Below are 270,744 nucleotides of genomic sequence, written 5' to 3' on the forward strand. Positions count from 1 at the left end.
ATCTGCATTCTCATCGCAGTGACATGTGAAACACAGGTTAATGGAGACACTTGAAAACTGTCAGACCATGGTGAAAACTGTTGATCAGTGTTCCTAAACCAGAAAAGGAAAAATATAGTAGTTTCTTGAAAGACAACAATTCACAGTTAGGTCACTTAAAACCAGATCAACTTGTGTTTTATTAAAAAGTCAAAGCAATTTATTGATTTATTGTCAAAATGGCAGTTCATTTAATAACCAATAAAGTGTTGCAACCCTGAATGTTGTGCACTTTCCACCAGAGTTTTATAGGCAATAAGTTAATACCCATGGATATATTGTATGGAGAGAATTTTGTTCCTTTATTATTCAATCAAATAGAATATATTTGAAACCAAAAAAATTGATTTGAGAGCAAGAAAGAGTAAGAAAACAACAGGTTGCAATTGAAAAAAAAAAAAATTATGAGAGAATATGGGCCAATTCCAATTCCTATCTTAACCCTCAATCTTAACCCTCAAGCTCAACCCTTATCTTAACTGGCCCTCAATACCAAGTGTGGGGGTTATTTTGTCACTTAGAAATGGGACACCCCTTAAAGGTACAATATGTAGTATTTATGGGTTTATATAACCCAAAATCCAATTTTTTATACATATTATGTGCTCCTGCATTGTCTAGTCGCTGTATATTAGTTTTTGTTTCATTTTCGTAGTGTTTCAAAAAGTCATGTTAAATAACATGGTCGCGGGCCGCGGTTGCATAGCCACTGTTAGCAGCGAGACGCCATGTTTCTACCGGAGCCTGTAAGGACAAACGCGAGAGAACAAAACAAGCGTCTCTTTACTTGTAGCGGAAGTCCCGCCTCCTCTCTCTCCGCTTCGTCTGCTACGGCCGCGGTAGCTGGCCCTCTCCCTCTCCTCACGAACCTCATCTGCTGACACGGAGAAAGACGACGAGGACGACATTTGACCAGCTGCGGATACCGTAGCGCTCAGGGAAGGGAGGGGGTGAGCAGAGCAGCAGGTCTTTGTTGTAAATTTCAGCCTCTCCTCTAGATGGCACTATAAACTACTTATTTCCCCTTTAAATGCAGATACGTCTTCAGACTGCGTGGGGCAGAATAACACGGAAGCTGCGTCCAGTCTGTCAACTCCAAAAAAGAAGAAGAACACATTTACATGTCACGATTATTTATTTATTATTTTATTTCAGTCAAGTTATTAGGTTGTCAGTTAGTTATAAGATGATACTCATACAAATACCATAACCACGGACATATTCAGCTGACAGTTACCACACACCACGGCTTATTGAAGGGTAAACAATAGCAAACGATCGTGTGTGCGCACCCGCCGGCTATTGACAAAATATCGTAAAATAAAAATAAATGTTACGCAACAATGACGTCAGTAATCCATAATATGGGCATAAACTAAGATAATACAATTGTTTTCATATTTTTTATATCTCGATTAACAAAGAAAATACTTAATTTGAAAACACGCAATGTATTCTGGGTAGCCCTTGCTCCCAAGGGTGGTCCCGGAAAATCTCAATATTGAGGGCGATACAGCCCTTAAACTTGCCCCTCAACTTAATTTTTCTGAGAATCGGGACAGCACTTGCACTAGCGGGAGCGTGCATTTTTGAGATTGAGGGTTAAGCAAGGAATTGGAATTCATCCTATGTTTCTTCAAATTCAATCAAAAATAATGTTTGTAAGTAAAAACATATGACCATTTTGCTTATAAATCAGTTCTCTTTGTTTTCAAGTTAAAAACCTGTGCTTATAAATCAGTCCTCTTTGCTTGCAAATTCTAAAGTTTTGGTTGCGAAATGAACAGCACTTGATGGCCGGGGCCTACACTGGTGGATGTGAGAAGAGCTTCTATTGGTTGGTTTGACCTGGCACCAGCTCCGTCTTCCTCATCACACCCACTTCTCCCCTGTGCTGTGCTGCTACAATGAAGGGCTGTGATTTAAACATTTAGTGTTGCAGGGTACTCGCGTTGCCAAAACGTCACGGTTCCTACACAACAGTACTACCATGGATTACTAAACTACTACTAAACTGGCTACTCTGCTCAGGCTGTCACTAGCAGAGACAACCATGTTGCTGCTAATCAGTGTGCTTGCAGCAGCAGGGCATTATAATTCATTACTTGTGTTGTTGTTGTTGTGAATGTACGGCAGGCTGTAGACAACGATATATAGCGCAATTCATTACTTATGCGAATCGTTTCTATGGAGAAGAGGGTGTGATGCGGAAGACGTAGCTGTGCTGGAGCCAGGTCAAACCAACCAATAGAAACTCTTCTCCCTTCCACCAGCGTAGGCCCCGCCCATCAAGTGCTGTTGAATTCGCAAACAAAACTTTAGAATTTGAAAATGTCGTATGTTTTTACATACAAACATTAGTTTTGATTGAATTTGAAGAAATATGTTCTCTCATATTTTTTTTTTTTCAATTTCGATCCCAATTTTTTTTTTTTTGATTGCCACTTACTGTTTTTTGCTCTCAAATCTCTTCTTTGGTTTAAAAGCTATTCTATTTGATTGAATAATAAAGGAACAAAATTATCTCCATAATATTGGGCTTATTGATTTATCAGCAAAGCTCTAATCCAAATTTAATATGGAATTAGATTTGTGTCAATATAAAAAAAAAACAAAAAAAAAAACACTTTTAACGAAGCAAACAACAAAATATCAATTGAATTATTCAAACATATTGTATTTTATTGTTTGAAAATACAAGCAGCCGTTCTCCGTCGAGTATCTAATGTTTATGATCTGACAAACGGCAAATATTTAATTGTTTTTTCGGATGTTGATGGGGGAAAACTTGGGGAAGCAAATCAGCAGACAGCTTCCTAAGGCCCCACCCACAAACAAAAACCTTAAATCGATATTTTATTTGCTTCGTGAAAAGTGTTTGAAAATATTGACACAAATCTAATTCCATAAGTTATATAAATAAATAATAACAGTCACCACCAGCACCTGCAAAGGTGACTGATTTGATGTCAAGGCAGCTGACCACTCTGCCTCTGAGGTGTCTACCAGTTAAAAGGGATTGTTTTTCTCCACTGTTGCCAAGTCATTTTGTGAACTCTTGGGTTTCTCTGCAGAGGCCTTAATGCCACAGCTGTACAATGACACCCTCTGTGTCTCAGGAGGTGAAAATCAATACACCGCTTTAAAGACTCACACCTCTATAAGCACTGGGATAAAATGCTATCAGAAAAATCACCAAATTAAAGAAAGTATCGGTCTAATGTCTTACGAGTGTCCTATACACAGGCTAGAATTAGCTAGAATAAATTAGTGTTATCAATTTAGCATTGATGTCACCTCATGTGGAAAGATGTGAATTCAGAGGTGAAATCTGTGATGTAGATTTTGTAACATTCTTGTACCTTGAGATAATTGCATGTTCGGATTTGACACAATATACAGTAATAAAGTTGTGGTTTAGTGTGTTTTTTTTGTGTGGAGTACATGCGTGTACTTCCTGGCCATGTGCAGTAACTTTTTTACCTGTTGAATAGAGACTTTGTGGTCACCCAGCCAGGGCTTGAAGTGGGCAAACAGTGATGGGGCCACCATGGAAACCACGTACAAACCCTTCTGGGATCCATTATCAGCCCGGATACAACCCTTTTGGGGCCCACATGGACATGCTGGCTTTACGTGGCCCTTTTTTCACTTTGGTCCCTCGCCTTGCCTCGCCTCGCCACGGTTCAGGTTGTGTTTCCACTACAAAAAAAAGTCTATTCTAAATCTAATCAATGTGGGTGGAGTCATCACTGCACGGCTGCATGAAGCTGCAGTGACTTCGTTTTCCACACGACACAAACGAGTGACGAGTGATTTGTAAAGCAGTTTTCAGTGTAACTGAATCAGAGTCAGTTAATTAAAAATACTAGTGCAGTGCCTGTAGGAAGTATGTATTCCTATAGAGGGAGCTGAAGAAGATTTTTCAGTTATGGTAATGCGTGATAAGGAACGTAAAGGCTAACATAATGCAAACACTGTGCAATCTCATTGGGCACAATGCAAATCAAATACGCCCTGTAAAGAAATTCCAGTCACAAAACAGCTAGCTACGCTAATGCTAATCGTAGCCTCACAAGCTTACCTTTGAAAACAGGTTTGCCAAGTTAGCCGCAAAATATGCAAAATGCATTGCTAATGCTAAATAAATATGTGCTCACGCATTGGTGAATGGACACCGACTTCGTCGGTTCAATAAAATACCATGTTCTGCGGTGAACCGCGTGAAAATGTCTCACCCACCGTGAGGATAGCCCTTCACTCCTCCCTGCTCCATACAGTGCAGCTGCTGCTGATGAGCCGCTGCCTACCCGTTGTTGACACTCTGACAATCCTGACGGCACCTCTGCCTGGTGTAGTGTGATAAATCAGCGAAAATTATAATTATTCTGACTAATGGTCAGCGAGATATGCCCGTCAAAGACACACAGACACAACTTGCTTTATAGAAAGATTTGTTCAGTACTTCCTCCATGACACAGAGTCTGTCTGACACAGTCACTGGACTGAAATACAGCGGCAGGGTTTTTGATGCCGCTCGCCTGTCGCTAAATACACCAGACTCCTCTGTTAAATATTGAGATTTCCCTGGTAATTGTTGGAGATTAACTCACATTTTTAGTATTGTTAAGCTTTTTTGCTGATATATAGTTCGGCATTGTTCGGCTTGATTCTTGTGTCAGACGTCTCTTCCTGTGAAGGCACTCTGACCAATCAGTGGCCGGCAGTCTGGCGAAGTCACACATAGTACCTACTCAGCGCTATACCTACTATGTTAGTGGAAACGCAACTTAACTGTGCTGTGCCGAGGCGAGTCGATTTGAGCCAGTGGAAACACGGCAATAGTATATCGTGTTAGCATCACAATGTGCACATGCACTATAGTTACTTCTTAGGTACAATGTTGAGTGAGGTCAGTTGGATAAAGCGTGACATGCCACAACTTTTTTTTTTGCTGCTTCACACCTCTTGTTTCCATGACTGATCAATCTCTGATTGATGCTACTAAATATACATGATATTATATAATACACGTTTGTTTGCCACGAGTGACAAACTGCACTCGCAGCAAACCACTAATCACATTTGTTCTTGGATCAGTCTCACTTTTATAAGAAGCGTAACTCCCAACACCGCTGTGTACACAACTTGAAAATGAGAAGAATAGCAAAAGGCAAGATTGTAAAGAAGTGGCAAAGTTTAATAAATCCATGCTGTTTTTTCACGTGAACAAGCTGCTAGTTTCATAGCGTCATATATAACAGACATAGGAAGTATTGCTTTTTTCATGTGAGCAAGTGTTGTGCTATTCCAACATCATTTATTTCAAATAATTTGTTAATTGCATTCACAGCATTGACAGTCTTGAATATATTTCCATGGCAGATCTACATAATTTACACCGTGAAAGATTAGCAGAAACCAGGCCTGAATTTAATAATCATAAATAAATAATAATAATAAAAAAAATCTGTCTCTCCGTCGTTAACTAGGATAACATCTCACCCATATGCTTACATGTGCAGATGTTTGGCTAGTGTGTTTATGTGACCCATGAGCACAGGAATCAAGCATAACTCTGGATTATAATGCAAGCGCACGTTTTCAGGCGTGATGATACACACAGAGCAGGAGAGAGAGAGAGAGAGAGAGAGAGAGAGAGCTGAGGTCTGCACTGCCCCATGTCTCCTCAGCCTCCATCATCTGTGCTCATTGTTAACAGATTTCAATTAGGACTCGCAGGAGTTGATATGATTGCTTGCTGTTTACCCTTTCTTGCTTCCTTCCATGGAAGCCAATTATGCATGAGTAGCAGTGGATGAGCACTGGACGCTGCTAATGGCTCTGCTTCCCCCTTTGTGTTCACATTACTGAAGGATATGGGTTGTGAAATTAGATCACCACTGACTACTGTGCTATCAGTGATTGTGCTATAAAACATTATGGCCCAGAACATAGTAAATTGTGTGACGTGGGGTGGCGGGCCGTCTTCTTTTCCCTTTCTTTTTTTTATCTGCTATCGTCCCCCCGTCCCCCCTCCCCAATCTGTTGGTTCTTTTTTCCCCCACTCGACCTCCTTCATTCTCAATCCACTAGACCTTCCTCCATGTCTCCTATTTGGCTTCCTGCCCCCATGCCTCTCTTCTCACCCTTTTATTCCTCTCGCTTTCGTTTATCCTCTCAACTCTTATCTCCCCACATCGGTTTTTTTACACCTCTCCTCTCCACCTTTCATCTCCTGCCCTGGGGTTATCAACAGAGACAGACGGGACATGAGCTGAGCATCTAGCCTATTCCCCTTCCATATCACTTATGGTTTATTGACACATCACAGAAACTTCATTATATCTTAATCAATAAGGTTTTAATGCACAGAATATAGAGATTCCATGTATATCGCAGTCATCAAATCAATCATGACCTAATTTCTCCTGGAATCCTTTATCTGTGGTCAGAGAAGCTCTGCTATGTTTTTCTGTGAAGAGTGAATGGACTTGAGAGAAGCAGCAAATTCATCATAGGAAGTACCTTGTGTTCGTTTATGAGCCATACATGTAGTGTAAAAAAAGAAACATCGGCAAGGGAACACAATGTTGTTTCACAGTGGCGAAAGACAGTAAGAGCAATATCTTATGTGAAGCAGCTTTATGTGACTGCACTCCAAAATCCAGACAGTGTGATGGATCCTGCAGCCAGCTGTCTGTGCCACCTGAGCCCACGCCACTGTCACAGTGTTGCTGCGTTCTGCTCTGACAGACACTGGGGGACACGGGGGTTGATGAGCAGTTAGCAGTTCCATCAAGGATCTCCGGGGCCATCCGTGGAAAATGAAACCATCTCTGAACAGGTAACTCAATTTAACTTGTGGCCGCCGTCTCCGGCGCTACAAGCCCAAATACCTTCCCCGCTGATGAGATGAGGTAACAGAGCATGGCCAGAGTCACTGAGTGCAACAGGAGAGGCCCACTCCGCCCCAAATTGCCTGGACATGGTCAAGGGAGGCTTTTCCACCACTTTTACGGATGGAGAAGTGAAGACTGAGGAGTCGAATGGCTCAAGGTTTTCTCCCCTTCCTCTTCAATCGATAAAATAGACTGGCTTTAATCATGGAGCTATTGAGTGCTGAAGCTCGCAAAATGGAGGGTTAGTCTTGTGGAACTATTCCCAACTTTGCCTGCTTCAAAGGCATTTGCCTGCACAGGAGGGAAATACAGTATTTGGCCTGAATTTGTAGCAAAGGTGATGGGGCGCCCACACTTTCATAATATATTTTTCAATTCCGAGTTGTGCTTCACACACAGAACTGAATGGCTTCTTTTCTCAGAGGATATCTTTAAAAGAGGGAGAGGGAGAGGGAGAGAGAGAGCATCCTATGTGAGCGAGTTCCGTTTTAATGTTAAGCCCCAGCGGTGAAAATCATATCCTTCATTCAGTGCAGCAACTGTGCACTGTAAAAAAATAAAGCAAGAGGAAAAATGCTAAAGTGTATTACTTAAAGCAGTGTACTACTATCAGCAAAACACACATAATTAAAACCCCTCTTCTGCAGCTAATTCTGTCAAATGACTGATTTTGGAAATGCCAAGAAGTGGGCTGAGACCTGACTGAGAGAGTGCAGCTGTCGAATGACGTGCTGGGAGAAAAGGCGTCAGATCAATGGCTCTAGTGTTTTAAAACAAAGGGGGAGGAGTCTGGGTTAACGAGCCTCGCGCCAATTATCCAATCCAATTTATTTATAAAGCACATTTAAACGCAGCACTGTTGAACAAAGTGCTGTACAGTAATGAAGCAAATACAGCACAACACACATAACAGGGGAGAGGCAGAACCATACACAGCACAAGCTCACACTAAAGTGAAGAGATGAGTTTTTAAGAGAGACTTAAAAACAGGAAGCTGCCTAAAAGAGCAATGGTAGTCTGGCTAACCCCGACATAAAGAGCATGTTACAATAATCCAGTCAAGTATTTATGACGTTTTTTCAAGGTCGGCAGAATTGATTTAACCATGGCTATTTTCCAATTATCCTCAATTGAAAGACTCAGTTTTACAACACAGCTAACCTGGATATCAGAGACGATTAGATACCCATATACACTGGTTTATAGAGTTGTTCTGATTCCGATACGAGTATCAGAAAGGCCTTCAATACTGCCGAAAATGCCGGCATCGGTATCGGCGAGTCCTGGAGTCCATGCACCGATCCAATACCACGTAACTTATTAGAAATAGGGATCGATTTACTGGTTAGCTCCGTTAGCTCTGTTCTCAGTTCTCAGTTCTTCTTCGTCGCTCTTAAAACAGTTGTGCTGTGCTGCCATCGGCAGCTGCTGTTTTAGAGACACGAAGAAGAATTGATCAACTGACGTTAGCTAAGGAGCTAAAGTTAGCGCATTATGTCGGCGGTTTGGCAGTATTTCACACTGGATTCTCCCACCAGTAAGACATGCAATTATGCAAAGAAGCAATTTCGAGAGGTGGAACGAGTGTTGCAAATTTTAACACCAGCAACGTAATCAAACATTAGAAGCCGTGTCACGCTAAAGAACACGAAGGAAAAGAAGAACCAACTGCAGCTTCAGTGACGCTGACGTAGTGTTGTGTCTCATTTGCATTTAAAGAGACAGGCCCTCAAAAGTGAGCGTTCTGAACAGGGCTGTTTTGGCAGGGTGATTGAACTGCTGTGGTGCTTTTGACCAAAACATGTCACAGACATGTTCATTAGGACACCAGGGAACTAGGTTAACTTGGAGAAATAGGTTATAATATGTCTACTTTAGCAGCAGCACTTAAGTTTTATCAAAGGAATTTATTTCTAGATTTATTTAGTTAAGTTGCTGTTGCACTACTGTTTTATACTGTTCAATTGAAAAATAATTACAAATATAAATGGCTTCCATTTGCTGTTCATTCATGTTTCTAAAAGGGTTTAACCTGAGCCAGGCCTCACCACAATGATAATCATATTACAGTCATGCATGTGAAGTATGATTGTTTTTAAAAAAGAAAATAATGAAAATTATAACACATTGGTATAGGTACTCGGTATCGGCCGATACCCACAGCACAAATATCGGAATCAGTATCTGGAGGAAAAAAATGATATCGGAACATCTCTATTGGTTTAACAGTTTAGTTAGGCTTTTAACTTCTCAGTAACTTCTCATTTTGCAGATGTTGTGTTGTGAGTGGCCAGTGCTCTCATTCTAAAACTACTGAAAATGACCAAAACGATAAATGTATTATCTTACTTATTCAAGCTAGGCTCCAAGGGAAAAATACCTCGCTGCTGCCACAAGTGGGCAGTAAATATCAATATAATGTACAACAGGCAACATGAGGTTATTTATGGGAACAGAACGCTCCTCTGAGATCAGATGTGAGGAGAGTCAACGTTTACCTGATGATGTCTATTTTTAGCGTTAACAGGTCAAGCACTGCCTGCTTTGCTTGTCCCGATGGCACGCTGCTGATGTAACAGATGTATAATTGTATATTACATTATTAATTTGTTTATTCCAATGCAGCAGTCTGTAAGTAAAGATTCCACTGCTGTTTCCAGTGGTGCTGCAGCTAGTTTTTTTTATTTACTTTCACAGTTCGGCACTTTAATCCTGTAGTTCCCTCAGGGTCATGAGATGAATTTAGAAAGTTGCTAGACGATTAATGGAGCAGAGAGGAGAAAATAGAAAGCTCTGCTACAAAGATTCTTGACTCATTTCGTATGACTCTTATCTTTCAAATAGTTTGGATAGTTTCACCTTGCTGGTCCTTAAAACAAAATGTTGTACAGCGGGGAAATATTCTGTCTAGTGGAACTGCTGACAACTAAAACATTGACTGTACACAACATTTCTGATGTATTCATATTTAGAGGGGGGAAAACTGAAAACAATGGCTTGTATTTTAGAGGCTTATTGTATTTATCTTTCTGTAAATCACAGGCCTTACTCTGTAAAGCTCATTACTGTAATTGTTAAAGATATTTTGGCATTATTGATTGATATTTTAGAATACCATAATATAATTTCAGTGTAATGTAAAACAAGTAATCTGAGAGGGATAATAACACTTCTACACCTCCCCTGGACTCTGTTTACAAATGTTCTTCTGTCCTTTTGTTTATAGACCATATACATAAAAAATGGACATAGTCTTTTAGTTTGGTTGTTGACACCAATTAGGAAGTAAAAATATAGAATAGCCATCAGGGGGCGAGACGTCTGGTTGAAAAAACAACTCAATTTGAATGGAAATCTAAAGGAAAATAAGCTTCTACTACTCACTTGATTTATAGCGTCATATAGTAAACATTCTCCTTAGGATTTCACATATGAGTGGACAGCGGTGTGATTGACTGCTGTTGTCGTCCAATAGGAGTCTGTGAACCTCCAGTTGCATAATGTCAACGTGGCACTGGCCAAATCGTGAATCTCAAGGTTTCAAAACATGAAATCACTTCTGCCCTATTATGGTATAACTGTAGGTTTATGATAATTTGTAGGCCACTGAGAAATAAAGACTAGCAAACAAATAATAGATTTAATAAACACATGGTAGAAAAGTGAGAACTTCTGCTCAGATTAAAACAACATAAATTACTGAAAGAGAAAATGCAGTAATCATACCCAGCTTCACAGAAACTGAGTCCAAACCAGAAATTATAGTTAAACAGAAGGAAAAGCACATCAAGTTAAATTTAATTTATTAGGATCCCCATTAGCTTTTACACTAACAGCGTATCATCTGCCTCCATCTGGTCCTCTCCCATGTGTTCTGCTGTTGTTCCACCAACTGTCCTCATTTCCTCCTTCACAACATCCATGAACCGTCTCTTTGGTCTTCCTGTTTTCCTCCTGCCCCGCAGATCCGTCTTCAACATCCTTTCCACTTGTGCCAAAGTGTCTTCAATGTTTATTTTCCTTTTCACTAACAGGTGGCCAAGTCATCTCAATCTTGCCTCTCTTGCTTTATTTCCAAACTGTTGGAACTGAAGGAAAATGACAATCGTATAGAAAGGCAACTACACTACATTAAATATTTTTTTCATGTTATAGCAAGTGAAAACTGGAATGCAGTTCAAAGAAATGTCAGTGGAAGCTGAATAATGGGATCTTATTTTTTCCTTTATACATTTTTTATGGAAAATTATGTAAAAAGAATACATTTTCTGGGGCAGTTGGTGTAGTGGTTAGTACTCTTACCTTTGCAGCAAGAAGACCTGGGTTGGAACAACGGCCTTTCTGCTTGAAGTGTTCTCACTGTGTGTGCGTGGTTTTCTCTGGGTTCTCCAGTTTCCCCCCACAGTCCAAAAACATGCAATGTTAGGTAAATTGGGTACTCTACGGTCGTCTTCACACCTAATAGTCTCCGTGCAGCCATAATGTGCCTGGTGGGGATTGAAGCTGGTGTGAAGCCCGGTGCGCAACACCATTTGGTGCGCACCAAACGTGTTGGTGCGCACCAAATGCTGTAGGTGTGAAAGCACCCTTAGGAAGACCAGAGTTTGCTTCTTGGTTGCGGATCAGAGTTCGGTTGTGCTTTCACACCTTCCCAAACAAACCAGAATTTCTGAGCAAACGAACTGGAATTCAAATTAGAAGGGCTGGTGTGAATATGACTTTAATTGACTGTAGGTCTGAGAGTGAGGTTGAATGGTTGTTTGTCTCTGTATGTGTCCCTGCGATGGACTGGTGAACTGTCCAGGTTGTGACTCTGCCTACTGCCCTATGTCAGCTGAGATGAGCACTGAGCATCCTCTGCGACCCTCCTGTGGAGGATAAAGTGGTAGTAAATGGATGGAAGTACATTTTCATTTTTATCCCCTTGTGTTTATTTTCTGAGAAAAAAAGCTTTGCTTTTCCAGCACCAGCAACAACAGCCTACGCTGCAATGAAACCTATAAAGAGGAAAAGTTAAATAAATGCAATAAAATGTGAGTTTGGGCAGCTGGAGAGATTCCAATGGTCATCTGTTGCACATGAAAGAAGTGTATCTCATGAGAGGAGCTTAGGATTTTAACAACCCGCAGATAAAACTCATCAATTAACTTTTTCCTCTGTGTTTATTACAGCTGGTGCAGGGTTGTCTCTGAAATGTAGTGAAGTCCTTTTAAATGAGGAACTAGAAACACATTGGCTTATTCTGATCACATTACAACTCGGAAATGGGTCCTCATATTTTGACAGTTCGGTATATTATCTTCATAAAGAAGAAGGTGTCACCCTCACACGTTCATCAGAGACCACTCTTATTAGGCCATTTAATAATTATTCCCCATCTAAATTATGTAACGATCACATTGACCTTTCCACAGTCCCACTTAGTAGTCTGAGTTGGTGCATTCAGGAAAGTCGATTTAATAGTGCAATTTTATGTGTGGCTCAATAATGCTATCCTCTACTCCATTATTAATCACAATAAAAAAGTTAGCTCTGTTAATTATTGCAAATGTGTGACAATGAAAATGCCAATGTGGTTTGAAAGCCTCTAGGTCTTTCAGAGGATGTGATGTATTGTTCGCACTTCGAAGAATTCCCGTCTCCTGCTAAAGTTCGCCACAACAGAAGCAGAGAGATAAAGCTTCAGATGTATTACTCTGTCTGTCACAAAACTCGGTATGACTCCATTCCAACACATAGATGAAACTTTAATGCTCCCCGTGGGCAGATTGGGTCGTTATACCTTCATGTTCGAGGGAATCTCCTGAACATAGACTACGATATGGCAGCGCTGGGTGTAATGAGCAAGAATTGCCTTTAATGAAAAGGTGTATGTTCAAGCATCTGTCACATCGGCATCTTTTCCTCCTGAAGTGTCCTTGAACAGGACAATGAATCCCGCGGTGGAACCTGAGCATAATGGAGACACAGAACAAACACAACAAGTGGATGTGTCCTGCAGTGAAACTCATTGATTATTATGTAGCGCGAGAGGCTAATTGTACTTGAGAACAAAAATGTAAGGGAAAAAGATGTGGTGCCGGGGATTTTCAAACTGAAGAGGGAGAGCAAGAGAGAGAGAGAGAGGCGGCTGTATATCATATGTCTCTGTCGACCGCCTGTTGTGAAAGTGATGCAGAAAATGAAAAAGAGAAGGTGGGGGGGATCGAGGGGGCACCAAAACAGGATTGAGTGAGACTGATAGTAGCTTGCAAAGGGCAACCATTAAGCTCAACAAATATCATTATCAGAGGTTACAGCTATCAGATAGTGAACACGGACAATGTTGCTGCTTCTCCTTGTTTTTCGCTGCACCAGGTGCAACATGTCTTTGCAATTCAATCTGGCTCTAAAGCCACCAGGAGGCTTTACTTATTGCTTGTATCCCAAGGCAAATCCTGCAAAAACACGAGGGGCTGGGATGCAGTGGGGGTAGCAGGAGGTTCAGTGGATTGGATGTGCACTGTTTTTTTATGACTGATTACACAATGATTACCACCCGCTGTGTGCAGTTGTGCTGTGTTTATGTTGCCGTACAAGGGCACTTGGGGGATTGACAGTGTATTCATTATCAACATTTTAATAGTGCTGCTGATAAAGTCTATCCAAAATGAAAACCTTATTTCAGTGGATTATCCACCCCTTGTGCAAAAACCCCAACACTCATCACAGGCCAAAGCTAATGAGACACAAGATAGTGGCGATAAGAGACTTTGTGCTTGAGGGATGCTCCCTCTACTTGATTGTATACAGTAGCATTTTAGATACAAAGGACTAATTTGCTTACATAAGCCTGCACTTTTCAACAGACACGGCATATAAAATTTGAGTGTAGGGGTAGCAAACAACAAATGTGGGAGCCCATCTGTCAGTACAGTCTGGTTGAAGTTGGCCCTTGCCTCTCACTTCTGATTATTTCCTTATCTTTCTCTTACTGGCTGCTGGTGACCTGCTGGATTGCTTCCTAGACCATATTTCATGGTCAGACTCCGGCATCCAAATGCTAGTGGATTTATTTTGGGGCTTGAATTCACATTCACAGTGAAATAATGACGTACCGACAGAGAGACTGCCACATTGAGCATGTAGATAACATGAGAGGGGCCGGAAGGGTTGGCATCATTTCAACTTACTCATATTTATAAATACTCGATTACCTTAAATGTAATGGAGAGCACAACACGACACACGACACCTTTACAAAGACAGACTGTGGCCCAATTCCAAATCGGCCCCTATCCACTCACCTCTTTATGTGGTCACTCGGAGCATTGCCATATTAGGGGCCATCCCTAAACAATTAGTGCAGAGTGTTATTGGACTCTCCAGCCTTTAAATAGCAATTCTGCATCAGTGCAGGCGTACAGGGATCCCAACAGGAAGTGCTGCAGTGGAATAGAGGAAACAATGTACAAATGAAACTTTACAGTCTCATACAAACTCACGTCATTTATGGTGTTAAAGGATGAAAAGCCACATGTCCATATATTTAAATACACATACATAATTTGCCCCATATCTCACTCTCTCATGGTTTTATGCGGTGAGACATCAGATTGTCATAAACTAAGGACTCCCTCACCTCACCACTTCCTTTGCTTAGTGCGCCAGGAAACTGTTGTGGCATTTGTCGTTCTTCATTATTTGTATATTACGCTTCTTCTTCAAAATGTTAAATACGTCCTCTGGCTGATTTGTCTGTTCGGGGCGGCTGGAGAGATGTGCCGACACACGATGGTGGGCTCTGTGAAGCAAAGCCCTTGCCTAAAGTACATCTAAAGGGCTTATTCTAAAGCTGTGGAAACGGAACAGTTTGTTTTATTTTAAAAAGATTACACACTTATATAAAAACTCATGGATAGACGATTCGATCTCTGCCAATAGCCGCCTCCAAATGTTACACACTGGATATGTTTGTGAAAGCAGCCATATAACTTCAAATTGGAAAATGTCTTTCAAAGATTGCTTAGACAGCTCTGAAACTCACTGATGCGCGCACACACAACAGTTCCACCATTTGTCAAACAATCCCTCTTTGCCCAGTCACTGCTGCTGTAGTTTTTTTTCTCACACCTGGATTGTGTCCTGTCCAAATAAACAGTGTCTTTGAAGTATCTCTGCAATGTTAATAACCACAGCACCTTTAATGATGAGGCAACAGACAAGGCCTGGGAGAAATATTGGCTTAGCGAGGTCATAGCCGACAAGGTCCCATCTGTCTCTGTGCAGCCTCAGTGGATCTCGAGCCCTTACATTACTGTGGCCCCGGGGCAGGGAAAATGGATCATCAATCTGATTTACAGAGACTCTGGTCAGTGCTGTCATTTTCAAGCTGAATCCTCCCATCACCTTTTGCAGGTAACTTCATAATGGACAGCAAATTTTTAAAAATCGTATCATGTATTATGGTGTGGCTGAGCCCAGACCTTCACAAAACTTCACATCACATTACCGTCACACCAACATGCCTCATCATATCTCGTGGAGCCAATATTCTTATCTAGGTTTAGAGCGACACAGCAGTCAAGGCTGTGACAAGAAAAAATAGAGCAGAAAAAGAAAGTAGTGATAGCCATTCATTTTTATATACTTGTGGGGGGAAAAAACAGCTGTGTGTTGCAGGATAATTCTCTGCCATGGTCAGGAAGTTTAAGTCTAAAAGTTAGCGGCCAGTCACTTTACTCCCACTTCAGAGATCGAAAACTGAACCATTTCCTTTACTGCAGCCACTTTTCCCCCGAGTGCAGTGTTTTGAATATGCACACACACGCACGCACACACACACACACAACATACTCCTGCCATGGAATTTGTGTGAACAACAGGCATCCATGACTACACAGCACTGCTGATAATGACTCTGTAATCCATCTGATAGACTAGAAGCAGGTTCTCATGCATGTCAGTAAGGAAATACAGCCAAATGGCTCCCTGGGGTGGACATTACCATAAAGAAATTGGCACCAAAGAGGAGCGCCAGTGAATGTGCATCACCACTGCTCAACCTCATCCAGCTCAAGGATCTTTACATCAGGGATGCTTTGAAAAGGGAATATAGGTGTGGGAGAAATCCCACTCTGGCAGATTTCTGTCATCTTGTTTTCATGCTGTTTCCCAGTACTTTCAATCCTGGCCATCTTCTTATCTGCCTAGCCCACCTATGAAGCCTCCTTAAGCACCTCCTGCACTGGGAAAGTGTCACATTCATCTGCCAGTGTAAATTTGCTTATCTCATCCTGAATGACGCCTATAAGAGTGAAGAGGTTGTCTCATAATACAGCAGCGGAAAGGAATCTTTCGCAAACCCTCTTTCTTTTCTGCTCAGCATTCCACCAACACAAATCTGACCTCAAATGGAGAAACAGCTTTTCCGTCCCTACCATTTCCTCCAGGTGCACGTTTTATTTTTTTCTTCTGCCATCACGTGTGTGTGTGTGTTATTTGTTGTGTTCAAGTGCTTCAGAGAAATAACAGGGGAACCCTGGCCATTACCTCTGGCTGGGTACTTGAAAAACCTGGCTGCAGCCCAAGAAGCAAGCACATGGACTTGGCCAAGCTCACTGTGCTGCTACAGACTTTAAAACCTGATTCCTGCCAATCCACACATTGTTATTCACCTGGAACTTGCCATTTGGTTGACTTCCAGACCAAAACAGCTTTACAGCAGGTCTTCCTCTCAATTTACCCCCCCAACATTCTGTGCAGAGCCAGGTTCATATTGTGATTTTCTACATCATATCACACTTTCATATGGTGACCAAGGTTCAATCCCATCTCACCTCTTGCTACTATCCTTTAGTCCTGTCCCTCCATTTTGCACATTAATGTGTAGGCATAGGAAGGAGAAAATGTAAATGCTAACAGGCTCTTCAAACAGAAACTCATGAGATTGTTTCCCAGATTAACCTAATCCAAAGAAACTAATGCTGCCAACATAATGATATATGACTGTTCTCTTGAGTCCTCTGCGTAAAAGTGCTTTTGAAAATGATAGCAATATGACAAGAGCTGTTGTTGTTTTGTTGTTTTTTGACGATGGCATCTCCAGCAAAAATGTGCTTTACATGATGATGTATGGTGTTTTTGATGTGGTCTCTGATTTGGTACTCGGTTCTGAGAGGGCAAAGGGAAGGGTAAAATGTAAAAGAAAATGCTGAATGGCATTGGGCCCAAGAATCCTTCCAGAATTCCCATCCCTCTCTACATAGTTTGATAGCATGTTTTGTTCTCTCTGGCAAGGTGAACATCACCCGGGGATCATTTAATAAGAAATGGATTGCTCGGAAAGACAAGAAAGAGCCTCAGGTGGAGAACCTCCCTCTGATGAGGATGAGTTTTATCCTGCATATGCAAATGACATTGATTAAGCCACAGACAGTACTTCGCCTGCTCCACTGTGGCATTCCTCTCCTGCAGGTAATCTCTTGAGAAAGTGCTCTCAATACAGCCTTGAGAGACAATGCTAATGGCCAAAGATGAACTACCGTCATCACGAGCATCATTTGTGGCTCGTAGACAGAGGGGAGCCGTGGCAAATTACACAGACACGTCATTGAACAACTGGTGTTTGCTTTTTCCTGATCTGCATGCTGATTAGCATGAAAAATGGCGCGCTCCTCTGTTCCTAAAATGCACTGGATGTATCTCACATCTCGTCCACAAGTACAGAGCCTTTATCGTCCTCCCATGATGGGACTTTTTAACATCATAATCCCTCAGCATATTGCAGAAGATTATCTTTCTAAAATTAACTAGCCCCTGGAGACTGCAGAGATAGCAGCTGCTTTTTTGCCACTTGGTGAGTTTTCAACAAAGTGGCTTATTGTGTACAGGAGAGCACGTTCATGTTAGCTTTTTTAAAAAAGCTGTAAGATTATAAGACTGTTACGTTGTCTCCACTATTGTTCAAACAGAGCAGATGACTGAACGCAGGTTGTAAGATTCTTAAGATTATGTTTTGCTTCTGTTCGGCAGCATATGTGCTCTGCATGTTGCCCCTGTTTCTAAAGCACTGCCAGCTCCACCCTATCCTGGGGTGTCTGGCTTGTGTGCGAGGTAGTCAATCTGAATTACTCAGGTAAATATATCCCATCATCTTTGAAACAAAATATAGATTAATCATGCTAATGGCTGCAAGTAAACAAGATTTAATTAAGTCACATTGATTAGAATTCTATGTCTTATTTTTGCCAAAGCTCACCAGCTACTCCCTCATGTAGTGCATGAACTGTGGGTTTCAAAGAAAAATACTGAATAATATTATAATCTCCTCTGACAACTGTCAGGAAGACTGATCGACTGCAGTCATGATTGTCGTACAGGAAGGGGGAATAAGTCATTAATGCTGTTCATGCCAGTGACTTTCTACTATTATAAGTCAGCAGATGTTGGCAGCTAAATGTCCATATTATAATATAGCACGTCTGGGGTTGTAAATGTTAATTAATTGGCCATAAATTAATTTTGGACAATTTTTTCTCCAGACGGTGAGTTGTCATCTGGTTGGATGGGTTGGAGCTAAAATGATGAAGGAAGTTGCATGTGTAACAGCCAAAGGGACTTTTTACAAACTCGTAACTGTTATCATTGTTCTTGGCTCATGTTGAGCTATAAAACTCAAATTAGCAGATGATTGATAGCCCCCTCCCTTAAAAATATGCCCTACAAAGTGCCACTGTTTATTAGACGGATAGATAGAGAGATAGGTATACTGTATATCGTTTTTTCAAGAAACAAATTGAGAACAGGGATGTTATTGAACTTTTACAATGAGGGACAGCTCTCAGAAAGTACAAAACTCAGTCCATATCTGGATCACCAGTAAATTCTTATGATTGCTAGAACATCTTTAGAAAATGCAATCAAAAACATTCTGAGTTATGTTGCTCACAGGCAGACAAACAGACCAGCACAGCCACACAGAAATTAAAAATGTTATGTAAATTACTAAAGAGCACAGTGTTTTAAAGGTGTATACATAAATGCTAACCTGTGATTTAAAGAGTCAAATACATCAAAATTATCATACTAAACTTTCAAGCGGCAGTAATAATGGGGATGCTGGTTTAATGGTAGGAAATCAAATCTGAACAATATTTAAAAAAAAAGGTAATTCAAGAGCCAGTTCAACACAGAACTACTGCTCACATTGGTGGTAAGCAAAAAAAAACAACACACAGAAAACCTGCTAAATAACAAACTAATGAACTAACCTACCTACCTACCTACCTACCTACCTACCTACCTACCTACCTACCTACCTACCTACCTACCTACCTACCTACCTACCTACCTACCTATCCACCCAAACACCTACCTACCTACAAAAGTAGCTTGCAGTGTGATGTTTTTGAGTACAAACGACCACTACATCTTATTTCTCACACTGAACAACAGACTTCATACAGCATGTAGTCACTCCACAATATTGCCACTTCATGTCATATACTCCATTTCCTCTGGTCAAATAACCGTTGCTTGTTGACCTATGGGAATGTGTTTGATCTATAGGGTCAACTTCAGCTCCAGTCACCATAAGTGGGAACACAAGACCTGAGTGAATATGTTGTTGATCTCTTCTTAATTGTTTGCCAAAAATCCCTGCGTCATTTTCAGGACAGAACTATGACATACATTTATCTTCCAGCCATTAGCGTGTACAGCACATATCCATTAATATTTGTAGCAAACCTTACTTTTTGGGAGCTTGGGAAGAGTGCTCAATATTCTATTTCATAATTTGGATGATTTTGAAAGATAGAGCTCCATGGCGTTGTTGTTGTTGTTGTTGTTGTTGTTTTTTCTTACTCTGACTTTGGTTTGGTATTGGTTTGGCTTGTCAATGGCGATAGGCACAGTATTAACACCTTTTGTAAGCAGGTTAACCCGGCTCCAAAAAAAACATGTATGTCCATGGATTTTGGTGTGAAAGAAGCTATAGAAACACTTAGCTAAAACGTGAGCATTATCCACAGGGGATGCAGCCAATATCAGAGATGCTGGTGGGACATCTAGTGGATATGAATATTGTATGTATAACCTCTAAGTACTGGATCAGTCTATACTTCCTCCACTGGCGAAATGCTATAGCAGTGTAACATGGCCTCTTTCCTCACAGAAAGGATGATGTCTATGTCAATATGGCTTTCTATAGCATCATTTCAGGTTCAATTTCTCTCTGGAGAGTAGCCAATCCAACAACCAGCTTCACTCTAAACCAAGCACAACAGCATCTTAACTGAGTGATGGGCTTGTTGTGGCTGCCGCTGGCCTGGAGGGGCCACTTTAAAGACCTGCAATTGAAGCCCACATCAAACGATATGAATGGGCCATACTTTCTGAGAGCAATAATGGCTTTCCACCTGTACCAGTTCTTTTGTTTGCTGTATAAAATGATTCTCATTACTCTCTGTTTGATGCTAAGGAGTGTCCTGCGTCAACCCTCACAGGCTTTAACTGTAATTTTCGCAATGAATTACATCAATATCTTTCCCCACGGGCTCGACTGATAATTTACAATAGTCATTTGTGGTTTCATTGTGAAATTGCAGTTAAATACTGTATTTATACAATAAAATACAACTTGATTACAGTAAGAATTTATGGTAAATTTTTGTTTGTTAAAAATTTTGTAGAGCACTACTTAAAGGTGAAGTAAGTAGTTTATAGTGCCATCTAGAGGAGAAGCTGAAATTTACAACAAAGAACTGCTGCTCTGCTCACCCCTCCCTTCCCTGAGCGCTACGGTCAAATGTCGTCCTCGTTGTCTTTCTCCGTGTCAGCAGATGAGGTTCGTGAGGCGAGGGAGAGGGCGAGCTACCGCGGCCGTAGCAGACGAAGCGGAGAGAGTGGAGGCGGGACTTCTGCTACAAGTAAAGAGACGCTTGATTTGTTCTCTCGCGTTTGTCCTTACAGGCTCCGGTAGAAACATGGCGTCTCGCTGCTAACAGTGGCTATGCAACCGCGGCCCGCGACCATGTTATTTTACATGACTTTTTGAAACACTACGAAAATGAAACAAAAACTATTATACAGCGACTAGACAATGCAGGAGCACATAATATGTATAAAAAAAGTGGATTTTGGGTTATATAAACCCATAAATACTACACATTGTCCCTTTAATTACAGTAGTATTTACAGCATAATAAACAGCTATCAATTGGCTGTAATTTACTGTACAATAATAACAATAATAATAATAATATAGTAAGCTACTGTTTTTAGGACAGAAAATATATCTGTTTTCACGCAGTAATTTTGCTGTGAAAGAAATGCAACCATAGTAGCCAGTAATTAACTGTGACTGCACAGTCAGACATGTTATAGTATTTTATAGCACATGCATCATTTGAAATCTGATATGAGTTTGGTAGAAGTGTATATGGTGGCTCTGTTCCAACCTCCGTTTGGGTGCAGTAAAGCCGAGACTCAGACAAGCGAGTCATGTTGTAAGTGACAGCAGATATTTATCACTGCCACTGTTTATGGTGCAGCCTGCATGAACATTTTTTCCTCTTTTTTCCCTGTCAATCTAGAGGCCTAAGCAGAAGACTTTGGCACTAATAAGACAGCTTTAGCGTTCATCTTGCACTCCCCTCCCCCCCTCCCCTCTGTCAGATGAAGGAAGAGATCTGAGTGCATCCTGGAGAGTCTCTCCAGTGATCACTGCAAAGAAATAAGGACGGTTGCTTAAATAAGTAAGAACACGTGTTGTGTGATTTCTGCTCTGAGCTGTGTTTTTTCAGTGAGTGGGAAAAACAGTCACAGCTTTTGCGTCGTGTAATCATGAGTGGATGCAATTTGGTTTACAACGGGAAGCTGATGTGTGCTCGCGTTTCAAAATGAAGACTTAAGCCTCCCCGTGTCGGCATGCCTTTTGTTTACCCCTCATTTTAACATGGTGAATACAATAAATAATACATAGTGGTAGCAAAGTAAAATGTCATCAGAGCCTCAACTTGAATCCTAAAGTGAACAAGAAGAAAAAATATCCTCCAGCATTCAGTTTATTTGTACTGTAATTATTTTTCAAAGCAAAAACATCCTTGAAACAAAAAGCACTCAGAGAGTGGGGACCTCCGCCAAGGCTTAAAGCCTTTGTCACCTGCAATGTTTACTTTTGACCTTACAGCTATTATCATTATACATAAGCATGACCAAATTCATCGATTCATTCTAAACTGTTACATGCTGCTGAGATATACACATCTTACCTTACCTGGGACTTCCCATTTTACATTTAAATTAAACCTGCTACTCAGACCAACCAGTTTTTGGGAGTGGAGCAGTTATTTGCCCCTCCCATCTCCAATTTGCTCACCGGTGTCCATCACGATCAGCAGTAAATACACCAGACTCCTCTGTTAAATATTGAGATTTTAGACATTTGCCTGGTAATTGTAGAAGATTAACCCACGTTTTTAGGATTGTTACGTCTTTTTGACTGATCTAGTTCGGCATTGTTCGGCTTGATTCTTGTGTCGGACATCTCGTCCTGTGATGGCACTGTAATGACCAAGCAGTGGCCGGCAGTCTGGTGACGTCACAGTACTGGGTCCCAGCACAGTACAGTGCTGGGACCGATACTTTTCCCTCTATATGTAAACAACCTCTCTGAATCATGGTCTTCAGTAGCCTGTGTTGGCTTGAAAACTCATGCTTGATGCTTTAAAAACTGTGTTCATGTTTTTTTACTCTGGAAGATGGCAAACACCAACTGGACTAGAGGTGAAGATCAATGTTCCAGGCAATAATCCAAGTCTCAGAGATGAAATCTCTACATCTAATGCTGGACACTCACTTGAAGTTTGATTAGTAGATTTGTGCCCTGCGATGGACTGGAAAACTGTCCAGGGTGTACCCCGCCTATCACCCAATGTCAGCTGAGATAGGTACAGCACCCCCGCGACCCTCCGGTGGAGGATAAAGCAGTAGATAATGGATGGATGGATAGTAGATTTGTATGTTTAGACTTAGATGATACAACTAAATTATATATGTGTGCAATAATTTATAATAATACTTTTCCTCACACCTCAGTTACTGTGTCACAGTCACAGCGTTTATTAGTCCAAAGGTCTGCACACTCATGTGATAAAGAATACTGGACAAAAAGCCAATACACTCACACCTGTGACCGGCCATGCATATTTAATGCTGGACAATACAGTATTCTTAGGCCACGTCCAGACGGAAACAGCACAACATATAAACTATCTTCTTTCTTTTGCCATTTAAAAAAAAATCCCCGAAAAGACGGCAGCGTTTCAGGAAATCTAAAACACAGGACTGTAATTTGTGCTGTAACGCTACACCACAAAACAGAGAAGAAGACATTGTAAACATTAGATGTAATCACAGAAAACAGAGACTCCAAACTCCAAAATTAAATGTTATTTTATAAAAAAAAAAAAATTGTCAGACAAATTGACAGCCAGCATATACCGGCTTACCTGCCTGTAGCACAACCTAAACCTGCTAAGTTTTAACAACTACATTTCATTTGCAGACCACAATGTCTTTTTGTCGCAAGTGTTTTTTTTTGTGACATTGTGCATCCAATATAGTTTTTTTTTTGTCCACTAGAAAATTTGCCAGATATACAACCTTTGACCAAACCTCCTTGGAACGCTCTACCCACTGAACTAAAAACAGAACGGTTACTACAATCCTAATTCAAAACATTGGAAGCGCGTGATTGAAGTCGGTTGCCAGATTTTCTGAAATACCGAAACAAGACATTGCACGCGTTACACTATACTAGCTGTACAGTACTAGCCATCTGTTCTATTTCTATAAACACTGCAGCTATATTTGGTTCACATAGCAACAGGAAGAGATTGAGAGTGAATGTGCATTTGCTTGAGAGGAGCAGTGGAGAGTTATCACATGATGAGAGGGAAAGATAAGACGGCAATAACAGACTGTAAAAAAACATTATATACATTAAATATCCAGTGAGTATATGAGAGAGGGGGTGGCAGTTAACCTTGGCTGATGCTTTCCTGTTTTGCTTCCCTATTCATGAGAAAAGAATTCACACCAGCAGTCTGTCGTTGTCTTCTCTGCTGGTTACATTTTATTGCATGCAGGCCATCGTTTTTTCTTCTCCTTTGGCTGAGAGTTTTTTTTTTTGTTTTTTTTTTTAATAATGGAGGGTTTCCCCGCCACAGAATCAACAGTGATCACCATAACTTCATTCTGTCCTTTCTCACTATTCCTCACTGTCTCCAAACAAAGTGCATGCAGCCTATATCAAACGAAGAAGAGGGATATTTGCCATAGAGAAGACTGTGAAATCTGGAGTTCACCTATAGGGTTAGTATCAGTGGTGTAGTCTATGTGATATGCAGGTTATATACAGGATTTCTGTACAGCCACAGCCTGCTCATACCTGAACAGTGGTTTGTTCTCTCTCATGTGCGAAAGGTAGTCCTTCCTGTCCTTCCTGTTCCAGTGTATTATGACAGTTGTGGAAGAATTAACAAATGCAATGAAATATATTATATAATGTGTGTAATGTTTTATAAGAATCATGAATTTGAGCTATATTTATCAGCCCTATTTGTTTTGCATGTGTGTGAATTGCGATGACTTCCCGTTACTGCCAATGACAACTGTGGAAAGACTACTAAGGGACTTTTATTTTACTTGTATTTAGTTAACTAGAAGGGTAAAAACTTGGTGTATTTTATATTTATTTATATTTTATTTTACTAGACGATGCTTGTAAGAGGTCAGTGATGGTAGAAGTGTAGATAACTGCTTGGTTACACAACTAAAGAGATACCACAAAACGTCCATCTTATTAAATAAGAGCATTGTATTTGTCTGATGACATGAGAGATAAAATAAGATGTGTTTTATTTTATAAAATCAAATAAGAAGAAGTACATATTGTTTAGTACTAAAGTACTAAAACAATATGTATATTTTCTAAAAAATAATGTTAAATATAAACATGTCTTTTATTTTTCTAAGAATAACTGATGTGTGGGGCTGTACACTGCAGGGGATCGTGAGGGTTTTTAAGCTGTGTTATTGGGTAAGTGTCAGTGGGTGTCAGTGGGTGTTGCAACAGACCAAAATACCAAACCAAAGCATGAACAGAGTTTGCAGCCTACAAATTAAAATGCATATTAATCCAGTATTTCATTAGGGCCCGAGCACAAATGTGTCAGGGCTAACTGCTCTTGGCACGAAGTGCAAGGAACCTATTGTTCCTGTTGTGATTATTATTCTTCTCCAACGTTGTGCTAATTTTTTGCGGGGATTAATGTGCATAAAACTCTTGAAATTAGTGAAAAATGCGATAGTGGCATAGGGCACAAACCCTTCTGTCGTCCCAGGGCTCTATAGCGCCCCCAGAAGTCAGGTCATGGTCAGACAAAAGTCTAAGTCAGTCTAAATCGCACATAGTTGTTCTGATTTTAACCAAACTTGGTACACTTGCTCCCATGATTCCAAACAAATTTATGATGTAATTCCATTAGCTCCGCCCACCCAGAAGTCAGCCATTTTGGAAAAACAAAAATGGCTTGTCTACTCTTTTGAACGAATTCCTAGCATCTCGAAGTCCGAACACGTTTGAGCAAACTCGGTCCATATGTTCTAGACAAGTTAATGATTAAAAGGTGTCAAAGGATTTTGTGTACGTCAAAAGGTGTGGCCTCAGCGCTCTGACAAAGTTGACAGGAAAAGTCCTTCAAAATTCCACTTTTTGAAAGCTTTAACGTAAATTGAACTACATGAAAAGTCCTACGAGCAGTCCTAGTTTTAATTAGTTTCCTCAATGTATGTCGTTACAAATCTTATATTACAAGGATTTGCTTAAAAAAAAAAAAAAAACAGTCATTCATGTGGTCATACAGTATGTGAGGATGCGTGAGGGGAGATGTGTATGTGTGCTGCACGTATATCTATGTATGTGTTATGTCAACAGGGTCAACAGATTGGCTCTTGAGTGTGCCTACTACTTAGTCTAAATTTGTTGTTTGCAATTATATTTTTTTATGGTAGTGATTATGTTTTAATTCTCTTATTGTAAAGGCCCATCGTTGGACATTAGCACTATAGCTAATTGCGGTGATACATGGCATTGGATAATTGCCGTGCGATTCTCTGTGTTACTGTATCTGAAACACTGAATAAATAAATGCATTCACTAACCAGTTTTTTGTTTATATGTGATTGAATTTAACAAGTGAAATTGATAAGAGATGGTGGTGTTTCCTCCTCGCGTCAGAATCTCATGCTCCCGAGTGTCCTTCAGATGTTTTATATTCATGCTCATGAACAGGTTAATGAAATGCTGAAAAACATTTACAGCAGAAATGATGCGCCCAGGAAAATACTTACTCTGAAGGGACTGCATTTCTATTTGCTTTTGGTCCCAGCCCTTTCATCATGATAAACCCACATGCCTGTAGCAACTGTATGTTGTGATTGCAGAGGTGTCGTCCTATGTATGCCTTGCTGCTTGCTTTCAGTGCACCTTTCAAGTCACTGGACTCACCTTGTGACCTTTTCAACACACGTTGTCTAAAAGCATCCTGAGTGCAAACTTGGGAATGTTGCTGCTTTGCTGGAATCTGTCTCTGCGGCCTTTAACAATTATGTCTCCAAGCTCAGTCCGCCAGCATATTTCCACTCTGAAAATTAATGGAATTCTCCATTATTTAGCTACTAATATGGAGACTGACGTCTGACAGGATGTACCTGTGCTCGATGCTTTCCTGCACTCTGGGGGCAGCTCTGGCGTACAAAGGGGCCGACTCTGGCCACACTGGTCATTTTATATGTTTCCCTCGTTTCCTGCTAGTTACATTAGCTTGCCCGCTGGGGTTTCTTTTAGCACATTAAAACAGATTTTGGTTAATAATTGATGCTGCGATTTATGGACTCCAGTGCCTGAGGTTCAATTGTAAGGCTCCACTTAAAAGGAAAGCATGCCTCTCATTCCTGCCTTTGCCTCAGAGTGCCATAATTTATAACCTCACTGTGATGGTGCGCAATTTATTGTGAAGGTTTTTTTTTTTTTTTAAAAGCAAGAACCACACATATCATTTTTCATGCGGCAGTCATTTTGGATGTGATTATGTTTGCGTATCGAATTTCTCGTTCACATATCAAGTCCGAACAATGAAGGGAACATATTGATCTGTGCACTATGTGTGTGTGTGTGTGTGTGTTTGCAGCGCCAAGCTACTGGCTCTTTTTTTTGTCATAAAGAAATGTTGCTTGAAATTCATGCTCAACACTAACACCGGACTTAGACTTTATGTCAAGATCTATAGCATGTTAATCAATAGCGTTACTTGTGCGATCATAGAGGCAGTGATGTATGTGTGGGCTTGAAGCTTAGTTTTAATTAAAATTCTGCAAAGAGGCTGTGAAGAATCGCATGACTCACAATGTTTGCCTGCGATCGCCTCGCCTTCTCGACACAGATGTAGGAGTGAGTGTCATGTATTTTTTTTCGGCGTCTTTCATTGTCAGCTTTCAACTAAATATCTCAGTGTATTGTGTTAAACGCCTCTGTGAAAGGGAAAAACAGTCAGTTTGTCTTTGATTTGTCGACAAAGACTCATCAGACCCAGATTCTTTGATATGAGTATCAAGTCTACCAGGCCTTTCTGTTTTAATTTACTTTGACTGTGCTCCATATTGGCTTAACTGTTACTGTGCTTTAAAGGAATGGTTTCAGCCTTGATCATTGGCTTAATAGAGTTGGCAGTGTCAGTTGATGGATCGTCATAGATCACCATGACATTATGTAGAAATGCTAATGAAGGACAGAGGATTTATCCTTTAGCTCTAGTAACTCCATGAGGTTAAAAGTTAAAGTGTCAACTAGGGATGCAATTTACAATTGTTGTGTTTATTATTGATTAATCTGTCAATTATTTTCCTGAGTAATTGATTAGTTGCTTGGTCGATTGGTGTTTTTTTCCGATCCTCAAATTGAAAACATCAACTGATGTTCTGTTTTGGCCACAAACCAAAGATATTTGTTTTACTGTCATGAAGTTGTCAATTACTAATCTTTAAAATTTGCAGCTCTAGGGTCATCCCATGATATTTGTGAACTGTGTGTTTCTTCTAGAGTTGAGCCATTGTAGGTTTTTATACACCATCATTCACAAAATGGTTGCCATGCTGCATTGAAGATGTGAAACTAACCCCTCAGGAAAAACGTATTTACTGATGTTGTGATTTAAGTGAGAAACAGACTCATTTTCTTTTTTATTTGCAGTCGAGTGTGGACAAAAAAAATCCAGAAATTAGTTTGGTCGTATCAATTGACTGTAAATATTCAATAATTAGATTTGCAATGAGACAAATAAATAAGTGATAATAAGTAGAAATGAAAAAAGTGATTGAACTAGTGTTTCTGTATCGAACTGAGGGCTGCAATCTACGACAAGACAACACAGCGGCTGTTACAGCCATTTGTGGTGGTTGCGGTCCTTTTTCTTCACTACAACAACTCAAAATAAACCCACGCAGTTTAGATACACACAACTCAAAGGTGTATCCGTACATGCATGTGATGGGTGAGTAGTTGCTCCCACCTGGATGCAATGATAACTTATGTCGTTTGCTGTAACCACAAATGAAGGCTAACGACCACCCGCCTGAGAATACGCATCAGTTTACTCTAATGGCCCTTTTCCACTATGCTCTCAGATCACCTCACTTCGGCACGGTTTAGATTGGTTTACTACTACAAACATAGTTCCTACTCAACGTGGGCGGAGTCATCACTGTCGTCTCTTCCTGTGACGGCACTCTGACCAATCAGTAGCCGGTAGTCTGTCGACGTCAGTACCTACTCAGCGAGCTTGGATCCTCGCCAGAGCAGTTACTAAAAAAAGTACCTGGTACCAGGTACTATGCTAGTGGAAACGCAACGTAACTGTGCCGTGCTGAGGTGAGGCGAGTCAAGTCGGTGGAAACTCGCTATAACTGTGTAGGGTTCGGGTCTGGCTGGGACAAAAAAATACAGGACACACATCGAGTCAGGTTCGGTTAAAGCTCACATAGAGTGGTCCTGTTGCACATATATGTTAGTTACATTAACTTGTTTTTATGGTCAAAAATCTCTCTTTTCTGACGCTGTACTCAGCTGTGATATTTCAGACTGAACTCTCACCCCCAGAAGCCAGCGTAGAGCCTTCCCAACTGTCTTGGGATTGGTCAATACACAGAAGTGACATATTCAGCACACCCGCTCTCAGAAGCGCAGCTCCCCCCTCTGGAACCGTGGATGCACTGCTACTCATTATCAAAACATTGTTTTAACAATGTTACAAGTAGCTTCTTCACGACTCCCCGCCGCAGTCCCTTTTATGACTTTGACCCAGAGTCAGACCCAGAGTCCGAAGACACTGTCGCTCGTGAAACACCTCCACAACGGACGTTATTCTTCTTCTGCGGTTCAATGTACGCAACCGGATGTGCCCGGACTAGTGCCCGAATTGCTGTTCAGGAGAACTGCTGTTTATGTAACCATACCGGGTTTTTTCAGAGATCTCGCTGAGCCAGAGATTACAATAAAACACAGCGTTCTTAGCAATGGCCGAACTGTTTGTTAATGACAAGGTAATGTCATTAGGTAATGACGCAGATACACACTAAAAAACAGCGTTAATTGGAAGTTCGCTTTAATATCCTCTCAAGTGGAATCACCATCATGGAGATTCAAGAGAATACAGGTTTCTGGCACTTCTGCAGTGGTTTCACATTCCAGATCCAGAGACTACAAGTATTACTGATATGCAGTGCATGGTTTTGAATGAGATTTCATGATAACCTCTCAGTACATTCATTATCATCCACTTAGCACAAACTTTGGTAAGTTTGAACTTTTTCAAACCGCCTTCATCTGGTCAAAATACAATTTGTCTAGCACTTTGGTTAACGACCAAAACTAATCACATTCCAATTAGCCCCAGCTGGACTTTATGTTTCAGTGCTAATTAGTAAATGTTAGCTTGCACACTAAAGACGGTTGACATAAAATAAACAGCAGCATTAGATGTGAGCATTTAGCTCCAAACAACCCCGCGCCTCACTCACACCTCCTCTATAGCTGGAGGTGTTTCCGAGTGAACAGTGATAAACTGTGGTTCCTCACTCACTCACTCACTCACGAATGTGGTCAGTGCTTGTCAAGTGTGTGCAAATATGTTTTCTCAGCACTCGCGGCGCCTTATCTAATAATATGCTTTTATGAAAATCGAGGTCAGACAGAAGGTCGGTCAATAACTTTGTTTAGCAGTGACATTTCTGTTCACTGCACGCAGCAGTATGAGCAGACAGTTAAAGGCTATGTCCGAGAAGATGAAAGACTGAGCCAATATGGATGCTGTTTTAGAGAGCCTTGGCACTATGAGGCGCGACAACCTCTTCTGCTGATTCAGAATAGAAAAAGAATACATTAAAACACTTTAATAAAAGGATTTTTTTAATAACAAAAGTAATGCAAAAATTACTTGTTTCCTTTGTCAAGGAAATTAATAAGGGAGAGAAGGATCTATTTCCCACAGAGAAGAATATAAAGCAGGGGAGCACATTAAGAACTGCACCTGCTTTCAATCCCGTCAAAAGAAGGATTGCTACCATTTCCAGCTCCATTTTAATTTCCTGTTTATTTCCCTCTCTGAAGCTTTGGGAACTCTGAAAGGATTTAAATGTCCTTCAATTCCTGTCTATTTCTCCCACTGCATTTGATTTATAGATTTGATTTTCAGCTTGAAAGCAAAAAAAAAGGGAGGGGAAAAAAATGGGGAAAAAAACATCAAGATGACACGGAGGGGCTTAAAGCGTGTTGAAAGGTAGGGGAAATGGTAAGGATATAAAACTTGCATTGCCAGCTCCATGGATGAAATATAAGAAATTGTCAGGAACCATGTAACAAAATGTGATATGTAGCAAATGAACTGGGCTTTATTCAATCCCCAAACAACCATAAGAAGTCACATTCTGCTCTGTCGGTATTGTGCTGAGCCCTGTGCTGACAGAACTCGCTTCCAGTCGACACTGGTGAGCACCCAATAAAAGACACGAGTCGTTCTCCCCCTCCAAATTCTGTAATCACGGTGATATCACTGTTATTATTTCCTTTTTTTTTCTTTGAGCCACAGTTCCTCAGCATAAAATGTCAGTTGGGAATATGCAGTCTAACTTGACCATGAAACCATGGTTACTGCAACCCAGAAAGTAGCTCTTCGTATAAATCAGGGCTGTCAAAGTTAACGCAATTTGTGTTGGACACAAATTCCTATCAACACCAATTTTTCAATCAATTTTCTGTGACTATGATTTTCTCCTGATGAACTGTTTCAAAATTCTATTAAATTACTTCCACACAACAACTCTCTCAGATCCAGCAGTGGTCTACATGTGTTCTTCAAATTTCATGGGGAAAGGGAAAAAAGCATTAGTGCTCCAGCCAAACCTACACATCAGACTTTAAGTTTTTACATCAGGCATTATTTTGTCAAAGGGTAATTCTCCACCCCAAGAAAACAAACATAAACAAACTATAAATAATGCTGGGTCTACACTGTGCTACAAGATGCATTCAACGACATTTGTAATTTCGTCACTTCTGCAAACACATGCAGCCCACTATGAAATGCTTGCCACTGCTGCCACCTTGTGGTAATACATACACTCCTAATCAGGAAGTATTTTTCAAAATATAGATATTGAAATATATCTACTCATTTCCTCTGCCGTCTTTGCTCATTTGTGGGAAGCAGACAAATTCTATCTATCTATCTATCTATCTATCTATCTATCTATCTATCTATCTATCTATCTATCTATCTATCTATCTATCTATCTATCTATCTATCTATCTATCTATCTATCTATCTATCTATCTATCTATCTATCTATCTATCTATCTATCCTTAGCATCGCAAACAAAAACAGTTCTAGTAGGAACACATTTATTTCTTTTTGCTTGACTCCTCCCCATCGTGTGGGATATCAGCTGCTGGAATGACTCCAAAAGTCACCCACTGTGCTGACACTGGAGTGGCCTTGGGGAAAAAAAAAAGCAGCTTTTGTGAACCCATGGTTCCAGCAGCGGTGCTCCTCTGGGACGACTGAGCCGTGGAGTAAAGAGGGACTTTGACCGAAGATGAGAGACAGGATGGATACTGGGGGGACTGTGAAGACACTGAGCTCAATGTACAGATAAACCTGCGGGATTACTGTTAGACTTGCACGCTCCTCAGGCATGCACATGGTTAAAAAGGGGGAGCGGTTTAACTTGAACTGTTTCTAATTGTGTCCGGCCTCCAGGTAAAGGAGATGATGAGCAGTTCGGGAGGCAGCTCACCGTAAGAGTGAATTCAAGTGGATGGCTTTTAAATGGGAAGGTAGTGATTCATTATTCCACCTCATGTGATAGCTATGTGCAGTAATTTGTAACGGAGTTAATTTCCGACTAATGAGTGAGAGATTAATTCATGTGTGTGATGAATCGCAGTCACACTAAGCAAATTCCTCTTTAAAATAAGAGATAGTGTGTGTGTGTGTGTGTGTGTGTGTGTGTGTGTGTGTGTGTGTGTGTGTGTGTGTGTGTGTGTGTGTGTGTGTGTATGTGTGTGTGTGAAGCCTGTACCTTTCCAAACTCTGGTAAAGACTGCAGGGGCACTTATCTAAAATAAGTAGGCCTGCCCTCCACCGCAGTCCTCGCTAGCAGCTCCATATGGTAATGAGCTGTGTAAGATGAAGAAAATATGTTATTTGCAACACAAACAGCAACTGCAGTTAATTCAGAAGGCAGTCGCACAGTTTCAGCAACACTTTTTCAAGTGGCAAGTTCCTCTGCAACATAAGAGATTTAGCTCATCTAACATGTAATCACACAATGAGCATTTTTAGGCAAATTAAATATGGCTAATGCTCCAGACGCACTCTCGCTATGGTGTGTGTGTGTGTGTGTGTGTGTGTGTGTGTGTGTGTGTGTGTGTGTGTGTGTGTGTGTGTGTGTGTGTGTGTGTGTGTGTGTGACCAGCTGCCAAAATATAAATTGAAATGAATAGCATTCCAGGAGGCTTGCTCTCCAAAGTGAAAGAGCTGATGAGGTTAGAAGGTCCATCTGCAGGACAGTATGTGCAGTGTCTCAGTGATAGCGTCTTCATTAACATGAAGATTGTCTTAATCTGCCCACATTAGTCCATCTAAGCACACTGACATTTGGCACCGGTGCCTCATGTTGAGTCTCAGCTGACAGAGGGAGAGGAGAGAGAAGGAGGCTTGTCAGTGTTGAGATTGGAAGTGTAGATATACGTATATCCCTTGTGTCATATTACAAATTCAGAGCGCTTACGTGTAGTAGCTGTAGCAGACCACAGTCTGATCTGAAAAATGAAGCTGTAGTGAAAAAACTTTTGTCTTTTTTCCAGAATTCTGTGAATCCATTAACTGTGAATTCCCAATTTAAAAGAAACATGGTTCTTTATTTCTTAAATTGAGAATAGTTTTGTATATTTTACAACTACAAATTGTATTTGTTGAAAATCCTTTCACTGCCCTTCAATAAATATAATTTAAAAGAAAGAAAATGTTTTTTGTAGATCTCACAGTACCAAAATAAACATGACCAATCATGTTGTGTGTCATTTCAGTCGGACCATGATTGGACTCAAGGTTTGGCTCAAGGTACAAACGCACATTTGCACGTATTCCAAATTAAAAAAAACAAAAGCCCTTAAACTTGTTTTGTGCAATATCTGCTGTTGTATTTTCAGTTCAGTTTCACAATCAGTACTAGAACTTCACTAACAATTATTTTCACAATCGATTAATCTGTCGATTATTGATTATTGATTATGATGAGTTTGTTTGTCAAACCTGGAAATGTTTGATAATGTTTAAATGGAGCAAATAAACCAGAAAATATTCAATCTATCTTCTATATCTATATTTTAGAAGATGACAAATCAGAAATCTTGTTTTTATAATGAAAAATGCTAAAAAACGATGAATCAATTTACAAAATAACTGATGATTAACTTAGTAATCGATTAATAATCAATTAACTGTTTCAGCTCTAATCAATACTAGGCCACTTTTGGGATCTTACTGCCATAAACAAATATAATTAATGCAATTACATTTGTATCAATAACAGTCGAGCACAGGTGACTCTGGGGTGATGGGTGGAGGGGGCTCCAAATCAAAAATTGCTGATGTAGCTGTCTGTCACCTGTGTGCACCCTGCTGATGCTCTGGAATAGTCAAAAAAAACCAGAGATGGATGGATAGACCGCTGAAGCAAACACAATGGCACAAAGAGATAGTGAGCGAATCATGGGGAAAAATGGTCAGAGGACTTGCTGCCAGAATTCCCACTTGCACCACAGCACAACAACTTCCAGTGTTTTTGCGGGTGAAGATGTCTGACAGGAGGGATGGAATGTTTTGAGTAGCCTGCTGCTTACATTTCCACACTCACCAGCCCTATAGCTTCAAGAGGACGCAGGAAAATAATTACAGATAAAGTCATCATCCCTTTAAGAGACATGATTCATTACTTCTGTGTATGAAAACATAGTGACTAATTAGTGTAATTAAAGTAGCTGTCAGTCTTAACATTTAGGAGGATATTTTGGTGGAAATGTATTATACTGTCAAAAAGTATGTTTGTATAAGTGTATAATCTTGTGCTGATATATTTATACATCAGCCTGAACAGACAAATCTGCCTGAATGTGTGTTTTGAGTTTTTCTAAGAAGACCTTTATCCTTTCTAGTATGTGAAGGCCACTGTAGTTTAGTTCTCTGATGTGCTTGGAAAAGGGGACGGTATGGTGGCCAACAGGAGCAGATTCACTGCAACGACCCCAAAGTACATGGAGGAACAAGCTGCATATTCACAAACGCTGCAGATTCAAAAACCCAAACGAAAACACACACAAGTCCCAAAAGACAAGCAAAAACAAAAACACCATCATATTCTAACAGAAATGGGTCTGTGGGAGCGTTTGTTTTTGTGCGGCTCTACGAGCAGCCGTTATCATACTCGAGGACTACTTTATTCTTACTTTATTAAAAGACCTTTATTAAAGCGGACCTAGACCGGAAGTTCCAATTAACGCTGTTGTTTAGTGTGTATCTGCGTCATTGCCTTGTTTACAAAGCCCTGAAGGTTCAAAACAAACAGTTCAGCCATTGCTGAGAACGCTGTGTTTTATTGTAATCTCGGGCTCAGCGAGATCTCTGAAAAAACCCGGTCCGGTTACGTAAACAGCAGTTCTCCTGAACAGCAGATCCTCCTGCTCCGGGCACTAGTCCGGGTACATCCGGTTGCGTACATTGAACCGCAGAAGAAGAATAACGTCCGTTGTGGAGGTGTTTCACAAGCGACAGTGTCTTCTGACTCTGGGTCTGACTCCGGGTCAAAGTCATAAAAGGGACTGCGACGGGGAGTCGTGAAGAAGCTATTTTTAAACACTGTTAAAACAATGTTTTGATAATGAGTAGCAGTAAATCCACCGTTCCAGAGGGGGGAGCTGCACTTCTGAGAGCTGGTGTGCTGAATATGTCACTTCCGGGTATTGGCCAATCACAAGACAGCCTCTACGCTGGCTGGCCAATCACAACACACTCTATCTCCTGGGTGTGAGAGTTCAGTCTGAAATATTGCGGCTGAGGACAGCATTAGAAAACAGAGATTTCTATCAGCTCGTTTACAGGAACTAGGAGGTTTCTGACCATAAAAACAAGTTAATATATGTAAGTAGACCTCCATAACTAACATATATGTGCGACAGGACCACTCTATGTGAGCTTTAAGAGGGTTATCCGACTGTGGTCAAGCTAGCGGACACTCGTTTCTAGTCAAACTATCTGACACTGAATTTTAACGCCTGAATTACACAGGGATTTATGGTAAAAAGCCTGCAGTCAAGCTGCTTTTTAAGGGTTTTCAAAATAAAATACTCAGATCATCATATCTGTGTACACGTTTGAAAGCACATCTCCTCGCAGCTATGTTTCTGAGACCTATTTATTGGACATAAGCATCTGTACAATGTACCTTATACGTTGACATCTGACAATGTACTGTAAACCAGTTGTTTGAAAATAATTCAAATTAAAAATCAGATTCGCTCTTTTAATACGAAATTATTATCATCTTAACGGAATTACGGCTGTTCGTAGAGCTTCACGAAAACGAGCGCTCCCAAAGTCCCACACAGTTTTAGAATATGCTTACGTGTTTCCTGTCCTGTGTGTGTTTTGGGGTTTGTGTGTGTTTTCGCTTCTGCATGTGTTTTGGAATCTGCAGTGTTTGTGAATATGTAGATCGTTTCTCCTCCTGCATGTTTTTTGGGTGGTTGCAGTGCATCTGCCCCTGTCGGCCACTGTAGGAGGGTGAGCGAACGACTGCTCCATTTGTCATAATCTGCAGCCTTACCAGTAGATGTCACTAATTCTTACACACTGGATCTTTTAAAGATTTCCGGAATAGAACACGGAACATGTGGAATTGCTGGAAAGAGACAACTTTCTTTGGCTCAAATTTATGGAAATAGGAAAAACAAGTCGGTGTTTATATTCATCTTCTGTAAGTTGTGCTGTGGTATTCTCTTGGACAATGGAACAAGGTTTTCGTGGACAAACTGCAAAGTGATTTACAATACAAAGGGACTGCATTATTCTGTATGCAAAACATAGCAGAGAAAAAGCGTTCACCAAAATGTGTGCACACACAGTGATTTTTAATGTGACACAGCACCAGCTCAGAGGAAAAGTGTCATTATTGGTGTCTTGCTACTGCTGCGTCTAATGGGACTTATGATCTTGTCTCCAAATAAGAAACTGGCATCATTCAGAGACTACTCCTTATTGATTTTTAAATCACCATTCGGTTCTTCGCTTATTTCTCTGTAATTGCTATTTTATGTGTGTTAGTGCAGATATTCATGTATTAGAGCAAATACGTGACAGATGAGTCGCTATGACGGGTAGTGTGATCATGTGCACCTGTCTCTGTAGCCCCACGCAGACACGTTACATCGCCTCCCACACACACACACACACACACACACACATGCACGCACGCACGCAAGTGTGTTTTGTGTTATGACTCATTCACAAAAGGCTGTGGATAAAATCTCGTCCGTCACAATGTACCAGGAAGACACTTGTGATAAAATAATTCATGGAGTTGCCGAGCTGCTCAGAAGGTCGGCTAATTAACCGACACAAGGCGGGAGGCATTTGCTATCACAATCAAATTTGGAGCCGGAATCCTCCTGACTAACCAACACAGCTGCACCCACTTATCATATGAATCCAGTGGACCGTGCGGTTAGCCATCAAAACAAAGGCGCAGTCACCCACTAATAGGGCCTCGGGAAGATTCCAGGACTGTGTGGGTGGAAGGTCAGCACCTTTGTTTCCATGACTGCCACACACTACTGTATATAATCCCTCTGATCATTATCTGTGCCAGGCTGGCTCCTAATCACAAGCAGGTACCTGTCACAGCTGCAAGGAAGAGAAACACTTGTACAAGCTGCAGTCTTGGTAGCTTGATTTTCTTGTGGCTTCAGGTTTTTCCTCAGTTTCTAATTTTTTTGGAGCGTAAACCATATACATAACCTGTGAGTCTCTACGACCCGCCGGGAAAAAACCTCTACCTGCGGCAGTTATGTATTCCAGAGGTCACTTGAGCATTATCTGTCCATCTTTCACATTTCAGGGTGTAAATGGCGACGGAGCTCAGAGCAGCAGCTTTAGAGAGACATAATTAGAAGTTAGCAGGTATGACAGATGGATTACAGTCATTATTGAGTGTGTGGAGAGTCGATTGTCCTGTAGCTGCAGTCCACCTGCTTTGTCTTTGGAGTAAAGGGGCAAGAATTTGACTTTTTTTCCACATACAGCGTGTCGTGTGCCTGGAGAATTACAATATCTCCCTCATATGTGCAGATTCTGCCTACAGTGATGAAGAAACCCTAAGATAGCCTAATTTTATTATTCCGAAGCAGATGGTGCAAAATGAGACGCAGGGGCCCAGCAGCTCGACGACCTTCATGTTGCTAATCTAACATCGCCCCTACATTGATCTAACATTAACACCTCACCCCTCGCAGAATATGCATGACTCTAAACAGGCTGCTCGCCCATGTGCTTTCGAACAAATCACCTCGACATGCAATTACCTCCTGCTCTGGAGTTATTTCTTCCCCCGTGGATGCGATGGCCCTTTCATTTGGGTGTGGGAATTAAACAGGTTTCCAGGTTAATTAATGTGACAGACAGACCCCATTGTGCCTGGTGTCAGCCCAAAAGGAGCCCTTATTGCCTCTTGTCCTGAAAGGTTGACTTTTTATTGTTCTTTGATTTGTCATCTCTTGAAGGAGCACATAGTGCCAGACCAGTAATTGACTTGGAGAAGACTGCATCGACTAGACATGTTGCTGAATACTTGAAACAAAAGCTTTGGTTTCCCTCACAGGAGCCCTTGACTCATCCAGAGTGATGCAGTGAAATACATGCATACATATACAGACATACGAAGACCAAAGCTGGATTTGTTTTTGTCACCACCTCTTCCACATAGATTCTCACTCCTCCTTGTTTCCTGCTTCGGTCTCATAATGAAATTAAAGTGGCAATTGTCCTAGATACAGTATGTGTTTGTGCTTGCAAATGCATGTCCCCCGCCCACGTGATTGCATGTCTATCAGTACATTTCCCTGGACAGTTAAGTGGCTTGCCCGCAACATTTAACTGTCATATGATAGGTGGCAATGTTAGTATTAAGCATTTTCTGACTGCCCATTCATTTACTTGAAAATATTAAAACATTTTGAGCTGGCAAACCCATAGTGCTATAATGGTGAGCATAGCTGCCTAATCCTAATGTTGGACCAGCGTTCGAATCCTGGCAATTGCTCTTGTCTGTTCCTCAATTCACTGCATGGCTTACCCCGTATCAGTGAGCACATGAAAAATAGAAAACCTTGAATCCCTGAACCCATAAATTCAGTCTCCTCATCAGTCCACGGTCTGTGCACCAGTCTGGATTTCATCATGTTTTTTTCTTGCTGTTGTCTCCTTCTCCTGCTCCTTTTTACCAGCTTCTTCTCCTATTTCCAAAGACCACACGCAGCTGGGGGGATTGTGGAATTCTCAAAGCACAGCGGCCAGTGTGGGTCCAGTTGGACCTACATACATGTAATAGTGCTTCAAGTGTGAACTACATGATCTGTGTGTGTTAGTGAAATTTTGAGAAATTCAATTTAGTACAATTTAAATTTTTTACAAGTCTGTTTTTTCTTGATTGTCATGTAAATGTACTGAGTGTGAAAGTGAGGGAAGATCCAAACTGAAAAGCACAATCTCAGTCTAAATCACACAGCCTCCCCCAGGAGAAAAGCCACTCATCCTGGGGTTAGTCAGTGAATTAAATCACAGTGAGGGCCCCATTTTTCAAAAGTAACCTTTCCATTGACAGTGTAAGTGGGTGTCAGGCTCTCACCGTAGAGTCCAGGGAGTGGAATTAGTGTCGTGCATTGCGACACCAGTCTCTCAGGGTGTCATTTGTGGGGGCTTTTGCTGTGTTTTTTTGTGGAAGCCCTGCCTTGCCTGTCTCATTGCACTCACAGTGGAGGAGGCCATCTGCCTACCTCTCCTTTCACATCCCTCTTTTTCTCTTCTCAGCAGTCTCTTCCCAGCAGTTCCCACACGCTTTCCTTAAATGTATTTTTGGTGCATCTCATGAATTTCTGAGCCCAATGTGTATATCACGTTTGCACCCAGAACCACATTATCATCTCTGGAGTTGGATGTGCACAAGGCAGTTATAGCAGTTAATGGAGATGAGCGCACCATATGACAGGATTAGCCATGAATTTATCTCTGTTCAACTTAATTAAATAGAAATGTGTCCATGCAAGTTTGTAATGTCAATAGGACACGTTTGCATAAGAGAGAGCAACACTGCCTTTTCTAATCTTTTAATTGAACAGAAGTAAATGGAACGGACATGAGCGTACGGTGGGATTCTGCTCCTCATAATCATTTTCACGATAAGGCCACTCTCTGATTGCGCAACTTCAGTGACTTATTCTATCATTCATTTATTGTTTTCTGTCTGACTGTTTCCACAGTCTGTCAGACGCTGCATATGTGCTTATTGCACAAGTAGTCAGTTTCAATATTTTGGGGTTGGCATTAACACCTGATTCAAACTGCAAAAATGTATTATTATTCTGTTACAAAATTAATAACCATCTATTTTGATAGCTGATTAAACATTCTGAGTGGGGTAACTCTTTTAACTGGGGTAACTCTGTTATGTTTTGAAGTAAGAGTATTACATTTTGTGTGCACGAAATATTAAATAGTGGCCACGAAATACTAATTCCTTACCACGGAATAGGTAAAACGTGCGCACAAACTACTAATTCCTTCCCACAGAATACTAATTTGTTCCCACGAAATAGGTATAACGTCCATCCATCCATTTTCTACCGCTTTATCCTCCACATGAGGGTCTTGGGTGACACTGTGCCAGTCTCATCTGACATAGGGCCTATGATAGTTGCGGTTCACCCTGGACAGATTGCCAGCCCATCCCAGTCCAATTTCCCTAATCCCCATATTGCAAGTTTATGGACTGTGGGAGGAAAACCTGGAGAAATAGGTATAATGTGTGCACAAAATAAATAACATGAATAACATTCTCATGAATTAATGAATTAATAAAGAATAGTGTCTGAATTAGACATGGTGTGATACCATTATATATATTGTACATATTTTGTAGTGTTGTATCTCCAGCTGTAGCATTGTTGCCTCGCTGATTTTTGCACATTTCCGTTTTATTTTTTTGCATTTGTGTATTCCCTTCTTTCTCCTTTCAAATTACTGACTCTTGAAGTTTTACACAAGAATTCCTTTGTGCTCAGTCTGCTCACGCACACATGGCTAATAAACATCTTGAATCTTGGATCTAATGGTGAGACTGCAGATTGTAACAAAACAGAGGACTTCTCTGCTCACTCATCACATTCCCAAGCTACAGTGACTTTAGCGTACCAGATTTGATGTTGTCCTTTTTCATTTGCATAGTAAGCATTTTTCTTTGTAACACTAAATAAACTCCCTGGCTGGTCTGTTCCTTCAGGCTGAAGTAGAAACATGGCTTCATAAAGCAAGACTTTTGCCAAAAGTACAAAAGGCTATTGTAAGGCGACAAAAACCGAACTATTTTCAATTTAAAGCAATTATACACTAATACTAAAGTATACGTATGGGTAGTTTATTCAATATATGCCAATAAATCCTCTTAAATGTTACACACTGGACATTTAAAGGATGTTTGTGCAGATTCAATTACCACCTTGCCATAAGCAGACATTGGTAAAACATTATGCTCCAACTGTTTAACAAATATTCTGCTCCTACAAAGGATGAAATAAGCAGCATGATTGCTTCTTTTTGACAATTTAAAATCTAAAGTATATCTATACAGATGACACCTGCAACGCTCACTCACATGATGATTACAGTTTCTATCTGCTCTGATTATTTATGGATATTTTCATATCTTTTTCTTTCACTCATCTCTTTGAGCGCACTTTCGAGCCTTGCCATCTCCAAAACGTCACAGATTTGTTGGCTCACCAGGACCTGTGGAAGTTGCGATCTGAGTTAGTTTTAGGGTGATCCGATGAAATTTGATCTTTATGCTAGTTATCGCAGTAACCGTAGTGGCCAAAAGTGTGTTTGCAGGAATATCAAGCTTCCTTCTTTTTTAACTTTTTTTTGTAGGACCAATATCTAAGATCTACTAATAGCTGTGTTTCCGTCAAGTGGAACATTATGGTACAATTTTTTTTGTTGCATTTCTTTTAGGAATAGTACCAAAATGACCAGCCCGTACAGTTCCATTTTTTGGCACCCTTTCTTTTGTGTACCAGAGTGAAATGGTACAGTTAGGTTAGATTTGTCTCTCCCTTGTGACAGGTGTAAATATCCTGTGGATCTGTCGAGGCAATTTTAAATAGCACTACTATACCACTAAGAGTAGACGCCAGCAAACATTAGAATCATCATTTGCTGTGCTACGTATCTCTCGCTGATGCGGTCATTGGGCACGGCCCTCACCCCGCCTACCAATTAAAGGTACCGTTCTCAGTCGAAAAGCAAGCCTGACTCAGGTCTTAACCATTCCAAACTGTACTGTAGCATGATGGAAACACAACTCATGATAACCCGCAAAGTCAGTCATTGCACCACATACTGATAACAGGAGGTAACAAGGAAGCCTTGGTATATAGATAGATAGATAGATAGATAGATAGATAGATAGATAGATAGATAGATAGATAGATAGATAGATAGATAGATAGATAGATAGATAGATAGATACTTTATTTATCTCACAGAGAAATTCACATTTCCAGCAGCTCAAAGAATATTTGCAAAATTACTATTGCTATACATTTGCTCTGCTCCGAGTTTTACTGTTCTTTTTCTGATATCTAGTCCAGTGCTTTTGACTCAAATCGGCATCAGTATCAGTATCAGTATCGTCACCAAGCACATTCTGAGTTTGAATAGGCCAAAATGATCTTATTTGCTGATAATGACATTTAACAATATAAATAGTGGGGAATTCCATTGTATAGCCAACAAATCAGTGAGTCCCTGTGTTCAGCTGGCACATTTCCTCTCACTGTAACCTACTAAAGGAAACAGCAGTCATTACAGTAATAGAGCCTGACAATACAGTATATCATTCAAATAGGACATTAGGCTACTTCAAATTATCTCCCATTTATAAAATTAATTCCACAAATGTGCCATGTGAGTAGAGTCCCTGGCCCGTTCCTGCGATACGAAAGCAAATTATCATAATCTGCTTGTTTGTAAAAGCACCATCTGTGCAGCGAAATAGTTTGGTGATGATAGTGTTTTGTTAAGAAGATGTGAGGGCGCCATGCTCCTGAAGATGTGGTTAATTATCACCACTGTGTGTGTGTGTGTGTGTGTGTGTGCCAGCGATGCGTCTGCTCTGTGTGTGTGGGTGTGTGTGTTTGCGGGGTGCACAGGGATGAATCAGGAGTGTCTTCTGAAGAAGGGTTGCCTGGGAGACCAGCCTGGACCCCTCCACCAAACGTGTCTGTTCTGCTCTCTCCCCCTCCCCCTCTCTCTTCCGTTTTTTAAAGGTGCATCACTGATGAATCCAAAACTATTTCAGGAAAAAAAGGACTGTTTTTCTTCTTCTTTTTTTCCCCCACTATAGGGGCAGGGGAAGCTCTTCACATACCTGCTACAACTCTTTCATAAAGCCACAGAGCTCCCTTTTCATGGCTGCCACTGTCAACATCAAAAGAAGACTTTTGTTTGTGTTGCTATATCTGTGTGTGAGTGTATGTGACTCATTTTTGTTTCCTCCTTCCTTGGAACCATTTCTGCTATAAACACTGACTTGTTCAGGACCAGTACTGCACGTGGAGACCAAAGCCTGTTCCTAATGAGGCAGAACCTCAGAGGCTCTGGTGTTGTGCTGATTTAAGGGAAATATCTCATTTCTGACAGATGACGTGATTGCAATTTGATTTGCGACATCATTGTTAAGTCAAGCTGCAGTTCACAGATTTAAAACATGACCATGTTTTAACCTGACATATCATCAATATATTGACTTCTCTGTGTTCTGATACAAGAGAAATTAAAGATACACTTCTATTGTTATGTGGAACATTATGTCAAATAAAGAGCAATTAAAGAACAGAAGGGATTAGGTTAAGGGCATTTAGTTGTGGTGGTTAGGGTAAGTTGCTAGGGAATGCATTTTGTCTTTGTGAGGACCAAAGGTCCTTTCTGTAAACAATCTCTGACACTGACAGATGAAATAATAATCAATGGGTCAGTGTTTGGGTCCCGGCCAAATGTTAGGAAACATCAAATTCATGTTTCCTAACATTTAGCATCTCATCTACCATCACTATATATTTTGCTAAACATTAACATACATACAAACATACATATAAAATAAAAATAGTGAGTCAGTAGTTTTCACAGGTGAAATTCAGAAACAGAAGATATCACATTGAATTTGTGGGTGAGATAGAAGAGGACACTCACTCTCCTCCACTGTGGTTTGATTGTCAATGCTCAGAGGCAAAGAGCCACATGGATCCTGATATGACCATTATCATTCCTGTCACATGAACACATATTGCACGTATACAGTATCCGATCGAAGATCACACACTGAAGTGGCATAGATATGATTTGAAAATAGGAATTGACTTTTGGATTTATCTGTCCAGCCTCACATCTGAGTCACATTGATGGAAAAAAGGAAACAAACATAGCTTTGGTTTTAGGTTGAAGCCCTTTACTGTGATGGTAAAGGTTAAAGTGTCTTCACTAAGGGATACAAAAACATGTGTGAGAGCAGATACTTTGGATGAATATCTTTATGAGAACCATTTAGACTTGGTGGTTAATGTTGGGGATATTTCAGAGTGTCCTCACTAAGAGTGTCTGGTTTGTAAGGACCCCTTTAAAAAGGTATAAAACATATGGACATTTTGTCTGGGGTTTAGACCTGGTTTTAGGGTTAGATTTATTTAGAATTTAGAATTGGGTTTATTAGGGTTAGGCATTTAGTTGCGATGGTTAAGGTTAGGGTAAGGTGCCAGTTAATGCATTTTGTCTGAGTATGAGTGTCTTCAGTAAGAATGCTGTACATGTGTCTTTGTGAGGACCAACATGTATGTCTAAATCAAATGTGTCAGACTCAGCTACATAGGGTGCCAAACTTTAAAAACTGTCAAATTTGAGGGCCAGATAAGTCACATCATATACAATTCAGAACAAACCAAGCTTATATTATTAAATGAAGAAACAACTCATAGATCAAATTTGAAATTGAAAATGTGTCATGTTGAGATATTGGACCCAATGGATACTTTTTAGGGATGTGCGTATCGATCCGCGAATATCGATACTTCCGATCTGGGGGTGTGTTTTTGAGAATCGATCTTTATATCAAAATATCGATTTCAAGTCCACTTGGAATGAATACCTTTATGACACAGACTCTCTATTCAATTTTATAGAAGTAAAAAGTGAAACCTGTGGTCAATATTTGTGTCGGATATGGAACTACTTTTCCTTCTGGCTTCCGCTTCCTTTCTGACTTGACCACACTCGCCACTCGGCATACCAAAGAGCACGACGACTTGCAGCGGAGGAGATTAGAGGAGAGGGAGCGCAGGGAACAGCCCCCACACCTGTGGCCCGAATGAGGCAGACCTCTGTCTTGGAAGCCCTGCAGAGAGTCAGGCATTATCCAGGTATAGTGAAAATACATCAGTGCCCACCAACACAGGCATATAGACGTAGATAAGATACATGTACATAAAATACCAGAATGTTTTTGTCAATTTTGCATTAAAACATGTAAGTTATTCTGCTGCTTCATCTGTACACTCAGAGAGGATATTTTCCAAGGCAGGAGAGATAGTGAGCCAGAGAAGAAACAGACTAAAGGGGGATCATGTCAACATTCTGTTGTTTCTTAACAAAAACATATAAATGGGAAATGAGAGACAATGTAGAATGTGAGCTTTATTGTCGTTCAAATTATTACAAGTTATAATCTGAAGACCACTCTGTCTGGTCCAAAAATAATTATATCATCTTAGATTGTCTTTAATTGTTCTGATTAAAGAGAAAACAAAGTCTGATATTTTGCAGCTCGTTTAATTCTTATACAGAGGTATAAAATACAATTTTCATAATCACATTCACAAGTTTTCATTGTAAAAGTCATCATTTTCATATACACAAGTAGGACATCTAAAAGAATCGGTATCGGTATTGGTAATCGGGATACTAGCCTTGGTATCACCTGGTATTGGATCGAAAGGAAATATTGTAGTATCGCACATCCCTGATACTTTTCCCTTCAAATAAAATGTATGTAATTATCTTCAGAAGGGCTAAATATCAACATTGGTCACAACCCATCAGAATTTTTTGAGTATACTCACAAAACATCATCAGTGTAGATTTTCCATTGAAATCACCTTGGTTGACATCAAATTCAAGGGCTATTTCAGGACCGAAATGAATGTGCTGACGCAGCTTAAAATGGGCGGACAACTTGGAGTGGCCGCTTTGTCCATGGCGTCCACTTTTATTGATTTTGCAGCGCGCTCTGCATCTGGACAAGTGATTGTCCTTGGGATGTTGGGCAAGTCAGTCAGTCAGTCCACAACAAAGCTAGTAATTACCACTTGATGTTAGCTCTGCATAGGCCTATAGTCTATGTACATGCAACGTCATTTGCCTTACTAGGTATTTTTTGCTTGACGTGTAAAGATAAAAGAGGGGCTTTCTGGATAGCACCCCTCCCGCTGTCTCTGTGTTTTCATCCATTTTCTACCCCTCTAGGAGGATTGCAGGGGGTGCTGTGCAAATCTCAGCTGACATAGGGCGATAGGCCCGGTTCGCCAGTCCATCGCAGGGACACATGTACAAACAAACAACCATTCAACCATTCACTGTCACGCCTACAATCAATTTAGAGTGTCCAATTTACCTAATCCTCAATTGGCATGTTTGTGGGAGGAAGCCGGAACCCCCCCCCCACACACACACACACTGCAATATATTCTCATGAAAGGATTCGTATGGAAATGTATGGAAAAGTATGTAACCTGTTTTCTGTGCATTATTCCACGGAAATCCAATGACATGAGCAACTGTGTGCATGCGCTTCAGTGAAAAAAAAAAGTGTAGTGAAGATAGAGTTATTACAAAAATGTTTCAGGTCTGTAGTTCGCGTTACGCTTACTGTTATGGTTACGTGTATGGTTAGGGAAAGGGACAGGGTTAGGGCATGTAGCGGATCGTCACGTGACCCCGGCCTCCATGGCAAACATTACGTGCGAAAACGTACAAAAACACTGTGCATTATTTTCCGTAGCTTTCAGTAGGAACCTTTCATGAAAACAGGCTGCACACACACGGGGAGAACATGCAAACTCTTGTTCCAACCTGACTCGAACCCAGGTCTTGCTGCAAAGGCACGAGTGCTAACCACTACACCAACTGTGACCCGCGCTGTGTTTTAAGTTTGCTTAATTCTTTTATGGGTGAGGTAACTTGATGGTGTGGTGTGCTGGAAAGACATAACAGGGCCAAATACAAGTGTATGGCGGGCTGAATGTGGCCTGTGAGCCTTGAGTTTGACACGTGGTATTAATATTTTGGGAATGTGAAGACATTTTTTCAGGTCCTCATAACTTTAAAGGGTTTTTGGGGGGTTAAGACTTGGATTTAATATTTAGGTTAGGTGTTGGGGTTAGGCATTTAGTAGTGAGAATATATTTGGTCTGAGTGTCCTCAGTAAGCATGCCGCGCGAGAACCTGTGTGCGCGCGTGTGTGTGTGATGAAGGAGGGAGTGGAAATAGCGAGAGAAGGAGATTATGAACGCTGCTGCTGCTCAGACGCACTCAGAGTCTCAGAGACAATGGTCTCCAAGTGCTTTTGTTTCGTCTTCTTCAACCATCACCGTCTCCAGTGGAGCTCGTGTCTGAAGACACAACTTCCTGAAAATCGTGCCTGGAAGAAGTGATGCTACTTTTCTCTTTTTTTCCCCCCCTCTTCCCTCCACAGTGAGTGACGTCTCGCGAAGGAAAGGGAAGGCTATAAAAAACTCGGCGCGCGGTGAATCCCTCTCGCTGTGACTCATTCATTTCGTATAAACGCGAACCGGTTGCGGGGACGGAATAGAGAAGCCCCCATCTGACGGCTTTCATTAGCTGGATTTTCTCCTGCCTCCTGCACAGTGAAGGCACGTTAGAGCTCACAGGCTCACAGACGCGGGTTTTTTTTTCCTCCCCTTTCTTTTTTTCCCTTTCTTATCCTTCATCCTTCCACTGTGGAGATGATACGCACAACGGAGACACGGACACCACAGTCGTTCCTGTCCCTGCGCTCCCGCGGAGTTGGACTCACAGAGGAGGATGTCTCCCACTTCAGCCGGTCCTAACGTTTAAGTATTTGGATTTATCGAATTCAAATTTCCTGCGTGTTATTCGATTAACAAGAAGGATCTGTCAGTTTTCAGGAGAGCCCCTCTCTCTCTCTCTCTCTCTCTCTCTCTCTCTCTCTCTCTCTCTCTCTCTCTCTCTCCCCCTCTCTCGATCCGTGTCTCTCTCTCATCGCGCTTTGGATTTTTGGATAAATTAGGCCACTTCATCTGCAGCAGGTGCTTATTTGTGTGTGTGCGTCTTTTTCTTCTATCTGCGTTTATTTTTCGGTTTCTAATGGATTTAGGCTTCGTTTGTGCAAAGTGACTGAATCTGTGTTCACTGTTCAACAAGCTGCTGGCAGCAGCAGCAGCAGCAGCAGGAGCAGTAGTCGGGAGATGGGCGCAGTTTGCCTGAGCCATCATCCACCATCATCACCAGCACACCACTGTCTGCTCTCTTCTTCTCCTTCTTCAGCTCAGCTTGTTCAGTCTCCTCCCTGGTGACAAAGAATGGATTCTCATTAACTAAGTTACCTCTGCCTTGTCTTGGTTTCTATCATTAACTGTCAATTATCCTCGGTACAAACTTCCCATCATGGCTCGTCCCGGGCTGCTCAGCTGTTTGTGGAGAGCTCTGTGGATCATGAGGACGGTGGTGGATCGCGCGGCGCTGCCTCAGGAGACTTACGCGCCTCATTCCATTCGGACTGAGGGACACTTGACCCTCGGCGGACTTTTCCCGGTGCACTCGAGAGGAGTGGACGGCGCACCGTGCGGGGACCTGAAGAAGGAGAACGGCATCCAGAGGCTGGAAGCCATGATGTACGCGCTGGACCAGATCAACCAGGACGAGCAACTCTTGCCCAACATCACGTTGGGCGCGCGGGTGCTGGACACTTGCTCCAGGGATACTTACGCGCTGGAGCAGTCGCTGACTTTCGTGCAAGCGCTGATCACGAAGGACACCTCCGACGTGCGGTGCACCAACGGGGAGCCGCCGGTGTTTGTCAAGCCCGAAAAAGTGGTGGGAGTCATCGGAGCCTCGGCGAGTTCAGTATCGATCATGGTCGCCAACATCCTACGCCTCTTTCAGGCAAGTCTTCTTTTTTCCTTTTTTTTGGTGGTGGGGGGGGGGGGGCAGTGGCGTTCACAAACGTTTCAGGGAGCAGGGGCTCAAGTGAAAGAAGGGGGAACCTACTCAAATAATTACATGCAGTATATTATATCAATATAAAATATATTATACAACAGTTCATTGTAATTATTTCAGTCGCTAATTTTGAAATGTAATCAAATGTCTATCCATCCATTATCTACCGCTTTATCCTCCACTCGAGGATCGCAGGGCCGCTTCGCCAATCTCAGCTGACAGTCCATAGCAGGGACATATAGAGAGACAAAAAAACATTTACTCTCACACCTACGGTCAATTAAGAGTGTCCAATTTACCTAATCCCCGTCAAACCCGTGTCTTCTTGCTGCGAAGGCAAGAGTGCTAACCCCTACACCAACCGTGTGACCCTTCATTTAATGAAATGTCCGTTACATTCTCACAAAGCTGAACCTGTTGAACCTATTAGCTCCCCGTCAATCTAAGTATAGCGGTGTTTAGATCTCGCAACAGCAACGGCATCATTAGCCGTAGATGGAGTCATGATAAATGTCCCCACCCAACCCAAGGCTACTGCTGTATACACACTAACGCTCCCTCAGTCAGGTCCGATAGTATTGCTTCACATGCATCGCATGTTTGCAGATGAAGAACTCGGCATACAAGTGACGTTAATGTTCCTGCACACTCGGAGACCAAAAAGAGGCAGACTAATAGCCAACTCTAAAAGTCACATACTGCAGCTTTAATACACCTACTCAACAAGTTTCCACAAAGGAAACTACGAAAAGAACTGTAGAAATCTATAATTTTTGGCCAATATTACACAGTTTTAAGTGAGATTTGATGCCATGTAAAATAATAAAACAGGAAACTGGAAACATTTATTCTAAAAATGTCACTATTACAAAATAAATTCATAAAACGGAGCATCAAAAGGGGTCTTGTTTTTGGTTCGAGAGTAAAAGGGCAGGTGACCAAGCACCACTTGGGCTCTATCTGTTCACATCCATGCTGAGGATAATCTTGTGACCACAAAGCTGTTGAGATAATCTGTCTTTTTTTTAGTAAAAGACTGAAAGTGGTGCCCCTCCTCACTGATACCCACCCTGCAGTAACTGGAAGCAGATGAAAAGGGATACCATAAGTGGTAAACAAACAAAAAACCTCATCTCCTGCAGAAAAAAACGACTGCCATCGCCATTTGGCAATTGCCAAGTGGTAACATGCATTAATTATTTATTTGTTTTTTAATTCATTTTGTACAATTGGTAGTTCTCACTGACACGTCTCTGTGTCTGAAAACATGTGAATAAAAAGGATGGAGAAGTGGTTCTGGGGTGATTTTTACCCTCCACTAAGCTGTGTTGGATGAGACAGCTGCATGTGCTGTTGCATGTCCCCGGTGGTGCTGAAAGAACAGCTTCCGTCTGTTCCAGTCTCACTCTGGAGTCTGGATGAGCGGGCCCTGTGTAAGGCTGGCAGAGCCTGACACAATAACACCCAAATGCCACAAACCTCCTCCTGAAAATTACAGGCCTGCGTCATGTGATTGCACATGATTGTGCGAGTCTCTTATGTGGAGCGACCGCAGGCGTTTTTTATGAATTGTTTTGAACCCTTAAAAGCCTTGATTCATGGTTGAGTTGGCTTGATTTCATCTGTGGGGGCGACACAAAATGAGCTTGTTTTCAGAGTCCCTGTGCCCTAATTGAGCTCGGTGACTGCAAGTTAATGAAATGAATTTTGCGGCACTCATTTCAAAACGAGTTAGCCTGGGTTTATACGTCTCTATTCCTGTTTGGCTGAGAATCAACTAATGGAGTTGGCCCACTGCTGTTGCTGCAGTGGAATGGGGAAGCGCAGCAGGGCACCAGTGCAATAGATTAATTATTCAAAATACATCTCCGCAGCAAAACGTCTAATTACTTGAAATATCACACTGATGCTTTTTGTATGTATGCAGATTCTTTGTGTGTGATGAGCAGAGCCAGAGGAGAATTACCTGCAGTGGCGGTGGTAGTGATTAGTGGTTGCAGATTGGAACTCGCTGTCTTGTCGTGTTTGTGCTTCCTTTTCCAGTTCAGTTAGACAAATCGAGGGCCCTCACTCTAAGTAGCTGTTTAACTGCAACTGTAAGAGCAAGAAAATACTTAACATGCTTTTAGCACCCCACCCCCCGTGTATAGGCTCCATTGTTTGGACAATTAGTCTGATGGTCTCCACCGCAAAACCTTCATCCTGTCCACAGTTCCTGTTCACTCTTTGAAGGCTGAGTTAACATATTGCATTTTTTAGTATAACAAGTTAATAAAAACCCTGGAGTCATGCTTTGAAGAATCCTCTGTACACTCATTAGTCTCTTGCAGAATGTGAGTGTTGTAAGACCCCCCCTCCCCCCCTTTTTTTTTTTAATCAAGCGTGTGTTTGTGAAATATAGGGAACTAAAGCTGCAGTAGGAAATAGCTGATTGTTGAGTTTCATCCACAAGTTGTTTTGGGATTGCAGCTCTTTGTGCTCACTGAGCCTTCTCGCATCAGATTTACTGATTTCATACACATACGTGACTTGAGGCAATCTCTCCATCTGTGACATGTGTTTTATTGCATTTATTGTTCAAATCTCATTTAGACTGTTTCCTTTGAGGATTTCCTTCCAGGATAGACAGTTGTTGACTGTAGTGGAGAAGCATGTTTCCACTGTGGTGGTGAACGTCTCAATCACAACTGACTTAAAGACACACATCATCTTCATTGCTCTAAGGTCTAGGGGGCTGTCACTTTTTCCAAGTTCGAACATCGTGTGACACGCTGTTTCTTTTAAAATATTCAGATTGCCTCCTGCCTGCACACACACACACACACACACACACACACACACACACACACACACACACACACACACACACACACACACACACACACACACACTCACATTTATTTATTTTTTTTTATTTTCACTCACCTAAGATTGGCCACTCGTGTGTTTGCCTCTCTGTGATGTCTCACTATCAACTGTGATTCGAGGCTGCGTATTTTGAACCCAACATGTTTTTTTTCACCTGACGTTCAAACAGATATCCTATCCATATGTATCTTAATGTATAGAAAAGTATGGAATTTAATTACATTTTTTAATTAAATTTTATATATATAAATCAAAGAAAGTTTACTAACGCAGCAGTCTACCTGTAGATGATATGAAACTAATCAAGCTGGCTGTAGAATGGTGTCTGGTTACCATGGTTACCGTTCACTGTTCGACTGCGATTCCATAAATTGTTCTTAAGTTTATGGCAATTGATGATTTCACATTTTGTTATACATTTGAAGGTCTTATAATACATTTTATTTATTTATTTCCAAGTATGTTTAGCCAATGAAGCAAAAGGCTTATGTTTTCTTTTGTAGTTCCCTGGTTAATTGTACATCCCTAACTGTTACTGTCTGTAGTGGTTGCAGGCACACAGCTATTAATTGCACTCTTTTAGCATTTCGCTTGAATAAAATGCTGTGAATTGAACACTCGGTTTGGAGTTCATTCACTTATATGAGCTACAATACATAGGTAAAATGTCTTGTAATTATTTGGCAACATACATAGTCAGAATTTAACGTACGTGTTAAAAGTTGGATTTTAAAACCATTTATTTACATAATTATCATCTAATAATTGGTATTCAGATGCTTAATATTGACTGAAAAATCCTCAGGGAAGTCTGGGAAAATTATGGAATTTGGAAAATATGAGGAAACTCTGTGAATATTATAAAAATGTACAACCTTAATAAGCAAACAAATAACCAGCCTTATTTCTATGTGTCAGTTAGTTTTATATAACAAGCCCATGTTCTGTCAAGTTTTCCTTCTCCCCAACAATATTCCAGGAACTGACCCTTGAGACCCTTATCTGTGCTACAGTATTGTGTTTTTCTGTTTTTGTACTCAGGGGATTTGGCAATACTTTTGTCACACAGGCTCTATATATATATATATATATATATATATATATATATATACAGTATATATATATATATGTATATATATATATATATATATATATATATAAAGTGGTGTTACAAGGACGAACCACACACCATAAAGGTAGCTCTATGCCTCTGAACTGCACTGTAATTGATCAAAATCTCCTGTGACGGGCAGGATTTTTGCAAAGACTGTGAACGGAGGCTGTAGAGGAGCTGCAGAAATGTCATTCTCTTCCTCGCTGACACGTCGCTATGAAATTATTGATCAGTAACGCCAAAGAAAATGCTGCTAACGGAACCTTTAAGGCAGTGAAAGAAATGTTTCTGCAGTTCCATCTCCTGTTTTTCTTCTCACAACAGGTGTGCTGGCATACGTGTCAAACAGTGGGAGTGTGTGTGTGTGTGTTTGTAGTCTATGTGTAATGTTGCACTGCAGTGTCTGGGGGTCTTTTAATCAAGCGCGTGGATTGACAGCAGTTGTCATGGAGCTTCGTCCATCACCCTGTTTCTTCTCGTTTCATGTGATGCCAGGAAGAGTCACCACAGCCAAACCTGCACTCTCCAGCGATGATAAATCCAGTCTTCCTCTCAGTGTGATTTTGCCCTTCTTTGCCCTTCTTCTTCCTAATGTTATTATTATTGTTGTTTTTCCTCCTTCCTCAGTGGTGATGATTGGTTGCATGATTACGATGATCCATTTGATGTGAAACCGCATGATGCTGTATAATCCATACGTGGCAGGAGTGAGAGCTTGCAGCCCCATTTACCGTCATTAGTCTTTACAGCATTTGATTAGTGCACGGTAGCAATTACAATTTTGTGAGATTGCTTTGAACTGCGATCCATCAAGTATCAAGTGATTCTTGTCAAAAGCGTCAAAAGCTTAAGAAAACACCTGTTCACGTGTAATTTAAGAACTGGGGCTGATTTGTTTCTCGCCTTTAATCAAGGTGAAAGAAACATCAAATAGCTACCGTACACGGCTTTCATGTCTCACTTGACGTGAATTATATTTGATTATTGGACGTGCTTCCACAACTACGCAGTCTTAAGAAGTCTGAGTTTAGATTGTTCAGTTAAAGCCTGCGAACGATAACCTTTTTTTTTTTGTTCTCGCCGAGTCTCATCAGGTCATTTGGCGTTTTTCACCCCTGTGATAAGTGAATCATCAGGGAAGATAAATAGTGATTGTAGATTTTATTGCCACACGCTAAATATCATGGCTGTCTATTCAGGACATGAGTAGCTGCTGAACTGTTAATGCTGGGATATTGACATGAGGGATGGATTTTTTTTTTCTGAGGACCCAGGAGAGTTGATCAATACAGTTGCCATGGTGAGGCCGATTTGCTGCTAAGATGTTTTTATTTCACTGCCTTAGAAATGAGGAGCGGCGACGAGCAGAGAGGAGAAAAAAAGAATCAATCAGCCAAACTTTTGGATTGTTACCAGGAGCTACGATGGCTTTGAAAAATTGTCCAGCCCTGACCCTCTGCAGCGAGTCATTCTCGAGGAGGACGCACACTGACAAGGCAACTTTATGCATTTTTAAATCCCGGTCTCTTGAATGAATCATGAAATAGATTTTTATCCACATGACATTTACATCAGGGGAGTGAAGCCTGCTGTCCTCTCTCACATCTCCTCTCCCCCAAACCAAGAAAAAAATACTTTGTTTTGAGTGCAGGTGAACGTCGTCTTGTCCCCCCCTGTCTGGGGGAAGCAGCCCCTTCAGACCACAGCTGTCTAAGTGAAGCATTGATGGCCTCGGCGCTCGTTGCCTTGTCAGGCTCTGCTCGGCTTTTTATCTCCTCTTTTTCTACAGAATCATCTCTGTGATTGATTTGAAGGAGATTGAAGCATTGCAGTATGATCTGTTCAGCCGACAGTGTTAAAGATCGACTGCAGAGGACTCTGTATGTATGTATGTTTGTGTGTGTGTGTGTGTGTGTGTGTGTGTGTGTATGTCTTACATAACAACCTCTTGAAGTGACACAGTATCAATAGGTTAAATATGTCTGTTTTTCCCAGACACAGTTGCCATTTGTACACAGATGCATGAAGCGGCTCAATTAGTCACATTTCTGTTTCTGTGTGCAGCAGGCGATCGCACAGATGTCAAGTATATGCAGCATATATGCGTGCACACACACACACACACACACACACACACACACACACACACACACACACACACACACACACACACACACACACACACACACACACACACACACATATATATAATGTATATATAGCCTAATGGCTTTGCAGACACCATCGCTGTAGGAATCAAAATACTGTCTCGTAGATATTTCACGATTCACATGACTGGCTATGGCTAATCGGATTCTTTTTCAGAGTGTGACACAAAGGCCTCGCTCACTGTCACAACGTGATGACAAATCTGTAACATGAATGACAGAGTAATTCCCGTTTCTTTTCTAACTTTACTCTCTGGCTGAAATGAACAGGTATTTTCATTATCACTGAATCAGTCAGTTGTGTTTTTTTTTTAAAAATGAATTGGTTAATGGTCTATTCAAAGACGGACATTGACATTGTCCACTAATGGAATATATAAAGTGTACTGTCACGGAGGAGAAAAGAAAGAAACTAGGAATATTCATATTTAAGAAGCTGATATCAGAATAAACTTGTTTTATTAAAGGGGACATATTATGCAAAATCAACGTTTCAATCATTTAAATCCTTATATTTGGGACTCTGGAGGCCCTATCAGTCGGCAAAGTGTGAAAAAGATGACTAACTCATGTTTTTGTGGTCCTCCTCAGTCTAAGTACAGGAGATAAAACATGTGATGTTGACTTCTGTGCTCATTGGGACGTCACAATGCGTTAAATTCCTGGAATTGTTGTCCCGATTTGTCCATAAAACATGCGAGAGTGCTGGCAAGGGAAATGACATCCGAAAACCGGAAGTCTGTGAAAAGTTCTATTCCTGGCTGCACAGTGCAGCACAGAGTTCTACACAAACTTCCAGCCTCAGAGGATTTATCTGTCCAGTGGATACATGGATGGTTATATATGACCGCAATGTGCCGGTAGAGCCTGTAAATTATCACTTTTCCAAATGCTAACTGCTGTTCCCAGTAGCCTCTGGGGCTGATGTCATTTCCTGTCCCTTAAGTTTCATTTTACCTTTTTTTAAGTTGCACCTAAAGAGATACTACTAAACCGAGCAATCTGAACAGGGCTGTTTTGGCAGCCTTCATCCTTATGGTATTTTGACCAAAGCATGTCACAGACATGTTCATTAGGAAACCAGGAAACTAGGTTCACTTGGAGAAATATGGTATAATATGAGTCCTTTTTATGAGTCCCCCGATTATGCGCTCATTTGTGAGGGGGTTAACATGCATAAAAACTCGGGACGGTTCGGAATTTGGCAAGTTTGTCAGGCTTACTCCAAAGTGACGCGAGAAAAAGTGGCCAGAATTGCGTTAAATGCTATTTTTTTTTGTCTATAGTTCTAAGGATTTTAACCAAACTTTGTATACTTGCTCTCATGATTCCAAACAAGTTTCTAATGAACTTCCATTAGCCCTGTTTGTGCTAGCCGAGCCAAACTCGGTCCATTTGTTCTAGACAAGTTAATGATGAACATTTTGTAAATGATTTTCTCTAAGTCAACAGGCATGACCTCAGCGATCTGACAAATTTGATGTTAAAATGGCACGAAAACTACTTCAAAATTCCACTTTTTGACCGTTGAGTGAGGGAGACGATGAGGTCAGGGAACTGCTGCCCTCCCCGAGTTGCATGGGGTGATGGTCCTATGGTCCTATTAATTAAAATTGAAGCATCGAACATTTAAATATATCTTAATGTCTGTTGCGGATTCAGTCCTGATAGTAGCTCCGCACAACTCTCCATCTGTGTCTCAGTATATCAATGTTTACATCTGATATTTCTTATGTGCAGTGTGATATTCCCACACTGCACATAAGAAATTATTCATTTTTATGTCGAGGCTGCAGACACAGATTGGAGATGGAAAAAAACCACAAAGCTGTGTCCATGAAAAGTTGGAGAAGTGCACACTTATGTTCAAAAAACCCCATTTGTTCAGCAGTTTTTTGGGATAAATACTTCCTGTCCCACCTGCCCACTCCTGCACTGCTGCTGCATACACACAAACGCTCCCTCAGACGTTGATTATTGTAGGGCTGAAACAATTACTTTGATTACTGAATTTATCATCAATCATCGTTTTGATAATCGATGAATGTTTTGACTGTTTTTTTTTTAAGAATTAAAGCAAGTTTTCTGATTTATCAGCTTCTGAAATGTGACTTCTATAAATGTGGTTTCTTTGCTCCAACAATTAAATCATTAAAAACTAAATAATTTGAGAACATCATCATTTTGGAAAAAAACACCGAACAATTTTCAACATCTTTTGACATTTTATGGACCAAACAATGACATGATTAATGGAGAAAATAATCAACAGTTTCAAGATAATCGTTAGTTGCAGCACTAGATTTTAGCCTCTGTTTACATAGGATCCACACGGTTGGTGTAGTGGTTAGCACTCTTGCTCTTGTCGGGTTTTGAAGATAATATGTTAAGTTCATACGCTTCAAACGTAAACTTTAATAAGTAGCTATTGTCATAAATGTGATATCATTGAAGTGATTACCTCACCGTGCTCTTTCACTCAAAACCTGTGCACACATTCACAGCATTCATTCACGTTCCTGTGCCTTCGTGGAAGGTGAGAAATGTCATGTGTGCCGTGAAATATGATGCGATACTACGCGTGCGTTTGTTATTATTTCCGCACTTCAATGCTGGTGTTAGCCCACTCAGACTCGCTAGCTCGCTAACTAGAACCCTAACATTAATAAAATATTATACAGAATAAGAACAGCTTATTTTTTTTAAACAATATGAAAAATCTTGCTATATGAAGGTTCTGATAATGATCTCTGATTCTTTTATTCTAAATAGACGTGACGACGTGTGAGCCGCTGAACGTTTGTACATGTGATGACACATCACACTCCTCACCGCTTGTGAATGCAGTTCTTATTAATACATGCCAACTGTACTGTACATGCACGCACAGTAATTGTAAGCCCAATTATTGAATCACCGAGAACGCGCACAATACCCAGGTGAATATTTCAGCGAGCGTGTCAATATTACATCAGCAGAACAGTCCACAGGCTGACGGAGACAGTTTGAACTGTTATTGTTTCCATGCAACACACACACACACACACACCCCCCACACACACACACAAACACACACACCCCACACACCTCACACACACACACAGATACACTTTTCTCCCCAAAGCATTAAAAAATAAAACTCTCCAAATGAAGGTCGACGAGGAAATAGTTAACACCTGCCGATATACTTCTTTTTTTTACAAATAAAATGGCTGCCAGGCATAAAAAAGGGTTATTGAGTCACCCGTTACATTAGTTGTTTGAAGAAAATCATTGCTCCTGGTCGTTGGGAATAAGCGCTCTGCTGCTTTTCATTAAAGCCTTTTAATCAGAGTCTGACGTATGGGCCCAGTCATACTAGAACTGGCACAGTGACATTTTACACTATAGGGAGATTAGAAGCAGGTGAGACAGGAAACAGTGTGGGCAAGGTTGCAAGCGTGAGAAGCAGGTGTTATCATGGCAAACAGGTTTTACAATAGAATTCGAAATGTTGAGAATTGTGCACCTTTTTCATGAATTACCGAACACTCTTTGCTTCATCTTTGGTTTCACTTTCAGCCGCACACAGCATGAACACTCTGCTGGTGTTCTTTAAGCATGCACTTATCCAAACAAGGATGCAAACAATCAATACGTACTTAAGGGGAGGTCAATCCCACCTGCTCGCTCTAATTGGATGGACATCAGAGGTTGATGCCTTTTCTTTTTGCAGGTCACTGTTGTAGCTGCGGGAGATGGGCAAGACAATACAAATTTATAAAAAATAACAAATACAACAGTGTGGTCATCCACAGATACCTGAAATAATCTAGCTGGACAAAATAGCAACACATTTTGAGTTGAAGTACCAGAATTGAGAAAAAAACACAACCAGGTTAAGGGAGAACTAATTGATTTTTTTTATAACTGATACATCTGTTGATTATTTTCTAGAATTTCGTGTCAGAGCTGAAACAATTACTCTAGTAATTGGTCGTCAACTATTTTGATATTTGATTAATCGGTTTTAAGCTTTTTTCATAATAAAAACAAGATTTCTGATTGTTTCAGCTTCTTAAATGTGAATATTTCCTTAATTTCTTTGCTCCATATCACAAAGAAAACATTAAAAGTGAATCATGTTTGTTTGTAGACAAAAACAAGACAAAATCATTTCCAGGTTTGACAAACACTGATCCACATTTTAAAAAAAATTTCTGATATTTTTTGGATTTTTCGATTATGAAAATAATCCATAGTTGCAACTCCATCCAGTAAGAGGTTTTATCCATAACATGCATTAACTCTCATATAGAGAAGCAAAGCAAACAGAAAATATTCACATTTAATTAAGAGGCTGAAATCAGAACTTTTTTAATTAAAAAAAAACAACAAAAAACTCACATCAATTAATTCACTTATCAAAAGAGCTGCCAGCTAGTTTAGTAATCAATAAATCATCGATTAATCCCCGCAGTGCTTCTCACGGTCACCGACTTTCAGCTGAATATCTAAAATGATCTGACTGGACCGAACAGGAACCGTGCTGAGCTGAGGTATCATTGATCTTGTTAAGCAACAAAATGCATAAAATCAAATAAAATTTGCCCCACAGTCCCCAAAATGTGCTTCTGTTTACCCTTTATGGGAGAAATAGTGTTCGTGTTGTTGCCTTCGGCATTCAGTGGTTCAGGTAGAGCGTATATATTCACACTTCACAAACACAATGCCGCGTGCGTCAATGATGCAATATTAATAAAATGAATAAAATATCCATGTGTCAGACAAGTTGTCAGTGATGCTGACACGAGGTCATTAGGTCAGCCGCCTGCCATGGGGAGAGTATGAGAAACCAATGCATGACTGATATTAAGGTCCTGGCTATTCCCTCGGGTCTGGAGGTGGAGGGAGGTGGGGGAGGCAGTGGGCTTTATTATTCAGCTACATAATAGTATGCTATATGAATAAATGTTTCTCAATGAAAAAAGGGTTATCCCATTCTTCATTTGTCTTCGGACTTAATCTGGTTTGTTTCTGTGTAATGCTTCTGCAGCAGTAGCAGCAGCTCGTAAATATTGATCGAATATATTTTAATGTGGTGTCGTCCCCTATTATAGATTGAGTTTTGGGGTCTTTGTTTGATGACTGTGGCAGCTTGACTCCCCCACTCCTGATATTATACCAATGTTCTCCCGTTCCCTTGGAAGAGGGGAAGAAGAGGGCACCTGCTGAAATGCATTAAAAGCTGCGCTCACGCTGAGGTCACATCGCCATTCCTTTGAGACGTATTGTGGGTATGACCAGAATGCCGCTTTTAGACTTTGCTGGAAGTTGTTTTTTCCTCCTTCAGTTTATCTGGCGAATAGAAGGAAACCCGGAGAAGAAGAGACACCATTACATCCGATCCTCTTAAGGGGGATGAGTGGAAAATGGTAGGAGTGTCTCTGCTGGCTGCTCTTTGGCCTCTCGTTCCTCCTACCAAAAGGGAAAGAGAAACTGTCCCCACAGAAGACAGACCTGAAAGGCTTTATTACAGCGCTCATTGTTGCGATCTGTGATCCATGCGACATTATAGACAGAGCCTGAATTCTAAAGTTACTCAACCGTATAGTAGACTTCTGGGCCATACCACTAAATAGCTCTAATCTTGTTTGCAGAGTAGAAAACCTCACAACAGTACAACATAGTTTTACAGATCAATAATACATTTGCCTTTTAAATTTGATTTCATGACACCATTAGCAAACTGTTTTCCATGGTAAAAGAGTGAATCTGTTAAAAGGCTTCTTTTAGAGCTGCTTATGAGAGCAGCTTCAAAAGAATGCACGTCTTATGGTTCCTCTTAGACCTGGAATCTGTGCTTTGTTCCCCCGTTTGATCGCTTTCTTGCTTCCTCCCACATCCAGCAGTGAAACTGCACAGCACCTCACATATTACATTGCACTTCACACTAATCCCGTGGATCTACTTCTCCGGCAGAATTCCCTCTTCAGACATAAAAGATGCTGCATTCTAAAGACGAATGGAGCAAACAGAAGGAAACACGGGCAACACTTTACTCTAAGTCCTCCTGTTTAGCATTTATAAGCAGTAAACAGGTTTATAACGCATTAAAAATGCAGGGACTCAGCTATCTTTAGCTGTGCATTTATCAGCAATTATAACGCATCAGTAGAGACCTGTCTATAAACCGAAAATCAAAGACAACGCAGTAAAATGCTGTGAAATAGTTATATAAGATATGTCCCCATATAAAATGCTACCAACTGTTGAGAATTGTAAATTAAACACTTAAATGTATCTGCTAATAACTGCATTATATATATGTACATGTTAAGGGAGTTTTAAAGCAGTTTTTCAACAAGACGACAAAAACCAAACAAACCAAAATGTAGTGACGATTGCTGAACCAGGGAACCTTAATTGTCAAGTGTGTTAGAAACTATCTTGCCAAATCTGGCATCTCCACTCCAGACACATATACATGCTTTAGTGTGGACCAAAGCAGGTGAACATCACTGATATTCAGTGTTTGTACAGAATCTAAATCTAAATGCTCTGGTATCAAATCACCGGTTTAATAAACATGTAGATCACATTTACACCTGGCATTAAAATGCTTTTTCTGTGATGGGATTGCAATCAGATAGCGCCTGACCACTTGAGAGTACAAGTGTAAATACACCCGAGGACAGATTGTTATCCGATCTGCCAAACCACTGCGGGAGGTGGCCGGAGTCGCATTGTTACTTACATTGAACAGAAATGTAAATGCAATGAGTCTCCAATGTGTCTCCAATGTGTCTCTCTACAGGGACAGTGAGATGGATCATGCTGTGGTTCTGTATGTTTCGTACCTGCTGTGCATGGTAATCATGATACAAAATAGACGGTGCGTTGCTCTTGTGGTTGTTGTGTTGTCTGAAATTTTTTTTGACAAACGGTCAAGCTTGTCTTATTTGGACTAACAGGTATGTTAGTCCAAATAAGACAAGCTTGATTTTAACTGGACTAACATGTTTACATGACATTAAGAAAACCGAATGATTATCTTAGTCTGAATAAAATCTGACTCCTAACAAGCAAGAGTTTTAACTGCAGCTTCACAGCAGGAGTCTGTTCTTCTTCCCTCCTTCATTTCCTCATCTTAAGGAATTTTAAATAAAGAGGCAGAGGTTTTCTGTGTGTGTTTTGCATCCAAAGAAGACACAATTTGCAGAACAAAGACATCTCAGCGAGCAAAAAAAAAGGCAGGGTAGTGATGAGTAGTGATGTAGGAGCAGGTGCAGTCACTCACGAGTGAACGGGTAAAAAAAGAGTTATTATATATCATTACAGCATTGCTCCATCCATTAAAGGGACATTGTGTAGTATTTATGGGTTTATATAACCCAAAATCCACTTTTTTATACATATTATGTGCTCCTGCATTGTCTAGTCGATGTATAATAGTTTTTGTTTCATTTTCGTAGTGTTTCAAAAAGTCATGTAAAATAACATGGTCGCGGGCCGCGGTTGCATAGCCACTGTTAGCAGCGAGACGCCATGTTTCTACCGGAGCCTGTAAGGACAAACGCGAGAGAACAAATCAAGCGTCTCTTTACTTGTAGCGGAAGTCCCGCCTCCACTCTCTCCGCTTCGTCTGCTACGGCAGACGAACGGTAGCTCGCCCTCTCCCTCGCCTCACGAACCTCATCTGCTGACACGGAGAAAGACGACGAGGACGACATTTGACCAGCTGCGGATACCGTAGCGCTCAGGGAAGGGAGGGGGTGAGCAGAGGAGCAGTTCTTTGTTGTAAATAAATCTTTATGGTCTTTGAATGATGCCACATCACTCACTCACACATGGAACTTGTAAAATCACTAGTTGTTTGTTTTCAGTCTAACTGAATCATTAGAGTCAGTTAATTAAAACTTCTTTATTTTTAAAATGTCTTCAGTACTTCCTCCATGACTGAAGCACAGACTCCGTCACTGGACTGAAATACAGCAGCAGGGTTTGTGTTGCCGATTGTGATTAGCTTTGGTGTCGCTAAATACAACAGACTCCTCTGTTAAATATTGAGATTTTAGACATTCCCTGGTAATTGTTGGAGATGAACCCATGTTTTTAGGATTGTCACATCTTTTTAACTCGTAGTACAATAAGAGTTGTAAGGCTCCACAGTTTAATGTCTTTCACAATAGAAGTAGTCCTTCATTCTCTCCTCATCCTTCTGAATTCTAATCCACAGTTCAACCTCCAAAGGGACACCTATACCAAGATATCAAACCAAACTGTTAAATATTGCTTTATATCTCAAATGTCTCAGATCGCACCGTATGTGCGTGTCTTACCCTCGCTTGTTAAATACATAAGGGAATATACTCGCACGTACAGTACACCAAACCCGTTTTAACAAGATGGAGTCTGCAGTCATGCTTACAGTTCTGAGAGATTAGGTGCTTTAACCCCTGCTGTTGGTGTGGCTGTGCTCAGTGGTGGAGCTGGACTTCTAACAACCAGAATATGGGGGTTTGATCCCAGCTCACTCGTCTATATGTCTGTGTCTCCCCGGTCAAAACAGTTAACTGCAAATTGCTCTTGGCGGCTGAGCGGGCAGCATGTGGATGTAAGATATGTGATAGAAAAAGAGCTGTAAATAGATGTGCAGTGGAAATGTGTGAGTGAACGAATGGGTGAATGGCAACTGCAGTGTAAAGTGCCGTGAGTGGTCTTTCAAAACTCGAAAAGTATATAAATACTGATCATTCACCATTTTGCAAACACACTCAACTCAAATGTTCCCAAGGTAAAAATGTTCATTCCGCTTTTGCAGTTTGGTGTGTATGAAATATTCAGATATATTTCATATTTAAAAGCTGGGTCATGTTATAACAGTACTATGTTCAAATGTACAGCTGAAGGTGATGATTTTTTTTTACATTCAACATATATATATATATGACAATAATAAATCAAATCAGTAATACTGTAAGGCTAGGCGATAAGGCTTATAGATAATATGTCAGTATTTTTAGGCTTTATCCTGATATATGATGCAGATATAAAGCTGTACACAAGTTGTTTCTCTGGGCTCATAAAGAGTGTCCTTTTGTTTGCGCTTCTCAACGGAGAGAGTAACAAAACACTGTAAATAGACTCTGTTCGTGATCTGTATTATATGATCTGAACAATCCAGAAAAAGCCTTTCATTTCAGATACCTGCATTTGGTATTTTTCTTTGGCTTTTTAATGTTAAATATTTTCGTGTGTTTGCTTCTGAGACTGGGGAGGAAATTTTGGTTCATGCATAGAACACCAAGTCTGACTCCAGCTATGTTAGTCCGACTAAGTCGAGCTTCATTTTAATAGGACTAACATGTTTACATGGCATTAAGAAAACCAAATGATTGTCTTAGTCTCACTAAAATCTGACTTCGAACAAGCGAAAGTCTTCCAACATGAAGAGTTTTCTTTTGCTTGCGCTTTTCAAAGGAGAGTGACTACACTGTAAATAGACTCATATAAAATATCTACTGTTCATGATCTGTATTGTATGGAAATCACCCAGTTATTGCCTTTCATGTTAGAAACAATAAAACTGACATAGATATGGTCAAATTCTGCTAATAATTACACTTAAAATCAAATAAGTGTTATTTAATAACCTTTGTTGAATATAATGTTTTTTCCATGTATTTTTTATCAATATTTAATGTATTATATTTAGTATAACCAGAAAAGGTCATTGCAGATGCCATATCCTATAGGATAATGTCCAAAATCTAAGATGATATCTTGTATCACGTGAGCCATTCAATGTATATATAGTAATTTTTGACAAATACCTGTAACCCAATATCTTGTGTCTATCTTGAGTCATGAAGAGGTTGTTTTTTGGACACATGTGGCCACATTCTGAATTTAAACATTTATTCATGGAATGAAATGAATTGATCAACAATACGATATCTTTAGCAACAACATTAGACAACTGCTTTAAAGTTAAAAACACATTTATTTGAGCACTTACAACAGAACTTTAAGGCAGTCATAAAAGTAAATGCTAAATATCGTTTACGTTTAGAAACGACTCTGCATCAAAATCAGCGGGGAGAGGAGGCATCACTCATGCATATGTAATTTAAAGTTTCACAACCAGGAATACTCAACACCATGAGGTCTTTGATGAGCTGTTTGGAAATAAAGTAAGAGAGTCAAGGTTGAGATGGTTTGGTCACGTGAGGAAAGGAGAGAGTGTGATTATACTGGACAAAGAGCTGAAAAGAGAAAGACCACAGAGATGGTTCCTGGATGTTGTGAAGGACGATGTGAGGACACAAAGGATAGGACAAGATGGAGGCAGATGATCCACTGTGAAAAGAGAGAAGCCAAAAGAGTAATAGAACCACTAATATCCAGCAGGGACTCACCTGTGTGTCTCTGAATCTCCTCCACTCCATTTCAACAGTGTGCTCCTATAGCCTCGTGCAAATCATTTTTATTGCTCATGATAATTGTATTGTAAATATACACATAACGGCAGGCAAAAAAATACAACTGAAGAGGCCAAGCTGCCTCAAGCCCCCTCATTTATTTGTAGCCACAGCACATCATTAACACAGATTTCTTTGTTTCCAGTGATTAAAATTTTATTTCATATTACAGCAGCGCAAGTAGATGCCAGTCCATTACAACTGTGTGTGTGTACAGACACAGTACAGACAGCCTCATGGGGGCGCTAGGGATCAAGTGATTTCAGATAATCATATCGGATTAGGGCTGCAACTAATGATTCTTTTCATAACCAATGAATATGCTGATCATTTTCTTAATGAATCAATTAGGTGTTTGGTCAATAAAATGTCACAACATGATAGAAAATGCTCAATGTGTTCTTAAATGTACCAAAACATATTCACTTTTAATCATGTCTTTCTTATATGGAGCAAAGAAAATATTAAAAGTCAGAGAACTAGTTTTAATTATATAAAAAAAGACATTCACACCGATTATCAAAGTAGTTGGCAATTATGAATCATTGCAGCGTTAATTAGAGTGCATCCTCTGGGCATTGTGTATGACCTAAAGGGACTATATGTAAGATCTGCAAGAGTTTCAAACGGGCATTTCAGTCCAAATTAAAAATATTGGAGAGCATAGTTCCCCCACAAATGAACCCCCACTCCCTTGCAGAGCGCCATGTTATACTCTTTTCCCACGATATAAACACAAACAGAATTTGCAGGCTATAAATTCAACTTTAAATTGTCTATATGTCTCCTAATCTCTGTTGACATGTCATGGTGATTTTATGGCATTTCTTACATACAGCTATAGAACATAGCCATAAGTTACAGTTACTGTTTGCAGTTTCAATACATCCAATAGCTGTGGACTGGACCAAAGCATTTGGATCAGCAGACTCACGAGTCAGACTGACATTGGCGCCACGTTCATGTTGATTTTCTCTCACAGTTAAAGGCAAAAAAGGGCCGATGATAGATGATATATGAGCCCACATTCACAGTCTGTGGCTTTACTTATAACCCTTGAGGAATAAGACCTTGGTGCCCACCTCTCTCTAATGATGTGTGGAATGCAGTTTTAGAGCGAGCACAGTCGAGCAGTAAAAAATGACTTACCCCATGTCCACCTCACCGAGACTAAAGGGGCCAAGATTTACTCCTAGCATTGACCTGTCTCTGTGTAAACATGTGCCAAGGACCTCAAACAAAAAGGTGTAACATGCCCTTTTTATGAATGTTATGGTTTGTGAATGTTTGAGTAAATTTAGTTCAAGCAAAGTCTTCAGACCTGCAGATCAACTGCACATCAAACATTTATGATGCGGATGTCCTTCACTATAGCATGTCGGCCTAAGATTTTGAATCAGAAACGTTCAAAAAATGATGAGTTGCATCAATGGAGATTACGGAGAAAGTGAAGAACAAACAACATAGAAGGAAAACAAGACAAAACAATATGGAGTAAGCAAGAAATGAATCCTGGCTTTAGTTGGTGAACAGTGGCTACGAATACAAAGCAAAAAAGGTGCCATGCAGGAGGAGGGTTGTGTGTAGAGAGTGTTCTGGTTATGTTCCACACGGTGTGTGTGAGTGTCTTTGGACATGCAAGTGTAATATAATACCATACCAAGTTACATTATATCTATTTTGTGCATGTCTGAGTGTGTGATGGGGTGGAGAAAACTCCTGGTAATGAGGCGGAAATGTCATTTATGAGGAACTACTGTTTTTGTTTTAGATCTGAATTGTGGTTTGGTTCAGGTTTAGGTTAACGTTAGGGATAATACTACGTTTGTCAGTCACTCTGTACTGTCCAAAGAAGAATATTTCATGCAAACTCGTGTGTGCTTTAAAATATAATACATACATGGCATTATGAGATACATAAGTGTTTTATTATCTAAGAAAAATAAATATTAGACTGCACACTATCTCAAAAGAGACGTTATTTTACAACATGACAGAAGCAACACAAATCTTGTGTAGATGTTGAGCAGACTGCAGACAAATGTATAAGACTTAAGATATAAGATATAAATGCACAGGTTTATCCAGCGATTACAGAGACGTGCAACACTGGCTGGAAAAGATAAAAAATTCTCCTTAACAAGGACATTTATGGTTGCCTTTTCTGATTTAAGATCTTGACTTCAAAAGTCTTTTTTCTTTCTCTGCAGCCCCGTCCCCTGTGGCAGATGAAAACATTTGCAAAACTACAGTAGAATTCTTGAGGAAGCAGCGTAAAGAAAAAATGTATGAATAAATAATAATAATAATAATAAGAATGATGATGATGATGACGATGATGATGATGAAAACATGTACTGTAGCCATGCTTTGCTGTTATGGCATGTCATTTACATTATTTACAACACAGTTCTTGATACACTGTCGAATATGATGACTTGAAAAAAGTGGTGGTTCAACACAAGCTGATATGATACGAGTTGCTGTTGAAAATGCAATTCAGTACATTTATTATTTATGATTTGAATACATTTTATCTAAAAGATCAATAACTAAGAACATTCACAGTCAGTTTTTTCATATGTTCATACAAAGAGGAAAACATGTGAACTTGTATTAGCGCCATCGTAATAACAGACATGACAGTAACAAATCATAACGCTGGGAAAACAGAAAAATGACACAGCAAGTGAAAGGAAAATGATGTCAGCGATGTTGGCTGATTGGACCTTGTCATTATCCAGATTAGTGGATCATTGAGTCCACTCCACACAAGGGGAAGTGTGGAGAGAGGCAGAGGACGCCGTAACACTGTACTCACACCGTGACGTCGCTTCATGTGTGTTATAAGATGAATAGTTCTGTCTTTCTCTCTCAGGGTTCTCGCCTGGATATTATTTTAGCATAATGGTAATGGCGAGGGAGCACAGCGTGGAGCTTTTGAAAATTTAAGGTGAACGTTCTTTTTACACCATATATACTTGATGGGTCATTTTTATACCCTTGTATCTTGGCAGAGTGTCTAAGGACCTGGAGACAAGATATTTAAACTCAGAGGCTACCCAAAAAACAGAGATAACTGTTAATGTATGCTAACATCATGATTAGTTCTTGGAATCTAATGGAAAGTGTGACTCTGCTGGGGACGGTTGCCATGGGCTTGGCAGTTGCTATGCAGTGATTGACATCGGAGTGCCTTTGTTTTGTTCTGTTCGCTCGTGGGGGGAAACTTAGGTTGGGAGATGTTATTACGTGCTGCTAATGTTGTGGAGTTTTGTGGCTGAATGTCGATGCTGTTCCTGCTGATGTGTGTGCGATCTATAACAAAATTGTGATGTCGATACTACTAAAAATCCATCCATCCATTTTCAACCGCTTTATGACAGGAGGGTCATGGGGGGTGCTGTGCAGTGACGTGCGGTGACCTCTAGGGTAGTACTGATGATTTAAAGTCCCCAATTTTTCTTTTGTATGTTGGCCATCCAGATTCAGTCCCAAAACAAAGTTTTTCACATTTGATCTGGCATTGTTGTTACACAAGTAAATACAGTCAAAATATCTCATCAATTTTGTGTGTTGGCCGCAAATCATACCGTAATGGGCCGATACGCTACCATGTGCTAGCTAGAACCCTGTCTCTACTTTACAAGCTTCCTGTCTCTTATTATAAACGTCCAAAACTCGATTTCTGAATGTTTTAGCTTCTTAAATGGCTTAGAAATATTTTTCTGGTTTCTTTGCCCTGTAGAACTAAGAAATCATTAAAAACTGAATCATTTTGGTTTGCGGACAAAACAAGACAATTGAGAACATCATAATTTCCAGGTTTGACAAACACTGATCAACATTTTTCAGCATTTTCTGACATTTTATGGACCAAATGGTGACTCGATTCATCGTGAAAATAATTGACAGATTAATCGATCATGAAAATAATCGTTAGTTGCAGCGCTAGGTATACATCTGCAGCACACTTTAATGTAAAGTAGGTTTCAAATGATTCGATTGGTCACATTTACAGTCAACGATTGTAATGTATACAAACACGTAGTAGCAAGTGAGTCCTGACTTCTTTCCAGAGTTGCGTTTGTTCACATTGCTCTATCATGCTGTGCCAGTGTGTGCTCTTGCGTCAATAAGAATTGGTTAATCTTCCCGCACCTAATTTGCATGCATGTATCATTAGCCTCACCTTACCATGCCATACCTGTTAAAGCTCCACATCTCCCTTGGGGGTGGGAGGTGCCCCCAGTTTGGGAGTCACTGGTCGAACCAGTGTTGAAGTTGCATCAGTTATTGGTGCAGTTGTATTGTGCTGCTAAATCTCACCCTCACCTCGCTCTTGCCTCTTCCGGGGCGACGGTGGATCAGTGGTAGAGCAAAGTCGAGCGCGTTGTCTTTCAAATTGAACGTTGTGGGCTTAATTAGTGGCTTAACTAGTCGACATTCCGACGTCTCCTTGGGCAAGACACTTAGCCCCCACATTGCTCCTTGTTATGTCAGCAGCATGGGATTGGGTATGAAGATGTGTGATGGAAAATGCACTGCACAAAGGTGAGCTGTATGAAATGTCTATCTTTGTCTTAATAAGATATTACAGCTAAAACAATAGTTTGTGTGTAATCCCAACCAAGGAACAAGATCTCTTCTATTCTCTTCTTAGAGCGTGTGCAAGTTTAATAAGAAATTCTTTGGTATATAAATTCTTAATGTCAGCTTAATCAAGTATGAGTATAATCAAGACTCATTTGAAGTAAACATTTCTTACACAACAGAATTTATTTGTCGTTTAAATACAACTTTCTTCTGTTCTTTACCAGTTTTGTCGAGTTTATGACCATTTTTTTCCTCATTGTGAGGAACATTGCAGTCTGAATGTGGCTGCAGATTTACAAGCTGAGTATTCTAGCGAAGAAAACATTGCTCACCCCATTGGCAGATTATTTTATCTTAAAACAAGAACAATTTAAATACATTTAAGAATGTCTGGCTTTATTCTAGTAGGGCTTTTTTGCAGTGTGGTGGTCTTTTGTAGAGCTCACCCAAAAATATGTACTCTCTCTCTCTCTCTCACACACACACAAACACAAACACAAACACACACCCATTGGTGTCATGAAATACAACAATTCATACAACCAGGTGATTATTAGAGCTTGAGCCACGAATTGCAGGGGCCAAAAATGGCTCCTGACACAAATTTGTGCAAGGAACCTATTGTTATCTTCAGATTATTATTATAATAATATACCTGGCAGGTCTATCAGGTCTGCCACAAATGCGATATTGGCATACTTCCCGGACCCATGTGTTGCTCAAGGGCTCTATAGCGCCCCCTTAGGTGAAACCAGAGGCAACATTGAGCCCCACCGAATTTCCCCAAACTTGGTGAGAAGATGTTATCGACCTGTACGAACACAAAAGTCAACCGTAACCATGGCCTCACCCCAACTGGATGCCGGCCATTTTGAATTTCGGTGTCCATTTTGGCGATATGCACCCTATGAATGAGGGAACTCGTCTGAGCTTGTTTGTCTGTCAATTTTTACTAGACACATAAAAGGTGAAAAGTTATCGAAAGGCTTTGTGGATTCAAAATATTTCGACTGTTCCCCACGAAACAGGAAGTGCCCTATAGCTTTGGTATACATTGAGTTCCACCGAATTTCCCGAAACTTGGTGGGAAGATATTATAGACCAAGACAAAAAAACAGAACAAAAACGTTGACTGTAACCATTAGGGCTGGGCAATTATATAAATTCTGCGATATATATCGATATTTTAGTTCCCCAGAAAGTATGGATTTTTCAGCGTCAAGTATCGTTAAGTCCCATTTAAATCCCCGGTATCTCCGCCTGGCACTCATTGCCAACGTTAGCGTTGCAGGAAGAGTGATGAGGTCAGCTAGCCACTAGTGTTGCTGTAGAGCATTTGGAGCCTTTGAAGTCTTTACACAGTCGCCGACGTCTCCCTCTTTCTGTTTACGCAGTCTGGGCCAGGAGATTCAAGAAAATGGCGGCGAACATAAGTCCAACACCTTCATTCTTAAAAGCAGTGTGGGAGCACTTTGGTTTTAAAAAGAATGTAACGCAGTTTTTCGTGCTGCGGCACTGGAGTCCAGGCACCTCAGTTTTACTCACTGGACCTTTAAATGTGTGATAAGGTACTCTTCAAGGAGAACAGTGTTAGAGATTTGTTATTTGAGTTTGTGGATTTGTGCTCACTTCCTCTGTTTGTCTTTGACTTTGCTGTGTCTAAGAAGGTAGGGAAGAAAGCTAGAAGGGAGGGAGTGGGGGAGGATTATATGTGATTCACACAACACATGTTAAACATATTCTCCAAGTGGAAACGTCAATAAAGAGTTTATTCAAAGAACTGTTAGAGTATTGAACCTTTGCAACGGTGCAAAACCAACTTTGCTCCGTGTTCTCCTGTCAACGCCAAAGGGACAGGAGGTGCGTGTGTCACATGGTTGACTGACTCTGTCTCTGGATGCTTGTGGCACACGAGGCTGCATTTCCACTGCATGCCCATGTGACAGCCCCAAATGTAGATGTGGATGCCACCGAAGTACAGCAAGAAATAGACATAGTCCCTGCACAACAGCCAAGGGGAAAGGACACACAATGGACCCTTTTTGGTTTGGAAGCTATTCAAATGCAGCCGATTCATTGTTTTGTTCCCCCCGGTTTTTCACATCCTTTCTGAAAGCAATGTTGAATTTAAGGTAGTAAAAAGCATTTTTAAATTCAATTTGGAGGAAAAAAAAAAACCAATGTATTTGCTCACAGAGGGCAATTTTATCCTTCCACCCTTATTGAATTCGACCAGTGGCAGAAATCTTAGGAAGCAGCAATACAGTGACACAATAACCTCCATTAGCAGAACAAAGCCTGCATTCAAAATATTACTTTAGCAAACGTTCATTCGTTTTATCTACTGTCAAATTTAATTTAACTATTGTTTTAATAATACAACGTATTAGCGTGTAGCTGCTCAAGTTGGAACTATTCTATATGTGAAAGAGCAGTTTTATCTATAAATGTATGAGGACACTGAATGCGTGACATTTTCACCAGTGAATGAACTGGTAACTCTAGTGATGGACAGACATACAGAAGGATAGACAGAGAGATAGATTCACATTCGGAGATTAGAAAATATTCACCTTCAGAGATTAGAAAATATTCACATTCACAGATTGGAAAACGTTCACATTCAGAGATTAGAAAATGTTCACATTCACATTCAGAGATTAGAAAATGTTCACATTCTGAGATTAGAAAATGTTCACATTCACATTCTGAGATTAGAAAATATTCACAGTCATGTCAGTGTTTACCAAACCTGAAATCATCACGTCTTTTCAGTTTTAATTATTTATTTATTTTTTGTCAAAAGAAGCAAAGAAACCAGAAAAAATGCACATTTAAGAAGCTGAAAAATCAGAAATGACGTATTAATTGTAAAAAAACAAACTCTAAAACAGTTGACGATTAATTTAGTCATAGATTAATCGAATAATCATGCCCTAAATTGCAGATTCTAATTGATACATTGATATTCCGTCCTTGCATCAGATCACTGGCTCTCGAATAATCCAGCCTTGACCCAATTTCTTTTTTTTGAACCACTAACTTTATTCAACAAAAATAGTGCAGTAATACTAAATACCTTTGTGCTACAGCGATGGATGTAATGGCTTAAAATAATACCCCCACATGTGTGATATATCTATACATCATGTGCTAAACGTTCAGCTTCATCTCAAAGCCATGTGTTGTGTCAGTGCCACCTTTGCTGAAATCCTTTGAGCAAACTGAAACACAGAGCAGGTTTTTTTCTGCTTAACAAAGCACAGCTGTGGAATATAAGCCAAACAAAAATAACAACACTCCTATTCTGTCGCAGCAAAATTGATCTACATATCTGACTGCACTTTCAGTTTCTGTTTTATGAAGTTACAGATATCTTCCAAAAAAAGAAAAAGAGAAAAAGAAAGCACATGTAACGTGGATTGTGGATGGGATTGTCATAATCCTGACTGAGCCTCTGTGTCAGAGAGCTGCAGTGTGTTTGCTTTGCATTGTAACCACCGTTCTGAACTTGCACTCATGCTCTGCTTTCAGCATAAAGGTCGCTCGACCACTGCTGCTCTCTCTCTCTCTCTGTAGCAGCATAAAGTTGCAGTATCAGTTACGAACTTCAAACCGACAGAGTTCAATGCTCATTAGAAAGTAGCTTTTTCTTTGAAGACACGAGTGGGATTCTTGCCAAAGTGCGGAGGCAGAGCCTCGCAGTAAAAGCCGTGCTTAAGCAGCAGAGAGTCTTGCAGCAGCTCACTGTCTGTCTGTCTGTCTGTCTGTCTGTCTGTTGAGAGAAGTCATGAGCTCGCTGAACGTGACATATACCAGGATAAATGAGATGGTCCAGTCCGGCAACCTACAGAATTTTACACACAACCCACAGAAACACTGCATTGGAGTATACTAGTGCAGTGCCCGTAGGAAGTATGTATTCCTATAGAGGGAGCTGAAGAAGATTTTTCAGTTATGGCAATGCATGATAAGTAACGTAAAGGCTAACATTATACAAACACTGTGCAACCTCATTGAGCACAATGCAAATCAAATGCGCCTTGTAAAGAGATTCCAGTGTGGCTGACAGTCACAAAACAGCTAGCTATGCTAATGCTAATCATACCCTCACTAGCTTACCTTTGGAAACAGGTTTGCCAAGCTAGCCGCTAAATAGAAGAATGCTAATGCTAAATAAATAATTGCTTGCGTATTGGTGAATGGACACCGACTTCTTCGTTTCAATATAACACCATGTTCTGCGTTGAACCGTGTGAAAATGTCTCACCCACAGTGAGGACAGCCTCTTCACTCCCACTTCCCTGCTCCAGACAGCGCAGCTGCTGCTGATGAGCCGCTGCCAAAAAAATCAAGGATGCACACCATCGGGCCATGCTCAACCCATATCCAAAATCTTAAGTCGATAAATAACATTACTAGGTAACCATATACACTACTTTTACCCTGTAAAACGTGGTTTAGGGGTTTAGTTACTCTCAGTTACTGATTATACACAGTGTTGCTACGATTCCCTGACTCATACATTTTTGGCCTTCCAGCGTTTGAACAGTTGGACGTACTGTTATGGAGCTTATGATCTAATACTGTGGAATGCTCATAATTATAGAAGCCAAAAAAAAACCCTAACATAGTCGCTCAATGCTATTTGTCATATTAATACAATGCAGCAGTAAAAGTTAATGTCGCCTGTTTCATCCCACTGCCAGTATCGCAAATCTTTGGCTTCATGGCTTCAGAGGCAAACTCTGCATGAATGAACTATGTGAAATTCAGCATCTGCAGTCCTCTCTCTCTCTCTGTGTGTGTGTGTGTGTGTGTGTGTGTGTGTGTGTGTGTGTGTGTGTGTGTGAGATGCTATGTCCCAGCTCTCTCTCTCTCTCACAGTATATAATAGACCGTCATTGGGATTCACTCCTTGTCCTTCACTTGTGTTATTGCGGCTGAGCCTGAGGGTGCATCAGATTGGTTGCTAACAACAGATATTAAATATATAACCATTATATCAGTCTGGGCAATGTGGACATTTTACAGAGACTAAATTATTAGAGTGCAACACAGGCCTTTGGTAGTTAAGTTAAAATACCTGTTGATTTTACACAGGAAATTGTGCCGCTTTGGAGTTTAGATTCATTTTGTCTTTATTTCCCTCAAGATGATTTTAAGTGTTGTTGTTTTTTTCCTCCCCTCTCTGACTATAGCAGGATGTGCAGTGAGTGCTGTTTGAACACTTTTGTGTTCCTGTGTTGTTTTGAGCTTGAAAAGCATACTGTTTACGGCATTGCTGTTTTCAAATGCAAATCCTGTGGGATTTCCAGTGCACTCTGCATGTGACAGCTACATTGATTTTGGGGAAGACCTCAATCACTATTGACATTTTACAAATTAGGGAAGCTCTTCTCTTTCAAACAAGGTTGCTTAAATGACAATTGACTATACTGGACAAGAGCTATTGATGGCAGAACATAGTGTTTTTTAACTGCCTTATCAGTGGTGAAGAGCTCACATGTGGCTCACAGAGCGGCCATAAGCAGATCAATAACACGTCATTTATCAACAGATTAGGCGAAGAGGTGTCATATGCACTTTACCTTGAGGTCAAAGGCCAATCTGATGTGATATTAATTGGTACATTTATTTTCACTTTAAAAGAAAATATTCTTGTTTTCATATCAAATTCAAGATTAAGCTACATTATTTAGTGAACCTTGAAGAAAACTGAACAAATCAGTTATTGTGATCACACTTTTAAGACGGAAACCTGTTCAGATATTAATGTTAGGGAGCTTTGGCGCCACTGTGCTATCACACAAGGTTAATCAATCAATGTGAGTCAAGGCTGTCGTCCACGGGTAAAGAGAAGTACTCTTGATTTCAGATAAAATGGCCCAAAATAACAATTGTTTGCTTAGAAGAGACAGCCCTGGAGCTGCTGCAGTAATTAGGACTTGTGTCCTTTGGGAGCACGGGGAAGAATCAGTGTGATGTTGTAACAGAGTGACAGAGTCCACCGAGGAAAGAGGTCAACGTGTCTTAATGAAAAAATGCCACGGTGATGTTGTTGTTGTCGTCCTGTCAACTGCAGCATCAGATCCCAAAACACAGAAGGTCACTTACAAATGATGCTTGTTGTCAATTAATTTGGCTAAGATCTTCAGTAAGGTAACATATGTTAGTCCACATCGTTGTTAGTGTGTGTAATCACTTCAGACCACCTCTGGGGACAGATGAGTGACAGGTGAGTGACAGATGAGCTGGTTCCCACAAGGTTAACTACTGTATTAGATCGTTTTTTTTCCGTTTTTTTCAAACCAAAACTGTAGGATTCAGTTTACACACAAAACAAATACTATTTGTGCACACGACACACACAAACAAGAAAGGCATGTCAGTCATTTTATAGTGACCAAAATGAGTTTACACGGTAGAATAATAAATAAATAAATAACTGTTTAAAGTTAGGGTTGGTAATTTTTTAATTTATTTGATAAAATCCTATTCATGCCTCAATAGCTGTCAATAAAAAAAAAGAAACCAAGCTGCTCGTGTCTGTAGCTGTTACAATGCTGTAATACACATAACTAATCATTTTATATGGTGGCAGAGCTGAAGATGCTTCAATTTTTATGTTTGGGAGTGACCAACAAAATGGACAGGATATGAGCATATTCAAGGGAGAGATCAGGTTAAAGGGCCACTTCACCCAAACAAATATGGGGTTTTTCTTACTAATTTCCAGAGATAAATATGTTATTTGATCATCAGACAGTAGATCTGAGATACATGTATCATTCCCACAACAACAGAGGAAGTTTGGATTGGGAAAAAATAAATACAACTGACAAGATGTTGACGTCAAAGGGACTTCCTTCAAAGAAAATAAAAGCCCTACACTGCTCTTCACTGTGTTTCTGTCAGTGGTAACACGTTTTATGAGTAAAAGATCTGACAAAATTAAATTCAATACAACAAAACAGGTCAAATTTTGCAGCAAGAAGACCCTGGTTCAAGCCTGGAACAAGGGCATTTCTGCATGGATTGTGCATGTTCTCCCCATGTGTGCGAGGGTTTTCTCCAGGTTCTCCAGTTTCCTCCCACAGTCCAAAAACATGCAATATGGGGATGCCATATTGGGACACTCTAAATTGACTGTAGGTGTGAGAGTGAGAGTGAATGGTTGAATGGTTGTTTGTCTCTATATGTAGCCCTGCGATGGACTGGCGACCGTCCTGTGGAGGATACAGTGCTGGAAAATGGATGCGTGGATGAACAGCATTGAACGGACTGAACTGAAGTCCACCAGTGTACACCTGCACTGCCTACATGTGACTTTCTAAATGTTCAGCTTTCCAACCGAAATAAAAAAACACCAGCTAATCAAATCACGTTATGCCAGGGTTTCTCACTCTTGGTCCTGGGAAGACACCGTCCTGCATGTTTTAGGCGTTTCCCTGCTCCAACACACCTGATTCAAATAAATGGATTGTTATCAGACTTCAGCAGAGCTCACTGACGAGCTGACCATTTCAATCAGGTGTCTAAAACTTGCAGGACAGTGGCCCCCCAGGACCAGGAGTCAGAAACCCTGGTCCTCTCGCCCTGTTGCTGGTGTTTCTCTCAGTCACAGTGTATTTTATCAATGGCAGACACGTCTTAGGAACATTTTGCTCTGTAATCAGGCGTAACTGACACTGGTCTGCTAAGTTATGCTAATAGCTGCCTCCAGCACTGAGCTTCACACAGACCCGTCGGTGAGTGTTAATGCAGGGCATACGTGACTGCACCTACCTGATGCCACCCTGGCCTGCTGCTCAAGGCTTGTTGCTCCCATATCTTCACAAAAAGCAAGTGAGGCATACTATGACTGAAGGAAATACAACAACCAGAGGGACACGTGCAGCCAAAATTCCCAACTGATGTTACTTAGAACTCCCGCTCATTTACATGTGGTTAGTCATCTTTCAGGGGAAACTTGGTAATGTTAGCGATTAAAATTTCCAATAGAGATATAAAACAGTAGCATTGTCTTTTTAGTAGTTATTTCAGTAGTTAGCCCTGAGGAATTCAAAATGGCATTAAACAAAAGAAGATGTTTAAATTCAAGCGTCACAAGGGAACAAAATGTGGGAGCACCGTCGCATCCCTCCGTGCACAGACTCCACTAAACACTATTAGTAACTTCTGCACAGACTGTAGAAAATCACTGTATCATTGGCTTTAGAACTTTCTGGAAATAGTCGGGCTGGTTTATTGAAAACCAGGAAGAGACGTTGCAGACACCTACTTCCTGTGTTTGTCAAAGATTTTTCAGATCTAGTTCTACGGTAAATGTATGTTTAGATCTAGGGCTGCAACTAACGATTATTTTAATAATCGATTAATCGGTCGATTATTTTTTCGATTAATCGATGAATCGGTTAAAAAAAGAAACATTTGTAATTGCCACATCTTTATTCAAAAACGGAACATTTCAAATTCACAGTGCAGACTAAAGTGTAAAAACAACGGGTTATTGCTCCAATGTCTCTGAGCTATCAAAAGTAATATTAAATGATTTAAAAAAAATCAAAACTTACTAGAATAACACAAAAAAACATACAATGTATGATCTATATAGATTTACAGGTTAAAGTACACCTTTAACACCCCCCCCCCCCACACACACACACACACTTTAACCAGCTTTCGTTAGTTTAATAAACTGTTCATGTTTGTAAAGCTGAATACTTAATAAATTCACCCACTGAACGAGAAACATGAGAGACTAATGCTACATGTCCTTACTTCCTTACTCCCTTCCTTGTCACGGAGGACCAACGTGTTTTCTTTTTAGGTGCTGGTTAATCACCGTGGTTCTCCCGTGCCACGCCATTTCGCTCTTACAAAGATTGCAGCTAACACACTTTTTAGGTTCATGAATGGTAAAGTGTTCCCACATTTTAGAAGATTTCGGCCGAACGGTTTTCTCCGCCTCCGCCATGTTTCAAGTCTAAAATATAAGTTGTCGCTCACTCTAAAACTTTCCCGCACCGCTTATTCGCTCGACTATTCGCGCGCACACAAGGCTCTCTGTGGGCGTGCATCAACCGGCATGAAACAGTCGTAAACAGTTCCGCGCCTATGAGTGTAGTATTAATCTCGCGACTCAACGAATCGATAATTCAATTCGTTGCCAACGATTTTAGTAATCGATTTTATCGATTCGTTGTTGCAGCCCTATTTAGATCTATGCTTTTACCATTCTTGTGTGCATCCTGGTATTTTTGCTTACATGTGGAACTTGTACAGAACAAGACCCTCCTCAGAACAGAACTGTGAATGCATTCGAAACAAAGTTATGGTTCCAGAAAGCACTCGCTTTGCTGGTTATAGCCCACGAGATAACCATGAGACTTTTATGTACTGATTCACCCAGCTGTGATAAACCCAATGTTTCATGTATCAGCCAAATACAGTTCACATAATAAGTTCTGTGTTCATGGGTTTAGCTTCAGTGATACTACTGCCGAGGGAGTATTTCCTTTTTTCATCATTTCTTTTATTTATTTGGATTACACGTCTGAAACACTTCTGACGTTAAAGGTTACGAGTTCTTGAAAACAAACGTTAGATTTGTAATCCCAGTGAAATTCTAAAATAGTTCAGCTTGTTTCATACATTTCTTATATCATTTTTGATGATCGACGAAGCCAACGAGCTTTGTATTGTTGATCTTCGGAATATATATTTAAGATGTTTTGTGGCGCTCTGGCTCATTGGACTGATTGTGATATTAGCAGCGTGAGCCGTTCTGAGAAAGATGTATGTTGGTGCTCTTCTTGAAAACAAAAACAACCCTTCACTACTAGTATGTGACATTTCCATTGTTTTGAGACGGCCCATTCCTGTTTCAGATGGTTAACTTGTCTGAGGGTAATTGTCTGATCTGATGTCTGCTGCACATCTCTGATTCTGGCTCTGAAATACATGTCAGAGTGCGGCCCTTTGACACTCTGTCTCACTGTGAGTGGGGGCTGTGTGAAATGTGCGTGTCCCAAAAACACATTCCACGTGAATCTTCTCAGTCCATTAGTCGAGACACTTCCTCTGATGAATCATGATCTCAGTGAGAATGAGAGTCTGTTAACACAGAGTAGTTCTGTCTGAAAGACTGCGGCGTCCAGTTCTTCCGGAGTTGGCAGGTTATTCAGCACGGCACTGGAAAAAAAGCTTCTTGTGATCAATGAGTGGACAATTGCCCATTGTTCTGACTCTGCGGTGGAGCCCAGTGTGTTGATGACAGGACTACAACATCAGAGCCCATATTGATGCATCACATCAGCAACACTGAGTGAGAGAGCGTGGCTGGTCAGGTCACCACAGGACTCGTGATAATTCCCATTGGTGTGAGCTGCAGGGTCAGAACACAGCAGACGTTCAGAGAATTGAGAAGACTTCGTCTTCAGACACGGCAATTCTGCTCCAGCCACCTCTAACGCTCCCTCAAATTTATTGCAACAAGAAAATTCAATTTCAGTCAACTACCGTGCTGAGTTGTTTCTTCAAGATAAACAAAAGCTGGTGGCAGTCAGGTAACTATTGCAGAACAAGCGGGTGCATTAAGAAAATCCTATTTCAATATTTAGAGGTGGTTCTTTGAGATAAACAGCCTGAGGCAATATTTTTCTAGTCACCATTGCAGAATTAGTGGGTGCATTAAGAAAATGTAATTAAAGCAGCACAGATCAAATGGAGAAAACATAATAAAAGCCTGACATCTTTTTTACTTTCATGCTTTGAATTAAATAAGCATACAATTGTTTACATGATTAACCCATTTGGTGCCTCATTGCTCAAAGATAGAGAAAACAACAATATCATGCCGACCGCTACTATTTCTGCTATCATTTCTACTAAAGCTTGTATAACTGACTCATTTCTTTTAAAGGCTAAGTGTGTTTTCCTACTTTTCTCTATCGTTGTGTAGCTATGCAGTTAAAGTATGAACTCACCACAGTGTTTTCAAACTGCAAAAGCACTGTGGTTTGTAACATGGTCAGTTGTCATGTTAAGTGTCCATTACGTATCATAAATTGGCTACAACCAGAAACACCACTGGCGTGTGCCTTAAGAGTGCAGTATAGAACATTGATCTTGTTAGTTAGCTGCACTAAGTTAGACTTAAAGACTCAACAGCAAGCAAGTCTCTAACAAGACTCTATAAAAGCTGCACTTTATGCTTCGTGGTGGTTTGAGCTAACCAAACAAGCTGATGTTTACAACATGTAATGCATGCTCACCATCTTAGATGAAGCCACTCAGCAGCCATCTTGGCTACACCATCCCCCCACCACTCAAGGAAGACTTCAGCGTCTTCACTGTGATTATTTCAACCTGATCTCGCAGAAAAACGTGACATTACCACAATCTCTTGCATCTGTTGGACACCAGATGTGTGTTTTTGTTTGTTTTTTTTAAACTCTTATTTTGTTCGAGAATGTACGATTAGAACTTGTTTCTCATAATACATCCATGATTTTGGTCGGGTCGGTGTTGATTTTTTGTCACCTTCACCTTCAGCAAACCAATCAGAGCGGGAGTTGGATATCACGTGCGATCAAAACATAGCAGATCGCCTGACGGTTTGCTTTCTAAAGCCACGTTCTGTCCAAGAACATAAATAACAGATTAATTGATAACTTCAGTGTTTGGCCTAATCTGACCAATAATAATAACTCTATTTAAAGAGCGCTTTCAATTATAAAAACACATTCACATTAAAACAGTATACACAATAAAACACACCACACAGTCATGAAGGCCTCGGAGATGACGCCTGACGTAAGATCCATACACCAAAGAAAACAAGTGAGTCTTCAGCTGAACATGCCTGTCTGATCTCTAGAAGCAGACTGTTCCAAAGTGTTGGAATGAAAACCATCCTCTTTTTGACCGTCGGTACACACAGAAGGACCGCTCCTCCCCTGTGAATGCAGTGACCTCAGCGGCACATAACGGCTTCACCAGATCACACAAATAAGAAGGTGCCATCCCATTTACTATTTTATAGGTTAAGTAACAGCACCTTAAAGTCTGCTCTGGTTTCAAAGTGAGGCAATTGTATTGCCTCAAGACATAATATCCTCCATAATAATGTCCTCCACACTTAGTGAAAGAGAAACTAAAATTGCAGATCACTGCTTTCATTTAATTTCTGAACAGTTTATTTAACAAAGTCGCACCTTTGATGTTCCTGCATGGTCAAAAATGTCAGTGTACGTGTAACGGACACCACAGGTTGTAGAATCCATGTACATAATATGATCGAGGCTAATTATGACAACTCTCAAGACTGGGTTTTCAGCATTTAATTGTGCCTGCAAAAGACAACGAAACAAAACACGCAGTTGTCCTCTGGTTCTATTTCCGAACTTCCTGTCCCCACATGCACAACAACAGTACCCTCATCAATGCATTGCTGGACTCTGTCTTTAATGTAGCTTCACTATGTAGCGCTTATAATCCATCGATATTACATGTAAAACATATACAACAACAAGGCACAATTAATCTCAGCGTCATGTACCTCTCCACCGTCTTGTTATCATAAACTCACGCTGATGTCTGTGGGTTTGGCTGATGATTGGCTGTTGACCGGGTTTTGGACATTTGCCAGATACATTTTGAAGCTTTGAGATTTGCGGTTTGGCCGGCACATGCAGGTACCTCTCCACTCACCTTCCTCTAGATGTGAACATAATTCAAAACACAATGTTTGCTATTGATGAGGAGCTCACATGAGTGAATGAGACCATTTACTCCTTAGAAAAATGTTTACTGATGGTATAACTCAAGAAGTGGGAAGTGGGTTCATGTGCCCATAAAATGGGCTTGTTGTTGTTGCAACCAGCTAAGTTGGCCCTTATGGCTATTCAATATATTTCTGATAGTCCATGATAAGTTAACTGCCAGTTTATTTTCGGTTTTATTAAATAGGTCTATTGCATTTTGGATTCTTTTAGTTTTTGTCCACTCCACTACAGCTGAGACTGAACAAATGACCGTATCATCCACATAAGTTGCCTCAGCTATCATAGAATATAACATTCTAATCGAAAAAAAAATATATATATATAATTTACAAAGCTGATAAGAAGCAAACATTATGTTTTACATTTACTTTTTTTTTTTACTTTCTATTCTCTCGCCTCGAGCGTCAAAGTAACTATAATTGCCGCAGTCAGAATTTAACCATTCGGGGCCATACATCATCATTTTAATTGCTTGCTGGATTTGAAAGTTTTGAGTTTTGATCATGGAACTTTTACTTCCTCTGGAAAAGTCCCCAGGCTGTTCTGACTGAATGTCCCCCGTCTAGACAAGAGGAGAAGAGGTGACTGTTTTTTGCCATTAGGAGGCTGATACTGCAGCGTAGAGGGACTTAATTTCCCTGAACGAACCTCCCAGGCTGTTGCTATATTCCAACAAACTCTGCCATTCTGCCTTTTTTTTTATTTATTTCAACAAACTCACCAGTGTCTATTCAATCACTTTTATGGCTTTGTTTATCAGCTTTATACTTGAATGTCTTGAGTTTTGACTGATTTTAATGTCGTACTGCTCTGTTTGGAATGTTGAATCGGTTTCATTTCTGTTCAATTTATTCATATAGGCTATAACGGGCCATTTCATAACATACATTATCTCAAGGCACTTTGACATAATACTGTTGAGACCTTGCAACATTGTAATGAAACCTTACAGTTCCCACAATGAGCTAGCATGTGGCAACAGTGGACATATAAAAAAGTCCCTTTTGACATGAGTGATTGCCATGTCCTTGGTTGTGGGACAAAGAGGAGAGAGAGTAAATTATAATAAATGAACTAGGACTGTACGCAATCATGATAGGGCCCTTGCGTCCCCATGCAAGCATCCCCCATGCACGTCTGGGAGGGCAGCAGTTCCGCAAGCATCCCCCATGCACGTCTGGGAGGGCAGCAGTTCCCTGACCTTACTTTTGAATCCACAAAACCTGTTTGACAACTTTTCGCCTTTGATATGTCTAGCTCATTTACATAGGGTGCAAATCGCCAAAATGAATGCCAAAAATCATAATGGCCGACTTCCTGTTGAGTTGAGGCCATTATTACAGTCAACTTTTTTGTTTGTCTTGGGCTTTAAAATTTTCCCACCAAGTTTCTTGAAATTCGGTGGAACGCAATGTAGTTATAGGGCACTTCCTGTTTCGTGAGGTATGGCCAAACTTTGTCAAAACGCAGAGGGTTGCCGTGGCCACGATGTTTTGAATGTAAAACCTTCCGACAACTTTGATGTGTCTAGTACAAATTGGCGTGTTTTAAATTTTTTTTTTTTTTTTTAAGTATGTTCATTTACGTACGGTGCAAATCGCCACAATAAACGCCTGTTGAGTTGTGGCCATGATTACGGTCGACTTTCTTGTTCGTCTTGGTCTATAACACATCTTCTAGGGGTGGGAAAAATAATTGATTCTTCGATGCATCGCGATTCTCTCTCGAACGATTCCAAATCGATGCGGATAAGTTAATAATCAAAATCAAATGAGCACTTGGAGACGCAGGAGCGACGAACGGCACAGGAGAGGGAGAAGAGAACAGAGCAGGGGCGGTGCGCAGAAATAAAAGGGCTGTCTGCACCAGATGAGGCAGATGAGGGGGCACTAACACTTTTATATTTATGTTGCTTTATCTTACTTTTAAATGAGTAGCAAAGTATTAAAGTAAAAAATTGTTGCATCGAGATGCATCGAGATGCATCGATAATCGGTTTAGAATCGAATCGTTGACCTCTGAATCGTAATCGAATCGAATCGTGTGGTGCCAAGAGATTCCCACCCCTAACATCTTCCCACCAAGTTTCGAGGAAACTCAGCGGACTCAATTTTGCCTCTGTTTTCACCTTAGAGGGCGCAATAGAGCCCTTGAGCTACGCACGGGTCCGGGAACTATGCCAATATCACATTTTCGCCAGATCTGTTTTTAGTTTTTCTGCACGTTAATTCCCTCAAAAATGACCGCAAATCCATGGATATAATGATAATCTGAAGGGGTTTCTCACAGAAATTTGTGACAGGAGCTGTTTCGACCCTTGCCATTCGTGGCTCGGGCCCCAATAATAACATCTTGATACATACGTGCTTCATTCAAATAGATATTTAATTCGATTTTATTTGTAAAGCGCACTGTACATAGACAACATCAGCAAGAGCAGAGAAATCCAGCAATTCACACAATGAGCAAACACTAGGCATCAGTGGAGAGAAAAAAACTCCCTTATAACAGAAGAAGAGATGTCTGACAGAACCAGACTCAAAGATGTGCAGCCATCTGCCTAGACAGGTTGGGGTAAAAGGAAAAAGGGGAGACAGATGAAAGAAGAAGAAAGGATTCGTGAAAGACCAAATAATCTTTTGAATTAGTTTTTTATGTAATTACACCGCCTAGCTGTCTGTACACACTGTTAGACATTAAACATGTATGAAGATTTTTGAGAACTGAGGAAAAAAAGCCAAAAAACAACCATCCTTCAATTTCACTAATGGCACGAATAAGAACCAAGGAAAGTACAACAAAATACTAAAAATACTGTTGGACAGATTCCTGTGTGCCGGTTTCAGTTAACACACTTTTGAGGTGATATGATATATCTAAATGAAAACAGCATTTCTGAGATATCTGTTTTCTCATTTTTGCATTAGCCAAATCATTTTGACTTGAGAAGTATAAGGTAACAAGATAAAAGTCTCACGGCAGTCTTTAAGATGTAACAGTAGCTTCATTAAACTGAGTCATAACATTAGAAGATGCATCCCTCAGTCAGTTAGATCAGTATAGGCGTCTATATGTATCTATGCATTTGTACTTTTGAACTGATCACTGTTAACATTTGGTAAATTTTTACAGCCCCAGAGTAAGAGATACCTGCAGAATGAGGACACAGAGAGAGAGAGAGATAGTAACATGATATAAACAGAGAGAGAGAGGGAGAGATAAGTGCTCTGTGCAGTGGGAGTTCCCCCAGCTATAACTAGGGCTGATTCAGGGCCCACCTGAGCCAATTCTTACTCTAAGCTCTTTCAAAGTAAAGCCTAACCTTTAGATGTAGAAAGGACAATAATTGCTTTTCTAATTCATTTTTACTGTGCTACTTTTCTTGTGAGTGTTTTTTCATGATTGCTATTTTTCTTCGACATATTGTTTGCCCTATACATTTTAATGTAGTTATAATGTCGTTTAAAAAAAAAAAATGTATTTACTTTTTAAAAAATATATATTTTAATGTGGTTCCTTCCACACTTCAGAAACATGCCGATTGAAGTTATAGGAGATTCTAAAGCTGCTTTCACATCTATATCCTATAGTATAATTTACAGAAAATGTATGCCTTCATGCTCAAGAAAGGCATTACCCCCTCACATAGGTTTTCTACAGATTCCCCGGCTGTTATGAATGTGTCTCCCCTAGAAACAATCTTCTGCTGCATTCATAATGGTGTAAACGGTAAACTCCCTCAGGGAGTTCGAACATTGTCCAACGAGGTCCTGGAAATGGCTCGAATTGACCTTGTGTGATTAAGGTGTGAACGTGAGCATGAATGGTTAATCGCCTCTGTGCGTTGGTGCGGTAATAGGCCGGAGAGTTGTCCCCTGCCTATAACCTAACATTACGTTCTCAAATTGAAATTGCATGTTTGAAACAACACAATTACCAAATCGCAAAAAGGCTGCAGTTTAAGTCCTCTATTTCTGATTGTTCTGTCTTCTGGGCAAATTAAAAAATGAAACTCATACACGGTGGCAACAATTCATCACTGCAGGTTCCCATCCCTGCGACAGAATTTCGAGTAGTTGATATTTTGATGGTGCCATGTGATAATGCTCCATCATATCAACCCAAAAGATTACATTGCCAATCTAGGCCACACGGTTGGTGTAGGGGTTAGCACTCCTCCTGTGGAGGATAGCGTGGTAGAAAATGTATGTACTTTGCAAATAGGGTTGGATACCGAAAGTCGGTACTTTTTGTACTTGGTACAGATTCACGTCGGTACTACTGAGTATTGCCGTGTGGCTAACTTTTGGCGGGTTAGCTCACCGTCCACAGCTGATTATGTAAGCACTTGTTTGTTACAAGAGACAAAGGGCAGACAACAAAGAAGAAGCTTTGGTTGCGGAAGAGAGAGGTCTTGTGTTTGACCTGGTCCTAAATGTTCTATATATATTTAACTAATTACTAATATTTATTTATCTTTATTTATGTACTGTTCTTCTTCATACAAAAATTAAACTGAGAAGTGTAGACTTTGTTTTACAACTAAAAAACATTTACCAAAATAAGTTACCGTTACAGGTGCTGGTACCAAATTCCAGATACCCTAACCCTAACCAGTACCATATTAATGAATTATGAACGGTACCCAACCATAATTGCAAATCTATTGTAATATTTGTCAGAAAAATCCCATTTAGTTATTTCCTTCATCCCAATAGATTGGCTTGTGTTTCTTCCATGACTTCCAAGGATAAGTGGTGTAGAACAATGTTTCCCAAACTGTTCAGATGGAAACACACTTTTTTAAAGATAAAAAATCATTGTGACCAAATTTGGTATGACTGACTTTGATGCAGTATTTATACTGCGCAGTGCTTTTTGCATCACACATCTCTCATACACATTCACACGCTGCCAGCACAGTCGACAGCAGCGATCTGGGGCTAAGTGTCTTGCCCAGGGATAAAGAATACTTAGGGGACCCGGGGATCATTCCCTGACCTATATCACTTGAAAGGTGACCCACACCTGGCCCCAATATCTTTACATCTTTTGAAAAGTTTACAAAGACATTTCAAAGAGATGTTATTAAAACATAAACTCAGATAATCCATCTTTGAATGACGATGATAAAGAGTATGGATGGATCTTAAAAACCTCTGATTGCCATCTTAATGTGACTTATGCAGGTTCAGAAGAATGAACTTAGAATGTATGCGCTGACAGTGGATCCGATGCGTCTCGTGAAAAGCAGACTTGACGTACAATACAATCATCACACCTCGGGGCAATCTTTCAAGGCTACGCTACAGGAGTGAGAAGATAACTGACATGAAAATGTTCTGTTCTGTGCTCAGCCAGTACAAACAATATATCGAATACATACATCTCAAGTGCATGGATCTAAGACTCCCTGACAGAAGGATTTGGGATATCTGTGATATTTGCCACTGCTGTGATCAGGGAGTAATTACGCGACCCTGCTGAAGAATTCTGTGTGAAGAGCAGCCAGAGAGGAAAGATAAGATTGAAGAGGCTCGCCCTTATTGTCTGCGCTATTAGTGCAGAAATGGGCCTGGAGATGATGCTCTGTTGAGCCTGAAGAGAAAGCTATATGCAGGGAAAGATAGAGGGGATAGAACAGAGCGAATGATTGGGATGCAGGTCAGAGTGGAGCAGGTGCACTTCAGACAATGAATGTGTCAGCGCCTGAGAGCTGCAGGTGTAGGTGGGGGGAAAACATGCACCTATGCTCGCTCTTTGGTGAATAATATGTCAGGGCCGTGTAAAGACTGGACAGAGTGATGAGGCCAAGAAGAGATGCATAGAAATGTACATTTGTTTTTTAGTCTTGGCTCGATACTATAAGAATGTCTTCATCACTCTTTTTCTAGGCCCCTGATCCTTATCTGCTGATGCAGAGTCCAAATCCAGTGCTTTTATTTGCCTGTAGATAAAAGCTGCACAGTAAAAATCGGTCACTGTCAGTGGGACCACATGGCGGACAAATGGCTAGCATTGTTTGCGTCACAGCAAGAAGGTCACCAGTTTGAATTCCAGTTCGACAGAAGGCCTCTCTATGTGGAATTGGAATGTTCTCCCTGTGTGTGCGTGGGTTCGCTCCCATATCCAAAAACATGCAGTGTGAATGGTTGTGTTGTTCTCCATCTTTTGCCCTACTCCAGCTGGGATTAGCTCCAGCTCCCTCATGTGGAGGATAAAGCGATAGACAATGACAATGAGTGAGCGAGGGTCACTGTCGGTGAAATGGAAAATATTCCTGACTGAAGTTTTAGAAGATAGAAAGAAGAGAACAGATGCCTTTCTCATCTGCTCTCTGTTCGCTAAACCAGCTCTGTGTTTGTGTACAACACGGCGTTAAACTGCGACTAAAATGGTGAAAAGATCACTTCTGTACATGTTTGTTGAACAGGTGGTGGGAGATTTTCATTTAGAGTCACAGTGACTTTTACTCACAGTGTGTGAGTGTGTGTGTGTGTGTGTGCGTGCGTGCGTGTGTGCGCGCTAAAACAGTTGTGTTCTGTCCTGCTGTTTGGGAAATGTGCATGCTAACTTATTCTTGCAGATGTGTACATTTCCCCTTTGTGAGACTAATAAAGGTCTATCTTATCTGGTCGTATTAGGTATTGACTGATGGGAGACGGGTTTGGGGTTTAAGTTGGTGAGTGCAGGTTATTATAGTTAACGAAATAAATACACTAAAAATGTTAAGTGAAATATAAATAAAAACTGCAGTTGATAAAATGATAAATGTAACTTAATTGTGTGTTTGTCAAATGAACTAAATTTGTAGTGAAAAATGAGTGCTGTCAGTTAAACGAGCAAACTTTGTAGTTATAATAAGATGTACAATAATAATAATTCATATAAAATTATATTTTGATACACATTTTGGCTTGAGCAAATATTGTTTCTTAAAATTGCAGTAAACTGTATTGCGATTTTAATAAATTTAGATTAATTGTTCAGCCCTACACTATAGTATATGCCAATGTTGTTTTCAATTTAAAATTAAAAAACAAAAAACATTTACACAAAGCAAGCCGATCCACTTTTCTATGTTGATAAGAGTATTAAAATGAGGAAAAATAATGGTACAAAAAGAAATCAAGGGACATTTAGAATAGATGTGCAATTAATTGCGATTAATCTCACAAACAATGTTATGTGTATGATGAGGGTTATTTATTATTATTATGATTATTATTATTATTGTTATTATTATTATTATTATTATTCATGTTGTTTTTTTTAGTCTGTTGGCTTTATTTTTTTTACCTAACTGCACGAAAACTATATCCAACCTCAACAGTATTATGCACAATTTCATGTAGACTGCTGCATTTGATTCAGGGATTGTTGTTCATTCATCCTAATAGTTGCCATGTTTCAGTTTTTAATGATTTATTTTCTATTGTGGAGCAAAGAAACACCAACACCAACACACTTATCACAGCTTTCAGTATCCAACAATAGCTGGTGTACGTTTGATTTAAAAAAAATAAAAAAAATAAAAATAAAAATACAAATAAAAAAATGGCCGTTTAACCCAAGATGGCAGACCTCCTGTTGGGTTTGAATCATGGTCATAATGTAATCTTTTCTTCATCCCGACCTTCTACATGTGATCCGATTTTCGTGCATGTGCGATAATTGCGTAGTACTTATTGGCCCCTCCCACATCCAATTTTCAACGTACATTCACAGAACCACTTTCAGATGTTTCACCAGGTCTGGTGCGGTCCCAAAAATCTGTGAGTTTTGGGGCATGGGAAAGACCTCAAAAACTTGATTTATTTCAAGGAAATCTAAGCAGACAAATAATTCCAGCATCATTAGGGTTCTACGCACCTTGTGCTCGAACCCTTATGATACTGTTTTGTTTATGATCTTGTGATCTCTGCATCTGTGCATGCCTCACTTTCATTCTGGTCACATGTCGCATGTCTTCATTTACAGTTTGTGCTTAGTGAAGTGTTCATAATATTAAGGATATCTGGGTCATATCGGATTTGTGAGTTTTTCTCTCTCTCCGATATCTGATCCATTGATTTTTGACCAAACTCATACCAATATTGATGAAGATTATCTGTTCATCTATATTTGTGTTATAAATTATGTCTCAGTAGGCCTGTTTGTTCTTGGTCACGAGACACGACGGCATGCAGATCTCTGTGCAGGGTTTATTTGTAGTTCATATTTCTCTGCGAAAAAATAAAGAAGGCTGTAAAGAAGACAGTTGAGATAACAGAGCAATGTCCAGTGCACTTTGCAGTCAGGAAAAATCAATATAGCCATCTGTAACGTGAGACCCTGTGGATATAAAGGAATATATTTGATAACACTTAGTCATAAACCTGCAGGCTGCGTTTTATTCTTACAGTGAGTCGAGCTTGTGTCGCTCCTGGTGAGCGCACACAGCATGGCCTCATTGATAAAGGCTGCTCTGCTCCAATACATTGTTCTCTACTCCGCCGCATTTGAAGTCCCAGTCAAAAGAGAGCGTTCTGCAACTGTACATAATACGTCTTAAGTGCGGTGGCAGGAACGCTCGACTGCTGTGCCAGGTTGAAATTCATAAATTGTCACGTTCCGTTTGTTAACAGCCAAAAATGCATCTTTACTTCACTACATAGATGTGGAGCATCCCCCCACACAGACTCCTTTTCCATGAAGCTTTGAAACCTGTTGGGAAACCATTATTACCATTATTATTTTGAAAAACCAATAGAGTTGGAATAGCAGTCTGTTTACCAGATGGAAAGAAGGAGGTCGGCCAGGTTCCCTTTGTGAGCTATCCACACTTTCCTCCCACGCCTGGGCTCTACGCTACTGTGTGGCTCTCCTGGTCAAATATCTGATTTGTGAGTCATACTCCTCTATAGCCTCTATACCCATGGAGAAACATGCTGCTTTGTCTTAAAATACACTCTGACAGTGCAGCCATGCAAGAGCCGGGGCCCATGCAGCACCGAGGACTGGAGCTGCCCAGGGGACTGGCATGCAGCGAACAGGAGAGTTGAGGGTGAGGAAAATCGACGAGGGAAGAGAAGTGGGTGGGAAGAAGGACACGTGAAAGGTCGCGTTAAATAAAAGACTACGAAAGCCTAACTTGCTGTCATGAAACACCAGGGGCAGTTCAGCCGTGTGGGCAAGCAAACAAGGGTAGTGTTTGGGAGTCGTGTTGCACAAACTGCGGAAACTGTATTCAAGTAAGTTCCTTTTAGAAGGAGAGGATTATTCAGAGTGTGATGTGAGGGCTGGCCTTGGTAAAGAGGAAAATTATTCAGTACAGAAGGTGCTTGGTGGGAGGGTTAATTAAACATAAAAACAAAATAAGGTTATTCATTTTCTGAGTCAAAAATTATGTTGACTGAAACAGAATAATTGCTTGAGGTGAATTTACCAGCAATTTTTGGGATCCTCTGATACTGATACTGAGTAAGTTGTCTGCCAACAATTCGATTTTTCTCTGCAGACACGTCTGACAAGAATGTTCATTTAGCCAACGACAGAATCTCCTGAAAAAGGAACCAATCACAAGCAGATTTGTTTTTGTCTCGTGGCATGCCAGAGGTGGGCTTAATGTGATGACGACAGAGGAGAAGAGACATCGAGCGTCTTATGTAGCCACCGAAGAGCAGCTGTCTTTCGAAATGGCTGTTGCTTCCATTTTGATATGGCTGTTGCTTCCATTTTAAGCGGCTTGCTCCACGGAGCTCCAAAAGTAATTTAACGCCATTACGAGATAGCCATCCCTCCTAGAAAACTACAGCATTTTTTCCGTCGCTCTGCGTACGTCATCCGGATCATTGGTCTGATTGGTTTTATCACTTGTCTATCCAATTGCGTACATAGGCATTTTGATCTATGTCTGTTACTCCTCCTGAAAGTAGGAGGTGACAACACCCTCTCCATACTCAATCTCAAATTAGATTGAGATGCACTCTGGCATTAGGCTAGCAGACAATTCTTCCATCCATCCATTTTCTACCACCTTATCCTCCACAAGAGGGTTGTAGGGGGGTGCTGTGCCAATTTCAGCTGACATAGGGCGGGGTCACACCCTGGACAGTTCGCCAGTCCATCACAGGGCCACACACCATATTTTCCGGACTACAAGTTGTGCTTTTTTAGTCTTTTGGCTGGCCATGCGACCTATATTTAGAAGCGGCTTATATATCAAAAATATACGCTATATCATCTATGACCACAAGAGGCAGTGGGCGTTGCTACTGCATCACTGAAAAAATGACACGACTAATCCATAAAGACAGAGAGAACACAGATAAAATGCCACCAAATAAAAGCTACACTGCAGAAATTAAACTGCAAAAGTATGCAGCCGAAAATGGTAATCGAGCAGCAGAAAGAAAGTTTGGAGTGAGTAAAAGACTCGTCAGGGACTGTCAAAAAGCAGAGGTAACAAATCGCGGGCTGAAAGCCCGATGGCCAGAGCTGGAGGACCGAGTCCACATAATGGGTTCTTGAACAGCCTGCTGCTGGAAGGGGCTTATCAATGGTGCATTTACGTCTCCATGCGCATGGAGCCAAGGAGATGAAAATATATGATTTTGCTGCCGGGCCTTCTTGGTGCTACCCAACCACCTGTCAATCAGAGAATGGACCACGATGTGTCAGAAACTAGTCTATGACGGTGTTTGTGGACTCACAATCAGTAGACAATATTTATGATTAAAACATTTAATTATAGATATTGATGGACCTGAACGTTAAGTCGCAAAATATATGTAACTTAGTTGTGAGTGTCCAATTTACCTAATCCCCATATTGCATGATTTTGGACTGTGTGAGGAAGCCAGAGAACACCCACACACACACGGGGAGAACACCCAAACTCCATGCAGAAACTCCCTTGTTTCCAGGGCACAAAACCGGGTCTTCTTGCTGCAAAGGCAAGAGTGCTGACCACTACATCAACCGTGCAGACAATTCTTATAGGGAGGAATTTGTTGTGGATGTGTGGTTGAATGACAAACACTGGACCCCCGTCACAACCTGGGTCTTATGCTGCTTTCACACTGGATGCAAAGACTTTTTTTTATATTGTATCACTTGCCCAACTGTGGTTGTTTTGTGTAAATCTACAGTAACTGCTTGTGTGGGACAAGCGCTGGAGCTAACCGACAGTCTAACACAGTGCAGCCAACAGCTTGAATCGAGCAACATACAAACAAGCCCCATTTTCACCAGGCAGTGCAGTTACCAAGACAACCCATTTACGGTTCTTCCGTTGCGGCAACGAGCACAGTGTTCCGGCAACGAAAGGGTCGCCCTAGGCATTCTACTGACTGTTTGAGAGAGCGGACTCAAGGCTTGTATCATAGGAAGCTACATATTGAACTAATGCGGCTATTGCCATGCATCCCGCCTACAGCCGTTGCGGTGGAGACGGTCAAAACCGTACCATGATGAGCTGAACTGGTGGAAATGCAGAGATATATTCATTAATTCTCCATGTCTGCTTATTTCTGCTATGTCTTTGGGACATCACACTCGAGTTCAAATATTTAAACTAGATTTGTATCATGTTGGGGTTTTTGTGTCGCCTTGATCTTGAATCAAGTCAGTGATGAGTTTGTCAGTGTTTCTCTGTGACCGCGATGTTTCTCTAAATCTGCTGTAATCAATGAATTTTGATCTTGAACGTTCATCTTCAGGTTCAACCGTGGACCATGACCACACAGGGGATCATAACTCAGCTCTGCAGTTATACGACATTTTAGTCAACTTTAACGGTCTGTGTTTACTATTCTGCTTCACTCCAGATATCATTTTCTAGTCTGAGCAGGCTGCTGCTGCTGCTGCTGCTGCTGCTGATGGCAGATGAAGTTTGCAGGTGGAGCATTTTTAGTACCTGCAGTTCTTGATACAAACATAGAATATAGAAGTAAAGGACATAGTTAGCTGGCTGCAAAACAAACTCCTGTTGTTGAATTGTCAGAAACAATTATGTATGAACATTTTAAAAACAATTAAAATACAGTTGATTTCAAGAATGCGGGGTTCAAATTAAATGAAAATTGGGGACAAAAGAGACAAGGACAGCCAGGACGGGAACGTTGGCTGGCTTTCAAGCAAATGACTGAGGGCAGATTGTCTCGACTTGGGGGGAATCTGGCAGTCTGTGGAGCTCTGTGGGCAGGAAGTGTCTGCTGATCATCTGTGTGGGCGTGTCTGCGAGCAGACGGGCTGCAACGACGGAGGAAGATGAGATTCACTCCTTTCTCTCCCGATGGGGCTAAAAATGCACAAAGGGGCGGTGAACAAGGGAGCGAGGCTGAAAGTCACAGGTTGTGTGAGGGCACAGTGATGAAACGTCGCCTTCACAGAAGGAGAGAAAAGAGAGTTTGAGTGAGAGACACAGATGGGCAGGATGAGAGAGGGGGGAGAGAGTGAAAGAGAGAGGGAGTGGAAGCCGTCAGTTGCCTGCACGCCTCCTCTGCTGTGCTCGCAGTGCCATTCTCTGGTGAAGAGAGATTACCAAAGCCTAGCCTGGGGTTGCATGTATAGACACAGTCATTACCTCTGCCCTGCACTACTGTCTGATTAAAAACAGGGGCTGCATGACCCACACATACTCCATGTTCCAGTTCCAGAGTCTTGATTTAGCAGGAAAGATGAAAAATGTGATAACTGTTCAATATCTTTATAGGCCTGGTTTATCATACTGTGTTATTTGTTAGTGGGGATATTGACCGCTGTTGTTTTACACCTCCAGGCGGCAGAGCTTCAAATAAATCTTTAGATGAGGGATGTGTTTTTGTTTTTTTTGGTGGGAAAATATTCATTCCATTATGGATGGGGTGTCTAGTTTTTGAATTGTTTCCAAAATGGCTCCTCAGGCCATTCATAAGATCATATTTACAGTTTGTGTGTGCGTGTCATTGTGCTGGTGTCACAAGGACGGCCTGTGTGTTGGCGTGCGGCCACTGGCAGCATGGGGTTATACAGACGGCTCTGTCAGAACCCGCTGTCGTTTCCGCCGCCGCTGCTGTGGAGACTTGCAAACAGCCGAGTTGAGCTGACTGATGTCAAGATATACTTAGAAGCTAATCAAGCAGCAAATCGAGGTGCAGGGATCCCTACAACAGGAAGTGCCTGACTGCCCTCGTTCCAGTTCATGGGAAACTTTTCAGCGCTGCCACTCACAGATCATTTGCAGTCGTGTTTTAGAGAACTGTTTATTAATTGATAGCGGGGTCAGTCCGGACAAGACTTTGCTTTTCTGTGCCTTATTTTTTGACACTGACGGTGTCGAGTCAGTGCTACCTTTCATAGATAAAAGATCTGTATTTAAGGGACGGATTCTATTTTAGGTTTTTGTCTGAAAAACCATTAACTGTCATTAGAGGACAGCCAATATCATTTTTTATGCTGATGTAGATCTTTAGAAATCAGTGCAATTAATTATAAATATTGTCCACCTATTAATTGGTCTACCTCTTAGTGTCATACCCTCAGCTTTCTGTGGAGACATCTAGAGCTGAAACAATTAATACATTATTAATCGATTACTAAAGTAATCCTCCACTATTTTGATCATCGATTAATCGGTTTGAAGCTTTTTTCATTATTAAAACAAGATTCCTGATTGTTTTAGCTTCTTAAATGTGGATATTCTCTTTGTTTCTTTGCTCCACATAACAAAGAAATCATTAAAAACGGAATACTTTTGAGAACATCGTCATTTTCAGGTTTGACAAACAATGATCAATGTTTTTTTTAAACATTTTCTAACATTTTATGGACTAAACAATTAAGCGAGAAAATAATCGACAGATTAATCTATTACGAAAATAATCGTTAGTTGCAGCTCTAGAGACAGCACATCGTGTCATATGTGCAGGCTACCTTCTTCTCAGATGGCAGGGATTGATGGTTGCTATTACCCCGACTGGGTGTCGTGATGTGCCATATGCTGTCTGTTTCCCCTCAAACAACATTTCTTTTTTTGCGTCATCCATGCGAGAGAAAAGGCAGAGCAGAGCAGCACAGCAAGCTGCATCAGCACCAACTGCTCTCAACTCGTCAGACTCATTTCCTTCACATCAGCAGTGCAAGACACTAAACACGCACATTACACCTCCTCACCTTTCTTAAGAGCCGCCCCTGCTGCTTGTGGGCTGCTCCAGGTGAAAATGCAACAGAAAGGCTGAGGCACACTAATTAACTTCACCTGGCATCCCCACTTACCATGGAGTGCATCCAACCTTTACACAAACTTGCTTAGTCACCTTTGCTCTTAAACACCCCGTTTGAATTCCTCATTTTATTTCAGTAAGCAGATTACCACCCACCTTCTCGCAACAGCTTCCTCCCTTTCTTCGTTTTTCAAATCGTTCTTTAGACCTTGGCGAAAGATTTTTTATTCAGGGCGGCCGTAGCACTTTGTGGTGGTGAATCAATAAAACAGTGTCCCCGATAACAGACCTCTGTGTTTTCCTCCCATCGATCCTGTCAGCCCAGATACATTCAAGAGCAAGCCTGGCGATTACCCTCAGCAATCCAAACTTTGATCTATACTGCAGATGACAGGTGCCAGACATCAGCTTTGGGTAATTGTGATACTGAATGGGGGCATTGTTAACCATCCTCTCTTGGCTTGGACTCAGTCATTCATGAACGCTCTGTGGTTATTGTTGTCAGTGTAGAAAGCTTATAGGCATCTCCATCACACATTCACCTTGCTGCCACTACAGTATAGATCATGTTGTCATGTGTCACGTCATGTTACAGATGCATGTTGTCAAGAGTGATGGCTGCAATAAGTGCAACTGAGTGATTCACCAAATGTGTGTTTTATTTGAACCTTTATTTCACTAAGTCATTGATATTCAAATATGCACAAAGCTCATTTCAGCATCCATCATCATGCCAGTGGAAACAGACAATGGACACATGTAACATAAGGTTCATTCCCACTGCTGGAACTGGAGGACTTTCCCAGGAACTATGTGCATTCCCACCACAGGGACAAGGGACTAAATTCAATTCTATAGACCCCTTTGAGAGCTACGTCACAGAAATATGTGTGCGCATGTTTGGGTGAGAAAACATGCTCGTACCATTAACTTGTACCAAGTCAACAGTCCAACATATAAGATGCCTACTTGTAGCATAGTTGGTTGTGGAAATAGAACCAACAATTGTGTCAAGTTTTTGTGTCAAGAAGCAAGCATTAAAAAGAGAAGACTTGGGTGATGCTACTGCAGTCAAAGAGGCTCGGTTTGTAGTGCTCACTTCATTAAGTTATCATTTATCAGCCCTTTCTGTTAGATTACACTGAAAAGCCTAGATTTCACAGAAATGTGTGTGTCAATGCAGATATGTATACGAAACCTCTTCTGCCTAAAGTTATGTTATGGTCTTGGACGTAGCTAGCTTGTAGTTAGGCATTCAGCGACTTGTTAGAGAGCACCCTTTCTTGTGTGCACGGGCTAGGTTTATCTATAGGGTAAAAGTGAATAGCTGGCCACTTAATATCATCTACTAATCTTTTATGGAAGCTGGGTAGGTATTGTTTGAGGTCCTTGACATACATGCTCTTCGCTTACCCCAAACTGCATGCACATCCTTGCTAGGCTTTGAATGTTTGGAAACAATGAAAGGGTCTATTCAATTCAATTTGATTGTATAGCGCCGAATCACAACATACATTATCTCAAGGCACTGTACATAGACAGCATCGACATAGTGAGCAGAGAAGCTCACACAAAGAGCAAGCACTAGGCTAGGAAAGAAAAAAACATCAGTGACAGAACCAGACTACTGAATGGAACTACTGGGTAGTTTTTGGCCCCTAAAATGACCCTGCACTGGGTGTAGTACTTTCAGATTGTTCAGGAACCTTCGGGGGTGGAGCTTGTAACGAACATACCTGGTTATGCTCCAACGTTTGATTTCAGCCCATAAATCCCTGTAACAGCTCATAAAATCCCGAGCAGTTTACGTTTTGTGACTTTACTTTGTCGTAGTGCTTGTCTCTCTTGACAGCAGCACTTGCCGTGTTTAATGTTGCTCATATTCATTTTGTTGTTGTGTGTTGTTGTTTCCTGTTAGTGACCTCCAGTTTCATTATGAGCCAATCAGTTTTCCAAACTTAATAGTAATTGTTTGTAATCCTCACTGATAGCACTGCTGGCACTGTTGTGTGTCACTCATCAGCAGCGATGTTGCTCTGATCCTCTCTTTATTCTCTCAACATGTTGGTGACTCTTCAGAAACACTTATAAAGTTCTTTTTTTTACTCCCACGAACAGAAAGACTCAACATAAACTCTGTATTTATCACTTTCACTGTGACCTAGCTGCAGGCAAACACACCTGAACTCACTGTGCATTGGTGTGCTTGTGTGTGTGTGTGTGTGTGTGCAGAGCAATCACTTCACCACCACCACCCTCAAAGCTATGGAAGATATCTTTTTAAATAAAGGCCATGAATTAATAATTTTAAGTAATATTCTAAGTGTAATTTGTTGTAAACCATAGTAAAGTTGTTGTATTATAAGTTAACCAGTTACTTCCCAGAAAAAGAAACATTCCTAGTAGCTTCATTTCCTGTAGGTTATCTATGGTGGTGGAAGTGTGCTTGAAATGTAAATGTAAATTTCTAATTATTAAAGGCTCCAAGGGTTTTCTTTTGGGTTGCCTTCAGCAAAGACACTTTATCTACTTCTGCCGTTTCTGTGTTCAAGGGGGACTCGTGTAATCGCAAACTGCAACATGGAGAGTCGTCTTCAGGACATCTAACAGGTTGCAAATATAACGGGGGAGGGTCATCAACTACGCTCACCTTGAGCACACCTTGTTTACAATGCAACATATGTATGAACACACTCCAGCAGTTCTATCACTAAAATGTCCTTACTTCAACATCTGAGGCAACGATCAAAACACTCCTCAAAGGAGTAGTTTAGGTTGGTTTTCCACGACGAAATAGTACCTGCTCAACGTGGGCGGAGTCATCGCTGCACAACTGCATGAAACTGCGGTGACTTTGTTTTGCACATGGCACACAAACAAGTGATTTGTGACTTGTGACTTGTAAAGCATTTGTTTCCAGTGTAACTATTTTGTTCAGTACTTCCTCCATGACCAGAGCAGAGACTCAGTCACTGGACTGATATACAGTGGCCGGTCATGATTGCGATCAGCAGTGCTGTCTTCTGTTAAATAATTAGATTTTAGACATTTCCCTGGTAACTGTTGGAGATTAACCAACATTTTTAAGATAGTTAAGTCTTTTTAACTGATCTACACTTCGGCATTGTTCGGCTTTGATTCTTGTGTCGGACATCTCTTCCTGTGACGGCACTCTGACCAGTCAGTAGCCAGCAGTCTGGCAACGTCACATATCCTACCTACCGACTGCGCTTGCAACCTCACCAGAGCATATATTTGGAAAAAGTAGCTGGTACCCGGTACTATGCTAGTGGAAACGCAACTTAACTGTGCCGTGCTAAGGCGAGACGGTGGAAACATGCCCTTAGCTAGCACCATCATATTTTTATATTTTTTTATTTTTATTTTTGTAACCCTAGAGGCTTTTAAGGCATTTCTGCCACACATAATCCTTTAAATATAAACAATTCATGCCACAACTTAAATTACATTATAATAATATAATCTTTCCTTTTTTCTCACCCCTTTATGTCCCCTACAGTTTTGTAATGCAATTATTCAAGCTTAGTTTTTTTAAATTCAAATATAAATGATTCAAATTCAGTTTCTGGTTGCACATATTTCAGCCCATAGCTGTCTTTCTGTCATTTTTCCTTCCACCCAGGCAGATGCTGCACATCTTTGAGTGTGGTTCTGTCAGAGAGATTATTTTCTGCATGCACATTGTGTGACCTGTTTTCTTTCTCTTCTCTGTGATATTGTATTGAGATTATATATATATGTTGGGATTTGGTGCTCCAAAATTTTGATTTGCTTTTAATATGTTATGTACCTAAACAAATAAAGAAAAAGAAAGAAAGAAATAAAGAAAAACAGAAAGAAAGAAGGTAATTCCAGGATCAGAGTCAGTTGTAGAAATGGTTTGATTTGCCTGTTTGTGTTGACAGACTGCACTTGAATGAAAAATATCTCTTCTCCATGACTTATTATCTCTGTTTTATCAGCTGCTTTAAAGACATTAGTGCAGTTTGTTACAACAAAAGATATAACAAAAAAAAAAAGCTCAGGGTATCAATCGTGCAAACTGTGACCAAAAAGGAATAGTTAAGGGACAACTTTATCACACAGAGACAAATTTAACTTCATTAATTTATTTCACACTGAGGCTTGAATTACAAACTTGCGTCTGACTCAATTTATAGGACATTAGCTGCCTGAGGAAAAATAAACACACAGAAAAAAATGTTGGATTATACTCAGTGTCAGTTAGTCAGCAGCTCCTTGTATCTTCTTAATTCCAGCAGCTCCATTCCTCACACCTCTGCATTTTCTTAATCAAGGTTTTCGATCAAGCACTGTTACTCGGAGGTCAAAGTGGTAATAAAGAAAATAGTGGTGGGCTGAAAATGTGGATGTTTGCACTGCAAGCTGTAGATTCCTGGGGAATAAGGGTTGGGAGAAATTGTATCAGCAGGGTACAAGCCCGCGATGCGACGGAGTAAAAAAAGACATTGGCTTCTTAAATGGTTCCCTGCAGCAAAAAAGCTCCAGAGAGACAAATGTACAAGCAGCTTTCTATCACAGCTGGGGCAAAGATGGGACCTGATTCAACAAACTTATAACACCCTTTGACTCCCACCATATTACTATAGCAGCGCTCTTATCCCCCATCTATTCTACAAATAGACACTTCACTTTTCGGAAGAGAAGACTCTTGTCTTTTTAAATGTAAATCGCTGTTGCTGTTCCATTACTTTGCTGTACTCGGTCTTTCTTGTTGTTGACCTAATATCATGAGTCTAGACGGAACTGAAGAAACTGAATTTCCCCTTGTGATACAGCATCTCTGCAGCGTTGCTTCATGTGAATTAGTTTAATTGTGTAAAATAGAAAACTTTCTCCATGTCACAAAACTTTACTGAGGTTGTTTTACTCTTGTGTGAATCTTCTATGGATGAGAATGGTCTTACAGATACAAGATATTTATGGGGTAGTCCTAAAAAAGTAATTAGTTACTAGTTACTGCTGTAAATTGTAATGAGATTACTTTACTAGTTACTGGATTTGACAAGTAACTTCACTACTTATTACTTTACTTTCCTGTTTCTTAATTTACCGTGTAGATATGTGGACAAGCATCACTTTGCCTGCCCACATAGTGTTTGTATGATTGTATAATGTATACATAATGGCATGTAAAACCATATGTTCCAACACAGACTGGATCATTTCTCTATGCGCAGTTTTATCCCCACATCCATATATATATATCCACACACATAATGATTTTTATGACGAGGATCGAGTTCAGTCGCGATGAAATACAGGGGATCAAAGTAGATTTTAGTAAAACGTGTTGACAGATTCTCAAGAGCGCACTTTTCATTGTTTTCACTCCATGGTCTCAATCTTTGTGTAGAAGACGCTTTAGCGCTATAATTAATGGAATAACAGATGCATCAGATGAGCTGATCTCTTTAGCTAACTGGTCAAAGAGAGAGAGAAGAGAGTTCTGTCGCGGGGAGTTCATAATCTGTGCTGTTTGCAACCAAGTTTTTCCAGAGACTTTCCAGAGACTTTCCAGCATTTAATAGGTGATGATCCACAGTGTACTTACATCTTGTTGGAACCGTTTTTTTGGTGTTCCAAACTGATCTTGGACAGACTCTAAGCGGGTATAGACAGGCGTGTGCTGGCCGCAGTTTTTTTTTTTTTTTTTTATGTATATTTTGGGCCTTTTTGCCTTTAATGATAGCATAGTATAGAGAGACAGGAAACGGGAGGCAGAGAGATGGGGAATGACACGCAGGATAGACTGCTAGGTGCTGGATTCAAACCAGGGTCGCCTGCAGCGAGGACTACAGCCTCAGCATATGGGGCAGGTGCTCTCCCAACTGAGCCACCGCTGCCCCCTGGCCGCAGTTTTTGCTCTGAAAAAACCCGGTCCGGTTACGTAAACAGCGGTTCTCCTGAACAGCAGATCGTCCTGCTCCGGGCACTAGTCCGGGCACATCCGGTTGCATACATTGAACCGCAGAAGAAGAATAACGTCCGTTGTGGAGGTGTTTCACGAGCGACAGTGTCTTCTGACTCCGGGTCAAAGTCATAAAAGAGACTGCGGCGGGGAGTCGTGAAGAAGCTATTTTTAAACATTGTGAAAACAATGTTTTGATAATGAGTAGCAGTGCATCCACCGTTCCAGAGGGGGGAGCTGCTCTTCTGAGAGCGGGTGTGCTGAAAATGTCACTTCCAGGTATTGGCCAATCACAAGACAGTTGTGAAGGCTCTACGCTGGATGGCCAATCACAACACAGTCTGTCTTCTCGGGGTGAGATTTTTGTCTGAAACAGCGTGGCTGACGAGAGCTTCAATAAGGACAGATTTCTATTGGCTCGTTTACAGCAACTAGGAGGTTTTTGACCCTAAAAACAAGTTAATGTATGTAAGTAGACCTCCATAACTAACATTATGTGCAACAGGACCACTCTATGTGAGCTTTAAACGGATCAGAACTTTACACACAGGCACGGGTAATGCAGAAAAGCGCGTTACCGATATCTTTAGTGTAATGCGTTACTTTAGTTTGTTACCCAAAAAAGTAATATCGTTACCGTAATCCGTTAATTTGTAACTCGTTACCCCCAACACTGTTTATATTATACTGTATATTATAATTATGATGTATATATTTATGGTATCTGTGATGACTTTTCATAGTTTTAAAGGCTGTTGCATTCATAATCATCATATATTATAATATATTTATAAAATAATAATAATACATGGAATCACCAAAATTAGAAATAATAAAAGAAATAAAACGTGTATTATCTGAAATTCAAGATAATAATTGTATTTCAAGATAATATGTAATACAGATCATAAACAATATAGATATTTGATTTTAGAACATATTTGCAACCCATTGTCACCTTCCAAGAGTCCAGAGAAACAACCTGTGTGCAGCTTTATATTCCAATGGAATATCCTGGCATATCCTACATATATCTCATATATAAGAATATGCACGTAAAGTGAAACAACATTTTTTAAGACCCACCCCTGAATCCATTACAGTACTCAATGACTCCAATATTAAATCAATGTATGGTTTTCTCCAGTGGACGATTAGGTCATACTGGTTTAAAAGTAACAGTGATACAGATTGGAATGTAATATCTGCTTTTGTTTCTTTGTCTGCTCCGACATGGCGGCTACAGAAACCTATATATAACTAACACTGGTTAACTTTCCGCAAATTATAACGTTATATCGGTCATCTGAATTTGCTTTTTAATAACTGTGTATTGAACATAGATCTGCCCAGCTTTACAGGAACAGTGTTGCTCCTTAATATCGTTGTCCTCCATATTTAATGTCATTTTTTGTTGCTGAGACAGCCATGACATACTGAATATAGCCCAGTGTCCCTCAGCCCCGGTCCTGGGGACCCACTGTTCTACATGTTTTAGAGGTTTCCTTGCCTGATTCAAATAAATGGGTCATTATCACGCTTCTGCAGAGCTTGATGGCCATTTGAATCAGGTGTGCTGGAGCAGGGGAAACATCTAAAACATGCAGGACAGTGGCTCCCTGAGGACCAGGGCTGAGAAACACTGGTATAGCCTTCAAATGCATGACCCCCTCTCTCTCTTTGTGCATTTGGTTCCAGTGGGAGCCATGTTGTTATTAAAATTATACACAGAATCATCAGACAATAGATCAAAGACATCAAAGCAACAATTCTACCTTTGTTGTAAAAGTAAAGTTTTTTACAATGTCTGTGAAGAGTTTTATTCATATTTTAGTGTTGATTCAGACTTTTTTGGGCCTACATCCTGACGAGTGAAATATGGAAATTCTATATTAACCCTTAGAACACAGAGCATTTCAGCTGCCTTTTTCCATATAAACAGAGGGTATAAGAATGTGCACTATAGGGTGTCTTCTATTTCACCAACTGTAATAAACACACCTGAGCAAAAAGTAGACAAAATTTAATTTGGAAATTTTGGGGGAAGACTTCACAGTTGGCTCGTTTTTATGAACAAAAATTATATAAAAACGATCTAATTTTGTGACTTCTGCACAATTATTATCACTACTGAAATAGATAGTGTTGTTGAGTCATAATTTGACTCAACAACACTAGAGAAGATGAAAAAACGACCTGAATATGTGACCTATAAACACACACTTCCAGGATGTCCATATAAGGAGTTGTGCATTATTCCCATGGAAAATTACCGTGGGTGCACCTGTGGCACAGATCCACATGAGCACTAACATCAGAATATTTACATCACCTCCTCTTCTTGGTGTGACGTTGCTCCTGAGATTTGCTATCCTTGTTTTCAGTACTGTATATAATTTTTTCCTACATAGGCTTGACCAAATGAGCATTTTATTAAATATCTTAAATAGTATGTGTGGGCTCTACCTCATCATGCACTTTATATTATTCTGTCAGGCTGTTCCACTTCAGTAGAGAAAGGTTATGTGTGTATAATTCCCTATGGTCAACAACAATTCATATCATTGTATCACTGAAATAGTAGTAGGTGTGTTTTTTTCATTGAGGTAAAAACAAATTGAGTCTTCTTGAGCTCAACCTTCTTTCTTTGGTACTTAATTTGTCAGCTTTGTGCAGTTGACCCCCTTTGAGTTGTGGGTCAAAGCTATAACTCACACTCTGTGAGTTGAAGCAGTCCCATCAGTGAGCCGCTGTGTCCTCATTCCTGTGTTTCCCTAGTGTCTGCCTGCTTTTGATCACTCGAACAGAAACGTCTGGCGTTCATGCAGAGCTCAGATCAGGCTGTTTGATGAACGCCTGCACTGGCTCCAAGAGAAAGTGATGCGATATACCCGCTTGTGCACCTTTACCTGTTCTAACAGGAGGTAGGCAGTTGTATTCCAGACCTGCCACCATATGTGATTCAAAAACTCATTCACAGATCCTTTAAAGTGTGTCGTCTAAATGCAAACAAATTTGTTACATTCAAACCATTGTCAAATGAGTTCACACAATGTTGATAAAGTCTGTCAGCTCCACAGGACTCTCTCTGTGTGTTCTGTGTGGAGGTGTTTAAATCTCACGTCCCCAGACAACATTCCCTCTTTGCACAACAGCAATATTATTGTCTTTGTAACGTGATACAGCTGCAAACAGGTTAGAGTAGGACTGAAAACACAAAGAATTGTACACAAAGAGTCTCAGCAGTGGAGTCTTCTTCTCAAACAACATGGCTGTTCAACTCATTCATGACTGTTTTTCCACTGTGGTCCCAGCTCGCCTCGACATGGCAAGGTTTAGGATGTGTTTCCACTACAAAAGTACCTACTCAACGTGGGTGGAGTCATCACTGCACGGCTGCATGAAACTGTGCATGAAACGAGTGACTTGTAAAGCAGTTGTTTTCAGTGTAACTGAATCATTAGAATCAGTTCATTAAAACTAATTGTTCAGTATTTCCTCCATGACTGGAGCACAGACTCCGTTTGACACAGTCACTGGACTGAAATACAGCGGCAGCGTTTGTGATGCCAATTTTTTTTTTTTTTAAGGATTTCGATTACGGAACCCAGGCCCATGTCGAAAATATTAATTTTGACATACATCACATTTTCGTCTACTTTCCTGTGGTTGCGAGACTGAAAGTTTGCTCAGACAGAACCTTCACATTGCATCACTTTTGTCAAATGTGACCAAATAGCCCCAAGCGGCTGATGTACTGCACTAACTGTACATAAGTTAGTCCGTAGTTAGTTAGCCAGCCAGTTAGCCAGTTAGCCAACGGCTGTGTCTCCGGTAATGTGTGACTGACTCTGTTCAGTGTCTAACTGGACTCTGAATTTACCAGTGACTCCTGTTCTTCTTATTTGTCTTTCCCCACTGCCTTTTCTTTTGCCGTACTGTATGTGAAACTGATTGGTGAAGTGCTGATTTTTCAATAAAGTTGAGACATTTTCCACTCATGCAGACATGTATTGAGCAGTCATGAATGCAGCAGTCTGTAGCCCCAGCACAGGCTCTGTCAGGCTTTGGCACTTGGGCTGTAACGATATGCGTATCTAAATCCAAATCACGATACTCAGAGCCACAAACCTGTCTCGTGGCATGAGAAACAGAATCGCGAAACGCCCTTTCTAACTCCCAGTTATTTTCCAGTCAGCCACATGATGAGCTGTTAGCGCTACCAAACTTATTTTTATTAGTGGTGTCAAATTATCGCGTTAATTGTGAATAATTAATTACAGTCATCATTAACGCGTTATGTTTTTTAATCGCGTTAATCTCTTCTTCACTGATCCCAGTCTGATTGATCATTTACTTTGTATTTTTCAACAGTATTGTTTTGTGACAGAAAAGAGAGAAATCTTTGGTTATTTATATATTTATGTTCAAATCTGTTCACAGTGTTCCAAAATATTTGTTATTAAATGTTACATTAAGTTGTTATATAAGTAAATGTTGTTTAAAAAATGTTTAAAAAAAATTGTGGAATGTATCGAATCATGGGTCAAAAATCGTGATACAAATCGAATCTTGAGTTTGTGTATCGTTACAGCTCTATTTGGCACAGAGTTGATTTTAGCTAAAATTGATCATACTTGTGTGTAAAACTGACTTACCACAAGTATGTGACAAAGTATACACCAAAAGAAAAGTGAAGGGATCACAAAAGTGATTGCACTTACCTGAAGTGGACTTACAGTGGTTTACTGAAGTTCACGACAATCTATCCAGTATCTGCTGCAGCATTTGAGACTGACAGATCAATATTTCTCTCTTTATAGATCCACTCTTCTAGCATGACTAAAATCTGAGCAATTTAAAACGTACTTAAGGGTAAATACACCCGCAGACTATTAATACGTTTCCTTAGCCTTTTGAAAAGGTGACTGTCTCGCACCTTCCTCCAGAACTTAATTGAAATAACCTGCAGACTATCTTTATGAGATACTCTCAGGGGGAAAATGTGGTGGAAACTGGATGGAAAAAAATGGGTGTTTTTAATCAAAGGCACTTGTGAGGCTGCACTTCAGTGTCACGTCCATCATTAATAAGCAACAAAAACCTGGGATCTGCTCAGCTGACTCTAATAGCTGCCAAGTCACTGAATGAATTAACACATTAAACAATAAATAAAAACAGTAACTGTATTTTCCTCAGAGCAGCGTGATGCTGCGTGGTGCCAGTGTAGGAAAACAGACAAAGAAAAAAAAGAGAACTTGCCGTGTCTATACTTCACCAACCCTGATTCCCAGGCTTTGTCTGGATGATGGAGGTTCAAAGCTTATTTCAGAGTGGACAAAGACCCGTCTGACCTACTTCTTTTGGAGTGTCAAAAGACGCTGCATTTGGATTTTTCATCTCAGTTTGACACAAAAGTGTCCCTCTTGATTGTGCTCGTCTCCACTGGAAATAAAAAAGTATTTGTTCCCACGACCCTGCTGCTGCACGTGAACTGCCTCTTAATTATCCACATGTGCACTCTTCCATTAGATAGCAGTATGTCACGGGAGCAGACAGTTCACCTGGAAGCACTGGTGCTATAGTGCATCAACTGAGTCGCTGCTCATTCACTCTGAATGGGACATCATTGACTGTTGAACGCCGTATAACCGCATTGTGATTCTGTTGTTTTGCCAATCAAATCACATTATGCAAATACTCCAGGACAGATGCTTGCCAATCCGATCAATTTTATGTGTTTTAGCTCAAGGAGTTCACACGCTTGACAGTCTTGCTGGTGGTTTTTGTCAGACAGAGTGAATCCAACTTGCACTGCAACTAATGTTCATTTTAATAATCGAGCAATCTGTCTATTATTTTTTAGATTATTCTAATATAAAACCGATAAAAAGGAAATGTATCTACTTTTTTTGTGTCCGTTTTAATGGACAAACGCACAATTTCAGGCCAATTTAAAAGAAAACTTAATGAACAGAAATACTCTCTGTTTTCTCCAGTTTTGTTGATGGATAAGTGATAAATTAGCATCAATCTCCTTCACCCAGATTAGAAACGCTGTTCTTTGAAGGCGTTAATGTTAAGTGCTCCAATACATTTTTCTCTCTGCTAATGTTGTTCTCTGCTTCTACTTCTTCTTCTTCTTCTTTTTTTTACAGCGGTCGACCAGCTTGATGGTGCTTGCTGCCATGGCTTTGGTTGGCTTACTTCCTCTCATTAGGGGGTAGCAACTGTATAACATAGACCCAACTAATCAATTATTAATTTAGTTGCCAACCATTTTAATAATCGATTGAATCATTTAGTTGTTGCAGCCCTAAATCCAACAATGGTGGACACCGAGTCACCATTCAAGGCCATCCATAACCTTGGCCCCCATGAACACACCCATGTATACTCTTAGGTCTTCTTCCTCTATCCACTGCAATGTCTAACATGGGGTCCAGGTCCACTCTGCCCCACACCTCTGAATCTCTTTCCATCTTCACATCCCGTCTAAAAACACATCTGTTCACACTAGCATATTCACTTTGATTTGGTTTATGCAAACCGTCTTTAAAACCCCTCTGTATGGTTTTATGCATTAACTTGTCTTTATTGTTGTTGTTTACTGTTATTCTTCATATTTCTTAAAACTCTGTCATTAAGGTGACCTTGAGTGTGCTTTAAACAGCACCTCAAATAAAACGTGTTATTATTACCATCAGTAACCTCCAGTATTTGCCTTGAGCACCAAGAGTCAGGCCCTCTCACAGACAGGTGTGTAGGGGCAATGCATACATATGTATGAATACAGGGTACAGCTCAGGCCTTCTGCAGCGGCAAAGGATCGATTCTCCCCTTTAAATTCAAGTCAAGTCACTTTTATTGATATCGCCAAACATCAAACACAGTTTCGCCTTGAAGTGCTTTACAGTCTGTACAGCAGGTGACGTCGTCTGTCCTCGTCCCTCTTCCAGGATGGACAGACATGCTGCTGTAAGAGTCATATGTACAGAATCAAACACAAGATTACAGATTATAAAAACATCAGATTTACAAAGAGTAGAGAGACATATACATCTCACAAACAGGAATTACAACAGAAAGATTTCCCGTGTACAGCTTTCATGCTTACTGTCTCTCAAATGTTAAAATGCCCCCAAAATGTGGCAATTGTTCTATAATACATTGCTTTTTTTTTTATTCATCATATGTATTATACTGCTCTCTTTAAGAAGGAGATCTAGTGTACAAATGGTTAAAAATACCAAAATCCCTTCATTCAATATTTATTCTATTTACTTGCTAATTTGAATATATGAACATTTTTTCAGTCACATTGAAACTTCGTCTACAAATGCAGGAACTCAAAGGAGGTAAAGTATTCATAAAAAAATCTAAATGATCAATCACTGTACTTCAAAAATAGAAACGATTTAGTGCTTGGCTGAAGGAGAAGTTAAATAGCTAACAATGTCAAACAAAAACAAAGGGAACTTGCATTAGAGATAATTCTGGCTGCTTCAAATGAGTAAGAAACAGATTTTATACTTTAGTTAGTGGAGATAATGAGACACAGGTGAATCAGATGAGACGCAGGTGTAATTAATCAGGGAGAGACCACTACAAAGTGAAGCCAGTAGAAGACACAAGGAGAAGATGAGAAGACATAACTTTAAAAAAAGACAGGACACATAGAAACTGTGAGAAAAGTAAGACAAATATCAAAAGTGGAATATAAACCCAAAAGTACAATCCAAACTTTCAACAAGAAAATCCTCAATGTCCACAGTGTCCCACAGCGGCACGACATGACAAATCTTTCATTGTTAGAAGGACTTTGAGATGGAATCCAACGCCGAGGACAGTAAGTGGACGGAAAGTAAAATAAATCAAAGCTAACCTGATGAACAAAGTACCATGTGATTATAACTGAGCTGTTTCAATGACAGTGAAACCTTGAATTGTGGTTGAAAGGGATGACTTTTCATTTTGCAGTATATTGTGTATAAATCTGACTCAAATGACCCAACGAGAGTCTAGTCTGGTCAAGATGGGGCCGGACTAGAGAAAACAAGTGGGGGAAAAAAACAGCAACTGTTCAATAGTGGGTGGACAATATGAGCTTAAAATGATGACGCAATAAATATATTCATGATGATATTTCATTGAACTTCAAAGTAAAAAGTGCCTGTTTTGATGCATCGTTCACAAGAATAACATTTATGATGCAAAAGCAGAGAAATATATCTGCAATCAACTAAATAATGTGCACAACAGTAATTAAAACACCTGACAAGCTCATACTACACTGTATGTGCTACAAATACAGAGTCTGATCAATATTTTACAGTTCATTATCGACAAAACAGGTGCAAAAAGCTAACATATAATAATAATTTACCTGTAAGTAACCGGTAGCAATGCTTTATTTATAGAATGACACCTTAATAGCTGTGTAACAATACTGTATATACTATAATTTGAGATATATATATCAATATAATAATTGAATACTATACATGCTTTTTTAAAGTTAAATCTCAAATAAAAATTATATACAACATAGACCTTTAAATTTTGTTACATTAAGCCACAGGCTATAACGGCAGATTTAAATAATTAAAAATGTGTGACCATTTAATGCCATACATTCGCCACAGTTAAGAACATTGTAAATGTATCATAAAACATCTATTAATCTACACAAATTAGCACTGAAAACATCCAGTTTTATTTTTCATAATTTATAATTTCAGAAGAGTTAAATCTTAACATGTGATGTTTTACAAAATCAAAGCTTTATTATAACATTCCTAAAGTAATATTTTGTGACCTCATTACTCAGTCCAACTTAAAGTTATCGTTCCCTTTCACTTTCGCCTTTTTCTCTCGACACCTCTCTTAAACATGCATCCATCCATTTTTTACCACTTTATCTTTACTGTCATAGAAACTCCACGATCACAAGCCGTGGAGCCGTGCTGGTTGGAATCCGTTTTCCGTTGCCATTCAAAAAAAAGTTGTTTTGTCTTCCTCTCTTCCTCCAACAACGGTTTTCTCTGCTTCTTTTTCACCTGCTCTGCCATGATGAACACCTATCACTGCCGCGATCTTATAGTGGTACCTGGTTAGGTGTTAATGCCGTGAAGCAATTTGTGTTTCTTGCGAGATTCTGTGGAATCCAGGTCAGCTGTCCTAATCTTGCAAGGCTGGTTTTTCCGCTACGGTAGAGACAGCCCCCAATCTCCTGAAGCTGTTAAATTACAAATCAGAAAAGTCACCACAGCAGCCAGACCTGATGCTGAAGTAAAGGTTATCTTCCTCTCTCTCCAAACTCTCCTTTAGATCCCGCAGGTCAGCTACGCTTCAACAGCTCCAGAGTTGAGCGATGACCGACGCTATGACTTCTTCTCGCGGGTGGTTCCTCCGGACTCCTTCCAGGCCCAGGCTATGGTGGACATTATCCGAGCGATGGGTTGGTCGTACGTATCCACCATCGCCTCAGAGGGCAGCTACGGGGAAAAGGGGATCGAGGCATTTACGCAACTCTCCAAAGAAGCAGGTAAGGAAAGATGCCACCTAATGGACACTGTATAAAACTGTATGTACAATATCACTTTTTGGAGAAGGTTTCCATTTCCCGCAGTTTACCGCAAAGCCTGTTGTCGGTGTTTGAAATATTGGATCTGTTTGGTAGCTTGTGCCTTTCTTGTCCCCAGTGAGTTGTGGAGTGTTACTGGAAACGGAGACAGAGAAGCAGCTTGTAGCTGAGATGCCACACAACAATAATGAGCCTTGTCTGTATCCATGCCACTGTGTGTTTTTTTCTTCTCCTTCTTCTTTTTTTAAACATAACGGTTTTAGATTTTTTTTTTTTGCTTTACTGCAAAATCTAGTTGAAGATGGACTGTCTGAGAATGTTCTACCGCAGTCTCTTTGGCCAACTGAGTGGAAAAAAGAGAACGGCCTGGCAACTGGTCATGTGGGAGAGTTTTGTTTTACATTCAGCTTCAACAAAGCTTAATTTTTTTGTGCTTGCTAGTGAGAATGCAGGGCTCTGAGGGTGTTAATGATGGTTAGGCAGTTCAAACTGCTCTGTTCTGGTTGTGTTTATAAGAAGTGCAGGGATATGCATTCTCAGATACTTAGTCTTTCTGAAACAAAGCCTGGCCTCTGCGGTGGACGTCCCCATACATTCCTCTAAGAAATCATATGATTAAACAGAGAGCGAGGGAGAGTGCTGCCACTGAATGGTCCATAATGCAAGCTATTAGAATCAGTCTAGTTTGTCCTGTAATGCAGCATTAATGGTGTTGTTGGTTTAATGTGGCAATGATCTTTGTCCAGGCTTAACAGTGAAATTATTATGTTTATGTTTGGATTTGCAGAGGTTATCGGGAGTTTGAAGGGTACTTACAGCACCGCAGTGATTCACATGCAGCCAAGAATGCTGTGCTTTTTGCCAGTGACTGGGCTGAACATTGTGCACATCATGCTTGACTCACCTGCGTTTTCCACATGAATGCAGCTGTTGACATGTGGTGGTACATGTGGAACCAGCAGTCACTTACGTAGGAGGATACATTTCAACAATCGTGTTGGCAGTGTTGTTATACTCCAGTCCAGGACTCTTGAATCTACTACTTTACCAATGACTCAAACATTGACAGCACTCAAGAATGTGGACTTTTTCTTTTTTGTAAAAGGTCATATTGCTATCATATCATGTATCATTACCACGTCTAGCCAGTCCAGTCTATGACGTCGTAACAATATGTTCCCAGCTTTGTCTCTCACTCAAGCTCAGACTTTGTCCAGATGGAAACGTTTGTTTCAACATTTTGTAAACTGCTCACTTTCCGCACCAAAGCCCATTGAGAAAATCAGCAATTTGTACATCTCAGCACACAGCTGTTGTTGATCCACTGTTGCCGTCATCAGGTTGGTGGTTGGTAACACGGTTGACGTAGTAGTTAGTGCTCTTGCCTTTGCAGCAAGAGGACCTGAGTTTGAGCCCAGGATTGAACATGGAGTTTGCATGTTCTCCCTGTGCAATATGACCATTACGTAAATTGAACACTCTATATTGACCGTAGGTGTGAAAGTGAATCAATGTTTGTCTCTATATGTGTGTCCCTTCGATGGACTGTCCCCGCCTATCGCCCTATGTCAGCTGAGATTGGCACGGCAACCCCCGCGACCCTCCTGTGGAGGATTATTACTCTGTATCACTGTGATGTGTGTTTGGGTCATTGTCCCAACTCATTACATGTTGTCTTTTAAATTGATTTATAACATCAACTCCTGTCCAGGGACAGTAGATGTAAATTAGCCATTTGGCTATAATCTGGCCCAATTATATATTGTGCATTGTCCCTGTCAAATAAACGTAAAATAAAATAAAAAATAAAAATAAAGCAGTAGAAAATGGATGGATGGATGGATGGACCTCAGTAACAAAAACTTACCAGTAGCTTCTGTGTCACCAGGCGTTAAAAAAACCCTCTTTCTCTTTGGACTTTGGTGCAGGAGATAGAGCAACTCACAAACGTCCACCTGTAAAAGGCTGGGGCAAAGATGTTCTCAAGATATCATAGATGTAAGTAGGCAAATGTCATTTTGGGTGAGCTTTTTGTTAAAGGTGCATTATGTAATACATCTAAAGCAACTGGCCATAATAACCTCCTAATATGTCACAGAGACTAAGTAATAATGTTCATATAACAAACTGAACTCACCAACAACAACAGTACAGCCAGAATATTTGCATTAAAAAAAATCTTTTGCAGACTGCAAATCATGTTTATGTTTTGAAATCATGTTTTGACATGTGGCGCCACCTACTGCGGTCTACCAATCATTGCAGTCAGTACAGTCTCAGCTGCCGAGCAACTACAGGTTGCCAGTTACGTCAGAAAACGAAACCTAAAAGACCTCGGTATTTTGAATTTGAATGTAGTAACTGTTTGTGGCCACATTCTTACATATGGCACCTTTAAGTAGTGTAAAACAATTTTTCCTTCGGGTCCGAGGCTAGTTCATGGAAACCAGTTGGGTTATGATTTGGGTTACCCAATCACTCACTTTGTTTTTGGTAAATAATTGTCATGATAAATATCAGATATTTCATGATTGATCTTATTTTTTGCTATTGAGAGAAAGTTGAAGAAACCACTCCTGTCTTTTCTGTCACATACTGTATATGTGGCAATACATACAACTGATATACTTATAGAACATTTCTGAATTGATAGTGAAGAAAATTATGTTGCATATACTTTATATTATATATTGCCTCGTCCTACTTTGCAAACACATAGTTCACATTAAATTCCAGCTAAACAGTAAATAATTATTTTTGGAAAAGTGATCATTTTATTAATGTTTATTACAAAACCTTTTTTAATCACAACTGAGTTTATTTCCAGGTGTAGCTTGAACAGTACGGACACAAATTGGAAGTGCAAAGCAGCAGCTTACGATGTATAATAATATAATTATCAGTTATATATCAGGGCACTGAAACTTATCTGGACTGTGACTCAACCTTGATGACGTGGACTCAGGTAATGGGGACCTGACTAGAACTCCTCTCCGGTGACTCAGACTCAAAGACAGGGAAGTCGTGACTCAAGTCAGAGTAAGACTATAAACCTGCAGGGCTTTTTAAAGCAGAAAGGCAATGAATAGGTTATGTGTTCAAATTCTAATTCCATTGCTGGGGTTTTTAAAAGAAGCATTATTGGTCGGGGCTTGGGAAATGACTCTCCCTTATTCATAATCGCACTTCCATGCAACAAGTACGATGCATCTGCTTCTCACCTACATCTCCGCTGATCCCTATCCATTTCCTATAAGTCTGCTGGGAGTGATCTCTGTCTCTTCTAATAGACTAATGTGCGGAAACCTCTAAAATGGGGGAAAGCTAATGATATCCCACCGGCACTGATCAGAAGTCCAACAAGCATGAATATTTTATCTGTGTGCATTCACGTCCACTGTGATCACTCATTAAAACTTTAAGAAGCTGTTTGTGGCGACGTAATTTGCATCAAGAGAATGAGAGAGACACAAACACGCAGACAAAATTGAGCCAGTGTTGGAACAAATAGGGGGAAAACCTGCTTTAAGGCTCATTTTGAAGTTTCATTTCATTTTATATCCTGATAAATGCACTTTCCTCCAGCTGTTTTTTTCAAATACATTTTCTTTCTTTCCTTTTTTTGCAGAAAACATAATGATTCATGAATTGCTGCACAAGGGGAATGGAATCCTAAGCCTCTGTTGTTGTTGTTGTTGTTGACTCATCCTGTTGCTTCTGAGCTATGCAGCCACTTTGCAATATTATGTATTCATATACAAATAAGAATTATATCCTCTAAAGGAAAGCTTCCCGCACCCAAGGCATCTTATCAGTAATAAACACATTAATTATGTAATACCGCGTCTATACATTCACAGGATTCACTCAAAGGCAGCGGTTATGCAGCAGAACGGAGTGAAAAGGATTGAAGTGAGGGAGCAAACATCTCGGTGAATATGGAAAGAGAATATCTTCGAAAAAACGGTGTTGCGCACGAACGCATTAAACATGCATCGTTTCTTTTTTGAGGAATTGCTAAACTGCAGATCGCCAGCAGCAACAACGCTGTTGGATGGATGTTGTTGCAGCTTCCCATACGAGTTGATCAATGGGACCTTGAGACGGTTTTTGTGGCTGCACTGTTTGGTTGCAGTGAAATGTCAGATGCATTAGTAGGATTCTCGCTTCACCACTTCAAGGAGATCCATCTCGCAGACTAATGCAATATGGCTGGCCATTACCCCAAGCTGAGACTGGAGTGATGGTCAGCTTTTATTGATCTCTTCTGTTTTCTCTAGTCTTTTTGTTTTTTTTCTCCACTCTCTCTCCGCTGTTTAGACACTGCTTCAGTGTGCACCTTCATCCTGACTGCAGGTGAAGCTGGCAGAGATGAATCTTGTTTGTATTTTTCTGAGTCTTTGTATGGACCGGAGCCACGGCGATTGAGTTCAGTGTTCCCATTTAATCAAAAGACTTGCATTTGAGGAAAAAAACCTCCCGACATAATATCCCCGCGGAATTGATTGCAGCAAGTTGCCAACATGATGCTTTCTTAGATCAAATTTGAGCCGTGAGAGGGGAGAAAACAAATCTGCCAGTAAAGTGTAGCACTTACATTTCACAGCAGGAATGGACTGGGGGGAAGAACCTGATGCATCTGCAAACAGCGTAAAATAGACCATTACTTGACCCGTGGACATTACCGAGTCCCTGAACAGCAGAGTATTGAAGGTTCGCACAGATGCCGCATATGAATGTCAGCTGCATGTCAACCCATTTTGATGAGCTCCCACGTGTTGATGCGGGGGAAAACTGGAGGGAGAAGCTCTGCCTTTTGACTGTCAAGGTGATAAATATAATTGCTGCACCGTGGCTCCCCTGGAGGATGGAGTTACGAGGGTGTAGTTGAAACCATTTGAATCCAGAGCTTCACATTTGAAGGGATTTGTATTTCTCTAAGCTAAATGGCAATCCTGGATTCCTTGCCCCGAGGAGTATTTTCAGAATCGAGGGTGCTGCAGATGAATAATTGACATGGTTAATGCAGTGCATGACCTTTTGCACTCAGACTGATAAGTTGAGAACATCCAAGACGTGATGAGTTTAACCAGCGTGATCATTAATCTGCCTCTGATACATTGATCCGATGTTGAGCAGAAAGTATGGGTTTTTATACTGTTGTTGGATCATCCATCCATCCATTTTCTACCGCCTTATCCTCCACAGGAGTGTCGCGGGCAGTGCTTTGTCAACCTCAGCTGACATTGCAGAGACAAAAAAATCATTCACTTTCACACCTATGGTCAATTTAGAGTGTACAATTTACCTAATACCCATATTGCATGTTTTTGGACTGTGGGAGTAAGTGGAGAACCCAGAGAAAATGCAAGAAAAAATGCAGAAAGGCCAACCAGGGTTCAAACCCTGGTCTTCTTTTTGCAAAGGCAGAGTGTAGTAGGATCATATTGTTGGTAACTGAGTAAGGTGCAGCGGAAAAAAAGTGCAGCGTCAAATTTCCAATTTCTGAGCTGTAGTGAAAGTGTAACTTTAAGATATGATTTTAAAGCTTCAGATTATCATTTCTGTTGTCAAAACACTGCTAGCATTGCACAGAATGAGACTTGTAAGGTATTTTCTGAAGGTTTCTCAGCTTTTAGAATCTACAGCCCCAAAAGAAGCTGCTATAGAAGAAACCAGACAAATACTGAGCTTCTGCAGTGAGCGACTGAGACGCTGCTGTGAGGAGGACATGTTTGCTCCTGTTGCAGCTTTATAGCACAGTCGTGTCTCGTGCATAGGTAGCTGTCGTGCTTCCCTCCCTCAGTCGTGGCGTTAAATTGCAGCGTATGAACGTCGCCACAGACATGAAGAGACAACACAACCATATTGAGAAACAAAGAGACAGTCATGTGCAGCTGATAGGAGTAATCACTATTGTGTGAATCATCTGACAATCTGACAGTGGTTGGAATATAACAGACATTCCTATCTACTGTATCTATAAAGCAAGTTGCGTCTGTGTGTCTATCTCTGTCTGTCTGTGACGGCCGGGCATAGCTCACTGACCGCTAGTCAGATCGCCCTAAGACCTTGGATATGGGTTCATCATGGCCCGATGGTGTTTATCCTTGAATTTCAAAATTTTGGGGGGAATTTTAATTTTCACTGATTCACGGTGGGTGAGACATTTTCAAATGGTAGCATGCTACTACTTTGCGGTTAACTTGGCGAACCTGTTTCCAAAGGTAAGCTAGCGTAGCACTAAAATAATACAAACACTGTGCAACCTCATTAATTAAAATTTAAAAAATGTCCGTTGTGCCTAATGTGAGGTTGCACGGTGTTTGTATTATGTAAACCTTTACGTTCTTTATCATGCATTACCATAACTTAAAAGTCTTCTTCAGCTCCCACTATAGGAATACATACTTCACTGCACTAGATTTATTTAAAAATTAAGCACTACAGCAGGTAGTGTAATGTAATGTAATTTCCATTAGCTCATCTGTTAAGGAGTTGCACATTGAAAACATAGTCCCTTGTCTGAAACTCAGCCCTGACAGACAAATACATCCATCCTTCACTCCTGCATGGCTTAGATGTATATGTACCATATGTATGGTGTATTTGTATGTGTATTTTAGTTTTTAAAAAAGGTTTGAAGGGACCATTGGCAGCATTACAGCACTACAGTGTTCAACATAAATAGTTATCTGTCAGATGAGTTCATGCAATGATGCTGATTAAGCTCATCAGCTCCACACAACTCTCTCTTAATTTCTCAGTATAGATGTGAGTGACGCTGCTGCACACATTTATTTATACACCTCATTTTAAAACAACCCCTGTTGCCTCAAAGTGCTTTACAAGGAAGCAATAAAATACAATAAGGTAAACGTCACCAAATAAAATGAGTAAAAACACAGTGTAACAACAATGTGAACAACATTAAAAGTAGAGGTGGAACAATAAGAAGTGCACCCTTTAAAATAAGATAAGATAAAGATAAAGATTAAACAATAATACATAGACGTATGAAGAGCTAATAGTTGTTGTTTTTTTTAGCAAAGATTTAAAACATTTGAGGGTTTTGTGTTGAAAACATGAAGAAGCTCAAATGAAAGGTAGATCCCCCTGCGCTGCTGCTGTATACACAAACCCTCCCTCAGTCACGTTTGATAGTATTTTGATAGGTGGTTTTCAGCCATTAGATTAGTTGCTATCAGTGCTATACAGTCAAAATAATTATCTGTATGTAGTTATGTAATAAATGTAGTACATTTTTTGTGTTTCAAGTATGAACAATAGTCATCTGCTGTGAAAAAGATCCATTAAACCAGGTTTATTCAAGACATGCTTGAGCATCACATACACATTTGTTGTCTGAGTTACACTCATTGACATTTTGCTAAAAGACCAACTTTCAGTGACACTATTCCACTGTAAATGCCAATAATCACAGAATTTGTCAGACATAAAAAACAACAAAGCTGGTTATGACTTCACACGTTTACACAGTGCTGTCATGTGACACCATTTCTGTTCACAAAGACCAAAGAGAGGCAGCATCATAACAGCAGAAACAACAAAGTTACACACTGCAGCTTTAAGCAAACACGTACGTACTTGTCTTGATTCTTCTCACATGCTGACTGTTGGTGACAGCTGCACTGTACAGTGTTACTATACAATCCCACTTCTTGGAAGACTTTAACAAGTTGTAATAAAACACTCTTCTCTGTGGGAGCCTGACATTTATCTGTCCCACATCACACGTCTCCAGCTCAGACAGACACACCGCTCCTCTTTAAACCTTCAGCCTGATTCCAGGACTCTGTCATGTCCACATACTTCACCATCCAGTGACAGGTGAAGTCGGCACCAAACGTCAGCACTAGTGTCCTGAAAGCACCCGACACACCAGTTGCATAGCACTCACCATCCCACCTGCCTCTTCATGCCGCTTCAACTAAAAGACTGACCATCTGACTGACTGACAGATGAGGCATTCTGCAGGCATTCAATAATTTAGCCTCCACTGCACAACCACCAGTCTGCAGCCTTTAAGACAGTCTTAAGCCCACAGCAAGTTCAGCTCTGCTGCGCTCTCTCTCTCTCTCTGTGGAGATGGGCTCTGCTCCAGATGCTTCTTATCTTCATCTGTGGCTTGTGTGGTCTCTCTTTGTATTATTGACTGTTGTGACCCATTATACGTCTCTATTCTGGACTGTTATATCATTAGGTATATGCTGAGTATCACAAAGAAAGCGCTTAACATAACAAGTGATCTGTTTTATCCGCAGCACATCTAATTTGAGCTGCTACAGTCAGGAGGCAAAACAGAAAGTTCTAAGAGAAATCTTTTGCATAAGTGCAATTAAATTGTTTAACTGAATTTCATTGCCTCTTACTGACCTACACGTTCGCTCGTTTTTACTGTTTTGTTTTTATATTTAGTTGTTTGTATGATTTTGTGTGGAGTCAAAAACAGTTTTCCACATTGTGAACAATGAAGTTCAGCCTAACCATTTGTCATAACAAAGATAATTAATTTTGATAAGATTTTTGATAAGAAAGTCGGGTCCATATTTTGGCTCTACTTTGCATTAATTCCTAACCTGACTAACACCAGACTGCATAGACCTACAACCTATCAGGCTATTGATCTGGATGACATATGCAGAGTAATGTAAAACATGTCAACAAACTTGCTCTTTGGGCTTTTCTAGAAGCGATGGCTGTCTAGTAATGACGTGGAAGCTTTGTGGAGCAAGTAGCTTAAAATGAACAACTGAATCGAAAGACAGCCGCTCATCGGTGTCCGCCACATTGGAAAGTATTCAAAATCTGCTAGAAGTCTGCATCACAATTAGCCCACCTCAACTTTTTTACCCGCTGATAAAATTGGTTTGTAATTGGTTCCCATCCATCCATCCATTATAGCGCTTTATTCTCCAACTGAAGGTCACGGGGGGTGCTGTGCCTATCTCAGCTGACATAGGGCGACAGGCGGGGTACACCCTAGTAAGTCCATCACAGGGACACACATAGAGACAAACAACCATTCACTCACACTATCACGTCCAGGGTCAATTAAGAGTGAACAATTTACCTAATCCCCACATTGCATGTTTTTGGACTGTGGGAGGAAGCTGTAGAACCCGGACAAAACCCACGCACACACGAGGAGAACATGCAAACTCCATGCAGAAAGGCCCTTGTTGTAATTGGTTCCCATTTTTCAAAAATTCTGTAGTTGGCCAAAACAACATTTTCGCCATGCCATGTGTCTGCAGAGTTAAAGCAATCACTGGCAGATTCGGCTGAGTTCACTCAAGATAATTAATTCCATGATACCCTTTTAGCATAATGTATATAGTGATCTGAGATAGAACCACCTCACTTTCCAGCCTCGGGGGAAATCTGACCCATGACAAGAGACCAATCACGGTGCAGTTAAGAGGGCAGTCCTGCTGGCTGCACTTCTTAACATCTACACATAAACTTACTTTTGCTGGAAAGGTTTTTATTCAAGTATTGGTAACAGCTGCCTGAAACAGTGCAGTTAGCAAATTGCACAGGCCGTCTCATGATGTACATTATACAGTACATCTGACCCAGGGTTGATACTTAACTGTGAAGAAAAGGGCTTATTTCTTAATTTTCTTCTGCAAAACATAGTATGTGAGAAGCAGTTCATATATTTAAAGGTCCAATGTGGAACATTGCCAGATATTGAATTTACTACCCAGAAGTACCTTTGTATAAGTGGTAATCACTTTAAGATAAAAAATAATTAGATTCTTCTAGCCTTAGAATAATTAGTTGATATGTACTTTAGCACCTTGCATGCAAAGGCTGCCATCTTGCACTAACATGTTTTTCGATAGCAGCCTGAATGGACATATATTTTTAAACAGTAGACGAAAACAGAAGCACGGCTCCGCCAACATAAATTAGATACATAAACCAACAAAGAAGGAGGAGGAGAAAGAATCAGAGAGTGGACAGTTGTAACATTCTTTCTGGTACGTGAAGGCTACCACATTACCCCGATGTACTTGGGGAAAGAAAGGAAAGGATTTATTCCTCATAGATAAACTCAGGACCCACAGCAGACTCAGAGACAGGAAGCTGGTGATGGAGTGAACAGAGTCAACAGAGGCTTGAGAGTGATGTAGGTTGCTCCCTGGGGGATTCTCAACAGGATGAAGTCATGCAGAAAAAGCTGAAGTGGGTTTGGGATAGGTGGCTGAGTTTTGGGAAGGGGACAAGGAAACTAAGCAAAAGGCGACAAAAAGGTTAAATGCTTAAAACAAACTGCCTTGTAGAGCCAAAATACTACCACAAACAATCTCATGATGAGAGTCAGGAAGGCAGATGTGATGAGTTGTGGTACATGTGATGAGCAAGAGCCCAGGTTTTATTACAGAGGATAAGGCAGTGGACAATGGATGGATGTTTCCAGTGGTGTCATAAAAAAATGCACTCCGAAACTGTAGGGGGAGCTCCGAAGATATATATATTTTTTTTTATCCTTGTATTAGAATAGAGGGTAGCTCATTATTTGATGATTTAATTCTACAAATAGCAATTAGTTTTTCATCTGAATCAGACCTACTGTCTACTAAAAAGAAATAAAAGATTATTTTTTTAAAAATCAATAAACACATTACGGTGGAGCATTACATTTTACCAGACCATCTCTCAGGGATCAACTGGTCGTGAAATCACCTCTAAGAATCTGAACTCACATTTTGAAGCCTTAAGACAGGTGTCATGTTGAGGTTCTGCAACCAGAAGTTCACAGACCTGTTTGATGATCCCAGCTGTCAATCACGCTGCCACTCCCATGTGGGATGCTTTATTGTCTATTTTCCTCTAAATAAATGGGAACATAATTTACAAAATTGACATGGTGACAGTTATCTCCCTAGCAAAATCATTACTGATGTTATAAATCAAGTGAGAAGCTCATTATCCCATAGGCCTCAATTTAAACCTCTTTTTGTAACCAGCAGAATTGCCCCTGGTGGCTATTCAGTATATTCTTACCTCCATGTTGTCTTCATTCTGCAGACAGGATGGCTATGTCCACTTTTTCTCCCATTTCCGGCAGCATTGAGCCTCTTGAGTCCTTATTTTATAAGTCAGTACTTCCATAATATGTATTTCGTCCATAACTTTCATCCAATCTTCCTGTGATGGTGGGTCTGTCCTGTACCATTTTCTTGTAATTGCCTTTTTACAGGCTACTAACATAATTTTCAGTATGTATCTATCATCTTTCAACACAACATTTCCCGTAATCACACCATGGTATAATAATGTACAAGATTTGGATACACCATAACCCGAAATTCTGCCTATAACTGAATGAACATCGTCCCAAAATTTTGCAATCTTGGGTATATGTCCTCTTTTTGTGTATGATCTGTGCTCAGGATCCCAAAATGTGTGTATTAAAAACTTGGTTGCAAGTGTTTTTTTTTTATTGTGAGTCAACCTACTGCAGCTTTAATTTGTCTGTATATTATTGCATTTTATTGCTATTTATTTATTTATTTGAAAGTCTGTGTGTTTGTGATACCTGCCTGCAGGCATGTTGTCCCCCTGGAGCTACAAACTGCTGCTAATGCACCAGAATCAGATGTTAAGCAGTGGATGCGCAATGTCATACTGTGGGATTTATGGCTGAAATCAACTGAAATCCCTTTTCTAAAACTCAGCGCTAGTGCTGTCCCTCTGAGACGTAACAGTGCCGGCTGCTCTACACAAATTACCCCCAAACCTTTTTCCACTTCAACAGGATGCCACAAACCCTTCAGCAGAAGCTCGGACAGTGGCGGGGATCCCCATTTAGTGTGCAGTTCGCTTTACGAAGCATAACAGCAGCCGCTGTGGAGCGTTTCCTCGCATCAGGGCGCGGTGTCTCTAATTTCCGCCTGTTGATAGTCGGAAATGAATCGTGAAAGAAGAGTTCTCGTTTTCTTCTGCCTGATCTTCTGCCTTTAGAATTACCACAGTAAACTGTGAGTGGAGATGTGTGATGTGCCAGTTCAAAGCTCTTAATATTGAGGTAATGAGTCTGAGGAGAGCAGCAATTAGCAGATTTTTTCCATTTCTCTGTCTACTCAGGGAAATTCAGACTGAAAGTTTATTGGGTAGGCTTTTAAAAAACCTGAGTGGGAAAAACTTTAATTGGTTTGCATAGAGATTTTGCTGTTGACTCCAGACTCTGCATTATGATGTTTTGGTCTAAGCCTACACTTGTTAGCATGTTCTGACACTGGTGATTTATGGTCGTGGCATGATGTAATGAACACATGGATGAGGGTCTCAGCGATAGATTTGATAGAGTTGAATCCATGAGCCTCTGTGGACAGTGAAGTGGCGATGTCAGTGACAGAGAGAACCAGAGCTCCAAGCTTGTGGAGGAGTGACTTTGGAGCGACCACCATCAACTCTGTCTTCTGGCTGTTTAGTTGGAGCAGGTTAGAAGTCAACCGAGATTGTACTTCCTGTAAATAGTTGATAAGAGATTGTGAAGGGAGCTGAGAGGATGGAGATGTGCTGAGATAGACCTGGGTATCATCAGCATAGCAGTGGAAGTTTAAGCCATGGTGGTGAATAATCTGTCCAAGCGGGAGCATGTAAATGTAATCCAGAGTATAGTAGTTAGACGATATTTGCCATATTTTAGAGACTTGATAAATGCTCCAGTCAAAAATGTATTTGACTAAATTTTTTGATGACCTTTGTTATGTTTTTAATATTTAGTCCTCTCTATCTAGGGGTCACCAAAGTGGATGATGATCCACACACACATTGTTTAGCAGAGATTTTTTTTTTTACATCGGATGCCCTTTCTGACACAAACCCACTGGGATCGGTTGAGAGAAAGCACATTTAACAACAACAATGTTGACCAAAGTGCTGTACAGTAACAAAGCAAACATTTCTATATATATATGAAAAAACAACATAAAAACACAAACAGAGCCCAACACAATACACATAACTGGTGAGAGGTGAAATTATTGGATGCCAAAGTGAAGATGAGAGGAGCTTTATATCATATTTAGTTAATAAACCCTGATTTTTTATAGATTTTAGAGATGCAGTTTTGTGCATCATTTGTTGTTATAAAACTTGAAAATATTTTGTCAAATGAAATTTGCACTATGTGTCAGTCAAAAAAGTATAATATAAGATATTTTGACCATATTTTGACACGGCACACTTTACTTTGGATTTATTAATTGTCACATGCATAAAATTAAAACATATCTCATATAACATATTTTCTGAGTCAGGTGAATTCAGACTTTTGTTCTTGATAGTGTGAATGTTCATATTGTCATTCGTCATGTTAAAAACATGGAGAATGAAGATTGTTACTTGGGTCCAGCAGAAATAAATAAACAATAAATACCTGAACCAATAATATTAGTTGAGGAAATTGTTAAAACCAGGAAGTGAAGATGAGAAAGTGCATCAATCATTTTCCAATCATCTTTATTTTCCAACATGTTGTTACTATTTATGTTGTGAATTGGCTGAAACATTGCTCCGTCTGATAATGGACTGTTGAATATAAACCTGAAGACAACACTATCTATTGACCTGTTCGAATAAACAGCAATAATATCTCGCACTAAATACGCCGACTATTTAGCGACGCACGGAAGCAGCCAGTACCCTTCGTCCTGTGAAAACTCATTAGTGGTGACCTGTCTGACAATGATTAATCGTCAGTATTAATATCCTCCTTGTTTGTTATTGCTGGCTGGGCTATCTGATTAGTTGAGTTCCAACGCGAGATGTTTGATAATGACTTTAAATGAAAAGTCAATGGAACGCTGTTGGATTCCCACAAATCCATAATATGAAATCTGTAGCTTTACGTCCCTGTTGGATGTGGATTATTGGATTTCTTATAGCAGATATGTTTATAACTCTCTCAGTCTGTGAAATGATGCTGCACGGTGCTCAGTCGGGAGGCGCAGTTTGAGTGTTATATTGCACGCTGCTGCGGTTTCCCGATCATTGCCAAAATGCAAATGTATACACTGCAAAGACTATCATTTAAACTGTATACCAAGCATGACAGCATCATCGCAATCTCGCCTGTGTGTTCAGATATGTTTCCATTCCCACACATTCATTTAAAAAATAAAAGCAGCTACATGTGCGACCTCAGGCTCTGCGCACATATGTGTTTGTGTATGTGAATGGGTCTCCTATAATCCTAATAATTTCCTTTTTTTTTTGTCCCCCGATGAAAAGGTGGAATCTGCATCGCCCAGTCTTTGAAAATTCCACACAACCCCAAGCTGGAGGATTATGACAAAGCCATCCAACAACTGCTGGAAACGCAGCACTCGCGGGCAGTCGTCATCTTTGCCAGTGAGGAAGACATACGGTGAGGAGCGACGGCGCGCTACGTCTTGATCCGTGTCACTTGGTCGTGCTGACGACTTGCCACGTTGAGCTCTTTAATCTCCCAGTATCAAGCTCCTGAAGACAGACTAGAGGCACAGATTTACCATGAGCAGAGAACGCCTGATACACAAACATACATCCAGCGACACATATACAGAGCCTCGGAGCAGGAGTGGGAATACAGATCAGATTGGAGCAGTGACAGAGATATTGTTTCATTTACAGTGCCCTGTTGGGGAATGTTTATGTAAGGCAAACACATAATCAAACATTTATACCTGTAAATTTTGAATTATGTATCCAGAAGTGAACGTTCAAGTAACTTCAATGATTCTCACTCCCTGATCTTATTACTTTTTAAACGAGAGATAAAAATAACATCTTTGCTCAACCTCAATAAAAACAACAGTTGCCCTCCTTTGTTTCCCATCATTAATGAGAAGTTTGTAACAGCGTTTCCTTTTACAGCCAGCTCTTCCTTTGTGTAATAATTGTTAGATTGCACACAGACACACCCCCTCTGTGCTCTCTACTAATTCACATATGGATGCCCTTGCAGGGGAGTTCTCAATGCCACCAAGAGGGCCAATCAGGTGGGCCATTTCCTGTGGATTGGATCTGACAGCTGGGGGGCCAAGAGCAGTCCGATCCACCAGCTCGAAGATGTAGCAGTGGGAGCCATCACTATTCTGCCAAAACGCTCCTCCATTAAAGGTACACACACACTCTGAGACTGTACTACAACTGTTTTACGCAAATGTTTGTTTATATTTGTTTGTTTGCTCCGTTTTCATTTGTGTGGTCTAATGTAAATATATAATTACCTTGGATGTCCTGGTGGGCAAAACCCTGATGACGAGGTTTTGACATGGGTTTTGGAGGACGAGTGGGAATGTGGTTAATTGGCATTCAATCCTGACTCACTGACTCAGCAATGCACGCAACTTCAGCTCCAATCATCATCAGTGGGAAGACGAGACCTGGGTGAACACATCATTTCTCCTTCATCTTCTTCATTTTTGGCAGGACAACAAATTCCTGCATCATTTCTGGTGTCATCTTCACTCTTCTATGCACACATTAACATGTGAATAGCACATTGATGTTTGTAGCGGGCCTTACTTTTATGTGGTTTACTTCATCATTTGGATGAGTTGAAAGATATTTGAAAGAGGAACCTATGAAAACCAGGCAAAGAAAAGGTAGAACCCCAAAAAAAACACATGACTCAGTATACCATACGTCTTAAGGTTTAATCAAGTAAATAATCAAAGAGGGAGCCAAAAAAGTGCTGTCAAAAAAAATTTAGTCAATAGGCAGATAGTAGGTCCAAAATGTAAAGACAAACTGGCAGAGAGAGGAGGAGAAACGCAGGTATTTTTATATTTTTATATACCTGCATTTCTATATGTATCTTGACAACATATACACTAGGAATCGAGAAAAAAAATAAACACAAGGAAACACAGGAAGTGAAGACACCCTAAATGATGAGCATGTGAAAATACAGGAACAGGAAGTGACAAAAAAAAGTTTTTATAACAAAAACACAAGGGACATGAACAGTAACTCTTGTATCACTTAGTTCCATGATTTTGTTGATTGGTGACTGACACCTTTTTTGTGACTACTCAAAACTGCAGTTTTTGCCATTCACCCATTCAGAATTTCATACAGTGCAGAATTTCATACACGCCCAAAGGCCCCGGTTCCAACCAGGGCTCGAACCTGTGTCTTCTTTCTTCAAATGCAAGAGTGCTAACCACTACACCAACCGTGTGGCCCACATTTCTAAATGACATATAAAAAGTAAAACAGTAAAGTTACAGTAAAATAAATGTAGATTCATATAAGATTCACAGTGACAAATCAGTGATAATCACTTACTGGAATAGGTGAACTTACAGCATAGATTCCTGGTACAGCTCACATTCAGACATCCTGACCAAGAAGCAAAAAAGTACAGTTACAGAAATTCAGCATGTACCGTAGGGGGAAAAACAGTCTACATCGACATAAATCATGCCATGTTGTGAGAGGAGACTCTCAAGGCCCATCTTCTCCCTGAGCTGGGACATTGATGGTACCTTCTGTAAACACAGACACATGCTGAATAGAGAACATTCAAGTCCTTGGTTAGGCATATTATAACTTCAGACAGAATATCGGAGATTAAAAAACTAAAAAAGTTGTGATGTAATTTTGTTTATTTATTTATTGTTTTCACACATTAATACAAAACCATAAAATAAAACACTTTAGTATGAGTGAGGGTGAGAGTAGTATATGTTTACATAATAAATAATAATTACAATGATACACAATAATATTAATAATCATCACAATAAAACCATAATAATTATAATACACAATGAAGTACAGAGTATATCTTTAGTTTTCTCAGATAAAAAGGAATGCAAATAATCAAGTTGACATGTGTGTTATGAAGTGGCAGTAAATCATTACTTACTATTTTAGATGAATTCACCAAACACTTTATTGTTTAGGTGAGACATTATTGAAATTAGGTTTGCAATCATCTACAGTTATGCATCGAATAATATAACACCTCCACGGACAGTCATACAAATTCAAATTTTCGAACGGCAATTTGTTTTCCCCAGTTGATCGTAGTGATTTGTATAAACCCTTTTAAAACCATCAAATACTAAGCGCCCCTAATTGTAATAATAATAACTGGTACTTTGTGAAAATGGGAAATGTCTGAAAGAATTATAACTATATGAATTATATATGGTTGATTATTTACAACACGGTACACTGAGTCACAATAGAAATGACAGTATCTTTATTATGGACTTTACTTACAGACAAGGCCATCATTAATGTCTCTTAATGCTCTCCATATTCATTAAATACAATTTAACAGCAGCACAAACTACATCCCCCTGGGTTGCTTACTGAAACATGCAGAAGATACAGGGGGCGATTTAGAGTGTTCCTCTGGCCTCTCTCGCAAATGTTTGATCAATATTCACTCTCATTTTAGCTCTTGTCTTTGGTCTTTACGAACTCCTGAGATAAGAGTCTGGTTCTTTAGTGGCTAAATGTTCCCCAGTGTCCACCAGCCAAGATGTCTGTCCATGATTTGGTGCTCAGTAGGTTGTCTGCAGTGAGTTTTTTGGAGTAAATCAGTAAAAAAAAAAATTGAAGTAAAGAAGAAAGTTGCAGGTCGTAAAACCAAAACATTGAGATGTCCAGATTTTTGTTGAGGTACAGGGAGAGGTTGAAGTGAAAGCGCACTTCAATTGGAGATTTTTCATGGGCACACTGCAAATGGAGGGTTATGACATTTTCCCCAGATAAACACACTCAAAGGAAAATAATGTTACACCTTTTTCACACTAAAACTAGCAGGTATAAGATTTTGGATTTTGGAGCCCAGGTGAAACTGTGAACAAAAGACCATGGACAGAGGTCGGTCTGCACTGTGGTGTTTATTTCACCCCTGCATCACCTGAGTATAAAATGTGATGTTAGTTGTGACTATTTTGTATCTTTTACTTTTTGTACACACAAAAACATCAGGACAATCCATCCATCCATTCATTATCTACCGCTTCATCCTCCACCAGAGGGTCGCGGGGGGTGCTGTGCCTATCTCAGCAGACATTGGGCGATAGGCAGGGTACACCCTGGACAGTTCGCCAGTCCATCACAGGGCCACATATAGAGACAAACACACACTCACTCCTACGGTCAATTTAGAGTGAACAACTCACCTAATCCCCATATCGCATGTTTTTGGACTGTGGGAGGAAGCCAGAGAACCCGGAGGAAATCCACGCACACACGGGGAGAACATGCAAACTCCTTGCAGAAAGGCCCTTGTTCCGAAGTTGTTCCAAACGGGGCTTGAACCCAGGAACCCGGGTCTTCTTGCTGCAAAGGCAAGAGTGCTAACCACTACACCAACCGTGGGCCCCTCAGGACAGTCCACTAAAAAATTTTTATATCACCTTTTTGTCCACATGCAACTGTGGTGTTTTGGCTACACTGAAATTCTATTTTTGGAGAATGTGTCCCAGAGTGAGTGAGTGAGTGGGAAAATCTCAAAACACCGCCCTTGTGTTTTTGTATATGCAACCTATACACTAGTTTGGGAACATGATGATGTCATAACCCCACTGTATTCTCAGTCAGTTATTTTCATCTTTGTCATCATCTTCTTGCGTTCGACTTTCTTTATTCGGTTTGACTGTATTGTAATCTATACTTATTGGATTTAAAAACAAAGTTTGACACAGTGCGTCTTCTTTACGCACATGCTCAGTGCTTCTGTCACAGTGTTGCAGTGCCACATACAGGCCTGGCTTATGTACTACAGCATTTTTGTTGTTATGAAGACGTTCTTGAAAAGATGCCATGTTTATAGAAAACAGAAAAGAACAAGACTGTACAGTACCCATTCAAACTTAACTATCCCAAGTAGTGAAAAGTTTAGTTTGTTAAAAAGAAGAAGAAAAAAAAACATGGCTAATGGCTATGCTAACAGCCAAAAGGTGACGTCATGTCTTAGCTTAGCCGCAGCATATCAAAAGGTGTAACAAAGAAGAAATGAGTATGTTCATCTAACTAAAAATCCATGTGCATTGCTAAGTCATGTGGCCCACAAGTAGGTGATGATTAGACACTTTCACATTTGTTGGAAATACAGTTTTACGACCAGTGGGAATGGCGTATCACTGTCATAAAGCTATCGTTAGTTAGCATGTTGTGTAGCTGTGGCCACTATTATTCCCATTCGCTGAACCTGTTTTGTTTCTCCACTTTACAACAACAAAATGTCAACAACGCAAAAATATGTCTATGTTCTAATAACATAATACTTTATTGTCTGTAAAATTGTTTTGCACCACCATTTTGACAGTTGTGCTCAACCGACATAAGACAAAGTCAGACACGGGACAAATTAAGTCCGTAAAATACAATAAATTATACACAAAACACATTCAACTTCCTCAATGGCCTAACAGTTTTTCCTAATTGTGGTTAAGTAGTGAGAAGTGAGGAAGGAACAACATATCACATTTGTATGGGTAGATTTTAACCACAACTCAGTGGTGGTAAGGCTAAAAATTTGAAATAAAAGAGGGTCTGAGACACTCTTTTACCTGCAGGTACTGATCGTGGCAGCCTCACATATCCTGCATCCGTTGTGTCCTCACTAACTAATTCAACACATCCACAAGATGTAATGCTGTGCAGAGGCAGTAATGTCATGACACTGGCTTTGATTTAAGGGCTTCATATAAGGGAAACATTCCTTTGCAAAGGACCACATCTAAAGGTTTTAAAGAAGCCATCTCTAAATGCAATGCACATATTCCATTCTCATTTAAAAGTAAAAATGCTGTAAAAATACACTAGCATTTTTATTAGCTGTGACCTTCACTTGTTAAATGCTGTTTAAAAAAGCTGCAGAACTGAAATGTTTGGTCTGCTTTAACTGAGTCACTAACTGTGACTTTGTGTAGCAATACACTGATCCACTGACGCCATATCAGACTTTGAACCAATTCTTGTAAAACAAAGATAAAGATGTCCATTCTTGGTTAAAAATCTAAGAGACAGAAAATGCTACTTTCCTGTCTCTGAGGCTGTTTATCATCTTAGCTCCAATTCTGTCAGTACAACTGCTAACATAACACTGTTGATCTGTCACTTGAGCTGAGCAAGGGTTAGAGGTCAGATGCGAGAATGTCGCAGACCAGATACAACTCGTTTGTGGGCAGATCTGGGCCCATTCGTGGTCTATATGATCTCTAAAGTAACCAAATATTAACCTCTCCAATTGTTTTTATTTACAAAATGGAAATTCACTACATCTGAGTTCTGTGGTGAGCCCATTTTTAAATTTTACAGTAAGGTATGCAGTACAGGTGTAGTGCACAGCCAGTATGTGAACAACTATACTCTTTATTACATTCAGATGTGTGAATAAAGAGCAAATAAAGTAAAACCAGTGTAAAACCAGTGATTTTGTCATAAAGCTGAGGGGGAACCAGAGTGTCAGGTGATAATTCTCTTTAGGTTCATCTCCATATATCACCCTCTTTATATTAAACATAGAAATTCAACCATTATTACATTTCCATGTCACTGACTCACACACAAGCTCATGTAAATGCATGCAAAACAGTACAAATGCCAAAAGAAAAATGTACACTCACTTCATTTCCCTCTGTCTCCCCTATTTTTACCTCAGCATGCAATTTCTAACTTTTCCTCGCAATGACTTTCAACAGTCCTCAGAGAGAAAGTATGACCTTGTTCTTGCATTTGGCCGATGGTTGTACATGACCAGACTTAAAACATTGGCTGTTTCAATATTAAACGCTGAAACCAGTGAATGCAACATTTTCACCTCTTGAAGACATCAAATATACATTGATTCATGTGGGGCTTTGCACAAGTCAGAAAACCCTCCAAAGAAAACCTGTAAAGACCGTGCCATTCAAGGTCTAAAGCCTCAGTCTTTTTTCCTGATTTTAACATTTTCTGTCAATACACTCTGCGATAAATGTCATTACTGCTTGTTTTTATGTGCTCAGGTCGTGAATTTCTTCCAATTATCGCAGTGTGCACAGTATACCTGCTAGAAGAAAGGGAGCAAAGGAAATAATATACAGCCGTGTTTGCCTGTATATGCACAGATTCAGTATTCTGAGGATGTGCTATCTATTTAAATTTCTGTCCAGTGTCATTGTCCTAATAACCAGTCATCATTACAATCCAGGAAATATAAAAGTATGAGTTTTATGAAGCTTCCCTTAATTAAGGAAGGTCCACCCAGGACAAATGTGCACTCTGGAGGTAGCAAGGAAATTAGTAATCCACCATGCATCATTGATGGTCTTTAGAAAAGAAAATAAGCTGAGTCATTCAGCTCTGATTAGGCATTATCACCACTACCCACGACTCAGCTGATATGACTGGATAACAGAGCGGAGACACAGACAGAGAAACTTTGAAATGTGAAATTCTTTTTTCCTCCATAGAGAAGTGACACTGCACCACATTCCCTGCAGTGAAGTTTCGTTTTCTGGCCCATATTGGGTGGTAAAGTTGCACAAATAAGAAATAAGGAAAAATCCACTTTCTTTTCTGTGTTGTTGCAGCAAGTTATCTCTTCTCAAGCTAATGCATCATGCAGGCATACAGGCACCTAAGCCCTATTAGGCTCATACATCATTCCTTCAATCCACTTCTGTTGTAATGGGTTTTATGAAGTGAGAAAAACCTGTTCAGCACCTACAGGACCTCACAGCCCGAGGCAACAGGCTGTGGCACCACTTACAGTCCCTGCGTTATTTATTATGCATCCTGTTTTTTAATTAATGTAATTTCCTAGATGAAAGAAAGCCATTAAAGTTCCATGGGGCTTCAGAGGTAGAGGAACCACCATGGTGATATTATGATGAAGTAGAGTTTGCTGGTGTGCTTCCAACACCTATAGCAGCCGGCGCCGCACTGCACTGCCGCTGCCATCACGTTGCGGCGCTTCATTTCCTCCAGGTTTAAAATGGTCGATAATTGGTGCGGAACTGAGCCATTCTCATTCTTCCTCTGTTCCCAGGGTTTGATGAATACTTTACTGCGCTCACCCTCGAGAACAATCGCAGGAACGTTTGGTTTGCTGAGTTTTGGGAGGAAAACTTTGACTGCAGGCTCCTCAGCTCGTCCAAGAGAGAGGACACCAGCCGTAAATGCACAGGTACGCACACAAGCTTTTGTCATTAGCACATCCTGGGAACATTTCTGTAAAACACTAAAGGGTGATGCATTCATTTCACCCTCCTGAGTCAGATCTGATATGAACTTGACCTTTTGTTCGTATTAGAATGTGCAGATAGTCTGTTGGGCTCTTGTCTGCAGCTGAGCCAGGAAATCTATCACCAGGTGTTTTTACCCAGTGGGTGCAGGGCAGGCTGAGTTTATTATTAGAATAATAATGCACCACGTGGTCTTAGTCATACTACAGTTACCGTCTGCTCCTGTGGCTAATGTTCTGTATCTCGACAAAATTCCCCCAGTTCCCCCCTTAACTCAGTCACCTTGACAGCTCAGCACAGTCAGGACATGTGTATTAACTGCACTGCAGAGTACACTTTATTTAGGGTAGAAATTACAGAGGGGAAATGACAATAAGATATGTAAACACCATCCGTGCCCCCATTCTGCTTTATTACCATCTCTGTGGCAGCAATAATGATAGTGTTGTTGCTCACGTTGTTGCATGTTCCTGCCAGCACTGTGACAGGCATCGCACTACATTTGTTATCTTTAGTGGATGATGCCTGCGACGGGGGATCGTGGATTAATCATGCTTTCATACGTGGTGACTGTAATAACAGTGTGACACAAAATACTGCTTTCAGAGGGTTTTTGTTTCCCTTCATCGTCTTTTCGTTTGGCATCTTTTGTTGTGCATCAAAGGCAGGAGATGGTTGTCTACTGCATCTGTAAAATGACTTTAATGTGTTTTTATCTCTTCCTCAGAACCTATGGAAATGACCGTACACTTGTCACTGTTTTCTCTCAGGCTTCTCTCAGGAGTTCAAAAGGGTTAAAATAAAAAGATCACGTGTGGGCTGAAATGTGTGTTAACTCCTGAGAAATGGGCTGGAATTTCAGCACAGATTGCTTCTGACCTGCTTCGATTCATACGACTCTCCCACGTCTTTGTGTGTGTCCTGCTAACAACATCTGCTCCTCCACCGTAACCTCCATGTAAATCACAACCAGCAATCACTGAGGACAGAGAACTGCCTTTTATTATTCACAGTTATTCTCTTCATAATGGATTTTGTTTATCTCTGACATTATGATTATGCTGATTATTGTTATTAAAATTAACACAACCTTTTTTTTTTGTCATCATTCCAATTCACTCTTTGAAAGGCAGCTTTTTTTTTTTTCATCCAGGAGTATCAAATGGCTAATTCGCTTTGTAACAAAAACAGAAATTCAGCAGAGGTTTTCCATTATGTATTCAGGTAGTGTCAGCAGTAGGAGGCAAAACCTTTACAGCTGCTCATAGTGAAAGAGCAATATACCGTGAGGAGGATATAAAAGAGCAAGAAGCCACTGTAGGAGAGTGTGTTACTGAAGTTCATGGTGATCTTCATCACCTCCCAGATGGGACAGATGATGTCCATTATCCACTGCCTATCACTGTGTAATACATCACAGTAATTCAGTTTGAATCTGCTCTATTTGTCACAAACACGTTTTTACTCACAGCTCAGCATGATATTTTCCACTTGGGATTTAAATATCTTCTTATTTTCTATGCCACATTGTCCCTGTAGGTGTAATTCGTTCAGAATCAAACTTGAACTAATTGGATGGAAATGCTAAATGGGGGAATAAAAAAAAAAATTATGCTGAAGATGATAGGGAGTGACGAGACAATGTTTCATGGCATATTTTTGCCTCTTAAGTTGTTTCTCTTCCTTCTCTTCCCTCAGGCCAGGAGCGCATTGGGATCAACTCCAAGTATGAGCAGGAAGGGAAGGTACAGTTCGTGATTGACGCAGTGTACGCCATGGCCCACGCTCTCCACAACATGCACAAGGACTTGTGTCCAGACCATCTTGGCATTTGTCCACAAATGGAGTCTGCAGAGGGAAAGATTCTGCTGAAGTACATACGAAACGGCAGCTTCAACGGTGAGTTACAGAAAGTACTGTATGGATCAGAAGAGCAGAATAGTTATTTACTATCAGCTCCAGGTTTTCTGGATAGTTTACACCTTATGTATCACTCTAATAAACAAGTTAAAATTAGATTGCTGGCTACTTATAATAGAGTCACTGCACATTGACTCTATTTTAACGTTTATTTGAAAAGACATGGAATTGATTTAGTCTAATAAGTTTGAAGCTCCTCTGTGAGGATATACAGTAATATGTGTCATGTTATTGTCTCAACATAAAGGAACAATTCTGTTTTCTTATAGCTGTGATTATGCAGATTGAACTAATAGCTTAGCTTAGCATAGTTTAGCGCTTAGCTAAAAACACCTGTATGGACAGTGGTAGTGTGTGTTCATTTGTTAAGGCGCTTGCAAACCCACTTTTACGAAGATCAAGCGTAATCCAGAATTATGGTGTTTCCACCAGCTCCATTCGCTCGCCTAGGCTCGGTTAAGTTGTGTTGAGTTGAGTAGGTACTATGCGTGGCTTCGTCAGACTGCCGGCCACTGATTGGTCAGAGCGTCATCACAGGAAGAGACGTCCGACACAGGAATCAAGGCGAATAATGCTGAAACTCTAGCTCAGTTAAAAAGACTTAACTATCCTAAAAACGTGGGTTTCTTCATTTCCCAAGTACGTCGGGGAACTACGGTGGCTTTCATAATATGTATATGGTATATTATACCATATTCATTTTATTTTTATGTAAGTAAAAGTTTATGTAAGTTATTTATTTGCAAAATAAGTTTCCGCTTAAAACATACCTTTATTCAGATGATGGTGGCCCTGGTCAAGCTATAGACCCTCACCTTCAATGCATAATATACTTATACAAACAGTATAAATATTCAGTTTCTGCTTAATAGTGCATTTACATATGATTGGAGCAAATTGGTCCCCTCTGGGAAAATTGATGTGAATGTCACCTCAGGCTATGACATGTCGGAATGCCAGCTGAGGTTGCAGAGTTGTGAGGTCGTGCACCGAACAACAGCGGAAGATATTTTACAATTTTCACCTCATAATAGTAGCTGTTAATGAGCTGCGTTACGTGCAAACTCTAGCATAGATGTTTTTACATATATATACTGTACATATACAGTTGTTACATACCCTGGCAGAATGTATGATTTCTTAGCCATTTGTCAGAGAATATGAATGATAACACAAAAACCTTTCTTTAACTCATGGTTTGTGGTTGGCTGAAGCCATTGTTTACTCTTTAAATCATAATGACAACAGAAACTATCCAACTATCCGTCGAATTGTCAGAAGAAAGCCATTACTACCCAAAAGTATCCCGCTCACAATACAACAAACAGCACAGAGACAAGCCTCAAAACTTCTGGCAAGTCATTTGGAGTGATGAGACCAAAACTGAACCTTTTGGCCACAACCATAAACACTCCATTTGGAGAGGAGTCAACTGATGGTTTGGGGATGTGTGAGGTACAAAGGGACAGGAAATTTGGTCAGAATTGATGGCAAGATGAATGCAGCAAGTTATCAAAAAATACTGGAGGAAAATGTGCACTCATCAGCCCGGAAGCTGCGCATGGGACGTACTTGGACATTCCAACATGACAATGATCCAAAACACAAGGCCAAGTTGACCTGTCATTGGCTACAGAAAAATAAAGTGAAGGTTCTGGAGTGGTCATCTAAAGCCTTGTTTATACTCGGGCGCGATCTTCAAGCTTGTATGGAGGCATTAATGCTCAGTGCGCTGTTCGTTGCAGCATTCGCTGCAAAGGCAGGGGGCCTACAACTAAAATATTCAACTTGTGCTGCTGGATAATAAACGTCCGCTGCCTAGCAACAGTAGTAAACAACAACTTTCCGCAAATCGCTTACATTGGTCTCAAAACTACTGTCCGTCTCTCTGCGTTTCACGTATTAGGGACGAACATCCCAACTCCACCAGAATCACCGGGAGGGCTTTTCCCCTGGGTCACCACTCTTTCTATAGGCTCGTCTTTTGCCCTTCACAAAGCAATCCCTCTTCTTTTTTTTCACATCCTACGGCAAAAACCATCGTCTTTTTGTAACTTGGTAACAATCTCCTTCCATGAATTTAAGGCCATGTGACTGTCTCGGTGCTCTCAGACAGAAGAGTCATACAATGCGTATTCATTGAAAATGAAGAGCTGGCCCGCGCCGCAGCCGACAAAGTTAGAAGAATTTAGAGCCATAGCGCCGCGCCATCTTTTGGAGCTCACGCGCCCGGCATACTACGGTGACTAAAAACCTAGCTTCAGTCTCCCGACCTCACTATAATTGAGCCACTCTGGGGAGACCTCAAACTTGCAGTTCATGCAAGACAGCCCAAGACTTGTGTGGAGGCTTTTTGCAAAGGAAGAATGGGCAGCTTTACCATCTGAGAAGATAAAGAGCCTCATCTACAACTACCACAAAATACTTCAAGCTGTCATTGATGTTCAAGGGGGAAATACACGCTATTAAGAACTGGTGTATGTAAACTTTTGGTCATTTGAGAAGTTTGTGTTGTGATTGTGATTTAAAAAGAATAGACAATAGACAATAAATGGCTTCAGCCAACCACTAACCATGAGTGAAAGAAAATGTGTTATCATTCATATTCTCTGAAAAATGGTTAAGAAATCGTAATTCTACCAGGATATGTAAACTTATGAGCACAACTGTATGCCTGTCACACTTTAGGCAAGAGTGCTCACCACAACCATGGCATGAGTGCTAACCACTACCATGTGTGTCCAAAAAAACATGCAGCAGTTAATTGGACACTAAATAAACTGAAGACTGTCCAGTGTGTGACCCTGCGTTTTTGCCCTATGGCAGCTGGGAATGGCACCAGCAGCCCTTGCGACCCTCATGGGGATAAATGGATGGACATCTATGAATTTCCTAAGGCCCATTATACTGCAAATATCAGAAAGAGGTGTCATGATTTTTTAACTTTAAACTGTTTCCACGTTTCGCCACAAAAAACACACTGAAATTAGAATGACCTAATTGTGAGATGTTCAGTGGTCACTAACTGCCATAATTCACTTTATCAAGTACAACTCTTCAACTGCTTGTTATATCAAGTTACCTGGCAGCAACTCAGTGCATTGAGACATGAAGAAAAATGGGAGAAGGAAGGCGACATTGAAGCGACTTTGGTCGTGGCATGTTGTACTTTTTCAGAAAAATACTACTGGGATTTCAAAGAGAAAATATTCAGTGCAGCAGTATTCCTCTCAGAGAAAATGCACTTAGGTCAAAGGAGAATGACTAGACCAGTATGAGATGATAGAAAGACAACCTCTGACCATCTGTGAACACACAGCATGTCAAACCTTGATGAGATACAGCAGCAGAAGACCTTTCTGGACCCTTCTGTAGGTACATATAATAGCTGAAGACGTGACCAGTGAGTGTATGTGGACTCATGTGGAACTATGAAAACGGTTTTGCTATTATTTACAGACACTTACACCTAATTAGTTCTCACCAAATGCACAATTTATACTTGTTTAAGTGGCATTAGCTTGTTTTAGTTAAAAAATAATGACTGTTTAAAGTATTTTGGAGGATCTTTTTTGACCCATTTGTAAAAATTATCCTCAGAAGCTACAGACAGGGAGAGGAAGTCAGAAAGAATCGCGAGACGGACAAAAGCATTTGGTCTTTTCATGGGATTCCAGTCCTGTCCTATTTATATAAAGCTCTCAGAAAATGTTCAAAGGCTGATTCCAGACCTTTGAATCACTGCCCACATCTTTGATTTTTATTTTTATTTTCCAAGTAGGTCTGGGTTTTTTTTTTGTTGCTGTTTTTTTGCAGAAAAAAAGTTAATGAAAATTGAGCCAATCATGACGGTTGTAAACAGAATGAAAAATAAGGTTGCAGCTGTGATTCATATGTCAGTGCACAGACAAACAAAAATACAATAAATGAGATTGAACAGTCCACATGGGATATATCGGTTCTGAGATTATCAGCTGTGAGGAGGGATCGACAGTCATTGAATGCACAACACGTCAAACGTTGACGCAGATGGGCTCCAGCAGCTGAAGACAACAGCAGGTGACACTCCTGACAATTTATTTGGTGTCCTGTGTACCCATTAAAGTGGCTGCTGAGTGTATGTGCGGCTATTCTATGAATGTACTTAAGGACTAAGCAAATCCTCTATTTGCTTCAGCTAAATATTTACCATGGAGATTTGACGGTGTCATATTGATCCTCTCATCTAAGTCTTGGCAAGAGAGCCTTTAAGTGTATTTCTTAAAATATCTAACCAGTAATTTTGATTCTACGTTGTCTCTGGGTATTTTATTCACAGATGTCTGGCTTTTTACAAAAAAAGTGGGATTTTGGAGCAAAACTAAATAATGGACATAAGAGCGAGCATCATCGCAGTGTCGGATATAAAAGAATCTAATGAATTCATACTGCACCACCACCACCTCCTCTGCATCATATGCACTCGCTTGTGGGCTGCCTCGTTCAATTTGCATTCACTTTCATTTAGAGTTGAAAGCACCACAACATTTTCTGGCTCTATCAAATATTTTTGAGCCACTGTGATATAGTATTATGGGTGTACTAGTACTTGAACCTGCACATAACTCAGCCGTGTGCAAGCAGTGATGTGGGTGATACTTATACAATTAATGGCAAGTACCTATTAACTCCAAACGCTGTGAAACGCAGGAATGAGGGAGAAGGCCGAATGGGACATGAGTTTAAGACGAGAGCAACCTTCATCATTACAAATGTGCTGACATGCGTGTCATCATTAGCGTCTCATTTGAAGTACAGTGCGTCTTCACAAAATGTTCTGGGTAAAAATTTGAGCTCTTCAGAATAAAGAATTGGTGTATTCTTCGTCTTACAAAGCAGCCCTACTTTTGCAGGTATATTCTATTTTTTTTATGAGCCCTAAAAAAGACAAACACTCAATTTTTATGAAATGCAATATGAACTGCTTTGTACAAAAAGTGATCACAAAGAGGAGCATAGCTTGCTTCCCTGCCAGGTTAAATCAACAAATGAGAAAGTAGCACAGCCATACCAGACAGGCTTTTCAAAAAGCTATGAAAATAACGAATAAGGTTGTGTCATTAAAAAGCATCCGTTATGCACAAAAGGCAAAGCTCAAAGAGAAGGCTGCCATCCAGCCATGTATATTTTTTCACTTGATCCTAGTGGAACTTGAGGACTTTGAACTTCTAGTCAGATAATCAGACTAAACAGACACACGTCCAATCAGTGTGACATCACATTTTCAGGCGAGGCGGTGGCGTGAGCTAATCCAGACAAGCAGCACTTTGATCGGTTAAAGCTAAAAATAGAAGATCAAAGATTTCTCCTTAACTCTTATCTCAGATCGGAATTGTATCCCACCCTGGATCCGATGTTGACTGTTTAATCCCATGTTAACAACATGGAAATAATGTTTTTAAAATGGAGACAGTATTATGGTGATGCCATGTTATTCCTGTATGTAGGGAGATTTTTGTAAAATGTAAAATATTTTTGGTAACTTTTCGGTAACATTTCAAAATTCCGGCCATGCATATTTATTACCCGACATACACTATTCTTAGGCCACGTCCAGATGGAAATGGCACGAAACATAAACTATCTTTTTTTTTTTTTGCCGTTTTCTAAAAGTTCAATCACCGATCCCTTTTGCTTATTCAACTAAAAATAGGTTTTGTTTTCTCCTTCGTTTATTTTGCGATTCAACACCTTTCTTTTCCTTTGACAGTAGTTGGTAAAAGTGTCAAACATTCAAATGACGATTTCGAAGTTAGCGCAAGAGATAAGCGACTCCTTTTAAATGAAGGCATCGCTTATCTCTTGCGCTAACTGTGAAATAAATAAGGTTTGAAAATGCACGGCTCGGTTCAAATGTCACGGTTCTCTGTGTATGTTTATGATTCAGTTTTGGAGGGTGAATCCGCGCTCGGCGTGCCCGACACAAGAATTATGGTGCCGATCTTCCCCAGCTTCGTCAGAGTCAGGAGGGTAGATTTCTCCAATATCCCTTGGCCTTTTAACAAAAAATTGCTCCAGAGACGTCTGTTTAGCTGATGCGCGCATCACCTGGAGCTGTTTGACTTTCCACATGATGACACAGGAAACTCTCGACAAGATAAAATAAAAAATACATTTTAAAGAAATTATTTTATAGTAAGCTTTGCTTATTAACTCATAGGTATCTGAATATTTATTAGAAAGTCATCCATTAATTATTTGGCTTTTTTTTTTTCAACTGGACATTTTGGCCGCTAACGTAAACCCTGCTCTCCAGGTTTTGTGGATGAAGGCACTGGAGTCTATTATTGAGTTATGTTGAAGTCAATTTATTTAAACATACTTGGCCAAGGAGAACAGAGGCGACATCAAGACAGTCAGGTACACAGCCTGACGCTGCCTTCAATTCTGAAGATCTATCCTCAAGATGACCTTCAACATATTTCATTAGAATCAGGCAGGCAAGCACTCTCTCTGGAATAATCTGCTCTCTGTTTTGGGTCGCTGGAGGCTCTGATCGGCTTCTTAGTGGCGAGGATGAGAATGAACACAGTAGCTTTCTCTTGGAGCCAACCTTGAAACTGGCCGAGTCTGTGCGAATAACATGTTCTTCTAGCCATGGATGCCTCAATGTATCCAATAAATATTTAAAGACTGACCAAGGGTTATAAATTTCCGCTCACAGGTAATGAAAATAACTAAAGGCCACCACGAGTGGTCCTCCATATTAAAATATATGAAAATCAAGATCGGTAATAACCATATTACAGTGCTGAAATCCATCCTCTCATTATGTCCCACACACATTTGCTACGCTAGTACTTGGTGATTACGATGGAAATAAGATGGTTTTATCATCATTTGACTTGACTATTACAAATTCTAACAACACTATTACCATATTGTTACTGTATTACCATTTAAAGTGTATCATTTTTTAAAATAATTGTTTTGTCTTTCCTTGAATGGAAGACGTGTTTCTGTACTCACAGTGTTCTTATTCCGTTTACAGTCCTCTGATTGGCGCAACTGTCTGTTTTTTTATTTTATTTTAATCCAAATGACCAGACCAGACCAATTAAAAAAAAATAAAAATAAAAATCAAAGATGTGGGCAGTGATTCAGAGGTCTGGAATCAGCGTTTGAAGTGTTCTGTAAGCTTTATATAAATAGGCCAAGGCTCAAATCCCATGAAAAGACCAAATGCTTTTGTCAGTCTCTCACTGCATGCTTTCTGACATCCTCTCCCTGTCTGTGGCTTTCACTTGTTCTCACTGAAGTCATAACTCTTTACAAATGGGTCACAAATATCTAAAAAGTCCCCTGGCTCTGAAAAAAACATCAACTGCAACTGCTTTTATCCCACTGCCATAAACATCTTAAACAAGGGAAACTCAATTAGGATGTTACATGTTATAGTTGAACCTTGTCAAAGTACCATTTTCTATCATGTCAAACAATTAAGTTTTTTCTAATTCTGATTCTATTTAGATTTAGAGTTTTAAAACCCATTCATTCACTAAATCAAGGTAATGTGCACTAAACAAGAGGAAACGGTGCAATCGGTGGGGAATGGTTACAGTTGAATATTCAGTTCAAACCCAGCAATCTGTTAGGTGTAATATCGTGCCCATATATCACAGCAAAACAGCTATTTCCTTTTCACACATCCATATGACTCCACACGTGAGTATCTGTGCCTGGCATCGCTCTCTCATTGAGACACTGCAGTGAGACACACAGCAGTTACATACTGTAGTAGGATGTTGCAGCACCATGGACAGCACCAAACCACTACATGTTTGTGTCCTCAACACAAGACATCCTGTGGTTACATGTGAGAATTCGACTGATCCTGAATGATTGTTAAATGATCATTAAATCGGCCGACAACTATTTAACAACAGTTAATAAATAACAGTTTGAGTGATTTCAGTATTGTGAATGTGTTCTTTGCTCCTTTATGAAGTAAGCTGAGTGTTTTTGGTTCATTCAGGAAAATTTTCATCATAATTAACCCTTTAACACCGAGCGTATCGCAGGCAACACGTTTGTGCAAGTGTGTACTTTGCATTACCGTAATTTTAGTGATGGAAATGGTGCTATTGGAAAAATTCCAAGCGGTTTATGAAAGCTGAGAAGTCAAAGCCAACATGTGGTTATTGAGGTAATTTCGCCTAAACTAATTCATCGGTTATAAAAAATGATTTCCCGACTTGGTTGGTTGTAACCTGAAGCTTTAAGTGATTATATTGGACATAGGATGTTGCAGATGGAGCTGCCAGGCAAGAGGAAAAGCGGGAGACCACAGAGAAGGTTCATAGATGTTATGAAGGAGGGCATGAGGGCAGATGGTGTAACAGAAGAGGACACAAAGGATAGGACAAGAAGGAGGCAGAGAGAAGCCAAGAGAAGTAGAATAGCTCTACAAGCAAAAAAAAAACAATTATAATAAATAAATGTTGTTGCCATCTATAAGGTGAACACTTTCAGCAGCAACACTGTGTACAACAGAACTGATTTACAAAAGTCACAATTAAAGATGCAGTGTCACTCACAGATGTGTTATAATATAGGTTTTTAGCAACACAGCAGCTCATGTAAGGCAGATAAATAACACAGGCTTTGCTTACACTGATGTGAACATGTTTTCACTGTTTATGAGATTTGCTGACATAAATGTTTGCTTTTCTATATTTAAAGTACACTATAAGTAGTAACACCATGATGGCCTTGAGCTATAAAAAGTCTGATTTCTTATAAATGTACATTTCATATGTGTTCAGTGGAGCATTCTAACGGTGACTCTTCATAGTTAATAACTAATGTAGAAAAAAAAATGTGGATGCAAACTTCTATTAGTGAGCAAAGAGCTGCCTGCCTTTGTCTATTTCTGTCGCTATGGCAGCATTGCAGAGTTCCAGCAGGCATGAAGCCCTCAGATTTTAAGGTGGAACTAAAGAAACAGAATATATGTAATAATTAGAGCTGTGGTTAGAATTCATGGAGACCTTAACTAAGTGCAGATTCGTGCATGGGATTGGGAAGCTGCTGTTCAATCTGAATAACCATCTGGACTTTTGCTGACTTTTCAGCTTCAGACAATCATTTACCGCGAGGACGGCTGTGACAGAGAAGGTTTATTCCACATGAGTCAAAAATAAGATACCGACCTTCTCTATCTCCTGTCTTACCATTATATTCTCAATCCTTTTTGTTTTTTTTTTTACTGCATGGCGAGTCAATGTTGTTCTCGTGCAGCTGCATCATGCATATCTCACTGCCCCTCTTATTGTATTTCAACTGGAACCGCACACATTATCTAGTGCACGTGCCACAGCTAATGCATGTTTGAGAGTGAAGGAGTGTGGGCTCCTTCGCTGATGTCCCCACTGTGCCCGAGTCACAGAGCTGAGGAGTGAGAGGCAGAAAAAAACGGAGAGAATAATGATGCGAGAGAAACAAGGCAGTGGATCCCCCGGTCCACCCACACTGAGCTCGGTGCAGCACAGCAGCGGTGCACTTTTGTCATGTCTTAGTTCAGAGCCACATGCAAATGCATGAATTTTTCATCTCAGACAGCACGCCCACTAAGGTGTCTACACACATACACACACACTATTTTGTTCCCTTGAAAATAGCTTGCAGAAAATAGAAAGGAATTTAAAATTTGACTTTACAATGTGACACAAAAACCAGTTAATTATTGTCTCTAAAGCTGTAAAATGTGACAAGTTACGAATGACTTATGTCACTTTACTGAAGAGCAATGTGTGTTTGTACAACCAGGTTTTGTGTGTGTGTGTGTGCGTGCTGTGGCATAGAGTATAAGAATAGCAACTGTCACAATTCTTGCCCACAGGAGTCACTACATTCTCAACATCTTTACACGCTCTGTTGACAATCAGAAGTGGCAGTATTGGGACTTTGGTTCTACTTCATTCAAGGCATAAGCAAAACTAAGCGGTAATTAAATCTAGATCCAAATAGTGTTTGATTAAGTGTCATTTGTTTTTGTTCTGTGACCAGCACAAATCGAGTAACAAAGAAAACCTTTTTTTTTCCCCGAATTCCGAACTTTTCTTCTTTTTACAGAATATATGTAAGTTGAAATTTCGATGATTCTGCTCAATGCTTCAAATCACAGTATTGTGGGTCTTAAAACAATAAACTTTGTATTTGAACTTGGATTGTTTGATCGCTGTGAATCTATTCCTAGTTAGGGTGTGGTGATATAACAGTCCAGTGTTTTTGTTGTTTTTTCGGCCAATCAGCTGCTAGTCACAGAGGAAACACATGGCTAATTAATATGCAGCTGCTGCTGCAGAGGCTCCTCACAGTTACTGCTGCTTCAGTGTGTTTTCACCGGACAAGGAAAAACGCAGAAGAATTAAATCGTGGCTGTTACAGTGCAAAACTTGACGGAGGCTTCTGGTCATGCCGACACCGATCTCCCTTCTGCTATGCTAGCAGGCTTTATTGCTAATGCATTAGCATTTAAGCTATCTGACTTTATCGTTAACATATTAGCATTTAACCTAGTTGACTTTATTGCTAACATTTTAGCATTTAAGCGAGCAGATGTCATCGCTACTGGCTAGCATTTAAGCTAGCACACATCATTGTCACAAACTTTCTCCAGAGTTTATGAATACTTGGACATATGGAGGCAAACAGACAGAGTAGTTAATTCTGAGATGATCAAATCAAATTTTATTTATATAGCCCATATAACACAGTTTGTCTCACAGGGCTACATGACATGACATGACCTCTTATAAACCTCCTATCTTCTTATGAGGTGAATGTTCATGTTAATTTGCGTTATGTTAGTGTTAATAGTTAATACTAGGCCGAATTCAACTTAGCGGTCCATAAAGGCTTGTTTCCATGCACCGTTAAACTGTGGTAGTAACTCTATGATGTCTTTTACTTTGACTTCTGTTGTCTGTCACTGTTGTTCCAGTATACAAAGCATGGGATTCATTTATTGAGTGAAGTGTGTCTGACTCAGCACAACACCACTTTAGCTGGTGGCTAGTTGTTAGCATTTTGCAGTTTGAGTACTATTCTGAGTTTTTCCCAACACCCATGAAATTGAAAATCAACCACTGAGCTGATAGAGCATTCATTCAGTCTCTTCACCATTCCACAACTGCATCTGTCTGGATCCAGTGGCTGCTTTAAAGATCCAGTGTGTAACATTTAGGTTTAGGTGTTTTTATTGCTGAAAATTGAAAGGATGGCCCATGAATGTGAAGTGTACAAAACAAATTAAAATAGTTTGTTTCATGCAGTGTTAGAATTTATATGTACTGTGTTATGATGGCTGTCATCTTGCACTACCATGTTTCTACAGCAGCCCAAACAAACAAGCCAGTCAGAGCTTCACGTTAATAAGCACAACATCCTTTCTGAAGGCCACCATAGTTCCCAGACGGGCTTAGAAAAGGGACAGGAAAAGCATCAGTAAAGCAACCAGTAAATGTATGCAATGTGTCTCAAAATGGGCGGAGCATTTTATGAAATAGAAATAAAGTTATATTTCTATTTTAGTTTGAACTACTAGCATCCCTACTACAGCGTTAAGTCTTCTGAACCGACATTTGTTGTGTCACAAAGTCAAAAAGGAAGATTTGGGTGCTTGTTCCACGTGTTTTATTAAAATGGCCCCTCTAGACTGAAACAGTATTTTTTTCCCCCCTCTGCTACCTCTGCCTTTCTTGTTTTACAAGTCTTTTGCCTTGAAACTTTAGTAGAATATTCAATGACAAATGTCCTTGGGATGAAAAAAATTGCAGTGAGATGAAATTCCCTCCTGGCTGAAAGCAAAGGAAAAGGTTCAGTGGCCTTCTCTCCAAAAGCCACAAGCTCTGCTCTAGATACAAAAACAACATGCTCCCAAAAGTGTTTTGGACGTATGCCGCTGGTCCTTCTCTTCACTTTTTATAGCCAGAGCTATTAAAGTACTTAATTCCCAAGCTAAGTGTTATCAGTCTCCCCCCGTCCCATTTGGAAAATGGTATCTCCACTCAGTATGCAGTGCCAAGGTGAATCGACATGAAAAAGGCAGCCGCTTCTCATTCCCTCGCAGTATTGTGTGACTGTAGAAATGACCTCATCAACCATGCAGAGCTCATGTATAAAATAAAGCACAAAGCATTGTTCCCATTAATGCTTTTCAGCATTCACTGCTGCGAGGGAGATCTCACGTTGAGTGACATCTGCATTCACACAGTGGAATTGTATGAGCGGGAGAGAGAGAGCATATCGTGTATTCACATGCACAACATGCACAATTACACATTTTCACAAAACAGTCTTTTTATCCTCATGCATAATGTTTCAGGTGTCCACAGTCCTCTCTGAGCTAATTAGTGGAATCTTGAGGGCTCGGCTTGAGACGAGCTGCTCCACGCTGGGAGCAGATGGAGACCATATGATGCTTTGGCTGACCTGTTTATCCTCGATACATCTCCCGTTGTTGTCCACTGCGTGTCTGAAATGCGGTGCCTTGAACCTGGGGAGGCGTACGTGTATTGTAAACAGCAGTCAATTTCTGATATTAGAGTGCAGCTGAGAGTCCACATATCGAACCATGGTTTTGAATGTGAAAATATGTGTCCTCCTGTGGCCGCTGTGCAGCCACAACGATGAATAGGAAGCAGGTGAGACAGAGCTTTGTGCGTCAGTGGGGAGCTTTGCCGCCGTGCACCTGATTATCATGAAGGTTACAGATGTAGGTCAAAGAACCCGATCAGACCTGCTATTAAAACTTTATATTAGATATACTGCTTAACTTAAACATAACATAACATAATTAATTTTTTTAATAAAAAAAATGTAATGTTGAACATCACATTCAGCCAGGCTTTTAGCAAGGATTTCTTAGAGGGTGTCCATTTTTGTTACTTAACACCTTCACATGATGCGCAGCAATGTGCAAGTTTTGTAGTGGGGTCAACTTGCAAATTTGGTGGAATACAGCCACGTTTTTTTCTGGCTGGGGGGAACTACATGAATGTGTGAGTGGCGGGGGGTGGGGAAGACCAGATCATTTTTAGGTAATATTGTAATTGCACTGATTTTGGACATTATCAACTATAAATGTGTTGCCCACCACGGCCAAAAGGTGCACAAGTCGGCCCAGTGCAAAACAAGTAAAGTGAAAGTGAAATAACAAGAAATGGCTAAAATTCTCCCTAAAGCAGTTTAAGGAGTGCCGCCTACATTGAAATGGCCATATCTTCTTCAAATATTACCAGATTTACATGTCATCGAAATCACACTTTCAGAATCTGTAAATAACTCAAAATGTCCACATATGTCAATAGTGGGAATTAAGCACACTGTTTTCCACAAACAACATCCATTTATAGACCTTTTAAAAGTTTAGGCTTCCTATTATTCCATATAAGGAACCACACAAATTTTGATCTCGGTTTTGACATTTTCTTCAGATTCGTCATGCGCCCCTCTCCCCACTGCAGTTCTCGCCAGTCCCATCAAGTTTTTGTTGTTATTTTTCCCCCGGTACACCAACAGTTATTGCCACCAAAGAAGCCAAAAAACTCTCAAATAATATAATTTATCAGGCGTTCTGTAATTTTTTGCAATCATTGTTAAAAGTTTCAAGCTTATCTGCGTTTTCTTCCCACGAAACAGGGTACAGAGCCGATAACAGTGCCTGACCACTCCATGTCACGGAAAATCCACCGATGTAATATGTGAGCCCGTGATTGCACGAGACTTCTAACATAGAGGAGGTGAAGCGACTGCTTGGAAGGCTTGAATATGCAAATTTGATCACATTCAGCGAAGTTACCGGGGAAAACCCGTAACTAAGAATGCATAATACTCATAATGCTTTATACAATAAAATGGTAAATAATATACTGTCAGGATTCGATCCTACGACCTTACCGGTATAAGTCCACTGGACTATCGCTGATGATGATTTTAAAAAGGGCAAAATAGTCATATCCTAAGGGAAACTGAGGGAACAGTTTACAAACAATTTTTTATTTTTTCCACACCTGACCCTAGCAGGACTCCGTAGGAAACAACGCACATAATGTTTTCGTGTTTTCTGCTTTTGTGTTTGTGTTGTCAGTTAATGTTTTCGTGTTTTCTGCTTTTGTGTTTGCGTTGTCAGTTAATGTTTTCGTGTTTTCTGCTTTTGTGTTTGCGTTGTCAGTTAATGTTTTTGTGTTTTCTGCTTTTGTGTTTGCGTTGTCAGTTAATGTTTTCGTGTTTTCTGCTTTTGTGTTTGCGTTGTCAGTTAATGTTTTCGTGTTTGTGTTGTGAGTTAATGTTTTCGTGTTTTCTGCTTTTGTGTTTCTCGTTGTCAGTTAATGTTTTCGTGTTTTCTGCTTTTGTGTTTGCGTTGTCAGTTAATGTTTTCGTGTTTGTGTTGTGAGTTAATGTTTTCGTGTTTTCTGCTTTTCTGTTTGCGTTGTCAGTTAATGTTTTCGTGTTTTCTGCTTTTGTGTTTCCGTTTTGAGTTAATGTTTTTGTGATTTTGATTTGCGTTTGTGTTTTTCGATTTGCGTTTGTGTTTTTTGTTTTGTGATTTGCGTTTGTGTTTTGCACCTCAGGGCCACCGTAATTATCTCCCGCTTTATCCTCCACCAGAGGGTCGCGGGGGTGGTAACCCAGAGGGGTGCTGTGCCTATCTCAGCTGACATTGACGATAGGCGGGGTACACCCTGGACAGTTCGCCAGTCCATCGCAGGGCCACACATAGAGACAAACAACCATTCACTCACACTCTCACACCTACGGTCAATTTAGAGTGACCATTTCACCTAATTCCCCATATCGCAAGCCGGAGAACCTGGAGAAAACCTACGCACACGCGGGGAGAACATGCAAACTCCTTGCAGAAAGGCCCTTGTTCAGAAGTTGTTCCAAACGGGGCTCGAACCCAGGAATCCAGGTCTTCTTGCTGCAAAGGCGAGAGTGCTAACCACTACACCAACCGTGGGCCCACCGGGGAAAACGCGGGAGGAAAAAATAGGGCGTCTTTAGGGCTTCCTGCCTAAAAGTAGGGCACCCACACCCACACACCCTGCTAGCTAAATGCCTACATTCAACCCATTGTCAAATGAGTTTCCACATTGTTCATTAAGCTGCTCAGCTCCATTTCTCTCTGAGTTGCTCAATATAGTGGTGTAAATGTCTTGTGTCACTGGGCAAATTACCCATGCTGCGCGCAGGAAGTGATTTGTCTTATATCAGCACAGATGGAGGCAACAGCAACATTGTGCCTGTACAGTGAGACTGAAAAGAAACAATTCAGAGGTAAATGTTACTGCCCAAAATACCTGGCCGTTTGGCAGATTGATGGAATAGACACTTCTTATCCCTGTCCGCCTCTGCGCTGCTGCTGTATACACACAAACGCCCCCTCAGTCTAAACCTCAGGTATGAAGGTATTGTTTGACAACCCGTTTTCAGATGCAGGACGCTGTATTATACTGTAAATAATGTTACACAGTTTTAGGCAGAGTAATAACCTCAGCGGCAACAAATATCACCATAAATTAAGCACTGCAGTTTTAACATCCACCCTCAGTGATCCCATCGCATGCAGATTGTGCCAATTACAGCTTTGATAGATACACCACAGCTGTACACGGAAGGAATTAAAAAATATAATTGAACACTCCTAATCCCATCAGCTCCGATCACAAAATCCAAATTCAGAGGTGGTTTGCAGACACGTGAGGCCTTGATGCCAGCTGAGGTCGTCTGACCTGTTGTTGTTTCACAGTATTTTTACACTAATTATAGCAGTGGATTTTTTACTAACGGTAAAAACATTATTTCATCTTACAGGAGCATGGGTAGAGCTTTTATTTACACAACTTCTCACATACATACTGACAGCAGACACAGTCTTTGAAACAGGGGAAGCAAATCAGGTATTAATACATACAGTATATTCTGCCCTCCGCTCTGTCTCCCAATCAATGAAGCCGAGCTTCTGCATGTTTTAATGTGCCATGCTGCTACGGGAATGTAGTCCTTCAGTTGAAACGTAAATACTACAGTACATATTTCACCATTTATTTTATGGCATTTAGACGAAGCAGAGCTTCCTTTGCTGTCTTTGAGCAATCTTCTCTGAGTCAGACTCAGTCAAATCATTATTTTGTTCTCGCTAACAGACCGAATGTCTGTGTTTTTGCATAAAGGCTGCTGGAAACCAGATCTAATCTCATGTAGTCACAGGAGATGCATGCAGGTTGTATTTTAATGCCAGGGTGAGCAGTCGTACTTAACTGTGTCTGCATGCGATTGGATCACTGAGGACGGTGGTCAATACCAGGTCAGAATGGGGCATTTGTGTTTGGAGGTACAGACCCTCACTCTATGGTCTTCTGTGAGGTCCGTATAGGCCACCAGACAATAAGAGGGAAGGCGTTTAAAAGATCATGTTTCCTCTGTTATTGCAAGAGCTTTTACACCCTGACACCTCATTTTTATTGTGTCGTGTCCTTTTGACGCTTGTCCTCTCTGTCCCCCTCTCTCTCTCTCTTTTGCTCTACACAGGCAGCGCCGGCACCTATGTCATGTTTAACAAGAACGGTGATGCTCCTGGACGCTATGACCTGTTCCAGTTTCAGATGACCAATTCCTCCATTCCAGAGTATAAGGTGGTAGGACAGTGGGTGGAATCTCTCCAGCTCAGGGTATGAAAGTGTCTCTGATACCAGGGACACAGATGAATTTAATATGTTGTTTGTACACTTGTATCTAACCAGGATATCTACTCTCAACGATTTACTCGAAGATACTTGAAGACTGTTTTCCAAAATTGAAATCTCTTTTGTGACGAAGGGGTGCACATCATTTGCATCTCAAATGCAGAGAGAGCTCAGCTGCAGACAAGCTCTTATTTCAGTCTAATTGATGTATTTCAGATGCAGAAAACAAATCTGTTTGTGCAATTTAGCAAGAAAACTGAAGTGTTACCCTTTACTCGGGAGAGGAGTCTTTCAGAATTCTTCAGGTGTTGCGTTTTCCTCCAGCTGTAAATGTAAAAAACATGCTCAGGCAACCATTTGAGTTGATGTGTTGCTTGCTTTTCTAATTTCATCCATTTTTTCATTCATCATTCAACATAAAGTTACTTTGAGACTTAATTCCTTGAAATAAGTGTTTACAGTTTCCTCAGAGGGTAGCAGTGTCCCAATCACTGCTTTTAAGACAGAAAAAAACATGCAATTAAGCCAGAGGAGGATCAGAGTGTGAAGGATAAAAGGCTGCAATTTTAGTCTGTCACATTTGTATACGATTATAGAAAAGTTTCCTATGTCTCTAACTGTAAAATCATGTTCATTCAGGGCTAAAACATCTGAAAAGAATTAATTTGAACATTAAGATAAAAGAAGGTGGCAAAAAAAGAAACCCAACAGCGAGGTAACGCTGTTGTTGGAGATCACGATTCTCCCACTGCATAGGTTTCACGACTGACTGTGAAGGAGAGTGGGAGGACGCGAAAGAACATGCTTTTAACCCAAGTGTCAGACCATATATGCTCCATATTTGGCAGCAGAGAGCTGCCGAAGATGTTGATGTCGGTAGAAACCAACTCTGAAATACACACCTCCCCTGTTGAAATTGTTGCTTGGCAGCTTACCTCCATTTTTTTTTATTTTTTTTTACTGTACACGATGAAACTCGAAATCTATGATAGAGAGAGAGAAAAAAATACATTTAAAGCACACCCCAGAGTGAAATATAAATCATATGGAAAGCTCTTGGTACTCTACAGGAAAAACGGAAAGGAGTTTGATTTAAAAATAAGTGAAAATGTAATTTCATTTTTGGCATTTTCAAAAGATAGGAGCAGAACCCACAGGGAAGCAGAATGGATGAGCCATTTTTCATTTCATAGACCTTTAAATCACAGTAATTCACAAAAAGTCTTGTCCAATATTAGCAGTACATGCTATCTTAAAAATATACTTCTGCCTCTATAGTAGGATGAACACTGCGCTATAACATCTATGTCTATTGGACTCAGATTAGCGGTCAAAAAAACACAACATTTACATACAGATGAGTTAACATTTGCATAATGGTGCCCCTGCTTTACATGACTCTACGTCAGCTGAGGGATTTTTGATAGCACAGGTGTAACAATGTCTGTGGCTGGAGATTTCTGCCTCATTCTGTTTTTACTGTGATTACAAACCAAATAGCGTCACAATGAAGTCATAATCCAGTGCAGTAAGTATAACTGTGCTCACTAACACATAGACAGGGATAAAATTTAAAGGTTACCCTCGAATGATCATCCTGATACACTTTTACGATCTTCTGCAAGGTTTGGCATAAAAACCATTCCGGCTCAGAAAATCTCAAATTAACTGTAAAATTAACAACTATAGCAAAAAAAAAAAAAAAAAACCTGCGTGAAAACTATGGCAGCCATATGAGTCCAAAGTGTCAAAACTATTGCTTCTGGTTTCCATGGAAACAGAGCTTTTGGTCTCATTACTGTTTCCACACTGTGTGTAATCGGGAGGTTTTCCAGAGAGCACCATTTATTGTCCAAATAACAAATGGCACCTTCATGCCCCCAGATAAATGGCAGATGATAATCTACAGAGACACCACAGAAACAATGCATTTGTCATACAGGTACACACACACACACGCGTCTGTGTTTGTTTGTGTGTGTCTGCAGTTATTGGAAGCTGCCACATTAGGAGGAGGGTATGCTGTTTGTGTCCTTATTACTGCACTCATGATACATGTGATGGTATTTGTACCTGCTGTTTACGTAAAAGAGAGTTATGGTTTTACAGAAAATGACATTGCCAAGCAACAAGCAGTCATTCTTTTTTTAAATATACTGTATAATCACATGAAATGTTAAACTCAATTATTAATATGTTGTAGAGGTGCTAGTATTTGTGTTTTGCACACACAAGACTGTATAAAAAAACATAGGCAAACCCAATGTTGAAGTGCTTGAAATATGGATTCTTTCAAATGACCATTAGGGCTGATTCTACTTGGTAAATTTGCATTTAAGTCTATGTAAAGAAAACTTGATTGATAACATGAATAACAATTTTTCTTAGGAGTTTATTGTCTCATTCACTAGTTTCAGTTTGCATCAACACGGCATGATCCCCATTTTGTATAAATTGTAGTTCTATTTAGAGTCAAGCAGACTAGAAAGCAGGGTATGCTTTTGTGTAAGTGACAGCAGTTGTCACACACTCTGACAGTTTTCACACTCTCAGTAAGCTCCACCCCCTCACTTCTTCAACAGACCCTTCCTCTCACCAAAATGATGGTCTGTTCTGGTTTCCAAAAGCAGAAATGATGCTGAAAAAACTGCCAAATGCAAAGCTTTTAACGAACAGTTAGGGATGGCTCAGTCAGTACCACTTGTATGTGTCTGATACCACACCAATAGCACAACCTTTCATATCTACTCATACCAATATCAGTCCAATAGAGTTTTTAACCTCTTTTATTGGATACAAAGATATTTTTTAAGATGCATGTTCCAAGTAGCTATAATGAGCCTTTTCAAAAACATCGTTCTTTAATTGTCTCGCTGTTTGCAGGTCTTTATAGCATGTTGCATAACAGTAGGGATATTACCAATACTCAATGTCTCTATCAGTCCAATACTGGTCAGAAAAAGGCAAGTTTGAATAATATTGTAATTACCCATAATTATATCCGTGAAAAATGCGGATATTATGGAATCGGTCTCGCGCGTCCGCAGATTTTAGCCGTTAACGCGATAACTGGAAAGGCGTTTGAGATTAAATTTTCTTTTTATTTTATGGGTCACATACCCCCTGTAGATGATCCCTATTGATTTTGAGCTGTCTACCATTATTATTAATTAGTTAATTAATTAATTAATGATATAAAAACCATATTTTCCCTTGTATCTTCCAAAGTATTGCAGGTATTGGCTTCAAATTTTGCATGGGCATCACATACCACCTGAGAAGTATCCCTATCTTTGTAGCTTTATTATTAATCAGCAAATTAATTAATTTATTATGCGAAAAACACATCTTCGGCTTTATCTTCCAGACTGATGGAGATATTGCCTTCAAATTGTGTACAATGATTCATGTAACAACTATCTACAAGTACAATCATTATTACTTTGGCTATGATTGGTAATAGTTACATAATAAGTTAACTGGTTAACTTATTAGTGAACACAGAAAAAATAGTTAAGGCATTTTTTCTTTATTATTGAGCTCATTTGGACACATTGAGGATATCATGGGTTTATTTAGCACTTATTCATAATATTTATTACATTATAATATACATTTATTAATTATCATATAAAAAATAGTTAAGCCTCCATTTCTTTATTAATGCATTGAATGGAAAGTTTGAACATATTGTATGCTTTTTCATGACATTTGGACACTTTGAAGATATGGCAGGTGTGGTTAGCATTTTAATATTCATAATTATTTAACAAGGTATAATAGGTTAACTAGTTTTATTAAAAACTAGAGAGAAATTTATGAGTTCAGGTATTCTGTGTTCAATATCGAGTTTATATGGATACTTTGAACATGTATAAAGTGTAGTCAGCATTATATCATAATATTTAACAGTTATTTTGTTGAATTTATTAATAATTAATTAAAACAGTTAGTGGCAGGTGCGAGTGCATATACTTTGGGTATATTGGAAAGTTGAGGATTGGACAAGTTCGCGGATATACCCCTTGCTGTCGGCCCCCGACAGCGTAGGCTAGTTTGTTAAAATAAATTTGAACACACTACCTCCCTTCGATGCCGTAGCCGATCCCCCAATACTCCTCCACAAACCTCACACTTTTCATGACTTTATGAACACTCTTAATAATTGTTAATTCATCAACAGCTCAGCTAGCATTAGAATATCCGTTATCGGGCTGGGCAATATATAGAACATTTATCGTTAGCGAAATTTACGACGATAATCGGCATCATTTTGCCGTTATCGATATATTTGATAAAATCGAGAAAATGTGTGTCTACACTCAGACGTGTGCAGTCTGTGTAGGCACGGGACTCCACGCCCTCTGTAACAACGGAAAGAGACGCTGAATCTGGCGACTTTTCGACTCCTCCTAGTGACTTTTTTGTTAAATGCGACTAGTGACAAATCTCCCGACACTGTCTGGTGTTATTGGAGACTTTTGTGGTGTTTGGTGCACATGCTTATATCAGGCAAATGGTCAAATATGCAAATTAGGCGATGACGTCATTTAGTAACTTCAAACTTATCATTCATTTATCGTTATCGAGGTGAGCTGCTCAATATATCGTGATATTGATTTGAGGCCATATCGCCTGGCCCTAATCTGTAATACTCAAATCACTGACAGCAGGAGGGAGCTCTAACAGCTTTTAACGAAAATGTAGTCAATTTAGTTCTGCACAGACTACATGAGACCACAGGAGTTTCCCTCATGTAGATTAGTATTTTCAAGGTAATGTCACTACTCACACGGTCACTGTCATATGCTATTAGGAAACCTTACGAGCGCCCCCTGCTTGATACTAAGAGGTACTATTTCAAAATGTGAACTCACACCCCATGATCGATGCTAAAAAGGAAGATGCTTAACCCTACCAGTGGGTTCCACTTAGAACAGACATTATGCTAAGTTTAAGTCATTATGAGACTGGTATCCATTTTCTAAACTCTCATAAGTTAAGCAAAACGTTGAGCTATTCCTTTCAGTCATTAATTGATCTCATATCAAGGTGTAATGCACTCATCATTTTGTGCTACGCTGCTGTGATTTTAATGCAGGCACTTCTCTCGAAAAACACCTTTGAAATGTGTGAGAGCAGCAATTTTACAAGAGATAATAGCAATAAATATGTTGAATAACTTTACTTCTACTCAATTTATGTGTTTTCATGCTGTTTTATTTGTTGAACTCCCCCCTTATTTATTTAGGTTTAATCACTGTCGCTGTGTGTTGCTGTGAAATGATGTACCTTTAAACTTCTGGTGCTTTAAATGTCATGGATCAGTACAATAAATCAAAGGATCTGAGTTTTATGTAAGCTGTTTTATTATTTTCTTTAACTCACAAAATATGTAAGAGTCCTAAAATATTTAATTTTTTTTTTTCCGGAGTCGTACATTAAAACTACAGCTTCAGCTGAAATCATGAAATACCTAAGGGCATTTCAGATTTTGAGATCCGGATAGTCCAACAGTGCATCTGTATTCTGCACTTTTTATTTTTGATGGCAAGATCATAAATAGAAATAGCTCTGCATAGTCTCAATGAGGCATTTTTGCAATCCCAAATCCCATTCTCCTTCCTCCTCATCACATATTTCATACCTCACTGGCTCATGTATTAAAACATAATGTCTTTTGCATTTCACATTACTTTATTTCACTGAACAAAGGTAAGCTCTGTTGCCATGGTGATTTCAATTACTTTAAAGTATTAGAAAATGAAATCCCTCCAAGAGAATGGCTTGAGGAATAGTGTAGGTGAATCTTTTTTGCATTCCTTTAGACTTTTTATTGGATTGTACATTGTTTTTGCATTGTTAATTTGTTGCGTGGTTGTGCTAAATCAGTTGTCAATACTTCAGGCTATTTCTTATCTATGTGTTACTAACCTCTTTTCCTGTGTTGTTTGTCATCTTGCGCTCTCTCTCTCAGCTGGAGGAGCTTCAGTGGCCAGATGGGGAGCAGGATGTGCCCATTTCTGTGTGCAGTCTGCCCTGTAAAACTGGAGAGAGGAAGAAGAGGGTTAAAGGCATGCCATGCTGCTGGCACTGCGAGCTGTGTGATGGCTACCAGTACCAGTATGATGAGACTTCCTGCAGACTGTGCGCCTATAACATGAGGCCCAACCCTAACAGAACCTCCTGCCAGCCCATCCCTATTGTCAAGCTGGAGTGGCACTCTCCCTGGGCGATAATCCCCGTCTTCCTGGCAATGCTTGGTATCATCGCCACCATCTTTGTCATGGCTACCTTCGTACGCTACAATGACACACCTATCGTACGGGCATCAGGCCGAGAGCTCAGCTACGTGCTGCTTACAGGCATCTTCCTGTGTTACATCATCACCTTTCTCATGATCGCCAAGCCTGACGTGGCCGTGTGTGCCTTCAGGAGGATCTTCCTGGGCCTGGGCATGTGCATCAGCTACGCCGCGCTGCTCACCAAGACCAACCGCATCTATCGGATCTTCGAGCAAGGGAAGCAGACGGTCACGGCGCCCCGTTTCATCAGCCCCACCTCCCAGATTGCCATCACTTCTAGTCTGATCTGTGTGCAGCTGCTGGGCGTGCTGGTGTGGTTTGCGGTGGACCCACCGAACACCATCATCGACTATGACGAGCAGAAAACCATCAACCCCATGCTTGCCCGCGGTGTGCTGAAGTGTGACATCACAGACCTGCAGATCATTTGTTCCCTGGGCTACAGCATCCTGCTGATGGTCACCTGCACCATCTATGCCATCAAGACCAGGGACGTACCAGAAGACTTCAACGAAGCAAAGCCCATTGGCTTCACTATGTACACCACATGCATAGTCTGGCTGGCCTTCATCCCAATTTTCTTTGGCACAGCACAGTCAGCAGAGAAGGTGAGTCATTTCTTCTGCTTTCTCTCTCTGTCTCTCTGTCACCACCCTTCCCTTTGTCTCTCTCCCTCCTCTCACTAATTTCCCTTTCATTCCTTCAGCCGTCTTTTTTTATCTTGTCCTAACACATGCACACATGCATAGTTTTGCAAATGCAAAACGAAAATGCAAACAGTACATAAAGAGAGAGAGTGCACGCAAACTCATGCACAAGCGATCATGTAGGCTTAATCTCATGTCATCCTTTACCCTCCATTTTGTGTGTTCATGTGTAAGCGTGTGCCGATTCTTGTTGAGGTAGAGGGTGAAGTGTTAGGGTTAACTGGCCCTTTAAGTAGAACTGTTTTCTTATTTTCTGGTGAGCATGTTCGCAGTTATGCTAACCACAACACAGCTTGTTTGTGGTGTCTTGTACATCACATAAACTGGTCTATTAGTATTCCCAGGTGTTGAGCATGTGAAATCTCTGTCAAAAACATGTTACATCTACTTACATGATGACCTGTCACATTGTTGAAGAGGTGACTCCTGTAACTCAGTACCAAGTGAAAGGGAAAAGCAGTAAGGGCGTAAAAAAAAAAAAGAGAAATTGGACTGTGCCTTAGTGACTATAAACCGGCTGGGTCCTTATTTTAACATGGGTTTGATTTCCAAGGAAACCGACGCTAGGACTACTACGGACAGAAATAGGCACATACAGTAAAGAAGGAGGAAAAGACAATGTGAAACACCAGATTCCTGAAATGCCTGAGGAGTGATACGTATGGGGAGCCCAGGGATCCAGTTGCCATTATCTTAGCGCTCTCATGCCTAAGGCTCAACATATACTGTTATGACTTATTCTGCAGAAATAGACAAGCGAATGGAAGAAGATGATGATGCGGGAGGAGGCAGGCAGGAAGAAATGGAGGGGGTAAATAGAAGCTGGATTCAACACATTCCATCTCCTGACAGCCGCGCTCCACTCAACAAAGCATTTGACATTGGGTGCTACTGGAGTTGATTGAGAATATGACATCTTGACCTTCTGCGCTAGTCATTGCTTATCTCACCAGCGCTGGGCAGAATACAGATGGATTCATGTGCTGGACTCATAAACTGCGCGTGCTGCTTGGCAGGCCGTGCATACAAGACAGAGCAGAGGGGAAGTTTTCCACTGACAGAACATCGATGCTGACAGGAAAGTGCTACTCCTAACCTTTTGAGAGTCACACCGTTCAATACCCTTCCTGCTAAGCTACCGCCTGAGATGGATCAGAAACTGATTTTCTTCATCTCAGTTTGCGGCTGATTTCATAGATGAATTACACCCTCGGCAGCGATTAGGAGTTCATTATGTTACTCGCGGTGACGAGTGAGACGGTAATGTGTTTACGTTTCCCCCTTTATGCAGTTAACTATTTCTTCACACCAGCTCCTGCCTCACTCAACCTCAGTTCACATCGCTTTTCCTGATGTAATGGCCTTCATGGGCACATTGCTGCTCGCTCCCCAGCCACTGCGGGTGAGAAGTGCTTTTTGCTTGTCTTTGGAACATCCTTAGCAAAAGCTGCACTGTAGTTAAAGTGAAGTGAAGCTATATTATCCATCATTTTTAGCTTACTTATGTGGAATCTTTCAACACGTATTGCTCACATCTGTTTCTGCCTAAGCTTTATTCACTAGGCAATATAATTCCTTCATTAAAGCCAGTCTGCACAAATAGGGTCTACAAAGCCCTTGTAATATTGTAATATTGTAACAAGCACAATTGATCATTATTCAGACCACATGGAATTATTGGTTTGTGTACCTGTTTGTCATTAACAGACACATTGTGCTCAGTGACCATAGACTTAACAAGAGAGACACTGTATGCCGCTGGAGAAGGGATGATAGCTAAAATTGAGACAGTGAGTGAGAGAGAAAATTCTGCCAAAATTCACAGTTCCACTACAGAGTATTTTGGAGCGGAGCTTGGATGAGATCGCCAGTGGGAGGGGGTGTGATTTATTGTTTGAATTTGATCAAAGTACCTTCAGGCCCAAGCTTTAAAGCTGCAGTGCATAACTTTTGGTGTTTTTTTTTCTTGTTTTGTTTTGGTCTGTTTGGTCTTTGTGACCAGAAGCATTATTTGTCTGCTGCAGCCTTCTTCTGAAAGCTCTGACAGGAATTGCCATCAGACTTGACCGAGGGAGCATTTGTGTGTTACAGCAGCAGTGCAGGGGCAGGCGATGACCAGGTATTTTGAGCAGTAGAAATCACGTCTGAAAACCTTTTTTATGTGTCCTTTTTTCTCTTTTTTTCAGTCATAATTCAACCTGTTTGCAGCAGTCTCACTTTACTCGCTTACACACTTTCCTGTGTGCTGCAAGGGAATGTCGACAGCTGATATTAGATCTAAACATTGCCATACTGAGAAGTTCAGAGAGAGTCACGTAAAGCTGAAGGCTTAATCAGCATTGTGACAAATGGTTTGAGATGTTTGACTGCAAGAAGAAACACACAATAAAAATCTCAACTGCATTTTGCAAAAAATCTATTGAAAACATACCAAACATATGAGGATCAATATTTCAATATTTTCCCTTGTTATTTAGTGCTAATTAGAAATAACATTTGACTTGACTGACAATAAAAACAGTCTTTGAATTATGTAAAACTGTAGATGTACATGTTAAGTTAATTTAGTTATAAAATCTGCAAGATAAATCTAACATAATATGTGTAGGATGTAAGTGTTGAAAAACTTAAAGCGGACATATACCGGAAGTTCCAATTAACACTGTTTTTAGTGTGTATCTGCATCATTACCTCGTTTATGAAGCCCTGAAGTTTTGAAACAAACAGTTCAGCCACTGCTCAGAACACTGTGTTTTATTGTAATCTCGGGCTCAGCGAGATCTCCCTTCTGGTTACGTAAACAGCGGTTCTCCTGAACAGCAGATCTTCCTGGTCCGGGCACTAGTCCGGGCACATCCGGTTGCGTACATTGAACCGCAGAAAAAGAATAACGTCCGTTGTGGAGGTGTTTCACGAGCGACAGTGTCTTCTGACTCTGGGTCAAAGTCATAAAAGGGACTGCGGCGGGGAGTCGTGAAGAAGCTATTTTGAAACATTGTTAAAACAATGTTTTGATAATGAGTAGCAGTGCATCCACCGTTCCAGAGGGGGGAGCTGCGCTTCTGAGAGCTGGTGTGCTAAGACACTTCCGGGTATTGGCCAATCACAAGACAGTTGGGAAGGCTCTACTTTGGCTGGCCAATCACAACACACTCTGTCTTCTGGGTGTGAGATTTCAGTCTGAAACACCAACAACTAGGTGGTGTTTGACCATAAAAACAAGTTAATGTATGTAAGTAGACATCCATAACTAACATATATGTGCAACAGGACCACTCTGTGACCTTTAACTTGGGAAAAATAGCTCTAAACCTCTAAATTATATTATTTTGCTGTGTATAGGGTATCAACGGTAGCTCAGTGGCAGAGCACATCGTCATTCAACTCAAAGGTTTTAAGGTTCAATTCCAGGTTCCTCTAGTCTGCTAATGCTAAAAGTGTCCTTGGACAAGACAGTGGGTTTACAGAATGATACTTTGCTGGTTAGATATTAAACAGGGAGGATTTACCGAAAGAGAAGGGTGCTAGCAAGCTAATGCTTTCCACCAAACTTAAACCAATAATCTTGTAGAGAAAAATACCATCATATGCAGTCCTCCCGAAGGTCAGCTCTAGGTATAAGCAAAGAAAGGCCTCCAAAACCCTTTAAATATCCTAACTCTGGGACTCACAGGCAGACTGACAGAGGATTACCAACTGTTAAAAGGAACCCCGGCTATAAAACTTGTAGTTCTTAAAAGATAAATGTTAGTATCAGTTATAATAAATTGATATAAAAAACCTTCTTGATGTCTTCGTTTTTATAAAATTTGTAAAAATAGTTTAACTCGTAGGTCGCCATTGTTGTTTACGTCGCAATGCACTCTGGGTAGTGACGTATAAAGGTTGTACTGGGGGCTTCGGGACCCTGTTGTGACTGTTCAGCATAAACATGTCATCTGTTCAGCCTTTTCAATTTGAACCCGAGCGAAACATACAGGAGGAGGACAGCACTGACAATGTTTCACAAAACGAGCATCAAAATGAAGCGCAAGAAAGACGGGATGAGGCAAGAGTGGGACAAAACCTGTGGTGTACGTGCGGCAACTGCGTCTCCATATATGGATATACAGTGAAGCGGCGACTGCAGACGCGGGTTGTCTGCTCAGGAGAGCATCCAGCGTCTCTTGTCTCTGCCGCTTTTTTTTCACGCGGGCGTTTAGGCTTCTTATGTGGGAGAATTGTCGGACAGGCATTTGGTTTAAGTCTCCGTTTTTATCCGCCCGCTCCGGTGAGGTCTTTTAGCAGCTGTGGTCGACTAAAAGCCTCAAATGCTTCTGGCGAAAAATGTCGAGAACACAGCAGCGGATCTTTAGGAAGTTGTGTCCTTCCACAGGCATCTTCCCACTCCTTTCTCCTCTTCTTGTCAGTGGGAAAGCTGTGTAAACTCACAGCACTTCCCTTGTTGCCTTTCGATAAAAGCCAATCGAAAGTCGACCACAGCTGCTAAAAGACCTCACCGGAGCGGGCGGATACAAACGGAGACTTAAACCAAATGCCTGTCCGACAATTCTCCCACATAAGGAGCCTAAACGCCCGCGTGAAGCGAGTGAAATCCGCGTTAAAAAGCGGCAGAGACAAGAGACGCTGGATGCTCTCCTGAGCAGACAACCCGCGTCTGCAGTCGCCGCTTCACTGTATATCCATATATGGAGACGCAGTTGCCGCACGTACACCACAGGTTTTGTCCCACTCTTGCCTCATCCCGTCTTTCTTGCGCTTCATTTTGATGCTCGTTTTGTGAAACATTGTCAGTGCTGTCCTCCTCCTGTATGTTTCGCTCGGGTTCAAATTGAAAAGGCTGAACAGATGACATGTTTATGCTGAACAGTCACAACAGGGTCCCGAAGCCCCCAGTACAACCTTTATACGTCACTACCCAGAGTGCATTGCGACGTAAACAACAATGGCGACCTACGAGTTAAACTATTTTTACAAATTTTATAAAAACGAAGACATCAAGAAGGTTTTTTATATCAATTTATTATAACTGATACTAACATTTATCTTTTAAGAACTACAAGTCTTATAGCCGGGGTTCCTTTTAACATCTACTTGTTCATGTTCCACATTGTCTCAGTTCAACCAGAGCAGGCTTCACATTGAAGTGCTATTGCAACCCCATACACACATCTTGTAATAGTTTTTTGGGGAAACAAATACAATCAAGCTATTCACAGCCATGTTAAATGTTTTGATCGTACGTCAACACTCGTTCTGATTGGTTAGCTGTCAATTTGTCGATAAAGGGAGCTTGGGAAAATCATGATCCACAATCCAAAAACAATAAAAAGGTGGCCGATATGATCACTGCATTGATTGGACAACTGTTTGATTGACACATTGGACACATTTATATGGAATCAACTCTCTTACCACAGCTTGCCTAATTTAAAAAGACTGAGATAATACAATGCCATTCTCCATGAAAAAAACACTTGCCTGCTTGGTCTCATGTTGTTTTCTTATGAGCGTAGTTTGTATGATGTTATTGTAGTTGTGACTGCATTGAGAGGTGTTTTACCATTTGGTTTTGTCTTTTGTTCCACACCTGTTTTCTCTGTTTTCCCCCCGAGTTGCCAATTCAGAGTGATGTTGAGAGAAGCCATGCGAAAACTGTAACAAAAGATCACAGCACCCGCCTCATGTACACCTGTGTGTGCTCAGTCGACGACTCATCACTCTCAAGTTAATGACTGCGAGAGTCGCCAACATCAACATTCAGCTGCCCTCTGGCTAAGAGACTGACAGAGAGGCCTGTGAATCACATCAGACCTTTAGGCCCTATATCCACATGGAAACAGAACAAAAACAATCTTTTTCTTGCTTGTTTTGAAAAAAGCTTTCTGTAAGCGCAGCACCATTTCAGAAGATGTCTTCATTCACACAAAAATCCCCAGAAAGACTCTGAAAAACTGTAGTTCATATGCCAGGCCATGACGATTAGCAGAGCAGTATTAAAGCTCACATAGAGTGGTCCTGTTGCACATATATGTTAGTTATGGAGGTCTACTTACACACATTAACTTGTTTCTATGGTCAAAAACTTCCTAGTTGCTGTAAACGAGCCGATAGAAATCCTCTTTTCTGACGGTGTTTCCCAGCCGCGAGATTTGAGACTCAACTCTCACACCCAGAAGACAGAGCCTTGTGATTGGCCAGTACCCCGGAAGTGACATTCGGCACACCTGCTCTGAGAAGCGGAGCTCCCCCCTCTGGAACGGTGGATGCACTGCTACTCATTATCAAAACATTGTTTTAACAATTTTTAAAAATAGCTTCTTCACAACTCCCCGCCGCAGTCCCTTTTATGACTTTGACCCAGAATCAGAAGACGCTGTCGCTTGTGAAACACCTCCACAACGGACGTTATTCTTTTGCGGTTCAATGTACGCAACCGGATGTGCCCAGAACAGGAGGATCTGCTGTTCAGGAGAACCGGTGTTTATATAACCGGACCAGGCTTTTTCAGAGATCTCGCTGAGCCCGAGATTACAATACAACACAGCGTTCTCAGCAATGGCTGAACTGTTTGTTTAGAACCTTCAGGGCTTTGTAAACAAGGTAATGACGCAGATACACACTAAAAAACAGTGTTAATTGGAACTTCCGGTCTAGATCCGCTTTAAGGCTAAATACATAGCAAGAGTTGCTAATGTAGCTACATTAGCAAGGGAGAACAGCCTTGTCCAAGATCTCTGTTTGAGCTGTGAAGTTTTTGAGCTGAACACCTAAACTTCAGCTCAAAAACTGGATTTGATCCATTGGTCTTGATGAGTTCTGATTGGCTGCTCTGCCTCCTGGAAAAGCCGATCATTGCTCAACTTCTGAGGCTTGCAACGCAAAGCATCGGAACTCACCACATACAGTACGTTTGAGTCATAAGCCGTCAGTGAACATGAGCACGCTCACACATTCTGTAACAGGATAATGAAAAAAATGAAACACTTTCCCTGAGGCACAGAAACTTTCGAGTAAAACACAAGATTCAGTCACGCTTAAAAGAGAAAGTCATGTCATTTAAACTCACAGACTATACACTAAAACTTACATCAATAATTAAAATTGACGTAGTTGTCTGGAAACCACTTAGGCTCTTGCGAGATGTCTCCTGTACCCACATGAACCCCTTGAAAATAGAATGTGCTGCCAAGTATCGTTAGCAATGACTAACTATACTTGGCAAAAACTCCATCTTTCAGGTTAGATGAAAATTACAATTTATAATCCTCTCGTCTCTCGGCAAACAACTGCACTTGTCAGGAGTTACAGCCGGTGCTTTGGAGACAAGGAGTCTTTTAAAAATAACATGAAAATCTCCTGTCTCTCAGTTTCATGCTTGAGACCGTCAGCAGATTGCACCAGAAGCAGACAAAAAAACAAAAACTATGTTGTAGAAAGGAAGAAAATGCATGTTAAACAACCTTCAAGATGGATAACAGCAGCCTCTGCTCCTTTTTTAACATGCAGGAGAAGGTGTTTTTGTTCTGCACCTGCAAAATAGGACTCATGATAATGTTTGCAGATTTCTTTAATGGATATAGAGCAGAGGTCACTAATAGGTGGACTGCTGTGCAGATCCGGACCTATTTCCATTATCCATTGATAAACAAAACACTTCAATTCATGTGCTTGTACTTCATTTTCTTTCTTTCTTTTTTGTAGGCTTGTTTAAAATTAGAGATTTATTACGATAAAAATGAATTGGCCTAAATTAAATAATTGGTGAGCTGACATAAAACCAGTAACCGGGGGTTGGTGTAGCTCAGTGGTTAAGACCGGTACGTCATGGTAACAAGTTCAACTCCACCCCTGGCTGGTAGTACAACCAGTCAGCCAATTGTAAGTCACTTTGGATAAAAGTGTCTGCTAAATGACATGTGATGTAATGTAATAAACTAGTGCAAACATACTGCTCAAATACTTTTTAAAAACACATTTCTTAATACGCTTTTAAAGAGTGCCACGGTATCAGCAAACCATAAAAGAGCAGGCAGAGGTTCCATAGAGTGGGTGCAACAACTTCAAATGCTTGATCCCAGTAGAGACCAGTAATGTAAACAGGGGACTTACCATAAAGTGCTCTGCGTGTAAGGGTTTTAAACTGTATTCTAAATTTAACATGGAGCCAATGCAGAGATTTCAGCAGTGGAGTGATATGTGATCATGTATTTATCCCAATTAGTAATCTGACAGCGGTGTTCTGCTGGATTACTTGAAAATTATCAATGGACGACTCATTGAGAGCAGTAAATAGCGGCTTCAGTAATCAATATGAGATTAAATGAATGTGTGTATAATCACCTCAAGTTCGTGATTGGAGACGACGGATCTTAATTTGCTGATGTTTCTCGAATGAAAGAAGCAAACTGAATTAAAGTAATAATGAGAATCGCTGTGTTTTTGGGGTCAAGCTGTAAGGAGTATTGCTGCCAAGTTCCTGATGACATTCAAGCAGTTTAACATTATATATTCAGTATAAGCAGTAGAGTTGAATGTAATCTCCATAAAAATGGTAGGACAAGCTTTTTATAAATTGTCCCAGTGGCAGTAAATAGAGGTTAAAAAGCAAAGAAACCAGAACTGAGCCCTGTGGTACACCACAAGACAGACAGGGTACACACCAAGGGTGGTAAAGGACATGAAATCACCAACAGCAACATTATTGAGTCAGCACAAACCCTCAGAAGAGTGGTTTCAGAAGAGCGCAGTGTCTGAACGCCAGACTGAAACCTTTTAAATATGTTGTACCTCTCAAGTGCAGTGGTGAGTTGTGTACCAACAACTCTATGGTTTATGGGCTCAGCCTTGTCTAGATTAGATTTTCTAATAAAAATAAAAAATGTGCTGGATGATGGCGTTGGTGTAGTGTAACAATAAACAAGTTGGTATAAGATCTGAGGATAGCTTCATTTTGATAATCAATAGGGTTGGGTACCGAAAGCTGGTTCTTTTTGTACTGGTACCGATTTGCGCCAGCACTACCAAGTATTGGGGTGAATTCAAATTCCTTGCTTAACCCTCAATCTTAACCCTCAATCTCAAAAAATGCACGCTCTCGTTAGTGCAAGTGCTGTTCCGATTCTCGGAAAAATTAAGTTGAGAGCCAATTTTAAGGGCTGTATCGCCCTCAATATTGAGATTTTCCGAGACCACCCTTGGGAGCAAGGGCTACCCAGAATGCATTGCATGTGTGTTTTGACATAACAAAGATGGCGCCGAAAGCAGCGAAACGAGTACGCTACAAATGAAGTATTTTCTTTGTTAATAGAGATATAAAAATTTCGAAAACCATTGTATTATCTTAGTTTAGGCCCATATTATGGATTACTTATGTCATTGTTGCGTAACATTTATTTTGCTAAGTGCTTGCTTGTTGTTAGCATGCCGTCTGTGACTAGCGTTAGCCGTGTGGCTAATATTTGGCCAGTTAGCTCACAGTCAACAGCTGTTTGTAACAGGAAACAAAAAAGAAGAAGCGTTGGTTGTGGAAGAGAGTGGTCTTGTGCTACATTTGTGTCTAATTAACATGTATTTATGTTTATTTATGTACTGTTCTTAAATCTTCTTTGTAGAAAACTGAAACTGAGAAGTGTAGACTTTGTTTTACAACTGAAAAACATTTTGTGATGAGGTACCGAATTCCAGATAGTGATACCGGTACCGTATCGGTTCAATTATGAACGGCACTCAACCCTATTAATCAAGCTCGTCATCTCATCTAAACTGACTGCCTGGAAAGAGTCCAAGATTAATGAGTGTACAAGTATGTTAGACTATGATTGATGACGTAGATTCATTAATAGCCTGTGCAATATCAACAAAAAAAGAGAGGATTACCATCATCAGTGCTGGCACCTGGTGAAGAGAAACGGGTGGTGAAACAATATTGTTAATGGTGTGGAATAAACTGTTGGTTAGGCGAGCAGAGTTAGCAGACCAAGATTCTTCAGCTGAAGTATTGAAAAGGGTTAAGATTTCCTTTAGGTTAAGGCGATGAACCTCGAACCTCATAGCTTTCCATAGACGTTCAGCCTTGAGACATTTCTCCCTCAAGCAGAAAACAGTGTCTGACAACCCAGGAGATTTATTGCACAGAGCCCTAGACCTTGATATTAGTGGTGCAATGGTATTCAACCAAGTGGTACAATGTTCATTAAAAGACTAAAAGTGCTAAAAGTTTGACATCGTTAAAATTTGTAATAAGACCATAATTAAAGTGCACAGAGAACTTGTCAGCTGTACTATCAGTTATAATGCAAGAGTGAATAGTTCTTTTGGACACAAAGGGTTGACATTCACAGAAAAAATATACTGGCAACAGCAACAGTGTCATAGTGGATGACCGTCGCATGAGCAACAACTGAGACAGTTTGTTTGAAATTAAAAGATTCAGTAACATCATCTTTGTCCAGATAAGAATAACCAATATAAATGACCTTGTCGAGGTTAATAATTAATGTCAGCGGGTTATTGAATTCATATGGAAATGTACTTCCTGGACCAGGGCGGCGATAAATGAAATCACAGAAGAATGGCTTATGTTGGCCAATTTTTTGATAGTTGTAATTCAAAAGTCGTGTAGGAGTCGTTGCTCATGAGCTGGCAGGAAAACGGGTTCTTCCAAACAACTGCAAGGCCTTCACCATGGACCAGATAAGCACTGGGTCCCAATAAAGGAGCAGCCCACAGGACACAGTTCTTTCAATTGAATAAATTGCACATGCTGTTGCCAAGTCTTAGTCAGAAAAAGAAAAGACAGATTTTTCCTCCTAACAAATACATTAAGTATGTGGGATTTGTTTACCGCAGAGTGTGCATTAATCAGACACATTTTAGTATTATGCATCAACAGGTTATTTGACTTTGGTGATGAATACACATTTCATGTTGATTAAATTGCCAGTGTACGGCTTATTGGGGATAGTAGTAAATTTCACACTCCAGGGTGCAATATGGTGGTGAGTAGACTGTGTCTTATGCCTGTTACTAATAAATACAGGGATTACAAAAGTGGAGATAGTGTTAGGAGATGTGTTATTATGAGGATTGTCAAAATGAGAGGAAGAGAAATGTGATGCAGAAAACAGGGAGTGTAGTGGTATCTGAGTTTTGGGCCAGGGCGTCATACTGTGTAGGTATTGCTGGAATGTAGTGTCAGTTCGATGTTCATGGACAAGACACAGTATTCAAAATGGTTTGGATGGAGTTGGTTGTGTATAAAGATTCAGTTTGGTTATATATATACGGAATGTCTCTACTCCGGTTAAAACCCCATCAGCAAGATGGGAAGCTGAGCTCCAAAGCAGGGCGGAGGCATTTGATCTGAAACACACTGTTTTCATGGTGTCCAGCAGATTGTCCACAAGCCACTAGATGTCTTGTTAAAGTCTCTCAAATTGTTACCACAAAAGGGTGAATTATTGGTTCGAAACTGCTGCACAATAGAGGTTACAATCTTCCACACAGGCATGTGGATAGCAACACGTGTTACAACACATGGAGTTGCCGACAATATACACTTTGGATGGGTGTGGTGTATTGAGCTGAGGGGAGGTGACCTGGAGTGGAGTGATCAAGTCAGTGTTGCTGATCCAGCGCTGGAGATGCAGCCGGGTAAAACCTGTCAGAAGCCACAAGGAGGTCCTAATTAGAACCCTGCTGGCTGTGGGAACCATGCAGGTTCTTTGTCATGGCTAAGGCAGCCATCGGTCCAAGTAGACCGGGTGCTTGTCTGGTTCTGGAGTAGGAGTTTGGACCTGAGATAACTCTTTATTCTGCTCATGCCGCTCATGAGTGTGCAGTCCGTCAGCATCTGCCAACATTTGGAATTAATTACTCAGACACAGAGTTTCAGATGAGCAGTCACACATCTTCATCACCCAGGGCCCAGAGCCTGACCAGGGAAGAGTAGTGTCACCACTTACCACTGCTGCTGAGCATTGGCTGGACTGTCTGGCACCTTCTGCTGCTGCAAAAGGAGCAGCTCTGTTACGATTCCACCTGCACCTTCTCCTCAATTTTATTATTAGTGTTGTTTTTGTGGCTGCTGCTCTTTCCCCTCTCCTCTGACTCTGCAGGGGGCGTGGCTGACCCAGTTCCCAGACACCGGTGATCGTTTGCACCTGCGCGGCTCCTCCTCACCTGCACCAGATGTGTAATCAGCGGGGCTTAAAGGCGGAGCCATTTCTCCTCACCGGTGTCAGATCGTTTTCGAACGTACATGGGTAAAGTCATGCTGCCAGCTCTCTCGCTGTACTTACCTCACAAGAATACTTACCCGTTCGTCTCCGCTCCAGGTCGTCACGTCTCCTGCTGGTCTTCAACTCCCTGGCTGTTCCGGTCTCCCTATTCTCCTGGGATCTCCTGTGCCACGTTCGTGAGTTGTCTCCACTCTGGATTTCCGCCGACCTGCCGAGTCACCCCCGCAGTAGCTGCAAGGACAATTTTCCTCCTTTCTCTCCACCTATCCCCTATCGCTTCCCACTTTTGGGAAGTCGTTTTTTGTTATACATTTTCGTAAATAAATTTATATTGTTTTGAAATAGCCACCTCCGTCTCCGTCTGCTTTCGGGTCCACGCCACTAATCATTACATAACGATCTGACCAACATGGACCCGGCGGACTTTGACGCGTTAAAGCAGGCTATTTCCGCCCAGGGCGCATTCATCGGGCGCCATAGTCAGATGCTTTCCGAAATCTCTCTTTCACTCCGCGAACTCTCGGCTAATGCTGCTAGGTCGGCTAACCCTCCCGTAGCCTCCGCCACTTCCGTTTCCGCTAGCGCGGAGCGGATCATTGCGGCTAGTAGCGCTAACATAGCCACTTCCGCTAGTTCGCCACGGGAACCTTTCGTCCCCATCCCCGAACGATTCTCCGGGGAGATTGGCAAATGCACAAGCTTCCTTTTTCAATGCTCGCTTGTCTTTAGCCTTCAACCACGCACCTACCCCGATGACAATGCCAAGATTGCTTTCGTTGTAAACTTGTTGTCGGGGCGAGCCGCTCAGTGGGCAACGGCCACGCTATCCCACGCAGCCCCCGCTTCAGTTAGCTACTCGTCGTTCACCATCCAGTTGTGCAAAGCTTTCGATCACTCTCCTCAGGAGTCCGACATTTCCTCCAGATTAATCAACACCGAACAGGGTAATTCGTCGGTGGCCGATTTTTCAATTCAGTTCCGCATTCACGCTGCGGAGAGTACATGGAACGACGCGGCGCTGCGCGCTATGTTCATTAGGAATCTGAAAAGAGAGATACGCGATGAACTAGCGACACGGAACGACGCCCACGATTTAGATTCACTCATTGCCTTATGTATCATGCTTGATAATCGCATCCAGGAGAGAGATCGAGAAAGAACGGCGAGTAGCCGGCGCGTCACTAGCTACTCACGTCCTCACAATCCGGCTCCCATTTCTCTGCCTCCTTTTCCTACCTTTCCTGGTTCACCTGAACCGATGCAGCTGGGGCGTACTCGACTCACCTCCGCGGAGCGGACGGTGAGGGTGAGAAGCGGGGCCTGTCTCTACTGCGGCGAACTGGACCATCAACGGGCAAACTGTCCAGTACGCCCAAAAGGACTAAGCTCTCCAACACACGCCGGAGTGTTGGCAGGCGGTGCCGCTTCCGGTGCCACAAAGAAACGTGTGATCCTCCCAGGTCAACTCCGGTGGGACCAGAAGTCGGTCACGCTCCCCTGTCTGGTCGATTCTGGCGCAGACGACTGTTTCCTGGACTTGGACACTGCCCTCCAGGCCGGGATCCCCACGATCCCGCTCGAGACACCGAAGGAGATCCACGACCTCGACGGCAAGATCTTGGCCACAGTCACTCATCGCACCAGACCCATCGCCCTGGTCCTGTCCGGCAACCACCACGAGCTGCTTCAATTATTCCTGATTCCGTCGTCTTCCTCCCCGATCGTGCTGGGCCTGCCCTGGCTGGCGCTCCACAATCCCCGGTTCGACTGGTCGTCTGGGCAACTCTCCAGCTGGAGCGTTCCCTGCCACTCCCGCTGCCTCCGCTCAGCACTGCCCGCTCCTTCGACCACTCCGGTTCCGGTTCCCAAGCCTCCAGATCTTTCCACGATTCCGGCGGCGTACCACGACCTCGGGGAGGTGTTCTCCAAGGACTTGGCTCTCTCCCTTCCTCCCCATCGACCATACGACTGCGGCATTGACCTGCTTCCGGGGTCCACATTACCTTCCCGACGGCTGTATAATCTATCCCAGACCGAACGCTCATGCATGGAAGAATACGTCAACCAGTCTCTGGCCGCTGGTCTCATTCGTCCCTCTTCATCCCCTGTCGGAGCCGGTTTCTTCTTTGTCCAGAAGAAGGATGGTACCCTGCGCCCTTGTATCGACTATCGTGGTCTCAATGAGATCACGGTCCACAACAAATATGCTCTGCCTCTTATGGACGCTGCCTTCAGCCCTCTGTGCAAGGCTAAGGTTTTCTCCAAACTCGACCTTCGCAACGCGTACCATCTGGTTCGTATCAGGGAGGGAGACGAGTGGAAGACCGCCTTCAACACGCCAATGGGACATTTTGAATACCTGGTCATGCCGTTTGGATTAACGAACGCTCCAGCGGTCTTTCAGCACCTAGTCAACGACATTCTGCGTGACATGCTGGACAAATTCCTGTTCGTGTATTTGGATGACATCCTCATCTTCTCGGAGTCCGAGCAGGAACACGTCCAGCATGTCCGCATGGTGCTGCAAAGACTGCTGGAGAACAAACTATATGCCAAGGCAGAGAAGTGCGTCTTCCACGCATCATCAGTTCCTTTCCTTGGTTTTATTATCGACCAGGGTAAGCTGTCTCCAGACCCGGCCAAGATCAGCGCGGTGAGGGACTGGCCGACCCCCTCCAACCGGAAGCAGCTGCAGCGGTTCCTAGGTTTCGCGAACTTCTACCGGCGATTCATCCGGGACTACAGCAAGGTGGCTGGACCCCTCACTCGACTCACCTCTCCGCTGCAACCATTCTGCTGGTCCGATGACGCCGAGAATTCCTTCCAGAGACTCAAGGTACTGTTCACGTCTGCACCAATCCTCTCCCACCCTGACTCTTCCCTACAGTTTGTCGTCGAGGTCGACGCCTCCGACACTGGAGTTGGAGCCGTTCTTTCGCAACGCTCGCCTGCCGACCAAAAACTGCACCCATGCGCTTTCTTCAGCCGACGCCTTTCCCCTGCCGAGGCGAACTACGACGTGGGGAACAGGGAGCTGTTGGCGGTCGTGCTGGCGCTTCAAGAATGGCGACATTGGTTGGAAGGTGCGTCTTTTCCGTTTATCGTTTGGACAGACCATAAAAATCTATCATATTTACGAGACGCTAAACGTCTCAACTCCAGACAGGCACGTTGGGCCCTGTTCCTGGGGAGATTTGTGTTTACCCTCACCTTCCGACCTGGGTCAAGGAACGTTAAACCAGACGCATTATCTCGACTATTCTCACCTGATCCACCTTCTCTGTCTCCCGAGCCAATCATTCCCCCAGCCTGCATCGTGGGAGCTGCTTCCTGGCCGGTGGAGGAGAGGGTCCGTCTGGCCCAACGAGAGGAACCAGACCCAGGAAACGGCCCTCCCAACCGGCTCTTCGTCCCGGGCGCGGCACGATCTGAGGTATTACAATGGGCACATGGCTCTAAGCTCACATGTCATCCCGGCCACAATCGCACTCTCCGGTTCCTCCGCCAGCGATTTTGGTGGTCCTCCATGCCTCAGGACACTGCCGAGTTCATCCGAGCCTGTCCCGTCTGTGCCCGAGGGAAGACCTCGAACCGCCCTCCAGCTGGTCTCCTGCAGCCGCTCTCCATCCCACGTCGTCCCTGGTCCCACATTGCGGTGGACTTCGTTACCGGGCTACCACCGTCTCGCCTAAACACCACGGTCCTGACGGTGGTGGACCGGTTTTCGAAGTCCGTCCACTATATACCGCTCACCAAGCTCCCAACTGCCATCGAGACGGGGGACCTCCTAGTCGAACACGTCTTCAGACTCCACGGGTTCCCGCAGGACATCGTATCAGACAGAGGGCCTCAGTTCGCTTCCCAGGTCTGGAAGGCGTTCTGCTCGGCGTTGGGGGCGTCCACCAGCCTCACGTCCGGGTATCACCCCCAGTCTAACGGCCAAACAGAGCGGGCCAACCAAAGTATGGAGAGTGCCCTCCGTTGTGTCGCCGCCCGCCACCCCGCCTCCTGGAGTTCCATGCTTCCATGGGTGGAATACGCGCACAATTCCCTGGTCTCCGCATCTACCGGCATCTCCCCATTCATGGCGACCCTGGGCTACCAACCACCCCTCTTCGACTTCCAGGAGGAGGAGGTCGCCGTCCCTTCTGTCCAGACCTACCTTCGCCGGTGCCACGCGGTGTGGAGACAGGTCCGGTCATCCCTTCAACGATCTTCCATCCAGAGCCAGAGGCAGGCCAATCGCCACCGCATCCCGGCTCCAGACTATCGCCCAGGACAAAAGGTATGGCTGTCCTCTAAAGACCTTCCCCTGCAGGTCGAGTCCCGGAAGTTGGCACCTCGTTTCATTGGGCCGTTCATCATCGAGCGGATGGTCAACAGGTCCGCCGCCCGCCTGAAGCTTCCTAGAGCTTTACGAGTCCACCCGACCTTCCACGTCTCACTCCTAAAACCAGTGGAGGAGTCGGACCTGGTCCCACCCTCCAACCCTCCTCCTCCACCCAGGTTTATCGACGGGGGGGAGGCCTACACAGCCAGGCGTATCCTGGACAGCCGACGCAGGGGCCGGGGTCACCAGTACCTCGTCGACTGGAAGGGGTACGGCCCGGAGGAGAGATCTTGGGTCCCACGCCATTTCATCCTGGACAAAGACTTGCTGAGGGACTTCCATCGGACCCACCCGGATAAGCCTGGCCTAGCGCCAGGAGGCGCTCTTTGAGGGGGAGGTACTGTTACGATTCCACCTGCACCTTCTCCTCAATTTTATTATTAGTGTTGTTTTTGTGGCTGCTGCTCTTTCCCCTCTCCTCTGACTCTGCAGGGGGCGTGGCTGACCCAGTTCCCAGACACCGGTGATCGTTTGCACCTGCGCGGCTCCTCCTCACCTGCACCAGATGTGTAATCAGCGGGGCTTAAAGGCGGAGCCATTTCTCCTCACCGGTGTCAGATCGTTTTCGAACGTACATGGGTAAAGTCATGCTGCCAGCTCTCTCGCTGTACTTACCTCACAAGAATACTTACCCGTTCGTCTCCGCTCCAGGTCGTCACGTCTCCTGCTGGTCTTCAACTCCCTGGCTGTTCCGGTCTCCCTATTCTCCTGGGATCTCCTGTGCCACGTTCGTGAGTTGTCTCCACTCTGGATTTCCGCCGACCTGCCGAGTCACCCCCGCAGTAGCTGCAAGGACAATTTTCCTCCTTTCTCTCCACCTATCCCCTATCGCTTCCCACTTTTGGGAAGTCGTTTTTTGTTATACATTTTCGTAAATAAATTTATATTGTTTTGAAATAGCCACCTCCGTCTCCGTCTGCTTTCGGGTCCACGCCACTAATCATTACAAGCTCATGGCAGCAAGATGCTTACTATGGGTCGTGAGGATCATTAAAGAAATTCCAGGATCAAATAATTCTTACCAATGAGCAACGTTTCAGAGGTTTTTTTTTGTGTGTAAGCTCAGATGTTTGTGCTTAAAAAGTAGGTGACTGATGGCTAAAATCTGATAATCCAGTTAGAGTAGGGTTAAAAACTACCATGATTAAAACATGATTCGGAAAAAGCACAGACAGGTACTGAGAGGCAAGAGAAACCCGTAAATTCACACAATGAGCAAGCACCTGTCACTTAACTGCAATACTTAACAATAACACGCATAATATCAATTCACACCCCTATAATTCACTTAGACCAGAGTACAAACCACGATGCAGAAGATGTAGCTACAATTGTATGTAAGTATAAGTAAATCACAAGATCAGGTATACAGAAACATAATCAAATTTAAAAGAAATAATCCAACTATCAATCATGAATACTGCTTTTACTTTATATTATTGTGGTGGGATGTGCAGCCAATTCCTTGCTGATATTGGGCAAGAGTCGGTTTGGTCTGTGGCATGAAGCTGGAGGAGGAAGAGAAATACAACATCAACGAGGGGACAACAAATGTATATTTATATTTAATATGATGTTAAAATTAATTTGTTTTAAAATAACATTTTAGTGTACCAACAACTTCAAAATAAAACTCAAAGTTTGATTTGATTGATGCCTTTTCTCTTTTGATTTATGACTGCCAGAATGATTGGTTCTTTCACAATAAGCACTGTTCCGCAGTGTGATTTCCTTGTTGGAAAGAAAGGCACACCACTGTGCGGACATTGCTTTCTGCAGACACAGCATGTGTTCCGCCTCTGCACCAGCACTAAGTCAGCCACAATAATAAAATGGTTTCTTCCAAAAAAATAAAATAAAAAACACACACAAACAAACCAAAAAAAACAGTATCTTTGGTCCTCTGGAGCCCTCCTACATTTTGGGCAAGGCCTGGACAGCCAGGAGTTATTTCCTTTTCTCGAAATGCTTGATACATATGAGCACTAACTAACAAAACACCATCTGCTTTTTCTGAGATCGTTTTGATTTAATAATTGCCTGCTATGTCAGAGAAGGTTATGTCTTGTTATGTGGTTTTGTGTAGCCTGTTTATTGATCAATCCCGATGCCCAGAAATGATGACTGTGAACAGTCACCCTGTTCACACTTGGTGTTAACATCACTCCTCAGTCATACAATCATGTGCACATTGTGCTACGTACAGAACGCTTCCAGTCCATAGTAGAAATATATCCTTATATCCAGTCACAAAATACCCATTAGGTGTGTGTTTGAACTGCCATAATTATTGGTTTCCTCAGCTGACATCACTGGCCTGCTGTTGTTTAAGAGTTTTTTTTATGCAATCAACGCTCATACATGTTTGTTTTAAAACTGATTCGGGTCACATGATGCAGTAGAGGCTAGCACTGTTGCCTCTCAACAAAACATCTCCGATTCAAATCGCAGTTCTCCCTGTCCGTGCACATGTTCTCTCTGGGTACTCAGGCTTCCTCCCACCATCCAAAAACATGTAGGGGTTAATTGGACACATTTAATTGACTGTAGGTGTGAATGTGAGAGTGTTGTCTGCTGGGATTGGCTCCAGCCCCCTCACAAACTCTCATGTGGAAGATAAAGCGGCAGACAACGTGAGTATTTGTATAGCACTTTTCTAGTCTTGATGATCACTCAAAGCTGCTTTACAGTACAATTTTGCTATTCACCTGTTCATTCTGATTCTGACACCAATACACTCACACGTTCATACAGTGCATGGTTAATTGTCTTGCCCAAGGATACATGTAGACTAGTGGAGTCGGGAATCAAACCCACAACCTTCCAGTTGAAAGACAACTAACTCTACCATTGATCCACCGTCACCCCCGACCCACTGTGTGCAGTGCATTTTCTATCACTTTTCTATCTATTAATCATTTTCTATGATTAATCACTTAGAATGAACATTTTATTTCACATTACAGCAACGCAAGTAGGGCTTGGAATGACTTAATGACTCACTTTCTCTTTTTTGCTAGCTTGCAACACTTTTTTTTTATATTTATAGATTATTTCTGTGTATGTGTGTGATCTGTATATCAATATACAAACACTTATTTTGAAATTCTGAAAAAAATATTGTTATTGTCATATCATGATGGGATATTGTGACATAATTAGAAGCTATCAGCTTCCCCTTCTGAACAGGTTTGTTGGGGTTTTTTTCCTCACACAATTGGACTTCTGTTTTTACTTGAACGCCCCCTCTCCTGACCAGACTAGATGCTCAGTGGCCCCCAGGACATTTGGGTTTGGGACAGTATACAGTGTGGGGGAACCAGATCCGATGTCATGTGGTCACTGGAGACACACTGAACACAACAGGTGGAAATGGTCATTTACCATGGATGTCAGTGCTAGGTCTAAATAGGGCTAAAATAAAGGGACATTATAGGGGTTTCTTCAACACAGACCAGGGCTTTGCAGCACAAAGCCAGACACAGTTATTCCACAACATGAGGCTGGCTAGAAAGTAAGCCACCCAAAACAACAAGCGGCATCCAGGTAGACGAGAGGAGACTTCAAATACTCTGGATCCATAATTGAGCACATTTGCTAATGGAGCAGAGAGCCTTCTAATTGTCGCTTACAGAATCAAGTCCTTGTCTCTGTATGCATTTATAGTAAGCATCCCCAACTGAACTATACCCCGCTAAATTGCTTTTGCACTAAGTATATCCCTGGTGGGTTTAATTATGAGAATTACCCTCAACAGCTTTTTGTCGAAGTGGAAAACATGCATTTTTTGGGGCTGGATGTTGGCGTTTGTCAATGAGATGTAAAAATTCAAAATCAAACATTTGATTCCTGATGAGCATGTTAATAAATCATCGCCGCGGCTATAAATAGAGAGTTGCCAAGCAGTTGTGAAAATGGCTTCATGTATTTATTTATGTTAAAGCAACAGCATTTAATTATGAATGTTCTGTGACAAGAGAGAAATTCAAGTGGAGGGTGAGAGGGGCTACGAATTTGGGTCAAGCTCATGGAGCAGCACAGAAAACCCTGTATGTGTGGTTAGATACAAAAAGAAAGGGGTATTTAATATGGTGTGTTTGTGTAGCTGCATTAGCGGGACAATACCTAAACACTGTGTGTGTGTGTGTGTGTGTGTGTGTGTGTGTGTGTGTGTGTGTGTGTGTGTGTGTTTGCTGTTGTATGCCTGCCTCTGAAATCAACTCTCCTCGGTGGTCAATAAATCAGTTTAGAAAGGGTCAGCATTGTAAGTTCAAAGGGATCAGAATCTCATTAAAAGCGTATTCCAGTCATGTTTAGTTGCTCGCACCAAATTCTGTAGTGTTTCCATGGATACCAAAATAGGTTTCCAAGTTGCAAACATGGAAACACGACACAGGGCAGAGATTCTGCGGTGATCATGTTTGACATCATGTGTGCGACTGATCACTGGCTCCAAATATCTGATCACAAAAGCTGCAAATTCACAGCTCAGACTCCAGAGAGAAGGCGCAACATTTTCTGTTCTCCTCAAGCTTAAGAGAGCAGAGTGCATGGAGAGCATTGTGATATTCATACAGTTATTAATATATGCCAGATAATGTGAAGCTGCTCTACACGTCCTAACAGGAGCGAGATGCAGTTGAGTGTATTGGCATGTTGATAATATCAGGCACTGAAGTGTTTTGTGGAGATTGGAAAACAACAGCATGACTGGCATGTAAATGAGTATGAAAGAAATTACTATTAGTCGAGCTGTTTACCGTGGAGGAACTGTATGCAAATGGTGACATTTCCTTGTCTCACTGAATCAGTGAGCGTTTCTCTGCTCTGCAGATACACCGTGGTAGCTAATGTGCTTACAGTTCCCCATCCACACTACCAATGGCTGACAGGGAGGCTGCCTGTAAGTGACATCTGATGCTTTCAAGTGCAGTAGATTAGTGCTGAGGCTTTTGTGACGCACTCTTGAAACAATAACATCCCCTCTTGAAGTGATTCTTTCTCCTCCAAGACCCTCAAAAACAAGCCCTCGTTGAATGACTGACTTCTCTACCTCTTGGTGAAAAACATCACCTCTTAATGAAGGAAATTTCACGTGAACCTGAACAACGAGCATGATCTGGGTTGTGCAAGTTCGCAATTACAATGGGACACTTATGTAACCCCCTGAAAAGGAATGTCATGAAAAGAGAACGCAGAAGTGTCTGTCTCACATGAATGGTAATCTTGTGAATGATTGTACCACTTAACTCAGTGAGAGCCTTTCACAGGCCACAGAGACACTGAATGCAGACCTGCACTGTCCTGCAGATACAGTAGTTGTCTTATTGTATTCTACATGGACCAGCTACATCAACTGTTAGAGGAGGAATAAGCTGCTGAGTGGCTAGAATACGGAGGTGTGTAAGTAGAAGTTTAAATTTGCTGTGGTGTAACTTGGGAATATAAGTTAGGGTTTTATGGAATTGTACTCCAGAGTTTTCAACGTTAATAAAAAGTCTTAATATGCAGTTGGATGATATCATGTGAAACAAATAGTCTCAAGTCGTCGTGACTGCTGTGTGACTGGTGTGCTGCAGTAAGCAGGCTGCCTCATTACTGTCTGCTGGTGTTTCTGTGTAACACGTCGCATTTTTTTGCTGATTAATTGCAACCCACTTTTACTCAAAACCTCTGTCATTACAGTGTCTTACAACCAGCTGTTCATTTACTGTAAAATTGCACTATTTCTGCTCAAACACTCATAGCACTTTCTTATTCCTCTTACAACATTCTTGCTAATTCCACGATGGTACTGTTTATAGATCGAAATTGTTTTCATTTTAAACACATTTGTGAAATAAATTGTGTTCATTGCATAATAACTGACATTTAGCCTTCTAGAGAATGATCGGACAGACAATAAGTTACCTAAAAAATGCACTCATGAGAGCGAGAAACTGAGACTGAGCCCAACAGAAGATTAACCATATCCAAGAGGCATTCTGGTTTTTGTGTTTGAATCCAATTTAAGCCTGGTGCAGTCATGTCCTCCATTCTGAGCCAGGCTAATCTGTACTTCCAGAAATGAATCGAGGCTTTAGAATTGCATTCAGACTTTGTCATGTAAAAAAAAAAAACACTGAACAGGATGTAGCCAAAATGGACAGAAAATCCATCAGTTTTATTCATCTGCAGACCATATTTGAACAAAATGAACATTAAAACACCTTATCAAGTAGCCTACTCCAGCGACCGTGAGTGAGCCTGACCCTAATAGAAATATCCATCCCTTTTCGACTGCTTTATCTTCCATTTGAGGGTCGCGGGGGAAACTGGAGCCAATCTCAGCAGTCACTTTAGAGTGTCCAATTAACCTAATCCCCAATCTGCATGTTTTTTGGGCTGTGAGAGGAAGTCAGAGTATCCCAAGGGAACCCATGTGCACACGGGAGAACAGACATACTCCACACAGAAAGACCCTTGGTTGAGCTGAAGCCAGAAGCCAGAAGCTGAACCAGTGACCTTCTTGCTGTGAGCCAACAATGCTAGCCACTGCACCACAGTGTATCCCGAATGTTACTCTCTAAATTTTTACCAACTTGACCATCAGGTATGGGTCCCAAAGAACGGGTCCACAGTGTGTGTGTGTTTAGTCTATAGTGTGTATACCTCTGTCATCTACTTATTTCTGTCATCACAACATAATCCACAAATCCATAAATTTTAAGTATTTTTAGACCTACCCCCTCCAGGATCGCTGCCTAATTGTACACTTCCTCTGTTCACTCCCTAGTAGGTTGCCAGGTTTGCACATTATTGACATCAACAAATTGTCTCATTATGACTGATGTTCACTTGGCTGATGTCCTCTCATCAGTCAAGTTTAGTCTGTTATCAGGGTTAGACAAGCAAGACTAGAGTCATTCTTGAGTCGTCCACCTTTGATAAAACATCTAATCCACAGGGAAAACAAGAGTGACTGCATCGTGTCACAGTCACGGTCAGTCATATTTGTCAAGTAGGACAGGACGGGGAGAAAATAAGATATGTGAGGACATTTTGAAGTCACAGTGATGCTCCTATTGTCATTAATACGCTTGAATACGTCTTTGACTTGAGTGAGTAGCTGCAGGTCAGGCTTTAATAAACGCCACTGGATTCTGCAGCTCCTGCACACATGGATGCCCATTTCCACGCTGCAACACACAGCAAATATCCAGACCACCTACATCTGTCATATCATTACAGATCAGATAATACTGTCAGGTCATTAAAACAAGTGTTTTTTATCACTGAATTAAACTATCAGTTCTTATCAGGGAAGCTTCGTATCACACGAGTGCATCAAACAAACATCTTCACTAATGATATAGGTCTTTGTGTCAGGGGATTCTTCATGACCGTTTTTCACTGAGAGCTTATATCTTGTGATAAGGCATTGGTTATTATTAGGTATTGCCTCTATGCTGTACTCAACAGTGTGACTGTTCTGTAATTGGCTGCAGATGCGCAGCCATCATAGCTGTCTTGTCTCTCTTTTTTCTTCATAAGTGTTTTTGTGGGACTCGTGATTTATTTATCTACCTTATATAGGTGTAGCGATGTCAAATTAAAGCCCACACTGCATTTTAATGCTATTTTATGCTCCTCTACTCTTGCAGTCTGCATTAAAGATTAATATTTACCTGCCTTCCTTTGCTTCCTTTCAGCTGTACATTCAGACGACCACACTGACCATCTCCATGAACCTCAGTGCCTCGGTAGCACTGGGCATGCTCTACATGCCCAAGGTGTACATCATTATCTTCCACCCGGAGCTGAACGTACAGAAGAGGAAGCGTAGCTTCAAGGCCGTGGTCACAGCTGCCACTATGTCATCGCGTCTGTCCCAGAAACCCAGCGAAAGGCCCAATGGAGAGGCTAAGACAGAGCTGTGTGAAAACCCCACTGCTGATCCCATGAGTAAGTAACCAAGTGCCACGTACTATATATACTCTACATACACCAATAATAACACAGCAATAATAATTTTCAGTCATATCACTTAAATGACTTCTGGTGAATAGCAATTCTCTATTCAAATACATAATTTAGCATAAAGCCTTAACACCTTCAACACTTTGTGTACTCGTCATTAATAAATAATATTCAAACATTTCAACAAAAGTTAAAACACTCTAATGTAGTTAAAAGTAGCCACAAGAGCATTTTCCAAGAGCTCGCTAATGTGCGGTATCTGTATATAAAGACATATTCAGCATAACTACAACAGCGCTTTACTCAATTGTGTTTATCTGTGTATACACCCACCTACACTTAAATTAAATATTATATTTTTGTATCTCCTGAAAAATGCACAAAAAAGATGCACATTTAGTTTGTACTGATATATAAGTGTTTGTATTTTGAAGCTTCACGCAGTATTTAAAATACCACATGAATGGTTTTCTATTTTCAGTCACACATGAGCTTTATTTTACCGCATGTTGTAAAAACTACAGTAGGCACAATCCATCTGATGTGTTATATATTGAACTTATAGAGATGGATACATGGTATAGACTATATTTCTATTGGTTTGAAATCTTAATTTTGTGAGATGTCTCATATATCATGTCTCTTGACGAGAAAGTCCCATTCCATCAGTTTAATTGGGTGGTGACTTGGTAAGAAAGTTCATATAACATCCTGTAGAATGGACAGAGTTATCTTGTTTCCTGATAAATGGTTAGACCTTTAGCCCTCGTTCACAGCACAGAGAATGAGAGAAGATGAGGGCCCTGCTCCTGCTGAGAGATTTCAAGAAGCAGGAGCTTTGTCACTGGGAACGGAGGGAGATAATCTGTCTCGGTAGCTGTGTGTTACTCATACCGCTCTTCATCTCAAACAGTAAGCATGATCCTGTTAGCAAAGATAATGCCAGGTATTAGCGCTTGAGTGGGACAGATGCATTACCTCCACAGTTAAGTGATAAATAGTGCTGTCAGTTGATTAAAGTGTTCTTCTGTGATGAATCACATCATCGTTCATAGTCAACTTGCCATCAATCATCTTTTAATACTCTTATCAACACAGGGTGACGGCAGCATTTGGCCTCTACAACACACTACATGTGTGTTGTTTTTTAAGCTCAACACATTAGGTGCCCTGCATTCCACGCACTAGCTCCCATGAGCTTTTTCTTTATTGATTTGGCTGAAACACTGTCACTTTTTTTCCTCTCTGTTAAAGACTGCATGGAAGTTCGTTTGAAGGAGTGCGCACACACAATGATGGACCTGAAAGAGTCAGTGTGAATTATCCACCTTGAAACTCACTTCACAGTCTAGTGCTGTTTGAGTGAGAGTGTCCTTTTATGTAGTTTTTAAACTGTTTGTTTTGGTTTTTAGTCATCTGCAGGAAATCAATACACTCTGTGCCTGTGCATCAAATAAAAATTGTGGCCGTAAAGGAATTTGAGTAAATATGTTATGATTGCGTTAACTTTGACAACAGAGAGTGATGAAGTGTGTTTGTTTCTGGAAAAACAACAAAACCACGCCAGCACTAAACATGGATTTAGCACAAGAAAAACTGCACATGCTGTGTTGCCATGGAAGCTTTTTTTCTCTCTCTTTCTCTCTTGATGATTGACACATCATGCAAATCGCACATCACAGGCTCAAAAGGCCTCGTCTCCTGCAACGCTTCTAATCACGCCGCGCGATTATGGCACCCACAGGTGCAGCAGCCCCTCAGCGATCTTTGAATTATGCCTACGAGATGACAGATCTTGCCGGGAATTTCTCCAAACACCCAACAGTTGTCACACTCATCTGTCATGAGCCGAATGAGCTTGTGTGTGTGTGTGTGTGCGCGCGTGACTGTTCATCTGTGCATGCAGTTTGCGACGTGTGCATCAGTGTGTGACTGAATATGTGTGAGTTGCGCACATATAAGTCGGAGAGATGATGCAAGAGTATCACATCCTCGCCAGACTTCATCCAGCGCCTACACATTCTGCATCGACGGTGAAAAACCTCAACATCTGTCGCTGCTGCACATCAAAATTCCCCAAGCAGGGCACGTGGTCTCCGGGAGGTCCTCCCAAAAGTGCACCGTGTCATCTGCTCTGCGTGTCTCTCACCTTCTGTCTCTCCGTCATGAATGTCTTCTCGCCTGGCCGCTCCTCCCCGTGCACTCTCTCTCTCCTCCCCACCCCTCCCCACCCCTCCCCTCCCCCTTCTTTTTTAGCAGCAGTGGAAGTGACATTTATTAATGGCAAATTTATGTGCATGACTGACCCGAAACCTGAACTAGGCCTCGACCGTCCCTGGAGACTGTCCGTCAATTCCTGTAAACATCACAGTGCCGAATACCTCCATTCAGCCCATCAGCCGGGTATGAGATGACTTAAAGGATTACCAGCATGATCAGTTTTGCTGAATTGGGGTTGCTACAGTGCAACGTCTTTGTCATAAAACACTTTTCAGACAAGGGAATTTATCCTTGAATGGAAACAATTCCACTGTCCTGTACTAGTTTTACTTAAGTAAACATGTGTTTTTGCTTTAGTACTTTCTAGGTGATGGTGTGAGTGTAGGGATCATTTCAAAATAATTACTAAAAGACATAGTAAAACAACTAAAATAAACAGTATTTTTTTCCATAAATCATTTCTGCAGTATTGAAAAATCTTATTTTTCTTTAAAATCAGGGCCGCTACTAACAGTGCTCCTCATAATCCATTAATCTGTCAATTATTTTCCCAGTTATTTGCTTGTTGTTGTTTCATCATTCATCCATAACATGCAGAAACATCCTTTAATATCTTCAAAAGATATTACGTTTACTGTGATAGACGAGCAAAGAATCCAGGAAACACACAATTAAAGGTCCAGTGTGTACTCTGCTCGGTTTGGTATCAGTCACGTCGTTTTCCCATTACTGTAGTGTCTCCTCAGTGTGGGCGGGGTGGTTGTGGTTTTATGTGGGACACAAACACACAAACACAGTGATGAGCAGGGCAGTTCTCTTTTGGTGTAGCTGAATCATTAGAATCAGTTAATTAAAAAGATAGTCAGTACTTCAGTACTTCCTGCATGACCGGAGCACAGACTCTGTCTGACACAGTCACTGAACTGAAATGGGGCTCAACGCGTCGTGATTCAGCTCACGATCGCCAGCTCGAACTGTTCAAGTGACATCTAATGGTGAGACTGCACAGTGTAACAAACCAAGGACTTTGCACACTATTTCCTTACCCAGACATGTTGGGGAACGACATTAGCCTTCATGTATCAGAGAGGGTTCTTCTTCATTTGTGTTTTGTTTGCAGTTTGAACTCAGATTTTCGAATCCAGCGCAACCTCGCATAAGGATTCCAACTGTTACTGTTATTTTAGGCGTCCGTGTAGTACTGTTTAGTTTGTAACTGTCTGTTTGCGCCAAATGCTACAGCTGCTATTGCTAACAATGGATTGTAATCATTAGCCCAAGATACATTTGCGTTTTCCAACTTCTCAACTTGAAATCAGTGAAATCGAGGGTGACGTACACAGTGGCCTCCGAGTACATTGACAACATTTTCAAGCTACGTTACACTGGATATTTTAGGAGCTGAGAGGAGAGAACTTGTTTTCATTTCACTCAAACCAATTATCAAAAGTAGCTGGCCATTGATTTTGTTATTATTTAGTAATAGATCAATTGTTGCAACCCTAATTGATATTATTTCCACTGGACAGAAAAACAATGCTGCTCTCTGAACTCACATCTCGAGCGATATATATTATAATATAATAAACAATGTGACGGCTCAGCATTGAGCCGTTATGTGCTCCATGTTTTATAAATGTGAATGTGTCCTGTAACTTCAGCTCGAACTGTAATCACTGTCTTGCTTTTTATGACAACAAAGGACACAGAGCCAAAGCTCCCTAGCAGATTCAGTGACGATTACTACATTGTATACTATTTATTATTTTCATAATCGATTCATTTGCCGTTGTTTTCTCAATAATGAGCAGTAAAAATGTTGAAAAATGTCAATCAGTGTTTCCCAAACCTCCAAATGATGATGGTCTTAAATGTCTTGTTTTGTACACAAACCAAAATGATTCCATTTTAATGATTTCTTTGTTATATGGAGCAAATAAACCAGACAATATTGACATTTAAGCGGCTGAAAAACAAGAAGTTGTTTTCATCATTTAAAAACAAAGCACTCAAACAGATTCATCGTGTTGGTGATTCATTTAGTGATCGGTTCATTTAAGGGCCTTTCTAGGTCAAAGTGTTTTCATACACACCAGCATGTATGCACTGTGTTTGATGTATGCTTCTGTATTCTCTGCAGTCTGGAGACTACAGAGGAATACATCAAACACAGTGCATTCTTTAAGACTGCAGTAAATGTTTCATCATGTTGTAGGTGCTGAAATTTCCCCGCTGCAGGTGTTGCATTTCGCAGTGTCATTAACTTTCCCAGAGAAAACTTGTCCACGCTTTAAAATCTTTATGAGCCAACATTGTTAAACAATGTAAACAACAGCATCGTCGCTTCACGTTTTGTTGTCAACCAAATAAAGTCACGGTTTGGTCCACGTCGCAGGTCCTGGCAGATAAATAAGATTATTATAAATGACTAGACTGAGCTCACTGCAGTTTCTCTCAGGAGTGTGACAGCAGTAAGTGTAAGTTACAGAAATGCAACGTCTACATCAAGTGGCGGATGGTTGCGACGTCACAAATTGGGAAAACTCCCGATTTTTGAAGCCCGGCCGTTCACAAGTTCACAGATCTTTGTCTCCTGTGAACCAGGACAATACCAGCTGTCACGCTGGTGTTTACTCATTATGTGCCGTGCTTAAATGTAATAATTAAATAATCAAATTTAAGTACCATCATTTACTTACTTAATTATGGTACTTAAATGTACCATAATTTACAAAAGTGATATCATGTTATATTAAAAAAGAACTGAAACTAGTGATTGAGACCATTAACTCCTCAGGGAAATGTTTACTGACTTTATAAATCAAGTTTTTCCATGGATTTCTATACATTTATTTTGGTATGTTGTGAAAGCACAACAGAACTCTGATCCGCATCGAAGAAGCGAACTCTGGTCTGCCTAAAACACAGGTCTCTGTTCGCTTCAAGTGGACCAAATGCAGGACCCCCAATTGTACCGAGTCTAGCAGACTATTTGGTGTGAATATGACTTAAGACTATCAGCTAGTACATGTAGTGTTTTTGGCACCGTTAAGGCTTTTGTACATCGACAGTGATGAGACTTTGAATTTGCACAGAATTGTGATGCAATAAGGCGATCAGAATCAAAGAGTAATTATTGTAACAATTACGTGTCACCCTCAAATGACCCAGGACAATCAGTGATCATTTAAAAGCCATAAATAAGAGTAAAGTGTTTACAGTGCATTTTAGATGCTGATAGGATGGGCAGTTTCTGGCAGTTAGCAGCCTTATTTGATTTTTGGTTTATTTAGTATTTAGTTGGCTCTGGGGAAAGAGACTAGTATGTGCTTTGGCAGCTATGTAGTGTGCAAAGGCATTTAAAATAAAACCATGGAATGTCATTAAACTTGAAATAAGACTTGTAGTTAATAATAATGCTGTAGTTTTCTGTAGGCGATGTTTCACTAACTATAGGGAACAAATCCAGGTAATTTGCCTCTGACGGTTGTTCACCCCTTTGACCCAGTTTCACCATAATGTTTTAAAGTCAAGGTTTGAAAGAGAGGGACGTTACACAGAGTCTGCTGTAGTGTGAGTGCTGGGAGTGCACCTTTATTGTTCTGTTTGTGACCGTGGCTGCTTATTTTTGTATTTTTTCTCACACTAAAAAAACAACAGGCCATACTGCACCAAAACTGAACTGTTCCTGTAACTCCCCTCAAGTAGAATCACAAACACACAGTGATCTTTAGATACGATTGCACTTCCATGTCTTAGAAGTGCTAGATAAAAAAAATAAATGAACAAATTATAAACTTAGTTTCACAACAAAAAGCATTCTCACAGAGAATAATAACAAAACCAGTCACAAACACGAAATATCTTTGTGTCAACATCTCACAAATCAATCCCTAAATCTGGATACATTTAAAGAAAACAACATTCAACAGCAAGCAGGCACGCCATGATCACATGACCAAGCACATTAACAAGCCTATTTACATCAATTAAGAATAAAACAGACATATAGACCACGTTTATACATAGCAAGGTATTTAGAGAAATAAATATTTCCCCCCCTCTGTTTTAAAAAATAACATCGTGCGTACCACATGGTTTTTGAAAAAGTTGTCATTTTCATCAACCCGTATAAATACACCGTCGAGCACCGCCAAACCTATGGGCGGCAGTGTAGGGAGAAGGATAAAACCATGCAAGCCAATCAGAATCCAACGAATAACACGGAAGTTCTCATTAAAAATGCTGACCGTGCACTTCTTCACCTCTGCTCCTCCATATATCATAGAAGTTGTATTTGCAAATGCAAACAAGCCAAAAGCGTTTGCACAAACGTAATGAGTACCACCTTAACAGCATCCATGATAGCCAAACAAACTGTAAACATAGGGCGCTCACATGGCGTTAAGCATTTTCTGGTGCATAATGTGACACTTGAGAACCTAAAACCCTGTTTCTCCCAGTTGACACGACAACACATAACCGCTGTTATCAGAAATTTCCACCTTGGCCGGACTTTTTAGAAATAATCGTTTTCTGTAATTTTTCGTGTATATGAGAGGCCAAACTGCGTGGAAATATCTGCGTTTTCCCTTCGTGTAAACGGGGCCATAAACACATTGACCTCATTGGCCATGTACATCGAGAGAAACAAGAAAGACCTGAACGGGTCTTCACTTTGTCCACGTCTTTTACAGCAACTTATACCATTGGTACCCAAAATAAGCCCTTTTAATAATCATAAATTGTTCCTGTATTTACATTAATGAAATGTAAATATAGTGAATGAAAAACTTTTTAATTTTATGAAAGTCTGATGAATTGTATGGCTGACTATGATGGCAGCTCCAGTTCCAATTCATGGGAACGTGTGATGAGCCAGCTAATCTGGACAGGAATGTCCAACTACATCTGAAGGACCAGGGACAGTCTTTTCATGATGAGAATGTTCATTCTGGGAAGACAGATGAGTGAAAGAAGCCATCTATGTCAACCTTGGAGAATCCATCCAACCATCCAAACCAACCAAGTCCAGTCGCCTGCAGCTAATGACAGAAGATGACAATGTCCTGGACGAATGAGAACCTTCACAAACTCTTCTGTAGGAAACAGGATAATTAGCCTCCCCCTCCTCTGTGCTTAGCACTGAGCCTGCTCACGATTTATTTCATTGTCATTAACAATGAATGGTGTGGTAAGAAAAACACAACCTGACAGACAGCAGCACGCAATCACGAGTAATGGACTGCCGTTATTAAAAATGTAGATGATAGCGTAGGTAGACGTCTCCATCTCAGAACACACACACACACACACACACACACACACACACACACACACACGCTCAGTGGCGTCTTCCTCAAACTGACTGCTCTTCCTAAGTATTGTTTGTGGTTTACCAGCAGGAATCTGATGCACATTGACTCATGTTTTATTCATTAGTCTTTCTGGCTGAGACTACAGCTGTAAAGAAATGGTGTAGTTTTAATTGCACACAGCCCATGGGGAGTTGGTCAGCATTAAAGCAGCAGAGAGAGAGAATTTATAGCAATGTCAGTGATTATTAAAATGTATATTGACCTCAGAGGATGATATTGTACAGATTCACATATTCTCTGTTAGGTCCACAGACTGCACTCCAATCTTCCTGCCCCAGTTTTAATCACCCCAGCCTGTGACATCTGACAAAAAACATCCAATATGTCCAACGTCTGACCTTAACACTCGCCTGAATTCCCCCATAACGCATTCCTCTGAAGACGTGACAAGCCGGCGTGACCTCCGTTTACAAAAGAACGCCTTCATTCGGAAGGTTTGAAACTCAAATTGGTTTTTATCACGCTAGATATTTCGAGAGGACAAACACACACACACACACACACTCGCACAGCACCGAGGCACTCAGCCACATTCGGATGCGTTTCCATGGCAATGCAGACTGGGATCACATTGCCTGCCCTAGCATTTGTTCGGTGCCCACTTGTGTGGTGTTTGTGTTTTTTATCACTAGTTAACATCTGAAAATAGAAGCTCAGGCTTTACATGGGGGCACAGAGAGCTGGAATGATGTGTCGGGGCTACAGAATTGTCGCTCGCTGATTGCACACAGCTGACAATAAGAGTGTCTGCTTGTCTGTGAGCCTCTGCTCTTACAATTTTAAAATATTCTCCTTTATTTGGTTGAAAAGCATAGGTACTTTTACATGAGCTTAGAAAGGTGCAGATGCTGGTATATTTCCTGGTGACTTGGTCTGGTGTTTTCGCAGGAGGCTGTGTTGATGTGTGATGCGTGCAACAACATAAAAAGCTGGAATACATTGTGACTTTGGGGAAAAAAGACTGCAGATCGCAGATCTATCACCGAGTCGGGAAGTGAAATAAATAAAAGAAGCTGCAGCTGCTGAGAGACAGTGAGACCTACAGTAATTCTGCTGCCTCTCCGTGTCACAGCTGTATCGTTTTAGACTGTGCATATTTTAATGCTGCAGCCTTCATTTTTCCACCGACACTAAAACACAGCCTGCAGGAAATCTAAAAGTCAAGTTCATTGAGTAACTTGTTTTGTATTCATTTGATTCCCAATCAACTACACTGGTAAAGAGTGGCTTTACATTGTAAATGTGGGCGTAAAAAAAAATGGTTGCGAATCGCTAACTTTAAACATGTAATAAAGGTACGATTCGAAAAAAAGAATCATTTAACAGCCCGAGCAGGAGTCTCTTTATTTGCATCTCAATTATAGGAAAAGCAAGCGATCTGATTTAATGTTGTTATAATAAAATTAAATGAAAATAAAAACTAATCCTCTTCCACAGATGTGTGTGAAAGCCTCACTAATGTTTGTTTGTTTTCAGCGTCCTTGAGGCAAACTGACCTGGAAGTACACTGACCTAATATACCATACACTATATACATATACTATATATATATATACATATACATATATACATAGTATATATGTATATATATATATATACATATATATATATATGTATATATATATATATATGCATATTTTCAGGCTTCTGTTGTTATTTCTTTGGCATGGTCTGTATTTGTATGGTGCTTTTAGTCTTTATGACCACTCAGCTTTACATTACCCACCATTCACATCCATTCACTCATACATCCATACAGCTGGGCAATTTCTTTCTTCTCACTATAGCTCTATATGTGTCTCAAAGCAAATGTCAATCTTCTTTTTCTTCTTCTTATTCTCTTTTCAGGTCAAGCCACCAAGAAAACCTACGTGAGTTACAACAACCTCAGGATCTGATCTGCTCGCAATTTGTCCTTTATCTGTTGATTGAAAAGAGAAAGGGATGAGTCGTAGTGGAACATAGAGAGAGGGACACAGAGGGAGAGAGTGTGAGAGTGAGCAGGCATCCCAGCACCTGCAGTACCTATGCACTCCAGGACTGTGGATAGCATCCAACCCTTCATCCAGACATGATACATGAGTCCTGGCTGGAACGAGCACAGCTGTTGGCCAGAGTTACTGGGCACTCCAGAACCAAACTGTAGTTTTTACGCCTGTCTCATGGCCCCCTTCTCTCTGACAGAGAACAACTTGCCTGCTTAAAGGGGGTCACTGTGAATGAGGACAGACGAAAGAAAAGAGGAAAAAAAAAAGCCAATGGCTCTGCTTTCAAGATTCTTTTGAAATGTCATTAAAGCCATATTCTCTTGCAGTTCCCATTATCAGATTTCTGTTTTGTATTGTTCGTATGTGATTATTTTTTCTGTGCCTCTTTTTTTCCTTGACTCGATTGAATTACCTTGAACAGCAAGCTCTGCCACACACACACAGTGTTTTTGTTTTTACCAGAATCCGCTCAGATCAGTCCCAGATGATTATAAACGTATCGAGTGATGGGCATTGTAAGTATATATTTTTTTTGTAAATATTTGAGAGTATTTTCATGTTTGGAGTACAAATATAGATATCCAGTCTTTGTTCAAATTGGATTTGGATGGTAATGAAAAAGCACCACAAAGTGTTCACTTTGCATGTGCCAATGTATGTCTGTTCTATTTGATGTAAACAACGACGAAGAAAAAAAAAAGAGTGAAATAAATTCTGAAAAATGATAATGAGCTTCAGCATCCTTCTGCGCGCTTTGTTCTCTTCACCAGGACTAAGCTTTGTTTGAAAAAAAAAAAAAAAAAGATGAAGAAGAAGAAAAAAAAAACGGAATATGGCTTTAATCTGTTGTTGAATTGACTCCTCCCTTTGGAAACCCATTTCTGCCAGGAAAAAAAAGAAAAGGTAAAATTTTGCCATGATAATAAAAAAACATCCTCAAAGTAAGTCAGAATTAGGAAATAAAAAGTTGAAATTATGGGATAAAAAAGTCGAGATCATGAAATACGAAGTGGCATAAATGAGGTAACTGAAACAGGTGACTTTAGTTACATCAGATGTTTGACATGATCTTTTGTATCTCATTTCAACTTTTTATCTCATAATTGTGACTTTTTAATCTCATAATTTCAACATTTTATCTCATAATTATGACAGTTTAATCTCATAATTTAGACTTTTTATCTCATAATTTAGACTTTTTATCTCATAATTATGACTTTTAAAATCATAATTTAAATGTGTATCTCGTATTTATGACATTAATCTCATCATTTAGACTTTTTATCTCGTAATTTCGACTTACTTTGAGGATATTTTTATTATCAAGGCTGTTTTACCTCTTCTATTTTTTCTGGTGGGAATGGGCTTCCATACCTCCCCCCAGTCTGCAAGCATGTTTGTTTTTCATAGTTTCATACATTATTGGGTGACCGTTACTATCAGAGCAACCATGCAAGTATGTTGTGATTATCTGTGGAATTATGGACATGTAATAAAAAAAGTCACTTTGTTATCTTTTCTACAAATTAAACCCAGACAGCATACCATAGTTGTCTCTGTCCCCGTGCATGTCTGAGTCCTTTTGTGTTTCTTTGTGTTTCAGGGCACAAAGAGAGAGTGCGACACAGCCTGGTCACTCAGAAAAAGTAAATAAATGTTGCTATTTTACTTTTCTGCAATCTGTGGGAAATGTTGCATTTGTACATTCTGTACAAACTAAAATGAAAATGTTATTTTTTGGCAAAGGCCGTCTTAACGTCAGATCAACATTTCTAAAAGAACTCTTCCTCTGCAAGTATTTAAGACAAAATTATTGCCTTGATTTGGAGAAGTTACGGCGTTACAAGGACGACCTGGTGCATCAAGCCTTAAAGCTGTAGTACGTAACTTTTTAAATCCAAACAAAAGTCTCTTACGTTCAAACAAGTTCACTCAATGATGATTAAGTCATCAGCTCCACACGACTCTCTCTCTCGGTGTTTCCCAGTATAGCAGTGTTCAGATGTTTACCTGCCGACACTGATTTGTTATATGTTAGCAGAGACAGAGGCATCAGCAACATTGCTCTAGTAAAGCCAAAAGACACAGACAAGTGAATTCTACTGCTCAAAACTGCACTTCTGCTGTATACACACAAAGGTTTCCCTCAGACAAGTCTTATAGTCACGAGGTGGAACGTTCACTCCCGTTCAGTTTGCATGTCACGGTTTAGGGCACGATTGTGTGCTGTTTCATCCATTCAGTAGTGACAGGGGTAACGTTTGAAACCTGGGACAGACAGAAGGATGTAAAATGGATGCTAATTGAGTCTAAATGGGCCTTGTGCTTGGGCCAGAAATCCAGTGTTATTTTCATTTGGTGAGCTGAGACAGAGACTTGGAGTGTTGAGTGCTGTGGGCGGACACAGGAGGAGGGCCGGAGTTAGAGGATCCACCAGTGTGGGAGCATGTCAGATTTCATGTTACCTATGATGACGGTGGTAAAAAAAAAAAGAAAAGAAAAAGTGGTGGATAAAACGCCAACTGTATGCAGACATTATGCTAGCGGCAACACTTCAAATTTGTTTGCTCATGTACGGAGACATCGCCCCAGTGTGACAAATGACAACACAAGGAGGAGGAGAAGAGAGTCAGGTTACTCTGTGTTTTTTTTAGTGACAAGAGATCGTATTATTTTTAGATTTTTACAGAACAGACAGTTTACCGTCTTACCTAGAAGGCAAACAGTTGTTAACCTCTTTGCCAAATAAATGGAAAGCATGTTTAAATGTGCAGCGGCGTTTCCCCTCTTGTCTCCTCCGCTGTTCTCACATCTCTTTGATTTAAGACGATAATCAAGCTGCCCCCATGATTGAATGACCTTAACTCCTTAAGAATATCTATAAATGATGGATTATCAAGCTATAGATCTGATGGTGATGTATGGAATTACTCTAAACGTGACCCCAAAAACCATGATATGAACCAAACTATGTGAACTGTTCCGCTTATAGTCACCCATAAAATCTATTGTTTGTAGTTTTGGAGCCTAAAGATTCACGGTTTGGCTGGCACCATATTGATCCTGCTGGATGATACTAGCTGTCAATCACACTGATGTCCACTCATATTTTTCTCTCAATAGGAACATCATTTTAAAACATTGCAGGAGAAACTAACGATTGAGACCATGAACTCCTGAGGAAAATTGTTTACTGATGTTGTAAATCAAGTGAGAAGTAGAACTAGAGTAGAGTAGAGTAGAGTTGACCCCTGGTGGCTGTTCAATAATACTTCCAGGATGGCTACATATATAGTCTATGGTCTGATAGTATTGCTTGACGGAGCCTCTTTTCAGATGGGAGACGGGGCAAACAAATAAAAAGGCATTTTCTTTTCTGTTCACAAATACCAAAAACATCAACAACAACAATTACCAAATGTTACATACTACAGCTTTAAAGGTGCCATATGTAAGAATGTGGCCAAAAACGGTTACTACATTCAAATTCAAAATACGAAGGTCTTTTAGGTTTCGTTTTGTGACATAACTGGCAACCCATGGTTGCTCGGCAGCTGAGACTCTACTGACTGCAATGATTGGTAGACGGCGGTAGGTGGCGCCACATGCCAAAACATGATTTCAAAACATAAACAAGATTTGCAGTCTGCAAAATATTTTTTTTAATGCAAATATTTTGTCTGTACTGTTGTTGTTGGCGAGTTGAGTTTGTTATATGAACATTATTCCTGAGTCTCTGTGACATATTAGGAGGATTGTATGGCCAGTTGCTTTAGATTTATTACATAATGCACCTTTAACCCTATTGTTTAAACACAATCACATGTAAGTATGACTCGTATCTGCGGTTTGTAAAAACGTACAATGGCAACATGAACTCTGATCCTGGCGACCGGGTTTTTATACGGTTTTAGACGTATAAATAAAGTCCAGACTGTGTTCTTCTGCAGGTTTCTGTAAAGTGATGATAATGTTGTGTGCTCATTTTGCCCGTGTCAACCCATGACACGGCACATTAGCGAGCTCACTGAGCAGCGCTGACATGCCGAGTTGAGACTCCTGCGAGAGGAGAGAGAGGACGTCTACTATAGCTGACTGGTAGCTTTACTCACCCACTGCTCTCTCTGCCTCACACACGTACAGTCTCTCTCTCTCTCTCTCTCTCTCTCTCTCTCTCTCTCTCTCTCTCTCTCTCTCTCTCTCTCTCTCTCTCTCTCTCACTGTGGCTCCTTCCAATTCTCACCACCAATCCCCAACATGAATAATATAACATGTCAGATCAATTTGTCGTGCTGATGACCAAGCCTTTACGAGCTGACCGTTCTTTATTCCTGTGCCTGCCAGCGAGCATAATGTTTGTATTTTCAATATTGATTATGATATAAAACCATGAATAGGCCACTCATAAGGGGATTTGTGTTTGTACACCCAGTAAGCGTCTCCCTCTAGGCTGGTACATGGCCTGCTACAGTGATATATGACCGAGAGATGCTGATTCGTCTTTATGTTGCAGGAGAGAGAGAGAAAGTGAGCGAGCGAGAGATCCTTTCCCACTCAGGTTTTCTGTTGTTTCTCTTTCCATTTGTCTGGCATCTCTCTCAGCTCCTTCGGGACCAGATGGTCTTTACTTCTCATACACACAGTCTGTCATTTTCTGTTGCATACGGCCAAGAAAAATCCCACTTACACCCAATTAAGACTAGCCTCTCCTCTACCAAATTAATTGCCTGTGTCAGTGTCTGTGTGTGAGTAATCAGTAGGGGCAGAGTTAGGATTTGCAGCTCAGCAGAAGCGAAAAAGAAATACTAAATAACTCAAGCGTATAGCGCTCTGGATTTTGATGTAGGTATGTGAGGCAGAAACTTCCAAGAGCTCTTTGAAATGCAGAGTCGGAATCATGCTTACCTTAAATAGTGTGACGTATGGTTCACCCCAGCTTTACACTCTCGAGGCTCCAGTGTGGAGAGGCCCACCTGCTCGGCGTACACCTGTTCTGGAGGCAGCGTTTTCCTGAGGGAATCGGGTGAGGGAGGCATCAAAGGGGATGAGACTAATCATGGTGGACTGAGAGCAAGACGCACTCCACCTGGACCTAAATGTTTCAAACTCTGAGGTCTGTCAGAGCATTTGAAGTCGAACAACAGGGCTTTAAAAAATGTATGCTCACTCATCAAACCTTCTGACTCTTTTAAGTGCTCTTTCCTCACAAAGTTGTCCTCGGCCACAGAGAGTCACAACTCTGCGTGACCCAGTTTGGATGACAAGGTGACGCTGTACCGTAAATGTCACTGCACACCCTGTGTGACATGAAGAAGTGTCAGCATCAAAGGCTCGTGCCTCTTCTGTGTGAGTGTGTTCTTGTTGCTCCGGTCCAGCTCCGCCTTTGAGGGAAAACCGTCTTTATCTTGTCAGAACTCCTGATGCGCTCTTTCACAGACAATTTACTGATGCTGAGTCTAGATTAGCTCTGTTTCATGGCTCCTGGGCCCTGGGCTCTCCTATCTCTCCATAAATGTCCAATTATCCAACTCCAGCCAGAGTGAAACCTTATCTGCTTCCTGTCAGTGACGGACTGAGGCCTGATATAATGTGGTATAGATACAGACACTCTTCAGTCTTCTTATTCTTCCCTCTGTTTCATATTGTACTAAAAAAAACCCTCTACATGATGTCCTTTGTTTACCATCATCCTCCGCTTCCTCCTCTGTTTTCAGTAAATTAGGCCAGTTACTGTTACCCATCATGACACCGAGGTTTGGTAATTAGTGCTACAGTATAGTCACTGATTACACATGAATAATACCACACACGTCTCCTCATAGGTGATTATTATCCCTTAAACCTTGGTACAGTATGAAACAATACAGAACTAAATGAAACCAAGCCTCCCAATGGCCCTCGTTTTTTAAAGTCCCGCCCCAAAAACACTGGCACTCATCAGCTGTGTCTCACTCCGGATGCCAGCTCCTTCAGATGTGTGTGTCATTATGTCACTCAGGAGATTCAAAACAGGAGTGCACAAAGGATTGTGGGTACTGCGCTGTAAAATCTTCGAAGCATCCTTGGAACAGTCTCTTCTTCTTTGAGTCTGATGATGAAACATCCTTGAAATGCAGCTGTTCACAGGAACCTTCCTCGACTTTGAGAAATACCTAGTATTTGAAGGCTTGAGTGCTTCACAGTGCCGTGACCTTTCCGTGCCATTTCGAAGACTCCTACAAAATGTGTCGTCACAGCCCAGGCTGATTCACTGCATCCTATATGAGATATTTGTGGTGAGTCTGAAGAAGTCTCTATAGCTTCTCGTCACCTAAGTAGCTTATGTTACACAAAACAACAACTGTGTTACCTTCCCGTGGCTGAAAATCTGTACCACATGCAGCTGCAGCTCTGTTGCTAGGTGACAGGGGTCATAATTGCAAAATACACCATGACCACACCACGTCAGCCTCCTTAGTCTGAGCTGCCAACGGATGACACCCACCTTCATCAGCCACGCCGACCATTCCTCTGATGGAGGAGGTGGGGGCAAAGGTTCATTGTTGCTAAAATTTTAAACATTATACTCATTTATTATTTATTTTCAAGCAGCACAAATAATGTTCAAAGTGACAAACAACCTAATACGGGTTGTGTACGTCTTCAACAAGACGTACACAAATATGTTTTTCACCAGCTACAGGGAGGAATAAGATTATTTATTTACTCTTCACTTTTTTTTTTCAGATCACATATCCATATGTTTACATATACATTGTTCATGGATATGTAAAACAGCTCTATTTCTTTCTTTTTTATGTGTGGGGGTTTGCACATTTGTATATGAGAAGCAATTTGTCACCAGGACTTGTGATCATTAATTATTTAATAGTGGAGAAGGGGAAGGTTTAAATCATCTTCTATAGGTGGCCATGTTATTTATGTTTTCTTTTACTTTCACTTTCTTGTTTGTGTTTGTTTTTCCACAATTTTGAGTGTGTTTTGTTTTCGTTTTGTTTGCATGTTTGCAATTTGACTGCTCTGTATTCTAATGCAAGGATGATAACTTAAATATTGAAATTGGTGTAAAACATCAATCACAAATGGAAGGATCGTCAAAAACTGTGTCTGTGTTTAAAGTCGAGGTCGTATCCCCAAAGTACTTTACATACACAAAGTTAAAGGAAGCATTAAAATACAACAAATAATCATAGTATTCTGTCAAGAATGATAGTTCTTTTTTTCATTCAAATAAAAACATATTAGAACCATTGAAAATGAGGTATAAACCCTGCTCCAGATTCATTCTAAACATTTCCTGCTTGTGTCACTGTAAATCCCAGCTGCACTTTCTCTGCCATGTTCTCTGTGACTGGCTCACTAATACAAGTGTCTGCCACTCACGCTCTCAGAGCAGGCCGGTCGATTGTTTAGTGACAGAAACCATGTGGCTTGAAGGAGATGATTGTTCGTGTTTATTACACAGAGAGAGTCAAACACTGTCGGGGTGTTTTTCCTCTTTTTTTCCCCCAGGCAACAACTTTATTTAAGATAAAATATGTTTCAGAAACAACACAGAAGGGAGTTTTAAAGCTGAATCACAGTGTGTGTTACATTCCTCATGATGTTGGGATCTTAATCTGTTTATTCAGACATGTTTTATGGTTAGGATGAGGTTAAGTCTAGTTGTAGTTATGGTTAGTCTCCAGGGCCTGGTTTTTCAAAAGGTTTAATCTGGATAAAATTGATCCGGATTTGGTTATCCTTTTTTTTTGCTATCCATGATCACGTAATCCATCTTATTTTTGAGCCATTTTTTCAAAGCAACATCAGATTGGATCAATCTGATCCGGATAGAAACTTTTCAGGATCACCAAATCTGGATAAACTCAAATAGGATTGGAAATCAACAATGTAGAACTATAGATATGTAAAGAGCAACAAGTAGAATATAGAATAGCAACGCAAATGAGCGTTTAAATGGAGTTCTTAAGAGGTGTTTTGCATGCCTTAATTACCTGAGAGCGGAACCACAGAAAACATGCAACATAACCCTTGCCTGTAGTGTCCTGCACAACATCGCTACCAAGCACAAACAGGACGTGCAACAAGGGACGCAATAGTAACACTATTTCTGTTCAATATTGACAGCTGTTTGGGGCATTATTTTATGAGGCCAAACTCTAAACACTGTAGCCTGATGGATGACCAAATCAAATTAAAACCTTATGAATAAATATGATATCTTGAAGTCTATACTGCATGATCCAAATATAGTATTATTTGATACAATTTTAAAGTTTCATTACATTTTGGGCCTGAAATCCATGCTGAATCCTGATGGGATCAATTTAATCCAGATTTTTTGGATCAAAGTGATTGATCCAAAAGTTATGAAAAACCCAAACTGAAGGTTTGACCCGGATCAAAACCAAGATAGGATTACATTATCCAATCCGAGTACATAACCTGTTCTTTTCTTTTGAAAAACCCATTTTCAAGATTTGATCCAATCCGTTATCCAAAATCTGAGCGGATTACTTTTGAAAAACCGGGGCCCAGGATACTAATGTAAGTCAATGTAATGTCCTCTGATGTCATGTGTGTGTGTGTGTGTTCGTCTTCCTGTATTTGCTTCCACTGATTTTGTCAACAGCAGTAGGCCTCATGGAGACCAAAACTCCAAAATTCAATGTTACTTGTATAGTGCCAGATCACAACGTACATTATCAGCATCAGTGGAGAGAAAACTTTTAACAGGAAGAGATGACAGAACCAGACGCAAAGATGTGCAGCATCTGCCTCGGATAAATGAGGGACAGAGGAGAGGTGGAGGACAGAAAGGAGGGAGAGAAAGGACAAGAGGGAGGAGAGGTAGAGACGAGGAACAGATATACAACAATTGTATCAAGTTATAGGTTTAGACAAGACAGTTCTGAGTCAGTGATGACATGTTTACAGAACTACAATTTAATTTATACAAGCAGCAGCAGAGATTTGTTGATAAAAATTATACTGATCAACTTTAATTATAGTATAATAATAATGGTGATGATATGTATGATAATAATAATAATAGCCTCAGAACTGGATCTGGATCCTGCAGCCTGCAAGATGACGACACCGAGAGGGAGAGAGAGAAAGGGGGGGGAAGGAAAGAGACAAACTAGGGTGAGAAAGAACAAGGTTAATGATGTATAATGAAGTCATATTCATACCCTGAGTGTGAGAGAGTGAGTTTGAGTGCACCACAGGAATTCCCCCAGCAGTCTATAGGTCTATAACAGCGTAACAAATGAGAGATGGTCCAGGTTTCCCTGAGCCAGCTCTAACTATAAGCTTTATCAAAAAGGAAGGTTTTAAGTCTAACTTTAAATACAGAGAGAGTGTCCGCAGAAGAATGGCTGCATGCATCTGTGTGTGTTTCTCTTGGTTATCTTAGGAACAGGAACAGATGCCTGTGTTTTTTTTCAAGTGTGAATGGATTAGTTGAGGGTGAAGGGTGGGGGGTTGGCGGGGGTGTTAGGGTCACTGGTCATCACTTCTTATCTGTGGGTAACCAGAGCTGCTCTTTGCCCTGTTGCGGCTGCACGCTGTGAGTGTGTGTGTGTGTGTGTGTGTGTGTGTGTGTGTGTGTGTGTGTGTGTGTGTGTGTGTGTGTGTGTGTGTCATAGCTTTATTGCATTTTTAATCAGCTGAAGAGACCAGGCATCATTCTCATCACATTAGTGTCTCCTGGTATTTATTCCTCTCCCTCTCTCGCTCTCTTTCTCTCTCACCCCTTCTTCTTCTCCTGGGGAGGAGGGGAGTCGAGTGGGTGGAGAGAAAACGTTTGAAATTTGCTCACTTGACAGTCATTAGAGATATGCATTCTGACAGTACACAATTAGCTCAGTCACCTCCTTTATCTTCACTCATCTTCAGCTGGGGCATTTAGTATGTGTTGCCTCTACTCTAATTACTGTTGCACCCCTCGCGCTGTCTCCCCACATGTCTCTTCCCCTCTTGTCTCTCCCACGTCCAGAATTCTTATTCCATATTTCTCCCACTTAGTAATTATTTGAAAAATGATATATATCTGACTTCATGGATTTAATTGACTGTTGTGTTATTAAGAAGGCAGAGGGAGAGAGAGAGAGAGTTCCACAAGTCACAGCTGAGTAGGTGCACTAATCTCCCTGCTTTCCCCCCAATTTCCCCTTGTCAGAAAAATGCATTCATGGAGAAAAAGAGCAGCGAATACCGGCATGTACACCACAGGAATATGTTATATTTGCTATGCATTAGCTGCATGAAGATGCAACTCAGACGCTCAGAAGCTTGTATGGAATACGGAAGAAGAATTTTCAGCTCAGGTTCGCGGCGTAAACCAAAAGCCAGCAGCGTTTAAAGCGAGGCAGATCATGTGCAGCTTTAACGGGAGTTGACAGAGATAAGTGGCGGCTGGTTGTGAAATTTAACTCCCGAGCTAAGCCCTTTCGAGGAGCGTGACATAAACAATGCATTTCAACCGCCCACACAGTTCGCTGTTATTTCAAAGAAAAGTAAATCCCACAGAGCAACAAATGCAAAAAAAAAGAGAAAAAAGAATAAGGAAATGAATAGTAGAAGAGGTGTGATAGAAATCCACATCAAACGAAGATGAAGTGACAGCGAGAAGCTGAAAGCTACAGAAAATAAATCACATTGCACACTTTTTCTTTGCTTGCCTGGGACTTGATTAATGTCTGTTGTTATCATGTCACTGACTGATACCAATTCACACTCATAAAAAATATATCAAATGTGCGACGGTAGCTCAGTTGCATAGCGAGTCGTCGTTCAGCTCGAAGGTTGTGAGTTTGATTCCTTAGGCAAGTAAGAATGTCCTTAGTAAGAAAGATGAGTGAACTGTAGTTGTAAAGCCATTCTGAGTGGTCATCAAAACTAGAAAATTGATATAATATAAATACAGACTATTTATAACAGGAGGTCGCCCACACGTCCACCATTTTGTGCCGCTAATCCTTTGGGGTTTGCAGGTGGAGCCACAGCTGATGCTGGGTGAGTGGAAGGAACAGCGTGATCAGGTCACTGGCTTATCACAGGAAAACCCAACATAAAAAATAAAATCCATTCACTGCGACAGTCGAGTTCCAAAATCCAGGCTTGACAGTGAAGATGATGACAGGCTGTTGCTGTTTGCTGGCTCTCAGCTGTGGAACTCACTGTCGAGTCTCTGCTTAAAAACTTTTTTTCACTTTTATCATATGGAATATTTAAAATTCTGTGTTTATTTGTGATGACATTATGTTACATTTCACGCTACCATGTTTTAGCTACATTTTATATTTCTGTGCTTTGGATTCCTGTATTTGTTTTATTCTAACACGTTGTACATGTTTTGAAATATGTTTTTATATTTTATCATTAGTAGGGATAGCGACATAATTCTAACTGTGTGACAAATAGAATAGAATATCTGTAATTGTCATTACGAAATACAACAAAAGTGAGGTGGAAACCCTCATATTAGTGCAAAAAGGTCCATGAGACAACAGGCACAGTATAAATTAAATACGATAAAAACTGTATAAAAAAACCCCAATAGATCATTTGAAGATAATTTTTAAAAATAGACAGTATTGCACATTTATGTAGTCATCACTATCTAATATTCTTCCCCCATGAAAAATAGATAGACAGCTGATTTGCATAGTTACCCAGTGATTTCCTGTCCGATATCCAAATCATTGATTTTCACCAGTATTGCACTGATACTGACTCTTAAAACCATTCGTATCATATGTGCTACACACAGTAAGTTTCTGAGACCTTGTCTTATGTCTTAACAACATGATCAATCATTTTTGCCGTGTCGAGTTTAAAGTCAACATGTCGAGATTAAACTCCAAATGTCGAGAATAAAGTTGAAATATCATGCATGTCGACTTAAATCTCGACTATAATTTCAACTTTATTCTCGACATTTCAAGTTTATCCTCGACATGTTGACTTTAAAGTCAACATGTCAAAAATATTCATTTTACAACGGTAAAATCATGTTAAAAATGTGTTTATCAAATTTGATACTGCAGGTATATAAGCTGCTTTATACCTCATTCTGTCATTTACATCATGTCTTCAACACTACCATCACACACTATTTTGATGATGATTAAAATTATTATTATTATTGACTGAAATGCCATTTTAAAATACATTTTGGTTATTTTCGTTTTTATTCGTTTTTAATCTAATTTTAGTTTTGAAATTGAGCTCTTACTATTCCTTTATTGTTTTTATGTATTATTATATTGTGTGTGATTATATTGTATTTTAATAACTGTGCAGCACTTTGGTTCAACTGAGGTTGTTTTCAAATGTGCTTTATAAATAAACTTGACTTAACTTAACAATTCCTCTGTAATCAGAACCGCTACGCTATATAGACCAGTTTTTATTTTTAGATGTCAAATAGAATAGAAGAAGGAGAGAAAAAGAAAGTACATTGAAATACTGTGAGAAGTGTTTAGAAATGAATAATTAAATATAAAGGCTGTAAAAGATTTTATGTTAAAAAAAACAAAAAAAACCCACAAAAACAAAGAGATAAACTGCCTCAGTCCTTACACATGCATGTGGACTGTCGGATGAAGCTGTTGTACCTGGAGAAATTGTACACCAAACAAAGCCCTTTTGATCAAACCAGCATGAATCTTGTTGCTTTGAGGCGTCAGTGATAACCACAGCTCCGCCGGGCAGCCCCAAGAAGACCAATTAAAACGTTTTAAACCTCAACAAAGAAAACAGCAGCTTTATTAACTTTGAAGCAGCACAAAACAATCGACAAACAAAAATCCCCTCTAATGAGCCTTAACCTTCCCTCTGTCAACAAAAAGAAAAATAAATAAATGACTGAACTATAGTAGCAAACTCTTCTTCTGGAACAGTGGTTCTCAAACTTTTTATACCAAGTAGCACCAAACTATCAAAGGAACAGCGTTTTATCAGCAACATTAAAATACAGCGGTGTAAAAAGTCAACTACAGACTTTTTGAGGCAGAATCATCATCCTTCACTTCCTCACAAATACTTCACACACTGGTATTGTGAAATTAGATCATACTCTGATCACATACCCTGGTTTATACCATACAACAATATTTCAGATTTCCAAGTACTGCCAGAGAAGGCTCACCTACACGACTGGTGGTACATGTACCACAGTTTGAGAACCATGGTTCTAGAGAACTGGCTGAAAACAAAGGGACTCCAAACCCTCCTCTCTTTGCTGCTGCCACTCCACAATTTCATTCACAATTTGGAGAAATATACACACTGGAGAGCCCAATTTTATGGCCCAGCTGGAGCTACGTACATACACTGACAAACAGTCACAGACACCGGCCTGGATAATCGATACACATCTGCAGCATCACATGGGTTCAAACACAAAGACACGCATATGAAGTTTCTTTTTTTTTTTTTCAAAGTGGGAACACTTGGGTAGAGAGTTGGGGGCCATTGGGGCCTGATGCAGTTATGGCTTCACATTAAAGATAAATTATGTGAGACATTAGGTGTACTAAGCCATAACATGACCATATCATGTCATCAGAGATGAAGGAAATGTGTTACATTGAAATGCTGGCTGCACTAATAACAATGTTTATTCATAGTTGGTTTGATAATTAGTTCATTTATGGACCGGCAAACTCTGTTTTCACTTCCTGATTTAGCATTATCGACAGCCTGGTTGCTCGAAGAGTAAAAGTCAGACACGGTGAGCTTCAGCTTTGGGCAGAAATGCTATACGTTCCAAACCTAAAAAGCCACACTACCCCTCTCAAAAATTACCTGACCAGAGAAGAAAAAACAAGCATTGGAGACGCAGTGGAAACAACGTGATTGGCTAAAAGCATGGAGGAATGAAAAGACAAATAGAAGGTGAATAAGTTTCTCCTGGAACTGAGTTTCTGCATGTTACTGACGTGATAAGTTCAATGTTCATAAAAATACGTCAGGTATAAAACAGCTATAGAGAGCCACACGTCTGAGGAGGAAGGGGCAATGTTATACATGTAGATGCAATATTTTGTTGTTAATTCAGTATAGATACATGAAGGTGTCCCACGGTGGAACAAATGGTTAGCACTATTGCCTCACAGCAAGAAGGTTGCCGGTTTGGGCCGTATATCACAGTCACCATGCTGAGGTTAATTGGACACTCTGAATTGAGTGTGATAGCTGTGAGTGTGAGAGTGAATGGTTGTTTGTCTTTATATGTTTGCCCTGCGATGGACTGGTGACCTGTCCAGGCTGTGACGCTGCCCATTGCCCAGTAAAAGCAGTCGAAAATTAAATACAAATCGGTTAGTTTTTTTTAAAGTCAGTACGACAAATGTATGCTCGAAAGAGTTCACTTATTTACGTAGGGTGCAAATCGCCAAAATTAAGAAATGCTGACTTCATGTTGAGATGAGGCCATGATTACAGTTGACTTTTCTGTTCGTCTTGGTCAATAACATCTCCCCACCAAATTTCGGGAAATTCTGTGAAGTTAAATTTTGCCCCTGTTTTCACCTGCAGGGGCAGAGGAACGCAGGGAACTCATTGATGACGTCACTCCAAGTTTCCGACTTTACGTCGTAAACAGAACACAGCAGAAGCCCAGCTTCACACTGAGCAGAGGCAGATTATAAAACACAAAACTTATGACCATGGCTGACAGCACATGAAGATAGAATTGTTTTACTGTGGGCATTGCATAGGAAGTGTACAGTCAAATGATTATGAATCAATTCAAAGCATGAATTATAGCCTCACCTCGAAAACTACAGCGCTGAATATTCTCCATCTCATTTTTCAGTCAGCGGTGGAGTGCGGCGCACTCTCCATTTGATTAAACTCTACCCAAAGGCTGCATCAATTATGTATCGTCACAATGGAGTTAATGGACTGCAATAACAGCTGAAGATGACTTGACTAAATTTCCACATGACATGGCCAGAAAAAAAATCTCGCTTCAGTATAATGTAACCCTCCCAAACAGCTTGTCGGAAAAGATAAAAGCTTTACGCCCGCTTCTGGCACATTAAAATAAAACCATGTTTTCTTTTGTTAATTCCGCTGTTAATCTGTAAACACGATGCCCGCTGACATAATCTACCTTCTTCAGGACTTTGAAATGTCATCCACGTCACAGCCCTGCGAGTACATACGCTCTCTGCCACGCGCGTTATAAATGCATCTGTGTGAGGTTTGTGCGTGTGCCGAATGCACATGTGCGTGAATGCCTCTGCTCAGCTTGCAGCACACATCGACTCGATCCAACGTCGACTTTGTGATCCAACTCCTGTAATTCTCTTCTCTAGGGTCTCGGTCCCATGAGAGGACACGAAACAGTGAACAGAAGGGGCTTGAGCCGTGGAGACGCTGACCCATCTGGTCCCCGGGCCAGCAGGGAGCATGCACGACGCTGAGACCAAAGCCTCTGCACAAACATCTTGTGCTAACATGAAGCTGGCAAAAAGATAGGAATGTGTGTAGAGTAAACCACATACTGAGCGACCTTCATGTTTTATTTTCTTGTTTGTTGTCTGAACTGCAAGTAATGACAGAGGGCAAAGAGTTTCCAGAATAGCTCAAACCGCACAGAGGAGTGCTGCGCGTGGTGCGTGGAGTGACAGTGATCCTGCTGCTGCCTTGTGTATAATTTAGAGCAGCAACAACATGTTGATTCAGCTGTGATCTTTGTCGGTATGGAGGCAGTGGATTCAGCGTGACATTACAGCACGGGGAAGGTTCTAAACCTGACCTCAGAGCTGCCGCTTCTCCTCCACACTCCGCTGCACAGCCACGTAAATGTTTCTAATAACCTCTCACATGGCACAAGTCTCTGCCACCGCCCTTTGACGCCCACAGCGAGCCTCAGCCTCCACTGCTGCTCACACCATCAATGCCGTCGTGCATTGGCAGCAGCTGTCATGTCCCCCCTCCCAGTTGGATACGAACCCCACCTCCCTCCCAAACTTCTTAGCTTTTTTCACGCCTCTGAAAATCCACAGCATGCAGGCAAATGTTCCCTCCATCAATCACTGGAGATGAGGATTTCTGTCCTGTCCATGAGGTTCGAGGCAAAATTCAATTAGACCATACCTCCTAACTCTGTGACTGAATTATAGCAGCGGGTCTAACTCCAATTATGAGTGCAGTGACTCTTAGAAAGTAGACCCATATTGTTTATTATTAACACAATGAAATCCTTTCATAAAGCAAATATTTAACACTTAAGATCACATGTCTGAAAAGCAAAAAGGAGTAGGAAGAAGTATAACATATCTAATCCTCACCTTCTTTAAATAGAGCATAGCACAATAGCACTATAGATGGATAAAATGCTAGTAGTGAGCATGTGAACCGTGTCAGCGTTAACGCCTGACGTGTTTCCATGACGACTGACCGGAAAAAGATGTGCGTGACATCATGTTTTGGTGACTCCTGATTGTTAAAATGAGTCGCTAAAGTAACGCTAAACTTTAAAAACAGAGGCACACATACACAGTACACAGGTACGCTGGTTATTGTAGCGCCGGTGCTGTGGCCATGGATGTATAATATGAACTGGATAGAGCGCCGCCCCTTTGGCTCCGTTCATTTCTATGAAGCTGCTCACCCAGCACATTTGCCATAAATGTTTCTTACTTCCGCGTTTATTTCCGGGTTATGGGGCACATAGAGCATGTGCAGTAGTGTCACTCCCATAATGCCTCTCGGCTATGTGAACGAGCCGTCTGCCTTATCGACTTGCTCGGCGTGTCCATGAACAGCGAAAGGCATGATGGGAATACGCTAATGACGTGCGCTAGCGGATTTCATATGTGTTACAGGAATCGTGTTGTTTTTGCCTGATTTCCCTTATATAATTGTAAAATTATTATTAGGAGCAATAACAATGTGTTAAAAGTAGTTTTATAACTCCCGATTCCTTCACTCAACACGTTTATCTTTAAGTGTAATTTGCGTGTTCATCACTTTTAACAGTAACTTCGTGAACCGATAGTGACGATAAGACAAACAGCCTCAGTGGTGAAGTGACAGCAGGTCTCAGTGCCTCACACGGTCACAGCTCCACAGTCCACACCGTCATCAGTGTCACGATGTCCGGGACTGAACACAGTGATAAAGTGCAGCATGTCAGTCTCCTCTCCTCAATGAATCCACACAGCAGCTCGTTAATACATCAATAATAAGTTTGAAAATAGATGCCAATGAGCGACGAATAAATAACTAAAACCTGCTTTGTTGCTTTATTTAAAAAAAAAAAAAAAAAGTAAACTCATTTATTCACATTTCTCATAAAGTGTTGTCGTAAGGTTCACTGACAGCGGCGCCGTTCACGAGATGATTTACTGTGCTCGTACACAGCTGTGACGTCACTCTGGGAAATAAGATTTGTCTGGGCTTTTGATGGCTTTTAGGAAGATTTTACAAATATGAAACTCTAAGAATAAAAAATATAGAATATAAAGATTTATAAAAGCCCGTGTCCATGTCTTGGTGTGTCCTGTGGACACTTTTACAGGCGTCTCTTTTACTATTGCGGTCAATGGGAAAATTGCTTTTTGGGCCCCATAAGCATTTTTTAATGCAGTACCCAAAATTGTCTTCAAGGCAGAGGGGGCGGTGCTCTATCCAGATTTTATAATGCATCCATGGCCGCGGCACGAAAAACTGTGTTACTTTAGAGAATCATTTTAACAGGAGTCACGTAGACATGACGTCACACGCATTTTTTTCTGTCAGTCGTCATGGAAACGTGTCACGCGTTAACGTGCCCAGCACTATAAAATACATAGATAGATAAAATGAACTAAAGTGGTGTTTCCCTTGTCAAATACCAGTGAAAGGAGATTTTAAATTGGTTGATAATTAAGTTTGTTAACACTTCATAAATCATTTATACGGTGGTTAAACAGCAAAATACTCTTATTAAAGATTTATGAACGCTTCATATTAAGGTTAACACTTTATTTATCATTAATAAATGCACGTTAGATCAAACAGGCAACAGTATTGTCCTGTCGAATGCCCTTATAAAGATATTGATAAATAGTTAATAATGAGGTTGTTACCTCTATAAATCTTTAATAAGATGATGGTATAACGGTTTGGAGGCCAGCTCAGTGAGGCAGCTGTGGCCTTTGCATGGTCTATATTATTGTTTGTTTATTAGTATTATGTCATGTGGAGGTACAGCAGCATCTGTAGTGATAAATAAAGTTGATGGTTTGGGTGAGTTTGGGTAAATGGTCTGTATTTATACAGTCAAAGCTGCTTACACAAAATTACACAAAATGTTAACCATCCACTCAGCGCGCAGCTCATGTTCTATCACAACTCTTCACACCCATTCACATGCTGCCAGCACAGCTGCCAGGAACAATTCTTGTATTTTTCGACCTGGGCCCTATGTTTATAAATGTTATTTATTTTTATTTAACCTTTATTTAACCAGATAAAAGATCCATTGAGATCAAGATCTCTTTCGCAAGGGTCACCTGGCCAGGAAAGGCAGCAGCACACATCAAAAGTTAAAGGTCACATAGAGTGGTCCTGTTGCACATAATATGTTAATTATGGAGGTCTACTTACATACATTAACTTGTTTTTATGGTCAAAAACCTACTAGTTGCTGTAAACGAGCTGATAGAAAATTCCATCTCTCTTTTCTGACGCAATATTTCAGACATATATCTCACATCCAGAAGACAGAGTGTGTTGTGATTGGCCAGCCAGCGTAGAGCCTTCCCAACTGTCTTGTGATTGGCCAACACCCGGAAGGGACATAATTACCTCCCCCTCTGGAACGGTGGATGCACTGCTACTCATTATCAAAACATTGTTTTAACAGTGTTTAAAAATAGCTTCTTCACGACTCCCCGCCGCAGTCCCTTTTATGACTTTGACCCGGAGTCAGACCCAGAGTCAGAAGACACTGACACTCGTGAAACAACTCCACAACGGACGTTATTCTTCTTCTGCGGTACAATGTACGCAACCGAATGTGCCCGGACTAGTGCCCGGAGCAGGAGGATCTGCTGTTCAGGAGAACTGCTGTTTACGTAACCAGAAGGGAGATCTCGCTGAGCCCGAGATTACAATAAAACACAGTGTTCTGAGCAATGGCTGAACTGTTTGTTTCGAAACTTCAGGGCTTCGTAAACAAGGTAATGACGCAGTTACACACTAAAATACAGTGTTAATTGGAACTTCCAGTCTAGGTCCGCTTTAAATAAGAAACAGGAAGGCAACATTTACAAAACAAACATTGAAATATAATAGTGCAACTAGATAAACATAAAGTGCATGAGTTGTGATCCCAGTAACAATTTAAGAACATAGACACTGTTCAATGGATTTCTGTTGTCTGTCTTTTAAGATGGACTCCCCAAGCTCCCAGTGGAATAAATGCTGGCATTTTAAGTTCAGTTTGGAGGGTATTCAGCAGCAGGGGCAGAGGAACTGAAAGCTTTTTTTCCCATTTCGGTCCGAACACGTGGAGCAGACAAGTGCAAAATGTCATTAGAGCGTAAGGCATAATGGCTTCTGGTTCTCCGAAGAAAAGTGCTGAAATAAGCAGGAACCAAGCCGAGAAGAGCCTTATAGACCAGAGTCATCCAGTGTGTGTAGCGTCTTACAGACAGGGAAGACATGGAAGCATTGGCATACAGTTCACAGTGATGGGTGAGGCGTCTACAGCCAGTGATGAACCTCAGAGCACAATGATAGACTGGTGTCAAAGACTGCTGTTAGAGGCACACATGTTCACAACATCGCCATAATCAAGTAGTGGTAAGAACGTTGCTGATATCAGCAGCCTCCTAGATCTGAGGGAGAAACAAGACTTGTTTCTGTAAAAGAAGCCGAGCTTCACCCTCAATTTAGAAACCAGATTTCTAACATGCTCTTTGAAAGATAGCTCCCCATCAATAACAAATCCCAGATACTTATAACTGGTAACCAGCTTAAGAGCTCTGCCATGAGAATTTGTAATTGAGGGGATTTTTTCCATGGGAACAAATGAGTTTGGGAAAAAAAAGCCTTATTTTGGATTTTTCAGAATTTAAGACCAGTTTAAATTTCTCCAGATTAGTCTGCACTGTATCAAAGGCTAATTGTAGAAATGTGAATGCTTGTGCAATTGAATGTGAAAAGCAGTAAATGACGGTATCATCAGCATAAAAATGGTGTGAGGCATTAGACAGATATGAGGCGCCGATTGTAAAGTTGTGCATGCTAAGATAAAAAGCAACTTTTTGCCACATTAAGCAAAAAAAAACATGTATAAAAAAACATGTGAATTTTTTTAATGTTAGTTTTGACCAGATTTACAGCAATATTGGTGAATTTTGTGATATTTACTTCTCTTGTGAAAATATAATTTCAATGTTTAGTCTGAATAAAAAATCTAAATGTTAAATGCTAAATCTAAATCTAAATCTAAATGTTAAATCTAAATCTAAATCTAAATCTAAATGTTAAATCTAAATATAAATCTAAATGTTAAATCTAAATGTTTCGTTTGAAACTAAATATTTAGCTAATATACAAATTCACACTGCCGGTAACCGGATGTACCAAAATGAGGAGGTAAGGCTGTGTTTATACAATCAAATAACGATTAAAACCACCCCAGCGGTGGAAATCAACTAGAACATACTATTGTGATAATAACTACCTAAAACGTCAAAATGTTTACATTAAAAACATAATAACGCGTCAACAACAAATCTATCGATCACACCACGTATCTGATGACAGAGACGTCTGAGCCAGCGGATCATATCAATAAGACAGGCTGAGGTAACGCTGCTCTGTGCTGGCCACTGTGCGCACCGAGCGTCCACAGAGGCGGCGCTGATCACCTCCGACAACGTCGCTGCCAAACTATAAATGCGTCTTATCTTCATACACAAAACACGTTTGGATTCTAAATGACTAATTTCTCACGTCAAATGATTTTAAAACTGCGTTACGGGACACAGAAAAATATTTATTTACTTGTATTCTCTGCTGCGACGGTCCGACAAAATGCATTCTGGGATACATGGCTTTCCCAAGTACGCTCAAGTCACCACCTGATGCATACTTGGTAAAAAGGGCATAGCGAAAACACCTCTGAACATGTTTTTGTTGTTGTTGTTATTTTAGGTAGTTATTATCACAATAGTATGTTTTAAGTTTATTTCCCCTGCTAGGGTGGTTTTAATTCGTTATTTGGTTTTATAAACACAGCCTGACCTCCTCGAGCTTTTATTTTGGCACATCCGGTTACCGGCAGTGTGAATTTGCATATTGGCTAAACATTTAAATTTATATTTATATTTAACATTTAGATTTAGATTTAGATTTAGCATTTAAATTTAACATTTAGATTTACATTTATATTTAACATTTATATTTAACATTTAGATTTATATTTAACATTTAGATTTAACATTTAACATTTAGATTTAGATTTTTTATTCAGATTAAACATTGAAATTATATTTTCACAAGAGAAGTATTTGTGATTTTTAACAAAATTCACAAATATTGCTGTAAATCTGGTCAAAACTAACATCAAAATATTCCCCTGTCTTTTTTTACATGTTTTTTTGCTAAATGTGGCAAAAAGTTGCTGTTTATTTTAGCATTCGCAACTTTACAATCGGCGCCTCATAGACAGATCGTTAATGTAAATTGTAAACAAAATGGGTCCTAGGACGGAGCCTTGAGGTACACCTTTTGTGACCTCAAGAAAGTGAAACTAACTCCAGCCGTCTGAACACATTGTGCCCTATTTGCCAAATAATCTTTAAACCAAGTAGAAGCTTGTGTGGAGATGCCATTTTTGATGAGAATATCTAGCAAGATATTGTGATCCACAGTGTCAAATGCGTTGGACAGGTCGATGAACAGGGAAACACAAAACCTTTTTGAGTCCAAAGCCTCAAACTCATCATTTAAAAACGTTTAGGGCAGCAGTAGCAGTGCTGTGTTGCTTCCTAAAACATGATTGAAGAGAGTTTAGAATGTTGTTGAATTCCAAAAATTCCTTCAATTGATCGCAAACCAATTTTTCAAATACTTTCGCCAGAATGTATAATTTGAAAACAGGCCTATAATTGCAGATTTCAGATTTTCTTTTTTTTGTTTCTGCTGAGGCTTCAATTAAAAATAAAAAGTCAGAGGCTCAGCAATTAAATCAGCAGCCAGCTTTAGAAAAAATGGATCCAAACTATCAGGACCAGCGGATTTTTTTGGGATCCAATTTTTTTTAATGCACTACAGACCTCAGAAATAGACACGTTCAAAAGTAAACGCGCAATCAACAGGGGGACGGCTTACTACAGTAGGATCGTTATTTAACACAGTGTTTTTAAAATCACGATTTAAAGAATCAAACAAGTGCCCTACTGTGATAAAATGTTCATCAAAATAATTTAGCAAGGCACATTTATCAGTCAGGTGTACAGAGTCTTTGACCAAAGAAGGTGGCAGTTCATTAGAAGACGCCACACCAGAAACACCTCTCACAACATTCCAAAATTTCTTCAGGTTTTTGGTAGTTTCCGATATCTAAAATTCAGATTTAGCCTTCTAAATGAGGGGGTTACATTTATTGTGGAGCTGACGAAACATTGTCCAGTCAGCCTCTTTCTTTGTTTTCCATGCTCTGACCCAGGCATGATCTCTTTCTTTGACGAGGTTTCCATTATCAGGGGAAAACCAGGGATTATTTCGGCCCTTAATCCTGAATTTATGTAATGGAGCATGTTTATTTATCAGCTTCAAGAAGTCGGAGTGAAAAAAACTCCATGCCAACTCAACATCATCAAAGAGGGAGATTCGTTTCCAGTGAACAATAGACAGATCATGCAAAAAAGCCTGCACATGAAAATGTTTAAAATCTCTTTTGAGATATGGGTGTGTATGTGAATAGTACTTCATAGTAAAAGTAGTTTCATAATTGGTCCATGACAGGCAGCAATGGCTGCAGTGTAATCTTTTGAGTTAACTCCATAAAAGTGCTTGTTTTTTTCGTCAAAAAAGGCATTTGTTATCGTTAGAGTCTGGCAACTTTACCAAGGATGTAAATTTGACAGGGACTGGTGACAGGGATACTGCGCTGGTGATGCGTTCACTGATGCTCGGGAAATCCGCTCACTTTCCCTCTCACTCTCTTCTCACATTTGTACACACACGTACACAAGGGCGTAGGTTTGCGTCCCCAGCATCCATACGCAAACCTATATTTGGAGAAAGCCAGATTGTCCTTGCCAATATGATACGATATGATATAATGTACCTTTATTGTCCCACAATGGGGAAGATCCCGATAATAGAGACAGGGCAATGTCATCAAAAGATGGCTGCGGTTATCTCCATAAAAAATGCTTGTTTTCGCCAAAATATGTTATTCAGGGTATATGCAGGAATCCTGAAGTTAATTTCAATACCTTTTTAAGACTTTTTCAAAAGCTTCTCAAAATATGTTAAAGACCTTAGAGGACTCCGTTATCCCCAAGTCTCTGACCACAACAGCCTTTGCTACAGGCTGTGACAAACCCAGTGATCCGGATGGACCCTGGCATTTAGAATTTTTTACTTCCTATTCTTTGTCATTGTGTATGTTTTGGGTAACATCTACTGCACGTCTGTCCGTCCAGGGAGTGGATCCCTCACCTGTGGTTCTCCCTATGGTTTCTAGCCTTTTCCCTGTTATAAGGGTTTTTTCCCTGGTAGTTTTTGCTTACCCTGGTCGAAGGTCTAAGGACAGAGGATGTTACCAACCCTGTGAAGTCCCGTGAGACAAACTATGTTTTGTAAACTGTGCGCTATACAAATAAAGATTGATTGATTGACCTTATCGTCACTTCCAGCTGTAATCAGCAAAAAATTTAACTTCCAAAAGAGTTTTAGTTTGCAATTAAATCTATAGAGCACAAACATACAAAGGAACTCAGAAGCTGGAAAAGAACAAAGCTCGAAATAATAAATTAAACCAAAGGAAATTTCGTGCAATTTCGGATATTATTTCGCACCAGGAGGAGCGCGTTCACTGTCGTAAGATGTGTAATCATGTGTAGTCACAGGGTGAGCATGGCTGCGCATCATTGTTTTTAACAAGCGCGGGGAGGAAAATAAATACATTCATGCTTACTTTTTGAAGTCAATCACTATGGACAACATTTAATACCTTTTAAATACTTTTTAAAAGGTATTAAATTAATTTGACTTAATGCCTTAATTTTCCCAAAATTAATTATCAACTTTATACTTTTTAAGACCCCACGGACACCCTACTATTGTAAGACATTACCAAGGACATAGGTTTGGTAACAAGACTGGTGAGAGGGACACTGCGCCACACATCACCTGCACGCTCTCTTTCTCGTCTCCTCTGTGACTCCCAGCATTCGTACACACAGGAGTAGGTTTGCGTCCCCGCCGTCCATACGCAAACCTTTATTTGGACAAAGCCAGATTGTCCTTACCAATATTAGAGATACGTGAACGGATGTCACGAGCATCAGTGAATGCATCACAGGTGCGTGTCTTGGCTCCCGCCAGAGGCGATCTACTGGACCCATTATGAAACTTTGTACTATTCACACACACACACACACACACACACACACACACACACACACACACACACACACACACACACACACACACACACACATATAAACACAGGGCCCAGGTCGAAAAATACACTTTACCCTCTCTAAATTTCCCTTTTAGTGTCTTGCCCAAGGAGCTGGGAATCGAGCCCAGAACCTTCAAGTTGAAAGATGCCTCACTTTACCACTGAGCTAACATCGCACCAACTGAACTGAGAGTAGGGGAAAGTGCTACTTTTACTTGACCACTTTGACATCTCTGTAGATCCAATTGCTGCCTTATCCTTGTCAAAGTATTAAATAATTCTACAAAACTCTGTATTTTGGAGTGGTGACACTTTGACAGCCAACGCGTCAGACAAGGTATAGTTTCCTTTTCTCAGTCTCTGAGCATTTTTATTTTGGATAGTCGCCTACAAAAGGATTTAAAAACAAGTTCATAATTAGGCCGCGAACACTCAATAAATACTTCACAAGATGCTGCAACATGTTAGAGAAAACAGGCAACAGTAGTGTGTTTCTTACCATGTACCCTTTTTATGGATTTATAAATTATTCAAAATTGTGTTTTTAATTAGTCTGAATGTACAAACATGTTTGTGTCAGTGTGTGTGTGTGTGTGTGTGTGTGTGTGGGTGTGTTTAGATCAAAGCTCTCTAGTCACACTTTTGTTACATGAAATAAAATTGAAATCATTGAGAGAATGGAAGTCGTGTGATAATCATTGTTAAAGCTCACAAAGTGGTCCTGTTGCACATATGTTAGTTATGGAGGTCTACTTACATATATTAACTTGTTTTTATGCTCAAAAACCTCCTAGTTGCTGTAAACGAGCCGAAATCTGTCTTTTCTGACGATGTCCTGAGCCGCGATATTTCAGACATAAATCTCACCCCCAGAAGACAGACTGTGCTTATTAAAACATTGTTTTAACAATGTTTAAAAATAGCTTTGTCACGACTCCCCCCCGCAGTCCCTTTTATGACTTTGACCCGGAGTCTGACCCAGAGTCAGAAGACACTGTCGCTCGTGAAACACCTCCACAACGGACGTTATTCTTCTTCTGCGGTTAAATGTACGAAACCGGATGTGCCCGGACTAGTGCCCGGAGCAGGAGGATCTGCTGTTCAGGAGAACTGCTGTTTACGTAACCGGACCGGGTTCAGAGGTCTCGCTGAGCCCGAGATTACAATAAAACACAGCATTCTCAGCAATGGCTGAACTGTTTGTTTTCGAACATTCAGGGCTTCAGAAACAAGGTAATGACGCAGATACACACTAAAAACAGTGTTAATTGGAACTTCCGGTCTAGGTCCACTTTAATATTGTGAGGAAGCGGCAAAGAAATATAAATATACATGTCTCTGATTATTGTAACAATACAATGAAACAGCTGTGGGTCGTCTCTCATCTGTCTTGAGGACAGATTGCGTTCATGCAGCTCCGTAATGTGATCGTATCTCTCAGGACAGGTCAATACATTGGCTTTATAGTTATATGATCATATTGTATGTGTATTATTTGCATAAATGTGGGCATATGATCCTTTCAACTTGAAATGGCTTTCCTTTTTTTTTAACTATAACTCTTTTTTTTTATTGAGATACAGACAATGACTTATCTGCAAACTTACTTCAGATCTTTTCAGATCTACTTCTACTCTAGATCTACCATCTCCTAACAACAAAAAAACAAAAAAACAGAAAAGTAGTAGTTGCATTTTGAATCTTCCTGTACAGTAGTTGGCACTATGTACCACAAAGAGTAATCCACCTTACTAGGAGAAGAACAAGAATTGCCACAGAAGATGAACGAACAGCCTTGATGGAGAGTGAAATCTTCGTTCTAAAGTAAGTTTTTTTACGGTGGTTGCCTAGTGACCCTAACCCCCTGAAATAGCCTTAGCTCCACCACTGCCATCACCCTCTACCAAACCTAACAGTCAGTACCCCTGTTGAAAATGTCCTGACCAGAGAGGAAAAACAAGGACTTGCAGTGAAGTAAATTACTGAAATAAAAGACAGATGGAGAGCTCATTCAGTTTCTGCATGTTGCTGAAATGGGACAGGTTTAATGTTCATAACATTAAAAACAACTTAATGCAGCAGCTACACAGGTGCATGTGCATGAACGCAGTTGCTCCTTGTGTTTGTCTTTGGGGAAACTGTGATAACCCACGACCACGAGGCTCTTGAGGTCCATATACATACAGTATCTCCATCCATCCGTTCTACTACTTTATACTGCACATGTGGGTCGCTCAGAGCTGACTGCGGGGTCACACCCTGGACAGGTCACCTGTCCATCACAGAGCCACATATAGGGACAAATTACCATCCAATCACACTATGTATATATATATATATATATATATATGTATGTAAATATATATATATGTATATATACATATGTATATATACATATATATATATATATCTATAAAGATATACATATAGTATGTATATATCTATTTTGTATTGTTTTACACATTATTTAACAAAATTCTTTCCCTGACAGCAGCTTTAATAAGAGCATTTAACTACCCTCAGCATAACTACACAGTCACTGTTTCATTTATAATATCACGTTATTTAAATTCATACATTTAAGGCTTCGGCAGTGTTGTTTACTTTGATATTTCCAGCATGAGACCAGGATCCCTCTCCGTATTTATGACAGGAGAGAAGCTCCTGAAAAATGTGCTGCATCTGTTCACTCTCCATCTGGTGACGAGGACCCCACATTGTTCCTGTCGATGCACAGTAAAAACGCTCCCTTCTTATCGTTTATAAATAGTAAGAGTAATGAGGCAAAGAAGGCAGTGACAGGATGTTACCTAACTGTGGCGACTTGTTCTTTGCCTAGAAGAGACATGATGATCTCATGTAAAGGTTATTAATCAGCACCTCAGCCATGGTGTGATACTACTGCCATCTACTGATACTGCAGTGATTAAATGTTTGTTATAAAATCCTTTTTTTTATGACCAACATGCCACAAAGAAATGATTCCCCACCGGCATTTTCTCAAAATGTAAGATCTGTTTGGACCACGACTGAGGGTCAACCAAGTGCACTTATGAATGGAGTTTTCTCTCCAGAGCTCAGGGAAATGTTCAGTCTGTCAGCACAGAGAAGCACTCACAAGTTACTCCGTTCTTTCACCAGATGGAGCTGTAGAGCTGCAGCCTGAGGTGAGGTGAAGGCTTCACTTCTTCCTTCTTTCACTGCTGCAAGGTAAAAAAAAAAAGCCCTATAGAGCTGTGAGGACCAGACAAAATGTCCTCACTCCTCACTCACTATGGTTTAAATGTATACAAAGACACACACACTGGTTTCCATAACTTCAGAGGACATTGTATTGGCTTACATTCATTTCCTGGAGACTCACTCTAACCCTAACCATAACTACTACTGGCCTATTCCGAACCCTGACCCCTTGACCTTTACCTAACCCTAACCTCAGCCTAACTTTAAAACACCTCACCACCACCGGAACCCTGTGTCTTCTCCGGTTCTAATTCCAGTTTAACCGAGAACCCCTTCCATGAGGTTCTGGGAGGTTTTCTCCAAAAACATGCAGAGATTAAGTGAACACTAAAATGACCGTAGGTGTGAATGAATGTGAGAGTGAATGGTTGTTTGTCTCTGTGTGTGTTTGCCCTATGTAAGCTGGGAACGGCTCCAGCTCCCTCGAGACCCTCATGTGGAAGATAGAAGTGGTAGAAAATGAATGAATGAATGAATTAATATAAGTAGGTTATTCTACTAAACTTATGAAGTTAGTTTTGAAACGTTGTCAAATGATCTAGAGTCCTGATCCACAGCAGGATCTTTCATTATTACTATTACTGTTAATGTTATTATTATTATCCTCGTCCATCCTTCATCTACAGCTTGTCCTATTCTTCGAGTCACATGAGGAGCTGGAATCCACCCCAGATGGCGTTGGGACGAGAGGCGTGTCCCAACGCCATGGATGAGACATTAGAGACGACAGTGATGATGATTATATTGTTATTAATGATATCGTTCTTGAAATACAAGTGTTCCACAAGCATTCCTGGTCTCTATCTGTCCTCTAGCGTCTTCTTTAAATGTGCCTCCTTCACTAACCTCTTTCACTAACCCTCTATCCTCTCTCCTACCTCACCCAGTCGAGGCAGATGGTCTTTATACAATCTGAGTCTGATTCTGTCACAGATTTTCCCCCCATTTCTGTCCACTTGTCACCAAGTACTTGCTTACTGTCTCCCAATAATAATTGTAAGGTCTTAATGTAAAGTGCCTTGAGATAATAATGTATGTTATGAATCGGTGCTATGCAAATAAGAATTGAATTGATGGGAAAATGAAGGAACAATCTGCTGTGGAACAAATATATAATAAATACTCTGTGTGACTATAGTGGCAAAAGGTTTTGCTCACGTTCACCCAGTGAATCAAAGCATAACAACAGGAACAGGTGTTTCCTTCACACGCAACGAGATCTTGAACGATGAGCTTTATTCACCAACTGTTCTAAATAAGAAATGTCCTATTTAAAACCCACTCATGCAGCTTTTACGATTCTAAATGCTACCAATGTTTTCTTATCTGGGATTCGCTCATAGGCAGCAGAATCCACACACACACACACACACATATTTAGTTCAGCTTTGTTTAAATCCTAACTGTCAACAACCGGGTGTAGTTTTCTTATAAAAACAATCCCTTAGATGATTAAGATATTGATGATTAATGATGTGAGCAGAAGATTGTCAGCGAATGGGAAGTTGTTTTGAAACCAACCACTATAGGAAATAGCCACAAGGAGGTGACTCCACAAGCTGCTCAGTTTGGATGGAAGTCTCTGAAGTCACTTGATTTATAATAAACAGTAAACATTTCCCTGAGGAGTTAATGATCACAATCATTAGTTTCAGCTCTTCTTCAAGAGAATATGATGTTGATTTTGTAAATGATGTTAATAATTACCAGCAGCATTTCCTAAAGTTATGATATGGGGACACATTCTTTAAAGGATCACATTAATTTACAGCCACATCAGTAACACCCCGTCTCTTGGTTTCTTTGGCAGAGATGTGCCCCCTGTGGCTGGGTCTATTCAGAGTATGGGGATTGGGTAACTTGCACAGGGGTTTCCCAGCTCTTACCCTGAAGGGGACTCAAACCCATAGCAACCGTCCGGTCGCCTTTATCGATTGGCCATGGACTGACCACACCTAATATTAATTTCCACAAAATGTTTGGTAAATTAATCAAAACTTCATTTTTTGCACATTATTTAAAACGTACCCAAATAAATCTTAAGTAAAAGGTTGGGGGAAATTTTGCAAATTGTATAGGGGACCCAAAAAAAAGTCTGTCTAAGGCAGACACAGATTTAGAGGGGAAAAAGTGTGGACTATTAAATATAAGATCGCTCTCTTTAAAATCAGTTTTAATTAATGATCTCATTACTGACAATAGTATTGATTTATTCTGTGTAACTGAATACATACAACTTGGTTGCATGAAGAATATTATGTTAGTTTTAAATGAGTACATTATAAAGCTACCCCAAGCCCAAACTAGGTTAACTTGACAAAGTTGTGTGCTCCTGGTCTCTTTCTTCTCACCTCCCTCTTGTCCTTTCTCTCCCCCTTTCTGTCCCCCACCTCTCCTCTGTCCCCCATTTTTGCTTTCACCCCAACCTGTCGAGGCAGATGCTGCACATCTTTGATGAAAGATGAAGCTTGAGATGGTTTGGTAACAAGCAGAGAAGGGGATAGTGTTTAAAGATAGAGGGAAATGTCGCAATATTGGACAAAGGATGTTGAAGATGAAGAAGAGGAAGACCACTGAGAAGGTTCATGGATGTTGTTAACGAGGACATGAAGACAGTTGGTGTAAAAGAAGAGGACACGATGGAGAAGACAAGATGGAGGCAGATGATCCACTGTGTGCGACCTCTAAAGGGAGAAGCTAAAAGAAGAAATAGAAGAATATTCCACTTCATGATGAGCCGTGATTAATAATGTGTTGTTACTCACATCACAGACACACTGCGTTGATTAAACATCAAATAATCAGTTTATGATGGAGTGTTTCTCTCAGGCTAAAGCTGCTTAGCAGTCTGTTGAAAAGCTAATCAGATAGGAGGCTGCGGAGAGCAGCGAAATTGAGAAGAAAGGAACATCCCAGCTGCTTTAATGCAGAGCTGATAATATTTCCTCTACACACTGTGGAGTTTTTGTAACAATGCTTAATCACTTGGCTAAAGCTTTTCATCAATTTATCGCTGACGCCAGTGAAATTCATGCGCTGTGTTTCTCTGTTTTAGTTCCCTTTGGGTTTAATAAAGCGGGGATAAAACAGTCACAGCAGGAAGCAGTGAAATGTCACATTAGCAGGACATGTTGTTGCTATTCATCTTGTTATAATAACATAAAATCGTTTGCAGGGCCTGTATATGTCAGGATGGAGCTAAATTACTGTGACTTTGACAGTAGCTTTAGTCCATTTCATTACTGCATGTTTGCAACATTTACTGTATGTACTGAACATAATAACACATCCATGGTGTCTAACTTTTTTTTTTTAATCAAATGTAAACCCTCCACTTCCCTGACAATTATCTTCTATTATTATTTAAATAATTGTGCTTCCAGGCTAATGGGAAACAGAGTGCCACATTTCTTGGGCTTTGAGCATCTAATGAGGCTTATTACTGTGTCCATATCATGTGCTGCTGCTGCCCACCATCATATCCTCTCTCTCTCATTGTGTGTTATTTCCCAGATCACCTCACTGCCTCCTTAAGCACCAGGGTGCAAACCAAGACTGATTAGTTTTTTCTGTTCCCTTTTTGGATCAAAAGAAAATGATATTGTGCAATGGAAATAATTAGCCTCTTGTCTGCTCAGAGATCTGGGACTGACATCATGATCACAGACCGTGTACTGTATAAACGTGGGTGTTGTTGTCTGGTTTGCACAGTAAGGCCAAGTGGGGAAATGTCACCAGGGGAAACTTTGCTGGTTGAAAAAAGAACTTGAATAGAAATGAAAGCTTCGACTTCCCACTTAATTTGAATATTTTCTTAAGAGTTAAGAGTCTCAATCACTAGTTCCAGGACTTCTGCAGTGGAACAATGTGAATTATCTTCCGATTAAGAGGGAAATGGATGATAAAATGTCACTGACACTTAATGGTGGGTTTCCACCGGCTGTCTGTGCTCCGGTCATGGAGGAAGTACTGAACATCTAGTTTTAATTAACTGATTCTAATGATTCAGTTAAACTGAAAACAACTGCTTTACAAGTCACTCATCACTCATTTGGAAGTTTCATGCAGCCATGCAGCAGTTACTCTTTTTTATGTAGTGGAAAGCCAACCTAAACTGTGCCGTGACGAGGCGAGGCGAGACCGTAGGTGAAAAAGGGGCTGAAGTTATGACCCCATGAACTAAAAACACACTGGTTTGATTAGAGATCTACATAATCACTAAATAATAGGGCTGAACAATTTGAAAAAGAAAAAAGAAAAAGAAAATATCCAAATTGTGGATATTTTACATACATGACACCATCGAAATATTATATATTGCTGTTACATCCCCGCAAAGAATAAGGGATGTGGGGAGTAACAATGTAAAAACAAAACTCTGGATACTTTAAAAGAAATGTAGAGACAAACTGGAACATAACTGTATGTATAAAAAAGTTTGGTAACACTTTAGATTAGGGAACATATATTCACCATTAAGTAGGTACTTACTAACATGCATAAGTAGCATACTATCCCTTTATTAGTAAATATTAAGCACATATTAACACCTTATAGAAAAAATAATAAGGTTATAAAGAATAAGGTGTTAATATGTGCTTAATGATTACTAAAAAAAAGGGCTAGTATGCTACTTATATATGTTAGTAAACACCTACTTAATGGTGAATATGTGTTTCCTAATCTAAAGTGTTACCAAAAGGTTTCAAATGAATTAGCAAATTGTAAACTTAAAGCGAGCTGCTCAAAAAGGTGGGTGATTGGCCTACAAGAGAGGGAAAGACACCGTTAACTTAAACAGCCAGATCAAGCCTAAAAAAAAAAACCCTACTCCACTGGAGAAAGTATCACATGTACCATTGCTAACAGGGTAAGAAAAAGGTTGAATTGAGTAAAAGCGGCTTCCCAAGCTGCACAGAGAAAACACACAAGCTAACAGGCTATCAGCATGGCTCCAAAGAGAGCGAGGTCTGTCTCAGCTTTTTATGTCCACAGCTTGATTGTTGAATGGAGGCACATGTGGAACAAGCTGAATGGGTGGAAGCTACAAAGCACACAGCACACACAGGAAAAAGGTCGTCTCACACAGCACCCTGGGTCCCTGGCAGGTAACTATTGCACTGTGATGCAAAGATAAGAAGTTATAGATGTGATATTTTCCCCCCAAATGTATGTATCACGTTTATAACATTGGTATTATTTTTATCTTATTGGAATGATTTTTCTTATTTTTATTGCTGTCCCTGTCAATCCCTGCTCTTCCTTTTAAACCATTTTTATTCCATACAGGACATTGTTTTCCCCATGGGAATAAATAAAGAATCATTATCTTATTTTATCCTAATTTATCTTATCTTACTGTATAAAAAACAAACAATAATAAATAGTTCAATTTGTTTTGTTTCGAGCTGTGATTTTGATTTGAATCTAATTTAGTTTAGCCCAGTGGTCCACACGGTGGACTAGTGGTTAGCGATGACCTAACAAGGGCCTTTCTGCATGTTCTCCCCGTGTTTGAATGGGTTTCCTCCCACAGTCCAAAAACATGCAGAGGTTAACTGAACACTGTGAATGTGAGTGAATGGCTGGTCGTCTCTGTGTGATGACCACCCCCCCCCCCCCCCACACACACACACACACACACACACACACACCCCCATGGTGTAACCCTGCCTTTCTCCCTGGGTCAGCTGGGATTGGCTCCAGCAACAAATTAATTTCAAACACAAACATAAAGCAAGAACACCTAATGATCTGTCTTTTAATGGTCTTCAGAAATTAAAAGCAATGTTTTTTGTGTGCAACAGCAACCACAACAGCAGTTTTGTGTTTTGTTTTTTTAAGTGCAGACATGCTGACAGTTCTCCCTATAGCCTTTTCACCATGTTATACATTTTTCATTGTGCACATTAACATTAATTCTGTGTCCATTATTAATGAGAGTTAGAGAGGGGGGGTTTGATGAAGAGAAACTGTCAGAGCATAAAATAGCCGCCCGTCCACACTTTGATACGCCCACATTACCTCCCGCTGACTGCTGCCATCGATTAGCTCCAGTCCATTTGTAGATCCAAACTACTCAGTTGCAGTAGATATAGAACCTCCCTCGAGCCGAGTATTAAAAGACAGCATTGTCCTACATATGGACTGGGGATGCAGGATACTATATCAGCACAATATCGGAATTGGACGATATTGCCTTTAAAATGTATTATCGACAAACAGAATGCTGTATATGCCGCAATACCTTCTTGACTTCTGTTCTTGCTCCTGCTCCAATTTTTGTATGTCTATTTGTCTAGCACAATGAAGAAAATGTATAGATCTACATCTGCTGTGAGTATGAAAAAGATTGTGTTGATTTCACGACAGAAGTGCACATCTTATTGTTACAGTTTGTAACAATAAGAGCAAACAATAAAGCAAGTGAGACCAATGACCATGAAAGCACAATGGAGTTAAATATTAAATACATGTCTCTTTAAAAGTAAAGTTTTTAATCCCTTTCTTTTTTGTGTGCCCTGAGATGGTCAGGCAGGGTGTCCCGTTGTGCGGGTCTTAGTCCTGGGAGGAGGGGGTCGTGCTGAGGTGCGTGGGGTGAGGAGCTCTGTGAGGTATTTGCCGTGGATGCAGTGGAATGTGAGAAGAAAGAGAGACCTTGTATTGAATCCTATATCAGACATGGGGAGCCAGTGTAGTGAGTGGAGGATGGGGTGATGTGCTCTTTATAAATGTGTGTATCAGTATCAGTTATTTGCTCAAGAACTCCCGATATATATCAGCATATCAGATATCAGCAAAACGTCCAACATAATAATCCTTATAATATAAGGACGATATATAAATATAATAATATAATATAATATAAAGACGATTGAAAATGGATGGATGGATATATATCATCCATCCATTTCCAATCGTCTTGTTATCCACAGGAGGGTCGCTGGGGGTGCTGTGCCAATCTCAGCTGACAATAGGTGGGGTCCAGTAGTCTATGGATATATATATATGTATATATATATATAAAACAGTAATTAAGTATGCAGACCCGGGTTTTGAGCCCTGGTTGGAACAAGGGCCTTTTGAAGATTGCATGTTCTCCCTGTGTGTGTGAGGGTTTTCTCCAGTTTCCTTCCACAGTCCAAAAACATTTAATATGGGAAGAGTGGATGGTTGTTTGTCTCTACATGTGACCCCACCTATCGCCCTATGTCAGCTGAGATTGGCACAGCTCCCCCTGCCACGCTCCTGTGGAGGATAAACATTACATAGGATGGAAACATTCTGTAATCTCCTTCCGAGGACTTTGGAGGCCCCAGGCAAAGAGGAGCCCAGCCATTCATTTATTGTTTCTGCCTATTGCTTTTGCTTTGTTTTTTGTTGTTGTTTTTTTTAAAATCCATGCTGAAAAACAAAGCAGAAAACTCCAGTTACATTATTGTTAGAGGGTTTACAACCATGGTGTTGTTGTCTCCCTGCCAAGGGAGTTCCCACAAAACAGTTGTTGCTGTGGATTAAATAATCATCTTTGGGCCCCTGGCAATTCTCTGCTATTTAAAAAAGTATTAAAAAAAAGTACCACCATATGTAATGGGAGCAGAATATTTGTTCGACAGGTGGAGTGATTATCTTTTAAAAACAGCTGTGTGGCTATGTGGGTGTTAAATTGATCTGCACAAATTAGTTATTAACATCTATGTGTTTCTGGAGTTGATGTAGGCAGATACTCAAGGTTGTAAAATCAATATCCATAGACTACTGGACACAACAAAACGGCACATCCACAGGATGTATCGATAAAACTACACTAGGTTGTTTACTTTCACAGAAAGGATGCACTTTGTTTCAATGTCTATATGTATTGTGTGTAACACAGTCAGTGCGAGACTAAAGAAAACATAAAAACGGTCCAGTGGCTTTGGCAGCACAAAATGGTGGCCCCTGTAAAGCAAGGCATTTGCCCAAAGTACATCTAAAAGGGCTTATTTTTAAAGTGATTATACACATACAAACATCCTTATGGGTAGTATATTACATTTCTGCTGATGACACCTCCTAAAGTTGCACCCTGGACCTTTCAAGGTGACTTGTAAGGGTATTTTATGGTTTGACATCCCAGATTAAGTCACGTGGGTGTGGACTTAATCCCAACCTCAAAACCTACAGGTCTGCTCTCACTTCTCTGTGTTGCAATATTAAAGGATGTGATTCCTGCTCGTCAGTGACCAACGACTGCGTCATCTACTGTAAAAAAAAAAACGTTCCAGCATATGCAGAGACTCACTGAGAAACAGAGGGCGATTGTTCCTGCAGCTTCAGAATCCAACAACAACAACACATGGATGAAATAAAGGATTGTTTGAATATAACAATGAAATAATTTGTATTTGTTAAAGCACAATTAAAATGTCCCATCAGTGCTGCGTTTCAGTTCTGCTGACCTATTCATTTTCTTGATTAGTTACCCACTGCCAGTGTGAAAGCCGAATAGATTTATTAGATTTTAGATTATTATTGTAGATTGTTAAATTTATTATCATGCAATTACATCCTTCAAAGTCACATTTATGAAGGATGAATTGAAAATAGAACAGATACATTGTGTCCATCACAAGGTTATTGTAGTTAACGAAAACTAAAATTGTATCTTTCTAAATTTATGTCATACATAATTCTTTTGGGGGTTGTATTTAATTACACAATAATTATTATTATCACCTTTTTGAATCCTCCACATTACAAAAAACTAAAACAAACATGAAAACTAAAAACTTAACATTTACAAAAATGGAAAACAAATAAAAACTAGCTAACCTGCTCTAAAAACGAATAAAAGCTCACATAAAGTGGTCCTATCACACATGTGAGTTATGGAGGTCTATTAACATACATTAACTTGTTTTTATGGTCAAAAACCTCCTAGTTGCTTAATGAGCCGGTAGAAATCTCTCCTCACTGAAGCTCTCGTCAGCCGCACTGTTTCAGACTGAAATCTTCATAAACGAGGTAATGTCGCTGATACAAACCAAAATTGGTAGTTCCGGTCCAGGTCCTCTTTAAAATTAAAATGATTATAACCTTGATCGATCAACCATTCAATGAATTGACCTATTGCGGAGGCTTTCATCGAATTAGTTACGTTTTTAGTCCAAATGTATGTTTATCAGGCATAAATCTTGAACAGCACATTCTGCATTAATTTGAGTCATTTGTGTTTCACTTCATCTCAGCTGATTTAACATTATTGTGATTAAGTGTGTGTTGTTTACACTCTACACACACACACCCTACTCTAGACTATAAAATACTTGAATATCTATCAAAGGATTACATAGCAGATGTTTAATTACAGGATCTGTAGGAAACAGGTCCAGTGTTAGTAAAGTCTCCTGTAAACCAATCAGTCGCCCACACTAAGACGGCTTAGCTAATGAAATAATAAATTATGATTTCACTCAAATTGGAACATAACTCCACTCATTATTACCAATTATGTGCTAGAGTATGACTGCTGAGAGTGAGGCCTATGAGCGCGGACCGATAACACAATTAAAGCAGCGATATTAAAATTAAAAAAAATTAAAAAGTTTTCTTTCATTATCAGGTCCAGTCACCGCAGAGACACAGAGATTGTGGTTGGGATGACGTCAACCAGTTATTAACAAGAGATTAGTCAACCATTATGAACCGCCGGCTTGACTCGCCTTGCCTCAGCATGGCACGGTTAAGTTTCCACTAGCATAGTACCTTTTAGTTTCTTGTACTTTTTTTGCTCTGGTGAAGTTTCAAGAATGCTGAGTAGTTGCTATTCGTGACGTCGCCAGACTGCCAGCCACCGATTGGTCAGAGTGCTTTAACGATCCTAGAAACATGGGTTAATCTCCAACAATTACCAGGGAAATGTCTAAATGTCTCTATATTTAACAGTGGAGTCTGGTCCGAGTGCAGCATCACACTGCTGCTGTATTTCAGTCCAGTGTCTGTGTCAGTCAGTCTGTGCTCCGGTCATGGAAGACGCACTGAACAAATAGTTTTAATGAACTGATTCTAATGATTCAGTTACACAGAAAACTACTGCTTTACAAGTCACTAGTCATTCGTTTGTGTGTCGTGTTTAAAACAAAGTCAGCACAGTTTCATGCAGCGGTGAAGTGATGACTCCGCCCACGTTGAGTATGTACTTTTTTTTTCAAAACAGAGCTGTGCCGAGGCGAGCTGGGACCATAGCGGAAAAGGGCCGTTATTTACCTCTGCCAGAAGGTATATATTTTCGTCGAAGTTTGTTTGTTTTTCTATTTTTATCGCTATTTTGTGGGGGCAGGGATGCCTTGGCGGAGGCCTGTGCTCTCCTAATACAATACTAATACATTAGGTGATATTTACCACACTATTATATGTAACATTTAATGATATATATATATTAAATGTATATATCAGCTTGTTTAGTCTTCTAATTATTGTCTACATCAGGAGTCTAAAAACCCAAATGACCTGGGGGCCAATGAGCATCTCGTCTGTTCATGAGGGGGCCGGTCAGAGTTTGTTATAATCAAATCACAGTATTCATGATACAGAATAGCAATATTCATGATGACATTATTTCAAAATAAGTGTTTGTTATGACATGGCACATAGTTCACAATTAAAAACATTACAAAAAACAAAGCATCGAATTAACCAAATTTATGATGCAAAATTAAATGGATTCATAAATTCACTACTACTAAAACACCAAACAAGCTCATGTATATAACTCTATGTGACGTGTAATACATTTATTTTGTGATACATGTTAACCTAATGCATTATTAGGCCTCTGCCAGTCGTAATATTTTTTTGCATACCATTAACCCCAGAACCTTTAAAGCATAACTACTGTAAATACCTAAATACCATAAACCCCTTTTTACAGGTACTGTATGTGTATCTCGTTATGCTATTAGCAAATCTTCTGTTAAGTGTAAATTATAGAAATGATGCATGGTGGGATATCACCCTTTTGTCCAGTCACCATGTGGCTTGTGGTCACAGACTCCTCCCCCATTCATAAACGACGCCAGAGCTGTGGATGACGCCTCGCCGCCTGCACTGCTCCCCCACTCTCCCTCCCTCCTCCTCCTCTGCTCTCAGCCCACTTCTTAGGCATTGAACAGAGTTACTCTTTAAATACAATGTAAGGAATTGTTTCTGAGACTATACGGTTACAAAAAAAAAGTTGGATTAGAATTAGTCTCGAAAACGAACATTTTGTCTGCAACACGCCGACTCATAAAATATTTTGACCTCACTCGAGTAAGTCATCAAAACAGAGGCTCTACACTGAATTTAGGAGCAGCTATTAGTCAACTTTATTGATATTTCTCCAGCACGGAGCCAGTAGAGGAAAAAAAACTGCCCACCTGAACGAAACAGAGAAGTAACACTTCTCTTAAAATATCACAGCCTCTCTCTGAGGGCAGCTCGCTGTGTGTTTGCTTTATTACAACAAAGAGTGTTTCGCTCATGCTGCAGCTAAAACCAGCCAACCATTAGAGCCCACTTGTAGAAACAGTCAAGAATATAACATAATGCCGAGCACGACTGCAGAGATTTTGCTAGGATGCAGTGCATTTTGTAGATTTCCATATGATGGCAGACAAATAAGGAAGCAAAGAGATGTGAAATCTCCTCCTTGGTCTAACATAACCCACATTACTGCTTTGAATCTCCTCCCGACTGTGAAGCTGTAAAATTCCTTAACATATATTGCATTAAAGCTGTAGTGTGCAACTTTCAAATATCAACAAACGTCTCATTGTCAAACGAGTTCACACAGCGTTGACTAAGCCCATCATCCGTGTTTTGATCTCACTTCGCCCGACAACGTTCGCGATTTTCTCACATGAAGTGATTTGTTTTATTTATATCCAGAGACGGAGGAAAACGGCAACCTTCAATGTGGACGGAAATACAGACGCTGCCACAAAAAAAGTTTTGAGAAGGGAATTCAGTCCCTGTCTGCCCTTACTCTGCCTCTGCATACACACACACGCTCCCCGCAGGTCTGATTGTTTTCAGATGAAGGAAGCCGTATACAAATAATGTTATCATATATTGTTTTTGTTCATGAAGACTAGCATTTCAATGCACCTTCACTGATCAGTCTTAGCCTTAAAACCAGTTATCTCATTCACTCATCACATAGAAAATTGCCACACTGGTAGAAGAATGAGCAACATGCTCAACTTGATCATGTTACTTGTTTGTTTTGGCAAAACACAGATGTGAGCTTTTAATGTAAAAGGGTTTTACATCCTTGTGATGTTTTGGCTAAAATGTGGAAATGAGAGCGATGATAACCTGAATGTGGTTTATCTTGATGGTATCAAGTAATATAATAAGTGTCTGGATGGAGATAAGAGCCAAAGAGAGATTTTTTTTTGCTTTAATCCCTGTAAAGGGAAGAGATTATTTTTAATTCAACCACATTAGTTTAACCACATCTGTATTTACCACTACAACCCTGTAGAAGTGACTGAAATATTGATGAATGAGTAAAAAATGTACTTAATTTATTTTTCTCCAACCATTTCCAGCCAACCAGACGAGACTGATGGAGTTGAGAATGAGTGTTACTAAATTAGTGAAGATATTGAGGTATAGCCCGATAATAGGTCAAATAAATATTATAATGCTATTTTTAAAAATATCAAATAAAATGAAAAAATAATCAATTCTATTTTTGATTCTTGGTGTAAATTTAAAAGATTTTCATTGGTCAAATCATGATGTTTCACTTGATACACAACACTAAAGGTGGGCTCACACACTTTGACCGCTGCGCACATCACCCAGGTTCGCCAGCCTTTGACACCTTGGTCTAACAAAATCCAGGGAAAACCCTGTAAACATTCACATAGCTTGCAGAAATGTAAAAATATCTGAAAGCAACAGAAAAGTTATAGTTACTTAATGGATAGGTACGGGTAATTTGCCAGCATCAGATATCATCTCATGCGTTTAGTTATAGTAGTTCAATATATAAAAGGTGTTCACATAATATCAATGACATTTCTGGCTCATAGAACCAGTTGTATGAAGAACGTTAATAACAAAAATTATATAAAAATTAAAATGTAGATAAAAATGACCTGAAACACATATGTATTAACAGTATATTCTCTTTATACACATCTGGGCTGAAAACATAGAAAAAGTTTTAACCAGTTTTAAATTTCTCAAACAAAAAGGGACTACACCATATTTGAGGCTTTACAAATAGTATTACATTTTATTAATATATTTTCATAAAACAAGTTTAAGACTGTATCAAAAACTCAGTAAAAACATTAGATCTTTAACCATTTTTCGTATGGTGATATCAGATATGAAATGTACATAATTCACATATTGTTGTGGTTTCTTTGTTCCCCATCAGAATGAGATAATGCATTATTATTTTTTGTGATAGGCAAGTAAACGTTCTTTCGTACCCTTTTGAACTATAAAGTCTTTATTTTATGATAGTGATCATAAATCTAGACGTACAATTAAAAAATAAAATTATTTCCAACTCTGGCCCCTCCCCCTTTCCCCAACTAGGTTTACTGATAAAACACTAATGTTATGGAGTCGTTTATTTCACAGGCACACAATTATGTACATCCCCTCGTCCCTGTGCCTCATCTGAGCTGACCAACATCCGGGACACTGAACCAAACAGTGCGGCACCTAGAGGCAGAGCAGTGATATTACAGTACTCTTTAGCCACCCACCCCCACACACCCCGACAGAACTTATTCAAGACATCAATCATTGGATCCATCTCATTGACTATGGTGGACCGCAGCATTACATTGGCCCTTTCATTATTGTTGTATCAATCCCACAAGTTATGCCTTGTGACCACAGACATCACCTTGGCAACAGCACAACCAGTCGAGCAGTTTCAGTGGCACACACACTGAGAATAAAAAGTAATTTTCTGTAACGTAAATGAGGCTACATCAACAACAGGCATGATCACTGTTAATGTCCTTTCTTGAATTAATCACTAGAAGAATCCCAGTCATGTGGCGAGTTCGAGGATGCAAAAAAGATTTTCCCCTTCCTCATTAGACCACTTACTGTGTTCAATTTTGTGCAGGACACATAGTGCAAGGTTTAACAAGAATTTGCATAAGTGCAAGGTTTGCATGTTATTATCAAGAGGGAGTGAAGCATAAAACAAAATGGAGAAAGATCAAAGTCTAAGAAACAAACAGATTCTGTGTAAATTACGTTTTTTTTTTTCATGATTTCAGTTTGGCTTTTCGTATTTCATTTCCCCTCTAGAAATAACAGGTGCAAAATCTTAGTAAACCTAGCCGAAGGACAGATAAGAGTGATACAGAACTCATAAAGATTAACATTGTGAGGGAGAGCCTCAAGTCTGTTGTCATGGTGACATCTGCTCAAAGGCCCTGTGGGCTACAGTCTTTCCTGTGTCTTCATTATTTTCTATACAATAGAAATAGTACATCATTGAAGATAAAACTGACTTTTCTTGGCAAAAAACAGAGAAAAAAAGGAATATGCAAGAAGTCAAAAGCAGATCTAAAAGGACGAAAAAGAAAAGACTACTGGAAAATTACAAACTGTTCCCCATCCATTTGCCCTGTGCCAGTAGTAGAAATGTACGATAGTGTTTTATCCATGATGATCAAATATATGGGGTATGGTTGCCTGCTCCTCTACAAAGTCAAACCCACTTCATTGAACATTAAAATTACTCCAGTAGTAGTTTAACAAGCATCCCTACATTGCATCTGCTTTCCAAACTGAAAGCTCCAGTGTGCGTTAGGGAGGCACATAGGGGGGTGGTGACCTGTATGCTGTCATGTTCTTGGGTCGGGAGCCTTTTCCCTCTATTGGGACAGTAAATGGTGGTGGTGGCTGGTAAGGAGGGGCATTCGGATCATCATCTTGATAGATGGAATACTCCTCCAGCAGATCCTGGTTAAGCAGGGTACTGTGGGGGCCAGCCATGTTGGGGTACTCTGGAGGGGGAAGTGGGGGCTTTTCCTCCTGAAGGATAAGAGGAATGCTAGAAGACGGGGGCGACTTGGAATCATCCATCTCGTCCGCAAATATTATTGGGACACCTTTCTTGATGAAAGTGGCCTGCTCCTCTATGGTCATCTTCCCTTTGCGCTTCTTACGATAGCAGACCATTGCAATGATCCCAGCTATGAGCAGCAGAGCTGCCACCACTACAGCAGGAATGACGGTGTGTAGGTAAACATCATCACTGCTCCTCAGGCCTGTTCCAGGTGTAGATGTAGCTGTAGGAATAACTGGTAATGGCACCTCTCCTGGTGGAATAAATGTGTAACTCTGACATTTATTTGTACCTCGAACAGATATGTTAATCGGTTTAAATTCTGGCTCCATGGCTTTGATGAAGGCCAGTTTGGGTGTACCTTGGGGATCAGCGATCTTGTTGCTTAGAGCCGTTATCTGTTCCTTTGGACAAGGACTCTGTGGGAGACTGTTATTGGTCCATTCCACCACAATGGAGCCCCTCGTGATGCTCCTTAGTGTCACTGTGCTACTGTTACGATCACCAAAGGCATAAGACAACTTTTTTGTCAAAAGAATCTTCTTTTGGACATCGTTGCTCAAAGTTTTGGGGTCACCATGAAAACGTGCAGCAAACACAACTGAAGGTTTGTCATTAGTAGACAAACGGTTGACTTGTACTTCAAAAGCATCCATGATGCTTTTTCCGCCTTTATCAGTAGCCAGCATAAAGTACTCATGCTTCCCCTCATGCTTCTCCTCAGGAAGGCCATACAAAAGTTGGATAGTGCTGTTGAACTGGATCCAAGAGGTTTCATTCACTGGCTCTTTTGGCGTCTTCTTTAATGTTAAACGAAGCTTATCTGTAGTTCCATCCTCTCTGTCAAAGAATGTATCGGGAGGAATTTTGACTTCAAAGTAAGTGCCAACCCATGTGTTCACCTGATCAATGGCATTTTGGATTTCAGGAGATTGATTCAGGTCTGGAGGCAAAGACTGAGGAGTGGTGCGCTTGGGCGGTTTAGCAGTGGTGGGCTTGGGTTCCCGAGGAGCTGGAGTGGTAGATTTGGTTTTCTTGCCAGGTCTCTTTGTGGAAGGTGATTTGGGCCTTTTGGTGGTGCTTGGCAGTGTTGGCACAGCAGTGGCCTCTACAAATGTAGGCCGGGTCATGGTTGGCTGTATAGGGATGGTGCTTGTAGTTCCTAGTACTTTTGTAGGTTGGGGAGGCCCAAAAACAGGTGTGTGGGCAATCTGATCCCTGACCCTCATTGTAGGCTTCACTGGAAGAGGCAGAGGGCCTCGCACAGGGGGAGCAGAGTTTTCAGTAGCTGGGGCAATAGAGGGAGAAGTTGGGGTAGGAACAACACGTACAGGGGGCTCCGGGTGGGTAGTTGGAGGAAGTAAAGATGGCACTGGTGTAGGAGTATTGTTCAACTGCCGTCTGACCCTTTTCACACCATGGGGCTTTTTGTTCACAATGTGCCAGCCAACCACTGGGTACCCCAGCCTGGCTGACATGGTCCCATCCTTGGCTGAGGATTGGACACTGCTTATGTCAGGGATGCTGCCCTGGTCAAGGGCACATCCAAGTTTCCATGACAGTAGAGCCCCATTCTCTACAACCTTCTTTGCATTACCTGGACCAGCCATGAAAGCAGACATGTCAAATAAGCGGTTGTTGACAACAGGGACCACCCTCATGTGCTCCAGGGGCACATGGGAGAATTTGCTCATGTTATGCATTAGGTTGGCTCTCTGCTTAGCAACCATCTTTGTCAAGTCAGCATCCAAGATGACAGTGAGGACAGTGACAGGCTCATCAGGGCCACAGGTGAAAGGCTGGAGGCCACTGATATCTGCCTGCAGAGTGAGCAGAGCTGGTTCAGTGTCTGCCCTTTCTTCTGGATATACCTCCACAGAGAAGACTGTACTCGGGAGCACTTGGCTACCGGTCTTCTCAGTTATCTCCTCTCCAGACACCGAGATGTGATATATGCCTTTATCCTGCTCCAGGGCCAATCCTTTCAAAATGCAGCTTTCTTTGTCCCAATATAACCAGGGGGGTAAAGACTCCTTTCCAATTTCAGTGAGCTATAGGAGAAAAACAACAGTTTTTTTGTTACTATAGATGTACATCTAAGATAGAAATACAAATACATTTTGTGCACAAGTCAATACAAAATACCCATAAAAGTTACCAAGACCCAAGTGATGACTCAAATTATCTGCTCAGCTTCAATTTAATATAAGACATTAACAAAAGCAAATACATCTTTGAAGTAGCAACTGGGAGGCGTTTGGCTTTATTTGCTGAACTCCTAAAATATTATTAATTTCTCTTATTCATATTGAAAAAATAACAAAAGAATAGGACAAGAATTAGAGAAATCTCAGACAAAGCAAATATGCTTGAAATACCTCTCAAGCCTCCCCAAAGTTTGATTCAGTTTATCAAAGCTAGCCAAATATGAACAGGAAGCAGAGTGGGGTCCTATTCATAACTGTGTGAGTCATCACTCCTCATTTTGAGTCATTACTGTGTGACAAGATAGGATTCTGCATCATCACTCGGGCCAATAATAATCTCATCTCAATTATATATCTAACAAAAACAAATTGCACCACAGTCAGCTAGTTTCACCAGTTTTACAGGGATCAAATCTGACCAAAGGAGTAAAATATATAAGGCACATCATTCTTTTTTTGACAATGACAGAAAAAGGGGCCATGTAGAGACTATAAAGTAATAAAAACCAGGTAGTAAATGTAGCGTGACACTACTGCAAAACAGAAATCTTCACTAAAAGTTGTAGACCTACTGCAGTCATAGTATGTGTTACGTTTGGACAATCTAACCTTTAGAAGTCCAAGTACCATTGGCCCATAAACTGATGTTATTTTTGACAGTGCCTTTTAATTTAATAAAACAGATTTGGCTGTATGGGATTTCAAGATGGTAATTCATGACTTTATCTCTTAAGTTTAGATTATTTTTATTCCTATCTTGCATGTCCCTTTAGATGAAAGCATCTGCGAAATGCTTAAATGTAATTATTTTGACTCTTTGTATGAAGGGTATGATGATCATGATGGTGATGTTTTCAATGCAGTGAATCACAGCACTCACATGTGTACATTTGTATGGGTCCCCAACAAAATTACTATTCCTTAAGACATTGTAGTGCTAAACTCATGTTTGATGCAGGTATATTATAGTTATAATTAACAAATACATATTCATGTACAGAATTTCCTCTCAGATTTCTTTCGCAGTGGGGGCAAATCCATCTTATACGCTCATCCTAAGGATCTGTGTTTATCGTTAAATTTTAAAGACGAATCAGGAATTACAAAATAAATTCAAAGAATGAATAGAGAGAAAATAGTACAGATTGTTAGCAGATTAAGCTAAGTTTAATTGTTCAATTGCATTGTATTCATAACATGGCATGCAGGAACCTTGGTTTTGGCCAGGTGGGAGGTATAGTGTGGTCTGCTATAGATTAGGGACACAGGACACCTACCTATCATCCCAGTGAAGTGTTTTAATCAGTCCTGCTCAGAGCAATACTAACTGTGTTATAGATTAAAAACAAGATAAAGCATTACAATAAGATAACAATCAAAATATGGGCTCTTCTGCTCTACAGCAAGGGTTAGAATTTAGAGACATTAACCATTTTCCTATCATTTATGTATTGCATTTTTAATTGGCATATAATATATAAAAAATAGACATAGGTACCCCCTGCCTTTTACTAAAAGCATTGTTTAAAATTGGGATATCGATTTGAAAACAAATTATTGCTGAGCTCTAATCTCAAGTATACTTACATAGATGTTACAGCTTGCATTGGCAGGTTCTGGTGGAACCTTTAACTGGAACACCTGACCCACGATTGCAGAGGAGTCACGTATTCCAGTGTGCACTCCCCCACTCTTTATGGAGGATTCTGGGACAGCTGTAGGTGGCCCTTCGCCTACTAAAGATACAGCAGCCTGTAGCTCAGAGAGAACAGAGGACTGCATGGAAGCCTCTAGCTCCACAGACATCATCTCCACCACTGTATCTTGCTGCTCTGACATAGCGCCATGGGCCATGGCCACCAGAAGACATATTACCACAGGGATAGTCCTGCATGAAAGAAGGCTCCTCCTCACAGCATCCTCACGGCTCATGTCTCTCTTCTTATAGTGCATAGCAACAGGCCTTTGGGCTGCCCAACAGTCAGAAAACAACAAAAGAGGCCACATGCACTAATGACAGTCTGATGATGTAATGATGAATCAGATTTCCTTGTTATTGCCCTCAGATCCGGTGTGTTTCCTTTTGATGTCCCGTGTAATCCATGAAGATATCCTCAGCAGCCTGTTAGAAAGCCATAACCAGCTTTGAGAGGGAAAAAAACAAAACAAAGAAACATAAGTCTTACAGAAAAACAAACAAACAGCATTGCAAAACATACAAGTGGAGCTGCAGCTAATCTTAATCTGTCGATCATTTTCTCGATTAATTGGTTGGTCCATAAAATGTCAAACCTAGAAATAATTTTTTTTGTCCACAAAATAATTCAGTTTAAATTATTTGTTACATGGACCAAAAAAAATAATCATGAAAAAAGCTTCAAACCGATTCATTATCAAAATAGTTGAAGATTCATTTAGTAATCGATTAATAGAGTAATTTTAAACCATACAAGTGTTTTGGCTTCCACACTCTGTAACCTCAGACCAAGCTCGCCAACAGTTTAACTAATCATACCTAGGTTTTAATGCTATACTTTTTCACACCTACACCAATGGCATAAATTGACAATGATTCAGAAGTTATATAAATGTCTTTAAAAAAAATAATGCCTAAATTTAAATGTACAGCTCAATGTGGGAAAATTAGTGTATATTATACAGAATACTAAAATAATGAGTTGACAACAAAGGGACAAAGGGATACACAGTATTTGTTCCCCACAACAAGTTATCATATAAGCAATACTTAATTCACAAACTAGCACCTAAAATGCATGTGATATTACAAATGCTGTCAAGTGAACCTTGGACAGGAAACTGTGGTGGGGAGGATGGGATGGGTGGGTAGGACTGAAGAGATGAGAGGAATTTTGAGAGAGAGGAAGAATCCAGAAGGATTAAGGAATGAGGATGAGAACGAAAGAGAACTCTGGATTGCTTTGTTTGACAAAGTGTTTGCCTTGAAAATCACAACACATTTTATTTTTTCCTCTAAATATACCTCTGTATTCAAGCAAATACTAGTACTCTTCTGTACAAAGCCAAAAAACCGGTCTATGCATATTTGACATTTAGGGAACGGGAACTGAAACTCTGGAGTGTTTCAGTTCCCAAAACTCTGGAGTGTTTACTGTTTACTACTTGGAAACAGGAACTGGAGGTTCCGGTTTAATGTTATATCAATTTTGTTAAAAAATAAAACAGAGCCCATATACATTTCTGATATTAATTGCCAGAAACAAGTCTGTCAACCTGATCGGGATCCAATGCGGCTCTGTTTTTATTTACAATATTACCCATGGATGAGAACATACGATCAGAGCCCACAAATGTCCCTGGCACACTCTCTTGCATCCCATGTTCAACAATGTCAAATTTTCGAATTAAAGGTGACAGCACTAACCTTAAAGTAATCCAGTGTGAGCCTGGCCCAACCTATCTTTATTTCTCAGTCATGGTTTTGAAAAAAAAAAACCTTTCTCATGACATGTACGAGTGTCAAAGGTTGTTTGTCTTGGTTGTAAGTTTTAATTAGGTGCCCTGAGGTTTGGGACTGCAGTCTCAGTTGTGTTGACCCAGCTAACCTCAATCCTATAGCACTCAAATCGGGCAGAGAAGGGTCAGCCAACTGCCTGGAATCCTAAGGCCTGACTGGCACAAGGCCGTAACTTCAACTTATACAAAAAAAGCTACTTTTTACAGGGGTGCTTACTTTTTTCTTATGTATAAAACCCAACTCCTCTAAGATTGTTTTATGTTCTATCCCTTAATATCTGTACTTGATACATTCAAGAAGCAGACAATAAAATAACGCTGCACTGCAAAGAGGTCACACATTACAAAATATACACACATTTACCTTGAAATTGGCAGTTAACAGCTTATTCCTTTTGTTCTGGAACATGCTATAAAATTCAGGCTGTGATTTTTTTTTCTTTTTAAATCAACCGTGGTCTTTTTTATTGAGCTCTCTCGCTCTTCTCCCCGCTAACCCTCTCTTTTAAGATTAGTCAGGCGATTGATTGCTTAACATCACAGTTAACATGAACTTCATTAAAAGAAAGTGCCATTCCAATCAAAATCCTAACAACAAAACTTTTATTATTTCATTCCAAGCCATAAAAACCTGTAAAATCCATTTAATATGACATGTTTGCAATTATGTATTGTAAATTTGACTAATTAAACACATGAGTGCCTGTATTTTCTCAGCTAATGGGGCAGAAATATTCAATAGAAAACAGTGTTACAGGTAGGAATCACTGGGGGAACTGGCAGTAAATCCTCAGATTCAACGTAAACCTCTTATAATGTGTCAAAAGGTCTAAATGAATAAAATTGACTGCAAAATCCCTAAACCACCTTTTCACAACACTGCCTTCTGTATTTGTACATTGCCCTTATATGCCTACATTTAAAATATATAGAACAATTTAACTTATTTTACATGAGCCACCAATAAGAACAGCAAAAATGTGTTTGTAGTGCTTAACAAATCCATTTTTAACCCACTGCTTTGGTATTTGACATTGGCCATCTCCTTCCTTTAAAAACAGCCCTTATTATTCAATTCTAAGTAACCATTACAGCTATAGTAATGCTGTAATGGTTTTTCCCATGAATCAATCAAATGTATTCTTTGTGATAATAGTCTTTCAAAAGATATTTGGATAATCCTCCTGCCCACACACACACAAACGTGATGACCTTATTTATAGGAACTCTGGTGTGTTTTTTTGCAAAATAGCTTCACAAAAAAATACATTCACACACAACACTTTTGGAATGCTTTAGTGACATGACTGTCTGCTCATAGTTGGCATGTGTCATTTAACGGTAACATTTTCACAGTGCCAAAACGGCATTCAAAATGGATCTAAAATATGGCTGCACTCAACTGCTGGATCAGTTTTTTTTTTTTTTTTTTAAAGAAACAGATTTGAGACCGTTCAAACATATCCAAATTTGAGATAAGAAGTGAAAGGCTGAGCCCTGATTTACACTTAATTCTTACTTTATGCAAGCCACCAATAGGAATAACACATATGAGTGACCTGGTTTTAGTCCATCTCTTCCACCCCCCCCCCCTTTTTTTTTTCAAATAAAAACTGCCCTTATTCTTAAATTCCAAGAAGCCATTACAGCTGTAGTGATGTGCAGCACTACTGACACAGACCGACTCATAGCCTTTCCATTTCGAAACTTGTGATTCATCACTAGACAAAAGCCTATAAAACAGGAGATAACACGAATTGGGGGCAGCAATACTGTTATTTATTTCCTCGAAAAATATCCTCCTATGCTCCGTCAGTACAGTCAATCGCCTACATATGGTTGAAAATATGAAGGCCGATGAGTGCAATACAAAACCACCAAAAATATATTTGGAAATTCTACTTTTAGTGGAAATGATTTTGATAAAGATCTACTACAGTATATACAGTACTGTGCAAATGTTTCAGGCACCAGCAGCTGTGTTGTGTTTTTGGTCTGTCAAATTCTGTGATCATTGGAATTTGGAATGAAGGGATGCAACTTAAAGCTGGTCTTATACACTAGCAAGCTGTCAATGAGTTTAACTCATGCAACATGTGTATGTGATGCTCAATCATTTGAATAAACCTGGCGTAATAGACATTTTCTGCACAGTATTGTATAGTGTCAACAGATGTGGAGACTACACAGCCAGGTGGAAAAACTAAACCATATATTTCAGTACCCTTCACCCTCCTGTTTGTCTTTGAGCATTGCAAATAAAAGAAAAAATAAGATATGTTACTTTGAATAAACAGTGACATTCTAGTTACAGGAGGATATGGAGTCACATCTCCCTTAACCCATTAACCAGGTTGGGACATGTACCCTATCTGTGATCTTTATCTGCACACTCACTTCCCAGGGATTTATACCCAGTGACCCTCTGCCCAGTTCATCTCACTCTGATTCTGAAGATTATAGACGGAAAGAAAAAACACCTAAGGCAGTCTCTTTTATATGGTCAGACAGGAAAAACTAAATTGTCAATGCCTGCACAATAAGCTAGCCGAGTGTGAGTGTACTGCTTGATTCAGTCATCCTTTCTGTGTTTATATGTAAAACAACCATTAACATGAAAATAGGCTTTTCCCATAGGCTTAATTTAATATAGGTTTGAGCACGACACCTCACCCCAGGCTGTTGCCATACACACGAGAAAAAAAAAATCTGAGCATCAAAGTGAGCTCTTCACAATGTGGCCTAGATTCTATCACGTTCCCATTTGTGTGGCTAATTCAGAATTCAATTCAAACAACCGCTCATTGAGAAATATGCAGCATTTTAATTTGCTGACTAGCACCGTTTCAGTTCAAATGAGCAACAAAACAATATTAACATGAAAGGTTCGTAATTGGATGCATTTGAGATAAGTAAAACTTAAGGGCATCAAAGATGTGTTATTTGAGGAAATAGTAGGCAATCAAACATAGCTTAACAAAAGAGAACAGATGAAGCAATGTTGACCTCGATAGCCTTGAGCAAACATTTATTGGCGCAATAACCAAATCCACAGTTCAGTTCAGTCCTTGATTTCTTGATTTGCTTCACAACAATTCATTGAGTTAGGAAATGAATGCTTAATGGGCAGCATCTGCAGCAGGTTGAGCTATTGTAGTTTTATTGTCTTGCATAAAACTGTAGATGTTTAGTTTTACAACCATTACACCCCTATTCATTGTACCTCATTACAACCACTCTGCCAAAACAATGGTCTAAGAAAGGCCCACATTGAAAATCAATGTTTCTAAAAAATATGCCTAAATGATTTCACATTGCTCAGCACTAGAGATAATTGTGCCGCGTGGTTAATTAACATTTTTCGACCACAGACCATCCCGAGGCCCTTAACAATTCTGCAAAAGATTTGTACAGAATCCTTATCATATTTAAATTAAAAAGTATTTTTTCCCATAAGAAAATAATAATAATAATAATAATAAACAATTATGACCTCAATAATATGTCAATACAAATAACACACAAAAATTACGTTCATGCCATTAAAATGTTAATGGCATATTTATATTTTATGGGTGATATGGCCAAAAATGTACACACAATTGAGGTTTTCAAACATATACAAATAAATAACAAGAATTATCGCAATAAATGTCAGAAAATGTGTTACTTGGTCCTTGAGAATCGGGGTCAATGTTAAAGTTTACCGACAGACCCTTTTAAATAGGGATGGGAATTTCAGACATTTTGAGTGTCGATTGTCGAGGTCCATGTGTCGATTTTTTTTTCTTTTTTTTTTTTAACAGCAGCAGCAACAGCAGCAATATTCTACAGTGTACTACTTCGTTTTAGGCTCAAAAACATGGCTGTAATATCCAATGTTGACCATCAAAGCAGCGATAATGAAAATGGGGACAAAAAAACCTGCGCTTGTTGTGTCCACCAGAGTGCAGGATCTTGACTGGGTCCCCTTCCTCCATCCTAAACATTAGCGCAAGCTTGTTCGCACTGCACGCACGCACACACGCTTTGACACGCACAGCCACTGGAGAGAACAGCTGTTGTCACCATGTAGGCTAACGTTACAGGTGACTGGCCACACACTCATCCTACAAACCAGCCTTTGCCACCACCATTTTTTTAACCATTTAAATGATTGATATTATGCATTCAATTGCATACGCATCAATTCCAGTGCTTACTCCTAATGATTACCAGTTTTTATGAACAATATCAATTATATTTTACTGAGTGATCATATGGATACATGCAAGTGAGGTAAAGTGAAGTGAGCACCGTATTGCCTGCAGGCTACCAGGTGCTCGCGGGCACCACGTTGGTGACCCCTGTGTTAGAGTAAACAAAAATGATCCAGCACGAGCAGCCAAACACCATTACAAGCTCTCTACAAAGAGACAAAAGTTAATGGAGTATTTCACTTCACAAGCTACTCAGAGATGTATTACTATCATAATAAATGTCATACTGTGGATTTGTTGAGATTTTGATATTGTTACATCTCTAATAAACATTATATAGATGTATATCGAACTGCCATATTGCTACGACTATTTCATCGCCCAGAACCTAGTTTCAAAAGCTCCAGTTTCATGGTTAATTATAAAATGTTCTTATTGGGGGGCAGAATATAATAAATCTTCTTTATTTTCTAACTGTGTTCACTATACACTAAACACTGAAAAATGCCTTACTGATTTTGTGACAGGTCCTTTTATGTATGGTAAACAGTAAAATGATAGAGGCTCGACTGTGGAGCATTTCAGCCCATTTCATACCGAGGCCTGCAAGACTAAGGAGGACAAAACTGCTTACAACCACAGTATCCGTGCTGTCTTCAGTTCAACAGTAGTTAAAACTTGAAAACCATCAAAAATAATTAGGGCTCCGATGCACAGTGGCACTCCGGGCCAATTGAATTGACGTACCACATCCAGCAGCCTCTGGATAGTGCATGAGCTGAATAACAAACATATCCACAAGTCAAGCTTGCTTTGCGATTAGATGTTTCCCGTGTGTTGCCCTCTACACTGTTCGACACAGTGATCATATGTGTGGAGAGAAAATACACAAACCAGCCCAGGTTGAGTTAAAGTGTAACCTGACATGATGACCTTGTGAGCACACTCATTTAAATGTTAGATGGCAGCTACCATGTGCTGTAAAAACCCAGTGTAGGAGTCAACATATTATTGTTATTAGTATGAGATCAATTGCACATGTTCAAATATTGAATTACATTAACAACTATACATGAACAACCTATTTGTGTTCTGATCAAAGAGTTGTAAATAAACAAATAATTGAACAGATATTGAATATCTGACACCGGTCATCAAAAAACAAAACATTATCCAGTACATTTTGGGATGGAAAATAGTTTGAATGAAAAAAAAAACGGCCAATAGCGATTATTAACAATGGTTTAGTAAATAAATAAGTAAATGTTGAACCAATTTTCCGTTTTACCTCTAAATAATGTTTTATCATAATTGCCAAGGACCCTCAAGTGGTGTTCATATATATAAATGAATCGATATCATAAAAAGGTGCTAGAAATCAAGTCTACTTGCCAAAGACAATGTTAGCCAAATAACCTAAACTAAAACGCTAGCAGATCAGAAGCCTGGCATTCTAAACAAGTGACCGTGGTCTAATTAGGAATTGGATTGTTTTTAATTGATAGTTTCTAATGACATAATGTTAACAATAATACTACCTCATTGCAGGGGGTTAAACTGGAGCTATTGGAACGCCTGCGGCATTAAATACATGAAAAGTACCATATATTGGTAAAACCATTTGTAAACAAAACAGTTACCATGTTTCACATTTAACAAAATGAAAAGCACTAAATGCCTGTAAACTGACATAAATCATAAAGTGTGTCCTGCTGCTAGATAGTCTGCCTGTTACTTAGGTGTAATGCAGCTAACCTTAGCTAACTAAAAAAAAAAAAAAAAAAAGCTTTCCTACCGGGCCTGTTTCAGATGTCCCCGTTTTCTGCTGGTTTCAATAAACGAGGCCCCTATAAATGAAAACGCCACCTACGGCGTTCAACCTTGATAAATCATTCAGCAGTTCACACTCGTAACATTCTCTTTATGTGAATATTATACCCCTCAAAAAGGCACATACTTTGAAAATGAGCGAACGCAGAAAGAGGCTGCATTAAATGGTGTACTGCATCTGTCCATAGCGCAGGGATGCACCTGTTTTATTCTAAGCAGAACGAGTAGCGGGTGCCGCACAAACGCCTGGGTCTCAAAATACTGCAGCTAACGTTAGCCAAGCTAGACAATACTCATCATACTGTAAACAACAATATTCTCCACCCGGCCGTGTTAACATGAGTCAGCTCCATCACTGCCAAGCGTGGAAACATCAAAAGTCGAGTAAAAAAAAAGGAGCGGACCGAGCCGTGGTAGCTACCTAGCGGGGCTAACTAACAAGCTAACAAGCCAAGAGTGTATACTGGAGACAAATAAAAACGGTTACCTGCACGATTAGCGTTTACGTGTGCCTGGGTTAATTCTGTGAAATGACAAGACTTAAACAACGTTGAGGGGGTGACATGTTTCGCAGTGATGGAGTTACGAACAGCGACTGAACCAAAAATTCAAACTGACCTTGTTAACGAGCTAACGTTAGCTAACTCGCTCTGTAATGTCTCCTCTTCTGGCCGGGGAGGGAGCGCCGCGGAGACTTCCAAAACGCCATCAAACATGCGCTTTCTCCTGAGAGACACGGGAAGATTTACAGTCGTTTAGCGAAACAGCGTTGCTGTGCACAGTCGAGGGAGGAGATATTCCTGTGATTTGGGTGAATCTACAGCGGCTTCACCGCTCTGTGCTGTGATAATGTCGGTAGGCAGTGGCCACCCCTCCCTTTCTGCCTCTGTACTCTGTGCAGACAGGTCTACAAGTGGAACTCGGTGGAGTTAAACCAGCATAACTCCACCTCTCCTTTATTTGGAGACACGCAGGTGAACAGATAAAAGTGCTGTTACTTCCCCATCTTATTTTCTATTAGTCTACTTAGTTTACTTTCATACTGCCACACACCAACCTACCTAAAAAAACACTTCCTGCCTGCATACTACCCGCCAACATTCATACAAATGTCTTAAATGGGACGCAGTGTTAAATACTACCACATACCTATGTACCTAATTACCCACCTACCCACCCATCTACTATCCCACATACCAGAGACATTTCAAAGGAGCTTGGGGCCCTACATCATACCAGAACAACCTCCCCCAAATTAAAAGCCTCTGCTATTTTGTGTACATGAATAATGTGGACAGAATTTACAAGCCATTTGATTGACCACCAGCCATCCTAGGTGTATCCTGGGTGTTCTTTTGATGGTTGATGGGTTGACACACCCAAAATTATATTTGCAGCTCTGGGGCATTGATATAGTATGTCCATCTCGATTTCTCCACATCAGATTACTCGTACAATTTGCTTTTACTAAATAATTTGAGCTTACTCTCAATGGAAAACACAACCGGTACCATAAGCATGTGTCCCGTACATAGCATTAATAAGATTTAAGGGAGTTCTTGGGGCGGCGGTCCCTCTCAGGTCAATGCCCCTGGCAAATACCTGCTTTGCCTATCCTGTTACAGCGCCCCTACTTAACCATTACCAACCCGCCCTTTCTACTCCAGTGTTAAACTGGGTGACCTAAAGGCAAATAGGCTTAAAGAGGTGAAAGGTAAAGATACTCACTGGCAGTGCTCCTTTGTTGCCTCCAGCAATAAGACATCTTTGGCATTTTACTGCTCAACACCATTTAGTAAACAGTATGTGGCTTTTATAAGCTTATACTTTTATGACCTTGAAACAATTGCCATGATTTATTCATTTTCATGGTGTAGTATTGTAAAAGAATATTTCTATTAACATTTATGACTGTGGGAAAGTTGCCCTGGGTGAATTTGTTCAACGTAGGATGCAGTGTTGTTCCTTTTATTATACTAGAAGGACAAAACAAACATCTACACAGTAGAATAAAGACAGAGGAATAAACATACTATTTAATTTCCTTGCCACCACCCCGTGTTTCAGCATCTCCTGCCATAACGGATTACTTATTGTTGTTGTTGTTGTTTTTTCAGAATAAAGTAAGCAATAAGTGAATTTGAAATTAATTCATAATTTGTAACGTGAAAGATTAGCTGTCACCGATATAAATGTGACTTATTATATGTGACAAGTTAAAGTTGGTAGTTGCTTCTCAAGTGCTGGCCTTTCTCAAATAACAATTTAATGCAATCCATAAATGTCAGCTCTTCATAGCAGGCATATCCGAAAAAGGCTTCACAGAGAATGAGCTTACTTTATTTCAGGACAACAAATATTATGATTCAGCACAGTATGTAGCAAGGACATTGTCCAACGTATACACATGGTGTGTTCAGAAAACATTAATGATGAAGTTATTCTATAACCCAACCCCATAGCCTTTCCTGTCCTTCACATGCACAGTGAAGGCTAATAACTCTGTGCAGTCTGTGCTGTTTTATGAAAGTGTGCCTCAGGGATGAAGATTAAAAACATCAAGGCATTTCAAATTGTCCTACAGTGGCCGTAACAATTGAGGTCGTAATACCCAAGATTTTTTAACCTTGAACCTGAAAAAAAAAATGCAAGTAACACCATTTCTGCTTTGTCAATGGTTGGTCTGACCAGTGGTGTTTTTTTGCCCAGTGCATAAAATGTATTACAGTAGCCCATAATGGACAAACTAAACAACTTTTGAGATGTGATGTTAAATGAGGGCTCCAACAATTATGTGCTGCTAAATGTTACACACTGTACCTTTAAGTTCAATGGTGAGTGAACGATTTTCAGGCGCTAATAAAATGAAGCAAGACTGACTAGATATCGTCTTAGTGTTGCACTGTGTAACTGGAGCAACGGTAGCCCAGTAGTACAGTGAGTTGTCTCTGAACTGGATGTTTGTGGTTTTGATTCTCGGCTCCGCTACGCGCCAATTTGTCCTTGGGTGTGAGTGAATGCTTTGAGTCAGCAAGAGTAGAAAAGGGCTTTGTAAATACAGAACATTTACCGTTTAAATGACGTCAGAATTTAGATCTGTTGTGTGTTGCAGTCCCACTTTTGGTGATCAGCGCCAAGTCACTTGACACAGGAGTGGATGTCAATAAAACACATATCCACTGGTCAAAAACCCATTAAAACCAGAGATCATGTTTATTTTGACCAGTGGGGATGTGGTATTAGATTGTACAAGTATGTTCAAGTTGTGAGCCAACACATCCAACTTTTCTAAAGTCACTTTTGAGATGAGACAAGTTGAAGTCTAAAGGTTATATTTGTTCAAAGATTGCTTATTCGCTGTTTGAACAGGTGAAAAATGACATCAGTGTTTGCACTTACCTTAAAAACATTTCTTAGGTGCCACACACACACAAGGTCATGTTGTCACCAAGCACATATTGGGAACTGTTTGCTTTCTCTCAACAAAAAAGTAATAGTGTGTGTTGATTTGGTATTTTTGAGTTGAGTAGAAGATAGAATTACGATGGAATCAATATCTCTGCCAAGGCCCTGTTTGTCTGTCTGTTTGTGCGCAGCATAACTCAAAAGTAAAGGACGGATGTTGATGAAACTTTCTAGTTTATGGCCAGAGGGAGAAATAATTCAGTTGTCGTGGTTTTTAACCGGTGTTAACCTTGTGAGATAACGTGTGTTGACTCTAGGACTGGGACACTGGGAAACTTAGGCTTGCCCTTGTGTTTCCTATGGATGTTATTGATGTGGTGTGTTGTGCACCTTAGCAGAAAAGGCTTATCATAAGACCAGTTTGCACATTAGGTCTCAGAGAAACGCTTGACTGCTGACTAAAGGCAGCTGTGAAAGTGGCCACAAGATGCAAGCATGTGAGGGTTCAAGGGTTCAAACATCCACAGATGAAAAGCAGTTTGAAGTATTTTTAGTAGATGTTTAATCCATCTACCCATTATCTACACCACTTATCCTTTTAGGGTCACAGGGAGAACTGGAGCCAGCTGTTATTGAGTGAGAGGCAGATACACCCTAAACATATCAGCAGTAATCACACGGCCTACATATAGAAACATATAACCCTTTACATTCACATACAGTCAGTGTAGAATCTCCAATTAGCCTAAGACCAATTTTATATGCCTTCTGATGATGGGAGGAAACAGCAGTACCCAGAGAAAAGTACAGGCCGGGTCGAGCTTGGGGATGAGCAATACAATACTCAGTTTTGTATTTGTCTGATTATATTGATCAAGCTTACTGGATTGGATGTCAGAAAAAGAAACGCAAAACATCCCAAACCCCAAACATCAAATAAATACAGCTCAGACCTGTTTATTTCTTCTTAATTGTGTAGGAGAATATCTATGAATGGTTCTCAGTCATCCAGGTCATAGTCATCTACTGTAGTTACCTGTATGAAACTGCACTTGCTTGAAGTAACTTTGAAAACTTGACTCTATTGGTATTGGTAGATACTAAAGGTTGTGATATTGGTATTGGACACAAAAAATGGGAAATGGCATTGAACTGGTTGTGGTTAGCACTCTTGCCTTTGCAACAAGAAGACCCAGGTTGGTGCAAGGGCCTTTCTGCATGGAGGTTGCATGCTCTCCCCTTGTATTTGTGGGTTTTCTCCGGGTTCTCTGGCTTCCTCCCACAGTCCGAAAACATGCAATATGGGGATTAGGTCAATTGGACACTCTAAATTGACCGTAGGTGCGAGAGTAAGAGTGAATGGTTGTTGGATGGATGGATTGTATTGAACCGGTTGTGGGTCTGTGCCACAAAAAGACTGGCAACATTCTACTTTGCGGCATTGCAAAGAGTTACTTTAAACCTCACACAGAGTGGTCCTGTTGCACATACATGTGAGTTATGGAGGTCTACTTACATACATTAACTTGTTTTTATGGTCAAAAACCTCCTTGTTGCTGTAAACGAGCTGATAGAAATCTGTCTTTTCTGACGCTCTCCTGAGCTGTGATATTTCAGACTCAACTCTCACACCCAGAAGACAGTGTTGTGATTGGCCAGCCAGCGTAGAGCCTTCCCAACTGTCTTGTGATTGGCCAATACCCGGTAGTGACATATTCAGCACACCCGCTCTCAGAAGCGCAGCTCCCCCCTCTGGAACGGTGGATGCACTGCTACTCATTATCAAAACATTGTTTTAACAGTGTTTAAAAATAGCTTCTTCACGACTCCCCGCCGCAGTCCCTTTTATGACTTTGACCCGGAGTCAGACCCAGAGTCAGAAGACACTGTCGCTCGTGAAACACCTCCACAACGGACGTTATTCTTCTTCTGCGGTTCAATGTACGCAACCGGATGTGCCCGGACTAGTGCCCGGAGCAGGAGGATCTGCTGTGCCCGGAGCAGGAGGATCTGCTGTTCCGGAGAACCGTGTTTACGTAACCGGACCGGGTTTTTTCAGAGATCTCGCTGAGCCGAGATTACAATAAAACACAGTGTTCTCAGCAGTGGCTGAACTGTTTGTTTTGAACCTTCAGGGCTTCTTAAACAAGGTAATTGTAAAAACATTGTAAGAAAAAAAATATTAAAAAAAATATTTGTAAAGGGTGTCAGCATAGAAATCAAGAGGGTAGCAGCCTATTATGCCTACTGTTAAAGTCATTATCGGGGGATCTGGCGGATATCTGATAAAAAGCCACCAATATCCACAGATATTAAATGAATTAACAAATATTGTGCCAATAATATCGTGCATCCCTAAAAGAAATGATAGTTTAACAATCTTAGTTTTTCTTGGGTTCAATTTGAAATGTTAGTCCTGGTTTGTGGACCAGCCATGAAAATGTCTGTCATGCATTCTACACTGCAAATCATTTCTCAATTTCACTGTTTTATTTGATTTAATTGGCGATATTTATTTGTGTGTATATGAATTCACCGGTTATATAAGCCTTTATTATTACGGTTTTAAAAAGGTCATGAACTCCAGTGGGAACAATACTTGAAAGAGCAGGGAAAAGAAAAAAAGGAGCAACAGCTCTTGACTCTCTTGACAATGTCTTGATTGACGGGCAATGCTGAGGAAGAGGAAAAGGAAGTAGGCACCACAGTAAAAACAAAAAAGAAGTCCTGACATGAAACAGTGATCAGAGATGTCACTACTGTCAAATAAAGCTACCAAAAAGAAAACTGAGAAAATGGCCATTTTTATCCTTTGCTTTGCCAAGAAATGGCACTGAAAATATTTGTGTGAAATATGCAGTGCCATTTATGCGATGCATAATCTTACGGGAGCAAAAAAAGAAAAGGAAAAAAAGACTTTACAAGGCAGCAGAGAAAGGGCATTCATAGCCTGGCAAAATCCTCGGCAATCCTGATTAGGAATGTTAAGATAAAGATACAGAGTCTGTCTTTAGCGGTCCACAGACCTGTCACTCATCTGAATCCCCCAGCCTGCACGGCGACACTGTGAAAAATAATCACATGCATGTCGTGACTGCATGTAGGGTATCTAAAGTAATGTCCCATTTAAAGTGAACATGCACAGGTAATTTCCCTAACACAAAATAATCACAAGAAAATAATTTATTATCTCGTACACAGACGCTGCATGGATTCATTTTTTTTTTGTTTTTTTTAAACCCCTGATTTAATTTACACATTACAAAACCTATTCAGGGTAATGAGAATCTTTCCTGTGATCATATTACGCCTCCTAATTGTCTCTAAATCCAATGAATACATCATCGGCACAGACATACTGTATGTAAATTGCATCAATGTCTGCTGAGATGAAATACATGAATTTCCCTATCGCGGTTGCTGTTCCCCTCCTATTGTTTACACTTGAGGCATATTATGGATGAGGGATTTCCATTGGAAATGCAACACCCTGCTCTCATTCACACACACAACAACAACAACAACACAAAAAAACACCTGCAGGTCTACTATACCATGATAGCCCCACTGCAGACGGGGCTTTGATGTGATTGCACATATCAATCTGACTCTTGATGTGTAAGCACAGAGCGAGACAGAGAGCGGATTAGGAATCAGCTGACTCCCCACATTTTCTTCCAAGTGACTTATTAGAGGGGTTATTCTGAGCAGACTGCTGGGCTGCTGAGGGGATTGTCTGAATAGTGAGACCCTGAATGGAGCCAATCTCCCCTCTCTCCCACGAAGCTATATTACTTTAGACAGGCTTTCTCCGGCTTTACTCAGTGACAACGGAAGGAGGATTTTTTCTTCCTTTGGTGCTCACAGATTTCTCTTTTGTAAACACAATTCTTCCCTGAGACGTCATTTGAAATATCTGCCCTATAATAGTTTTTTCTACCTGTCATGAAGAGATAGCATGGTACAGTGTTTTTGCAGGACCATTTGATTAATATCAGTGTTGTCACACTTCAAAGAACATTGTAGGAACACACCAATTACCTGTTCTGTTTTTTGGTCTCCAGACAGTGTCTGCTTACAGCATCATTTGTTGTATTAGGCTGATAATAGAACAGGAATGAGAAGGATTTGCTCGGTTCCTACAATATTCTTATTCATGCCTGCCCTCTGGTTATCTCTTCTCAATGCTCGGCACAAATGAGGTTTTCCAAGCGCTACCATTGGGACGTGAATATGTTTATGGTGAAATTGATTGTTAGAGAGCCACTTCATCACTTTATGTTGAAAGAAGTCAGTTTTCTTAACCAAATATTACGCGACATTAAAATGCAAATTGGAACTTGTAGTTTCATCCGGTCCCCATTTAAATGTATCTCTTTGTAATTTAATCCAAGACTCGCTGAGGCCATTTAACTGATAATTCACAATTTACACAACATAATTAATCCATGACCAGAGAACCCAAAAGCAATTACAGTGCAGTCGTCATTAGCATTTCCGTACTTTTGACCAGTCACACATCAAGCAACTGCTTTACAAGGTAAACAAGCAGCTCTCAATGAAGGTTCTTGATCAATGGATGTCAGAGGGAAAGCCCATAATGGCTTCTGTGAGTGGGGTAATAGTTCTGTTATCAAAGACAAACTGGCCTAATGTCTCTGAGAGATATTAAGAAGACATCAGCAAATACAGAAATCTGCAAATGGCATGGCCGTAGGATGACCCTACAAGCAAATCAAATAAAAAACCGAGTAAGCTGGGCAACTCTTTAGCAACCACCAAGACTAAATTCCAAAAATTACCTAAGGTAACACAGAAAGTTAACAAGTTGAATAAAGACAAGTTGCTTACTTTACTTTAATTGACCTCATTTTATTTAATAGTTACCATTTAAAGTGTTTCCTTAATGTTTGTCAACCATCTTCTTTATTTCAGTGACAATGTAATGTTTTTCGTTGGTTTCCATTCAAATTTTTCAACAGTTTTGCAAAAGAAAATGTGCATTTAATTGATTTTCCATGCGCTGCTGTTTGGTGAACACTGGGAATTCAGCAAGGTAAGCAATAGGCGTTACAACATTTTAAATTGCAGAAGTAGCCTGGATAGTGTGTTCCACTTTCAAGAGGCGTGACTAATGGACTCAGATCAAAATGCCTCTGTATGCAATTGAATAGACCTACAACCAATAAGACCAATGATCCAGTATCAACAAACGTGTTTGTGGTAGTTTTCTAGGAGCGATGGTTATCTTGTAATGATGTCTAACGAATGTTGCCCAGGGGGAACTCCGTGAAGCAATACTCTTAAAATGAAAGCAACAGCCGCATCAAAGGACAGCTGCTCTTCGGTGGCCGCCATGTTCGATGTATTTCGTATATCCATTAGACATCGCTTTTATATCAGCGTGGTGTTATTCTGAAGTTGGCCAAAATGGCGTCATTGCCAGACCTGCATGTCTGCAGAGTGAAATCAAGTCGCTGGCAGACGTGACTGGGTTTGTCCAGGCTGCCAGAGAAGGCACAATAACATGGTGCCACTTGATGTCATACTGTAAATTAGCAGTGACAACTCAGTCATGTGATTTCTGAATGTCATACTATTTTCACTGAATCAGTTTCTACATGGACTTATTCACACTCACCTTTTATTCATACTCCAACATATCTCTATAGTTCAATATTTGTTTTTGGAGATTTCTTTGTTTCCATTCAGTTCTTTGTTTGTTTTTTATGGAGACCCAACTTATGACTTAAGAATCAGTTTAGTAATAGCTTGATGCTGAGCAATGGGAATGATGTGTGATAGAAAAAACGATGTAATTGCATCACTTACACTTGTTGTATACTTATGGTAGTCAAGACTGGAAAAGAGAATACATGCTATAATATCTGTCTGTCAGGGATATTTTTGACTTTATGCATGTTGTGATATCTCTAAAAGTGTGTATGAAGAATGAAATGCTTAACCAAGGTATTGGAATGTTCCAGAATGAAGATGTTTGATGTTTACAGTAAGACGGTGCCATCCTGTCCCAGCTCAGGGATAAGATGGAGCTTGAGAGTCTCCAGTCGTCCTGATATGACATATGTTGACGTGGACTGTAATCTATCTCTAATCTCTGTGATTGTGCTTAAAGGTTCTTGGTCAGACTGTTTACATGGGAGCTGAAACAGGCATCTTCTCTGAATGTTCTATTTTGCAGTGAACTATTATATGACTATATTCCTAACTTAAAGCTGCTGTGCGTCAGTTTCAAATTTAAATTATTGTCCATTACTTTCACTCAGGGCCTCAAATATCAGTGTTTCATCCTCAAGGAAACAGGTTTTGAGAGACCTGAAATGGTACTTTTTGAAAATGAAAAACCAAATGTCACCAATTGAGTGGAAAAATCGCAAAACGACACCTTTGCAAGGCAAGGCAAGTTTATTTATATAGCACATTTCAACAAGGCATTTCAGAGTGCTTTACAATAAAAAAGAAAGTGGAATACAGCAACATAAAAGATATAACAAGCACAATAAAACACAATAAAAACATTTGAATAGAGAGGTAAAAGAAAGAGGGGAGAAAAAGAAATTAAAAGTTGCAGTTAGGACTGAGGTGCAGCAGTGATGATCATTTTATTTTTATTTAAACGCAGTGGCACAGAGGTAGGTTTTCAAGGTCCATTTTGCTTTGTTGTTTGTTCCATATTTGAGCCATAAAAACTGAGAGCAGCTTCCCCATGTTTAGTCCTGGTTTTGGGGACACAGATGACCTTAGTGGTCTGGATTGTTCATAGTGAGCCAGCAGGTTACAAAAAAACATTCAGTGCCTTATAGACTAACAGCAATATTTTAAAATATATTTTGTACCTTGAGATAATTAATGTTGTGATTTGACACTATACAAGTAAAATTGAATTGATTTGAATATTTTGGCAGACATTGTGTTTTCATGTAGACAGCCAATCAATACAGATTAAGCTTATGAGCTCCACACTTCTTTCTCAGTGTCTCCTGGTGACACTCAATGTAGTACCAGCAAAGCAAGATGGTTGTGACAGCTGAAAGCCCTAAGAAGCCCAAATGAAAAGTTTGAGAACTTGATTCTACTGATAAAACAAACAAAAAAAAGATTGCATATTCAGCAGTTTGACGGGATAACCAATTGGGAAGTGGAGGGGTGCAGTTGGTGCAAAATCACTTAGACTTGCGTCCTGTGGAGAAGGTGGGCATTGTTTTGGTAATTACTCTGAATTCCTCAGGAGGGCTTCAGGAGTTATGCACCGTGGCTTTAAGTTTTACAACTATAATGACCTTCCCCATGCAGCTGCACTTTGCCAAACATTATACACACTGAACATCAGCATGTTCAAATGGTCTCTGTGAGCATATTAGCATGCTGATGCTAGCGTTTAGCACAAAAGCACCACTGTGCCTCTTATTCTTATTTCCCATAGGCAACCTTAGGTGTCAGATTTACCTACAGTGTGCAGCCTATATATCTGGGAAAGTCCAATCCGTGCACAGAGTGACTGTTCCATGTAACCCGACTCCATGTCCTCTCCTGTTACCTCTAGATAATGATCACCTTTGTGCTATTTCTCTCCACGACAGGCTAACAGATTCATTAACCAGCCTGAATTTGTAAGGTTTCAGGAATGTGCTCCAGTTTTGTCCATTGGAGACTGGCGTGAGTGCCAGTCCATTTGTGACTGGCACTCACACCTAACATGGCAGGCATTTGAGTCTCAGAAGTCAGTTTGGGCTGCCAAATGTGTGGTGCAGCCCTTCTGCTATATAACTGGCCGAGGCCCAGGGCTCAGAGAGGGTGGAAATGGGGAGAGAGTGAGGAAAAACCCAACATTAGGTCCCAGGTGTGCACTTAACGCCACCTGTCAATTCAAGCCCGGGGTGAGGTAGGCTACAAGTTAGATGAAATCATGACACAGAATGGAGGAGGATACATTTCAGCCTGCAATATAGCCTGGCTAGTCATGTGACTGCAGACTGGGAATGAATGAGTCAACTGCTGCAGGAATCACAGCCACACATCCACCCAGGTGTTATGTGTGTGAGGGAGAGTGTGAATTAAATCCAGACTGGGGAGTATCACGATAATCCCATGCTTGTCATCCACAATAATAGACAACGAGGAGAAAAGAAAAACAGTGGCATTCAGGGAGAAAAAAATGGCAGCATCTGAAACTGCTTATTATGTCTCTCCCCATATCCACCCACTGCTTGGTCCAAGGCTGAATGTGCTGCTCAGCTCTCACACAGGGACTCACTGCGATACACAGCAGAGTTCTCAGTACACAGTGTACTACTGATGCCAATGCACTGTGATCCAAATCCGTCGGCACTGTCTCATTTAACAGATAAGGGGCTAATCTACAGGGTGGGCAGGAGACAGACCTACAAATACAAGGCCCCTCTTGTTGTTCCCTCACCATTCTCCACATTCCTGGAATCAGTACAGACATGTGCAGACAAACAAACCTTGAGGATCTTTATTCTTTATCCCCTTGAGCTCAGACATGCTGTGATTGAATGCAAATCACAATGCATTTGTTCTGTCTATCCTCAGGAATTGCTTTTTGAAGTGTTGACCTTAGAGAGAAAACACACAATGCTTGCGTTAATCAACATGTCCAACATGGAAATGTTGGTTGGACTAAATCGGCAACTGGAATTCCTAAGTTATAAAGCATATTTAAATAATAATATGGACATATATTGTTAAGACCTGATGAAACAAAACCCAGTTCATTTTTTTTTACATAAATCTGGAGGCTTATCTGGTCAATCTGGTATTGAACAAGTGATAAACATCTCAACATTCACCAACAAAGAATGCTCTCTTTGAGTGACAAAATGCCTAAAAAGTTCAAAATAAGCAATCTGATGTTACAATACAAACAGTGTGGTATTATTTAACATTGCTAAGTCTTTGATACAGTAAATGTGAGATCTGATGCCTGGCCCTGACCGCCAACCTAGTAGCACTTGCTATGTTAGTTAGCTTCCACTGAAAATATGCAGAAACATAATGCATGACACAACAAAGGGTTAAAAGCTGATGAATAAACAATGCTTTCAATAATTAAAGCCCAGGGCACAGAAACAGGAACAAACTGGCACGCTAACCAGCTTTCTCACAGCATGTTTCCTGTAAACTGTTTTTGTCCTTTTGTCAGCATAGTTGCACAACATTTCAGCCCTTTATCTCTCATGTCAACAATTTATCACTCCAAATCATGAAGTTTGTACAGAACATGCGGTAATTATGAAGTTGCTGCAGTGTGAATCTTACTTTTAAGTACTGTTTGAAGTTGCAAATGTATCTCTAATTAAATATGAGTATGCTTTCCTTTCCATATCAGTTTTCAGGAAACACAGACAGACACCTTTATGGTTCAAACATTGACTCTCAGCGCTTATAACTTCAAAGTATTTGGTGTTGCCACACTGTTGTGATATTATGTACAAGTACAGTATTGTGCTTGAGCACAGATCTCATTACCTGCTGCTTCCCCACATCAGTGCACTTTCAAGATCAAAAGCTGTTTGAAGGCACTCTTCATACCTGATACATGAGACTCAGCAGGTCGCACTGTCTCTAGTTAAAGTTATAATCACAAGCTTTGATGGAGTCCTGGAACCATTAATTTGGTCTGTCTCTATTTAATAAAAACAAATTTCAAAGTTCAACCTGCTCCATTCTGTATTTATCTAATCTTATGTAGTAGCACTGCAACCTTGTCTCCCCCAAATAATACAATACAGTTGCCATCAGGTTTTTTAAGGGACATATTTTCTGTTTACTTACTTATGTATACAGTACTTGTGTTGTTTTTGCTGAAATGAGGATGATGGTAACCATTTCTTGGTTAAGAATGTGGCTATCTATAGCACCTGGTTAGGGCTAACATTTAACATTCAAGCATTTAGCAAACACTTTTATTCAAAGCGGCTTACAAGAGAGGAATAAGCTGCATGCTTCATAGAAAAACTTCATGTGTTCCAAAATGTAGATAATGAATTTAATAAATGGGTCACACGGTTAGTGTAGTGGTTGAAATGACCTGGGGGCCAATACGCATCTATTGTCGTCAAGATGGGGCCGGCCTAGAGAACAAAAAGTGGTGAAAAAAACAACTGTTCACAATATTGCATCATGATACTTAATAATACCATTTATGATGCAAAATCAATGTATTAATATCAAAAACAGACATTTTAAATTACATAAATAATAGTGTGGACAACTGTAATTCAAATTCGTACCAGGAGGTGTTTCGGCCACTGCCATTCGTGGCTCGGGCCCTAACAAGTGTATTTATATATGTAATTGAATGTTGTATATGATACATTTAATAAGGGGATAATTATGACCAAATGTCTTATTACTACTGTTATAATAAACATTGCTAGCAAACATATATTATAGACTATCACCTCGCTGGCAGCTGTGCCTCAGCTACACACTGTGTTTAAAAGACGGTGAGGTCGTGGGCCATGTTTTCATTATTACATGATATTAAGTGGGGGGCCGCATGTAATCGATTGCGGGCCGCATGTGGCCCCCGGGCCGCCAGTTTGAGACCCCTGCTCTGAATTGACCGTAGGTGTGAGAGTGTGAGTGAATTGTTGTTTGTCTCTATATGTGGCCCTGCGATGGACTGGCGAACTGTCCACGGTGTACCCCGCCTATCGACCTACGTCAGCTGAGATAAACAGCACCCCCAGCGACCCTCCTGTGGAGGATAAAGTGGTAGATAATGGATGGATGGATGAAATTTAATGAATGAAGTGGAATAATTCTGAAAATAAGTAAATAGGACAGTTGAATAATTTAAAGAAGTAATCAACAATAAAATAAGAAAGGTCTGAACCAATATTTTGATTATCCCCTGATATTTACCCATACCTGGTGCATGGGCAGGATTTGGTGGTGATCCTTGTGTGGAGAACCTTCTAGGAATATTTATCATCTTGTTCTATGTATGTAAACTGGTCTTGAACTCTGCTCTGCAGCTTGGCAGATTCCTCACCTTGTTCCACTCCTTCATCTGCTGAGAAAATTGTCTCAAACACTTGTGGAAATACATTATGTTCCTCACAAAAAATATATACTCTAGAATGCTGTTTAGCTGAGTGGGAATGTCATTTGTCAGTGTGAGGGTCAGAGCATTGCCATCCTCAGGCACTTCCAAACTGTTCTCATCTGTGGTTCACTTTCTTTCTCACTCTCTTTCACTGATGGTGGAAGAAGTTGTCAAATGCTATGAGATCATGATGCTCCCTCTCAACCTCCAAGAACCTCTTGAAGACCTATTCCTCACACCTCTAGCACTTCATTACCTTGGACCCCGTTATGACCTGGTTTTAATGTTGTGTTCCATTTCCATTGGAGCGTAGAGTGATGTCACGCCCGAGTTCAGCGTCTTCAAATTGGAAACACAAACGCATCTTAGGCTAGCCATTGTTTGCAATACCGGTTGATAACAACGCTGTCTCATGGTATTTGCACACATGAAAACTGTAACATGTCTACAGTTATAATTTAAACAGTGCTGTGTGTACTATTAATTTACTGTGAAACACATATATGACAAAAGTAGCAGTGTTTGTGTGGAGACCGACATCTTGGAATCCTGTACTTGGTGTATGTGAGGTTGCTCCGAGTTTCCAAGTTAAAAATACGAGATTGGGGCATTCCCTCTTCACGACTGCCTCGTAACCTCGGATATTCCAACTACAAATGGAACAAGGCATAACATCTGTCCTGAGTGATCTGATCATCTGATCATATACAGATCAAGCCAAGTACAGGTCTAAATGCTCTCAGCCTCTCTTGAATTGAATTGTTTCCCCTGAAAAAAAAGTCTCATTTGGAGGTTTGAAGACACATGTCCACATTCCGGAGCTGCTTCCATAATCCATCCTTAAAACGGATTAGAGACCACCTCATCATCTCGTCTCTCCTGCTACAGTCTCACAGAGTTGACTCTTATTGGCCCTCATATGTAAACACAGATATATATAATATTAACCCTCATTGTCACAACATTTTTCTAATTCTTGAAAACATTGCACGTTACAGTAGCGCAAGTAGTAATTTGATTCATTCAACCTTCTCTTGTCACACACACACTCACCACAAGTACATACACATTACTGTGTATTTAAATAAAGGGCAGTGATTGTCTACCACTTTATTCTCCACATGAAGGTCGTGTGAAGAGCACGGAAAAGGGTTATGGGTTATGGGTCGATATGCTGATGTGTCCTTGGGCAAGACACTTAACCCCATGCTGCTCATGACGGCTGTACCGGCAGCATGAATGGCTATGAAAGATGAGTGACAGAAAATGAAAGCGTGAGTGAACGGGTGAATGGCAAAACTGTAATGTAAATCAGCTTTGAGTGGCCATCGAGACTACAAAAGGGTTATATAAACACAAACCATTTACCATTTACATAGGGCAAAAGGGTGCACCTGGAACAGGTCGCCAAGACGCCAACCTATCGCAGAGCCAACAAACAAAGATTAACGACCAATTACTCTCACACTCACGGTAAATTCAGTGTCCACTTAACCACTGCATTGTGCGAGGAAGCTGGAGAAGCGAGAGAGAACACACACACTGAAAGGCCCTTGGTCAAACAGGGATTTGTACCAGTGATCTTCTTGCTGAGCAGTGCTAGCCACTGTGTAGCCCTCTGTGAATTACAGTACTACATAGTAGAAGTATACATTTACATGTATGCTTTTTTGTTGTTGTTCTCCTTGCCTCATTTGCACTTCTTTGAAATAAAAGAAGTCACCTGAGCTCCTGCCTACAGGCTGTTTCCAGCCACAACACCAGAAACCACACGCTCCTATAATCCTGCATATCTTGCATATTAGTGCACGTGATGATGACACAGAATCCTTTGGCCCCTTGAGACATAGCCCGGGGAATCACTTCCTCTCACATCTGGCATGATCTCATCCTCATTTTTCTTTCTGAAAGGACCTCCAACAAACAACACATTGGCTGTATCTTATTAAGACTTCAGCAGTTACACAGTTAGTTTTGCTGTAAAAATGAAGATGGGGACCTGTGCAAAATCTTTTTTTTAATTGGTTTAAATAGATCTGTTAAAAAGAAAGTCTCGCATCTACAATTGTTATTTTCCCTAAGTCCTATCTTTGGGTGAAATGATGAGTTCATTTTAGTTTTAAGTGGCATCACAGTGTGTTGTTCTGTTTAAGATGTATGGTTAATGTTAATGTAAGAACAATGTTATCTCAGCTCTGTGGAGAAGCTTTCAATTAAGATTTGAATTGTTTCATCATCTCTGGGATGCAGTTGCACAACACTGCATAAAAATATAAAATGCAATATAGACTGTATATGAAATGTGTATTTGATTTCAGAGGTGGCCCAAGGCATAAGTGAATGATGCATCTGCTTAGGGCCCTGTGAGTATTTTCTTTTCTTGTGAATCTCTCTTTCGAAGTTCTTGGCGTATTTGATTTTAATGATAATATAATGTACATTTGCATTGTCTGTATTGTCTATTGTTTCATTTACTTTAACTTTTTAGTGGGCTGACACCATATTTACCAATTGTGCCATTTGGAATACTAAGTGAAAATCAACAAATGGCCATTCTTCTGAGACTGCTAAGATTATAGCTAACATAAGGGCACGAAAGTGCGAGGCTGAAAACACCACAGCTACAACTATGCAGAATTCACCCAGAAGCCTCATGTAGTTTACTGTTTTAATGTCAGTGGTCTTAGGGCCTTTTTCCACTATGGTCCCAGCTCGCCTCCGCACAGCACACTGCCAGTGCAGTTTTCCACTACTTAAAAAGTACCTACTCAACGTGGGCGGAGTCATCACTGCACGGCTGCATGAAACTGCAGTGACTTGGTTTTATACACACACACACGAGTGATGAGTGACTTGTAAAGCAGTTGTTTTCAGTGTAACTGAATCATTAGAATCAGTTAATTAAAACTATTTGTTCAGTACTTCCTCCATGACTGGAGCACAGACTCTGAGTCTGACACAGTCACTGGACTGAAATACAGGTTTGTCATGCTGCAATCAGTAACTGATCTACAGTTCGGCTTTGTTCGGCTTGATTCTTGTGTCAGACGTCTCTTCCTGTGACGGCTCTCGTCACGCATAGCTACTCAGCGCACTTGGAACCTTGTCAGAGCAGATACTAAAAAAAGTACCTGGTACCAGTGGAAACGCAACTTAACCGTGCCGTGCCGAGGTGAGGCGAGTCAAGCCAGTGGAAACACGCCATAAATGCACCTCTCTGGTTTTGAGCACCGTACAACTATGTCATTTCCTTTCAAACAAATAATTACTTTGGTGTGGTTTCAAAGGGCAGATATACGCCTCTCAGCTGTGTTCATCCAAGTCTTAAGCAAACAAACAAGCTTTGCTCAAGGACACATCAGTGGGAGCTGAGAGAAGTGAGCTCCCACTGATATTTCACTCTACAGCCCACATTTGACCAGGCCATTGCTGAGATGTGATCTTTGACCTCACAACTCAGCCGTCACTGCTCCTTAGACAATGATGTAAGCTGCACAACAGTGCAGCTCAGTTCAGGAGCTCAGATGTTAAGTAATAAATACTCTGGTACAAGTAAATGTACTGCATTAAAAATGAAAGCACAGTATAGTAAAGTAAAGCGCTCTTCTTGTATATATTTATAAATGTTTTATTATAATTGAAATCTAGTCAGTGATGCATTAAATCTGCAGTAGGCAGATTCATGAGAAAGATTGTCTTATCTCCAGGTAAATACTAACGTTTTGGGTTCAAGGCTCTCAGTTCTTAGCTCCTCCCAACAGATGAGAGCAAACAAACACATGCATCTCTGAAATGCTTTTCCCATATTGACATATTGTTTTATTGCATGTATTGTCACAGATGTTGCATTGCAGTGTATAGCAGCCTTTCCACCAGAGGTAGTAATATATTATGTCTAACCCTAACCCCTAACACCTTCTGGCAGGGAATTATGCTATTTACTTCTATAAATGTATATACGAGAGCCATGGTTCTCAAACTGTGGTATGTGTACCACCAGTGGTACGTTCCAAATAAAATGCATTATTATTATTATTATTATTATTATTATTAATAATAATAATAATAATAATAATAATAATAATAACTTTGAACACAGTGCATGGAAAATTAAACAAATAACAAAATAATAATAATAAACACTTTATCTCGCCCCTCTTTATGAAATTTTGTCATACCAGCGTGTGAAGTATATGTGAGGAAGAGAGGATAATGATGAGAGAGCAAATGGTCTTATTGGGAATAAATCTGCCTCCTGTGATAAGTCCATAGTTGACTTTGCTCGGCCTATTTACACCACTGTGTTTTAACATTGGTGTTTCTTTGAGAGCTCAATATCTTCTCAGGTGGTACTTGGTATAAAGATTTTGAGAACCATGGTAATAGACACATTTTTACCGGATCATCACAGATCTAGAGAGATGGAGGAGGTGAATCACGGCGGTGAAAGGTGCTAATCAGCAGAAAAACATGGGATTTTGTGGTTATTATTTGGTAAATCATGGAGTCAGACTAGATTTACCAAGAGCTAGTCTGGACAACAATGTTAACACAGCAAAACAACGGTCGCTGGCTCTGCCATGATGAACGTCTAAAATAGCTGTGTCACTGCCTTGATCTTACCTGGGTGTGAGTGCGTGTAGTGCCGTGAATTCCTGTTTCTTGCGAGACCTGAGATTTCGCAAGACCTCTAGATTCCGATTTTGCAAGGCTGATTTCCTGCTAACAGACAGTAGGGGGAATGGAGACAGCCCCCAGTCTTCCCGCACTACAGTTTAAGTCTTCATAGTGATCCAAGGAAAGGTTAATGTAATCATCTGGATCTAAAGCGCATCAGCTTGTTTTCTGGAGCTGATTTATTGAAAGTGTCATTTAACTTTGAAATCATTCCATCATCCTTTCTCTGGAGTACATTTACAAATGTATCGTACTTTTAGTATCTTTTGTGTTTTTCATTATGGGTTTTTTTCACTTACAGCATGGATTGTATAAATGAAGGCTGATTGACTGATTGAAACAGAGGCAGGATGAAATGAAATCTGATTACAGTTTACTTTTAAATGAAAACTAAATGCAGCTTGTCATCCTCGGTGCTCCATCTGCATGCCTTTTTTTATTTAAAGTACATACAAAACAAAACAGCACTTGGAGAGCATGGCAAACATAATCCTATTTAATACTAAATCTCCCATTAGTATTCCATCTCCAGTTCAATGTCTCCTTTACCTCCATTGTTATAATTAATATACTTGCTTCAACGCAAAGTCATAAATCTTCAAAGCAAGATATATGGAAATGTGCTTTCTAATATACATCACCATTATGCATCTATATGCAAATCACTGTCAAAGTGGTAAACACTGAATAGGAGTTCATCTTGCATAGTGTGTATGTTATTTTCTTTTTAAATCAGGTGCAGCAGTTTGAAACACCTGTAGCTTCTGCACATGTCATGTGATTCGCAGAGGAAGTTGCAGAGTTCAAACCTCTCTCACGGTCAATTAGTATACATCAAAAAAAAAAAAAAACTATTTCAATCGCTTCTTGTTTGTTTGACAGAGGAATGAGATGATTGAAGGTCTGGAGGAGGTCAGACTACAGCAGAAGTTACTTTAATGAAAGGTGAACCTATGTGAGCTCTGGTATGTGGAAGCAGACAAAAGAGTCTGCCCTTCGCCCCACATGTCCTCCATCACCATTTGTCAGGTTAAGCCCCCACCCATTTTTGGTTTTTTTTTTTTTTCAATACCACATAATCCAAAGCAGAGAATGTTAAGCCATGTTAGTTTGAGTGTGTGTCTGACAACTGGAGAAGCAGAGAGAGAGGTGAATAATGATTAAATGTTGTAGTCCTGGTGCAATCTCACATTGTTCCACTGCCACTTAGCATGAACAAGAAGCAGTGATGATGTACGTCGTGTTTACCAAAGCAAATAGTCAGCAAATCTCTGCTGATTTCAGCACTTTAGTGAGTTTGGCATCGCTATCTAGTTCCCAGCTCTTTCCAGTTTGATTGTGGAAATGATGATGTTACAGTGTAAACGCATGCAGCGAGTTCAAGCTTAACCAAAGTAAATTAGAAATTATTCAAATGCAGATCCCCCAGTGTGCTGCTCAGGCACTAAAGTGAATCTAAACCATAAAATTAAACCTTAATTAACATGTAAATCTCTCTCTCCTTCTCCTATGAACTGTCGTTCGGTGCAGATCTGGCTGCGTATCTCTATTGTAATCACATAGCATTGTATTGATACAATCAATTGCCTCTCCTTGTTGAGTTTGCTGTGTCTTATCCAACAGTAACACTCCCCCCAGCTGGTGGTTACACTTCTCTTCATCACAAAGTGACTTGCCAGCTGCAAGATGGATTTCAAATCACACAGCACCTCCTGCTGTTTGAAAAACAACACCTCACTCTGTTGATGCATTCACGGGCCAGATGGGCCACGGCAAGTCGCACAGTAATGTGTTTGCACGGGTAAGCGCTTGATTCATAAGATGCCATTATGTAGAAGCTCTGATGGAGTTGCCTTTGCACGGTTGACAGATTGCACAACATTAGAGCACA

General features: G+C 40.5%; 2 protein-coding genes across 2 annotated transcripts; one reads left to right on the forward strand and one right to left on the reverse strand.

Moving 5' to 3' along the window:
• Nucleotides 1-48,605: 48,605 nt before the first annotated feature.
• LOC310931526 (metabotropic glutamate receptor 7-like) lies at nucleotides 48,606-194,875 on the forward strand (the record flags this gene model as incomplete). Its single annotated transcript, XM_083894700.1, has 10 exons — nucleotides 48,606-49,121; nucleotides 112,648-112,864; nucleotides 127,175-127,310; nucleotides 127,890-128,044; nucleotides 134,931-135,068; nucleotides 136,825-137,025; nucleotides 153,622-153,761; nucleotides 159,754-160,689; nucleotides 185,112-185,364; nucleotides 194,826-194,875. The coding sequence occupies exons 1-10, from the start codon at nucleotides 48,624-48,626 to the stop codon at nucleotides 194,873-194,875; spliced, it is 2,724 nt and encodes a 907-aa protein (XP_083750826.1). The 5' UTR covers nucleotides 48,606-48,623.
• A 42,654-nt stretch (nucleotides 194,876-237,529) lies between these two features.
• On the reverse strand, nucleotides 237,530-242,159 carry LOC310931642 (dystroglycan 1-like; the record flags this gene model as incomplete). Its single annotated transcript, XM_083894863.1, has 2 exons — nucleotides 237,530-239,996; nucleotides 241,740-242,159. The coding sequence occupies 2 exons, from the start codon at nucleotides 242,157-242,159 to the stop codon at nucleotides 237,684-237,686; spliced, it is 2,733 nt and encodes a 910-aa protein (XP_083750989.1). The 3' UTR covers nucleotides 237,530-237,683.
• Nucleotides 242,160-270,744: the final 28,585 nt, after the last annotated feature.

The sequence above is a fragment of the Microchirus variegatus genome, assembly GCF_963457635.1.
Source record: "Microchirus variegatus genome assembly, chromosome: 9".
Taxonomy (NCBI): domain Eukaryota; kingdom Metazoa; phylum Chordata; class Actinopteri; order Pleuronectiformes; family Soleidae; genus Microchirus; species Microchirus variegatus.